We start from the raw sequence: 229,690 nt of genomic DNA, 5'->3' as shown, positions 1-229,690 counted from the left end.
ATTCTTGTGAAGTTTGCCACTGACTGCATAAAATATTATGCTTACTATAGCTTCAGTCAGACTTTATGATGAAATTGTTCCATTGGTTTCAGATATCATTTTTTTTAAATATAGATACCGTAAGCCATAGAAATTCAATTTATGCAGGGGCCAAGGCAGAGAGAAAAGTAAATACGTACATAACATAACAAACAGGTGCTATGTAGAAAAGATTGAGTAGGCTATACTGTAGGTAAAATGTCTCACACAGGAGAGTTACGGTTAGACTGTTGCATTGTGTATACAAGTGTGGGAACAACAGGGGAAAAATGCCCAGTGTGCTTGAAGGAGGTGATAATTGTTCCTGTTAGGAAACCTGGGGGACTAGTAAAATAGAAAAATACAGGCCAGTTATCTCCACATCACACAATCGCAAATCAGTGGAACGGATGGTAAAGCAAAGTTTGGTATAAAGATGCATAAGTGCAACAATAGGTGTTTTCCACAATGATAGCTATTGTAAGTGGGCCAATTGTTATCAGAAGATCATTGTTTGAAGATGATACTCATGGTTAAAAATACAAAGAGAGCCATGAACTCTGCCAAGACCAATGTCAAACAACCTACGCCAGCGTTCAGAGAATTAAAAAAAAAAAAAAATCAAAATTCTTGCTAAATTTTATGGATCTGCACCAAAATTGAATGGATTTCTATTCCTTTTCTTCTTTTTCTTTTTACATCAACTGTAACCCTTTGGTTGTTTGCTGATCTGATCTCTACTTTGTGGTAGAGATCTGAGTCACAACTTGAGTGTTTACTCTAGAGAGCTGTACGCAATACTGGCTGCTTTAGACTGGGGTGAAGAAGGGGAATCAAGTGAGATACATGTAGTGACGCAGTTTTTGCTTTTATACATTTTCACTTAGGCACAGACAAAGGTCACTGCTGTCTTATACAGTATATATATATGAAACAATGCTCAGTGATTGACTGAATCGCAAGTCACATGCACCGAAGCCACCCGGAAACATCCTGAAATTGGAAAGCAGAAAAGCTGTCCAAACATGCCGTAAATAAAAGAGATGTTAAAGTAAACATCAGCGTGTCAAAAGAAAGTTTAAGCAACAGAGCTGGGATCATGATACCAAAGGAAGACGTTTAAGCTGCCTTCAAAACGTGGAGGAGGTGAGGAGGAGGAGGAGGAGGAGTAGTGATAAAAGAGCAAGTTACAAAGGGAAGAATAAGAATTGGACAATGTAACAGTTCTTTTCATCATAAGGAAAACACCATCCCACAGGACATTGTTAGCTGTGTTAGTCACTGTTTACTGACATATCGTCTCAACCAGAAGTTATGTCGAGAAAAGGCCAGAAATGATCACATAGTGTGGAGGAAGTAGGGACACAGCTGGTTTTTTGTTTGTTTGCTTGCTTGCTGCTTGCTTGTTTCACTACTACACAACTACTTGGTCCAAAACCAGTAGGTGGCAGTAATGTGACATTAAGGATGTAGTTTTGCATAATTAAATGCTATTTATTCATTTATTTATGTTGAAAAAGTTAAAGTGAAATAAGTTAAATAAGGAAACAGTTAAGACACAATCATACAATAAATAAATAGAAAGAGAAGAAAAAAGAAAAAGAAAAAAGAAAGAAAAGAAATTAAGAGCAGTTCATTGCTAGTGCCATTTAGGATACATTGAGAAGGTGGACAGCATTTGCGATGAATGATTTTCTAAATGCTCCCTTGGCCAGTGGGACTCTATAACGTCTCCTGGACTTGAGGAGCTCAAATTGGTTGGTAAGAGGGTGGAAGCTGTCCATTGAGATTTTTCTGGCCTTCCTCTTTGTCCTTTCTGTGTAAATTTCTGTTAGTGGCTTTTGGGGTCGTCCCACTATTTTACTAGCTCTTGTTGCTCTTGTTGCCATTAGCACTGTCAGGTATAAAGCAGCAGGATCTAAAGAAGATGAAGACGAAGAAAAGCACCAGCAAAAGTATTGATTTTAAAGTATTAACACATTAAGCTCAAGAGATAACATCAAAATGAAAACCATGCACCAGCATCCTTTTCATCACCCGCACAATAAGCAGAGTGCCTGGATCGTCTGCTGCTTTACATCCAAACCATGACTGACCACCACCACCTGTCTCCCACATCACTGAGAGACTAGGAGATCACAGAAGCCTCAGCACTTTCTTCCATGGACGACAGCCCATGTAAATATTTGTGGATTCATGGTAAATGTCAGGCACAATCCACCACCCGACATGAACTAATATACTAGAAATTGACAATGCAGCCTCTGCACTGTTTGTTTTTGGTTTTTCAAAGTAAATTATTCGCTAATCAATATCAATATGGTTTCCTCCCTTTTTTGATCTTTATCTATATCAAGAAATCATCCGTTCAAACCAGGGAGAAATCTGTACATACAAATAACCTCAAGACATACACCTGAATACTTTTACAACTTATAAACTTTACAGCTTTTTTCCACAGTAGTTTTACAACTTGAAGGCAATGCAAATAATTCTGGAGGCTCACTGTGAACTCAGCTTTTGTTCATCAACGCCTTTAATTGCCTCTGGGATGTTATCAAACCAAGCCCTTAAATATGAATGTTGCATTTGTAGTTCCCTCTTTTTAAAACCATGAAACAAATGCTCTAAAGTCTGACCTTGCATTTGTACAGTCCATTAATTCAGAGGAACAGATTTGTATTTTAATTTGAAGGCAGCGCTGCCTCACTTCCCATCCTGCTGTTGCTGTCTCTGTCCAGCTTCACACAGGTCCCCTCTCCTCTCAGTTGAGACTTGCTGTGGACTGATGGGTGTTTCCCGCTTCATTCACCATCTACCCCTGCAGCTATTCATTCCTTCTTCCTCTTTAACGTGAGGCGCGGCAGCAGAGAGAGAGAGAGAAAAAAAAGAAATGCTTCAGTGCTGCAGACAGGTTGAGCGGCTGCAGGGACAAAGTGGGTGTTTTCTGTGACCCCCCCCGGCTGTACGCTGTACGACTCCCCAGGGCTCCAGTTAATGTGCCTATTACTGTTCTGGGCAGGTGGCTGAAGGTAAAAAACTAAAAGTGAGAATTATGGAAGAAGAATGGAAACACTTGTTGTTTGAATTATGACTCGCTCAAGTTCATTGGAGGGCAAGACAGGAAAATAGTAGAGGGGGGAAAAACACAACACCAGAGAACTGCAAAGACAGGATAGGACCTTGAAATCCTTAAGATGTTCTAGTAACACAGTAACATCCACACAGAGCTGCAGCCTTGGGTATGCAGGTGTCCTCTCTGCCTGTGAGATAGCACAAGGCCTTGAATGAATAATGGGCTTGTGTCTACTCAAGGTGAAGTATTCAGCTCCTCCAGACCTCAGTTATTGTGGGCTTGCTTGATGACCATGTACCAGTAGAATCAGAGGTCCCCGAAGTCTCCTGCATTTGCATAAGCATGAATATTGAACAGTCAAATTCTTTGTGTTGTCTTCAGACTTTAAGTTTAATGGCTCGAAAACTGCAGCATGAATAAAAAGTCTGTCATCTTTTCAACAGAAAAACAACCTGTTTATGTTCTTGTACAGGGTAATGGTCCTTAAATCCAGACAGACACATTTTAAAGCTACAATATTTTACATTTTTGCTGTGTTTTTATTTGAAGTGTTGGCCAATAAGAAGATATGTTGGTGGTTTCAAGAACTAAAGACCATCCTATTGTAGTTTTACATCCCTACTGGTATAGTAATACGTAATAGGTCAATGAGCCAATCAGAAGAGAGGAGGCTTTGAGTCTTACTCTGATTGGCTGGCTGTTTTTTGAGTGATTGCATGAACATAGATCAGATTTTAGGTAAAACAAAACCCAGAGAACCCAAATCCAGCAAGTTTGGGTGGTTGGTCCAGGTTGTCGGGTTACTATAGGTTACTGAATATTACAGGCTGTGTGCATTTGGTTAAATTCAGATATCAATATACAGTAGCATGAAACTCTGTTGGATTTTATGGTCCAAACAAATACTGTATACATTTTTAATTTGATTTTTGACAAAGATAATGTCTCTCTGTGAACACTTATGATTCGAGCCTCTGCACTAAAAAAACAGCACTTTGCTGCAGCTATTATGGGCTGTTGTTGAAGTTATGACTCATCTCATATTCTCTGCTTGCAAAATAGATTTTGAAAAGAGAAGATTAACTGTGCTTTTGGAAATATTGACTAATTTCTCTTCCCAACATTTTGTTTCTGACGGTGAACACAGTGTTCTCTTCTGAACATAAACAAAGCGTCTCCTCTCATATTGATGAACCTGAGCGCCGAGGCTTTATTATCTGATGAGTTTCTGATCCACTAACTGAAAATGGGAGGCTGTGGGTGGCCGCAAATGAACTGACTGAACCGGGAGACTCGAGTGAACCTTAAAATCTATTTCTGTTCCCGCTGAAAACTGAACGTGACCTTGTTCACCTGCAGAGAATCACAGGTACGGTCGCACCGCATGCACGCATTCCTACAGAATGGAAAATAACAAATGATGACACGCCCACAGAGAAAAGCAGAATGAAAACACTGATATGACACAGCCAAGATCCATCCATCTCTCTGTGTTTGTTAATAATAGATGGTGCAGCCAAGGCCACATTGCAATTGAAATTCTTCTGCAAAAACTTTGTAAAAATCCTATTTCATGAATAATGTTTTGTTCAACATGGTTTTCCCACATGAATAGTAAAAAAAAAAAAAGCACATCTATTCTTACTTCCTCATTGGAAAATCTGGATCAAGTTTTGTGCATGAACTTGAATTTCTCATGCAGATTTATTTTTGCATTTTTACAAAGGCTGTTTTACGACAACAAAGACTGGAAAATTTTGTGAACATGCACGTTACAAGCTCAAAAATCATTTCATCACAACACCCTAATTTCAGTGAAGCAGTTCATGATGTAAGCCCATTTGAAACAGTGTCTCGTGTCACTCTCAATAATCCTCATGAAACACTTCAGTGTAAAATTGCCTCTGGGCAATATTAAAAATCCAGCCTCCACTTCTGCTTCTCTGTAGCCCTGTTATTATGGGTGCATTGGTGAAATAAACACATTAAACACATACTACACACACACACACATATGCAGAAGCTGTTCCCTTGTTTGACCAATAGGAGGCAGTATGTGAGAAGCGATGTCAATGGGAACAAGTGTGGAAAAACTCACTGTAGACAAGACACAGAGTTCAACATGTCAATAATACAAGTCCTGTCTTGAACATCATTCGAGCTCAAACTTGATTCTTAGTGTAATTTTACACCTTTTCTTATGTGTATGTGAAGGTTGGCTGATCCTCACCGCTGCTCTTTTAACACTGTGACATAAGACCCAAGGTAAATTAAATTACATTCCTGAATACATGCATATCAAACAAGAAATATCACCTCTACAGCTGCTGTTAATGTCTAAACATCAGATTAAATCCTGTGCTTGGCAGGAAAGTGTAAAGTCTGAGCCAGTTCTTCTACAGAAACCAAACCGGAAGCCGCCCAGTTGCCTACAACCGCAGTGTTTCTCGGGGGAGAGGTGTTTTTCTGGGCTCTTGTTTCTCCACATCAGATTTTTTTCCCCACTGGCCTTTGGGATTCAACACACTCACCGCAGCAACTGCTTGTTTACATTTCATCTACCGAGCCGTCGGCCGCAATCACAGGCCGGCCAGTTGATTTTGACGTTGTTGTCACAGTGTCCGAAAATCATTCCTGAGACACAGTTATCCAGCTCTAACCACAGAGCCTTGTCACATGTCAACACCCCTGTAATGACTGACAGTGGGCTGGTGATTAAACACCAGCAAAATTTTGAAATTCAAATTTCTTCTCATTTGCCATTTTTACGGAAATCTCTGACCACACAGTCGTCCTCTCTGGATAACAAGAGTCAAGGCCAATCGGCTGAGGAACCATCACAGTCTCCACTCAGTCCGCACATGATTTCCATGTCGATCATGTCTCAGCCATGTCAAGGCTTAAAAATCCCACTCTAACCTTCCTCTGTCCTTCTATTTGCATATTTTCCTGATTATGACAGTGAATTTAATAAGTGAAATCAATAATGGATCACAGCTTCGACCTTCCCAGCGTGCACCGGAGGAATCCTGATAGTTTCCACTAGATTAAAAAACATTAGAAATTATCATAATTCATTAGGTCCATCACACTGTCATGGTTTACCGTGGGTTTCAGTACTTCAGCACTCTAATTTCATTACAAGCTTTCATTACAGGCTGATTGTTTTTTCTTCTTTCAGTCTATTTTGCTTATAGTTTTCATTCAAATATATTAGCAACGCTGTTTGTTATGGTTTTTGTTAAGGGTTAGGTTTACGATGGCCCATTCACAGAACCTTTGAAAGTTCTGAATTTTTTTGAGTGAAAGCTTCACTATGGACGATCTAGTTAGAATTCAGATATTCAGTTCATTTTGCACTGATAAACAATTAGATATGAATATTATTTTAGGTACTAGCAGAGCCAAGTAGTATTCGTCAGTCTTCATAGACTATTTTTATAGACCACACATATTTTATTCTATCTTTTTATTTTTATTTATTCTTATTTTATTTTTATTCTATTTACCTATTATATCTTAGTTTTTATTCACTCTAGTGTTTTTCCCACTGCACAGTTCAAAATTTCAAGTGTAAGATAACGTTTCCTCCTTATTTCTAACTCCTCAATGTTACATTTTGGGTGTGTGATTGTGTGTGTGTATGTCTGTGTGTAAATGTCCTCTCTGTTTTTTTTGTTTTGTTTTGTTTTATTATGTATTTGATGTATTTGAGCTGTTTTACATAATGCTCTACAAATAAAGTTAGATTGATTGGATTGATTGAATCAACGTCCATTCCTTCAAATATTCCTTAAAGGTTGAATATGAAGAATTACTAGAATACCACCATCTATTGATCAAGATAGGCAACAACAGAAAAATAATTCCTGCAGTCAGTTGCTAAGTGTAACACACCATTGCTAAAAGAAAGGCTTCATTGAAAACAAAAGCACACGACCGGGAGGAGGCTTAGGAAAACAGCGGAGAAATGAGCCCCAATGGCGGCTACTGGCAGGTACGATGTAAACAGGAAGTCATTATCGAACCCATCAAAATTTACAAGCTACGAAGGTTTCTATTCTTCTTTAATGATTTCCATCACCATTTGAGATGACCTGTGCTGGTCTGTGTATGTATCTATTGTGTGTGATGGTTAATGATGTTTTCCATTGGAGGCTTTTAAGTTCTCTCTCTTTTCCAATAGTTTATGATGATGATTTCTAATGGGTCTACAAATCAAGAATTCACCTCAGGGGTCTCAACAAACTGTTAAATATTTCAACACACTTTGTCCTTAGACCCGTCAGAATGTGATGGTTTCTAATGGTTTCAAATGGTTGTGTAAGACTTAATGGCGACTTCCTCTGCATCAGATGTCTTGTGTATACTAACAACAGTCTTCTAGACAGCTGCTTAGATCCTATTTTTGTTTGGTTTCTGCACAGGTCTAAAAATAAACATTGTTTCATCCAGCTAAAGCTAAAATCAACTTCTTGCGATGACGCATGATGTTACTGAGGAAAATGTGCAACACGGCCAGTGGCCCCTCTGGGCATCGATGCACACTGTAACGTGGGGCCTTTTCTTCTCGGTTTGTGTTGAATGTGTCTCTACAAGCTCAGTCGTCAGAAGTGTCTCACCTGGAATTCAATAAAATCCCCTGGAATGTGCAGGAATGCCGCTCGGTCCTTCTCATCCCAGAGACGGGAGGACGGACAAGCCGGAGAAAGTGTGAGCCAGGATTGGTGAGGAGTGAACCCTCCCACGGCTCTGAGTGTTGATGAAACTGGGGAGGTGTTGAGCTGGACTCATAAAAATGAAGCTGCTTCATGCACAAATGAATGTATTTAAACTCCCACCACCATCAGAGATAGTGGGTTATAAAGCAGCTCATACTGTACCGTCCTCCCCCCTCGACCTGCTCCGACCTCTCACCCTGCGGCTCCAGAAGTTTATGTTCTTGAACTCTACACACGATCTCTTGACTGTGTGAACTTTGACCTTTTTATGAACTGACCAGCAGCCATCAGTCACTGGGAGCACTCCCTGTGGTGACAGCGGAGAACGCCTGTAATTTTCTCTCTGTCTTCCATTCTTGGGGAAGTTCAAGAAGAAAGCCAAGTTCAAGTGTTCATTGCTGACTCCAAAGATTTACACCCATTTTACAACGTGGTATTATATTTGGGAAAAAAAATCATGTCAACAGACAATGACTGGAATCAGAGTCTTTGGGCAATAGTTGACAAAAAATTATGCCAGAAACCATACATAATTTAAGTCATGGCAGAATAATCCAAATTAAAGCAAATTTGCATTTGACATTTGGTTCCTATGACAGATCAATCTCCAAAAACACAGGATCCAGCATTTCCTATCATGAAGTGCAAGAAGAAAAAGAAGAAGCTTTTCCTTGTTGCAGTCAACCAGCCTCCCTCGGCTTGGCCACTTTCTTACAAAGACATAACACAGTAATTACGTACACAGGAATTGCCTAAAACATGATTTCTCGAGATGAATAAGGTGGTAATGATACGGGATCATCCTGAGACATACATGATACATCATGTAGTTGAGAAGTATTTAATCAGAATGGCAGGCAATGGCCCACTTCAGTTGTTTTTTCAGGGGGCCCAGAATAACTAGCAACGGCCCTGTTGTCACTGACAATAACAATGCATCACACAAACACCATAGCAACTTGTCCACAAATAGAAATTGGACAGAATGGTGTTTCTGACTGATTCAATGAGACACAAACAAGACTAAAGCGCTAAAACGGCCATCTTTTTGATTTTGAGCTTGAGGTTGCTGAGGTTCTTCTTACTTTCCTGGTTTGAAATCTGACCAAATAATCTCAAGATTATGGTGTGGTGTAATGTCCAACAAGAAAAACAAAAATCATCCTTCCAAGTTCAAATTGAATCCAATCCAAAGTGAGATGATTATTATCAGGTTGATTTTCTCATTACAGGTGAAGTTGAAGCTGAACTGAGGTGAAGCAGCAGCAGCTCTCAGCTCCACTTCACCCGCTGTCCTTGAATGTTACGCTTCTTGAACCAAATGCCCGACTGATTCTGTGACCTTTGACCTGTCTGAGTTTGTTTTTTACAATAACAAAGAAGGATTTCCTGTATTGACAAAGTGCTTGTCAAAAGTTCCTCAAAACATCATTTATTTGTTTTGTTTGTTTACAGAAATAGATAAAAGAGTAGTAAAGTATTCAATACAAAGCATCAAATAAAAGAGAAACATAACAAATACTTAAATTATTCTTATTCTCTTCCATTAATTCTGTTGTGAACCTCAGGAGAAGTGAGAGTGACTCTAAAAAAAGGATATTTGGCTTCTTCATAAACTCCTCATTTTAAAACAATAACGAGGCAACAGGAGCCAAGAGACTCCCTGGGTCTCCAGGATCCCCCTGCAGAGAGCAAAGCGCTGCCTGCTGGGAGATATTTCATCACCACTGAAACACACATGGCACCAACAAAGGAAAAGAATATTAAAATACCACAAACACGCGGACAAGCACATGGTAAAAACAGATACAGTACAAAGGTATAAAAAAATAAAATAAAGGAGTACGAGAAAACAAAACACTTCAGTTACAGTCTGCTTCCCCGCTAAGCTGCTGATCCAACTCACACTTCTTCACACTCTGCACTTCCTTTCTGGGAATTAGACGTCGCGGGGAGTGGATGGAAAAGTAAACACAGCCTGGGCACGTGTGTGTGTGTATGTACAAGTGTGTGTGTGTGCAGGAGTGTGTAAATGCTTCAGGTAATGTATTTGTGTGTGGAAGAGGCTGAGAGTTGGCCTGTAGGGTTAAAAGTCCAAACCAGTGCACATGAAGGAAACACCAGCTGTTGGAGCCGAGTCAACAACACGATCACGTCAAGACAAAATACACTTTATCATAAATATAAATATCCACCAAGTATTTCCTCTGTATTACATCACTTGGCATAAAGAGGATGTCCACCAGTTCATGAACAATTTTCACATTTGGTGCTTGACGAGTCTTTAATATTTCCAAATCAATATCCTTGAGGTTTATATTCAGACTTTAGCTTGTTTGGAATAAATAAAAGGATTTCATCATTCTGATGAGACAAAGAAAATAATGCCTCTTTTAGAAACTGATACAGTGTTAGTATCCCTGATCATCCTGAAGCTGCAACCATGTGACATATCTGTCAATTGAATTGACCAGATGCCTCATACACTGCACCAAACACCCAACAACTGGAATGTAGTTATAGTTGTGAATGATTATGGTGCAATGAAATTACAGTAAAATGTAAGAGCAAAAGCTCCCGATATGATCCATATTCCTGCAAGAACCTAAACAGGATGTCTCTGGATTCTTGGGGTTCTATATCTTGATGTCTTTAAGCCTTCAAGAGACGTATAATAAATTAATATGATCACATTTTTGCGCTTGAAGCTTTCATCATGTGACCACACAGCGTCCAGAAGCCTTAAGAGGAACACATCTGCATCAGCAGAGTGGTAATACTGGTCATATTCAGACTCAGTCAGAGACTATTTGACTGATTTGAACCAGTAATATAATATAATATATTTCACATCAATAGAGAAACATAGATGGTTGATGTTAAAGGAAACTAAGATGAAAAAGCGTCATTTCAGCTTCTTGACTCATCCACTGTTTCCTGAACTTTGCCTCAGCTCCAGCTTTACACTTGCTCTTCAGCAAACGACGACAATGTGTTCGAGGTCCAACAGGCCTCGCTGTGTTAACAAAACAGCCCAAAGCGGCTCCATGAAGTCCGTTTGTCTGCCTCTAAGTTAAGGAACTGCTTCATATGCACAGACGGTAATATCATCCGTTGACGAGTATTGACAGATTCTACCCAGAGTTCGTCTCAGAGTCGTCTCCAACTCTAAAACTGACTGTTGACCTTCAAGTCAAACCGCCAATCTGTCCTCCATCAGTTCAGTTTGACGGAGAAAATTCCTACCAAGGTTTTTTTTCTCCTGTCTCATCACTGAGTTCTTCCAGTCCTTTGAAGAAAACTGCACCAACTGTTTCATTGGAGCCAGAACACCGTCCATACTGTTCCATACGTCAGTGTCTCTCTCGCTCCTCAGTGGTCGGTCTCCTCCATCACCTCCATCACCACGGTCCTGGGTCCGGTCAGGATCAGGTTGCTGACGGTCCGGTAGTCCTGGTTGAGAACACTGACGCCGTTGACGGACACCACGAACTGACGAACCTGCAGGTAACAGAGAGAACAATGATATGAGATATGAAAGAACCTCACAGAAAAAAAATGTAGTGCGAACAGTTTATGATGGATACAGAATCTTCAAAACTGTAAAAACGAATCCTTGTGTTTCTGCATTGAGCAAGAAACTGGACAAGTACATAATTATTACAACTATGCATCACTGTGATAATATTACACAGTGTAGACTAGCTTTGAACATGGTTTTACATACAATAATAGAGAATTAGAGCTTCTGTTTTGACGAAACACATCAGGCATCAATAACAGAAAGTGCTGCAGTTCCACCAATCGCCACTAGATGTCAGCAATGAACATTAATGGGAAAACTCCCGTTTAAAGCGTTTCTTCCCATGAAGATGGGAGTATGTTGGTCACTACATTTCCCATGATGCCCCTACCTTCATCCCTGCAGCATCAGCTGGTCCACATGGCTCCACAGCCTGGATGTGGCACGGCCTGTTCCCTCTCACCACAAACCCCCAACCGACGGCATCGCCCACGATCTGCAGACACACAGAGCTCCGTCAGGAAAACCAGTTCAGAGATGGATGTGAAAAAGTTACGCTTTACTTCTTTTTTTGTACATAACATCCATTTCCATCGTGTTACTGTAAGTGTTGAGCCGTTGACGTACTGTGAATGTTTTCCTGACGTAGGGTCCTCCTGGTTTTTGCAGCTCCTCAGTGCTCACCGGTCTCTTCAGGACTGAACATGACGACAACATCAACAGATGAAGCAGATACACCAACGTAAAACATATGTGACCATTTTTTATGCCAAAAATGACACCACTGTATCTGTTCTACTTATGACTACCAAGATGCCAAAGGCAAATTTCCACTGTGTTTTTAAACCATTTGACAATAAAGTCTTATTATCTTATCTTACCTTATCTTATCTTATCTTAAAATCTCACTTTCCTAGCGCATAAAATCCCCAATTCTTTTTGATTATCGCAACAAATGAGAATAAATCACTACAAATCCTGTTCACTCAGACTATATTGTAAACTTTTACATGTTATAACGCAAACACTGGTCTTTGTAGACAGATTAATTGATTTTTTATTCAAACTTTTAAACAATGTAAACCCGGCATGGCATTGTACTGTTTGTTGTGCTAAGAAAAGTCACCAAAGATGTAAAAACAAAAATCGAAAACATTTCATTTAAATATGCAGGTGTTTATCTGTTACCTGATTTGGGGTTGGAGAGCATTGGGAGGGAGGAGGTAGATGAGGAAGAGGAGGAGGAGGAAGAGTGGGGGAGTCCGACCTCTCTCCTGCTGTATCTGCTCCCATCGCTGCTGCTCCTCAGTCGACCTCTGCCCTGACCTCCACATCCTCCGCCCGCCATCGCCTTCACCTCCTTGGATGGAGTCACTGCAGGAGAGACCAGAGGAGATCGTCACGCTCTCCGAGGTGATTGGGCGGATTTCAGCAATCAGACTAAAAAACTGACCTAGTTCTGTGTTTGACTTCCTCAATATCAACTTCCAACAATTCTGTTTCTGTTCAAACATGCTTTGATAATGAACAGAGCTTCCTTAAATAGCAGAGATAAGAAAGACAAACAGGTCACAGTGTTGGATGGAGCTGGAGCTGCTTCTGTCCTCAGACGCCTCAACGGTCAAATGTCCCTATGATCCCATGTAAAAAACACACTCTTTCTCCATTTTCAATGTGTTAAATTGTAGATATTGTCTAATTTTTCCCTCATATTTGAAAGTATTTGCATTGTGGTTACAAGCTCCAAGGATTCAGGCCACTGACCATCAGAGAAAAAAAAACCCTCTTTGTGCCCAAACAGAGCTGGAACAGTTTCATCTGCACAGTGTCAACACAGAAATGAATGACGATAAGGTGATTAAATTTGATTTCAACAACAGTAAATGTGAACAGCACGGCTGCCTCTGGACAATGAGAGCAGACTGGGTCATTAACCGTTGACAAGGAAAACAACAACGGCTGAAAAAAAAAACCCAAAAAGTGACGATCTGACAGTTTCAGAGCCGTCTGTGGTCACACAGCTCAATGTGCTCAAACAAACGTGAGGTAACATTATAATATGCAGATTGTTCTGTCAAATGAGCAGTTTAAACCTTCATATCGCGCTGAAGCTCAAAACATCTGTCACTGACAAATCTGCAAAAACTGTGACATCTGCATGTGTAAAGGTAGGTTACATCGTGCCAGCATCTGTTATATGTGTTGTGTAATTTCAGTGTTGCCCGTTCAAATGTGTGTGCTCAAATGTGTTAAATGAAGTTGTAGTGCAACTCAGTTGTGACCTTGACCTCTGTCCATATTTTACAGCTTGAGGCTTTGAGTTGGGTGTGAGATTCCTCAGTGAGATTGGGCAGATAATCAATATGAAATTACCAAAACTGCTTAGAAAATGACAACAACAACATGTTGGAAACATCTACACACTGAGTCTGTGGTGACTCATCCTCCCTGATGCTGTTTAAATGGAGTTATCAACGGCAATGAAAATGTAAATACGTGGCTTCCAGGCTCTATTATAACTCTACGTTTGTTGTCAAGTCCTAGAGGTCCATTTGTGTTTATAATTTCACTATTATTGTTTCTCTCTGTGATGATATGGTACCTGATGGTTTGACTTTATGCTTTGCTAACTGACTATGTACATCACTGTGTGCACATTCATTTAAATTACAACATTTTAATGATAAAACATGTTGCATGTTTTAAAATTCACTAAATCCCTGGTAAAAACCCAAAAGGAACCTGGTGATGTTGCTTTAAAATATCCTAATTAGCTCTGTTTATGTTCCTCTTGTTGAATTTTAACTGAACCCACACGTTTTTAATTGGGTCATTTTATGATAGGATGGCACAGTGACCTCACACAGCCAGATAATAACAATATAAAAAAGATGATAAAAACCATATCATAAAACCTTGGTCTTATCATAACCAACAGTTCCTGTTCAGGATAATTATTTACTCCCTATACTTCCTCTTGTTTCCATGGATACAGTAATTATACACATAACATAATCAAAAATGTGTTTTTAATAACATGGCTGACTAATGGAAAAATTAAGTTAAATGACATCAATAATGACATGTTTGCAAACAGCTGCGTATGTTTATGTTAATATAATAACCCACTCATCCATATTCATGCTGTTTAACTGCATGAGTCACCGCCATCAAAACTCTTTGACTTGTTTTAAAAGCACAAAATTATCCGTCGCCCTCTGATATTCCAGGTCACTTGATGCAGTTTGAGTCAAAACCCTACACTCAGGTCACTTAATGTAATGTCCCACAGATTACTGTAAATGTGAGAAGTTTGGTGAGGAAGATTTTTGTAGTTATGCATTAAATATATGGAGGACGGTGTGGCTACAGATCAGAAAAATGACCTGTGTCAATAATAAGATGTCAAGCAGCTAAAAACCTCTTTTTATAGTCTTACTTTTAGTTAAAGCAGAAGTAAGTGGTCCGGTCGTTTTCGCTAATGCTGCGTTCCAGGCAGGCTTTTGAAATCGTAAATTACAGCTTCAAGTCACAACTTACAACTTTGTAGCGTTCCAGGCAACCCACTCGTGTTTTTCCGACCTGTTTTACCGGTGAAAGTGCACTATAACGGCCACTCGTAACTTCCGACCCGTGAACTCGTACCAGATCGAACTGGTACGACTTCACGGTCGGAAAAATACGAGTTTCCTTGAACGCACCATAACAGTCCTCGTCCCTACGTCGCCACATTCATGGCGTCCCTTGGCTGCACACACAGCCCTGCATGCCGTTCTCTCTCCTCATTGGATAAAAACTGTAGGATACGATAAATGTTTTCTCCTCGGCTCAGAGCAGAGCAGAGTGACTGACAGACCCGTGTTTCAGACCAAACACTCTATGTAAGTGATTGCTGTTGGAAGATATAACTATTTAAGACTTATATTAACACAAATATATCACTTACTTCTGCTTTAATTCAGTTAATTGAATATTTATTTACATATTTTTTATGATTTTATCCCCATATTGCACTAATTACCTTCCATATGTTTACGTTTTAAACATCAATTTTTACTGTTCGTAGTATTTTATTACAATTAAATAAGAGCGCACTAGACGACAACATGATAAATAAATACTCGAGTGTCTGTTAACATGATGAAAACATAAGAAAACTCATATTTTGTTTGTGTAATCCAGCTACAGAGACTGTTTGTTATGCATCAGCAGGTTCTTAGTTGAGACTGGGATGTTTGATTAACTATGATAAATGGTTCACTAAAGGCTGGTTGATTATTCGTGTTTACATTGCTGAACATTAGTCGAGCATTAAAATAATCAGTGAGATTTTACAAACACATTTAGTGTGAGAATTTGTTTCTCCTCACACAGTCTGACATCAGATATTGTTGCGATTTATTTACCCTCACAACAAAGTGGAAGCAAAAAAAAAGAAAGAAAGTAGTCGATGTTTTAAAGACATTGAGTAATGAGTTGTTGTAAGAGGTTGCACTGCAAAAACTCAAAATCTTTTCAAGAATTGTTGTCTTATTTCTTGTCAAAATGTTGAATTTCTAGTCAAAACGCATCTCTCTCACTTAAAATAAGACTTATCACATAAAAATGGACCTGTCTTCAGATAATTTCTACTTGTTTAAAAAAAAATTCAATTGAAATAAGTAGAAAAATCTATCAGTGAAAGCTAGTTTTTTGTGCTTGTAATAAGAAAGAAAAACTTGCTCCACCATCAGATTTTTCTACTTATTTCAAGTGAAAATATGCTTGAAAGAAGTAAAAAAGTGTCTAAAACAAGCTTCTTTTTCATGTGATGAGTCTTATTTTAAGTAGAATTAGATTTGTTTTGACTAGAAATGACATTTTGACTAGAAATAAGACAAAATATTCTTGGTAAGATTTTGAGTTTTTGCAGTGTGAAAATATCAACCACACAGCATGGTCTGGTTACAGAGGAGAAAGACTGAGCAGCTTTTATATGATGGAAGAAAATGAATTCACCAAAGACTGTGACCTCTGACTTCTTCTCGCCCTCCCTTGTGTTTGCTTCTGCTACTGCTGATGATGATGATGTGGGGCTGAAATCTGAGTTGTGTGTGAAGTGAAGCAGCTCTTACCTGCTGTACGAGGTCCCATCTCTGCTCAGAGCTGCGTCCAGGAGAAGTTTCAGAGGATGAACCCAGAGAGACGAGGAGGAGGACGTCAGTCAGTTGTCTGAGCCTCAGCACAGGCCTGATGACAGCTGATAATCAGCTGCTCACTTAAATCTGTGTGTGTGTGTTTACAGATCTGAAAGCGAGGGTAGTCATCCAGTAAAGGGAGAAAATGTGTGTGTGGTGTGTGAGTGTGAGCTAAATATTAAACCAGTGAACAAACAAAGTGAGCCTCAGCAGGCGGGAGGCGGAGACTCACATTCAGTGGAATTTTCCCTGTGTCTGAAATAATAAAGTCATACTGTATTAAAAGATATGAGTTAGTTCTCAAAATAAAGTTAAAAAATAAAGCCGAGGACCGCAGGTGAAACAAATATTTTAAATGTTCTTCATTCAGATGTGAGATAAGTGAACAACCAGCTGCTGCTTCTCCTCGCTGAGCCTGAAGATGCTGCGTGTGAAGAGAGAAACTTAAAGTTTAATGTGACCTGAAGCTTTAAAACACAGAAAAGCATATCTGTGGAGGAGAATGCCTCGTGAAATTACAAAAAAGCTTAACAAAATGGAAATCTTCTGCAAAAGAAAAAAAATTTAATAACATTTAATCTTTTAAACAAGAATTAAAGCACACATCGGAGATAGAACAGGAAGATCTGAACAGACAGACTGAGCTGTTAGAGAAGGATTTTAAAGATAAAACTGCGCAAAATGGAAGATAGTAAAGAATAAATTGCAATCCCTAAGGTTGTTGGTTTGATTTCAGACTAACCTGTGAACGATTTCCTCAGCAGCAGCAGCGGTAGCAGCAGCTTGTTGAGCAAGACTTTAGTTTGTGCTTTTCAGCAGCTGAACCAGAACTGACTGTTCCCAGGAAAATAATATGAAAAATATCTGTGTTTAACCTTTTGCTCCATCAGTCGCTGCAGGCTGCAGTTTGTGATTCCTGCTGATAAGATGCTGCCGGTGGATTTCTCCATCAAAGTCTGACATTGTGCAACTTTAAAAAACTTCTCTCGTACAAAGAAAAGAAAAGAAAGAACCGGGACACGTAGAGTCGCTGCTTGTGATGCAGCTCAGCTACGGTGTGGTTGCTCTGCAGATTGATACTGTGATCATTTTTACACTGTTACAAAAAGAGATTTCCAAATGAGAAAAGTCAGATAGTCTGTAAATGCTATATACATTTTATTCATTCACCATCAGCTAGTGATCCTACTCCAGATCCTATAGGATACCTAGTCTGCAGAACTGAATAATGCCCTAACAGCTATGTTTTTTAATCAATATGGGAAACTACGGTGGCCCTGTGCAGCTTAGGAAAAGTCAAACACATAAACACACTACAAATTCAGAGAACCACTTCATCAATGTGACAACACAGGAGCTGTAAAAACTCATGAATGTTTCTGGGGGATGAATAAAAGTGACGGACCAAGCTAAAGACTAAGCTATAGCTAACAATGACATTTGAAATAATATGTAAATCATGTGATATTTATGTTATGATAAAGCAAATAAACTAACAATTAATCGTCTTCACAACCTCTAAATTGGAAAAAAACAAAACTGAACAACATTTCCCCCCACAGTCCGTCCCTTTTTGTGTCCCTGGAAACAACTCGTTTTCTGAATTCTCACAGCATGTTTGTGTACTTGAATGTGTTTTTGTAGCCAACATAATTGGCTCTTACTCCGCTCGGCTCTACACAGTGTGTGTGACTTCCTCTGCTTCCCCATCGTTCCTCATGAATACAAATACAAAGAAAAACATCAACAAGTTTCATTTTCAGAGCCAAAAGCCACAGAATTTATAACTGTAATGTGTCACTAATCAGACATTAAGTATAACTACAATAGCCTACAATGTAGGCTATTGTAATATATTTATATTATATGTAGGCCCTACATTTAGTTTAGTGTTGTGTCAGACTTAAGCAAGGTAAATTTACTTGTACAGTACAATATCATGCAACTGAACAATGACAAATCAGACATAATCATCATTGACCCCACATCCGGCACCAACGCCTCCCACAACTTCCACCTCACCTTAGATAACTGCACTCTATCTCCCTCAACACACACCTGCTGCAACCTTGGCATCATCTTTAACAGCGAGAAACTGCAGAAACCCTCATCCATGCATTCATCACATCCAGACTGGACTATTGCAACAGCATCCTCTATGGTTCACCATCAGCTGCCTCTGTCTCAGCTCAGCTGAACCTAGCTGGTACTGGGTACAGAATAGATGAAGACTCTGCCATGTGCTAGTCTGTGTGAGTGTGTTTGTGGAAGGATGGGGAATTATGGGCATTACATTGGTAGTTTAGGTTAGTCTGATGTAGGCTGATAGGGGAGGTGAGACTAACAGAGCTGACAGCCAGGAGTGCTGAACAAGTACTGTAGAGATCACACAGGAATGGATATAGTAGATATTAAAGGGATAGTTCACCCAAAATTCAAATTGCACTCATCTTCTCACCCTCATGTCGACTAAGGGCTGGGAGAAGTTTCAGAGTTATCCGTGGCTTCTCTGAGTTACAGGGGGTCTCGGCGTAGCAGTGCATGTCCATATAACGGTTGCAAATGGATACCAACTGTCTTCGTAACAAAAAGACACATCAAAAAACATCCAAATACCTCCATGCTGCTCGTATGTAATGTCCGTCTTGTATTGAAGCCCCGAAATGCGAAATTGTTCAGAGAAAAATTAAATAAGTCTATATTTCAAGCTTGTTTGTAGCGGAAGCTCCTCTTCTTGGTCCGTCCAAATCTCGCACGATTTGCTAGACTTATTTAATTTTTTTTGGAACAATTCCGGATTTCGGGGCTTCAATACAAAACGGACATTACATACGAGCAGCATGGAGGTATTTGGATGTTTTTTGGTGTGTCTTTTTGTTACGAAGAAAAGTGGTATTCATTTGCCACCGTCATATGGACATGCACTGCTACGCGGACCCCCTGTAACTCAGAGAAGCCACGGAGGACTCTGAAACTTCTCCCAGCCCTTAGTCGACATGAGAGTGAGTAGATAATGAGTGCAATTTGAATTTTTGGTGAACTATCCCTTTAAATTGTCAGACGTTTAGAAATACTTGACAAATAGTCCAACTCTTTCCTCCAGAGGTCCTCAAAGCCAGGTGTTCACAGTCCCCAAGAAAGCCAGATCAGTCTATGAAACCTGTTTGAATGTGTCCAGTCCCTGAGGTTGGCAACCCAATAATCACAATACTCAAATTTTTAATGATTAGTCCTCTAACTTTATGGAATGACACACTCACCTTGACATTTCCAATACTACTGACCTGCTCACATACAAAACCTAGTTGAATTTCTTCCCATGCACCTTTGAGCAAGATTATGACAGAGGCCATTTGAGGGGAGCAAAGGAGCAAGTTGGTATCAACACGTTATCGTATATCGTGTGGTTCTGCACAGATGTCAGTGTTTGGCAAGCATTTGACCAATAATATCACAGCAAAATGTCAGACACCCTCTCGAAAAAGCATATAAAAGAAAGTGGCCTGTCAGTGGTGCAGACCAGCTCCAACCAACACATCAACTCCTCGATCTGCTCCAAAGAGACGGCATCATGATCCTGTTCCTCTTCCTGTTTGGTCTGGCTCTGGGTGCTGAGACTCCTTTGAGTGAACCTGTAGTGAAGCTCCAGTGTGAAAACTGTCCCATGCTCTGGTACAACTTCAACGGACGCTTCTACAAGTACGTTGCCACACCTATGACCTGGGCTGATGCAGAGCTCCACTGTGTGTCAGAGGGAACCAACCTGGTGTCTATCCACAGTCCGGATGAAAATAATTTCATCAAAACCTTGATCAAGAACTTTGACCATGCTGAGGGACACACCTGGATTGGACTCAGTGATCTCCACAAAGAGGGCAAGTGGATGTGGTCTGATGGCTGTGCTGTGAAGTTTGAATTTTGGAGTCCAGATGAGCCAAATAATGATGGAGCTGAGCACTGTGTCCACACCAACTATGTCAACGAGGGGACATGGAACGATCACACTTGTTCTCTTAAATTTCCCTCTGTTTGTGCATCTCGCATCTCCTGCTAATAACATTGTGTAATGTTCAAGTCAAGCTGTGAGCTTTGGAAAGGAGCCAACATATTCAAACACAATAAAAATACAAGTGTACATTGTAATAGATTGAAGTGATTTACAATTTAGGTTATCACATTGTGGGTTATTACTGCAAAGGCAGTTGCTGTGTTATGTTTTGGTTGGCCAACACTTTTGAGGTGTTTACTGAGCCCAAGCGGCACCTGTAGTGTGTGAGTCTGTTGCCCGGAAGTCTAGAAGTAAAGACGTGTTATGAAGCCATGCCCGGCCTGATTCTTGCCTCCTGCACAAAAACACTACATACATGTTTGTATGTGCGTGCTTATATGTCAACTGTTTGTCACAGGGTGCCAACCAGGGGCTTGTACTACGAAGCAGGATTTGAGCTTATCGAGGTAACTTCAGGGTTAACTCTGGGTTTTCTGTACTTCAACGGTGGTTCACTTCTATTGTTACTGCTTGGTACCACTAGTTGGCAAACATGTTCAGTTTCAATCCTGACGTCATTTGTGGGTTTGTTTTTAAAGGGATAGTTCACCCAAAATTCAAATTTCACTCATTTTCTACTCACCCTCATGTCGACTAAGAGCTGTGAGAATTTTCAGAGTTATCTGTGCCTTCTCGGAGTTACGGGGAGGTCCGTGCAGCAGTATTTGTCCATATAATGGTTGTCAATGGATACCAACTTTCTTCGTCCAAAAAGACACACCAAAAAACATCCAAATACCTCCATACTGCTCGTCTGTAATGTCCCTCTTGTATTGAAGCCCCAACATGAGAAATTGTTCTGAAAAAAATTAAATAAGTCTATATTTTAAGCTTGTTTGTAGCGGAAGCTCCCAGTGTCTCGGTTTACTGCTCTTCCTGTGTCAGTGCAAATCTCGTGTGATTTGCACTGACCGGCGGAACAATTTCTCATGTCGGGGACAAGAGGGACATTACAGACGAGCAGTATGGAGGTATTTGTATGTTTTTTGGTGTGTCTTTTTGGACGAAGAAAGTTGATATCCATTGACAACCATTATATGGACAAATACTGCTACGCGGACCCCCCCCGTAACTCAGAGAAGGCACAGATAACTCTGAAAATTCTCACAGCTCTTAGTCGACATGAGGCTGAGTAGATAATGAGTGCAATTTGAATTTTGGGTGAACTATCCCTTTAAATAGTCAGACGTTTAGAAATACTTGACAAATAGTCCAACTTTATATCCTCCAGAGGTCCTCAAAGCCAGGTGTTCACAGTCCCCGTTTATTGTTGAATAAACAGGAAAGCCAGATTAGTCTATGAAACCTGTTCGAATGTGTCCAGTCCCTGAGGTTGGCAACCCAATAATCACAAACAGTTGGGCCTCTTCCCAGGCCAAATTATTAGTGATTAGTGCTCTAACTTTATGAAATGACACGCTCACAGTGACATGTCCAATACTACTGACCTGCTCACATACAAAACCTAGTTGAATTTCTTGCCACAAGCAAGATTATGACAGAGGCCATTTGAGGGGAGCAAAGGAGCAAGTTGGTATCAACACGTTATCGTATATCGTGTGGTTCTGCACAGATGTCAGTGTTTGGCAAGCATTTGACCAATAATATCACAGCAAAATGTCAGACACCCTCTCGAAAAAGCATATAAAAGAAAGTGGCCTGTCAGTGGTGCAGACCAGCTCCAACCAACACATCAACTCCTCGATCTGCTCCAAAGAGACGGCATCATGATCCTGCTCCTCCTCCTGTTTGGTCTGGCTCTGGGTGCTGAGTCTCCTTCGGGTGAACCTGTAGTGAAGCTCCAACGTGGAAACTGTCCCATGTTCTGGTACAGCTTCAACGGACGCTGCTACAAGTACGTTGCCACACGTATGACCTGGGCTGATGCAGAGCTCCACTGTGTGTCAGAGGGAGCCAACCTGGTGTCCATCCACAGTCTGGATGAACATAATTTCATCAAAACCTTGATCAAGAACTTTGACCATGCCGAGGGATTCACCTGGATTGGACTCAGTGATCTCCACAAAGAGGGCGGGTGGATGTGGTCTGATGGCTCTGCTTTGAAGTTTGAAGTTTGGAGTCCAGGACAGCCAAGTAATTCTGTTGGAGCTGAGCACTGTGGCCACACCAACTATAGTGTGGGGACATGGAACGATCACACTTGTTCTGTTACACAACCCTCTGTTTGTGCATCTCGCATCTCCTGCGAGTAACATTAATGTTCAAGTCAAGCTGTGAGCTTTGGACAGGAACCAGCATATTCAAACACAATAAAAAATACAAGTGTACATGTTTGTATGTGTGTGTTTATATTTCAACTGCCATGCTGCCGGTGGATTTCTCCATCAAAGTCTGACATTGTGCAACTTTAAAAAACTTCTCTCGTACAAAGAAAAGAAAAGAAAGAACCGGGACACGTAGAGTCGCTGCTTATGATGCAGCTCAGCTATGGTGTGGTTGCTCTGCAGATTGATACTGTGATCATTTTTGCACTGTTACAAAAAGAGATTTCCAAATGAGAAAAGTCAGATAGTCTGTAAATGCTATATACATTTTATTCATTCACCATCAGCTAGTGACCCTACTCCAGATCCTATAGGATACCTAGTCTGCAGAACTGAATAATGTCCTAACAGCTACGTTTTTTAATCAATATGGGAAACTAAAGTGGCCCTGTGCAGTTTAGGAAAAAACAAACACATGAACACACTACAAATTCGGAGAACAACTTCATCAATGTAACAACACATGAGCTGTAAAAACTCACAACACGACATGAATGTTTCTGGGGGACAAATAAAAGTGACGGACCAAGCTAAAGACTAAAGCTATAGCTAACAATGCATATTTGCCATTTGAAATAATATGTAAATCATGTGATATTTATGTTATGATAAACCAAACAAACTAACAATTAATCGTCTTCACAACCTCTAAATTGGAAAAAAACAAAACTGAACAACATTTCCCCCCACAGTCCGTCCCTTTTTTGTGTCCCTGGAAACAACTCGTTTTCTGAATTCTCACAGCATGTTTGTGTACTTGAATGTGTTTTTGTAGCCAACATAATTGGCTCTTACTCCGCTCGGCTCTACACAGTGTGTGTGACTTCCTCTGCTTCCCCATCGTTCCTCATGAATACAAATACAAAGAAAAACATCAACAATTTTCATTTTCAGAGCCAAAAGCCACAGAATTTGTAACTGGAACGTGTCACTAATCAGACATTTAAGATATAACTGCAATACATTTAGTTTAGTGTTGTGTAGATTTACTTGTACAGTGCAAAATCATGCAACTGAACAATGACATATCAGACATAGCCTAATCATCATTGGCCCCACATCCGGCACCAAAGCCTCCCACAACTTCTACCTCACCTTAGATAACTGCACTCTATCTCCCTCAACACACACCTGCTGCAACCATTGGCATCATCTTTAACAGCGAGAAACTGCAGAAACCCTCATCCACGCATTCATCACATCCAGACTGGACTATTGCAACAGCATCCTCTATGGTTCACCATCAGCTGCCTCTGTCTCAGCTCAGCTGAACCTAGCTGGTACTGGGTACAGAATAGATGAAGACTCTGCCATGTGCTAGTCTGTGTGAGTGTGTTTGGAAGGATGGGGAATTATGGGCATTACATTGGTAGTTTAGGTTAGTCTGATGTAGGCTGATAGGGGGAGGTGAGACTAACAGACTGTGGACATTTGAGGGGAGCAAAGGAACAAGTTGGTATCAACACGTTATCGTATATTCTGATATTGTGTGGTTCTGCACAGATGTCAGTGTTTGGCAAGCATTTGACCAATAATATCACAGCAAAATGTCAGACACCCTCTCGAAAAAGCATATAAAAGAAAGTGGTCTGTCCAGTGGTGCAGATCAGCTCCAACCAACACATCAACTCCTCGATCGGCTCCAAAGAGACGGCATCATGATCCTGCTCCTCTTCCTGTTTGGTCTGGCTCTGGGTGCTGAGACTCCTTTGAGTGAACCTGTAGTGAAGCTCCAGTGTGAAAACTGTCCATAGACGGATTATCATGACCACGGGCCCTGGACACAAACTCGCCACGGGCCCCTGCCTACACATGCAAACAGTGTGCGCGCAAAGACGCTCTTCCCATTACGCACATAACAACACCGGGCAACACACAAAACACAACACAAAATTACTGTCATTTTAGGTCTTTTTTGCGAGGGGGTTGGGGGGGTTGTGCTCCCCTGAACCGGGCTCTACAAACACTGGTGCGCATCATGCCACGTAGCAATGGGATTGGATTATTAATAAGAGCCTATTGCACAACTGAAAAACTGTAAATATTGTAGCGACCCCGCAGTAACGTTCTTATGTTTAAGTTATGTGATTTCTGACTGACTGTCAATGTGTACGGTACAGTACGGGCAGGTAGGGTATGGTTGGATGAGGGGCCGGGGTGAGGGAGACAGAGTCCTGTGTGTGTGTAGGTGAGTTAGTGAGGAGGAGCAGATGACGAAGTGAGAGCTGTCAGATAAATGTGTGTTATGTTGTTATAGTTACGTCGGATCGGACACGACAATGTCAATAAAAACGTGAGTTTACCATAGACGTCGGACGTGAAATAGCGGCGCAGTGGAGCCAGTTTCCTTTCTGCGCCGTTAACAGATTGTGCCAGATGCGCCAGAGCACGCACCTCTGTGCCAGGCTCGCGCTCTGCAGCGGTTTCTCTGTTTATTAATTTAACAGAGCGCGAGAGAGATTACACACACATAACCAGGGGGTCGGACTGCACTCGGATGCCGAGTAACCTACTCGAGTATCGGCTACAGCCTATAGACTCACCAAAACCACCGGCTTTTTCCTGGTCTTCTTCGAGGAAAAGTCCTTAAGGTAATCCAACACTCGAATCAGTCTGCCCTCTACGGCCACTTACATAGCGCAGTTTCAGCCGTTTCAACCGTTTCAGCTTTTTCTTTCCTTTGTTTTCGTCTAGCAGCAACAGCTGATCCACTGAGCGCCCGGGTCTCCATTTTAAAAACACACTGTATATTTGACCCCAGCGCACGTAGGCTACGTCATTGTGTCATCACACATTACTGATTTATCATTTCTAAAGCATTCAATTGATTTTATAATCATACTACATTTTCAAAACCACATTCATTCCAATATATTTTTTTTATTGTACAAAAAAAAAAAAAAAAAAAAAACTCTGAAGGCCAAGGGCCCCTATTGGATCTGGGGCCCTGGGCACACGCCCACTTTGCCCATGCGGTAATCCGTCTATGAAACTGTCCCATGCTCTGGTACAACTTCAACGGACGCTTCTACAAGTACGTTGCCACATGTATGACCTGGGCTGATGCAGAGCTCCACTGTGTGTCAGAGGGAGCCAACCTGGTGTCCATCCACAGTCCGGATGAAAATAATTTCATCCAAACCTTGATCAAGAACTTTGACCATGCTGAGGGACACACCTGGATTGGACTCAGTGATCTCCACAAAGAGGGCAAGTGGATGTGGTCTGATGGCTGTGCTGTGAAGTTTGAATTTTGGAGTCCAGATGAGCCAAATAATGATGGAGCTGAGCACTGTGTCCACACCAACTATGTCAACGATGGGACATGGAACGATGCAACTTGTTCTGTTACATTACCCTCTGTTTGTGCATCTCGCATCTCCTGCGAGTAACATTAATGTTCAAGTCAAGCTGTGAGCTTTGGACAGGAACTAGCATATTCAAACACAATAAAAATACAAGTGTACATGTTTGTATGTGTGTGTTTATATTTCAACTGTTTATCACAGGGGGCCAACCTGGGGCCTGTAGCTACTACGAAGCAGGATTTGAGCTTATCGAGGTAACTTCAGGGTTAACTCTGGGTTTTCTGTACTTCAACGGTGGTTCACTTCTATTGTTACAGCTTGGTACCACTAGTTGGCGAACACATTCAGTTTAAATCCTGACCTCATTTGTGGGTGTGTTTTTAAAGGGATAGTTCACCCAAAATTCAAATTTCACTCATTATCTACTCACCCTCATGTCAACTAAGAGCTGTGAGAATTTTCAGAGTCCTTCGTGCCTTCTCGGAGTTACGGGGGGGTCCGCGCAGCAATATAGTATGTCCATATAATGGTTGTCAATGGATACCAACTTTCTTCGTCCAAAAAGACACACCAAAAAACATCCAAATACCTCCATACTGCTCGTGTGTAATGTCCCTCTTGTATTGAAGCCCCAACATGAGAAATTGTTCTGAAAAAAATTAAATAAGTCTATATTTTAAGCTTGTTAGTAGCGGAAGCTCCCAGTGTCTCGGTTTACTGCTCTTCCTGTGTGGCGGAACAATTTCTCATGTCGGGGCTTCAATACAAGAGGGACATTACAGACAAGCAGCATGGAGGTATTTGGATGTTTTTTGGTGTGTCTTTTTGGACGAAGAAAGTTGGTATCCATTGACAACCATTATATGGACAAATACGGCTGCACAGACCCCCCCCCCCCCCCCCCCCCCGTAACTCAGAGAAGGCACGGAGGACTCTGAAACTTCTCCCAGCCCTTACTCGACATGAGGTTGAGTAGATAATGAGTGCAATTTGAATTTTGGGTGAACTATCCCTTTAAATAGTCAGACGTTTAGAAATACTTGACAAATAGTCCAACTCTATCCTCCTGATGTCCTCAAAGCCAGGTGTCCACAGTCCCCATTTATTGTTGAATAAACAGGAAAGCCAGATCAGTCTATGAAACCTGTTCGAATGTGTCTAGTCCCTGAGGTTGGCAACCTAATAATCACAAACAGTTGGGCCTCTTCCCAGGCCAAATTATTAGTGATTAGTGCTCTAACTTTATGGAATGACACGCTCACAGTGACATTTCCAATACTACAGACCTGCTCACATACAAGTTGAATTTCTTCCCACGCACCTTTGAGCAAGATTATGAAAGAGGCCATTTGAGGGGAGCAAAGGAGCAAGTTGGTATCAACACGTTATCGTATACTGATATCGTGTGGTTCTGCACAGATGTCAGTGTTTGGCAAGCATTTGACCAATAATATCACAGCAAAATGTCAGACACCCTCTCGAAAAAGCATATAAAAGAAAGTAGCCTGTCAGTGGTGCAGACCAGCTCCAACCAACACATCAACTCCTCGATCGGCTCCAAAGAGACGACGGCATCATGATCCTGCTCCTCCTCCTGTTTGGTCTGGCTCTGGGTGCTGAGTCTCCTTCGGGTGAACCTGTAGTGAAGCTCCAGCGTGGAAACTGTCCCATGTTCTGGTACAACTTCAACGGACGCTGCTACAAGTACGTTGCCACAGATATGACCTGGGCTGATGCAGAGCTCCACTGTGTGTCAGAGGGAGCCAACCTGGTGTCCATCCACAGTCCGGATGAAAATAATTTCATCAAAACCTTGATCAAGAACTTTGACCATGCTGAGGGACCCACCTGGATTGGACTCAGTGATCTCCACAAAGAGGGCAAGTGGATGTGGTCTGATGGCTGTGCTGTGAAGTTTGAATTTTGGAGTCCAGAACAGCCAAATAATCATTTAGGAGCTGAGAACTGTGGCCACACCGACCACCGTGTCAACGATGGGACATGGAACGATGCAACTTGTTCTGTTACATTACCCTCTGTTTGTGCATCTCGCATCTCCTGCGAGTAACATTAATGTTCAAGTCAAGCTGTGAGCTTTGGACAGGAGCCAACATATTCAAACACAATAAAAAATACAAGTGTACATGTTTGTATGTGTGTGTTTATATTTCAACTGTTTGTCACAGGGGGCCAAGCTGGGGCCTGTAGCTACTACGAAGCAGGATTTGAGCTTATTGAGGTAACTTCAGGGTTCACTCTGGGTTTTCTGTACTTCAACGGTGGTTCACTTCTATTGTTACGTACTGCTTGGTACCACTAGTTGGCGAACATGTTCAGTTTCAATCCTGACGTCATTTGTGGGAGTGTTTTTAAGCAAAATATCTGAGAAAAAAAGAGCTTGACTGGAGCACAGCCACTCTTCTTTCACTGTCGGGGCTCCCGCAGCTCGAAGCTGAACAGGAAGGGATCTTCAGGTGTTGAGAAACACTGTGTGTGTGTGTGTCAGACTGTAAATGTATAGAAAGAAATATTTTTTCGGTGTAAATATGTTTCAAATTCAGTTTTACTGAAAGTCATGTAATCCAATGTGGCTGCCACCTGGTGATGTCACAATATGCAAATTAGATTAGTAAATTTACTCCTATCACAAACTTGAGGTCATTATGAATATTTTTCTCATTTACACCATAGATTTATCTCTCACCACTTGCCATCTAACAGCCTTGTGAAATCTTTAAATCCAAACTTAATATTTCCCTAAATAAACTCTGGCGCCTAGAGGGTTAGTATTGCTTTAAACTGTAGTGTCTTTGAGCATTCGTAAAAGTGCTTACAAATGAAATGTATTATTATTATTATTAGAAAGTTATTTAATCTGCTGGTAAAATCAATAGAAGAAAACATTATGAAACAGCAAAAAAACACAGATTTTTATAACAAACCATGAACTCATCACATTTGGTTTCTACATAAAAGGGTTTTCACACTTTTGTCTGTAACAAAGTCTTATACAACTAAAATGCAGTATAAAGTGTAACATCTTTAAGAGATTCAATCAACACTTTCTGAGCTGTCGTGTCATTGTTTCTTATAGGGATTGTTGTTTTTTCCCTTCTTTGTTTTAAAAAAAAATTCTTTTATAAGGAAGCCTGCAGTGAAAATCATCTGACGCACATCTGGTAGACAGATGTGTGGGATTAAAATCATGCAAAACGAGGTAAGAAATTAAAACACTGCCGGCACCAAGTTTACAGAGGAAGTAATTAGATGGTTGTCAGGCGTTTATCTCACACTGCGAAGAAACAACATCCCCACCCTCAAACCACAGGCTGTCAAGACCAATTAAAAATGGATGAGAAACAAATGAGGAAATTCGAAGGGTTGATCTTATGAGACACATGTGGATTATATGTGGAGTCAAACTGCTCTGAATACACAGATATGAACATGACAGGACATGTTCCAGCTACAACAACATGAACCTGTGACAGCAGCTGAGTCACCGGACGACGTGGCCGAAGAGTGACAGCAATGAGGCGATATGCAGGTGGCAGCAGCAGCAGCAACAACAACAACAACAACAACACGACATGTTGCAGACAGAGTAAACACATTTCTGATTGATCCACATTCTCCTCTGTCTGCAGCACATTCCTGATCCGTCAGATCACAGCTGATCTGTGGTCAGTCAACGTGGTTTCTTGAACTCAAGATTACAACACATGGATGTCAGAGTGAGATGAGGGTAATGATGTCAACTATGCCAGTGTTTGGTTACTTTATTTCAAAGACATGCTGCATCAGCATGTTGGACATAAAAAAACGACAATATAGCCTACTCATACTTTGGCTCAGTCCCATTTCTGATCCATACCCCTTCACCTACTCTCACCTCTATCCCCCCACGTCATAATGCATTGATATCAGACAAGCGATAAAAAAAAAAAAAGTCCAACTAATTTGCTTTAGTGCAATTTCAGACTTCATCTTCTGTATCAGACATGATGCCACTGGGCTTCTCTGAGGGGTAGAAATTGGATCAGACCTTTGTCAACCAGCATCAAGTTAAAAGTGACAGTAATTTGGCAGCTTTAGCAACTGCTGAGGCTTAAACTTTGTGCAAGATTCTATTATCGAGTAAATCCGGGATGAAAGTGGGTTAGTTTTTTTTTGCATTGGATAATGCAGGCGCGCGAATTATGCGTCATGTTGCTCGGGCGCTGTCCGACTACCCATTTCTCCGATCATACATTTCTTTATTTTTACGTCCATTAGTCCAACCTCCCATTTCTCCGACTTAAGTAGCCCTAACCCTTAACCTTACCCTAAACCTAACCATAACACTGTAGAATGGGTATAGTCGGAGAAATGAGCCGGCGGACTTTTGGGCAGTCGGACTGATGTATGCTCCCCATGTTGCTCACGATTCATCAGCCAATGATATCAGAATCCATTATCCATCAATCAAATGTCTGAGAAAAACGAGGACGTACAATAGAGAAGACTCGTCCACCAGCACCGACACAAAACTCTCCTCCGGCCCTACTCCACTCTCCTCCTCCAGATCCCTTAGCCTAGCTAGCTAAGTTAGCAAGCTATAATGTAGCTAACACACACACACACACACACACACACACACACACACACACACACACACACACACACACACACACACACACACACACACACACACACACATGTAACGGAGGGTCTGGGTACACTACTCACTCACCCATAAAGAATGAGCAAACCTAATTGCCAAGCGGTCATTGACCTCTAGGTGTAACGGATGTGCACTCACTCACCCATAAAGGACGGGCTAACCAGATTGCCAATCGCTCATAGAGCTATTGGCAAAATAGTTAGCATCGTCGCCTGCTGTTCAGGAGACCAGGGTTCGAACCCCACCTAGGGCAGGCCGTGAGAAACACAACGCAGAGGGCCAGATATGTCGTCGGCTACACTGGCACAGCGGTTTGCATTGTCGCCCGTCATACACTCGCCTAGCTCAGTCCCACCCCAAACACTGAATATCCTGCCCGCTCGATAACGCCAAATCAAATTTGTTTTCCTTCCTTGTGTAAACTCGTGCAGAAACTCGTGGAAGGAGGCGGGACAAAGGACAAACGGCCATTTCTGAACACCTTTAATGTGCAAATCTAGTAGGCTATAGTTCTTCTTTAATTAGTACAGAGTGTAAAACTGGACCAAGCTTATTTATCCTACTGTATGACCCTAGCGTTGGTTTATACTTCACCGTCGACTTCTTTTTATGAATCTGTATCCGCAGAAACATTCACAACAGTAGTTCACCCATTCAGCCTTGTAAGTTCTCCAGAGATCCATCAGTCCAAGCCCTCTGTCTGTTGGGCTGTTATCACTCACTGTTATTATGACTCAAGTTATCGATGTCAAATTGCACGTTTGTCGTCCTTATTTTGTTTGACCTCATTTTTCTGTTGAAGGAATCAATCATTTCTCTTGAATCTTTTCCACTTCAACTCTGATCAAAAGTATTGGAATTCCTTGAAGCTCCGGACGTTTTCTAAAGGTCAGTGACTCAGTTTGATCATAGAGGAATTTTTCTCTTTTAGAGTGAGTCATTACCATGGTGTTTTCAAATACACCTTGTAATAACTGTTAATCAGAAAACTAACATTTTTTTTTACACATTTATCTTGCAACGAAGTTCATTGGAAAAGGAGTTTTAAACCTGCAGGAAACTGACAAAGAAGCGTTTGACGACATCATATCGTATCAAACAAAGAGCCTGTCTCTGTCAGAGCGGGTCTTTGTCAGGTCATTCGTCCACATATCTGACTGGACCGTCAAACAAAAACAATCTGAGCGGCGTCTTCTTGACCTTTTACACAGTGACCTCCGAGTCCGTGATAAGACACCAACTTGTCAGCGTGCGAATGAATTCAATAAAGAGCAGCAGCAGTTGTAAAGTGTATGACTTTATAACAGTCCTGCGGTTCATAAACAAAGGGTTTAACTATCAGTTCAATGATGTCATCTTTTCCGGTTGGTACAGTGGCCTTGATAGCTCAATGCATTGCAGCTTAACAGAAGAGATGCAAATAAACTAAAATAAAGTTTGTCATACAACTCATCTGGGATGTTTCCAATAGACAAAAGCATGAAGATGTAATTGTAAATGGTATAATCTGGTACAATATCCAGAGGCAGGTGGCCTATGCAATCTGCTTTATCAATCACAGCCGATACAGGAAACTAATCCTGGCTTTTGTGCATTACTAAATTAGGAAACATAAATAGTTGGTTAACTTTTGGAAAATACCAGTTCAGGTTCAGCAACTTCTCTGGATTATCCCAGACGATGAGCTGCTGGACGTTCCTATCAAACATTAACATTTAAAAAGACTTGCTCTATCTACTCCCCTCATTGACGATGTGACATTGTCCCTGTGAATTCAACAGCAGCTTAACGCTCCGATGCGGCAGAGAGAGAGACTCATTGATCTGACGGATCGATCCGCTCATGCAGCGCCTGCAGGATCGACGGCCTCGCAGTCGATTTACAGAGTGTTATAAAGAACCTTTAACACTTATTATTGATGCACCGTGGGTGTTTAAGTGCCCCACACCTGGTGAAAGTGTTTGCACATAATGATTTAGATGTATTAAAACTGCTCTGATCATTGCACTGCTTTATGTACAGACAGATAATGCATGGAGCTTTTGTGATGTTTGAACTTCTGCAGCTCCTTTAAAATCATCTCAGTGATCCTTTATGTCTATTTTACACCTCTGTCTTCTCGCCTAATCTCCCACTCCCATCTCCCTGTCGACCGTTACCAGGTTAATGCTGCCCCCTGCTGGACAAAAGCTTTTGACACAATCAAAGCGTCTCCTTTTTTTATTATTACAGTAACTTGTGCAAAACCTCAACTTGACGTTCCTCTTTTTGCGGTCTTGTTTTGCAGCTTGTCTCAGTTATTCCTGTTTTCTCTGTGGTTTCTCTCTTTTCTTCCTCTATTAAAGCTATAAATACGGGATTATGATGGGGCAGTGTCTGTGCAGTAAACACCAAGGTATCTGCAAATTGAAAACAGGGGTTTGAAAATGACATTAAAATAAAAAAAGACCATAGGAATTACATGGAGAGAGTCTGGAGTTCATTATTATGATTGCTCACTGACAGGCTCTATACTTGTGGTTACCAACAGAGAGTGCCATTGCTGCTCCCTCTTCCTTTCTGGTTTCCTCAGAGTCTGGTGAGATTTCTGACTGTGAGAAGAGGAGAAGAGACACAGGGACTTTTCTGAAAATGTAAAAATAAGGGAAATCTGAAGATGAATAATCCACAATTTGAAGAGGAAAATGTAAAATGTCACAGTTATTTTTGAGAGAGTATGAGAAATCGTAGTATCAGTGACCATGTTCTGATCAAATTCAACAATTATAATCTCCTCCTGTGATTAAACAGTTCAATATCAAGTCTCCACTGTTGATATTTTATTCAGCTGTGTATTAATGTTTAAATATATAGGCCTACATACATACATACACACTTCACACTCACACTCACACGCTCAGCTCCTCCTTCATGACCGGTAAAATGTCCTGAAGCACAAACACAACAAAAACCTACATGGCACTGAAAAAAAAAAAAATCAAAGCTTCTAAATGCACCTTGTGTGTCGGAGTGAGTGTGTAAATGTGTGCGATAGCCTCTAACACTTTCATGTTAATTGAGACATGTGAACATTGGAACAGGCTGTTTGTGTGTGTGAGTGTGGGTGTGTGTTTGAGCATAGTGGGGGCAAATATTAACTTTGACCAAAGTACATTACTGTTCCTGAATTACGATGCACAAATGTCAGCAGAGTTAATGTATTTGAGTGCCAGCTCCGACCTTCAGTCTGTATACGGCCGCCGTCGTTACAGCCACATTTCATTTCACCAAACACATTCATCACGGTTGTGTGTGACAGACTGTGGAGCACAAAGCAGGGATTCATCAGAAATAGGACTGAACTTGCAGCTTAATGAGGCGGTGATAGATCAGAGGTGTGTGTGTGTGTGTTTGTTTTAAGCTCGTTGTGTTGTTCTATTGCAACAAATGCAACTTAATCCATCAATCAGTCTGTCAAATGATTTATCCCTGGGTAGTTACGTGCAATAATCCCATCAAACTCAGAACCTAATTCCCTGTAAATGACTCACTAAATGTCTGTACCAACTATTTCTATTTTGTTTATTATTGACAGGGTATATCTTATATAATTTGAATATATATGCACATATGAGATGGAGCATTGCTAACTACTATCCACCTCATGCTAGCTACTGTGCAGCTAACATGCTAAGTGCTAATGGAAACGGAAACTCATTTTATAGAAGTTCTCTGCATTCAAGAAAAAAACAGAACCAGTGCACCAAGTAATCCTCCATTTGGATCAATGCACGCCCAAAAATACTACTGCAAAAAGCATCAATAAAGTTAATAGTTCAGCATTGCATATGTCTGTGTGTTATTGCATCATTTTTGTTCCTGCTTCTCTCCGTCCCCTCGGCCTCAAACCAGGAAGTTAGCGATGACTGAGCCGAGCTGACAGTGGCACTTTCCAGTCGCCGGCGAAGGAAGCGTCAACTGAAGAGTTGGCAAAATCTGCGCAGCCTGATGAGTCAGAGTTGGAAGATGTATTTGTTAAAATCTCGGCCACCACACTTAATATTCAGCTGCAGATTAAAGCAGAAGTAAGCGATATTTTTGTGTTCTTCCGACAGCAATCACTTACATAGAGTGTTTGGACCGAAACACGGGTCTCTCAGTCACTCTGCTCTGCTCTGAGCCGAGGAGAAAACTTTTCTCGTATCCTACAAGTTTTATCCAATGAGGAGAGAGAACGGCATGAAGGGCTGTGTGTGCAGCCAAGGGACGCCGTGAATGTGGTGACGTAGGGACGAGGACCAATAGATCCATGACGAGGGCAGGGGCTGCTAACTCCATCGGCTGACGACGTTATGGTGCGTTCAAAGCAACTCGTAACTCGTGTTTTTCCAACCTGTGAAGTCGTACCAGTTCGATCTGGTACGAGTTCACGGGTCGGAAGTTACGAGTGGCCGTTAAAGTGCACTTTCACAGGTAAAACAGGTCGGAAAAACACGAGTGGGTTGCCTGGAACGAAGTCGTAAGCCGTGACTTGAAGCTGTAATTTACGGTTTCAAAAGCCTGCCTGGAACGCAGCATTAGCATTACTTCTGCTTTCATTTAATTTGACAAACAAGGAGACACAGAGAGTGGAAGTTCCACCAGGGAACGATGCGTTCGTAACCCAGAGATCCTGTTTTCCAAACCAACAGACAATCAATCAGGATTTCTAAAGTCTCCTCTGTATGTTCTGGAGGTGACTGAGTCCGTCTTCAGCCACAGGATCCCGGTGTCTCTGTAAGCTTGTCCTCAGGCGCCAAAGCCTCTCAGTGCTGCTGCTGCTGCTGCTGCTGCTGCTGCTTTTAATCCTGGGCGACGTTAGACAAAGCAACAAACGTGACCTTTTTGCACTTTTGTGGGGAGCTGCACATCTAAAGTACAAAGATTAAAGGGATAGTTCACTCAAAATTGAAATTTCTCACCCTCGTGTCGACTAAGGGCTGGGAGAAGTTTCAGAGTTATCCGTGCCTTCTCGGAGTTACAGCGGGGCTCAGCGCAGCACTGCATGTCCATATGACGGTAGCAAACGGGGTTCACTTTTCTTCGTCCAAAAAGACACACCAAAAAACATCCAAATACCTCCATAGAGCTCGTCTGTAATGTCCCTCTTGTATTGAAGCCCCAACATGAGAAACTGGTCCCAGTGTCTCAGTTCACTGCTTTGCCTGTGTCTGTGCAAATCTCGTGCGATTTGCAGTGACACCCAGTTCACGGCTCCGCAAATCGCGTGAGATTCCAGCAGAGCAACACTGGGAGCTTCCGCTACAAACAAGCTTAAAACACAGACTTATTTAATTTTTTTCGGAACAATTTCTCATGTTGGGGCTTCAATACAAGAGGGACATTACAGGCAAGCACTATGGAGGTATTTGGATGTTTTTTGGTGTGTCTTTTTGGACGAAGAAAAGTGAGCCCCGTTTGCTACCGTCATATGGACATGCACTGCTACGCCGAGACCCCCTGTAACTCAGAGAAGGCACGGATGACTCTGAAACTTCTCCCAACCCTTAGTCGACATGAAGATGAGTAGATAATGAGTGAAATTTCAATTTTGAGTGAACTATCCCTTTAAGGGCCGCTTTCCCAGAAAGAGTTCAAATAAGGCTGAGGGTTTGGCTTCATGAATCACGGATTAACGAGAAAATGAATAAAAGGATTCTCATGAAATGTGGAATTAACCCAGAAGAGCTTAACATTTTATGAAACAAACAGGCACAGGTCGTCCTGTTTGGGTAACACACAAAAACATAGTCTCTGACCTTTTAACTTTAATTACCGGTTGCATTTAAACCTGTTTCCAGGAAGGATTTATTTTATTTACAGTAAACATCAATTCAGTCCATCAATTCTTCCTTTAAGTTTAAGACCATTTGACACCATGACAAAGAAAGCAGGTTGTTATCAGTCTGTATTAAAAGGCTGTTTAAGTTTAAGTTTTAAGTTTAAAAGAACTAAACTTAAAGGTACGATATGTAAGAATGTGGCCAAAATTGTTGCTGCAGTCAAATTCAAAACACAGCAGCGCGTTGTCCCCCCTCCCCTACCCACCAGACTCCAGGTTGCCAGACTAAAATTCATCAACAACCTCACTGTTTTATTGCTCTGACTCACAGTAACTACGAGCGGAGTTCACGTCACTCAGGTGATCTGCAAGTTATTGTTACATTCACCGCTCCGACGCTGTGTCTGTGTGTGCAGCGCTGACACACACACACGCACACACACACTGTAACCCCGCATCTACCGGAGCCGTAGTGCGTGTTAATCACGCCGTAGATGAGCCAACATATGAGGCGTCTTACCGCAGAATAAATGACGCGAGCCGCTCCGTTTCTCCTCCACTTTCTGACGTCGGATCATAAAACATGAGGACCGGAGACAGGAGACCTGACCGGGACAGACTCATCTCATGAACCGCTCCACACGTTCACAATCACTTCATTTACCATCGGCTCCATTTCGCCACATTTCCTCCCTCTTTTCTAACTTTCACTTTGTAATTCTTCCCTTTAGCTTTAGCGTTAGCAGCAGCTCAAACTAACTAGGCTACATGCTCACAACAGCAAGCTGTGTAGCCTATTAAACGACAGAGCGACAAGCCGCTTATTTCTACCGTGTGATATCAAGCAAATATGACCATAATAACCTATAATAGAACACAATCTTTTTTCACGATCTCGTTTTATCTCCCAGCCATATTTGCAGCTCAATGGAAGCTAACTGGCAACCTGGAGTCTGAAATGCCACAGACGCTGTGACAGGGAGAGAGCGCTGGGTGGCGACACATGCCAACCATAGAAATTCAATACATAAACACGATTTGTGGTCTGCAAAAAAAATGTTTTAATGCGAATATCTTGGCTGTAGGATTGTTGTTGGTGAGTTCAGTATGTTATATGAACATTATTCCTGAGTCTCTGTTACATATTAGGACGATTTTACAGACAGTTGCTTTAGATTTCTTACATAGTACTGTACCTTTAATGAAAAAACCAAAATGAATAACAAAAGTCTGAATTTAAAGTCACATTTATAGTTAAAAACGCTACAGAATGACCCGAACCTGTACAGATGTAAAGCGACACATCTGGAGCTCTGGAGGAGTCCAGGTGTGCACTGAAACTCAAGCTGCAGTCTCACTTCCTGCTGAGATCAAGCGGCTAATCGTGGCCTCAGGTGATGGAGGGCACACCGGCCAATCACGTCGTCCCGTGGTCTGTGGAAGGTAATCTGTGCCGGGGGCAGAGTGTGTGTGTGTGTGTGTGTGTGTGTGTGTGTGTGTGTGTTTGTGTTTTTGTCCTTTTGTGCTTTGTCATCTGCCTCTGAGACACACACACACACACACACACACGGACACACGGACACACACATGGACACAGACTTCATTGTTTCAAATTGTTTTGTAATCGTGTCTATGTTTCTGAAAGTCCTTGTTTATGTGTGTGTCTGTGCATGCAGGCGTACCTCCGTGTGTGTGCGTGCATGCATGTGTGACTATTTATGCATGTGTGGTCTTTGTAAAGTGAGGATGTTTCCCCCAAGGTGCTGGATGTCCAGATCACTTTCAAAGCTCAGAGATCTCCCCCACCTCGCCGCGAGCCCCGTTGTTCCCAGCACACATCAGACTCCCAGTGTTTTGTGAAGAGAAGCGCTATGCTGCGGCTTTGTGTGTGTTTTTTTCCTCAGATCAACATCTCACGAAGGCCGATAACCCATCATGCGGCTTTGAGCTGTTCTGCTCACAGTGTGGCGGCTTTGTCTCCATGTTTACAGGAGGGAAACGGTGAGATGTTTCACATCCCTCTCGGCTCAGTTCAGGTTTCACCCAGCTCTCACATCACCTCTGATGAAAAAGAAAACAGTTGATTTCATGATTTGCTCCATTTCTTCAGAAAACGCAGGTCAACTCTCTGGGTCCTGATTTTATTTTTCCAAGAGGGCGACACGTGATAATGACCATGAGGGCGTCAAAGCCAAACCGTTGATGTGTCTTTCTGTTTCATCTTCAGATAGCTCATTTGACTCAATATGACACCCAGATCTTCATCAAGGTTGTGGTTTCGCGGTTGTTGCTAGATGATCTTACTTATCTGTGCCTAAACTTAACCAATGGCTTCACTTACTTTTAGTTTTTCCCCCCCTATTTTACACATGTCAGTTATACTAAACTTAACCAGTCGGGAGTTCTCTACGATTTTTGGTGAGGTTCTACGTCACTTCCTGCAGATCATGTACTCCATCTAGCCACAACAGTCCGTCTGGTCTTCAGTCAGCCCCAAAAGGCTTCATGACTCTGCTACACATGGACCTACAGTGGCCTCCAGGATCAAACTCAAACCACTGATTCGTACCTTCAGAGTAACTTCTGCCTCTGCATCATCTGCTGTACCTGAGGTGGAAGTTAGAAATCAGAAGCTGTGGTTCAGAAGGTTGATGGTTCGATCCCCAGCTCCTCTAGGCAACGTGCTGAACCCAAACATTTGTCTCCATGTATCATTGGAGTGTGAATTTGTCTGTGTGTTAGTACAGTAGGCCCACTTTTCATGGTAAAGTTACTTTATATGAGTTAGAATAAGCACAGAAAGATACTATATTTAAAATGTAAAACATACAAAATTATCAGATTTTAAAGGGATAGTTCAACATTTTTGGCAAATTGGCCCATTGCCATAATCCCTACAGTTTTAGGAGTCGGTTTGTTACCTTTAATTATCGGTGCAAACTCAGAGCTACGCTACAGAGGGTAATGAGATTTCTTGGTTTCCCTCATCAAACTCATCAAATACACAATCCAACAACTCCAAAACGCTCTTGTGGACAAGTTCACCACACTATGAGATAATAACGCAGACAGAGTTGTTTTCAAGGTAAATTCGTGCGAAACCGCTGATGCGCGTTCACGTCTGGGGCAGTTTTTCTGTCTCGTAACGTTCTGTAATTATTTCATAGCGTGGTGAATGTGCAGGTCACAATTTGTCCACCAGAGCGTTTTGGAGTTGTTGGATTGTGTATTTGATGAGTTTGATGAGGGAAACCAAGAAATCTCATTAGTCTCTGTAGCGTACAGTAGCTCTGAGCAGCTTGCGACAATTAAAGCACCGACAATTAAAGGTAACGAGCCTACTGCTAATACTACACGGATTATGGCAATGGGCCAATTTTTATTTTCTTCCATCTATTAATGGGCTTAAACCGGTTGCATACAGTACTTTACAGTGTCCTACACCTGACCTCTGACCATGTGATGAAACTGAAGAGCGATATTTTCAGTTACGTGCAGCAGGTGAACCAGGTCGTGTCCCTCATGTGTGTTAAACACAAACTCAGACACCTGTGATTGTTATCTACGGCGAGGGGACAGGGACAGGAATTGCCATGCGGGTTGTTTGTTAATGTGCTAGATCTTCGTGAGTAATCTGTTGTTGTTGCTGTGAGCAGCTGGAGGACGTGGAGATCAGGAGCACATGTTCTACGGTTTGATGCTTTTATTGTGTATCAGTGATTCCTTCCTCTTCCACAGATCAAAGCCTGTGAGACCAATCAGTGAAGATGATGCCGTCAAGTTCAAACCTGTTACAGATCAAACTAATCTAATCACAACCCATCAGCAGAATTAACATCCTGTAAATTAACAGGGTCATGTAACAGTCTCATGCACTATAGTCTAGACTCAAATATCTCCACAACCTTGAAGTGGTTTGCTTCCAAGTTTTGCACGGTTCCCCAGAAGATGAACCTGGATGACTTTTACAACAATCCGGACTTTCCAACGCTTTTATGACTCTGCTTTAAAGTGGATTAAATCACCAAGCTCCAGTGGATCCAAAAGTTTGTTACATGCAGAGTTATGGAAAACTTGCGGTCACCCACCTGTCATTTAAAGTGACAACATCCCCCATCATACAGAATGTATAGGTTTGTTTTTGTCTTTACAATTTTACATAAACAACCTATTAATCCATATTATTATATACATTATGTTAATCTACTTTGATGTTGATTTTTTGTCATATTTTTCCCCTCTCTGTTTTTCTTTTTTCATCTCCTCTTTGTCTAGTTTTTATTTCTCTCTCATTTTTAGCAGGTTAACAGATTAAAGTGATGTAATCTTTGCTCTGGAGAGTGACCAGATTAAATCTGTCTGAGGGCTTACTGCATCTCTCTATCACAGTTTTCATTGTCTATATGTATGTTAATCTGTATTATCAACATATGTGTAAACCAATAAATATATAGAAACGAGTATTATGTAGTAATTTACCCTGCATACAGTTGTCATGAGGGGGGGGAAAAAAAGACCCAAACTGTTTGTACCAGGCTGTAAACATGTTAATATCTGCACTGTAACAGAGGCGTTGCAACAGGGGAGGCAATCTAGGCAATTGCCTAGGGCTCCCCATGCTGGAAGGGGGGCCCCAGACACGGCTGACATTGGTCCATATCAATGATAACCTGATGTTACCGATGGCTGTGTACACAAAACACTGTGCATAGTAGGCTATGCAAAATCGAATCATCAATGGTTTGGGATTTTTCGATTTATTAAAGCAGAAGTAAGTGATATATTTGTGTTAATATAAGTCTTAAATAGTTATATCTTCCGACAGCAATCACTTACATACTGTACAGTGTTGGAACCGAAACACGGGTCTGTCAGTCCCTCTGCTCTGCTCTGAGCCGAGGAGAAAACATTTCTCGTATCCTACAGTTTTTATCCAATGAGGAGAGAGAACGGCATGCAGGGCTGTGTGTGCAGCCAAGGGACGCCGTGAATGTGGTGACGTAGGGACGAGGACTGTTATGGTGCGTTCAAGGCAGCCCGTAACTCGTGTTTTTCCGACCTGTGAAGTCGTACCAGTTCGATCTGGTACGACTTCACAGGTTGGAAGTTACGAGTGGCCGTTATAGTGACTTTCACCGGTAAAACAGGTCGGAAAAACACGAGTCGGTTGCCTGGAACGCTACAAAGTCGTAAGTTGTGACTTGAAACTGTACTTTACGGTTTCAAAAGCCTGCCTGGAACGCAGCATTACCCAAAACGACCGGATCGCTTACTTCTGCTTTAACAGTTAAATTTTGTGGCCCATAGCTGGGGAAGGGGCCTCAAGCGGCATCTTGCCTGGGGCCTCCAGAGTGTCTAGAAACACCCCTACACTGTAACATGGGAGTCCATGGGGGCTGGTTAACTGCTGGAGTCACTCACTCTCCGGGTGGTTGGATGAGTCGGTTTCTGTCTGGGTTCAGATTTAGATCAGATTTTCTTTAGTGGGGTGTTTTCAGAGCACGTTGCATGATAGGCTATCTTAAAAACAGCACAGACTCTCGGTGTCGCCTTATTTTTTTTTGCAGATTCAGCTCAGAGTCATTTTGAGCTGCTGCAATTTTACTGGAAGACATTGGGCAAGATTGGGACTTTAAAAAAATACAGTGTACATTTTGTGACATCCTCCTCTGTTATAAGGGAAGTGCTTGACCTGTTGCTTACCAGTTGAAGTTCAAGCCTGGTTTGTAGGCTATCTATTGATCTATTAATAATAATTAAAAAAAAACCCAGAATAATCCATATTTCTTTATACAGGAGGACCAGAGATTAGTCAGGCCCCTAAATGTAATGTTCTCCCCCTCAGTGCCTCTCTCGTCCTCTCTGGGCGCTGCTGCGGACTCTGTTGGACTCCGGAGCGTCACCTCGACCTGACGTCCTCGTGTCCCACCACAGCTGTCCACATTACGTCATAGCAGAGAGAGAGAGAGAGAGAGAGAGAGAGAGAGAGAGAGAGAGAGAGAGGCAGAGGGAAAGCAAAGGGCAAACAACGAGAGAGAGAGAGGGAGAGAGAGAGAGAGAGTTGGACCCCTGCGCTGCATCGATCTGCAGAGGCGCACAGAGGAGCTTCTATCGGACGTTGGCCACAGTTCCCGAGCTTTCGGTTCTTTCCAGGGGGGAATGCCAGGAGAGAATCCGCTGTTTGCAACATGCTACTGGGCTATTTGGTACGGTAAGACCGGGGCAGTTCCGCTGTCTTTGATTATTGCGTCTGTTTTTCTTTAATTCACTTTTTCCCCCCTTTCTGTCTTCAATGTGGACGTGTGATTTGTCTCCCAGTCCAACAACCTCCTCCTCCTCCCCCTTCCCCTCCTCCTCCTCCCCCTAGTTAGAGGAGGGGGGGTAAAAAGAGAGAGATTGCTCTCTTGCAGAATCGACCTGTGGGTGAGAGAACTGCACTTTGCCTCACATCGATGCAACAGGGAGCAAATCACAGAAGTTTTGAGCAGGATTTTAATTATATAACAGCACAATTCATGCTGCCTCATTATGGTCAGATGTTTGATGATTGATTGATTGATGATGATGATGATGATGATGATGATGATGATGATGATGATGATGATGATGATGGGTTGTCCGGAACAGCTCATTGTCAACAGTGACACACACAGGTTTGTTTACCTGGGGGAGATAAAGCTGTAGGTAGGCTGATGGTGAAACCTGTGGGCTGTTTCCGGTGTGCGAGGGCGTGAGTTTCATCTTTTTCATCTTCTTCATCATCATCATCATCATCACCTTTGCTATAATATAGGAGTACTGTAGCAGGCCGGGCCTTTACTTGGACCACATGCTTGTTGCTCTTCAGGCTCAACATGGGTGTCTTACAGCTGTCACACATCAGCCAGACTCTGTCCAGATGTGTCAGAAGTTAGAACTGTAAATGAGCCAGACTTGGACCGAGGATTAAAAGCATCTGTGTTTTACGCAGACCGAAGTAATAAAGATGCAATATCCCTATGTGTACGCTCACAAATTATATGGTGACTGACTGCACGTGTTCCTGCTGAGGTGGTAATGAAGTTAAGCCAAAGCTCCGGCTCTGGCTGAGTGATGTGATGTGATGTGATGTGTGGGGAACATGAGCTCATACTGTTTCCTGCTGGATTTTGAAGCTCTGGTTCCCGTTTGTTTTGCAAGTAACTGCAGCGTTCTTGCACGAGCTTTCTTCAGAACATTAATAAAAACTCCCAACCTGGGGAAACAGCTGCCACAAGTTAAATCTTTCTGGAAATCCCTTAAACTGTTTGAGGATAGATGCAAGTGGAGTGCATGTTGATCTGAGATCTGTGTGAACTGTTGGTATAGAGTCAGTAGAAACCATAGACTGTAGAAATATGGGCTGGTTTTCGAAACTAAACTAAAATGTCTATGTTTGTGTGTTTTTTGTGGTTTCTAAATAGTTGTGTTGTCTCTAATAAATGTTGCGGGGGTGTTGGGGGTCGTGCATCTCACTCACACGGGTCTTTCCTCAGTTTTCAACACATCATCTGTGGTTTTGTCAGCTTGTTATTTCTGAGAAAGTTTGTCATTAACATGCAGATGAAGCTGCTTTCACTCTTACTGTGTGTGCTTCCTCATGAGCTAGACTGGTGTGTAAGTGTGTGAGTGTGTGTGTGTGTGTGTGGCTATGAAGGCGTCTGAGCTGTTATCAGTAGCAAGATAGTGTCAGTCAGACAATCCTCTGAAGCAGCACAATCACACAACACTCAGCTTCAGCTCCTCCAGAGGTTGCCATTCCTGGCTGCCCGTTGACCTCTGACCTCGTCTGCTGAGATGCAGTGACCATGAATGCGTCTGAGTGCAAAGGGAAGCGACCACCTTTCCAGTCCTGATTTGGTATAAACAGCAGCGGCGGAGTGTGGCGTCGTAGCGTTGTGTTGCGTGGTCATGTGACTGTGGTGTGTGGTCTGGTCTCCTGCAGGTAGTGGTTGTGATCTGCCTGTGGGGTTCTGATGTCAGCAGAGCTTATGTGTTTCAAGCAAGTGGGCCTACAGAGGGCGGAGACAACCCACCACCTCACACTAAAGGTGAGATCCGCCTTGATCTGCAGCGACATTAATGCAAACATGTTTGATTTATTCATCTACTTCCTTATAAATACTCAAATGTGTATTAGGGTCATGGTAGATTAAAAAAATGCATGTACTGGAGGGTGTGGAGTTTAAAAAGTGAATTTACAAGTTTTATTTAGCAAATTTGAGAGAAAAGCTCACAGATCGTCTTGCTGTGCAATGTCTTATCAAACTATGCTTTTCTGTTGGATTTAGAAATAAAGAATTAATTGTTATTAGCTGAGAATCACCAGAACATGATGCTCTCCCTGTGCTCCTTCAACCTTATGAGGAAACATATTTCCTTCCCTGATAAAAAACAAAAAAAACAAAACAAATTTCTTGTAAATTTGCAATACAATTAAATATGAATACATTTACCACCTTTTCCTCCAGCCCCTTTGGTTTATAACCCACGAAGGCCCTGGTATGCTGTTGTGTAAATTTAATTCATGATCTTGGTTTTAAATTAAAGCAGAAGTAAGTGATATATTTGTGTTAATATAAGTCTTAAATAGTTATATCTTCCGACGGCAATCACTTACATAGAGTGTTTGGACCGAAACACGGGTCTGTCAGTCCCTCTGCTCTGCTCTGAGCCGTGGAGAAAACATTTCTCGTATCCTACAGTTTTTATCCAATGAGGAGAGAGAACAGCATGCAGGGCTGTGTGTGCAGCCAAGGGACGCCGTGAATGTGGTGACGTAGGGACGAGGACTGTTATGGTGCGTTCAAGGCAACTCGTAACTCGTGTTTTTCTGACCTGTGAAGTCGTACCAGTTCGATCTGGTACGAGTTCACGGGTCGGAAGTTACGAGTGGCCGTTATAGTGACTTTCACAGGTAAAACAGGTCGGAAAAACACGAGTGGGTTGCCTGGAACGCTACAAAAGTCGTAAGTTGTGACTTGAAGCTGTAATTTACGATTTCAAAAGCCTGCCTGGAACGCAGCATTAGCCAAAACGACCGGATCGCTTACTTCTGCTTTAACAAACTGGAGATGCCTGAAAATCTGAGCCTTTTGCTCTTTGGGCATTTCTTTGGATCGTTTTGGTGCATTCAAGGATGCTTGGACATTTGTGAATTCATGTTACTCTGTTAGCTAAACAAGATAATATTTATTTTTTGAACTGAATAAATCTTTACTAAATAAAGAGAGACTAAATAATTTTCCAAACTATTTCACACAAAAACCTTGTTAAACAAAATGACAGTTGTTAAGTTTGACCACTTCTTCCTGCTGATGTGATCACACAAATCTTATGGTCTATTTTTGACTTTCAATTTTAAGCTTTGCAGATGAGTGTGTTTTGCAGCAGTCGTGTCTAAACACTCCTCTCCTCCCTCCAGTCGTCTCGGAGTGGGTCAGCTCAGCCGGCTCCTGTAAGGGGAGGTGCTTTGAGCTGGAGGAGGCCAAACCTCCAGGATGCAGATGTGACAATCTGTGTAAAACCTACTACAGCTGCTGCTCGGACTTTGACGAGCACTGCCTGAAGACAGGTGAGTCTGACAGGAGGACATCAGCTCTCCTGCTTCTTGGATGGAGAATATACGGATGGTGAATGGACTTGGACATATACAGTGATTTTCTGGTCTTACCGATGCAGTATCACACCAATACACGCACTCATACGCTGATGGAGCAGCCTGGAGATGAAAATCGAACAATGTGTTGGTTCATCTCTGACGTCTCTCACCAGGATGTTGCTCTCAGCATCAAACCTGTTGGTTCATATCTTCTTAAAAAAGGCCCAGTAGTTTTACACAACATATATTATATTTATATTATAAATATTTGTGGTTTTAGGAACCAAAAATCATCTCAGTGTAGTTTCAGATCTCCTCTCTCCGCTTCTCTCTGGAGCCCTGGTAACAACAGGTCGATTTCAGCCAATCAGAGGAGAGGGGGCTCTGACATTGTCTCATCATCGTTGGCCGAATGTTTTCTGAGTGTAAAAATAAATAAAAATATAGCAGATTTCAGGTGAAACACTCAAAGAAACCAAATCCAGCAAAAGTTCAAAGAGGGGCTCCGGTAGGCGGGGCTTGTTGACTGCTTCGTTGTGACATCACAAAGTTTTGACTCTTGACGGCTGGTTTGATACCATCACTGCATTAATATAGTTCAGTTCAGTTCAGTTCAGTTTATTCGATTAGCATTTTATCTCCCCCCCTTCTCAACAGATGGAATTCACTACACAAATACATAATACAATGAGGAGTGCTAATCGAAAAGGTGTAGGCTGAAGCTCATGCTTATTATGCCTACCATTTTTACCAAAACGAATGAGAAAAGAGATAAAGAGAGAGAAAAAACAAAACAAAAAAACAATCAAACCAAAAACAAATTCAACAAGGCAACTTTTTAGACTACATGGTCTGAGTTATACCATAAGGATTCGATCAAACAAGCATTTAGCTTTGTTTGTTTGATATAGAACCTTTAAATCACATTAAACATGGGACCTTGAGTCTTACACAAGCAGAAGTAAAATTTTATAATTATACCTGCTGATTCACGTCCTGATTCATGTCCAACAACAATAAGCAGCAGTGAGAGCAGAGTCACAGTATACGGCGGTATCACAGTAGCTCCAGGTCTCAGGGAGCTCTGGGTTCATAACATCATAAATGTTTTCCATCTGAGTTATGCTCAAACAAAAGATTTAATATTAGTGTTAACTGTCGTCTGATTTTGATTTAGCGAGCTTGGCCCGGTGAAGAGAGTGCAGCCGGCCAGAGTTTCATCTTGAAAACATTAAGCACACAACACTGGGACGTTTTCCAGCATACAAAATGAAATAAACAGTTAAGGGCTTCTTGTGAGTCTCTGCTTTTTGCAGGGTAATTGGTAACAGACTGGCGGCTCATTTAATTTGTTGCTTCCTTGTATTGATTAATTGTTTTTTTTTTTTTTTTGCCTTGTTTTGAGTTGTTTTCCAGCATTGAGGCGACTGCAGTAAAGTAAAAGCGATACGTACTGAACCTTCCTTCTCTCTGTGTGGCAGCCGGAGGGTTCGAGTGCTCGCAGGATCGCTGTGGTGAGGAGAGGAACAACGACCATGCCTGCCACTGCTCGGAGGACTGTCTGGAGAGGGGGGACTGCTGCTCCAACTACAAGTCGCTCTGCAAAGGTATTTATACTGTATTTATACACTGGAAGACGACTGTGGGTAAAAACTGGTGGTAACTGTGTCCTCTTGTTTCCCTCTGAGGTGAGACTTCATGGGTGCAAGAAGAGTGTGAGGATATCAGGGGTGCTGAATGCCCTGCAGGGTGAGTCTGACACCGAGGGAATAATGATAGACTTTAATTATGTACATAAAAACTAAGGAAAGAAATGTATTGCAAGTTTTCTGAATCTTATGCAAATTCTTACGCTAACTCATTAAATATGCGCACATTTGCATATACTGTATCGCCAAGAACAGAATCACCAACATTGGACAATGCCAGATTCAAGAGCTTGGTTTCATTTTGTTGATGCATTCCACAAGAAACTTTTTACAGACTGTGGTTATGTCCTCTAATCAGCCGTCTACAGTCATAAAAAAATCAATTTTCGCCAATGTTTTTGGTATAAAATGTACTTTAAACCCGGCTATGAATGATATATCAACAAACCCTTCTGTAAAAAGAAGCAGGATATATATGTATATATATATATATATATATATATATATATATATATATATATATATATATATATATATATATATATATATATAGAGAGAGAGATATTAATAGAGAGAGAGAGAAGAAATGTGGAAAGTTTGGTGGGTGTAGGTACTAGGGAAATGGGTATTTCATATCTTGGTGTGTAAGAAAACGGCCTGAAAGTTCTGTATTGTAAAATTCCATACATTTTTATTTCGAAACTGCTATTTACAAACACAACACCTAATCAAAACATTAGTAATAGACATCCTAAACACATGACTGATAACTGAACAACACAGCATGAAGTTATTCATATGAAATGAACAGAACTACACACATACAGTGTAGTAACAATAATCTAAACGCAACTGATTACTGCACTGAAACACAGTATTGACTGTCACGCAATCAGGCAAAATGATGTAAAATAAACAACTAATTGTGTGTTATTGACGTTTTATTGCCACTAGTTTGAAAGAAGACATGTTTAGGAAGCAAAATATCACAAAATCTCAAAATCGACCAAAAAAAGGGAAAATGGCATTTTCGGGGGTGCTGTCACGCCTTCATGAATAGGGACATTTTTATAACTAACAGGTCATTTATAGAGATCTGATCTAACCCCCCAAAAAAGTCCTTGGTCATGGGGGTAGTACTGTATTGTCCAAAGGTTCAGGAACCTTGAGGGATGTGGTCTGCTGTGCTGAACATTTCTGATTGGTCTGATTGGTTTAAAAGCTGCAGCTCCAAGGCATCTGTTTTCTGATAATTTCAGAATGTTTTGCATTATCATGATTATGGAGAAGAAATCTTATGACAGGAGGACCAATGAGGAGTTATGGCCTTACTCAGCGGTGAGGTGGAAGAAAATTTCCAGCAGTAATTGCAATCAGAGACCTTCTCGTCTCAGTCCAGTGCTGTTCTGAGTCTGCCATAAAGCATGATCAGCAGCAGAACAGACTGACTGTAGCATTGTGCATTGGATGAATGATGCCACTGCATGAATGACAGCCACTGTTGTAAAGCGACCCTCTGTCTTCTTCGTACCACTGACCACTTGATTGGAGGTATAGTGCATTTACCTCCATTGCTTTTCTATATATCATTGGCCTGATTGACGTAATCTTCTCAGGACTTTAGGGCTGTGAATGAAATGCACACAACTGGCCACTGGAACCTTTATGTTTCTGAAATGTTTTGGGCTTTGCAGCTTTAAAGGATTTGAAACAAAACCAGCTATATATCTGTTAGTTTATGCAAGTTTTGGCACCAAATGAGCTGATGTACCGGCCATAAGTTTCAAGAAATCTGAAATTACATTTAAACACTCCAAAATTAGTTGAAGGTGAACTGAATTGTTTTCTCAACTTCCTGCAGCTTCATCCGTCCTCCCCTCATCATGTTGTCTGTCGATGGGTTCAGAGCCTCCTACATGAAGAAGAGCAAATCCGTCATCCCCAACTTACAGAAGCTCAGTACGTGTCCTTTTTTTTACTTATTGTTTTTTATCCAAATGCTTCAGGGGTCCTTAAGTCATGATTGTTATTATGTATCTTATGGAGATATGCTGCGTTCAAGACAACTCGGAAGTCGGAAAAAAACGAGCTCCGAGTTGTAAAAAATGAATTCGGAACTCGGAAATTACAGGTCGGAAACTCGGGTATCATATCAGAGCTCCGACTTTCCGACTTGACGTCACGACAACATCAAAACATGGCAGCCCTCGTCTTAAACGGTTAGAATTTAGACATTTTAAGTTTTTTGTTGAGGTTTGAATGCATATTTTTGTGTATTATTGCAGCATATGAAATACGTTTATATTAAGCTGTGATTGTTGTATGGTGTGAAATTGCGTTCCTCGTATGTGACGGAAATAACGTTTAACTGTTATCAAGGCTATAACATTATATGTGCACTCATCTGCAGCGTCTCCTCTCCTCCAAAATAAACATAATTTACTGCTGCATTTATTTTTCGTATTCAGCTATGAGCCACAATATGCCAAACTTCCTTCCATGTTTTTTTTCTCCCGAGTTCCTGCAGCGTGAACGCAATGATGTCGGAAGTCGGAAATTTTCGAGTTGGGATTTCCGACCTCCGAGTTGTTATGAACGCAGCATTAGAGACAAATGTGTTTGCTTGTTTCCCCTCAGGAGACTGTGGTACATCAGCACCCTACATGCGACCAGTCTATCCATCAAAGACCTTCCCGAATTTATACACCCTGGCCACAGTAAGTGAGACTGGATTGTATATGACTCATACAGTATGTCTTTGTCAGTCCCACAGGTACAGTAAAGCAGTGCTGTTAATATGTACTCTTATGTTTGTAAGGCTGAGTAAATACACTTGTTTGCCAACAGCGATGTTCAAAATGTCCTTACAGCATGTTCCCTAAAAATGCAGGACTGACTTTTTTTAATATGTCAACTGAACTCTGTTCTGTGGGGTCTCTCTGCAGGGTCTTTACCCAGAGTCCCATGGGATTGTGGGTAACACCATGCACGACCCAGTGTTTAATGCAACCTTCAGCCTGCGCACCAGGGAGAAGCTGAACCACCGGTGGTGGGGCGGGCAGCCAGTGAGTAAACTCCATGATCAATCAGTTCAAACTCACAAGCTGACTAAATAAACTCTCTCATTACATGTTGACACAGCCGAACTCTGTAAAGCTCATAGTCACTAGCTCTGGTGTCACATCCAACAACATATTCTCTCTGCTTTTGGGAACACTAAAATTATGTAAAATATGTCAAAAGTATGTGAAAATGTCACATTCTGTACCTTTTGTGTTTTACCTGTAAGAAAAAGAGAAAAGCTGATGTTAGTGTTTATTGGATACGTTCATTACGAATTGGAGTTGACGTCGACAGATGGTTTCTCAAAACTCCTGGAGTTTGACCACTGTCCTAACAAAACCCAGGCAGCTCTTAAAAGTATGATGACAAGCTTGTTAGCTAACATGATACCCAACACCAACCCAAACCCTAGTTTTGAGGGAGGTAAGCTAGCAGCTTATCTCTGCTAAGCTAGCTTTTGTAGATGTTCCAGAGTCACTACAATATTCATGTATTACGTGACAGCTTTAATATTTTATATCAGTGGTTCCCAACCTTTTTTGGCTCGTGACCCCATTTTGACTTCACAAATTTCTGGCAACTCTCTCTTCTGGCAGCTGTCAATCAAGATGCGCCAGCTCAGATATTTTTATAAGCTGCATTTTATTTGAACTCGATTTGTGAAAGTTTAGAATACAGTTGTTTAAGATTGTGTGTGGTGTTTTTAATCACAACTTTAAAAAGAATAATAATTAGTCAAAAAAATTTTTTTTATCAATAATTTCTTTTCATCAATTACTAGACATTTCAAGCGACCCCATTTGAATTCCAGGCGACCTCATGTGGGGTCGCGACCCCAAGGTTGAAAAACACTGTTTCATATACATTGGCTGCTGATTAACACCTGTAATCACCTTTTACTTCATATAAACAACATGGTGCTGTGTGAGAGTCTGTAAATGGCATTTGTGTAGCTTTGTAGCCAAACTGAAATGAGACGTTCTGGTTCAAATATGTTGTGTGTCACCAGCTGTGTCTGCTCCTGTTGCCTAGAAATGTTGACAGCATGCAACTTTTTGCACTAATATGTCCGTGGTTTTAACAGTTGTACCTTCACTGTTGGACTGAGTTAAAACTCACTAAACCCATTTTCAATTCAAACCTTTATGGCTACCTATAGAGACAATAGCTACTCAGTGCTCCGTAAGGCAGATGCACACAGGAGTGAGGTGGTTTGTCCAGGAGGAATGAAAGTGTCAATCTTATTTAAAAGTGGCTCGATGTCGGTGTTGTTTGCTTTCATTGCGGGTGCACAATTAATCTTGGGATAAGCTGGGCAACAAACGATCCATCCATTGGATCCGTTGCTTGATGGCTTTCCGAAGTAGGACAGTCTAATCATATTACATCTTCAAATGCAGCCTCTGTGTTGAGACACAGCTTACAGCATCAATTATCACAATCAATATGATGCCATATGATGCTAAGCAGGTTTGGACGATATTATGTCTGTGCATCTCATTATTCCTGTGGAAATGTGATTCACGCTTCGACATGAGCTATTTCCAGTGAGCAGACGGTGTAGCGTAGAATTGGGACAGGGATAAATGTTCACATGGTGCCAATTAAACACTGTAATTTGTCTTTCCTGTGTTACAGATCTGGATCACAGCGGAGGAACAAGGAGTTAAAGCAGGCACTTTCTTCTGGCCTTGGTACTTAAGTTAGTACTGGAATATTTTTCAATAGCTTCAGAAACTGAACTGGTAACGTACAAAACCTTTGAGACCGATGTGGGAGGATCAAAGTTAAACGTTACATTCTCTTTAAAAATTTAGAAATTACAACCTATAATATGATATATGTTGAATCTTTATCAATTATATATAAAATTGTACAAAATATCTAATATTATACCAACAAAACATTCATTATAGGAGCTAAGTGGCTTCTCAGGCTGCATTTACAACAACAGAGTTAGTTTTCATTGACAGATGAGGAGAAATGAAAACAAACTGAGCATTACAGACATATCCATGACCTAACGATCACGAGGGCGGGAATGGCTGAGCGCTCGTCACATCCTGAGACTGACTGGCGAACAATGGCCTGAGACACAGGACAATAAAGCAACACACTCAGTCACAACGGAGGCCATTGACAACTGAAAGCTGCTTTACATAAAGGCACAACTGCGTCATAGTATATAACCAGTGACAGATTTTATATTTTAAATAAAATAAGAGAGAATAAGAGATACTAGACCGGTTTATGAATGCGGTGGGACTGATTTTGATTCAGTTGGTAATTTAGATTTTTTGTTTTCTTTTGTCGGAACAACTGAACCCTGTGTCAAAAATACAAACTGTGAGCCACTGTGTATTATACTGTATGTGTTCTGTTGTGCACTGGTTTTATACTTTAAAATCCTGCTTCTTAACCGTCGTCCACCATGTTTGATCGACAGGGTGATTCCTTTGGAGAGGAGGATTTTGACGATCCTGCATTGGCTGCATTTGCCTGATAACGAGAGGTGAGTCCTTCCACTACATCATGACAAACAAAAAAAACTTTTTTTACTACAGTACGTGGATTTCACGTTGTGGATTTTTGTGGAAAAGCACAGGTGAGCAGATGCTGCGTCACTGAAGGGGTCGTGATGGATGGCTGATTAGGGTTGTTACTGTGTTTTGAGAAGTTTTTGTGTTTCTTCATTGATGTGTGGTGAAGCTCAGTGAAGAGTGTGAATGTGTGTAGTCGTCGTCACACCTGAGTAATCTTTAAGGTGAAACCGTGTGTACTGTCTCTATCCAGGCCGTACGTCTACGCCGTCCACTCAGAGCAGCCCGATACGTACGGACATCGACTGGGACCACTCAGCAGTGAGGTGAGTGTGGGACCCGGGGTGTGTGTATGTGTGTCAGTGGTAGTAGTAGTAGTAAACCTTTATTTAACCAGGCAAGAATTGCTAAGAATACATTCTTATTAAGGCCTCCTAAGGGCAAGGGAGAGGGGGAGTATAACATTAAAATATAGACAATAAAAGACTCAAAAGAAGGAAGAATAGAGACAATAGGCCAACATAATACAATGACATACCACAAAATGACAGTTAATTTGACGTACAGTGACATACAACATGTAAGGACAGAGATACTGAATGTAAAAACAGTGATACTAGACAACCATAAAAGAGACAGTAACAAAATAACAGCAGTAACAGGTGAGGAGGGGCTGGTGAGGTGACAGGATCAGAGAGAGCTTTGGCTGGTACAGCTGCAGGTGTATACTTAGTTATGACATGTTTGAAGGAGCTGACAGAGTGGCTTCATTACATCTTGTTATTTACAGCTGGACAACCCTCTGAGGGAACTGGACAACATCATTGGTCAACTGATGAACGGTCTGAAGCAGATGAACCTGCATCGCTGCGTCAATGTCATCATCGTAGGAGACCACGGTACGACCCTTTGTGTGACCTCTGACACCTGTAGGCGAGAGGAACCGGCTTCACTGTCCTGACGCTAAGCTAATAGGCTAAACACACCCGAGAGGGACGCGGATGCAGGGACAAGGGCGCCGATTTACATAAATTGCTCCTCCATACCGGAACTCCCAACCGAAAGTTGCTATTCTTCGTATATATTATTTCGATGTAGATACAAAATAACAACACTTTTTTTTTTTTTCAGCGGATGTCTTAGTTACAACATGATTGAGCAGTAGTTTAATGACGTGTCTGACAACAGGAAGGTTTTAACAAATGACGTCCTGATTAGCTATGGTTAGCTTTGCTGCTGTTAGCTGTAGCTGTCAGCTGCAGCCACTGATGCTCTTAGACACTGTGATTCCTCAAAATTGAATAAATACCACAGTTAGCTCAATAATGTTGTAACTTAAATATCTGCTGGAAAAAAAAGTATTTTTTTTCATGGACTGTTTGAGTTACTGAGTTGCTTTGTATCTACATGAATAGCAACTTCCGATTGGGAGTTCCAGGGCCGTTGTCCCTGCATACGGGTACTCTTGCATTCATTACCCTTTTTTACATGATGTTATACAAGTACAACAACAACTATTAAGCTGCAAATATAATAGACATATTAAAATATATTTAAAGGGACAACGAGGAGCTTTGGAAAAGCGAAGCGTTTTCACACTACATTTATGAGCCTCCGTGCGCACCGTGAAATTCTTTTGACCGGCGCAAGACAGACTCATGTTTTCATTCATCAAGAATTAAAGTCAGAGGTTCAAAGACGATCACATACCGTCGTAGTTCTGACCATAAACGGTGATTCTGCAGCGTTATTCTCATAACTCGCCACGAAACCGAAAGTAAAGAAACGCTGGTCGGCTCGAACAGCGTTTCCCCCACCACTAATAATAACAAAATAACGATATATTTATCGAAAATGGGCCCATTAACAAGTGTGGGTAGCGTAGATTCATCCACATTAACGTGAGACTTTTTTATAACCAAATAGAAACTCCTCTTTGTCCCTTTAAAACTGAAATCGTTTATTTATTATAATGATATGAGACCAACCAAACATGAATGTTTATGTTTTGATGTTATCATTTTGAAGGCAGTGTTTCCTCCAGCCTGAAGCATTGGGTTTACTAAGCAGAGCCATCACTGTCTACAAAACCAAAACAAACAGCATGAATATAAACTGAACCTTTATAGCCAGAAACCACAAGCGTCTGCTCTGTGTCTCAGGAATGGACGAGGCCCACTGTGACAGGACAGAGTTTCTCAGCAGCTACCCGCTCAACATAGATGAGATCCAGCTGATCCCGGGCTCCCTGGGCAGAATACGACCACGCGACCCCAAATCCACCACATGTGAGCCACAAGGATAAAGTGTTTGCTTTTTGATTTCATGCAACAGGCCCCATATAAACATACATTTATTTTTTTCCCCCCTAGATGACCCAAAAGTAGTGGTTGCAAACCTGACGGTAAGTACCACAGCAAAACCACAAACAAACCCCTGTTTTTCCTGCAGTTTCTCGTACATTGTGCGGTTTTACTGCCTGTTGTTGACTGTAGGGAGAACGAGAGAGAGAGGACGGGTCGTTCACCTACTTTATTTGTTGTTTCAGTGTAAAATGCCAACTCAGCATTTCAAGCCGTACCTGAAGCAGCATTTACCCAAGAGGCTTCACTACGCCAACAACCGCAGGATTGAGGACGTCCACCTGCTGATGGAGAGGAAGTGGCACATTGCCAGGTAGCGTAAGGCCATATGGGATGTTTTAATAAAAACAATTGATCCCCTCATCAATAGGAAATAGTCTTAACTTTGTCTTTGAGGTGATTCAAGAATCCAAATCGATCTGAATCAAAGGTTCGATGTTTCAAGATCAAGTTGTATGAGCCTGAATTCCCTTATTCACTGACAGGATTTCTTCCCACTTGGTCCCTACATTAGCTCTAGCATCCAAACTAGTTCCAGTTTCAGTCAGTTCTAATCAAATGATAAAGAATTCACTGTTGGAAAAATTTGTGTTTCAGAAAAATGCCAGAAAAACTGAGGACTCGCTGCGGCTTCTCTGGCGATCACGGCTTCGACAACAAGATCACCAGCATGAGGGTGAGCTGCTGTGTTTTCACTCCTGTATTCTTTAAAGCCTCAGTAGTACAGTATGTAGTATTGGGGCTAAACCGTGACATCCAGCGTTCAGATTCTTTGTATAAGAACAGTTCAACATTGTAAGATCTAGCTGCTAATGCTACTTACTGTAGCTGTAGAACCGTGAGTATTTTATAACGGCAGAAAAAAATGAAAACAACTACGTCGATCATCCTCCGGGCACGAGCCGAGTCACAGACACTCAATAGAGCATTTTAGCCAAGTTTGTTTATTAACTTATTCTAAGCTACAAGACAGCTTTTGCAATTGTATGGGGTTGTGATTAGACTTCGGTAAATACGTATAAATGAAAGCAATATTAGATTTTTGCTAATAAAAAGCCAAATAAGCTACATACTGTCCCTTTAAGTTGTCTTTCCTAAGTTTTATTACTAATGGGACCGCTGCTGTAAGTTTCACTTTTCTCATGTTTTTTTGTTTCGTACAGACGATCTTCATGGGACACGGGCCGAACTTCAAGTTCCAGAAACGAGTGCCAGAGTTTGAGAATATAGAGTTATACAACATCATGTGTGGTGAGAATATTTTTTTATTTTCCTTTGCTGCTCAGTTATTCTCCAAAATGTCACATTCAAATTTTCATCGACTGACTTACCCCCTCTTCTCTTCTGTTTTTTCCGTGTCAGACCTGTTGGGGTTGAAGCCGGCCCCGAACAACGGGACCCACGGCAGCCTGAACGACATGCTGAAAGATCCGCCGTACCAGCCCGACATGCCTGAGGAAGTGACGCCACCATCGCTGGCGTCTGACTCTGAGGTCATCGTGACCCACGACCTGGGCTGCAGCTGTGACGATGAGGTCAGTGGAGGACTGTGACGTCACAAGAAATCATGTCTTACATCAAATAATACTCAACAGCCAGTACAAAAGTCGATACAAAGACATAAATCCTGACACTTTAAATATGTCTGACGTTTTTACACCAAGAATCCAACAATATCTTCTGAGAAACTGACAAATGTTTCAAGAACAATGCACTTAAAGGGATAGTTCACCCAAAATTTAAATTCTCATGTCGGGGCTTCAATACAAGAGGGACATTACAGACGAGCAGTATGGAGGTATTTGGATGTTTTTTGGTGTGTCTTTTTGGACGAAGAAAAGTGGTATCCATTGACAATCATTATATGGACAAATACTGCTGCGCGGACCCCCCCCCGGTAACTCAGAGAAGCCACAGAGGACTCTGAAAATTCTCACAGCTCTTAGTCGACATGAGGGTGAGTAGATAATGAGTGAAATTTGAATTTTGGGTGAACTATCCCTTTAAAACTCAAAGTCAAAGAAAGTTACTGCTTTTTGTGTATCCTGCTGACAAACAAATAGTGAAAACAGACCCTTCTTGGCTGAGGTAAAAAAAAACATAAGAGTTGCATTAATCAATATTCTTCCATTAGGGGGCAGAAAAGCATAAAAAAAGAAGCTGACACATCTGTGTTTATCTCTTACAGAACAAAGTTGAGGAGATCCTTGAAGCCTTCAGTCCGGCACCAGATGGACTCTACAGTTATAGTAGGTTTCTTAACACTCCAGTGGTTTTCTAAGAATGAATGAGAGTGTGTTGCAACAGGACCAGTGAACCACAGGTCAGCTATTCAGCAGAAACTGCTGAAGAAGCTTTCTGTGGGTTTCCAAGTAGCAAGCCTTTAGTAAAAACATTAGGTTAGGAGTCAGTGGTGCAGTTTGCTGAATCTTCATTTTTTTCTCAGTCACTGTGTCGGGCTGTTTAGTCACTGTCCCTTAAAACGACTGACTGTGTTTGTTTCTGCAGACAGCACCCACCTGCCGTTTGGCCGTCCTGCAGTGATGTTTGATACTCAGTACAGTTTGCTTCATCACGTGGAGTTCATCAGTGGATACAGCAAAGAGCTGGCCATGCCGCTGTGGACGTCATACACGCTGCCACGACAGGTGACAACACACACACACATTGACCCTAACTACTATACAGTCTAACTTCAATACACATTACATGACTCTTTTTTGTAACATGTAATGTAACTGAAACACAATTTTTGCTTAGGTCAAACAGTAAGATAATGAATGACACCATTAGCCTACCTACAGTATAGGCATGCTGGTTTATTTTCTTACTGTCAGTGAGTGGCAAGATTAGATTAAAGATTAGATTACATTTTTGTAGCAGGCCAAAAATCCATCACATCAGCTGCAGAGACTGTAACTGTGCGTTCACACCAAAAGCTTCCAAAGTGTCAAAAAACTAAAGAAAAAACAAAAGGGAGCCGAAGGACGTCTCTATTCTGACAGGTTGCCGCCGAACCGCGTCATAGCTAATTACCCTAAAGTTAACCAAGGCTCAACTTCTCGTCTGGTGACGCTTTGGACGCTTTGGAAGTGCGGCTGACAGCAGTTGGCGCTTTGGTCGCTCAGGTCGCCGCCGGGCTCTCATTGAAAATTAATTAACTTAAAGTGTTCGAGAGACTGCTTGCCGAAAAATTGCCGGCAACGCGCATCAGCCGTTTTGCATGAATTTACCTCTAAAACAACTCAGTCTGGTAACGTTCTGTTGTTATCTCATCGCGTGGTGAATGTGCAGGTCACAACTTGTCCACCAGAGCGTTGTGGAGTTGTTGGATTGTGTATTTGATGAGTTTGATGAGGGAAACCAAGAAATCCCATGAGCCTCCGTAGCGTAGCTCTGAGCAGCTCACGGCTCTGCCCCGCCGTTCTAAAAATAGCTTGCACTGACAATTAAAGGTACTGTAACGAATCTACTGCTATGACTATAGGGATTATGGCAATTTGCCAAAAATGTTGAACTATCCATTTAATGTAAAGGTTACATTATGCTATTAAGACACTCAAAATATTTTCTCAGGTGGGCCAGCTAAACTTTTCAAAGCGACATCAATTAATATCTTATTTAAGCTGAAGAATGTGTCAGTTTTCAGGACTTGGTTTTATTACATCAGAGGGTCTTTGAATGCACCAGGAGGAAGCTTGATTCCACATTACTGTACTTATCGATTAAAAGAAAATGAGTTTTCTGCTTGGATGGATTACCTCGCTGCAGCAAGTTTTAAGTGTCTCCAAACTGATGTTGCAATGTGCTGGAAAAAGTGAACTGACTTAGTTGAAAAGCGTTCTATGTTATTTGGTTTGAACCCTCACGTGTTGCTCTGCGTAGCGCGCGTTGGCGTGCCTGGCTGCAACATGATGATCTGTTCCCTCACACAGGTTGTCTTTGTGCGTTCAGTTAAACTGTGGGTCTCAGGTCGTAAAAGTCCTTGCAGTCCACATCAGGACGTGTTGTTGTCCGCTGAGAGTGAAAGTGTGTTTGTATTTGGAGCGGAGCATGACGGAGCTACACAAGCATGTAAACATCGACACAAAGTCCAGCAACGCCAGTAAACACACAAACACAACCTGCGTTTGTTGCTGTGAACATACATGTTTGGCTGCATGTTTACAGAAAAGTGTGAGCTGCAGGTTGACAAGATGCAGCTGCTCTCGCGTCACACACACACATCATAAATGAATACCTACTGTGCCCTTTTTGTTCGCTTTGCTTCATGATCTTTTGCCTCTTTTTGCAGATTGGATCTCACATGTACAGTATTTGTGTTGAACTGTGTCCATGTCTCCTTCTCTCATATCAGGAGGACATGACCCCCGTACCAGACGTCTCCCCGGGGGTTCAGTGCATCCGGGTCGACTCCAGAGTTCCAGCCGATCACAGTCAGAGCTGCACCAATTACAACCAGAACAGCCACATCGCCTCAGGCTTCCTCTTTCCCCCAGGTAAACCTGCAGGACCAGCGGACTCTCCAGACTTTCTTTTTTTTTTTATTTGAAAGATATAATATAAGTTTAAGATCTTTAAAGGAGAATTCCGGTCATTTTTGACCCCTTAATCGTTACACCATGGCTACCTGGCGCTCGGGATAGCGACAACGCTACCCTATGAGGGCAATTCTTTGAAACCACAACTGTAGTCACTCACCTCAGATAGCCGAACTCTGAAACATCCTGGAAAGACATTACTAAGCGATCGCAGAGCGCCTGCTCTCCCTCCCACAGAAATTAACACTTTTTCCTTGTTGTTGATGATTTCTTTACAAAAATTAACGGTCGAGCAGTGCAGTGGTAATGTCCATAATATCTCCGACTGTTTATTTTTGTAAAGAAATCGTCAACAACAAGGAAAAAGTGTTCATTTCTGTGGCGGGGAGAGCAGGCGCTCTGCGATCAGATAGTAATGTCTTTCCAGGATGTTTCTGAGGTGAGTGGCTACATGCAAAAACACAAAGTTTATACTGTTTATACTGTACACTATATGAGTTCAGTGGTGTCTCGTTAAAGGGATAGTTCAACATTTTGGCAAATTGGCCCATTGCCATAATTGCTATAGTCATAGCAGTAGGTTCGTTACCTTTAATTGTAGGTGTAAGCTATTTTTAGTACAGCGGAGCGCAGCAGCAGGCTGCTCAGAGCTACGCTATGGAGGCTAAGGGAATTTCTTGGTTTCCCTCATCAAACTCATCAAATACAAAATCCCAAAACTCCACAGCGCTTTTGTAGACAAGTTGTGAGCTGCACAACCACCACGCTATGAGATAATGACGGAACGATACGAAACGGAGCCGTTTTCGAGGTAAATTCATACAAAACCGCTGATGCGCGTTGCGTTCAGGGACAGTTTTTCAGCAGGCAGTCTCCGTATTTACCCTGTATTTACCTCGAAAACGGCTCCGTTTCGTATCGTTCCGTCATTATCTCATAGCGTGGTGGTTGTGCAGGTCACAACTTGTCTACAAAAGCGCTGTGGAGTTTTGGGGTGTTGAATTTGATGAGTTTAATGAGGGAAACCAAGAAATTCCATTAGCCTCCATAGCGTAGCTCTGAGCAGCCAGCTGCTGCGCTCCGCCGTACTGAAAATAGCTTACACCTACAATTAAAGGTAATGAACCTACTGCTATGACTATAACGATTATGGCAATGGGCCAATTTGCCAAAATGTTGAACTATCCCTTTAAGGATTCCAGTCATGTACCATAGATATTTGATTGTTTTTCGAGTGGTTGTTGTGGTTGAAAGAATTGCCCCCATGGGTTAGCATTGTCGCTCTGCTAGTGCCGGGTAGCCATGGTGTAACTCCGGTTTGCCTGCATCAATTTAATCGTGTTTTTTTTTGCTCCCCCCCAACACTGGGTGACCATCAGGAAAACGATTTAGGGGTCAAAAATGGCCGGAATTCTCCTTTAAGGCCTGTACATACTCTACAAGAACAGAGAAATTTGTTCGTTTTCTCAAGGTGGTAAAAGAACCAAGTTCGTTCTGACCAGGACGTTTCATACTTTCATGTGTCCTGGAAAACCTGCAAAACTTGGAAAATTACCAGGTTGACCAATGTTCCAGTCATGGAGAACACATGGAAAAGTCAAATGTTGTGGAAAAGTCTGAGTTATCCTGGAAAATTATTCATAGACACATGTGTGACATCAGCTACCAGGATTTTTTTTCCAAAGAAGTTCCTTGTTAACTTGTTAACTCCCCCCGCCCCACCAAAAAAAACCCCATGTTTGTTTTGGTCTATCTATCATAGATTAGTCATCATTTCTAAGCATGTAAGAGATTATTTCGTTGATAAGTTGGAGCCATAGACAGCACACATAAACATAGCATGAATGGGACGGGGCATGTACTGTAGTATTAGTGTATTAATAACATGTCTGTCAGACTGTAGCAGCTGAAAATGTCCTGGATCACTACACAACACAATGTGTCACCACCAAGGCTGCAAGAAAACAATGACATCATTGTTTTCTCGCAGCCCTGGGAGAGAGATCAAACTTCTCGGTTATTGCTGATTGTGTCTTGTGGGCTTTTGCAATAATAACAGGCTGAACTAAAAGGTCATGTTAAACCGGTAGTGTTTATTTATTTAATTATTTTTTATCTGGAGAATCAGAAGCTTGGCTTGGACATTTCCAAGGTTTTATGGTCCCACTGCTGTAACTCATCTGGTAGCCATGGCTACCACGACTGCTCCCTCGGGGGGAACCTTCGCATTCATAGTAAAAGAACGAGAAATAATACGTCTGTTTGTCAGATTATACTTCATTTAGCTTCTGGCGAACACACTGGTTGTTGCTTAGACAGCAGCGAGTGATGTCAGCTTTAATGTGTCAAATGACCTATATGTTTAAATCCCACACTCCTTTTTAGTAGATTTACAATTTACTGCACTTTAAAACGGTTATTTACTGTAGTATAGTAGAGACAGATTTCAGAATAAAACAAGTTTTCTCTAATACAATAATAGTTTTTTTTAAGCTATGACCAAGCTGTGATTATAAAGTAGTCATAGTTTGTCATTTCAGACCAATGTTTGACATTTTGAAGCAAAGAAAAACTACAACTTGGAACCAGATGTGATTATTGTTTTTTTTGTTTTCTTTAACAATACAGATGAGTTTGTAATTTCAGAACAATGTTTGACATTTTGAAGCAAAGAAAAACTAAATAAATTCAAGTGTAGCATTGAACAGGTTGGAACCAGATGTGATGCCAATCAAAAGGAAAACTGCTATGACTTTTCCTCTATGTGATGTTTCCATGACAAGACTGTAATGTGATCCTTGTTATTAAGAGGATTTGTTGTGATTCTCTCCTGGCAGAACTGGCATCATCTCCTGAGTCCAGATATGACGCTTCTCTCATCACCAACACCGTTCCCATGTATCCGGCTTTCAAAAGTGAGTCACTCATAATACGGGCGACCGGTAATGGTTGTTACACTTTTTTTGTCTCAGCTCCCATAACTTGCAGAGTGTTCAAGCCAGGTAGGGCTCCCAAATTTTGACACAGCGTCCCCTCATGTGTCCTCTACAAATAGCAATGCCTTAAACTTCTCAGACTATACAGTATCACAGAATTCACTATTTGATGTCAAATGCAAGGAGTTCAAAACAAAGAAAAACACGCACTTTCCAAAAAACTTTCAGGAACAAGCTGAAGAGGTGCACGGCCAAAAGTTGCACAAAAAGAAGGAAGGCCAGCAGCTGCATTATAATAAAAGGAGACAGAGCAAATCAGCACAGTGAAAAATCACTGTGCTGATTTGCTGTCTCCTTTTATTATAATGGTTGACCGCACTTTTTTAATTGTTCTATTTACCTTTTTACATGTATTTACCTATGATACTTTAGATGTCTGGGTTTTTGGATATTTGTTACATTTTTAAATTTTTCTACATGTTTCTATTTTTCTAATATTTTTGCATTGTGAAGTTGTTATTCTTCTCGAGTACTGTTACAGTACTTGTCGATCAAGTGATTGACCACAGCTGTGAGTATTTAAATATATCACTTCCTGTTGAATATTGCAGTTTGCAATAAAAAACAATGAGAAGGACACGAGTGCTGCTGGCCTTTCCTCTTTTTCTTTAAATGCAAGGAGTGCCACTGGTACAACACAGTGACAGTAACAGTGAGATTAAAAACTGAGGCCAAACCAAAAAAAACATGCATCTATGTTAGTTTATTGTGCATGTTCCAACACTAAAGCATATTTCTGTGGTTCAGTATGAACAAAAAGAACTCATTATTGACAGCTAATTGAAGAACAGTGTCAGCGATGTGGATCCTAACATTAGAAAGATGTCTTAACCCTCAGATGACCCCTGGACATTTTTGTCCACCTGGCACTCTTTCCTACCCCCCCACGGTCAAAGGAAAGGTCACTGGGGGCTGATTTTTGGGTCAACTCTGAATGTCCCGAATTTCAGAATGATAGTCCAATTTTTGGGCTCGTAATGAAAAATAAACACGTTAAGGATCCTTCGTTGGACGGAAATGTCCACCTCCGCCTATGAGATTTTTAATGTATTTTTGAAAAAAAAATGTAACTAACAGGTATCACCATGTAACGTTCCAATTTTATTACTCACATTTAGACAAACATTTTTTGTATTACAAGTTTTCTGAAATTTTATGTTTAAATATGTAAATGAGGCAATATCTAATGAAATATGCACTGATTTATTTACATTTACATTTACATTTCCAGAACTGAAATGGATAAAGCTATTTTCAAAATTCTTTTTTTATTTTGTTGACATATTTGTGTCTAAAGTTTTCCCCGAAGGAATTTTGGATATCTCTTTTTATCAAAAAAATTTGTTTTTCTAAAAATCAATGAAAATAGAGAACTCATGTGTTGTTGCTGCAACAACAACTGGCCAGGAAGGGGTTAAACATTTTTGTAACCCATGTCAAAAGTGATTTTTATGATAGGTCAAGATCCAGCCTTATATGTATCACAAAAATTTTGGGAGCAACTGACGTCTAAATGTCTCTTACTACAAGTTGAAATTTTTGTCCAGGGGTAAAAATTGAAAAAGGCTGAAGGGTCACCTGAGGGTTAAAGAACATCTTCTGATAATACCAGCGATTGAATGGTGTCGATGTATGAATGGAAACCTTCAGCAGGAGGTCAGAAGCAACTCATAGTTCATGTAAAATTCCAGGAAAGATGGTTGACACAATAACACTTAATAAAACAAAACAACAAAGATAAAAAGGTGTTAGAAGAACCATCCCCACCCCTGTCAGTCACTACCTGTACCAGCATGGTGGTTTGAAATAAACATTGATGACTCATACTTCACCTATTAACCTGCTCTTTCATCTCCAATGGTATCAATTCTAGTCAAAATGTAGGCTTTTAGGTCACAAATATTAGTTTCTGACCTAAAAAAATGTTTTCTGGCTGTAAAAACATACACACTTATTGACACAGCCATGCAATGTCAGGGAGTGAGTTGATAACACATGATATTGATCACATAACTCTAACGTTATCCCTTAATGGTGAAAGGGGACTCTTGGGCCCCGTCGGAAACACAGACGCATTTTCGGATACTAAAAGTACCAGGAAATTTCGGTGGAAATGCAGCATATACTGTGTTTCAGTTGGATGGGGAAAAGAAGTCTCAAGTGACGGTTGCTAGTAGATACGACATCTGTGATCACAACATGACATGATACGTCCTGTGACTAAGCTACCGAAAAAACAAACAAGAATGACATAATTTAATAATCCATCTGATTATAATCTTGTTTTATTCAGGTGGGAAAAAGCGATAAACTTTCAATGACCTTGACGTTATAGGGGAGTTATTTCACTGAGCTTTCAATGGGTGGTCTTGGAGCAAATAAAAGCATTTGTGCATCTTTTGGAACGATAATAAAAATCAAGGAGCCTGATTATAACGTGACTACGAGCTCCAGCCTCTAAGCAGTTGAACCGATGCCTCTGATATGTGAACAAAAGTGTTATTTTCTGGGGTTTCACACGAGACAAAGGGCCAGTAAACGTGATGTCAGGTCTGAGAGAGGACAGCCTGACACCCATTGTCTCTGCAGAGGGAGAGAGGACTTGTCAGGACAAATGCAGATACACAGTATTCATCATTGTTAGTGATGAATCAGTTTCTGCGGTATAGTGGACAGAATAATAATACTTAGAAACATAGTCTGCCTTTTTTGAAAAGGTTATTTTTGTGCCAAATAAATGACAAAGATTGTTTTACTTTAACTTGAAAACCATTTTAAACTTCATTTAAACCCAGAACAGTATTTATCTAATCAGTGAAGCCCTTTATTTTCTAATAATAATAATAAAAATAATAATAATGGGGGGGGGATCGTGCCTTTTCGATAGCGGCTCCGAAATACTGGAACTCCCTACCCCCTGAATTACATTTTATTAATGACTTGGCACTTTTTAAATCACATCTTAAAACTCATTTATTTAGACAGGCTTTTAATATTGAGTAACTTTTGCCTTTTGATATGCATTTTATCGTTCTCTTGCTTTTCTATCTGCTATGTTACTCAATGACATTTGTCACTTGCAATGTAATTTCTTTCTGTAAAGCACTTTGATCATCTTTCTGACGTTGTAAGGTGCTATATAAATAAACTTTATTATTATTAAAAACAGTATTAATCAACAATCAGGCAGTAATAATACACAGTGACAATAAAACAATAGCAGTGATAAAACAAAAACAATCATACGAGTAAAATTATTGTGTAGCTAATAAGGCCAAGTTAAAAACAAATCAATTTTAGGAAGATAAATAATAATTTAAAAAAAGATGCCATACTCAGATCAATAACTATATGCTCTATTAAAAAGGAATGTTTTAAGTCGATTTTTGAAAATAGAGAGGGTATCTGCCCCACGAATTTGAATTGGAAGTTGATTTCAGAGAAGTGGCTCCCACACTACTTTTTAATACTCTACTGTAGGCACAGCCAGCAAGCCTGCATTTTGGGATCGCAGAGTCTTATTTGGGTGGTAGGGAACTATTAAGGTCCCTAGAGAACTATAAAGTTAGAGATGGAGACTGTCTCTAATGGTCTTTTAAAAACTTTTTTGTTTTACATTGAATTTAAACAATTCACTTAATGTCCATGGAAACTTTTTGATGTTGTCTGGCTGATGTAATTTATAATAACACCAGGTGCAGATGGGGCAAGGGGCCTGATGACACTGTTTTGTTTCCCCTTGTGCAGGACTGTGGAGTTACCTGCAGGGGACGCTGCTGAGGCGTTATGCAGAGGAAAACAACGGTATCAACGTGCTCGCTGGGCCCGTCTTTGATTATAACTACGACGGCCTCCGTGACACCACAGAGAAGATAAAAGAGTAAGGGCCGCACTCAACCACTAGAGGTCCTCGCTGGATTACTCTACCACTGGTTTTACATTTTTGCTTTTAGTTCAGAGTTTTCCGCACTGCTCAACGAGTGCACTATTAAATAACACATGTTTCAAAGGAGGTTAAATCGAAAGCAACTGGACTTAGTTATTTGTATAATAACTAAGTCCAGTTGCTTTCGATTTAACCTCCTTTGAAATACTATGACCTGGACAAATGAGAATATGCACCGGCTAAATAACACATGTATTTACACAATTAAAGCCTCTGAAAAGTGGTTTGCAGTTGCTGAATCTGGCATGTAAGTCCAACAAAACCCCTAAAAAAACAACAACTCTATCAGTCATCTGGTTAGTAACTCTCAGTGCGTTATTCCCTCCAGGTTTTCCCCCGACGCTTTCCCCGTCCCCACCCACTTCTACACTGTTGTGACGAGCTGTCAGGAGCTGAACCAGACGCTGGAGGAGTGTGACGGAGCCCTCAAGGTCTTCTCCTTTCTGCTTCCTAACAGACCGGACAACAGCGAGGCGTGTAATGTAAGTTCAAACGAATTCCACCAGGGGGCAGCGCCGTCCCATCTGCCGTCAAAGTCAAAGTCAAAGTCAAAGTGTCTTTATTTGTCCCAAACAGGGAAAATTGATTTGCAGCCAGGAAGATCCGCACATTCAAACACATACACAAATAGACAACACCAAATAACATGTAACATATAACGTATCATCATGGGCAGATTAAAAGGACCTACTGCAAGATAAAATATGATTAAAAAGTGCCAATAATGTACACTGTACAAACAAATAATAAACAGCAGGGGCCTAAAGTGCAAATGCAACAGGTTACAACAGCCATAAACAGTCTGTATATACATACAATTAATTATCTACTGTTTAGCAACTGAATGGCCGTGGGGACAAAGGAAACCTTAAATCTCTTGGTGCGAAGAGCAGGCACCTTCCACCGACGGCCTGAGGGCAACAATACAAACTCAGACTGGAGGGGGTGATCCACACACTCCAGAATCAAGAACTTGCCTGCTATACATATCAGTAAGCTGCATTTGACTCCTCCCTGTAACCTTACTGGCCGCTGCAGCTGCATCAGCATCAGCCGGGCCAGACTGTTGAGTCATCCGAACAGATAGATGAAATATGGTTGAATCCTTTGGGGAGATTCCCTCATATAATAAATTCATCCATCGTCTTCCGCTTATCTGGGGTAGCAGTCTGAGCAGGGACACCCAGAATTCTCTCTAACTGGACACTTCATCCATCTCTTACGGGAGGAGCCCAAGGCGTTCCCAGTCCAGCAGAGTCACATAGTCCTGGGTCTTCCCTGGGGCCTCCTCAGAAAAGAGGAACATGCACAAAATACATGAACACAAGAAAGAGTATTGCTAAATATCAAAAATCTATATCAATATGGTGTATCAAAAACAAAAAGAAAACTGACAAAGACAAAAGTTAAATCAGATATATTTGAGGGTGAATTTCAGTTTGTCGAATTTTTTTTATAGTTCTTGAATTTTTTTTGTACATTTATTACATGACTAATGCGAACTTGGACCATTTGTTGCGGCAATGAGTCATGAGTGAATTTCTGATACATTTCAAATATCCCGACCTGTCAAAAAAACCTCTCACGAGATAGAATTATGCCAAACTCCCACCTATTATGACTCATTAACTATGGACTCAAAAACTCAAAAAAGAAACATTCTTTGTTCTTCATCCAGAAAGCTCGAAAAACAAAATTTATATTCCTTGACTTCAAGGCTAAACCACTGTAGCAAGTCGGCCAAGTGCAGACAGTTGAATCCAGGGCTGTGTGGTATTACCCCTCCAGATCATTGTGGACACCAAATCAGTGCTTTGTTTTGAGAGGGCTGTAGAATTGATCGGTTCATGGAAGATATCAGATGTTTTCTGCATGAAACGTCCTCTGAGTCATACCGAAGAGATCGTCATAGAACAGTCAGAACTGACGCAGAAAGAGTCATATTATGATATATTGGCAAATTAAAGTGTTTTTCCAGACAATGCTTTATATGGAGGCATTATTGTTACTTTGTTATTTGTAAATATCTCAATCTGTGTTTGTGTGATGAGATGTGAGATCTGTAAATGTGTACTGACATTTGTGTGTGTGTATATGAATCTGCAAATGTGTGTTTAGAATCTTTGTGCGTACTGTAATCAGATTTGTAAGTGAAGACAAATCTGCAAATGCGTGCAAAGATCTGTAAGTGAGCATAAATCCGTAAACGTGTAAACAGAAATTTTGGTACACTTTGGTACACATCTACAAATGCGTACGGCAAATGTAACTTTCCCTTTGCCCTGAGCTGAGGCTCACAGGCTCAGTCTGCCAGGCTGCAGTGTAGCATCCCGTGTCTTTGCTGGGCTGAGGATAATAGCGGAGTTAACGCATTTATAGTGTTATAATGATGTTGGAAAGAATCCCTACCTTTTCCTCCCAAATGACAGCTGTGCTTTTCTTGGCTCTAAGGCGAGGGATTCTCCAGGCAGGGACTGATTTCAGTGAGTGAAATACAGCAGTGTGAGTGTGGTGGTGGTGTGTGTGTGTGCGTGCGTGTGTGTGGGTGGGGGGGTTTCACGGTCAGTGAGATGACGATGAAGTACTTGATAGCATCTATGGTTGAAAGATGGGGAAATCAGCAGTGCTTGTTTCTGTCCGTCGTGTCATTTAACCAATGTTTTGTCCACCAGCTGCGCAGGTCACGTAACTTAAAACTTTATTGAAGACCTCTCTGTCTGCTTCTCTCCTATCTATAACAGTTTTACCAGAAATTTGCTAATATTTCCTTTGAAACTGATGCCAATTGCCAATATTGCTGGAAACCCCATATTTTTTATGCTAGGTGCTTAGTGGACGGGGGTTAGCTAATGAACCTGTGAGCCTGAGCTCAGGGCAAAGGGAAAGTCACACACAAATCTTTTTACTGATACTTACAGATCTGTCTAGGTATTTACAGAACTGTTTACACCTTTACATACATACACATTTACAGATGTATGTACACTTACAGATCTTTGCACGCGTTTGCAGATTTGTCTTCACTTGCGAATCTGACTACAGTACAGACAAGGATTTGACTGACACATTTACAAATCTTATTACGCACAGATTCTGAACACACATGTTCACATTCATGTACATACACACCAATGTCAGTACACATTTACAGATCACATCATCATACAAACACAGATTAAGATAGACATTTGCAAATAATAAAGTAACAATAATACCTCTATAGCTTTAATGCTTTTTAAATTTTTTATCCCTGATTAAAACCATCATGAATGCTATATACAGTATGTAAGTACCAGTTCCATGTGAGTGCAGTTGTGGTGAACAGTTATGGGTAATCATTAATCTTTGTCAGTCTTCGATGGTTTACAGACATTTAATTGAACTCTTGAATGAAAATGCCATGCTCCACTGCAAACGGCTGCTGTTTATAGGAAATGGAAACTTTAGACACGGTTCCGTATTTTCAGGGGCCTCAATGAGGCTCTGCAAGTGCTCAACTGGTCTAGCGTGATAAACATCCTTTACATCTGTATATATACACTGCAATCTAGACTATCTGGACTACGATGTAAATGGCACGAAAGGATGAGTGATTGAAACCCAAACAGAAACCACACTTGTGTTTTTCTCCTTTTGCTCCAATGAGTCATCAGTTTTGTTGATGCAGAAACCGATGTCACTTAACTTCCTTTAGCACTGTCATAACTTCCATTAGCACTTTAGTTCACATACCAATAAAACATGACTGTGGTCTAACAAACACCCTACAAGTATAGTATTTGGTTTCATTACATCAGTAATTTCTCAATCAGCTGCTAACTGTAGGAGTGCATTTGTTAGGGACTATTTTCAGTGGTGTTTGAACTTCCATCTCTGTGCAACATGTGGCTTTCACCGTGCATGCTAACTATAGAGTGGATTTCAGATGGATGAATACATTATATTGAATGCAATAGATACATTGTCAGTGCCATTTCCACAGCAATGAAAAAGAGGTGCTCTCTGCAGTGTAGAAGGATAAAAGCTATAGAGAGCTACAGTATAAGACATAAAGACAGTTAAAAAAGAAGAAGCTTTAAAACATACAGTAGGTGAATAAGATAACAGTAAAAAAAAAAAAGAATCACATTCGCAATAAATAACCCTTATTTCACTGAAAAAAGTGCATTTAGTCATTATTTAGGGCCGCCATTATGTTTGCATAAAAACAGTTTTTTAAACAGTCTGTCCTTGTTTCTATTGTCTAGTCTACTTGTGTTAAAATGACTAAGAAAAAGATGAAGATAAACAGGGTAATTTTGGTCGAGTGTTTAGAGCACATCTGGTATACAGTATAGTCTGAAGCAGTGATCGCAGGTTTGACTCCTTTGTCTTCACTATGACGTAACTGCCTAATAATACATTCCAGTTACAGTACAATAGGCCCCAGGTACAAACAGTTGAATCCAATGAAGTCCTGGGCTGTGTGCATGTTCCCCGTAAAATCAGTGCTTTGTATTGAGAGGCCTTGTTTGGTTTCAGGGAAGATTCATCACCAGATATTTTCTGCATGAAACGTCCTTTGAGTCACACCGAGGATATACGTAGACCAGTCAGTACAAATTGAAGTGACGCAGAAAGAGTCATATTGTGCGATATTGGCAAATGAAAGTGTTTGTCCAGACATCGCTTATAACTCACTTCAGTGTGAATGAAGTGTTTACGTGATTAGCATAGAGAGACTGACCTGCACTCTCCGCAAAGTGCAAAGAGAAAGAGCTTTGGCTTCATTCTGAAGTAAATATGTTTCCCCTTTTAGAGTATAAACTCTGCTGCCGTCAGAATCGCTCTGGAAAGTTAAGCTCTCAAGAGTTTGGCTCGTTGTTTATAGAAATCCAGGTCTCTGTGAGTCACATCTCTCTCCATTTTGCATAGCAACCCTTCTTGGTAGAGATGACACTGACTGAGGATGAGGCTACAAGTATAGTAAAGTGCTAAAAACTGACAATTAACTGACAGTAAAAGCTTGACTGTTGACAAAATTGGTTCATACAGTATAACTGTTTACCCTCGCCAAAGCACCAAACTAGTTTCCACCCAACTTTCTGGTGATAAGAGACAAACCCTTTAAAGGGATAGTTCAACATTTTTGGCAAATTCGCCTACTGTATTGCCATAATCCCTGTAGTCTGTAGTAGGGTTTTAATTATCGGTGCTTTAAGATCCGCAGGGCAGAGACGTGAGCTGCTCAGCGAGCACAATGGAGATGAATGGTACAGGTCCCCTCCCCTGTCCCTCATCAAACTCATCAAATACACTCTCGTGGACAAGTTGTGACCTTCACATTCACCACGCTTTGAAATAATCATGTTATGTTACGCCCAGCAGCCGTGTCTGGAATGTAGTTCCGGCTACGCATTTGCCTTGAAAACTACTCTGTTTCGTAATGTTACATGATTATTTCATAGCGTGGTGAATGTGCAGGCCATTGTGTTCGCTGAGCAGCTCGCATCTCTGCCCCGTGGATCTCAAAACAACATGCACCGACAAATAAAGGTAATTAACCTACTCCTATGACTATAGCGATTATAGCAATGGGTGAATTTTCCCTTCAAGTATTGGTGCCGATTGCGTCTGTGTTTTCAACACAGCAGTTTTGTTTCTCTGGAAATAGTGGTGGTGGTGAAAATGTTTTACATACTGTATTTGGTGTTGAGATGGTTGTGCAATTTGGTGGATGGTGTCTGATTAATGTGGATTGTTTGGCCTTGGCAGAGGAAGACATTTTGCTGGATGCTATTATCAGTGTGATTTATTGTAAATTCTTATGGACTTGGTTAATATTAGGGATGCTTTTAATAGGTCAGTCATAGCAGATGCTTATAAGACCAATAATGGTTGGGATGTATTTACTGTAAAAGGTGGCTGAAATTCACCACGGAATTTGCGGTAAAAAAAAAAAAAAAAAAAGGAGTAAAAATTGCCTAATGTTTCTGGGTGGGGAGCTGAAGATGAAGGAAATCTGATACTGTTACTTACTGAATCTCCCCTGTGATAATTGTACAACAATGTAGAAGTTGTGTTAGGTCAGCTGAAAGTCCATTTAATCCTGGTTTAATGAGTATACCCCCTCCCTCATACATGTTGTCTCTTCAATTTGTACAAAGACATTTTACACATATTCTTCTTTAGTTGTTTCTGGCGGTTTGTGCATGATTGAGTTGATTTAAGCCACGAGGAAACAGTGGGGGAGAAAACAGCTGGATAAAGGGAACCGGGATTTGACAAAAAACCAACAAGCACTGAAAGCCAGGTAGCATGTTGTGACACATTGTTATCACATGTGGTGAACTGGCTGCCTCCAAAAAAGTTGAGATTTTTCCTCTGTGTGCCGTGGGAAAAAAAAACAGCGCACTGCCTGGGCACCGCTACGGACACAGACACTCCAATCACGGCAACCGCCATAGGCAGGAAAATAAAGCTGTTTAAATTTGATGAAAGCTCGGAGGGCAATAGAAAGCAAAGGGGAAACGGCAAGGGAGGAGGAAGATTAGCAAATAGATTGAAAGGGCACTGCTGACAAAAGGCAGGCAAAGTTATCATTAAAACTGGGTGAGGAGGATAATCACATTAGGGGGTGTGTGGGAATCAGGTGCTGTGGAAAGCTGCAGACATTCCAGGATAGTCGGGAGTGGCGTGTCTGTGGGAAAGTCAGTAAATGGAAATAACATATGATTAAGCTGTGACTTCTGCTCATTCATTACGTGCGCCACTCTGAGCGTGATATGTTTTTGTTCCCCAAGTAAATGCGATGTTTTCGAAAGAAGCACGGTGCCTTTTTGGTTCTCTTATGTTTCCCATTACTGGCTATTTTTTTCCCCCTAAAACTGGGCTGAATGGGCTCTATGCACAGCTCCACTACTTCCTGAATTTAAGGCAGCTCCTGCTGTCTGACTACTCAGACACACCTGGATTAATCAGTTTGTCCAATAATGTAAGACAGGAAATAAAGGAGCTGCCTTAAGTTCAGGAAGTAGTGGAGCTGTGCATAGAGCCCATTTGGTTGAAGAGAAGCTTCAAAATGACAGCAAGTTTGTTTTGTTGTCCATGGGCCTATCCCATTCTTACATTACAGCAGCTCAATAACATTCAGACAGAACTTCTTCAAATTTGGCACAAACTTTCACTGCGACTCAAGGATGAGCGGATTCGATTTGCCGGTCAAAAGTCAGGGTGACAGTTTCCTTCCTTGGAAGGTCGTTTCTCCAAAACCACCTAAAATTCAGTTTAAAACCTTTAAGCTCATTATTTACAAGAGCTTCTGTCTTTTTTGAGGTCACGACATGCGAGCTGAGGGGGAATCTCCTTGCTGTTGCCAAAACACTACACTACAGCTGTACAAGTATTGTGCAAACACAGGGCTCAAAAATAACTCCCAGGGACTTATTCTCTCTTTTGTAGCTATATGTAATATATTAAAGTTGTACTATGGAAAGATGAGTCAGACATAGTTTCATACATTAATTTGTGCAAAATTGCAAAAATGATTTGGTGTGTCACACACAGCGGTTTGCAGGAATTCGACTCCCACACAACTACTGTAGAAGAGAAATCGGGGGGCTCTTCCCTTTTCACTTTGCATGCAATGTATTTACAGCATTTCTGGTAATTTTTCTACACAATTGAATCACAGGAGCTCAGGAAAATTAGATTTCTATATAGTCATGTCTTGCCTTTTTATTGCCATGCTTTTTATTATGTAGCAGGGCTCCAGACTGCCCCTGAATGGAGGCATTTTACCTGTAAAATTTGAGACAGTGCAAGTATATGTTTCATCCACTTGCGCCTCGGCCTCCAGAGGTCACTGTCGGTTGAACTTTTTTGTAGGTCATAGAAAACAAAGGTGTCATATCTGTTTTTTTTAGTTAATTTCAGAGCTCCAAGAAGAGGACCTGACAAACCAATGAGGTCAATATGACTTCATGCCACAACACAGCAGCTGCACACAATATAACTCAAGTATAATGAAAATACAATAGTACACCAATGTAAAAAAAAAAAAAAAAAGAAGTATTATTACTCTTACTATTAGTGCTATTTACGTACCAAAGGTAGAAATATTCTGACATAACAGTATAATTATGGTTGAGTTCAATTTATTAATTTTAGTATTTTCAGCCTATTCTTGTTCATTTTAGTGTCTTAAGTCCATGAACCTGTTCTACTGGAGGTGTCAGCATCGAGGGGGAGAAGAGACACATGTTTCACCTTTGCAATATGAAGCAAAGCATGAATAACGAAAATTCCCAAACTGCCCAGTTAGAAAGAAATCTGAGCCACTTTCTTCCCACCTCATTTTTCCAGCAGAGGTGCACTTTGTCTTTTTGTCAATTCATGGTGAGTAGCAGCTCTGATTGGTATCATGACAGCAGTTTGAAGTGTGGGAGGTTTTTCCATAACATCACACAGCTGCAGCTCTGAGAATCAAAGCTCTGCTGTCAAATACATTCACAGACACATCTATAAAACTACTGCTGATATCATCTCTTATCGGAGTAGAAATGCTATTGAGTTGGAGTTGGGGAGTTAAACCCTCCTTCACTGGATTCCTTGCACTTTAGTTTCAAATTCACCATGTGTCATAACTTTAGACTTGATTTTACACTTGTGCTGTTCACATCTGGCATTAAAACTCCCTTCGTTTGTCCACTTGTGATCGGATATCACGTCCCCACCCTATTCAAGTAAGCTCTATAATAAAATAATATTTTAGCCATTTGAAGTAGTAAAATATTGTATACCTAACCCTAACCCTAAATATGAAACTGTTGGGACTATTTAGACAGTGACTTAAGACATCACATGAGTAAGTGGTTCTTCATTTGTTTTCACACTGCAAAAAGAATGAGTCCAGGCAACTTCTCAACACCTGTACACATCACCCGAGTCGCACGTTAATGCCGCACCTGCACCAGTTAGGTAAAAAATGAAAAAAGAGGGCTAAAGAAAGCCCCTGGCACCTTACTTCCACAATGTGACCAATCATGAGTCAGAGGGGGAAGCTACTAAACGGTTGCATACAGCACCCCCTAAACCAGCATGAGAAAGGTTTGTGGGCAGGGGAAATGTTTCCAAAGCAACAGTATGGTTTAGGTATGAAACCATTTAGTAGCTTCCCCCTCTGACTCATAATTTGTCAAATTGTGCAAGGGCAAGTAAGGTGACAGGGAGTTTCTTTAGCTCTCTTGTTTCATTTTTGACATCTTATTGGATTAGTAATGCTATTGAGTTAAGCCCCCCTTCGCTGGATTCCTCAAATTTGTGTCATGTGTTATTTTAGACTTGATTTTACACTTGTACTGTTCACATCTGGCATTAAAATGCCCATCGCTTGTGATGTTATTGGATATCACGTCCCCGCCCTATTCCCTACTGGAAAGATGATTTAATGTTCTCCGCAGGGACTGCTCGGTGTCTAAAACGGCTTTTAAGAAGGATGTACATGACCGGGAGTATTTGTATGTGCGTATATACTATATGTACAGTACAGTATATATTTTTTATTCAAGAGACCTTTTATTTTATACAAGAAGGAGATCACCCATAATTTGGCAGAAATAGATATTTAAATCTGTCAGCAAGAAACGATTCATAATGCTCCATGTAAAGTGAACTAACCTACTCTACAGTCGGATGCTGCAGCAATGGTTGACCTTCTGAGACTTTCTGGAGCTCAGCCAGGGTGATCTTTGGGTCGGCAAGGACGGCCAGCTCTAAGAAGAGTTCTGGTTGAACCAAACTTCTTCCATTAAATAATGATGGAGGCCACTGTGCAAGCCCAGATCTGTACTTTGCCACAATTCTGTCTCTGAGCTCTCGGGGCAGTTCCTTCAACCTCGTGGATCTCATTTTGCTCTGATATGCAAATGAGCTTTAAGGCCTTACTGTATTTAGATGGATATGTGCCTTTCCATATCATGTCCAAACTATTTAATTCAACACAGCTGGACTCTTTTTCCTCTTTAATTGAATTGCAAACATTTCTAAAATTCTGGGTTTGTGCTGTCATTTTGGGATGTTGGAGTGTACATTAGATTGATAAGAAATGAAATGAATTTTATTGATATTACCTTGAAGCTGCAACATAACCAATGGTGAAAAAAGACTGAATACTTCACGTCACGTACCCACTGTAACCTGGTTGCCCTCAAAACTCAGAGTTAAACCTTAAGTTACTTCACTAAATACAAATATTGTCTCAAAGCAATGTTATGAATAAGCAAAGCGAATAAAGAGAGGGTTGAATCAAGGGGTTAATTAGGTATAACAGTGTGCAATCACAAAAACAGCCATGACATTTTCTTTTGGCTGGTGACTCGTGATTGACATTATGGAATGAGTTTCATGTTAAGGTAGACTCTGAGTCATCCCATGGAATAAACAGTCGTCATGCCTCTCAGATATGTAACAGTGCAACTCAGCACGGTTTCGAATCAGTGCAACTCTCTATCTGGGCAATCTCTATCTTTACTGGAGTATATTCTGTATATAGACCCACTAGCCACAACAAGTTTCAGTTATTGCTGTGGCAAGGGAAGGCAAGGCAATTTTATTTGTATAGCCCGTTTTTACAAACAGTTTGTCTCAAAGGGCTTTACATGGCATCATAACAACATCCTCTGCCCTTTGACCCTCACATCCACTGAGGAAAAACTCCATGGAAAACCCTTTAAACAGGGAAAAATTGGAGAAACCTCAGGGTGAGCAACAAAGGAGGGATCCCTCACCCAGGACGGACAGACGTGCAAGTTCAATCTGGGTAATTTATGACTTGATCTGGATCTCAATTCATAGCTTGAATTGTATTCTTGCCATGTCAGTTGCACAATCAGTTGTTTTGAAACGACAGCCTACGTGTTTCCCTACAGAGGGGAATCCTCATCGTGTGCGTGGGCATGTGTGGTCTGGTCTGATGAGTATCACGAGTGTTTAGTATACGCACACCATGTGGAGGCCCCCTCTCCTTTGCTGTTACGAAACACACACACACACACACTGCTATAGTGGAGTGCCCCTCCACTGTGCTCTGACTCAACATTTTAACCTTTAACCTTTAATTGTCAGTGCAAGCTATTTTAGAACGGCGGAGCCGAGCTGCAGGCTGCTCAGAGCTACGCTTATAAAAAACATGTTAAACATTACGAGGCAGAGTTGTTTTCGAGGTAAATTCGTGCAAAACCGCTGATGTGTGTTCCCATCGAGGGAAGTTTTTCGGCAAGCAGTCTCTGCATTTACCTCAAAACAACTCTGTCTCCATCTCCGTTCCATTATTATCTCATAGCGTGGTGAATGTGGTGGTCGGTTTGAGCTGCGTTCATGAAGTTAAGAGGCTGCTTTAAAACTCCTCAGGCAGTGATCAGTGTCGGCGGCTTTTTGACTCGTTACTCACTGGTCGTCGGTGTTTTAGCGATGGTACAGGCTCAGGCCAGTAGAACAGGTAACAGTGTTGTTGTCTCTTCATGCGTGAGAAATACAATGTGTGGCGTGTGAGCGTGTGAACGGGTGGGAATGCGTGTGTCACACGCCAAATGCGTGAGACTTGAGAGCCCTGCTCCTGTGTTGTTACAGTAGTTCACTGCCTTTTAACAGGAAAGGGCAAATGGAACAGTGTGTTCACCAGAACTGGTGTTATTAGGGAGTAGCATAATACTGCCATGAGGACAGGAAGCAGGAAGCCATCCTCCTCTCATCACAGTTATCACAATATAAAAAGTGTAGGAGTGAAAACAACTGTCTCCACAGAGTATAACAGGTCACACTAATGTTGCATGGGTTTTTGCAGACTAAGCTGTGTTTTTGAAGTACAGTAGCACAAGATAAGTTTATTTGTATAGGCCATTTTTACAAACAGCTTGTCTTGAAGGGCTTTACACAATAAGCATAACAACAACAACATCCTCCTTAGACCCTCACAGCCACTCACAACAGTTACTTGGTAGGATGTAATTTGGTTGACATTGTCATGTTACCCCCCAAAACTCGTAATTTTACTGATCCGTTGACTAGCGACATACTAGGGTCAAAGTTAACTATATTATACCTGTAAAACTGATGACATTCCAGTCGGACTCGGCTATACTTTGTAGTTGAAGTGTTAGCATGCTAACACTATGGCTAATGCGTGGAAGCATATTTTTTTGGCTCACAATAAGCATTTGACCACCAGACTATTTGTACTGTGCGTGCGAGCAGCCAGCGTGCGAGTTGCATAGATGCCAGTCGCAGTCTCACCATTTGTTGATGCACTCGTTGATCCCGTCTGTCTTTTAGTTTTATTGTGGGAGTCCTATGATGTAATCTCTGGCATAGTTGAAGAATGTAATGGTCTGTTTGTTGCATCAAATCATCTGTCATCTCACCGACCTTTAAATCTTATCCTGCATCTTGCAATTTGAAATAACATCAGTGGGAGGAGTGTACAACAACATCTTGTTCCAGATGTTCATTTACATGATTGCAACACAGAAAACAAGCTAGCTATAGGTAGGCTACACTAAGCTAAGGCTAATGTCGTCTAAAACAACTCGGAACCAAATTGTGCCTTGTCTACAAAGAAGCTCTCGTCCACCAGCTCTCCACAAGAGTGTGGTCTGTTTCCATTGCTATACATTTTATATACACTGCCTGTCCAAAAAAAAAAAAAAGTCACACACTCTAACATTTCATTGGACCACTTCTGCTATGTCCGTCCAGAGTTGCATTCATTTTTCTCATTCTCATTGGGGTTAAGGTCTTGACTCTGTGGTCACATCGGACCACATTTCTTCCTTGAATAAGATGGTTCCCCACTATCCTCCCAGTTTTTAATAATGGGTTGGACAGTTCCTAACCAAATTTAATTTAATTTGACCCTTCTGAAACAGATTAACATCTTTTATTTGGCTATTTCCCCGGTTTCCCGTCATAACCTTTCCCGGGAATCCAGAAATAATTTTGATCAGATTTCCTGGGAATCCTGGGTCCCGGGATTAAACCCTACTTCAAACATTGTGGGATAGTGCTGTGTAAGTGCAAAGGCATCGTATCAGATTCCCTGTAATACTGAAGTTCGTGAGTATTTGACATTATGTGAGCCTTTGATTAAGGCCCCTGGAACCAACTAATGTTTAAATAGCCGACTACATCTGTAATGGGTTTCAAATGTAGCCCTTGTTACAATTACCACTTAAAAGAGCCTCTAAACAACTGTCACATGATAAAAACTGAAATGACGGTGCTGCTTGGTTTAGGTTTCTTGAGAATTGTGGAGGAAATCTGTGAAATTAATCAGTTGCCAAGGAAGCCATTAATTCAGCCTACAACAGTCTATTTTTATTAGACTTGTGCAAAACCAGGTGCAGCACATAGTGACCTGTTCCATTGCCAATAGTTCCAACTAGTTCCAACTTTTTTTTTCCTTTCTGTGTCATCCAGTTTTCCACTCTCGATGGATATTTTTTGAAAAAAGAGCATTTCTTTTATGACATCTTTAAACCACTGGGAATAAGACACGGTGTTGACTGAGCTGTAACATAGAACCTATATAATTTACCAAACTGAAAATGACAATCAGTCAAAATGTTGCTGTAAGATTAGTAAGTATATTCTGTTGGGCTTGATGAGCTGATGGATTGCAGTGTGTTTTCTGAGTGGCAACGACCACAGGAAATCCACCTTTACAGTGTCTGCAGCAATCATGGCTATTTACTTCCTAAAATCAGGAAGATGTAGCTACAGCCTTTTCTTTCCTGTGGACTCCAATGTTCTGCATTTTATATATTAGAAAGTTGCACAGGGAAAAAGACTCAACTGTAAAACCTTATAGAAAAGGCCGAAATATTCTGATACCAGTAGCAATCGTCACTGACCTCTCCTCAACCTGACACTAATCTTCAAATGATTGATCCTGTTTATTGCTCACCAGACCATGACCTTTTGTTCTCACTACTGTGTGAACTGTACAAACTGTCATAAATCCTCTGAGTGTCAGTTGACACTGATCAGCGGTCAGTCATGCGCTGAACAGCAGTCAGTGTTTATGTGTCTCCAAACCTTCACCGAAGTGTGTCTCACGGTTTTATTAGCAATGACAGAGAAATTAAATATCAACAGAATAATAACTTGTACTAGTTAAAGGGATAGTTCAACATTTTGGCAAATTGGCCCATTGCCATAATCCCTATAGTTTTAGGAGTAGGTTCATTACCTTTAATTGTCGGTGCAAGCTATTTTTTAGAACGGCGGAGCTGCGAGCTGCTCAGAGCTACACTATGGAGGCTAATGGGATTTCTTGGTTTCCCTCATCAAACTCATAAAATACACAATCCAACAACTCCAAAACGCTCTGGTGGACAAGTTGTGACCTGCACATTCACCACGCTATGAGATCATAACAGAACATTACGAGACGGAGTTGTTTTCGAGGCAAATTCATGCAAACAGCTGATGGGCGTTCCCATCAGAGGCAGTTTTTCTGCATTGGCCTCGAAAACAACTCCGTCTCGTAATGTTCCGTAACGTGGTGAATGTGCAGGTCACAACTTGTCCACTAGAGCGTTTTGGAGTTGTTGGATTGTGTATTTGATGAGTTTGAGATATTGATATTCATGATGGCTTCTTCACTACATGGTCATCATCAATGTACATGCGCTGTAGGCTTCATATTGGACCATCATTACTTGTCATCTTTCCAGACTAATAAAAATTCACAGCACAGAACAGATGGATGTGAAAACCAACTGAAACATTTATGAGAGTTGTGGGAGGGGGCTGTGGGGTTAGAGAACATTATCACCTTGGTTAAATATTGAAAAAAGCCAACAGTAACTTGAGGATTGAGACATTTTATTGAAATGTCAACACAAAATAGTTTCCCAGACCTTGACCAGAGGTTGGGACAAGTCCTGTGTGGCGTACACTCACCATTTGCCACTGTACAAGGCCAGTGCAGTGGAAGTCAACGTGCTCCAGTTTGCAAAATGCATGTGTAAGGAGACAGAGCACTGCTGGTTGATGACTGGGGTTAGGGTTTTGGAAAGGAAAAACATTTGAAACAACTGATCATTAACTATCGAAAATATACCTGCATATGTGTCACTCAGGGACACTGACACCTTTGTTTATGAGCACATTATTGAATGACTCATTTTCACAGGCAATTAATATTAGTCTTTCGCTTGTGATGCAACCTTTGTTATAGTCATAATATTATGTCTCCAAATGGCAAGAAGAACAAAGACAAATTCCCCTGAAGCTTAATCTATTATCATCGTGGATCATATCGGTCTGGGCCTGTGGTCTTATAATACGTAATGCTGACTTTTGGGATGAAGGTGTCTCAATGAGCCTTGAAAAAGAGGCAGCTGAGTAGAAAGGTGGTCAAGCAGGGACAAAGGAACATAACTGGTGCAAAACACAGGCTGTTACAGTGCTGTAATGAATAGTGGGCTTGTTTGACTCTGGCTTATATATAAGATACTCAGGCTAGATAGATATATTGACGTTCATCAGTTGCACAATGAACTCTCATCATTGGTTGCCTTTACTACAAATGTGCTACAAATTATTTCTGGATAAATCTTTCAAAATAATAATTAAAAAATACAATGGCAGGCTGATTAACAATTACTACTACTACTACTTCAGTTCAGTTTATTATATCAGCACATAAATCTGGGTATCCAGCTCTGATCTTGAAAAAACAAACAAAGACGAGAAACTCTTTGAGTAAGCAACCCATTTGTTCCCCCACCAACTCCATTGATGTAACCATCTTTCTATAAACACTTCTTTCTATAATGTATGTGATTTTTTCCATTGTGTAAATATTCCTTAGAATTGTTCGCCATTCATCATAGGTGGGGGTATCCTGTTTAAGCCATCTGTTTTCATCCGTCATAGGGTCTTTTGCCAGGTCAACTTCTAGTGCGTTGTTCGCTGTAGCAAAACTTGACTTCCAAAAATTGTCTAAAAATGGGCATTGCCAATATATATATAAGGCAAGGCAAGGCAATTTTATTTGTATAGCCCGTTTTTACAAACAGTTTGTCTCAAAGGGCTTTACATGGCATCGTAACAACATCCTCTGTCCTTAGACCCTCACATCGACTGAGGAAAAACTCCATGGAAAACCCTTTTAACAGGGAAAAATCGGAGAAACCTCAGGGTGAGCAACAGAGGAGGGATCCCTCACCCAGGACGGACATATAAGTGGGTTGCTACTGTATGTTTTCACCTCTAAGGCAGGGTGGTTTACAGAATGACCTTTTATGTGACTTTTTTTTCTTTCATTGTGGTAATTCCCAGGTGAATAATTGGCATATGACATACTGGAGTATGGCATTTTATTTCCAGTGACCTTCACCCAGATTGCTGAGATACGTATTCATCAACATACTTTCTGTCGTAACTTGATGAGTTCTTTTGTGTAGTAGTATTTTGCTACATTTGCCAAATGATGCAACCGTGCGATACTGCCAGTGCCAAAGAGGGTTGCACTGCAGGTTTTAAAACTGGTTGAGATTGCTGAGCTGGTGCCTGTGGACCAATGGCATCAAATAAGAGAAAAGACAATAAACAAGGTGTAAAAATGGTGTTTTGCCAACAGTGATTTGAAGTCAGAGCTTTTAAGACCTGATGGAAATGTACCGCAGAGAGGATTTCGTCAGTCATCAGGTATTTAGGTTGGGAGAGTTAACAAGGCCTACCTCATAGACAAGACAGACGAGCCAAACCTCAATATTTGCAGTGGATGAATTTACTGCAGATGAATGACTATCATTCAGAGCACCAAATTAAAATATGTTTATTAGTATAAAATGTATGTAAGTATGTTATAAGTATCTAATAATTCTCTGCTCAGATACACAAGCAGATGCTGGATGAATGATTATTTGCAGCTGTACAGATGATCACGTCACCTTTGTTGATGCTTTTGTGCTCATTCTTGAATTTATTTGAATCACACCAGAGCAGATCTTGTTGACGGGGAACTCTTATGAATATCCGCCAGTGGTCTTTGATCTGACCACATGATTTATTAGACTAATTAACATTTTGATGAACAGTAAATGGCGAAGTTTCTTGCAGCTTCTCGGATTTCATGCACAACTCCAGTGCTTCCACAGCGTCATCCTATCCCTAAGGTGAAACTGTAGCAGAGATCTGTCAACAAGATGACATCTCTTTTACTTGATTATGAAACTGTAGAGACCGACAAACTGGTTTTGAATGAAGTAAAATCTGCATTGAGGTATTGCACTGAAGAATGGTTTGTTTTTCTTGTTATGATTAACTTGGGGGAGTGACTAATTGTTATAGAGGTTATTCAGCTGTCCTTGGGGCACGGGGAGTTCTTTTCATGAGCGTTTAAATGAGTCAGACAGTGTTGTTATCTAAACCTTTTATGAAATGTAATAAAAAGAGTAACCATTTCCCTGTCTCTGTGACACATGTTCAGTACACACAATTAGCGTAATTAATGAACTGCATGTCAGCATGTGTCATGTTGTTTTCTTATTTATTTTTTATTTTACCTTTATTTTACCAGGCAGATTGCTTGAGATAAAAAACTATCTATTTTCCAAGCAAGGCCTGGCCAAGAAAGCAGAAAACAAGATACACACAAAGAAGAAGGGACAGACATTAGAGAGAGAGAAAAGAGAGAAAAAATAAATGGTAAATGATGTCCAGAGCCCTATGTTCAATGCACAACAATACACACTAAAAGAACCCTAATCCAGTGATGCTAAAATACTAAACAGTAAAACATTTACACGCTCCATAATTTGCCATTAAAAAGCCATTAAGTCTGGTTTTAAAATCGGAAATAGTGATAAATGCCTGTAGTTTTAGTGTTTTTTGGAGATCGTTCCAGCCAGAGGGATCAGAGCAGGCTACATCTTCCCAAACTCAGTACGACTTCTAAGGGACAGAGGTCGATAAAAAGTCCAGAGAGCGCAATCTGTATAATGGGAGAGTGAGGTATAGGTGCAGAGGTATGAGGGAAGTAGTCCAATAATTGCTTTATAGATGAAGGTGTACAAGTACAATGATGGGTGAGTGACTTACAGTTTTCTTACAGTTTATACCTTTTTTTCATCTTCAAAAAAACCTGACATCATTATGTTCTGCATCTGGCCATTATTGTTATTACAACTCAGGAACAGATTATTACCTTATTTAATGCAACCTAATGTATGGAGACATACCGCTGCAGCGCTTATTCTACTTTGAACTCGTGCTCTAAACAACCACAAGACAAAATTCACAGGGTCAGTTGATCAGTAAAGTTATTTACACAATGATTGAAATCTATGACGATTATTTACAGCAGGTATGTGGAATGAAATTGGTGTTGTTTAATTGTTCACTCTCTTTATTTATCCATCTTTGGGGTAATTAATTAATGATAAAACACACACTGCAACAGAAGTGTGGGATTTCTCAGGTGAATGTGTGGTTCTGGTATGTGTGTAGAAACCAGTTCACGTGGTTATTTTGCTAGAGCCTGATGCTGGTCTCGTAACTTTTTTTTTTAAATGAAGGTAAACAGTGCTTTAAGGTTATTAAAAAACCACACACTTACCTTGTCCATTAAAACTCCCAACAAGTTTAAATGAATGAGGTGAGTGTGTTATTTCAAGAAGTAACATGCAGTCTGGGGTCCGGAAGTGTGTCAGGCAGCTCTGGAAAAAAGCTGAACCATCATCCTTTTATGGTGTCAATTAAGTCAAACTGAACTTTCCACTAACTGGCACCTGAAGCAACACATTCTTCATTCGTCATCATTCCATTTATCAACACGTAGACTGGGCTTTTCATAATTTTTCTTGTCTGGTAGGTCCAATTAAAATAATCATTAAAGGGATAGTTCAATATTTTGGCAAATTGGCCCATTGCCATAATCCCTATAGTCTTAGCAGTAGGTTTGTTACCTTTAATTGTCGGTGCAAGCTATTTTTAGAACGGCGGAGCAGAGCCGCAAGCTGCTCAGAGCTACGCTATATGGAGGCTAATGGGATTTCTTGGTTTCCCTCATCAAACTCATCAAATACACAATCCAACAACTCCAAAACGCTCTGGTGGACAAGTTGTGACCTGCACATTCACCACGCTATGAGATAATAACAGAACGTTACCAGACAGAGTTGTTTTAGAGGCAAATGCAGAGACCGCTTTCTGAAAAACTGCCCCTGACAGGAACGCGAATCAGCGGTTTTGCATGAATTTGCCTCTAACACAACTCTGTCACTTATAACAGTGTTTCCAGAGCTGTGACGTGCAGCATGTGGCACTGTACGTGATGTTTGTCAATTCCAAAACATTCTGGTTTTCCGAGTTATTTAGATTCTTAGAAACAGTTTGGAGAGTGTTCGCTGAAGCAGTCACAAACATTTCAGTGGCGCTGGTCCATCTGGGCCTTTTTAACAAAGTTCTCAGAGAGTCATTGTGCTGTATGCCCCTTGTCATCTCTCTATAAACATCAATTAAAGCTCAGTGATTGAATCCACAGTGAATAACCACATCCTGTCTGTGTCTCCGCAGAGCGCTGAGGATGAGTCACAGTGGGTTGAAGACCTGCTGAAGCTCCACACGGCCAGAGTCAGAGATGTGGAGATCCTGACGGGCCTGGACCTGTACCGATCCACCAACCTCACCTACACCAGCACCCTGAGCCTCAAAACCCGCCTGGACCCCTTTGAGAGTGACGACTAGACGCACATAGAGAGAGACAAACACACCTACAAGACATAGCCGTTTTTTTGTTTTTATAGAAGTCCTGCATTTTCACCACATGCCCGCTGGACAGCCAGCGCATCGTTCCACTCCTGAGGAACTGCTGGGAAGCGCTTGGGAAGGGGAGTGCATTTTTGAAATTTGAAAAGATTGAAAGAGTGGTTTACTAGCGGCAAGTAGTAGTCTAAAGATTAACATAGGAATATCCAATACTATCCAAGAAATCTGAGAAAGAATAAGTTACAACAGGAATGATGCAGGATGTGGGACTTTTCTAACAGCTGCCACCACAGTTTTATAGTATATGCAGTACATTTTCATGCACACATAAAGAACTATACCAGTGTTTTTGCTCCATAAATATAAATGACGTGTACATCCTATCCTTACTGACCCTGCCTTGTGGAGTGAAAAATAATATGTCCTTTCTTACTCATAAAGATCAATTAGTCACCTGTTGAAACTTGCTTCATAGATCTCGAGGATTATGATAGATAGAAGATCCACAGTGATGACTTTCCAATCCAGCCTTTAAATGACATTTTCATGCCGTGTGGAAACAATTAGAAGTCAGTTGCTGCCTGAAAAGAAATGTTTAGTCATTTGTACTTAAAATGTTAAAACACACTTTATTTTAAGTTCTGTAAAGGTTCTGTAAACAGTTTGGAAGTTTGGGAAAAACACTCAGCTCTCCTCAGTCAGATGGGACATAGTTAGCTCAGCATAAAGACTGGAAACATAAGGAAACAGCTAGCTTGGTTCGGTCCAAAGGCAAAGGCAACAAAATGTTTGGCTTTAGCCGTGCTGGTATACTGTAGGTAGAGATGTCTTTGCCCTCAGACAGAACCACATCGGTTTCCCTCAGTTTTCAGTGTTTGTGCTGTGCTCAACATCTCCTTACTGTAGCTCCTAGCTTAATCTATAACACATGCACACACAGCTTGGTGCTTGGTATTTACACCTCTCTGGGCAAGAAACAAATAACAAAAAACAAAGATTCCTCTAAGACAACATCCATTTGATCACCAGTGTCCAGAAAAATCTTGTCACATTCGCACGAGAACTTTCTGGAAATGTTTTAGTGTTTACTAGGTTTCACAGTGTTCACCACAGTTACAGCATGATCATTCTCAACTCGTTAAGACTTCAAGACAACTTAAACAATCCCAGTGAGGTATTAAATGTTAATATTCACCAATACAAAAGAATGCGACAATAGCAATTTGGTAAAAACCAAACATGCTGGGAAATGTCAACGAACAAAAACAGACTAATATATTAATGTCACAAATTATAAAAAAAAAAGAGAAATGCTTTCCCATAAAGAACAGAAATGACTCCTTAAAAGAAAAACTGTAAATTTCTAACCCTGGTGCACACACACACACGCACACACATGCACAGCAATACTTTTCTCAAGTTTTCACATCTCTGTTGCTCTCCTTCTGTCTCAGCTGATCATCTAGGTGTATATTTTTATACAATTTTTCATATTTATTATGTAGCATCATAATAATAACAGCACCTAGTGTCAATGTAACAAATCAGTCCCTGTTCTTTTGTAATACAATAGAAACAGATGATGGATGTTGTGCTTTCTTCTCCCTCCTAGTGATTCTGCTGTAAAGGGAAATGATTTAGCTTGAAATTTTTCTACCCTCGGCATGAAAACATTTTCCTCAACAAATTTGTTGTGGAGAGGCTTATTAGTCCGAGGCAGGCTTACAAAACATTTTAACTTTTAAACCCACGACCACTCACGCTATTTGGAAGTGAAACTTGTGCTTAATATTCCTAAAATGTCTAACATAATAATTTGTGTCTCTGCAAATCTGTGTGCTGTAGGTGCCTAACTGTGAGAAGAAGGTCATTAAATGCTGATGGAAAAGCACAATTGTTTTAGAGGTGCTGACTTGTATAAAAGAGACTTACTGTAGGAGGTCACCACACGTGTTAAGGGTAAAGCTCTAACTGCATCCTTATGGGAAACCAATTTTCAAACCTTTTCCACCACCGCCGCCTAATCTCCCAATTTGTCTTGCTCATTTTACACTTTGTATAAATAAAAACCACACCGGAGTTTGGAATTTACCTCCTAGATAAGTCATTACGATAATAGCTGTTGTGATAATCAGCAGAATAAATAAACTAAGCAATGAAACAACAGTGGAGGTTTCCAAGATGTACATCAAAGCCTTGTTTCAATTTATTGTCTTGCAAATAAAAGCCACAGAGAACTGAAGAACATTGACTGGAAGTAATTTATTTTTCCTATTTACTTGTTAAGCAAATTGCAGCAGCAGTGATTTACCTGGCTGCTAACTCCCTGTTGCGTCAGGGGTCAGGTGAATAGCAACCCAAAATGTACTAACGGCCAATAATGTAACATTCAATGTTAATAAGATGCTTGAGTCAATAACGTAATAATAGTAATACATTTATAATAGTGCCTTTCACAGAAAATTCAGAAAGTGCTTCACAAAATTACAATTCAAAGAGAAACATATACAACAGTAAACAAAAAATAATACAGTTCCCACACAGTGTTAACAATAACTTTTTGTATGTAATATTTTATTACATTATTGGCAAGTTATTACATTATTGGCTTTACTACATTTAAAATGGCCAACATTATTACGTTATTGACAGTTATTGCATTATTGGCCGTTATTACGTTTTGAGTTCCTACAAGGTGTTTACACATGCAGCTCGTCACTGACGCACGCTGCTGTTTTGGCTTTGCACACAGGTATTTGTTGTTTTTTCTAGCAGATTAAATGCTTTTTGAATGACCGACATTGTAAACATACAGTCGCGTTGATGTCACTGGGTCCTGAGCACTTTCTCAGGAGGTGACTTTGGACTTGAGAAGCGTTTTATCTGTGAGCGTAATCAAAAACATTTCTTCAACATGTCACGATCACTTAAATCGCTGTGTTTAAACACTGTACATTTTGCGTCACACAAATTAAACAGGTCAGCTCATTCACTATGGCTATTATCGTTCATCACGTCATTAGTTGCATCATTTAACGGTTTGTATTGTCATGTTTAAACATTCTTGGGGCAAATATGCAAAGCTCTCACCGAGTCTCACAGCTTTGGATACAAACCCTCTTGCTAATGTAAAAATTCCAATGTTCCCTCGCTCCCTGAAGGCGTCTGCAGATGCTGGGAAGTGACAAATAAAAGAACAATGCACGATTACCAAGGAGCCAGCCAAAACAGATGAAATACCAAAACAGGTGAGGATTTTATTCACAACAAGGAACTACAATGGAAGTCAACAGTTGAGGTAACCTCTGCTGCTGGGTAGAGGGCAGACCATTAATCCCTACACTACAATCATCACAATAATAAGGCAATGCATGCAAAAAAAGAGAAAAAAATGGAGTTGAGTTTTCCCCCATCAACAGAAACCTGACAGTTCAACAAGGTTGTAGAAAATACATTTTGAACCACCTTTAATAAGAGAAAAATAAACTGTTACAAGTGATTGATTTACATACAACTACAGTAATAATGTCAGAAAACATAAACAAAAAGATACTGTACCCCTACTTTGACACACTTGAAACAATCAGTGAGTGGTTCATCTCAATGCTTTGGGGGACGTTAGAAACCATATACTGTAGGACACACCACTCGGCAGATACTGTAGTCGTTGTGTTCAGTTGTGCAATTGGGGATCAAGAATGACTTGACCATTTGTGAATAATGAAACACAGACATATGATATGCTATACAGTCATTTTAGGTGGAATTCACCGCAAGAGTAATCGGTAAATGCATTTTACGCAAGTGCATGCTGTCTTGAGAACCATTGTGCAAATGCACCAATGCCCCTATGAATTAGGCTAGTTAAGATGTGACATATTCTCCTGACTCACCTTATACATACTATTCTTTGTTTTATATTTCCTTCATCATCCACTCTTAAACAGGTCTCAATCAGTCACAGCCTTGTTTGGCAACAGTGGCCGCCAGCCATTGCGTCAATACAACCCGATATCCAGGTCACTTTACGAAATCCCTTCCGCCACACACACACACACCCGTACGTGACACCTCACATGGAGTGTAACCTATGTCTTCATGTTTTCATTGTTTTTTTTTTTAAAAACATTTCTGAGCTGCTGGGAAATAAAGCAAATGCACTGAACCTGACTCTAACCTGGACGTAACATAATGCTTGTAAACAGGAAAGCACTAATGGCCTCTTTTACAACAGAACTGTGAATCAGAGCCAGAGCCCATACAAAGTAAAAAAAAAAAAAAAAAAAGTCCCTCATTATTTTATTTCCACTGTAGTTGCCTTTGTTCTGCAGAATATTTACTCTGTATTGTCTGCGCCAAAGTTAAAATGAGGAAAACAATTACTTTGAAAACTGTCCCGCAAATACTCTCCCCGGGGCCAGTGCTGTGTAAAAGTTCATTCATGATTTGGATTGATTAGTGATGAGTCTGGCAGCCAAAGCGTGATTTCCCGTAAATTTTCCTTAAACTTAAAAGGAACTTTCAGTGTTGGTCAGTAATATGGGAGCTTTAAATCATTTAAACAAATGCAGTCTTACTCTCAAAAATACTACCTACTGTGAAGCTTTCTCTAGACCTTCAGATTCAAAACAGAGACAAAACTGTTATTAATTTGGCTAAAAAAAAATTTTAAAAAAGTTTTTTGTCAAAAGAACCCACTGACATGCTCTGAGAAAATAAACATAAATATTATTATTAACATAAAAATTGAGGAAATTCAAAAACTTGACATGACACATGAACACTATTTTGCACCTTTTTGGCTGCTGATCTAGCACCTGTCATATTATCTTTGTTTCTGATCAATTCAACCGCAACAATTAATCTTCTCTTTGGACATTTCAATTTGTTTTGTTTAGATAATTATGTTTTAATTAAATTATCAACTTGCAGATGTCAAATGATTAAGCAATCAACAAGACAAAACAAAAAGACAGGAAAAACAGGCTAGCGTAATAACTAATAAAAGTCTTCCCGGTAATTTAATTTTGCCAGGCAGTAATTGCACAATGATAACCAAGCAATGGCGTCACCACTGAACATGTTGATAATGGATTAAAAGGTGGATCATTAACAGTGAAGGTCGGGAGTTTCCCACAGTTGTAAAGCTGAAAAAGTTTCGGACTGAAGTCAATGTCTACTGCTGATGGACGTTTTGTTGATTCTGAGTCTGTTCTGCTCCTTTACCCAAGATTCACATATTGTATTGTTAGGTAACAAAACCACATCAAAAACATTAGGAACAGGAAAACATCACTCAGAACAGAAAAATATTTTATTTTATTTTATTTTATTTTATTTTATTTTATTTTATTTTATTTTATTTTATTTTATTTTATTTTATTTTATTTTATTTTATTCTAATCAGATCTGTCTGAGAAATATCTTCTGTAAATGGAACTACATTTTCTGCTGGAGGAAAACTCAACTGAGTGGTTGGATGTGATTCATTTAGTAATTGATTTATTGCACCATAGCCAGGTTTTAGATTCTGAAGTGTGGATTAGTTTAGTTACAGTTGTCTTTCTGAAGTCTGGTTTGTGAAAAGCAGACTGAGATCGCCTCATTTCAGTTTGGTCTTTGGGGGGCCACAGCTTTGCAGACAGCACAATGATGTCTGAATTAGATTAGATAAGAAAGGCTTTATTAGCCTATAAAGGAAGGAAATATGATTTGCAACAGTAGTAAAACACAACCCGGCCAGCACGCTTCACAAATAAATAATAACAATGTATTACATTAAAATACCATCATAATTGACTGTAATGTGGTATAAAATAAAAGATAGCTTAAAAGACAAAAAGCTTGCGTAACCCTTGAATTTACAGGCCGCTAATTACATGATAATGTCAAGAAATAGCCAAGAAATAACAAGTAATATGGTCATGTCTAGAAAAAGCCTAGAAATAACGGTTGATTTAATGTCGAGAAATATAGCCAAGATATAATGATTGACCGCCAAGAAATAGACCAGAAATAATTGATTGTAATCGACAAAAGGACTTGGTTGAGAAAAATTCTGGCCTTTCCCAAAAAATTTGAAGCATGAAAAGCATGTGCAATCTTTTACCTTCATGAAAAAGATGACATGACAATGAATTTCTTGACATTATCACGTAATTGTCTCAAATATGTATTTGAATCAGTAGACAACATTGCCTAGAACAAGGACCACTGTGTGTTTGGGATGAAACACAGAGACTGAGGATGGAGAAGTTCAGCTGTGATTGGTGGGATTTAGTTAACACTTTTTTTTTCAGGCAAGGATTTAAAAGTTTTAGATGATTCCTTGAGGAGATGAGGAGAGGGTGGTTGATAGCGGAGAGAAGTGCATCAACAATGGAAGGATCTTTTAGACCCTGGAAGGTTGATTCTCAGTTGAGCATTTATTAATGATGGTGATTGGTCAATGGCTGTCTCAAGATACCGAAGAGCAACTTCACTGAGACCTTAGACAGTCATCATGTCCCCATACCATACCTTATATTTTCAACAACCAACACAACCTGTTGTCTTGCGTAAATATATCATTACCATCTACCACGTGAACTGTAGATTATACGGCATTATAGACGTCTATGAATGAGCAAGGATTTTTAAAAAATCCAACTATCAGTCTATTTATAGAGGAAACAGCTATTTATAAATCTGGTAGCATGGTTTTAGATATTTCACCGGCCAGTGAACTGTACAGCAATGTCAGTAACAGGAACTTCTGCCTGAGTCACAAATGAATGCATCATGGGGCCGTGCGGTATGTGCAGTACGCTCACAGCACAAACTCAGAAACTCTTACTAATCCTGTACGTTCCTCAATATTGCTTACATTGCGAGTGTGGAAAGTATGTTGGTAGATTCCCAACAACGCAACTGCTTCATTTCACTCCGCTTCACTTCATTGCAGTGACATCTACAGTACAAATGTCTTTCAGTGCAAAGGTCCTGATTTTTCATAATTCAAAACATTATGGGAGCTTATCAGGCCCAACTGTTTGTCATAGTTCCAAGATCAAGGTTGTTAATTGGACCGGAGACATCGGCTTTGAATCAGCTACGGCTATTCCGAGGAACTGGAAGCAAAGCATGAGTCAATATCATGACTGTGGTCAGTCACTGAACGGTGATAATTTATTAGCTCACCTTCCTGGTTGAAGAACTGTGCATGAGCAGAACAAATGGCATGGAGACAACTTGATGACGCCACATTTCCCATCTCTGATCACAAGTTCACATTTGATTTACTGTAGGCTATATTACTGGCTGCAGCTGCACCACAGCTGGACATGAGATCAATAAACCACTATGATAAACCCACTTGGCTCGCTATAACAGTTTGAATCTGTGCTCGCTTTGCTGCTCGACGTCTGCTGAGCCAATTCCTGATCTCAGCTAATCATTACCTGCACCCTGCTACCTTATTCACCTCACGTGTATGCATGAGCTTGTGTGTGAGTTGAAAGGTGTCGGGCTGAGCCACCTGCGTCCTGACAGACTCAAAACACAGAGCTGAGATGAGCGGGTTATCTCCTCAGTCGTAATATATGTTCTTTACGGTCACTTATCTGCAGCTCACGCCTGGTCCAGAGGTCACTGCTGTGATATCTCTGTGAGAAGCGTGTGAGAGCGACACATTCGTGGTCACCATGGGTTTGGGGAAGGACTCGCAGAGGAAGAAGAAGATCATTGTAAGTACCGGTTCTGACTCTAACAGACTGAGGCCTCATATTTATTTATTTATTATTAGTTTTACACAGAATTTTAAATGAAAGAGTTATATTGAACACAAGATATGCATAGTGTGAGTTTTGTAATCTCTACTCATCTGTTGAGGCACAGATGAAAGTCTATATACTTTAAGCCCAAACACTGGCAGACTCTTTGAATTAAAGGGCATTTCCAATCGTAATCAATGTTTACCTCAGATGTCAGCTCACCGATGATCAGTTCAAGAATCTATAGTTTTTCCAATGTTCATTAATGGGCTCCGGACTACTTTTAAAATTGTTCTGTGGTCGCAAGTAACGTCCTTTTGACAATCATTTAAAGTCTAAAATTCGCTTTACAATTAAATTAAATCAAAATTCGGACTTACCGCATCTTCCACATTGTTCCTTTCCGGGTCAAAGAACAAACGCCTCAGAGTCCCTCTACCGTTGTGTTGTGAACATTTAGATTTAATTTAATCGTAAGGTGAATTTTAAAATTTAAATGATGGTAAAAAAGGACGTTACTGTACTTGCGACCACAGAACAATTTCAAGATGAATCCAGAGCCCATTAATGAACATTGAAAAAACGATAGATTCTTGAACAAAAACGAATATAAACGTCCACACGCTGCAGTTGGGAGTATGGATGGTATGAAATGAACTGATCATAGGTGACCTGATATCTAAGGCAAACATTGATTACGACTGGAAATGCCCTTTAACAATGGATCATAGGTTTAACTTAGATGGGTTCCAGTGATGTGTGCCTTTCTCATATCTCCAATCACAGATAAGCATGAGAAGATTATTAGACACATATAATAATGATGATGTTTGCTTCTTGCTGTTGTGTTGCCTGGAACAGCTTGAGATTGAATGAGGATCATTAGCATTACATCTGCCCTCCTGTTGCTTTTGCTCCATTGCTGAAATACATATTTATTCTACGTGAGGTGCTGCCCCATCCCTGTGCAGCTGCAGCAAGTCTTGTTGCAGCTGCACAGGGATGGGACATGGTACAGGCTGCTCTGCGGTGTTTCTCTTGCTCTAATAACTTCTGGCTGCAGCTCAAGAAATCCTTGACGACTTCAGAGTCTTCAGAGGGAGTGTGTGTGTGTGTGTGTGTGTGTGTGTGTGTGTGTGTGTGTGTGTGTGTGTGTGTGTGTGTGTGTGTGTGTGTGTGTGTGTGTGTGTGTGTGTGTGTGTGTGTGTGTGTGAGAGAGAAACCTTTTTTGGTTTTGGTTACCGGGGCATGCCCCATCCTGTACGTTATGAATTTGTTTGCAGCTCACATAGCTGTCAAAGCACACTCTGAGGAAATCTATTTTTGTGTGTTCATTACAGATAGGTATCTTGGCCGTATCAATCGTAACCCTAATCCTCGGTCTTGGACTCGGTCTTGGATTGGACTTGCAGAGATGTCGGAACAAAGGTGCTGTCAAACACCAACACACACGCACACACATACACACACACACACACACATACACACACACACACACACACACACACACACACACACACACACACACACACACACACACACACACACACACACACACACACACACACACACACACACACACACATCCTTGTAAATCTATCTTTGTGAGGACATGTCATTGACATAATGTATTTATTCCCTAGCCCCTTATCCTAATCTTAACCATCCAAAACAAATGCCTAAACTTAACCATTACTCTAAACCTAATTTAAACCTAATTATAACCTAAAGTCTTAACCCTCAGAAAGCCCTTTGAAAAAGTGAGGACCGGCCAAAATGTCCTCACTTCCCAAAAATGTCCTCACTCTGTTTGTTAAAAACTCGTTCCGGTCCTCACAACGTAGCAGACATATGCCAACATGCTCCTACTCGCCCACATCAAAATTAAGGCTTATATAACAACCAAACAACTCTTATTTATCTTCAGTGTTGATCACCGTGCACCGTGTCTCCTCTCACACTCGTGACTCACTGACTCAGCCTCTTCATTTCAACACCCCCAGATTTTGAATTTTATCACCAAAACAATAGAAAAACCCTCCAAGTCACACTTCACCTCATGAGTCACAGTTTTAAAAATGTCAACTCCTTGTTGACTTTTCAGATATGATATGATTTTTTTTTTTATGGCGCCTAAGGTTAGTCCCGTATTTGATGTTTTTTCCAGTATTACACTCAGAGCGGCTTCTCTGTGGCGCCGTGGTAACAACAGGTCAGTGTTTGCTGAGCGACTAAATAACACTGTTGCAGGTTTTTGGTAAACGCTCAGTGAAACCAGATGCTGCGAGTGTCAGATGGTCGATCCGAGCCAGTGCTACCTGATGCACACAGAATACACAGTTACTTCAACGCAACATGGGCCAAAGGCTTCGTTGCATGCCGGTTGATGGCTGTAGATACCAAAAAAGGTTTTAGAATCAGTTTATTTCTGCTTTAGCTAATGCAGAACTTTTTTTTTGTACTTTTTTCCCCCATTTTGTTGCTGCTTGGCTGAGAACTGTGACATCACAGAGTAACAGGAAGCGAGGACAGCTAGACTCAGTTTCAGAATACAGATCACAAATAGTAGTGAGATCAAGAAGTTGGTTTGTCTGGTGATTTTGGGGTTTCCTGGAGTTGCCCCTAAATGCAAACAAAGCTTGAAAACTTCTAGACGATGAGTAACAGTTGATAGAGAGTAGAGGCGCCATGGGAACTATCTTTTTATCTGCTGTCTCAGGCAGCCGACAAGTCCAGCTTCTCTCACGCATGACAGCGCCAGAAAGGTGACATATGCTGCTCATCATCATTACAAACTTGTCAGAAGCTTTACTCAGCACAGTATCACGCTGCTTCAGACATGCACGAGTAAATCACTTGAGTATGTCACGTTAGTGCTTAGACTGTGATTTGATTACTCAGCTGACCATTTCCATTTTCTGGCCCTTCTCCTTTCTCGAGCATGTCTGCAGCACAGACGAAGAGCTGACTCATAGGAGGAACCACTGTGCTGAGCCTGAGCTCTTCACTTGGCATTGTGATGCATTTCTGAATGAATGAAAAGGTGTCAAGTGTTTCATGTTGTTCAGTTTGGTTTTCAGTTTACATCAACAGAGTACATATTAATTTCCTTAAGTTGAACTTGTTGCACATAATGTAGCGTACAGTACATTTCTCAAAAGACACAAAATTGATTAATGACGTGTTGGTTTTGCAAGAGGTAAGGTGCCAGGACAGGACCTGTTTTATGTGAATTTGAAGGTGAAAGTGTGGGACAGGTCTCCAGAGGCTAAAGGAACATGATTCTGAGCTCGTTACCCATCTAACGTCATATCGTAGGCGTGGGGAGAGGCTGATAAAAGCCATCCAGGCCATAATCTGGTTGTTCATGGGCAGTTCATCCCAGTGGAACGTCTCCAGGGATCTATAAGAGAGCATTTGGCAGCATTTTTGGACATATCAGCAGGGAGGCATGCGGTCACTGTGAGTAATGGGGGATTCTTTTATTTTGAAATTGGCCAAAATATTAATAACTAATTCAATTTTGGGAATATTCCTTTGAGACATCACAGATAATGATCTCAAACGTAGATTTCTATGGAACAAGGGTGTATTGGGAAAATGCTCTAATATAACCCATCCCCAGTGAGGTGTGTGGATTTTTTTTTTCTTTTAAAGGATGATTCTTCAATAAAGGGATTTTTTTCTGTCCCTGGTGAAATTTCAATATATACAGTGTATTTCAGAAAAAAACAATTATTGTATATGTTGGGGCTAAATTGTAAAAAAAAACAAAATGGCATTTCAATATTTTTTGAAAATCGTATGCCACATATGCCAGAATTTTTATGTTTTGGGCTTGACCCCAACTCAGACTTTAGAACATTCTTCATAGTAGTAAAATAATACAAATTTGCATTGTCTCATAAGATGAAAAAACATCCTTTAAATTAATTTGGTGTATAAATGGGCAATTAGAAATTTTTTTTAAAAATATATATAGTTGTGTCATTGCCATCACACCAACTGTTTTAGTACAATAAAGGTTTTTCAAACTACTATTCAGTTGTTGTTGCCGGCGCCACGAGGCAACAAATGTGAGCAATTTGAAGATTCATGCATCTTGATCTGAGTGTATGTTCATTAGGCTTCATCACTGAACAAGTTTCCATTTGGATATTTTAGTTCAGAGAGAAGAAATGTCACTTTATTCACATATACAGTGTCCAGTGCACATTAGCTACTGAGTTATGCCAGGAGATCTAACACTTAACTGACTTTTGCTCCAAAAGGGGAAAATTGTCATCACCATCACGCATCACTAACGTCACAAAATTGGCTGACAAGTTACCAATGATGTCAAAATGACTCTTGTTCCAGAAGAGAGCTTTAAAAATAGAAAAACACAGTTAAAATAGGGTATAAGTCATAAGGTCATGTGCCAGTTGAAGAATCACCCATAAAAGGAAGAAAATGAATGGATGTACCAATACATGGCCGATGGGTTGCACCTGACTAACCTGTGCAACTTAAATCGTCAACAAGCGAGTTAAAGGTTAAAGAATCTGCTTCGTCATGTTGGCTCGTGTTGTTAGTTTCCCTGTACAGGTGATTCACACCTAGATGACGGATAGGAATAAATGTCATGTGTGAGAGAGCACATGAGAGTGACGACTGTGAATCCCCCCCCCCCCCCACACACACACACACACACACAAAACAAAAGAGACTGTTTGAAGACAAATAAGGACGAAGCTGTGAGCTCATGATGGCCCAAACATGTCACATGCTCCACTGCACAGCCGACATGCAGAAAGACGAGCGTAAGCATGACAAGCTAGAATTATTATTCTTGAGCTTGGCTGCAGCATGTTGTTGTCTGCCTGAACTATAGCTTCGGTCTGTTGTATGTCCTGTTCTAAAAACAAGTAACAAAAGTTAAAATAGTTAATTTCTTCTAAATATGAAATGTTTTGTTGTGCATAATGTAGAGAAAATAAAGTAATACAGATATTTGATGTTTGAGAACATTTTAAAGTTTGAATTTAGTGCATAAAATGTATGTAAAACAGGTTTCATGGCAACAAGAGATACAGAAAAACAGGCCCTATTTATAATAACTTTGAATAGAACTTTGATTAAACAGATGAAGTTCATTATTTTTAAAACATACAAAAATAAATATTGCAAAACAACAAGTTTACAAACCAGACCTTTGATTGGTTGTGAGATTGTGAATAATGACACTTTAAATTCTACCCACATTGCTGTTTTGAACCCTTCATTGAACTGTGTTGTTTTTAATCAACTTAATCAAGTGAATCGGAGCAGGGTGTGTGGGAGCTTGGGAACGATTAGGACACTGTTCTCTGAATAATAAATGACACATTGTTGCAGTTTCTACTTGAATGAAAGAATTAAGATGTTGCAACATTTTAACTGCACATCAAATGTGCAAACATTTGTGAAATAAATATTACATCTATTTAATGATATAAACATTTTAAAAGATAAAGTATCATTATTCTCCTCTCAAACCCAACTGGTCGAGGCAGACGTGTTAACATCACCCTGTAAAGATCCATGAGTTTAAGTTTATTATTATAATTTTTTAAAAACACTGAACATATAAAAGTGATATTAGCTGAATCGAAAAACTTCTCTGTCTCTTCCAGTTGTCCCACACACTTCCTGCAGAAATCGATGCTACGAGCCGTACGACGTCGAGATCCCCGGCTGCAGGTGTGACGAGGGCTGCGCTGCCAGCAACAGCTGCTGCTATGACTACCACGACATCTGCACCATCCCAAGTGAGTCATAGAAACCCCCTTCCAGACCACTTTCCTGGACTGAGGGATTTGTTTTTTGTTTTTTTCAAATCCAATGAGAAACATATAAACATTTGCTTTTTTAAACCTACAAATGTGAAATACACATATAGTTGCAACATGTTATGCCATAGGAAATGTCATCAACAGTTTCAGTATACATGTTATTATGGGTATTTCCTGTATAATGTGTTACAAATTTACACCTTCATCAGGATATATCTACATTTGATGACATATTATGTGGCAATATCACTCTTATCGGACACAAGACCCGTTTTCAAATGAAAAAATGTACAATGCTTGTATGATGTACCTAAACCTCCATACTGTAATTGTTGCCTTTAGCTGAGCAGTGGGAGTGCACGAAGCTCCGCTGTGGAGAAAAGAGGCTGACGCAGAGCAGATGTCACTGCTCGGATGACTGTCTATCTGCAGGAGACTGCTGCACCAACTACAAACACGTCTGTCACGGTGAGAATGAAATCTGATCACGGAAGTCAGTAGACAAAAAATGTAATTGAAAGGATGACTCGAAACCAAAAAGGACAAGTTGAGGATTGGCTGCTCAACCTGATTTTCTGACAGTTGTATTTGTAACACTTTGGCCTCAAAGCTGTTCGTGTGAACAAATGTCATACATGGCAAACAACCATTGGTTAAACCCATTTCTCTATGAAATCCCCATTTGACATCTAAAGGTCAAAGTTAACCTGGGACTATAGTTGTCTGGTATTTTGGGTCTAAAAGAATGAATCTGAAGATTTTCTTTTTAATGTCTCCTGTTCTGCAGTAGTTCTGTCTGTCCCCGCATCGCCATGGCAGTGATTAATGGCAGCGGACCGACCGATCTTATCTCTTTAGGCTGCTTACAACCCTCAAAACCACAATTTTTTTCCACAGACAACATCAGATGGCTTCAAACATACTGTAGCTACACTGAGGGGTTTATACTTCAAGAAAGCCGACATGTTGGTAAATGGAGCTGTAATACAGTCTCGCAAAGTCTCGTGCAAGACTCAAGTTGGTAGAATAAACAATATACAGACTTTAAAAAAAGGAAGGAGTTCCACCGCACACAAAGGGTTCTTATAAACACTGATTACGACCCCTTTGTGTGTGGTGGAACTCCTTCCTTTTTTCTGGACACCACCGGCACCATTGTGAGGTTCTGATCTGTGCTGTGCAAGGCAATCTCCTCCTTCTCAATATCCAGACTTACTCTTACTGCTACGAAGAGCTTCAGACGACCTGGGTATTCCATCAAAGTCGCTAAAAACATCCAGACTCTGGTGTAATCTTAAAGTTTGAATTAGCAGGAACTCCAAACCTAGCCTCGACCCGTTCCAGATCAGCTTTCTCCACTTGACGCTAATTCAAGCCTCACCTGTAAGCCTCACCTCGTCCAAGCTCACACCAGTCGAGTGCCGAAAGTAAGGAATGTACAACAAGAAAAGGAAACACAGCTGCTGTTAGCAAGATAACAAAGGAGGTCAATGCACGACTGACACACAGGTCCGTCTATTTTAGCATCAGACGAACCATTGCTCTAGGCGTGTCTTATAGCTCACTGGGTAGAGTGGAGGCAGTAAAGTGTTTTAGTCCTCCCTGCAGCGAGTCCGAGTTCGAATCCCCTACTGGTCCTTTTCTGCGTGTTGTTCTCACCCATCGTTGCCTGTCTCTCTCCACCTGTCTTCTTGAAATAAAGGTGTAAAAGTCCAAACACATATTTTAAACCCCTCATCAAAGTGACTAAGTGTATGTAGATAGTGACACCTATTAGCATTTAATTCTTTTAGCCTAAAGAAATTCACAAAATCTATCAATTATATATTACTTATATCTATTAACATTTATCAACTAGCTATTTCATGTGATTATTTCACAATTGACAGTAGAAAATCATATTTACCAAATCTATCAATTCAAGGAGATGAAGAGATAGTGAATAGCAGTTTTAATCCATCCATCCATCCATCCATCCATCCATCCATCCATCCATCCATCCATCCATCCATCCTTTCATCCTTCCATCCATCCATCCATCCATCCATCCATCCATCCATCCATCCATCCATCCATCCATCCATGATGTTTGTTTTTAAAATTCTGAACGGTATGGCCCCTGTGTACTTAATGGAACTCATACATGTTCACAGACCGATCAGAGCTCTGAGGTCTGCAAACGAAATACATTTGGATGTGCCTAAAAGCAGGCTGAAAACTAGAGGCGATCAAGCATTCGCTGTGGAACAGTTTACCACAGCATATCCGGTCATCAGAGACTCTCTCTCTCCTCTCTCAGAACCTATGTGTGAGACGAAGTTGTTTGGTTTGCTGAGTGTATGTGTCATTGTCAAAATTGTACTTTGTTGTTATTTATTTTATGTAAAGCACCTTGGTCAACCTAGGTTGTTTATAAGGTGCTCTATAAATAAACGTTACCTTGACCTTAAAGTGTATTAATAAAGCAATGACACTTAATCCATAGTGAAAAGGCTGCAGGTTGAATTGATAAAGAAATTATTTGTGAGGTCTAACACCTGGAATCAGCATGTGCGCCTCAGAATCATAACATCAGTATTAAATGGACACTAATGAGCGCTGTTTCTTGTCTCAACCCTGCGGCAGGGGAGAGACAATGGGTGGAGGACCAGTGCGAGGAGCTGTCGGCTCCCATGTGTCCCTCAGGGTAAGACTGGTTCAAGATGTCCTTTGTGTTCTATCAATACATCTGTTTTGATCTGAAATCAACTCATGACTCTAACCTGGGATGAACTCTTCCCCCTCCTTAGCTTCAAGCAGCAGCCACTTCTTCTCATCTCGCTGGACGGACTGAGAGCAGAGTATCTGTCGACGTGGAGCTTCCTCATTCCCGTCCTCGACAAACTCAGTCAGTGTGGACCTCATTAAGCTCATCTCCCCTTTTTTCCTTCATCAACCGATGGGCGTAATGTGTGCGTCAGTGTACGAACAAGTAATGTGTTGTTGTCTTCTCTACATTACAGAGACATGTGGAACATCTGCACCGTACATGCAGGCAGCCTTTCCCAGCAAAACTTTCCCCAACCACTACACCATTGTTACGGTAAAGACACAAGGCTCCGCCTGCAGCCCATCACACACACAAACACACACACAGTGTTTGAACCAGACACCTACGTGCAGATCTTTGCAACTGAATCTACTACAGACTCAGAGTGAATGCATTAACTGGTGTGATTTGTGAGGCTCCATTGGAGAATGAAGCAACTTGTAAAGCATCACTATCTGTGAGATAACTGTGACCGATGTTGTTCTGGCCTGCGCTGAGTGAGTTTCGAACCCGGGTCTCCTGCACCGCGGGCGACGATGCTAACCGTTTCGCCAAGAGGTCAATGACCACTTGGCAAATGGATTAGCACGTGTTTTATGGAAGAGTGAGTTTAACTTCAGTACTGCTAACCGTCACACGCTGTCACTTCTCCTTACTGGTACCTTGTGACTGTGACTATACCCGCGGACCTCCATTACATAAATACCTGTTTTTATATACCAGGGTTCGATCGCAATGTTGCCAATGTTGTGTTATGATGTGTACCATGTTGGGTAGGCTCGATAAACAGCTATAATCTGGTGGAAAGCAACAAATTAAACCAATCTAAGGTAGACTTAAAGCAGAAGTAAGCGATCCGGTCGTTTTGGCTAACTTCCTGTCAGCCGATGGAGTTAGCAGTCCCCGCCCTCGTCCCTTCGTCACCACATTCACGCGCATCCCTTGGCTGCACACACAGAGAGGATCGCCCCTTCATGCCGTTCTCTCTCCTCATTGGATAAAGGTTGTAGGATACAAGGAAAGTTTTCTCCTCGGCTTACGGCAGAGCAGAGTGACTGACAGACCCGTGTTTCGGACCAAACACTCTATATAAGTGATTGCTGTCAGAAGATATACCAATTTAAGACTTATATTAACACAAACATTTCGCTTAGTGGAATGTTTGTGTTAATATAAGTTTGTGAAGGAATGTGGTGCAGACGCACATGGCTGTAGACTGCAGGTCAAAATCTTCATCTTGTATTCACAATCAAATCCAGACAAAACCATGATTTCCACCAGGTTTGATGGGAATTAGCAATTAGCATGGTACAGTAATATGCTTAACTAGCATGGTGAATATGGAAAAACATTGAAGCTGCTAAATTAGCATGGTTTGTTGTCATTGTTAGCATGTTAGCTCACTGATCTGTAGGCTCTGTTTTGTCTGCCTTCTTGCACAAGTAGAGTGTCAAGTGTTTAATCCAAGTCTTCAGGACAAAACTCTGGTGTTCTCCCTGCACGTGGACCATCTCATGACAAACTGAAATATTTCTATGGTGTGTCAGGCGAGTCCTTCAGGAGGTTTCCTGGGAACATGCTTTGGAGTTAATGCTTTGGTTTCCTAGAAAAAAGAGAAGGGAATAATGATAGCTGTTAAAATGTTTACTCCCGCAGTTGACACTTGACAAATGACAAGTGACTAATCAACAATGACTCATGCCAAACTTCCACTTTCACATGTGTATTTCATAGGGAACTGGTTCACAGCCAAATAACTGTCCCCTCCTCCCCCACACTCGCCTCCTCTCTCAGGGTCTCTATCCAGAGTCCAATGGTTTGATTGACAACACCATGTACGACCCAGTGTTCGATGCCTCCTTCAGTCTGTCCAGTCCGGAGAAAGACAACCCCGACTGGTACCTCGGACAACCTGTAAGTCTTGTTCACTGCGATGGAACCCAAAGATGTCAAATACCAAACAAAAACATACAGTAAAACATAAACCAGATGAGTCAGTGTGAGTGTGAGAGATGGTGCAAGCCACTGGTGAAAGACAAGTTTTACGATTGATGGAGTGGTATGTTGCCTCAGTTACTAAGTGCAACAAGCAGATCGAGAACAGTGCGTGCAGTGAGAGGAATAGTACGTTCATTTCATGGGAAAAGGAAGTTTGGGAACAGGTTCAGCATGTGTCATTACCATACTATACTGTATTCTTCTGCAGCTTCTATTTCTGTATATCTCTCAACCTTTCCCTTTTTTCTTTTTGTTTAATTTGCTGGGTATCCTACCTTTTATTTCTGCCTGTTATCTGCCTATATTACATCCCCTCTTTTTTTAGTGTGTCATATACAGGTAGACGCCTATTTTTATCTTCAGCATTTCCTCAGTGCCAGTATACAAGATTTATGACAGCATCTCATCAGTTCCTCTTATTTCTATTGCTTTTATTTATCACTAGGTCATCAATTGTTCCGTGTGTGTACATGTGAGTGTGTGTGGGAGTCGAGTTTGGTATTTTTATTTCTTTTGTTCTCTGTTTTATATCGCTTGTGGCTTCTAGGAAAATGACTTCATTACTACGAGTGCAAATCACGTTACTTAGGGTTAATTTCATAATTAAACCAATTAAACCTGTTTGTGTGTTCAGGTTTGGCACACAGCAAAATACCAGGGGCTGAAGTCTGGCACTTTTTTCTGGCCTGGATCAGACGTTAAAATCAACGGCAGCTTCCCAAACATCTACCGTCCTTACAACGGGTAAGACTGCAGCTGATGACTGTGAACTATGAACCACATGTTAACTATCAGAGATGTAGCTTTTGCACTACTACTCACCACAAAGCATGTCCTGTGTTTGTATGTATACATGTTAGCAATTACATTTTGGCTTTTAGCTCTCATTCTAAAAATTCAAGAAACCAAAGTTCCAGCCTCTGTGTTTTTCTCCAAACCAAACATGCACCTCCGCCCTTTCAAACGTCTTGCATGTGAAATCAATCGGGCAAATAGACAAACAAATAGATTTCTAACAAAGGAGGATCATTTCCAAAGACTGACCTCAAAAAACCTTAACTGAAGCACATTGAGAATATCTTTTATCACTTGTTTAATCAGAGAGTCGTATTGTTGACTGTAATGTAATATGAGTGCATGTACAGTCCACTGATAATGATACTGGCGATGGTTGATAATATGGTACCATGAAAGTGGTTATTGCAGTAAAAAGATTAACAGGACCTGAGCTAATAAAACAATTTACAAGACAGACAAGGCAGAGTGTGTTTTTGTGGCTCTGCGTGGGAGTGAAGGTTTCAGGGCACAAATGTTATCAGCTCAAATGCTAAATTCATTACCCTTCATGCTTCCCTGACATTTTTTTTGGTATCACCTCTTTAGGATCTTCACATTCTTCCATTGGATTCTCCCATGGAGTTCACTGAGCTCATTACTCATAATATTAATAGTTTCTCATCGTGGCGTTTCGGCCGCTAGGTGTGTCTCCAGACCTGCTGGTTCCTATTACGTAAAGCTATGGTCTACGATTTGAAAGATTGATCATTATAATAGTGTCCTTTAAAGCAGAAGTAAGTGATATATTTGTGTTAATATAAGTCTTAAATAGTTATATCTTCCGACAGCAATCACTTACATAGAGTGTTTGGTCTGAAACACGGGTCTGTCAGTCACTCTGCTCTGCTCTGAGCCGAGGAGAAAACATTTATCGTATCCTACAGTTTTTATCCAATGAGGAGAGAGAACGGCATGCAGGGCTGTGTGTGCAGCCAATGAACGCCGTGAATGAGGCGACGTAGGGACGAGGACTGTTATGGTGCGTTCAAGGAAACTCGTATTTTTCCGACCGTGAAGTCGTACCAGTTCGATCTGGTAGCCTACGAGATCACCGGTCGGAAGTTACGAGTGGCCGTTATAGTGACTTTCACCGGTAAAACAGGTCGGAAAAACACGAGTGGGTTGCCTGGAACGCTACAAAGTCGGAAGTTGTGACTTGAAGCTGTAATTTACGATTTCAAAAGCCTGCCTGGAACGCAGCATTAGCGAAAACGACCGGACCACTTACTTCTGCTTTAATTAACGGCCCTATACTGTAGCATGACCTACACAATGTGAAGAGCAAAAGGAACGAAAAAATCCATTCTCTCTCACAGCTGCAGGCCTGCAGAGAAATTGACCAATAGGAGCCATGTGGCCCAGAAATCAACATATCTTTCTCATCGTCTTTCAGATCGCAGACCATAGCTTTAAAGACTGGAACGATTGAATAGCTGTAATTTTAAACAAATATTACAACAGGAGGAAATAGTATGCACATCAGAACTAATTTCAGCAGCCAATTAATCCACAATGAGTGAGTATTTGGTGTGTGAGTCAATAGTTTGGTGTTTGTGTTCTAGATGATGGATGAACATGTTACTCAGTGTTGGTCATCCACTGCAGCTCTGTGGTATATAGGCATAAGGTGCATCACTGTACATTGAACAACCGTACTTGTCCGTGTGGTGGTTTCTAGTCTTTTCATGAGGTTTTATTGCCAAAATATGGTATTGACTTTCCTTCAAATATTGGCTGCAGGATTTAGAAGTGGAGTCCAGCTCCTCCCTTTTTTTTCCAATAAAATTCCCTCAGATCTTTATGGTTTGGGGTTGGGCATCCATTCAGACCAATCATCAGCAACAATATCAGCATTACAGTATTTTTGCAGCATCTGTGAGCAGCATGTTCTCATGAATTCAATGCGGGAGACTGAGACAGCCACTAAAGCTCCCTCCGTGACAGTTTTTTGGGTCTATGGCTCTTTGATTTGTTCTGTTGGTGGCAGATTCTGAAATATTAGATATCTAGATCCATCAGACCAGGATTATTTCCAGTCTTCAACTGTTTAGACTTCATGATCCTTGGGTTTCTCTTCTTCTGCTGTTGTAGTCCATCAACCTCAAACATGCTTGTTCATTATGAGGTTTTTCTGATCAACTAAGATGGTTATTTGAGTGACAATGACTCCAGACTATAACCCAAAACTGTAGCTTTGTTGTTCCCTCTATTTTGAGTCTGAAATCTATCCAAACCAACAACCCAGGTATGGTTGTTTGGAAATGGTTGGTAAAGACCATTTAAAGATTGTCCGTCCGCCTTATTCTTGTGAATGCAACTTCGCAGTCTTCTACAATTTAGTGGTCAAAGATCTACAGTTGAGTCAAGATCATTGTGACCTCACAAAACATATTTTTGTCAAAAACTAAAGAATTCATACTCTAATTGTGAATTATTCTATTTGAACACTCTTCTTATCTTGTGCCGGTGAGTGAAAACATCCTACCCCCTGAGGACACTAAGAGCTCAATCCAAAATACCTCAGTTTGTGCATCATAACTGTTGCCGTTGCCAAACATGCAGCCCAGTGACTTGACGTCACGCCCACTGGTTGAGACACAAGAAATCACTTATCTGAATTAAGTGTTTCTCCTCCTGAAGATTTCATGTTTACCTCTGACATCTCTTTATTCTTGTTTCTTTTAGTAAAGTGCCATTTGAAGAGAGAGTGTTCACTGTGCTCAAATGGCTGCAGCTGCCTGACGATGAAAGGTTGGTTCCTCTGGTTCATTTTAACCTGTTGGTGATGATTGTCTTTGATTCTCCGAATAGTAGCTACTAGTTAAAATGCTCTTGTTTGGATATTTTGATGCCTAAAGAGTCAGTAAAGATCACCTTTCCCATCAGGCCAGATTTCTACACGTTGTATCTGGAGGAGCCTGATAAGTCTGGACACAGCTTTGGTCCAGTCAGTGGAGGGGTAAGGTCACATGACTCACTTAATTACACAAGTTGGTAAAATAAATACATAAATAAACCAATGATTATGTGATTAAAACATACCTCCTTTGATCAAACAAAAACAATTCCCATCCCCATAGTGCAATTACAGATACAGATCCATTAGCCTCGTCAATGCTACTCCTTGTCATACGTGATTACACATAAGGCCTTGTAGCACAAATAAAAAGTCTGAAGTCCTTTAATAGGCCACAGATTAAAGATCTCAATAAAGATTAGTATTTCTAATAACACCATTAAAACCTCATCACATGCTTTATGAGACTTATAGCTCGGACAGTCATGTAGTGAACTTTGCTTGTTTGGCTTTGCTAAAGGTGCAGAGACACGTGAGCAGATCTACTGGGATTTTTTTGGGGGGAGGGATTATTTATTTATTTACAGCATGCAGTTTACCTGATCCATACAGATCACTATTTTTAGCTGTATAATATGGGGTTATATAAAGAGAGCCATGATAAACCATCACAGGTGCTTACAGTAATGTGTTACCTGATCAAACCTCTCCCTGACCACTCATTCGTTGTCGGATTGCACAAAGTAATGCTAATTTCATCAACATTGTTTGGATAAACTTTATTTTAATCAATATTTGACAGAATCCACCAGGGTTTCCAGTGTGGGTATATACATGTACATCAAAGGTTATGGCCATACAGATCAGATCTGATAACATAAATAAAACAATAAAGATTCATATGGACGTTGTCAAACCAACAGTTTATGGACGAGAAATAGATAATCTTGCTCCACCAGATTATTGTCTATAACTGTATACAGGAGAGTATCTGCCTCTCCCCAGTCTGATCAAAGAGGAGTGCGACAGTGGTTTAGAGAGCAGGACGCAAGAACATGTATCAAGAAGTGTTTAGAGCTGTGACCAAACATGGCAGCCCTGTTTAAATACAATTTAAAGTGTATCTGCTCACAAATTCAGCTGGTTAGTTATGCTGCTAGAAAATGGTTAACCTTATCTAAACAGGCCATCCAGACTAACAGTGAGCTCATGCACTGTCCTTGTCAAAGTTTCACTGGAAGGATGAAGCCTATATGCACATTCACATTCACACATGACGCTTGACATATATTTCAAATCAGTGTGAATAACAATAAAATGTAGCTTTGAAAGTGGTGTTGAAGTTGAGGAAGAAAGCCCTTGTGGAGCAACTGGGGAGCCCTTTTCTGGTCATTTACAGCCACTAAAACCTAAAGCAGTAGAGTATGGTTCTTCCTCGTATAATCGTGCGGCCTCTGTTAAATATTTACAATGTAAGTAAGCAGGTTATATCGGAATCTCTTTTTGTGGATCTTAGATAAAAACCTCTTTAAACGGGGACTTGTTTTCACTAGAGACCAAACTGCTCGTAGCCTAACAAAGAATGTGAACAATATAGCAGGACAACAAGTTGAAGAGGTTTGGTGAGCACTTAATAGAAGGCAAGGCAAGGCAAGGCAATTTTATTTGTATAGCCCGTTTTTACAAACAGTTTGTCTCAAAGGGCTTCACATGGCATCGAACAACATCCTCTGTCCTTAGACCCTCACATCGACTGAGGAAAAACTCCATGGAAAACCCTTTTAACAGGGAAAAATCGGAGAAACCTCAGGGTGAGCAACAGAGGAGGGATCCCTCACCCAGGACGGACAGACGTGCAATAGATGTTGTTAAAAAACCAAAAGAAAAATCTAAGTTTTGAGTTGAAATGACGAAAGGCTGCTAGCTTGTTGATCAACTGGCATGAGCCGCTGAGCTTCCACGCCTTTTGTTCCAAGGAACTGAGCAGAAATAGATTTGATTATTTTCCGTTGATATGGTCTGATAAATTTGTATGTGCTTACATAACTGTCAAGATGATGTGAAGTATTGGTAATAAAGAAAGAGAAAGTAAAATAATAAAGGCATTAATAATTAATAAAGTAATTACACTTCAACACTTTTCCTGCATTTAATCCTACAAGGAGGCGACTGAGTCTCCTCTATGGTCACCAGGTGGTGGTGTGGTCACACAGTATGCAATGTATTACAGTAAATGATGCATGACAGTTGGTGAATAAAACATCAGCCTCCGTCTTTATGGATGGTCCCACCCCATCATAGCCTGGGAGACCACAAGGGGTCGCAGGGTGCAGGGTGTTGACACTTCAGTCACCATGACAAATCTGCGGCCTCCTCCCACTAGAGAGCTGTGTGGTGGTTGACTGACTGTCTGGGGAATATTTACACTGATGTTTTTATTGTGAAGGCCACATCATCCAAAACCAACTTCTGCTACCCTGTCACTACTTAGTCAACAGTTATAACTAACTACAATAACTGAATTGTTCATTACAGTGTATGAGAGTATACTGAGGCTGTTATGAAAGCCACGGGAATGCTTGGTTGATGCTGACGAGAAGAGAGCTTCCTGTCAGACTTTTTTTTTACAAGGTTACTTTGGGTGGGTGGTTGGATTTGGGACCAGTGGTTTTCTGAGAAAGTGTGATCAAGCTCCTTGAAACTGCAAAGGTTGGCTTGTGGTTTTTGAGCTGCCTCAAAATGTTCAAGTAGTAGGGGATAAAGGTTTTACCAGTGTTGGGCACATTACTTTAAAAAAAATAATTAGTTAGTTACTAGTTACTTTCCCTTACTGAGTTAGAAATTGCGTTTATTAATTAATTAATTACCAGGAAAAGTAACTATTGCGTTACTTTTTGCCAAATTACTTAAGACTTCTCTCCCTAACCCCTGTTTATCTGGAATTAACCAACTTGCTTGAGTCAAGTAACGCTGACCCATGGCGCCTCTTATTGTCAGTAACGGTAACGGCGTTGTAACGGGGGAAACGGTAACTTTTTTGACTACTCGTTACTGAAAAAAGAAGCGCCGTTTATTGTAACGCAGTTATTCCCATCACTGGGTTTTACTGGTAGGCTGTGTTTTCAGTTGTGAAACAGGAAACCAGTGTGGGATGTTCAATTTTAAACAGAAATCTTGGGGTATTTGGTCGGCATGATATTTGGATTTGACTGCTCGATAGTGTATTTGAACTTTTTGCAGTGATCCAGGCCTGATCATGTGATCTATCCTCTTAATGTTGCATTACATGAGAAGAATTACCTGACCAAGTGCTGTTATTTGATTTGTGAAGCCATTTCGAAAGCTTTGGGCCAAATATCGGATCAGTGGATAAATCAAAACCCACAGCAGCTGAACTATCAACAATGCAGCTCTTGTTTGAGGAGGTGAGCACATAATGAGATAATGCTGGAGCAGATTATTACTGGGAAGAGTAAGTCAGTGGTGTCTGACCTCAGATTATTCCAGTAGACTCATGAAGGTTATTATGAATACATTTTCCCATAATTTCTATGACTGCTGTAGTGTCATCATCAACCCATCACCAGCACCTAATTCTGAAACCATATCATTTTGCTACAGTAATACTTCGCTTGTCTTGTTGTCTCCCTCACTGCAGATACGTTTCAAAATGAGTTGCAGTAGCTGGGATGGGTGTTTTGTTTGTGGTTTGGAAAGAGCCTAAAATGAAGTAACTGGATCCTATTGGGTAATTGGATAAGATGTCAACTGCATTTTCTAAGGGAACTGCATTCTTTTCGCACCCTCTATTTCCAGTCTGTGGGGGGGGGGGGGGGGGGGGGGGGGGTAATAACCAGGATTCAAAAGAAAAAATACCGGAGAAGGAGACGGAATGAAATGTTCCAAAATAGCAGATGTGTTCCAAGTATCTAGTAAAGGCCTGGAGGATGAAATGTTAAGCAGGAGTGTAGCTTGGGGGATATTAAATTTGGCTAGCACAGCTAACAACTATACAAAAATAATAATGAAAATATGACATTTTTGTATTGATTCTCCAATTTTGAAGCAGCAGGGAAAACATGGCCACCGGTGTGAACACTGGCACTGCAAAATGTTCTTAATGGTGATGATAGGAGGCAGTTTGCAGGGGCAAGTTCCCAGAAGTTAAACTTAACCTCTGCCAGATGGCCATCTACCCACCAACTGGAATCTGTGTTGGCACAGCTACATGAAAACACCTGAGGGAATCCACTGATGGATGAGTATCTTCAACAAACCACACCAATCAACACTTGTCATCCAAAAAGCCCATCTCACGACACACTTTCAAGCTGTTGAAACCTCCATCCTGTTTGTCATTCACACGCGTCAAGTTTCTGAAAACACTGCGGTGAACAAAGAGACAAAAGTTATAGACGTCTCACAGCTGTGGTCAATAACTCTGAACTCCCATTCAGAGATTTCGTTGGAAAGTTTGATGTGTTTAGTGGCAACGAGCCAGCAGTTAACTGAGAAGCCAAACAGACTGCGAGGTACAGTACAGTCCCAAAGAGTCAGTGATACAGTTTGAATGGAATCTGCACTTTGTAATATCTGCTAAATGCTGAGATTTACTGTATGTCATCTCATTTGCTTGGCTTGAACTCTGGAGTTTCCTTTGCTAACAAGTGTGTTTACAGTCGGGGAAGTGTGTGTGTGTGTGTGTGTGTGTGTGTGTGTGTGTGTGTGTGTGTGTGTGTGTGTGTGTGTGTGTGTGTGTGTGTGTGTGTGTGTGTGTGTGTGTGTGTGTGTGTCGTAGACTGTAAAAAATATGGACGAAGCATCTGTAACATCACCCATTGGTTTTGGGGAGTCGTTTTTGTGACTCAAATATGGCGGCCTGAACAGCGCCATGTTGGATTGGCCGGCCGAGAACCGCCGAGAACCCGCCCACTGGCCTCGAAGCAGCTGTCCACGGACCGCTCCGGACCTGTCACTCAACGTTTCCGCGCCCTAATTGGCCAGAATTTTAAACCTAATAATAGTAAAACGGTAGAGTTAAAAAAAAATTCACCCCCCTCAGAGTGTGTGCGGGGGTAGAAACTATCGGTTGAGACCAAAAAACGTAATGGCACCAGGCTTTGATCATGTTTATTGAGGATGTAAAATCGTCGATTTTAACATGGGGGTCTATGGAGATTTGCTGCTTTCTGGTACCAGCCCCCAGAGGAAGCCGAGGGGATTGCAGTTTTTTGAACGCGGAAGTGAGCTTCACTTCTCAGACCGACAAATGCCCCCTTGGTGTGTGTCCACAGTGAGGGTAAAACTACGGATAAAACGACTTCAAAGAAACCTTGTTCTGCAAATGACCACACCATTTGATGTGTATGTGTTTGTGTTTGTTTCATTTTTGTTCTTTAGCTGGTTGATGCGCTCCAGGGTGTGGATAAGGTCATCGGTCATCTCATGAACGGCCTTAAGCAGATCGGCCTGCACCGCTGTCTCAACATCATCATCGTGGCTGATCATGGTAACACACAACACACAATAACAAGGCCTTGGAAACTCAGTGGATCCCATTATTCTTTTAAAAACCACACACATCCACTTAAACTCAGTCATTCAACAAATTTAGCTAATTTCTTCCATATGACATCGTTATCACTGCACACAAGATGATCTCAGGCCAAACTATAGAAGCAGGAATGTCTGTCTCTGTCTTTAAAAATCCTTTGAAGGCTCATCTCTCCAAAGTGCACCTCCGCTACAAACTCCCTTTTAAACCTTAACTTGCCTAATAACTTATGCACATACCGTACATTTCTTGCTCTGCACCATACTGAACAGATTTAGTGCTAATTCATAGGTTTCAACTGCACTGCACTTTTAGCATTGTCCTTCACTTGTAAGTCATTTGTGTAAACCAGGGGTTTAAGAGAGTGAGCCCCCCCTTAATGAAAAATAAATAAATAAATAACACATGAAACCTATTTATTATCAGTTACTATGACCTAAACAATATTTAATTAATTAAACATAAATTGGTCTTTCCTGTAGAACTGCTAGAACTAGCTTGTTTCTCAGCATATGTTACTTATTAACATAATAAAGCACTGACAAATAAGCCTGATGTAAACATAAAACTCTGTAACACACTCATCACACAAGCCAGCTACATGTTCTCCTTGTGTGATCACCTGGGAAGCAGAAAGCTTATTAATGTTTTGGGACTCCGGATGGAAACTAGCACTAGCTGCTACAATCCGGCACATTTACATGTTTTTATATGTCCATTAATGTGCATTGTCCCACCCAAATAAACCAATAAATAAAATAAAAATAAATTAATTAATGAAATGCACCGAGGCGACTGTGACAGGTCGCCGCTGTCCGTCTCGTCAGCTGTTCAGTATGTATGCAGCAAGACACGCTGTAGGCTACTGTGGGCAAAGTGGTATCACGACATCTCAACCTTGAAGTCCTTAATGCGGGAAATCTGATACAAAAGTGTCACACTGATGTAGAGATTTCAAACATTTGTTAGAACATGTTCATCTATTCAGAGGAGTTTGTTCAGAAACAGCTTCTTATCGCAGGTCAACTGACACCACTTTCTCCCCATAGTACATTCCCATAGTGTCTCAGTGCTTCAGTGCGTCTGTTGAAGCTCAGCATCCATGGACTTCAATGGGGCAGAATTGTTTTTTTCACTTCAAGGCCTGGACGCTGGGTTTCTGCATGATAATTGGAGGATCTGTCTAAAGGCTATATAAATAAATAGACCAATTTTATGGTGCAGGCTGAAAATGAGTTTCCCCTCTTTGAAAGACTAACAGCTGACATTTATGTGGTGCATTCAGGAACCTTCAATATAAAACTTGAGTCGGATGCTGAAAAATTATAGAATTTATAAACGTCTGTACGTTAAGAAACAAAATTCAGAAGTGTCATGAAGTAAAAAATGTAAAAACTGTGCTCAAACACCCGAAATCAACACCATGTTCCCTCAGTAGCTGTAATCATATTGCTGTTACAGGTATGGAGGACACAAGCTGTGACAGGAAGGAGGTGCTGCAGGAGCTGGTAGGAGATGTCGAGAAATATTACGTCACCGAGGGGCCATTCGGACGCATCAGAGCCATAAACAAAGACACAGTCTGTGAGTAAATACACAAAGAGCAGTGTGATGAGCCACACAGCATAAAGGTCTGATGTGAGAAAATTTGAAAAAGCTTTTGTGACCTAATCTTCACTCATCAACTCTGCAAGAAACATGTGATGTGGAAAGACATGCGAAAACAAGACACCTGATTATGAGGACAGTGTCAGTGACTGTACTGGTTAGAGATATGGATGAATGGGTTCCTGTTTTTCAAAGAGCAATTGTATTTTTGGTTACTATCCGTGGTACCTGTTTATTCTTGAATGAACATCCGTGACATTGATTGATTGATTTATTTGTCCATTCCACAAAACATTAACATACACAAACAAGTCAGAATTTCATGATCAATATGGGCGAAAGGGCGAAGGCAGAAGCAAAGCTTATTAATGCCTACCCTGTTTACAGGAAGAAAAATTACAATAACAAAACAAAACAAAATTTGTAGGAAAATTACACTCGAAGAGTAGAGTAAGTAAAGTGAATAGTATCAAAACGAAACAAACATAACCACCATTTAGTAATAATAATTTTCTTGCTTTATGCTAGTGTTAAATATTTATTCAATACATTGATTTTAAACATCCTTTTGAATTGGGTAATAGTTGTGCATGATTTTAATTCATTGTCAAGGCTATTCCATAATTTTAGATTTACATTCAATGACTATATCAGTCAAACAAAGCATCTGGGTGTTTTCATCAGCATCAAAATAGATGCTGATGAAAACTCTCCAGTGATGAAGAAAAATCATGTGGACCTTCAACACGTCTCTGTTAGAAACAACACACCAAGTAGCCTATGATGTTGTGGAATCTCTGATAGGCTTCATGGGAAAAAAGCATGTGAATGCCTCAGTGCAAGCTATTTGTTCTGTTCTGTCCTGGAAACCAGATCTAGAGATGCGGGAATCATTGACTTTGGAAAACACTGTAACATTTTATAGTTTATACTTAAAGCAGAAGTAAGCGATCCGGTCGTTTTGGCTAATGCGCTAATGCGTTCCAGGCAGGCTTTTGAAACCGTAAATTACAGCTTCAAGTCACAACTTACGACTTTGTAGCGTTCCAGGCAACCCACTCGTGTTTTTCCGACCTGTTTTACCGGTGAAAGTCACTATAACGGCCACTCGTAACTTCCGACCCGTGAACTCATACCAGATCGAACTGGTACAACTTCACAGGTCGGAAAAACACGAGTTACGAGTTGCCTTGAACGCACCATAACAGTCCTCGTCCCTACGTCACCACATTCACGGCGTCCCTTGGCTGCACACACAGCCCTGCATGCCGTTCTCTCTCCTCATTGGATAAAAATTGTAGGATACGATAAATGTTTTCTCCTCGGCTCAGAGCAGAGCAGAGTGACTGACAGACCCGTGTTTCGGTCCAAACACTCTATGTAAGTGATTGCTGTTGGAAGATATAACTATTTAAGACTTATATTAACACAAATATATCACTTACTTCTGCTTTAACTCTCTCCTTGAGAAGAACCAGGCGTCACAGGAACAGTTGGTTAGTTTATTAGAGCACCACTATTTAGGATTCGTAGTACTGGTGCTCTGGTTGAGAAGAGCAGCTGTCTGCGCGGTATTGCCTACGTGAATTTGTTGCAGCCTGTGCGAACCTGCACAGGCCTCAGCGGCGGGACAGTGCATCCTATTAAGTGTTTTTCTACCACTAACATGAGTTTAGAAACATTATTTTAAGGTCGAAAAACTACATACTGTTGCTTTAAAAGCCTCCATCATTGCATGACCAAGAAACAACCTAAGGCTTTAAGGAATCACTGGAGCATCTTAACGCTATAGTAATAGCATTTTTATAGAGCACGCGATGATGAGATTTCAGGGTGATGGCAGGGAGATGCTGTGGGAACGGTCGGTCAGTCATGAAAGCCAAGTGTTCACTCACTATTTCCACCGGCAATTTGAAAGTTCAGTGTTGCAAAAAAGACACAAAACAATATAAATGTTTACAAAATCTAGGCCAGTGACAATACTTGGAAGATTACATCCAATTCTTATAGCAGGTTTGTTTTAATGTGACAGTCGATCAGATAACTGTAATGCATTGGTAAACATTGAGGCTTTGAAGGCAGGACTGTTGACTTCACTCTTCTGTCCTTTCAACAGTGGACTCGGCTGGACTTGTTGCCAACATGACTGTGAGTACACGCTCAAGGGTATTTAGGAAATCAAGACTGGAATTGACACAACACAACAAACAATTAGAAATTGCATTTTTTCTTTCAACTGGAAGCTCAGTGTAAACAATTTTCATCAGGCTTCAGAGAAAAACAATGTGGTCATTGGTTAATGATCCGAGTCTGCTAAAGAACAGATTCATCCCTCATATGTGGTCCGAATCAGTTTGGCACTTATTTGCATAGTCCTGCTCAAAACAAACAAAACAAAACAGACGTGGGTGAAAAAACAAACTTTTTAGTTGAGTTAATGATGCATATTGGAGCTATTAGTTTTAGTGCAACAGAGAAAATCGAGTCAATGCCCGACGTGTTTCTGTGATGTCAACAGTGTAAGAAGCCGGAGCAGAAGATCAAACCGTACCTGAAGGCCAACCTGCCAAAGCGCCTCCACTTCGCCAAAAGTCGTCGCATTGAAGACGTCAATGTCCTGGTGGATCCAAAATGGCTGTTTGAGAGGTAAACGGTTATTATTCATCTTCAAGTCTCCTGGGGTTTAAGCAACATCTGACACAATTACTGTAAGACTCAGAGACTGAGAATCACATAAACGGTGGGAAGAGGGTTTATATGGTATTTTTAAACTGTCCGGGTGATGCATAAGCCACATCTGAATGTTTTCAGAATGAACAGGGCGACCCCCCCACAGGGTTTCAACAGACCATCCACTCATAGAACCCAGTCAACCTAAATTCCCACATCTCGCCTGTAATCAAAGCTCTTCTGCTGAAGGCTTATATCGTCTGATACACTCACTCCTTCAAACTCTACGCACTCACTTCCTCAGTTGACTTCTCTGCTATAACTGAAGAACTCTGCTGTGCCCCCTGCAGATATCCTGGGTCTCTCACTTTCTGCGCTGGCGGAGCTCATGGCTACGACAACGATGTTGAGAGCATGCATGTGAGTTTTCCTCTCTTCCGCCATCTCTAAAATCCAAAAATAAAGTATCTCTCTCATTAGCATGAGCAATTCTTGATGCTTTTCCTCCATCTTGTCCACCATTGCCACATCTGCACTGAGGTTAAAGTTTGAAATCTCTCCCTGCCTCCTGTCTTGCAGGCCATGTTTGTCAGTTATGGACCCAAGTTTAAATCCAAGACAGAAATTGAACCGTTCTCCAATGTTGAGCTTTATAATCTCATGTGTGGTAAGTTATTGGCTGTTTCTAAACAATTCTGAAATCAGATGAATCTGCAGACAAAAAAACATTAAAGTGAATATTTTTCTCCAATTGTTTATCTTCTTTAAACTCTGTCAGGTGAAGTTTGGTGAAGTCGCCACCGATCCACCTCCTTGTTTTCACCTGTTAACGTTCACTGCTACAGTACAATAGCGACATAAACACCACCAACTGAATATAAATGTAATGGATTAGTTGTGTTTTGTAGCGTTGCTGAAGCCGAAGTCAAACCAAGGTCTTAATGAGGGTTCACCTGTAATGTACTTACACAAAACTCACCAGTTATTGTCCTGCACAGATTTGCTGCAGATATCTCCCATTGACAACAACGGGACCCATGGCAGTATGAACCACGTCCTGAAGGAGGCCTTCTATACGCCGCTGCCCCCCCAGGAGCAGAGCAGGCCTGGTCAGTGCCCGCTGGTCAGCCTCGAGCCTGCAGACCTGGGATGCAGCTGTTCAGACTTGGTGGGTGTTACTATTCCATCATTTTTTTTTATTCCAAGGGAGAACGAAAATGTCCTTTATCCTATCACACAGGTTATGCTATTAAAAAATGGCATCAAACTTTCAGAGCATTTACTATATAAACCATCTATATTTCCTGTGCCTTCCTTTGGCCAACCAGAACAGAGCCAGCTTTTTAGGATGACCTGCAATAACACTGCCTGTTTCAGCTGCGCAGCTGTGTTAACAGGCATACAGATGGTGAAGACTGTGAATCAGAGTTAAACTAATGAACCAAAAGAACAGAGCTAGGGAATGACCAGAAATGAGCCCATTGGAATATATGTGACGTTTCTTTGGCACATATTCCCACTTGCATCCAGGTATAATTCGTTTTCCAAAATCAGTGACTCATAGATGTGCTTCCAGCTCAAATCTTAAAATCACTGTTGTTCATTCAACAAACCTAGTATATTGACAATAACCGTATTGTAATTAAAAAGTGTGGTTGCCACAACAATGATATCAACAGACATCCTATTCATAAAGAATGCTGAATGCATTGTGGGATGGTAAATGGAAAGTCACAAAATTGATAGTTTTGCAAGACAAAGCTCTGCAAACATCTGGTTCTGGTCAATGAGCCTCTGAAATCTGTGAAACGTTGTATGAACAAGCTCAGGCCTAATAGACCCTTTAGCTTTATTCAGCAATAAGGAATCACTGCTATAATCGTCGTTATGGTGCCTGTGTTCATTCAACATTCAATCTTGCAGATTTGTGATTTATTTTGAGCCTAAATTTGTTTTATTTGACTTCATACTACACTTGATGGGTGGGACAGTGGGTGTTAAGGGGTTTTAAATAGCCATCTGACATTGACTTCAGTATCCCGGTTTTGATCAAATTCGGGATATGGTGTTGACATGAACTTAGAGAAACCTGGTTATTCAGTATCCTCGTATACATGATAAATACCAGTATCCCAGTTTCTGATTACTGTGTCTTATGTGCACATGCATATTTCATGTTTATTGTTTACAGCAGGAAGTGCAACAAATTGGAAATCTGTACAAATCAGAAAATGTACAAATTAAAAATGCTGCCATGTTATATAACTTAATAAAGTAAAATAAAATGTAACCGGGTAAATCGAGAGCCTTCAAACCAGGACCTTCAGCATGTACTGGGGCGGTTTGCAGCCGAGTGTGAAGCAGCTGGGATGAGAATCAGCACCTCCAAGTCCAAGTCCAAGGTTCTTGACCAGAAAAAGGTGGCTTGCCCCCTCCAGGTCGGAGGAGAACTCCTGCCTCAAGTGGAGAAGTTGAAGTATCTAGGAGAAGTTTAATTATGAGATAAAGAAAAAGGAAATGTCTATAAATCTGCTCTTGCTGTGTCAAAACAAACAAATGATGGTAGTACAGTGGTTAGAGCAGTTACCTTCCACATGGGAGGCTGAGGATCGAAACCCGGGTGGGGTATATCTGTTGTTATCGTTCTTGTCTTGTATATTAGGCCACTGTACATTATTAGCCGGCCGGGGAAAACACCGGCCCATATTAACTCGTGTTTGTGTTTGACTTCCTGCCCGGCCTGACACGATCGCTCACGGAAAATAGACCGGATGAAACGATCGCTGCAGGCCACGAGCCGGTGGTGCGTCTGGCGTGTATGAGCGACACAATCGGTTAACATGGGCCGGTGTGTCCCCCGCCGGGGAAACAAAACATGAACGATAACAATACATACCCCACCAGGGTTTCGATCCTCGGTCTCCCGTGTGGAAGGTAACTGCTTTAAAGCAGTACTAAAGAACTTTCAGTTTTGGTTGAGTTTGGCGGCGCCTGTGGACCAAAGCGGTAGTGTTTTGCCTGAAGGAAGACTCCATTTCCCATGAACACTAGCGTGAAGCCCTGTAAATATCCTGCATTAAAATTAACAAAAGACATCAAAACTAAGTTTCTGTTTCCAGTGGATCATTTCAAAGTGAAAACACAAACATAATCCATTGCTAAAGTGCTGTTTTGCCTGTTCCCTCCTTGTTGTGACTCGCAAAAGTGAAAGTGAAGGAAGACTCCATTTCCCATGAACACTAGCGTGAGAGCAGGGTTCCTACCATGCTCCTCAAAGCTGCTTAGTGCCAGAGAAAGAGATACAGACCCCCTCAGACCACGACAGAGGTGTCATTCAACTTGTTGTAAGTCGATGTATCATCACAAAAGTTATGAAAATATTTTATGAAGGTTGAAAAGTTCCTTAGTGTTGGTTTAACCACTGTACTACCATAATAATCATTTGTTTATACAGCAAGAACGGATTTATAGACATTTCCTTATTCTTTATCTCATAATTACGACATCAGGAGATAAGGTGTCTAATTTTTTTTTTATACAGTAAATGCAACGCGCTTCCGTACTTTCACATTGAGAAGGCCGATCAAGGTGATAACCTCCCCCTGGATTCTCAACCTCTTCACCTTCCTGTGCGGATCCATCTGCGTCAGTCATTGTAAACTCATTGATCTGCCGTGGAAGCTGAAGTCACAAAGAAAGACGTTTCTGTTCCTCTGAACCCCCTCCCACCCCGCCCCTGTTGCTTTCCTGCCCAGTCAGCTGTGGATCCAGCTGCTCACTCAACATCAGACAGCTGTGCACACACACTATGTTGGTCCTAACATCAGAGGTTTCTCATCTTGGTTCGTGAAAGGTGGAAGAAAATACAAGGGCACACACTCACTCTTCTAAACCTCGGAGGCAACCCGCAGCTGCGTCATCAGTAGATTGTTGGATCGATGCTGTTTGTTTTTTTCAGCTCATGAGTGATTAAAAAAATATACTACAAAAGAACAGACACATTCCCAGTGGCCAGAGCAGACTGCTGAAAAACCAATTGTCTGAAGTTGACTCAAAGAGATCGTACAGAGTTCATTAAAGGGATACTTCACCCAAAATTGATAATTCACTAATTTTCTACTCACTGTCATGCCAAGGAAGGGTTCGGAGAACTTTCAGAGGGGGGTCCGGCCGGCAGCGGATTTTCATGTAATGGCGGCTGACAGAGTTCACTTTTGAAGCCACAACTTTTCCATGTGACGGCTTCAGGACACTTGGGTCAGTACAGACGAGCTGTATGGAGGTATCTGGATGTTTCATAGTGGGTTTCAAAGGAGGTTAAATCGAAAACAACTGGACCCAGTTGGGTCCAGTTGTTTTCGATTTAACCTCCTTTGAAATACTATGACCTGGACAAATGAGAATATGCACCGGCTTCATAGTGGGTGTTTTGGACGATTCAAAAGTGAACTCTATCCACCGCCATTATATGAAAATCCAGTCAGACCCCCCCCCCCGGAACTCCAAAAGCGTTTTGATGACTCTGAAAGTTCTCCAAACCCTTGCTTGGCATGACGGTGAGTATTTTGGGTGAAGTATCCCTTTAAAGCAGTACTAAAGAACTTTTAGTTTTGGTTGAGTTTGGCGGCGCCTGTGGACCAAAGCGGTAGTGTTTTGCCTGAAGGAAGACTCCATTTCCCATGAACACTAGCGTGAAGCCCTGTAAATATCCTGCATTAAAATTAACAGAAGACATCAAAACTAAGTTTCTGTTTCCAGTGGATCATTTCAAAGTGAAAACACAAACATAATCCATTGCTAAAGTGCCGTTTTGCCTGTTCCCTCCTTGTTGTGACTCGTGAAAGTGAAAGTAAAGTGAGAGCCGGGTTCCTACCATGCTCCTCAAAGCTGCTTAGTGCCAGAGAAAGAGATACAGACCCCCTCAGACCACGACAGAGGTGTCATTCAACTTGTTGTAAGTCGATGTATCATCACAAAAGTTATGAAAATATTTTATGAAGGTTGAAAAGTTACTTAGTGCTGCTTTAAACATGTCACTTGTTTACTGGTCTTACCTCACACTACACATGTTCACTGTATTTACCTTTTAACTTGATATATACAATGTATCTGTGCTGTTCTCTTTGTCCCATAGGGAAAATACAAACTTCCAATGATTTCTATTGACATCATGAGTTTTGTGTATGTTCTCTGTTCAGAGCGGAAACGCCATAAACAGCCGTCTGAATCTGACAACTGAAGAAAGTAAGTCACTTTGATGATTTCCTTTCTAAGTTTACTTGAGTTTGGCTAATGCAAAGAGAATCAACAAATTAAAACGAAAAACAAAGTACTTGATTCTTTGCTTTCACTCTTTCAGAATCTGCTGCAGAGGAGAAGCACTTGTTGTTCGGTCGTCCCCGGATGCTGCAGCCCAACCAGAGCTACTGCCTCCTCCACCAGGAGGGCTTCGTCAGCGGCTACAGCTCCGAGGCCCTGATGCCTCTGTGGAGCTCCTTCACCGTCGACAAACCGGTGAATACTCAACATTTACAATTAAAATACTCCAAATGTTTTAAATCTGAATCTCACAAAATTACATCAGGATGATTTGTCCATGATTTGTACATTTCCAGCTGACACAAAGTCTGATTTACGGCAATTTTTTATTTTATTTTAACCATTGCTTCACCACTAACATTTTGTAAAACAGGATTTTACAGGATTGCACGGAGTTCATGGTTTGAATCTTTGTGTGTATGTGTCATTAACAACAGTGAGTGTTTGCATAAGACAGTGTAAGAATTTATTGAAATCATCCTGCTGGAAAAGGTTTGCTGTTTGCCAAGCTTCAGATGATGAATAGTTTAAATCTTTGAATCATGTATCCATCTCGAGACCATACTTCACCTATGTGACCGTAAACTTTAGTGATACGTTGAACACATATTTAAATTTTAAACATTTTGTTAATTTTTTGTTGCCTCAGAACAGAATACTTTCTGTTTCAAATCTGTTGAATATGAACATAATTTCTATGTGACAGGGTTCAGAACACCATAAATCTGAAGGTTTGCCGTGTGATAATTCAATGAATTACAAATGAATCAATGAATTACATTAAACAAATAACTTAATCACTTCCCAATGCAGAAATTCTGCCACTGACAAACAAATACTAATGTATGTGTAAGTCAATCAATTTAGAATCAAATATTGTCCTTAGTCATAATTAAGATTAGAATAAGAATGTGCACCGTGGTGTGTCGTATCAATATTACCATAAAAGGAGAGTTGTTTTGCTTTTTTTTCAGGCCGAGAGGATGAAGTTATTCAGCAGTGTCAACCTGTTATCACTGTATACATAGCTGACCTCAGTCAAGGTCTACTCGCCAATGTTTTCTTCTGGCCTTCAGCTGTCTAACACAGTTTACATTTACAGATAGAGACTGGAGATTACTTCCCCACTTGTACTGTATCTTTCTCTCAGCAGTCCTTTTATTAAGTGATTTCCATGTGGTATCATTCAGTTTTCTGGGACTTGCTGAACTGGAATTTCATCTGATTTCTATTTTTCCCAAATGGATGGTCAAAGAAAAAAAAAAACCCAACTGGGTCCAGAGTGCTCAGGAAGTTTTTTTCAGTATCTAGAGAGGGTGCTCTTTGGTTAGGGACATAAATTTACAAAGAACTGATGGAAAAACCCTAGCAAAAATTAAAAAGCCGTTATTAGGATGGCTACATGACGAAATGGTAAAAATGGAGAAAAAAAATACCATGCCTCACCCATAGACAGCTCTTTGAACATAGAATGGAGATTGAATATACATATGATAAGTGAAAAAAATACACAGGATCAAAGAGATAAACAGTCAGGTACACGTCACAGTTTCTCTCAAAGAACACAGGTGTAAGACTTCAGATAGGTCATAAGAAAGGATTGAAGTGAACTTCCCCAGTCAGTTTATGTCTGGAGCTGAGTATATCTGATGTCAATGATCGATTTACAAAGAACATTTCCCTCGTTCACAGTTAAGCTTTGAGCCGCTGCCGCCGGTGACACCCGACTGTTTGAGGGCTGATGTCAGAGTTCCAGCTTCCCAGAGTCCGAGATGCAATCAGTCTGACACAGCTGGAAATGTGACAAACGTCTTCCTCTACCCTCCTAGTATGTATCAGTCTGCATACACACACACAGTCATCTATTCAAGAGTGTTTTGTCTCTTTGGTTCAGCAGGATGTGAATGTCTTTTCAGCTGCTTCACTCACTTCCTCTGTCTCTCTCTCACACACACACACACACACCCTTGAATCTTAATTTCCACAGAATTTCAGCCGCTCCTCTTCCGTTCACACTTATGACAACAAGCGTGTGTAATTACTTTTCATCTGTCATGCATCTGCGACCAGAGGACCGTCACTCTGCCAAGTTCATTCAGAGCCGACAGTATAGAGTTAATTGACGTTTAGAGTTATGAGACTGCGAGGCTGAGAAGCGTCCTTTCTGTCTTATTCTTTTACTCTTATTGAGTTTCGTTCAAATTTTTCAACAAAAAAACAAAACCACAACAACGCAAAGCTCAGCAAAACACTGGTCCACAGAGTTGGCATCAATGCAAATGACAGAAATTTGTGATGAAGAAAAAGAAACACATTTCCATCCTTTTCCTTCAGTAAGATACAGTATTAAAATTATGATAATAATAAACGATAAGATCACAGGTGGAGTTCTTTATTCAACTAATATCAATCTACGTCCAGTTTAAACATGGAAACAAGTGACTGGAACTCACAATATAAGCCACAAAAAAAACAACCAAAAAACAATTAATTACCTGTCACTCACTGAGGCTTTTAGTCCTATAGAAATGATTTATTTGACAGATTTGACTGAAGTCATTGTTTATGTTGGGTGATATCCAGTGTCGTCACGCGCCCTGTGATACAGAAATGGCAGAAATCCAATGAGGAACTCATGTGTTTTGGTTTGTTCTGGTGCCATCATCCCAGATGCAGAACAGTGCTTTAGGCCATCATTGGGAAAGGAGTAAAGGAAGGTGGTGTTCAGTTTTTCATCACACTTTGTCTGAAGATTTAATTTGACATCCAATCTTGAAAATATAAACACACCCTAATTTCACACTTCCTTTCCAGACATTGAACAATTTTCCCCCACAGGCCAAACAATATGGCTTCTAAACGTCCGTGCCTGCAGTTCAAAAGCAGTTTGACAGCACCCACAAAAAGTGAGATAGATGACGTGAGATTCTTTGATCCATGCATGGCTCTCTTTAATTTTAGGTGGTTCCATTCGTTTCCGCAACAGAACCACTGGCATGCAAACAAACTTGTTGATTTCAGAATATTTTATGAAATGTTAACCTACCATCTGCTTTTCAACGAGACGTTAACATCTGTGTGATGACCTGTCGGGCAGTGGAGAGACACCACCTCCTCCTTTTGGTGTCGGCTCATATTCGATATCTGATGTGTGGTCTGTGTCTGCACAACCTGCTGAAATGGAACTCAAAATATGTGGCATTAGATGCAGCGATAAGAACAGACTTGAAATGACTAACAATGTGTGTTTCCTTGATGTCTCATGTATTGGTAGATAAGTAGGTCGGTAGGTAGGTAGGTGAACTTTATTATCCTATCCTAATATTGGCCTGTTTTTTACTACACATTCTCACAATGTAATCCAGCCTCATCTTGTTCTTCGCAGTGAGACCCAAACCAGCAGCCAAAAAATGTCAACATACACTCAATAAAACAGTAATAGAAAATCTTCATAGAACTTCTGTCAACAATGAACAAATGATATAATAGCTAAATGTGCAAATGATTCAAATACTCACTATATATCAGCAATAAAACTGAAACAAAATAAAATTGTATTTTCAGTCTGAGCCAATGGGGTGGTGAAATGCCGAAAAAAATGACATTGATCAAGAACAGAGCCTTCCAGATGTTAATGAAGCCTCCTCTCAGAAGAACTCATCACCATTTATCAAACCCATTGCATCATCGTCAGTCACGCTTTGCCTTTGAAGACATTACAATATTCAATAATTTCCATTTTGAGTTGCGCACATTTCCACAACAGCTGCGAAAACACTCATCAAGATGAAAGCAGCCACCAACCTACTAAACAGAGAAGCACGTGGCCTCTTGCATGACGCCTCTTGCTTATTAAAGTTCAATTTCATGTCCTGTTGATGTTGATTTTACGCAGCGTTGGGACACCTAGGCTACGTCAATTGTTTCAGCATGCCATTGGGATTTCAGAAATTATTCACCAATTTTTAATGAGTCATTTTCTACTGGATGAGCATTGCACACTCACATTTATGCAAAGTAGTGCCTGTTCTTATTATTTATGCACATTATAAATGCACAGACAAAGATGCTGGCTGGTCTTCAGTAAAATGCCTTTTTGGTTTCAGTGACAATTTTTTATTTTATTTTTTTTGCGGTTATACCAACTCTATGTAGTTTTGTTTGTGTTGGCACTGTTCACCTCATCCAGTTGGCAGATACAGTGAAACAAAAACACCTGCTCTCACTTCTCCAGAAGTTAGCTGCATTCCCCTTCTTCGTATGTCACTATTTTGGGGATGTGAATTTCACAGGAAGGTTTAGGCGTGTTGATTTTCTACAAAAATAGACACGTGTAGATACATGAGCGGTCTAATTATTTTTTTTCCTTAGTCACTTTGGGCTGCAGAGAAATCCTGTCGTCAGATAAAACCAGCACATGGTTCATTTCTCAGGAGGCAGGCTGAGGTTTTAAATGAGAACGACATAGACACAGTCGGCAAGCAAGGAAACGTCACTTCCGGTCAGGGCCGTGGGGGAAAACAAACCGTTTTCCCCATACACACTCATGCAAAAAGGCGGCATTTTAAACCTTTGTCAAACGCTTGTTCGCCGTCCTGTCTTAGTTTTAATCACATGTATATGCTGACAAAGAGCTATATATTAGAAAACTCATCACGATCTGGGTCGATTGCTGTCCGTACATCTTAAAATATAAAGTTTTCACAGCCATAGCCTACACCGAGTCAGCAGGGTCGGCAACCTTCACTTCCGGTCAGAGCGTTACACGTTTGGAGAAGATGAGCGAAGTTCCGATATAAAAGTTCAGGTTGTGGTTTTTGAATTTATTTGCGGTGCAAAATAATACACAATAACTCAGGCAGTGTCTACGAGTGTCTAGAGCCGGCCGGCGGCGACTAAGAGAGCGTCAGAGCCGTGGGGGAAGACAAATATGACTGACTGTGAAATACCTAATATTTTTAAATGTACGGACAACAATCGACCCAGATCGTGATGAGTTTCTAAAAATATAGCTCTCTGTCAGCATATACATGTGATTAAAACTAAGACAGGACGGCGAAAAAGCCTTTGACAAAGGTTTAAAATGCCGCGTTTTTGCATGAGTGTGTATGGGGGACACGGTTTGTTTTCCCCCACGGCCCTAACCGGAAGTGACGTTTCCTTGCTTGCCGACTGTGTCTATAGTGTTGCATTCAAGTGAATTACAGTTATTCCACATTTGAGTCCAGATTCATTTTCGCTGTATATAGTCAGATTTCTATGCCAAAATACCGGTTACACCAATTGCATCATGTCATTGACTGAAAAAAAAAAATATATAATTCACTCACTGATCTTACACAGGTTGGTGTTATACCATCTTTGCATGTTCAGTTAACTGCATCACAGCATCCCAAAAAAATAACAAAACAACTTGTTTCTTGTGGTGTTTTTTTGCAGACCTGAATGCCACAAAGGACCAGCAGTTCGACGCTCTACTGATGAGTAATGTTGTACCAATGCACCCTGAGTTTAAAAGTGAGTTACCCACAAAAACATCAAACCACCGAACCAAACTTAACGAAACTCTGCTAACATTTTTCCTTTGTACTTCTCTTCTGCTCAGAGATCTGGGACTACTTCCATGACGCCTTGTTGAAGAAATATGCTCTTGTTTACAACGGTATAAATGTGGTGGTTGGCCCCGTCTTTGACTACAACTACGACGGACAGTACGACACTCCAGAGCAGATTCAGCAGTAAGTTCACCACTGAGGATCATGTTTAAAGTACTTTTATTGCATCCCAAGTTACTCAAGTTAATCCCAAGTATAGATTCACGTAAAATCGAACAGCAGGCCTACCACATTTTGGTTGCTGAATGCACCCTTGTGTCTGTGAGATAGTGGAGGAGTGTCTGGCTGACGTGCAGCGATTTGATGCTCCTTGGCCCACTATCTAATCACTCAGACATATTGACACATATTGACACAACCAACCCACCCGGACGCGCTTGTTTGGTTCGAAATTATACAAATGACTCAAGTCTGGTTAAGGCTGAGGGTTAATACTAGTGAGTGGGGTACCCGTTCCCAGGAACCAGGAAATCGGTAGCTATTTTATCAGTTTCAATGTGAAGTTACCCATCCCTATATGTTTAACACAGAATTTATTTTTAAAACACAGCCTCACATCACTTTGTTCCCTGGAACATGCACCTGAAACCATGACACATGATCAAATGGAATTGCATTTTCTTATGAATGAAGCGCTTCATTAATTAACCACAGATGCGGGAGACTGCCAGGATTCATTTACTCATTCATTAATTTTGTTTTCCTTTCGATCCTTTAGAACAGACAGAAACCATACTACAACAACATGAAACAATGTGCATACATACAGGAAAAGAAAATATTTTCTTTAGCATTTTAAACAAATTTGCGTTACGAGATGAATTGATAAGAAATTGGATTTACGGTACAGGACCTTCTGATAAACTCTTTTCTGTCTTCATGTAGTTTCTCATACCATCTCTGTAATTCCATGTCAAACAGTCTACATCCAATCAGTGATTTTAAAAACCAGGATCATGCCATAAATATGATAAATTCCATTCATCAAGAATATTTTTGACTTGGGAATCCATATCGTAACATATTATCATCATCATCATACATTATATCATTACAACACTTGAAAAACAATTGAAATGGCAATGGAGTAAAATTTAGAAATGTAGTTGTGTTATAAGTAATGAAATCAGCCCAAAACTAAATTATTCTCCTTCAAATCTAATGTGTGTTGGCCGAATCTTCCATCAATAACACAATTTAAACAGCTTCATGACTGGAGCAGTTTTCACAGTTTGTCTTTGTTGCATCCTCTTTGTCATTTTTTTTTTACACTTTAAGCCACCGATACAGATTCCTAGGGTCATTTCAGTGCAATGGGCTGGAACTTCACAGGAAATGTTTTTTGGGGGTGGGTGGGGTCTTGGAGTCCATGGCTGATGTTTCTATAACACCCCCAGTTGATTTCCTGTAATTTTTGGCCCATGTCAGGGATTGGATAAAAGCTCTATCCAGGATGTGCCCCGAGTCAGTCAGCTATGGCATCTGCATGGGTAGACTCCTGACTTTCATAACCCTTCCTAGGAAATTAAGAAATGAACTTAAGTGGTAACATCCCTCTTGCTTTTTTCTCATGCATACGCAAACTAAACTTTAGAAGTGAACAGATGTGTAATCCACCTTCCAGAAACAGTGCAGTTATTTACAGGGGATGTAATTAAAGATGCCATTATGTAAGAATGTGGCCAAAAACGGTTACTGCAGTCAAATTCAAAACACAGCAATCTCGTTTTTTCTCCCAGCCGTAGCAGCAGCTCAGTGGAAGCAGACCGGAGGCTGAAATGCCACTGACGCCGCCGTGACTGGGAGAGAGGGCTAGGTGGCGCAACATGTAAACACATAAATTCAAAACATAAACATGATTTGCAGTCTGCAAAAAAAGATTTTGAATGCGAATACTCTGGCTGTAGGCTACTATTGTTGTTGGTGAGTTCATCATGTTATATGAACATTATTCCTGAGTCTCTGTGACATATTAGGAGGATTTTACGGCCAGTTGCTTTACATTTCTTACATACTGTACCTTTAAGTTAGCTGAACATGGTCAGGAGTGAGCAGAGGTGATTACTGCAAAATAAGAGGTGATCATATTTGAGGCGACTATGAGTTGGTAGCTACTTGGAAGTGGTGAGTTAGCTGGTTAGCATGCTAACTTCAACAGAAGAAAATACATGATACAGATAGAGAGTTCTAGTGTTGCTTTCCACCTGTGGAGACGGCACGTTTGATGCTGAACTCACAGCATTTCCTCTAACTGTTAAGTAGTCGGCTATTAATGCAAATGTTAGCTTTGTAGCATTAGCAAAACGTATACAGCACGCGTCCCACAAATGTGCACAAATGCTCTGAATGCGTGCACAGGTTGCAGACAGTGATTGACTGACCATAGGGCCATATGGACAAATGCCACAAAGACCACATAATGATGCAGCCGGGGAAAAAAAGGGAGGACTCGATAAAATCTCTGCGTCTTATAGCTCAGTTGGGTAGAGGTAGAGCAGCCCCCCCCCCCCCCAAAAAAAAAAATCCCACTCCAAGCTAAGTTAAAAACTTGAGATCGCTTCAAATAGTTCTTCCAATACACAACAAAAGAGGCAACAAAATTATTTACAAATACATTTTAAAAAGTAAAAACACACCACACATGCCACACAATCAATTACTTTTATCTTTGCTTTGCTCAAGGAAAGTTTGGCCCAACCACTCACAAGTTTAACCAAAGCAGTTACTGTACATACACTGCAAAAACTCAAAATCTTACCAAGAATATTTGTTTTATTTCTCGCCAAAATTTAATTTCTAGTCAAAACAAATCCAATTCTACTTAAAATAAGACTCACCACATAAAAAAGTAGCTTGTTTTTAGACACTTTTTACTTCTTTCAAGCATATTTTCACTTGAAATAATATTCAATAGCACAAAAAACTTGCTTCCACTGGCAGATTTTTCTACTTATTTCAATTGAAAATGAGTTTGAAACAAGTGAAAATTATCTAAAAACAAGTAAATTTTTAGGTGATGAGTCTTATTTTGAGTGGAAAGAGATTAATTTTGACTAGAAATAAGATTGTGAGTTTTTGCAGTGCACTGACTTCATGGGGTTGTAGTTGGGGAATATTATTTTATAAAAGTTGTTCTCATATGTTCTGGTAAGATATTTTGTAGGAAGTCAGTTTGAATGTGGCTAAAGTGCAAAAACACGGCTTCTTATCAGCTCACCCAGCAACATGATGACAAATCCTTGGGGGTTGTTTTTACACTCCTGCTCGTGGATCACGCTACTCACAGTGACCCGTTGCTGGTGATACGAAGCAAACTGAGGGTTCATGATGGTGTGTGATTCACCCAGCTCAGTTTTAATGAAGCATAATGCTGCAAGGAGACCAAACATCAACACAGAAATCACAACATCACGTTGGGCAACCGCCATGATATGATTTATTTGTTTGTGGTGAAGGGTGTGACTTGGAAATTATCAGTCCCGGACGCCTCTACTTTCTTTTTACCTTGCTTACAGTAAATGTAAGATAAGTCTTTCATCCCCCGGCTAGCAACCACAGGACGACTTCTCATGAATTTCATGTCTAATTTGATGTGATATGACGTTTTTATAATGTTCTTTGTCTCCAACTAAGGTCTTGCTACCTTCTCATCCACCATTGTTGTCGTACTTCATTGATCCACCTTTGTGTCTGAATGGGATCAAAGACATTTAACATTGGCACCCACAGTATTTTCATTCCATGTTCAACACAACTCGTTGGGAGGGTTTTTTTCAAGTTGCACAGAATTTCGGATGACTGCTCATCTGTAACGCTGTGTGTATTTATTGTGTGATTCAAGGTTTGTGTCTGGCACCACCATCCCCATCCCCACGCATTACTTTGCGGTGCTGACAAGCTGCAAGAACTCAACCCAAGCCGTGTCCGCCTGCACGGGCGAGCTGCAGACCGTGTCCTTCCTGCTGCCTCACAGAAACCAGAACACTGAAAGCTGCAAAGTAAGAAAAACACGACATCACAGTTGATCTCTGTAAGAATTCAGCAGTGTTCACTGTCTCCCTCTTTTACAACCGACCTCACATTGGGACAGGCAAGACTGAAACTCTTAAAGGGATAGTTCACCCAAAATTGAAATTTCTACTCATTATCTACTCACCCTCATGTCGACTAAGGGCTGGGAGAAGTTTCAGAGTTATCCGTGGCTTCTATTTCAAGCTTGTTTGTAGCGGAAGCTCCTCTTCCTGTTTCGTCAAATTTGGACGAATCAGGGTCTGTCCTCTTCCCGGTTCGTCAAATTTGGACGAACTGGGAAGAGGACAGACCGTGGAAGAGGAGCTTCGAGAAGCTTCCGCTACAAACAAGCTTGAAATATAGACTTATTTAATTTTTTTGGGGACGATTTCGCATTTCGGGGCTTCAATACAAGACGGACATTACATACGAGCAGCATGGAGGTATTTGGATGTTTTTTGGTGTGTCTTTTTGTTACGAAGACAGTTGGTATCCATTTGCAACCGTTATATTGACATGCACTGCTATGCCGAGACCCCCTGTAACTCAGAGAAGCCACGGATAACTCTGAAACTTCTCCCAGCCCTTGGTCGACATGAGGTTGAGTAGATAATGAGTGAAATTTCAATTTTGGGTGAACTATCCCTTTAAATATGAAACTTCTCCCCTGCTGTCTGCCCGTCATGCTGCACTGCCCTGAACAAAGCAGCTCTCTGTGGAGGGTGGATAACTCTGGATAGCCAATAACAAAGGCAAATTATGAACCATTATTATACTGAGGTAGAGATAATGTCTGTTATGGGAAACGCATCAGATTCCTTCCACAGAATTCACCTGGCTCAGCTTGTCCCCATTATTTTGGGACCACACTCAGTGTATGATATTGAAATTTGGCAGATAGTTTGAGACTTAGGGAAGTGAAAATAATGGTAACGGAGGTCCAGTAAGGAGAATAATGGTAACGGAGGTCCAGTAAGGAGAAGTGACAGCGTGTGGCGGTTAGCGGTACTGAAGTTAAACTCACTCACCCATAAAAGACGTGCTAATCCACTTGCCAAGTGGTCATTGACCTCTTGGCAAAACGATTAGCATCGTTGCCCGCGGTGCAGGAGACCCGGGTTTGAAACCCACTCATGACAGGCCAGAACAACATCGGTCACACCAGTACTGGTCATCTGGGGAACATGAATGTCTGACTGCACCAAATTGTATCATTAAAGCCCCTGTACGGAGCTTTTAACTGGATACACAAAAGTCTCTGGTTTCTGCTGATGTGTCTCTGTTACCTACAACAGCAAATGAGCCCATCAGTGTGAAAATACGCTATTTCTAAGTAGTCTAATTCTATACCTCTGGAAGGCATGGTCGGGTCGGACCACTGACGAAACGATACAAATAGATACATTACGCTGCTAAAAAAAGAAAAGAAAAGCAAGTCCCGTCTTCTTTCCGACGTTTCCAAAACATATCTACACGCACCGGCCAGACAAACGTCTTCATGACAGTGAGAAATGCAGTCTTCATTCAGGCAAAACACCACCGCTTTCGTCTACAGGGGCCGCCAAAGTCAACACTAAATGAAAAGTCTGTACAGGGGCTTTAAAGGGATAGTTCACCCAAGATTCAAAATTTCACTCATTATCTACTCACCCTCATGTCGACTAAGGGCTGGGAGAATTTTCAGAGTTTCTCATGTCGGGGCTTCAGTACAAGAGGGACATTACAGACGAGCAGTATGGAGGTATTTGGATGTTTTTTGGTGTGTCTTTTTGGACGAAGAAAAGTGAGCACCATTCACAACCATTATATGGACAAATACTGCTGTGCGGAATTCTCCCAGCCCTTAGTCGACATGAGGGTGAGTAGATAATGAGTGAAATTTGAATTTTGGGTGAACTATCCCTTTAAGTCAGAACCTTTTGAGATGAATCAGAAGATAAAATCGAAACTGGAGGAGACGTAAAAATCCTTTCCCAATGACAGTGAGATCAAATTTGAAGAATCCTAAGGCAAAAATGATTTTGTAGAAACAGGAAGCAAAAGAAAGGAGAATGGCCGACCAAGTTCAATGACACATTATGACAAACAAACCTTTTGTTGTTTGTGACTGGTTTCCATTTGTTTGTGATTTTGACAGAGCGCAGAAGACGAATCACAGTGGGTGGAGGATCACATGTGGTTCCATCAGTCCCGAGTCAGAGACGTGGAGTGGATCACGGGACTGGACTTTTACCAGGGCAGCAGCAGACCAATCCCAGAGCTGCTGAGGCTGAAGACCCGCCCCACAGCTGCCATTCACAGAAAGCACTGAAAAATTAAACAGAGCAAATACACAAGTTAGAGGATTCATGCTCAATATTTGTAAAATTTGTCACGATTACTTTTAAATTATGTCATCACTTTGTCAACACCTTATCCAACAGGGTGGCATTGTTTATTTATTAACTTTGTAGTTTTAAATCAGATTGTTTTATTTTTTATATCATTTAAAATTTCCATGTTCTTTGTGTCACAATTTCTCAATCTGTTTGATTTTGCCAAACTGTTTTTTTAAAGATTAACTTAATGCTAATTTCGCCTGATCTTGCTTGACTTAAAATGTTTGTTTTTTTTGTTTTTTATCATTGCAAAAGTACTAAATGTATTTTATTTTGTATATTGTACCAAGAATAACAGTGTCCACTAAATTCAAGATGAAAAGCTGTTTGTTTCCTTTTTAATGTAATTTTACAGACGTGATGACCTGAAATGAATCAATCACTTTTACTGTCTTAGTGGCAGCAGGTTTCAGACATCGATGTCTAATTCGCCAATTCGCCAATTCGCAATTCATGGGAAATGACGTTACATTTAATGTCTTTGTAACCTGGGTAAATTGACCGGTTTGAAGATTTCCTCACCTGGGCTGTGTCCTTCAGAGGACATCGTTGCAGTAGTGTCCCTTCGTGACCTTCATAGACCGCCTGCGTACGGTCTAGTCTTTGCAAGTTCTTTGCTTTGTTCCAACAGCTCCAGTTTTGACAATACAGAGCATTTCTCCCTGTAAAAATGTGTGGTTCTAAGGTCGCTGGTTTTAACAGGCTGTCAATCTGGGCTGAAAGTCAAGTGTAATTGCTGCTGTGTTATTTTCTTCAGTGAAGGAACTGTGGGATAAGAGAAGGCGCTTCCTGGAGATTTCATTGCACCAGAAAATAGGGAATATAAGTGTGATCACTGAAAAATTTAATTAGATTTTTTATTGGATGGGACTTGATATTCAATGTTTTATTGTGTTAATGAGCAAAACCCAGCATCTGCTATACCATACATTACAGTTGGTTGTGGCACAACTCAGTTTAGATGATAGGCATAACATCTGCCAATTGTTAAGAGTTCAACATCTCTGTGACGTTACTTTGACGTCTGGTGACTGATCAAAATCATCAGTAATCAGATCAGAATTTTATAATATTGTTTCACCGTCATGGCTGCTGGGAAACAGCAGGAAGTAAACTCCGCATACTGTCAGTGCCTGATTCACCTCCCCGTGTAAACACAGACTAAGGTCAAGAAGGCAGGAAGATGGGGTGGGGTGGGGTGGGATGGATGGTTCTCCAGATTATGATGGAGTCAAATCCAATATAATGTCAGCTCGAATTCAGCACCGCAGTAAGATTCTGTAGTCTACTTGCCAGCCCATAGGGCCCCATTGTGAACCCGGAAATGTTGAGTACCCCAAAGTTTTATGTTAGAAATATATAGTATGGGTCCCCAGTATTCAGAAACTGCCGGATGCTAACTTATTAAGTGTCATTTGGTTTTTGTAATGACAAATTGACATCGTTTGGGTTGTCTTGATTATGACAACTTAATTAAATAATCAAAGTGACACTACCAGAAAATGTCTTTATCACGACAACTTGACATTACAGTAACAAAATATGCGCCTATTTTTGTGTTTATGGCAAGTTGACATACTGATTATTATAATTAGATGTGCAAGATTACAGACCAATACCCAAAACTGACCGTCATGACACCATTATGACAGTGTAATTAAGATATTCTTTGACCTATCCAAAATAGGTGCATATTTCGTTAATGTCAAGACAACCCAAACAATGTCAATTTGTCATTACAAAAAACGAATGACACTTAATGACAACAGTCATAATGTTTATGACATTGACATACTGTAATGTTTATGACACGTTCATGACTGTGTCAAGTGTTACCAATATTTGTGTGCATATCGCACAAAAGTAGGGGCAGAAGAGGATTTTCTGCAACAAGACTTTGCTTTTCTTCTACAGACCAGTCCACAGTCTTGCCTTGTAAATAACAACTTCCAGGATATGAAAAAAACATTTGTTTGTTTTTCTGCCATCTAGTGATTTTAGTTTTGTTATATGAAATAGAACATGAAAATCAAACTGTTTTTAAAATGTAGTTAATTGTTCTTTGACACTCAAAAAGAAGAATGCTTTGTGTTTCAATTTTATTTTTTGTATTTTAAAAATGAAAATCCAATAAACTAATCATAGGCCATAGCCATAGGCTTATGATTTATGATTGCAACCATGACAACAAAAGTCCAGTGTGTATTGTGATGTATGAGTCATCAAAGTTGGGAGACAAACACACAAATGCTCCACAAAACATCACCACTAATGGTAATCCATGTTTAGTAATGTTTGGATTCTGAGCAGAGATTTCCAGAAAGTACATAAGATCCAGTATAATTCCATCCATGTTAGTGGTCCTTGTGTGTTGTGGTTGTAATCTGAATGATTTGCTAGGACAGACTGGATTTTGGAACAACCTAAGAGTTTTTTCTTTTTTTAATGTTTTGTTCCCTGGAATAGTGCACCACCACTTTTAGGGTCTGCCATCTCTGGTTTTCATTAGTTTTTTTTTAATAAGGTTCAGCATGAGGGCCGATGCGGTATTTCTCAGTATTGTTCACATGCAGGCAGTGCAGTTCTCTGTCACACAAAGTTTCACTTCAATTTTTCTAAAATGGAAACGATGACAAGGGTCCAATCTGCTGCACCCATGACTCGGATTTACTCACACTTCACGTATAGTAGTGCGTCTATCTAGCTTCACTCAGAAGAGTCATTCTGGTGGGATTTTTCTGGTGTGCGTTTGAGAAAGGTGTGTGTGTGTGTGTGTGTGTCAGACCACAACCAGAAGTCTGTTTCACCCACCACATTGGTTAATGTTGTGTCATGGATCGTGTGAGCAGACTGTTATATTCCAGTCCTCAGCTAGGGAATGTAAATCAGACACTTTACTGAGTTTCTTACCTCAGGATACATTTCATATGGAAATATAAATTTTAATGCATTTCTTGTTTTACTCTTATTGGTTACACGAAGGATAAACGTAACCGACAAACGTGTAAATGACAATGAAATCAATTCATAGTCATAGACATATATGAGTTGCTAGTTGTAAGTATCTGTGTTTTGTGAAAAGGAAACTATAGTGGACATAAATGTTAAACATTTTAGAAATAAAAATAAAGCCGAGTATTATTGAAAGGTATAGAAAGGATTAATTGATTGTCATCTTTTATCACAAGCTGAGGTCTGGGAACAACCCTCAGGGCTCCACACATGAATCCAAGGTCTAATGAATGTGAACATACCAGGCTGATAGATCAGAGTCCTGGGATTAAGTGAGTAATACCCATGCCATCATATAAAAAAAAAAAAAACGTACGGGGAGTATCAGGGATGGGACAGGAATCTACTCTCTCTGTAAAAGTGCCATTTTTGGGCACCACTGCAGAGGCCAGGGAGAGTCACTGGAAGTCAAGTCAATGTTATAGAGTTTAAAAACAGCAGGTGTTGACCAAAGTGCTTTACATACAAGATCAATCAAATATACAACCTGGTGCTAATCCATGCAGTGCTTTAAAAACAAATAAAAGTATCTTAAAATTAATCCTAAATTAAATTAATATTCTCCAAGGATCTCGCCCAACGCCAACCGACGCTCAACCACGAGTGGCTCAAGCTGGCGACGGTACTCGACCCGCGCTTCAAGGACTTAAAGTGTATTAATTTTTTAATAATAATATCCTTAACAGGTAACCAGTGAAGTGTGGCCAATACAGGAGAGATATGAACGTTTTTTCTGGTACCAGTATTGAGTCTTGCTGCTGCATTTTGGATTAGGATAGGGCTGAGAATTACAGTAGTCTAGTCGGGAGGAAATGAAAGCATGAACCAAGGTTTCTAAATCTTTGGCTCACAGATATGATTTGATTTTGGAACTAGATGGAAGAAGCTTGTGCTGACTACTGTAATTGATCTGTTTGTCGAATTTGAATCCAGAATCGAAGATGACACCTAGGTTTTTTGCATGAGGTTTTAAATGTTAAGACAGGGGACCAAGAGCACTGATGATGGAGGAAGATGTCTCTGTGGGGCCAAAAATTAGGAGCTCACTTTTATTGTGATTGAGCTGGAGGAAACTTCGAGCCATCCAAGATTTGTGCATAGTAGTAATGCATTGATACTGCCCATGTCAGATATTTTTAACAAAGAGCAGTGTTGGGTATAGTTACTTTGGAAAGTAGTTAATTAAGTTACAACGTTACCATCAATTAAAAGTAATCAGTTACGTTACTGCGTTACCTATGAATAAAAGTAACGCGTTAGAGTACTCTTGCGTTACCAAAAATTAAAAGCCTTTTGCAGCGCCTCGCACATGCTGCAACTTAACAGATACACACAGCCTCTTTTAAATGCACCGAGTCCTGATGAATAACATCAGTCATCCAACCAAATTAGCTCTACAGGATAACAATAACAGTAAAGACAGTCAGAAATATGCCACATAGGGTTTTTTTTTGTTTTGTTTTTTTTATCGCAGAACTGATCAAAATTCAGGAGTTGCCGTGAATCCCTCTCAGCGGCTTCACTGCTCGATCTGTCTGTCAGTTTGAACGGAGGACTCACGTGTGGAGAGGAGGAAGGCTGGCGAGACGTGAACTTCCTGCCTTGTGTGTAATAAAAGTAAAAAATGCGGTAGAGGTATCACACTGCTACTACGGCAGCTGAGTAGAGATCCGGGCTGGAAGAACTGAGCTGCCGCGCCGAGAGGGAGCTGCTGAAAGCGGGTAAGCACTGAGAGCCGGCCCGGGCTGCTTGTTGCTGCTGGTGAAGCAGGTCCGTACGTGGAGCTGATCTATGGGCCCTTAAATCGGAAGTGGATTTTTTTGCGGTCGACAGAAGCTTATCACCACCGCAGAGTGTGCATTTTACCGTTATGTTCTTGTCCTTTTCACTGGCGAATTGAAACGCACGCGCGCGCACACACAGGCAACGTAGGTCAGCAGGGCACAGACGCATCACAGCGCTGCGCCTCGGCTGACACATCCGCAGGTTGCACAGTAGTCTACTGTCTGACAAAAAGCAGGCTGCCGCTGCAGTCGGGATTTTCCTTTCCTTATCCGGCGAAAAGTAACGGATTACTTTTTTTTTTTAAATAACTAAGTTACTGATTGCTCAACTCACGAAACTAACGCGTTACGTTACACGTTACATGAAAAAAGTAATTAAAGTACTCTAACGCGTTACTTTGTAACGCGTTACCCACAACACTGACAAAGAGATATAACTGCGAATCATCGCTATAACAGTGGGAGATATTGTATTTTCTTAGGATCGAGCCCAGAGGAAGCATGTATACAGAGAATAAAATAGGTCCTAAGATGGAGCCTTGTGGAACCCCACAAGGGATGGATGCAGAGGAAGAGTACATATTGTGCATTTGGACAGATGAGCTGGAGCTGGTGATGACAGGAGGATCAGCATCAGTATCAGCATGAGAGGTAGGTCCTACTAGTCCTAGTACTAGGAAGTAAGTACTGAGTAGATGTCACAATGCAGACAAATTCGGGGGTGGAGTTCTTTCTGACAGAATTTTAAATTATGTATCGTATCATGTATCATTTAAATAATAACTTATGGGTTGTGGTTATAGGTGATATGGGTTGGTCGAGTGTGCAGGTTCTTCACATTATGAAGTGATGTACAAAAAGAAATTAAAGCTGACGGGACAAAAAAGTGCACAGAAAAGGTAATGAAGGTAATAGCAGTGAAATAAATGAGAGCAAATGTTACAATCTCTGATCTCAAAAGCCCAGTCATCTTTTATCACAAGCTGAGGCCTGGGAACAATCCTATCGGCTAAATCAGAGTGCTGTGATTAAGTGAGCAATACTCATATCATCATTAAAAAAAAAAAAAAAAAAAAACACAGGGAGTATCGGGGGTGGGAAAAGAAACTACTTTCTCTGTGAAAGTGCCACTTTTGGGCACCACTGCAGGGGCCAGGGAGAGTCACAGGAAGTAACTACTGAGTAGATGTCACAATGCAGAGAAATTGGTAAACAAATGGGCATTACTTCTGTGTGTATGTATTTTTCGTAATGCTCTCATTTTCCTGTATTTATTAAACTCTTTAATTTTTTTTATTAATTAATTCCCTATTACATTTATTTCCAAATGATAGTTTTTTCTATATTGATGATGTTCTTATTTCTTCTTTTCTATTTTTAAATCTTCATATTTATTATCTATGTATTATTTGTTATTAGTCCTCTTGATTTAATATATATATATATATATATATATATATATATATATATATATATATATATATATATATATATATATATATATATATATATATATATATATATATATATATATATATACATATATTCTTCTTGTACTTTCTTTATTCTTTTTTTCTCGCTTTTAACTGTAGGCTATGATTAATGTTTACAATTTTCTGGGTTATTTACATTTCTGGGTTATTTTCATTTTTAAAAATTGTATGTTTGTATGCTGTTTAATGCTGTTGTTTTTCCATTTCTAGTTCTTACTGTTAAATGTTTTGTCTTTATGTAAAGCACATTGAGTTTCATTGGTATGAAATGCACTATATAAATAAAGATGAGCCTTTCCTTGTATTATTTATGTATTTTAAGAGGGAGTTGATCAGTCCAACAACAAATAAACAGTTTTAACGTGTATGTGTGATTTATAGTGAATACTTGAAGCAAAACAAAAAATTTACAATCTGAATTTACATTTTAAGTTTAAATTTACAATAACAGAAAGACTGAGTACTGCAGGAACAAATGACTTTGTGAACCTGTTGGTTATGTATGTACTGTGGCGTGTTATTGAGCTGAAGGCATTATTATGTAATATGTAATGTTATGTAAGATTTCTTTTTCTATTTTAACTTAAATTCATGTTTTTATTGTGTCTCTTCTGTTTCTACATATAAATCTACTGCATCTGGTGATATTTCTTTTTATGTGGACGAAGGTTTCAGCAGTATTGGGGCTACATTTTGGTGAAAGTTGCAAAACTGTAGCATGTACCGTTAGCTTGGTAGGAATTTTTTAAGTTTTTAAATTTAAACGGTTTACATGTACTGTACTTGGAGTTGAGTAAATCTGGCATGGGGTCGGACATTTCTGTAAAATTTGGTGAGTTTTCGCCCATGGGAAGTATGATTTCCTCGGAAGAAGAAGGAGAAAGAAGCAGAAGAAGAATTCCTTGGAATACAACAGTGTCTTGGCAGCTTAGCTGCCCGGACCCTAATAATCAAAAACACACACACAGACATTGGTCGGTCACTGCACTGCACTGCACTCACACTGAAACAGGTCAATAACAACTGGCTGGATTTTCTACACACATTCATTCACAGCTCTCAGAGGATGAATCCTCTGAGAGCTGTGAATGAATGTGTGTAGATTCACTTTTCATTGTGTGCCATTCAGAGGTCAAAATATCACTTAGCCAATGAAATATCTCAGAAGCGATGGGATGATACAAAATTTGGTGTTCTCCTCTGGATAATTTCTTGATGATAATGTTGGATACTCAACTTTTTTTTCAGCGCTACTTTTAATTGGTTCCACACCTTTACTATTGACCAAACATCAAACACTAACTTGTTTGTCGTTTCATTCAGTAGAAACAGCTTCAGATGGAGCATCCTGTCAGGCTTGACAAAGCCTTATCTGTAAATCCTGGCTCAGTCCGTTGCACATTTGTTGATCCAGGATGACTGAGGGCAGATTTGTTAAACCAGGTATAAGTAATTCAGCAGATAAGCGCACATCCACAGCTTTCTGAAACAGACCAGTATTTTCTGATTTACTGAAGAAGAAGTGGAAAAGACATGTGCAAAGCAAACTCTTCAGTGAGCGAGCAGCTGCTTTGGCTTATTATCAAGTTGTCAAAAAAATAAAATAAATATAACTGAGCATTATGTAAAGTAAGCAAAGCTGGTGATGATGTGTGTTAAAATTATTGTGATGTGACTGAAGAGGGGGGCGTGGTGATGAGACTGAAGAGGGGGGTGTGGGTTGCGGAGGCTGAGTGGATGAGAAACAGGTGCGTGAGTTTGAACAGGTGTGGTGATGAGAGGAGGGGAACTCGGGGTGGCACGGAAAGAAAGAGTCAGTCTGTCGGCGGCGCGAGTGAGCTCTAGTCTGGCGGCTTGGCACTCTTTGGAGGGGAGGGTGTCGTTCGTGGCTGGTTAGGGCCACCGGCGATGAAGACAGCCAGAGCAGTGGGTCAGTGGTTCCAGCGCTAGGAGGGGGGGCTGGACGCCTCCTGTAGAATAGTTAGGGCCGGGTTTAGTGAGTGCCGAGTCTGCTGCTGCTCTTTGCCACCGTCTCCGCCGGAGTGTCTGAGTCTGCTGCTGCTCCTTGCCACCGTCTCCACCGGAGCGTCTTTGCCACCGGCTGGACTGATCTGCGCCGTCCAACGAAGCCGTCTTCCCCGGGGAGTTGGACGGCGTCACAAGCCCAGACCCCGGGGGGGGGTCTCGCCGGACGGCGAGTTGAGTACTCTTTTATATTATAGTCTATATTTACTTAGTATTTTTAATGTATTGGACAATGGGGGCGGGAGTCCAGTCGGGGGAGTTTATATGGGCAGCGTAGCGGGGGAGGGGCTGCTGCTTCTTTGGTGACGTTACGTGAGTTGCAGTGTGATAGGCCACAGGTCGTGTGGTCAAGCAGTAGTTGCAGTGCCTCCAGTAGAGGGTGATAGCGTGCTGTGTTTGTAGTGTGCCATAAGTTTGCAGTGATTTGTAGTGGGTAATAGTGGGAGCCTTTTCCCCTGGCCGTGCAGTATACCCCCTGGCCACAATCCACCCCTCAGTCCCCTGTTTTATGAACTGTGTCATTGTAATAAAGATAATTGTACTGTGTATACACTGTCCCCTGAGTGTTATTTAAAGGCTCTGACCTGGTGACTTTAGTCTACCATTTTGGACTGAACCCAATTTCATTACACTGGTGGCAGTGGTGGGATACTCAAAATGTCAGAGCCTGAAAATAATTCACTCCAGACTGAAGGGGCAGGCCCCAGTCAGCTACAACCCCCTTCTTCGCGGGGTAGTGTGCAAACCGTAACCCCTCGACCAATCTTCATGCCAGAAACTTTCACGGGTGCTGGACGGGAATGGACAGATTGGGCCGAGCAGTTCGAAATTGCAGCCGACGTTAACAATTGGGACGAACCTCTAAGATTAAAATTTATGGGTCTCCTTTTGTCAGGCAGAGCTCGTGAAGTCTATAGTGGGTTGTCGACAGCAGCCAAAGCAAATTATGCATCCTTAAAGCAGGCAATGGGGCGGTGCTTGGACCCATGCGACAGTGATGATTGGAACAGGGCCACCTTTTCTTCCCGGAGGAGACTACACAATGAGACAGTCAGAGAATTCGGCATTGCACTGCGCCGTCTAGCAGTTAAAGCTTATCCCTCTGCAGACATCCACACACAAGATCTGTTGGCCAAGGATCATTTTGTTACACATGTGGGAAATGGGGATCTGCGGGTTAGTCTCCGTAGCGCCAAACCTACCACCTTAGAAGATGCAATTAATCTTGCTGCTGAGCTTGAGCTTATTAGAGGCCTGGAGAGAGGATGCACAGTCTCTGATGCCAAGGTGCGCGGGGTTGGAGAAAAGCCTGACAGTGGTGAGAGAGTAGATGCTCTTCTCACAGTGGTGGAAGGACTACGGCAGGAAGTCAAATCTCTGCAAACCACTGTGCAGGCACTGGCAGACCCAAGTAAACCTTCCCGTGCATCCTCTTCTTCAGGATGGAACCCCTCTCCTTTTGAAACAAAAACAAGCTCCCTTGCACCTAGACGAGAAGTTGATCCTAGGGGGGGTTGCTGGGAGTGTGGGTGTAATCGACACCTGAGAAGAGACTGTCCCTATTTACAGGGAAACTAGAGGGGGCGCTCACAGAGGGCCAAATGTCCGCCCCCCTTCCTTCACTTAATATGGCCCCTGATGGGTTAAAGGGCGGCTCCGGCTACCTTAAAGCTAAAATAGGTGGGTTTGAATGTCATGTCCTTGTAGACACTGGAGCCTCTTGCTCTGTTATCCCTAAACAGTTGTGGCTTACAATAACAAAAGGGGGCTGTAACTTAGAGAACTACATGGGTAGGGCCACAGCAGCTAACGGGGGAGGGATGCATGTTGTAGGATGTTGGCAAACCGTATGCCAGTTTCAGTCTCTCGCTCTTGTTAATAAGTTTCTAGTCTCTGACATCCCCTCAGAAGAAATCCTGCTTGGGTTTGACTTTCTGTCCCAGTATGGCGCTGTGGTTGACTTGGGTAAAAAATCGTGCCAGATCATGGGGAAAAATTTCCCCTTGGTTGACCTTAGTCCAACTTTAGAACCCCAGGTGGTGTCTGTTCAATCTGACACCATCATTCCCCCGCGTAGTGAGGCCATTATTTGGGGTCGGGTCCAGAGTGAGTGGGGGGATTATGCAGAGGGTATGTTGGAACCATCACCCTCCCTCCCCAAGCACTGTGATGTACTAGTAGCTCGGGTGGTTTGTAGGGTTGAGCAGGGTTTATTGCCAGTGAGAGTGATTAATGTAACCAACGATGCGCTAAAATTGAAGAGTGGCATGAAGGTGGGCACCCTGTTCACCGACATTGAGGTCGGGGAAGAAGTAGAGCAGTGTGGGGATACTGAGGGGGAAACTGTTCTGCAACCTTGGACAGTGGATACACTTATGAGCCAGTTTGGGGTGGACGACAGGGGTTTTTCTCAGGGGGAACTTAAAGCTATTAGACAGCTGTTCCAGCAGAACATCTCTGTGTTTAGTCGGGGAGAGACTGATTTGGGAAGGACTCACTTGACTCCACATAAAATAGACACAGGAGATGCAAAACCCATTAAAATGCACCCACGTAGGGTCCCCCTCCATCTACAACAGGAGGTGGCCCATAATTTAAAGCAAATGCTGGCTGATGGCATAATTAGCCCCTCATGTAGCCCCTGGGCAGCACCAGTGGTACTAGTAAAAAAAAAACAGGGTGGGCTGCGGTTTTGTGTTGATTATAGAGGGCTTAATGATGTCACCAGGAAAGATGCTTACCCGTTGCCAAGGATAGACGACGCCCTTGATAGTCTTAGTCACGCTTGCTGGTTTTCCACACTTGATTTAGCAAGCGGGTATTGGCAGGTGGAAGTAGACCCTGCAGATCGCCACAAGACTGCATTTATAACACGCCAAGGGCTGTTTGAGTTCAATGTTTTGAGTTTTGGTCTTTGTAACGCGCCCAGTACGTTTCAGCGTTTAATGGACTTGATTCTTGCTGATCTGCAGTGGACCACATGTTTGGTTTATTTAGATGATATTATTGTTTTTGGCCGAAGCTTTCAGGAGCATCTGACACGTTTGGATGGGGTGCTCGGGAAGCTTCGGCAAGCTAATCTTAAAGTTAAACCCTCCAAGTGCAACCTGTTTTCCACCCAAGTGCATTATCTTGGCCACGTTATTTCAGCTGAAGGAGTGATGCCAGACCCTGCTAAAGTGGAGGCAGTAAGGGCATGGCCCGTCCCTAAAAGTCAGACAGAGGTCCAAAGTTTTGTAGGGCTGGCCTCGTATTATAGGCGTTTTGTCAAGGGTTTTGCTGACATCGCCCGGCCCTTGCACCAGCTGGTTGAAAAAGGGAGGCGGTTCCAGTGGACCGATCATTGTCAGGGGGCTTTTGACCAACTCAAGGCAAATTTAATCACAGCCCCTGTGCTTGCATATCCTGACCCTAATAAACCTTTTATTTTAGATACAGATGCAAGTGATGTGGGGATTGGGGCGGTTGTGTCACAGGAAGAAGGAGGCCTAGAGCGTGTTGTTGCATATGCGAGTCGGGCCCTGACGAAACAAGAACGTAAATATGCCACAACAAAAAAAGAACTTCTCAGTATGGTTGCTTTCACGAAACACTTTAAACATTACCTGTTAGGGAGAGAATTTGTGTTGCGGACCGATCATAACTCCCTGCGGTGGCTGCATAACTTTCATGGCTTAGAGGGTCAGCTGGCTCGCTGGGTAGAACAACTTGCCAATTTTCAGTATAAAATCATTCACAGACCGGGCAAGCTACACAGCAATGCAGATGCTCTCTCAAGATTGCCAGCTTTTCTTGAAAAAAACAAACAGCCAGTGCAGACCCCCTCCCAGGTACAGACAGAGGTGGTCAATCCAAAAGTGTGTGTTGTACAAGAGACCCTGCCATTAATGGGGTCTGGTCCGGATGAAGAGTTTGACGAGTTGTCCCGAGCGCAGATGGATGATGATGAGCTGCGGCTAATAATTGAGTGTAAAAAGCAGGGAGATAGTCAGATCCCAGAAGCCCCAGAACTGCAAAAATATGCCCCAGTCTGGACCCAACTTCAGGTGCATGGTTCTAGGTTGGTGAGGATTCCGCCTGTTCATTCTGATGCCGCGTCCCAAGTACAGACAGTTTTGCCCCAATCAATGGTGTCCAGTGTTTTAGAACAGCTGCATAATGTCTCTACCGGGGGTCATTTGGGCATACAGAAGCTGCAGGGGAAGGTCAAGGATCGTTTTTTTTGGCCCGGGTGGTTTGCAGATGTGAAGTCATGGGTCCGTCAGTGTGTAGACTGCGCATCCCGTAAGAGTTCAGGCAGGCAGCCTTGTGCCCCTTTACAGCCTTCCACCACCTCCAGACCTTTTGAACGGGTGGCGCTAGACATCCTTGGGCCCCTCCCAGTGACGCCTGGTGGGAGCAAGTACATTTTAGTTATTGGGGATTATTTTTCCAAGTGGACTGAGGCGTTTCCACTTCCCAACCAGGAGGCGGGCACAATTGCAAGGGTCCTGTCAGAGGAGTGGGTGTGTCGTTTTGGGGCACCGCGTAGCATCCATTCGGATCAAGGGCGTAATTTCGAGTCTACTTTATTTAAAGAGCTTTGTAGACTCTTGCATATTCATAAGTCTCGTACGTCACCTTATCATCCCCAGTCTGACGGATTGATTGAGCGTTTTAACCGTACTCTTTTGTCTATGCTGTCTCTTTTTGTTGAAGACAATCAGTTAAACTGGGATGCCCTTTTACCCTATGTGATGCTGGCCTATCGTAGTAGTATCCATGCAAGCACCTCTTTCACTCCATATCGGGTTTTGTTTGGACGAGAAGCTGTGTTACCTGTTGATGTTATGTTGAATGTCGGTAACCAAGAGTCATTTTCCTCAGTGGATGATTATGTGTCAAAGTTGAATGACACATTGTCATCCGTGGTAGAGGCAGTTCGAAGGCATCAGGCCAAAGCAACAGAGCAACAAAAAGCCTCCTATGATTTTAGGGCTAGTTTTCAGTTTTAATGGCCCTCATTTATGAAACTTGCGTACTCCAAAAAAATGGGTGTACACCAAATTCACCGCAAGGATCGGCATTTATTAATCTGAGCGTGAGCGTACGGTACGCACAAATCTCACGCCAGCTCTGACCAGGTGTACGCACATTTGGAACCAGCGTAGAACATGCAGGAACGAGTGCTGCTGTGTCAGAATGATTATTAAACCATAGTCTAATAACGCAGCGATGTGGACCACATGTTGTTGTTGTTTATATTGATAAAAAAGATAAAAAGTAGCAAAAAAAAAAAAAAAGAAACGATAAAACCAAGTCCGTGTTGAAAATTTAACTCGACTTTTATTTTGAGCAACTGAGATGAATTAGAAACCACGACGTGACAGATGTAATCAGCTGTGTAAACAGAAACAGTGAATGACAGACAGACCTGTTATTGTAGATCACACACACAAACTTCCAACATGTCCTGCACCAGAGCATGACCGGACGGCTCCTCAGTCTCTCTCTCTGCCGGACACCGGAGGGGAGGGGGGGTGAGGGGGGGCTCCGCTACCTGTCCAGGTGCAGCTGATCTCCACGGCGGAGTGTTTTTTTTTTTTTTTTTCCGTCACCGGGACCTGTCAGCGGGAGATCGGGCCGGTGTTTCACATCCCTCCATCAGCCGAACCATGCCAGCGGTACTGATCATAGAATATATATGGTGCTGATGGTCATAAAGTCGCGTTCGCAGCAGTAATAGGCCTATGATTTCTCCTCAATCACTTGTGTTTAGTAAACTGCAGGAGCATTTCATGAGGTCGCTGGGTTTCCTGACGTGGTCGGTGACAAGCGCGTCTGCAGCCTCCATCCACCGGGATGACGCTTATCAATCACAAAATCTATCAATCTATCAATGTCCAGATATTTAATGTTGCCGCCCTCTCCCTGTTCAACGTGGTAATGTCGGTAAAGTCCCTCTTCTTGGCCGTCTTCCGTGTCTCCATGTCGTAAAAGGGGCAGGGCGACGCCTCTAAAGCAGGAATATATCGGGGCGTGACATTTAAATTACGCTCGTTTTCAGCCGCCGGATTTATCACCACCACCCCGGTTCTACGCCGAAATCAGCAGCGTACACACTTTTAGTAAATCACACGTGACACTTGCCGTACACTGATATTTACACCAGAATCTACACCAGATCCTGCGCAAGTTTGATAAATGAGGGCCACTCAGAGGGAGAGCTGGTTTGGGTGCACAATAAGGCCAGGAAACGTGGGGTGTGTCCAAAATTACAGAGGCGGTATAGAGGCCCATTTAAAGTGGTTGAGAGGGTGACCAACGTCCTGTATAGACTAGTGCCAGTTGAGGGAGGACCAGAGAGTGTGGTTCATTTCAACCGACTCAAACCTTTTGTTTCTTCCCCACCAGTGCCATTACAGCAGGAATCGGGACCCAGAGAGAGGGAGCAGACCAATTGGGGACCACGGCTTCCTCCAGGGCGGCGCCCAGAGATCCCATTAGGTGCCAGCTGGGTCCACCATCGCCGACCAAATGGGGGCGCCTCTGGGTCTGCAGGAGAGAGAGCGTCACCTGTAAGCCAGGCTGCCGCCAGCACCACGGGGAGAGGTGCTGCAACTGGCGAGGGAGCCTTACAGCAAAACCGAACCCCTGCCTCTACGGATGGTTCATCAGCCCCGATTCCATCTCCTGGAGGAGTGGGGCCTGTAGCCAGCTCGAGGCAGGAGACTCGAATGCTGGATGAGGCACGTCCACAGCGACAGCGAAAGCCACCCTCTTGGGCACAAGACTATCAGATGACGTCATAGACTCGAGGACGAGTCTTCGCTATGGGAGGGGGGAGTGTGATGTGACTGAAGAGGGGGGCGTGGTGATGAGACTGAAGAGGGGGGTGTGGGTTGCGGAGGCTGAGTGGATGAGAAACAGGTGCGTGAGTTTGAACAGGTGTGGTGATGAGAGGAGGGGAACTCGGGGTGGCACGGAAAGAAAGAGTCAGTCTGTCGGCGGCGCGAGTGAGCTCTAGTCTGGCGGCTTGGCACTCTTTGGAGGGGAGGGTGTCGTTCGTGGCTGGTTAGGGCCACCGGCGATGAAGACAGCCAGAGCAGTGGGTCAGTGGTTCCAGCGCTAGGAGGGGGGGCTGGACGCCTCCTGTAGAATAGTTAGGGCCGGGTTTAGTGAGTGCCGAGTCTGCTGCTGCTCTTTGCCACCGTCTCCGCCGGAGTGTCTGAGTCTGCTGCTGCTCCTTGCCACCGTCTCCACCGGAGCGTCTTTGCCACCGGCTGGACTGATCTGCGCCGTCCAACGAAGCCGTCTTCCCCGGGGAGTTGGACGGCGTCACAAGCCCAGACCCCGGGGGGGGGTCTCGCCGGACGGCGAGTTGAGTACTCTTTTATATTATAGTCTATATTTACTTAGTATTTTTAATGTATTGGACAATGGGGGCGGGAGTCCAGTCGGGGGAGTTTATATGGGCAGCGTAGCGGGGGAGGGGCTGCTGCTTCTTTGGTGACGTTACGTGAGTTGCAGTGTGATAGGCCACAGGTCGTGTGGTCAAGCAGTAGTTGCAGTGCCTCCAGTAGAGGGTGATAGCGTGCTGTGTTTGTAGTGTGCCATAAGTTTGCAGTGATTTGTAGTGGGTAATAGTGGGAGCCTTTTCCCCTGGCCGTGCAGTATACCCCCTGGCCACAATCCACCCCTCAGTCCCCTGTTTTATGAACTGTGTCATTGTAATAAAGATAATTGTACTGTGTATACACTGTCCCCTGAGTGTTATTTAAAGGCTCTGACCTGGTGACTTTAGTCTACCATTTTGGACTGAACCCAATTTCATTACATTATTTTGAAAGATTTGTTTTCACTGTGGGAGAAGCAGGTGGTCCATAAAGCCAGGAGAATAATTTCGCAATGCAATCCTGTTCTGCAAGTTCAGGGTGATGCCCTCATTCTGTCTGCCATTATGCTTTTAAATCTCGATGATACTTGCGGTAGACCACATAAATGGAGACAAAAGGTGCTCTGAAAGTATTTCTTTGACCATTTATTTTATTTATTCTGTGTGTGGTTACACTATCAATGCTATCTTGATTTTAGTCTTTTTGTTTTAGCTGTGTTGCACTTCCCCACTTGTATTTGTTTCTTCTATTTGTTTGCTACAGTTGTTTTTAGGTGACTTCTGTCTAGATTATCATACTATTATCACATTATTAAATACTATTTATTTCAATTTTTGAATTTTTATGAATGATAAGATCATTTGGGATGGGAAAACCCCTCTTCTTACATTGTTAAGACTCAGGCTTTATGGGCCGATGACAGTACACTGCAGACAGGGGTGAGATCACTGAACAACAATAAAAGTTGTAGTCATGTCTTCACTGATTCAGATGTTCAGAGGTAGTGAGGCCCAGAGAAAGTGAATGCAAATTATGGTCAAAGTGAAAGTGTGTGTGTGTGTGTGTGGGGGGGGGAGTTATAGGGCAAAAAAAAAAACTTCCTCCCCATATATGGTGCAACAACTCATCACTCCCCCTCATACAAAACACAGCAGTTTATATTTGAAAAAAAAAGGTGATAATCTAGTTGTCATGGTGACAGAGAACCAGAGAAAATAAACTACGGATGAGTAAACAGTCTTGTCTGAGATGTCAACACATCTCTCGGGTTGCAAAAACCTTTCTCTTCTTCTTCACTGACATACTATAATACTGTATATCATTGTTTATTTGGATCTCCCCATCACTCACCATGGAAACCACTTCTCTTCCCAGGGCCATGCAGTTTTGTATGTTTTGCTTTCACTATCATTAACTACAGTTTGTGGTATAGACTTTGGGCTCTGACCTGCAGTTTACGCACCCTAAGATTAACAGGAAAAATCTTGGAATCATGACCATAGTTTCTGAACAGACTAGTCATACACACTACACCGTCATCTGCCTTGAGGTAATACATTTTATACACAAGTCAAATATTCAAATTAGTTTACCTTCTTGGCAGTTCGCAGGATATTTCTCTTCCCAGAAAAAATGACAGTGCCGACAGTGAGTCTTACTAAGAGCCTTTACGATAGAAATATATTAAAGCAGATATCAGCTTCACGGCCGTTTCGGCTAATGCTGCGTTCAAGGCAGGCTTTTGAAACCGTAAGTTACAGCTTCAAGTCACAACTACGACTTGGTAGCGTTCCAGGTAACCCGTAGCTCGTGTTTTTACCATCCTGTTGTCTGTGAAAGTTCCCTATAACGGCCACTCGTAACTTCCGACCCGTGAACTCGTACCAGATCGAACTGGTATGACTTCACAGGAAGGAAAAACACAAAGTATGAGTTTCTTTGAACGCACCATGAGTTAGCAGCCCCCGCCCTTGTCAGGCATCAATTGGTCCTCGTGCTACGTCACCACATTCACGCGCATCCCTTGGCTGCACACACAGCCCTTCATGCCGTTCTCTCTCCTCATTGGATAACACTTGTATCCCACAAGGAAAATTTTCTCCTCGGGTTACAGCAGAGCAGAGTGACGGAGAGACTCGTGTTTAGGCTGAAATACTTCATGTAAGTGATTGCTGACGGAAAATAGGACTATTTAGGACTTATATTAACAAAAACATTCCACTGATATCTGCTTTAAGTTGTTTGAGCTGATGCATTTAGTACTGCCAAAGGCGAGGCTGGTGACCCAGAGGGCAAACACAGAGAGCTGGGAGAGTCAAAGAGCATTGGGGAGAACATGTGAACAAAAAACCGAATAAAAACATTTATAAAAAAAAAAAGAGCATTGGGGAGAACACTTAGGCCACGTTGAGACTGCCAGCCAAAATCCGATTTTTAGCCAATCCAGATTGGAACCGGATGGCTCTTTTTAAGTCTGAACAGTCACAAATCACATGAAATCGGAGTTTTGCAAACCGGATTGAAACCACCTTCGGGAGGTAGTTTGAAATCGCATTTCTACAGATGCGTCTCAGTCTGAACAGCTCCAAACACTCAGATCGGTTTTGACTGTCCGCCTATTCTGAGTTGTGGAGCGATATCAACGAAATGGAGCAGTAAATGGAAGACGTCGAAAACATCAATCCTTGGACAGAGGACGAAACGAAAAGCCTCATTAATCTGTGGGGAGATGGCTTATGGATGGCTCCGTTGTTGTTGTTCTTGTCGCAGCCGCAATTATATGACGGAAAGGGCAAAGGGCACTTGGTGGAGCAAGTACTATGAAGGCTCGTTCCTAAATACAGTGACCCAGGTTCAAACAGCCCATCCCTGCATGCATCCTCTCTGTCACTTAAAAGCAAATGATTCAATCAGCCCAGAAACCTGGAAAAACATCATAGGCTTCCCTTCTCAACTGATGTTGAGATTTACTCGTGCCAACTTCTTCTTTATCCTTAATGACACACAGACCTTCTGGCATGTAAAGAAGATCAGACTGCACAATGTTTGGAAGAAACACAATCCTCAAAGATCCTGTGGGACGCTGCATCCTCTGATGTCCTCATGCTCAACACAGACTTGTTACCTGCGGTCATTACTTTGGGTTGGGCCTGTAATTGAAGACAGAAGGACAAAGCCACAGTCACACCTTTGCAATCATTTTGCATTGTGCTGTCACTAGTGACGCTCCAGTCCATCCATCACGTCTTCCAGAGGCACAAAGGGCCGGTTGGGTTGGAGATCCTGTAAAAACAGTTCTAGCAAGCCACGTCAACAGTCTGAGCCCCTTTCCTCAGACTTTTCTCCGAAGCCACGCCTCCAGAGCATAGGAACGCGCAACGCTTATTTCAGCATTAGGTTCACATCAACCAGCAACATCACACGCTTTGACCAAGGCGGCAGCCAAAATCACCCTGCATGCAGAAGCCCAACTTCCCTCCGTGCAAAACGTTTTGTTTGCATTATTTCATAAGGCTGCAGTAATCGGCCTGTTTCCCTCCGCACTCCACCCCGGTACCTGTTTGTGCCTTTTTGCTGCATGTTCATCAGGTCCCAGAACACCAGCCTCCATGTCAACAACTGATGAAAATTATTCTATTATTAATTTCTGCCACTACACATTTGTAAAAAAAGAAAAAAAAAAAAGGGGAAAAGCTGCAGCCAGTGTGCAGCCGGCGTGCTGCAGGACGACTTGACCACCATTGTTTGGCCGTCATGAGTGCACCATCCGGGTACTTCACTGCATTCTGACATACTTGTGAAATGAGACGTACCTACATACTCAAAATACTGTATAACTAGTGGAAGTATGGAAGTATGTGCATTGAGACACAGTAAATGTTAATCCTGGTGCAGTTTGCTGCTGTAGATCCCTCCACCAGCCTCCTCCTGCTGTAGAGTTGATTTAAAGCAGAAGTAAGTGATCCGGTCGTTTTGGCTGATGCTGCGTTCCAAGCAGGCTTTTGAAACCGTAAGTTACAGCTTCAAGTCACGACTTACGACTTTGTAGCGTTCCAGGCAACCCGTAACTCGTGTTTTTCCGACCTGTTGCCTGTGAAAGTGCACTATAACGGCCACTCGTGTTTTTCCGACACGTGAACTCGTACCAGATCGAACTGGTACGACTTCACAGGTCGGAAAAACACGAGTTACGGGTTGCCTTGAATGCACCATAACTTCTTGTCAGCCGATGGAGTTAGCAGCCCCCGCCCTCGTCATGGATCTATTGGTCCTCGTCCCTACGTCACCACATTCACGCGCATCCCTTGGCTGCACACACAGCCCTTCATGCCGTTCTCTCTCCTCATTGGATAATACTTGTAGGATACAAGGAAAGTTTTCTCCTCGGCTCAGAGCAGAGCAGAGTGACTGACAGACCCGTGTTTCGGACCAAACACTCTATGTAAGTGATTGCCGTCGGAAGATAGAACTATTTAAGACTTATATTAACACAAAAATTCTGCTTACTTCTGCTTTAATTAATTGCATTTATCAAGGGTTTTGATAAATAGTCTTTAAGAGCTCCCTCAAACAGTGAAATCTATCTATTCAACCCAACATCCAATACCCAGTTCATTGGTTCCTTTGCTGATCTCACATATCCTTTTTTTAATACATGTAGAAATTTCAAGAAGAAAAAGATAATCAATGTGAGTAAACTAGTCTACTGTGGTTGATTAGTTGCGGTTGAGGAGAGCTGAAGTGACTGCAGCAGCAGGGCTTGATGAGAGGAAACAGGTGTGAGCATGCTTGGGCAAGACAGGTGAGGAAGTGGGGAAAGTACAAATAAATTAGCTGGTAATAAGGGTTGAACTCAACTGATGGAAGAGTGTGATTTATATAAATACTATAATTACATGTCTTACTGCAATCCCTAAACTGATTAGCCTACATGTTTCACTCATCAAAGTGTTTTACAAAGAAAGCAGTGATGGCTTTTCTCCATAAGGTGTCAGCAGTCAGTTCACCATAAAGCATGGCCTGTGGTTACTAGTGGTACTGATGCTGTGGCAGGAGGACAGGACATGAGCGTCGCTGATGCGTCACAGCTGCTTCGAGTTTCTGTACAGGCTATCTCCACTCTGATGAGGTGCAGATGGTGGAAACGGACTGTAGGCCTACATACAATGACAAACAGACCAATAGGGCACATGCTGCAGGGATACCGTCTTTGAGGTTGTCATTGATGAGCTCATTAGCATCACACAAATGTTTATAATTATATTCCCTGGAAAATATTGAATCTAAAACATGCAGTGGAGCAAAACATGTGAAAGTCTTTTATACAGCACCATGCAGGTCAAAACCTCACGAAACAAATAAATACCAGCCTTTATTTAATTGTGCATTTAAAAAAAAAAAAAGTTAACAAAGATGCTTTCTTCAGAAAACCTTTATTGTCCCCTGCAAAAAGCAGTGGAAATGTCTGTTTCATTTTATCTCAATCTGTTGGAAAGAGGGCAAATGTCTGTTTTGAGAAAAGCACAAATGGAACTATTGTTTATCATGTGTCTAACACAACAACATGCACAAACAGACCTGTCTCTGAGGCTGAACAGTGGTGTTTCACCAACTTCGGCCAAGTCAACATCTGTTTTTTTCTGTCCCCACATCTTGGCTGGGCAACAAATAGCTGTCATAATGACTGGCTCCAGCATAGCAGCGACTTCCTGGGCTTGTGTTTGTAAAAGGGCTTTAAAAAGTAACCAGGGGCAACCATCCCTCACCATTCCTTTATAGAGCTCTTTCAAAACAAGACAGAACCAAAAACTGACATAATAGCCACAGTTTCCTTTGTTTTCTTCATCAAAATTTAAAAAAAAAAGTGTCAATTTTGTATTATAACTTATTTGATTTTTGTTTTCTAATGTCTTTTGCTTTGATTTCTTTTTATTTAAAAAATACAGATAATTAGGAGAAATACACTTCAGAGTTTAATGTCAAAGAAAAAAGTGTCATTCTCAAAATGAAAAAAAACAAAAACAAAAAAAACCTTCCTTTTAGGTCGCTTTTACAGTGAAACGCAGAGGAGAAGAGAGAAAGACGACATGTATGAATGAAAATAAATTTATGAATGGAATGAGAGGTAGAGGTTGGGGAGATACTCTTCTCTCTCTCCCCTCTAGTGATAGGCCTATAGTGACTGGTTTGACCTTTAACATAATGACTCATCTCTGTGTTCTCACTCCAAATGAGCGGGGCAGGAATAAATAGGGATGGGGACGCTGATAGAGCTCTATCCTCCCACCGCTGCACCGGCAGACACAACATAATTATGATGGTAGGTGGAGAGAGAGGAAGTCATGTCCAGACAGCACACTTGTGCCATGGCCTGACTTCATCTGTCAGGGGAGCCGTCAGATTTAACCGAGAACTGAGCCAAACTGGAAACGTGACTCTCTATTTTGTTTTAATTTAATTTGATTTAATTTATTTTATTCTATTCTATTCATTGCGTAGCCTATATATTTTTCATTTATTTTCAGTCAGTGTTGCATTTTGACAAACCTGTGACAGGTGTGACAGCGGCTCCTTGTAATCCTTGTAAATGTTATTCTGTTTTTCCATGTTTTGTCGTTCAGTTTCCTTGTGTAACACCGTTTTTCCCTCCTTCCCTGCCGGGTGTCCTCCTTCCTTCTTTCCTTCCTTCCTTCCTCCACCCCTAGATGCTCTTCACGCTCTCCCTCCTGTCCTTGCGCATCGCCTTGATCGGCAGCGTCTCCTCGCCGGTCCTGACCTTCGTCCAGACGGACCCAAACACCGGCGCAAAGCTCGAGTGCGACCGCTGCCCGCCCGGAACTTTTCTGCGCTCCCGCTGCACGGCGACGCAAAAGAGCGACTGCGCGCCGTGCCCGCGGGGCTCGTTCACGGAGCTGTGGAATCACATTGGACAGTGTCTCCGCTGCGAAGTGTGCGGCATGAACAAGGTTGTGAAGTCCGCCTGCGCCGCCGACAGCAACTGCCAGTGCGAGTGTAAACAAGGATATTATTACAAGGTCCAGTACGACCTGTGTCTCCGCCACAGCCAGTGTCCAGCTGGACAGGGAGTGCTGACCAGAGGTAAGCTGCTTCTGCTGCTTCTGCTGCTGCTGGTTCTTGTGGTGCTTGTGGTGCATGGTGGGACTCAGAACCACTAGAACAGAGTCAGAACCTTTAACCTCGTCCTTTCATCAGGATCAGCACAGTGTCAGGAGGAGCAGGTCGCCTGGTCCAGTTCATAATAGGCTGTGGAATGTACATGTCATCTGAGAAAGTCGAGTCAGCATAGAAGCAAAGACTACACTACCCATAATGCCTTGCCATAGCTCTATGTTGTGAGTTCTCTGAACTGGTCGTTGCCATCAAACTTTAAAATTGTGTTCACCTCTTCACTGGATAGGGTTATATGATAGGCTCACAATCACAAACAGCTGGACTGATATCTACAGCTGTTACCATGAAGACAGGGTTGTTATGTGTCCATTAATGGTATCTGTAGTCCACAGCTGCCAGGGTTGAAAATCCAATACTGAAGCTGAGTGGGGTCTATGCACAGCTCCACTACTTCCTGAACTTCCTTTATTTCCTGTCTTACATTATTGGACAAACTGATTAATCCAGGTGTGTCTGAGTAGTCACAATGGTCGGACACACCTGGGTTCATCAGTTTGTCCAATAATATAAGACAGGGAATAAAGGAGCTGCCTTAAATTCAGGAAGTAGTGGAGCTGTGCATAGAGCCCATAGGGGAAATTGTATAAAATGCAGTATTACTCTGTGTTGAGGGCTCGTTTCCATGACTTTGGAGGTTTTGTCGATTGTGTTTGTGAGATGAGCAGCATGTGTTGATATTAAAGATGCACTGAGAGTTTAGTGTGAAGTTTTAGTCTGTAGTCTGCTGCCCCACACAGGCAAAGAGTCATCACTACATTTATATTTATAGTGAATTGCTTGGTTTAATGAGACTAACTAAAAGGAGTTAAGAGCACGGCAGATTTTATTCTGTCTACAAAAGGCTTTTCATTAGTTGGATGAAAAAAAGGCTCCCTGAGTTTAGTAAGAAGAGGTCTTTGTTGTCTCCTCCAGGTACAGCGACTCAGGACACAGTCTGCCACGCTTGCCCCGACGGCACCTTCTCCGACAACGACTCCGCTGAGCTGAACTGCACCGAGCACAAGAGCTGCCCCGACGCCGGGCTGTTGCTGAGAGGCTCCAGCTGGCACGACAGTGTGTGCATGAACTCCAACGGTAGGATCGCACTGCACTGCACTGCACTGCACTCTGGGAAATGGTGAAGGGGGAGGCAGCATCTCACGTTGTTGGCCTGTTACTGTGAAGTTCCCAGTGCTGGAAAACAAAGACTTGAATTTTACTTTTGATTTATTCCCAGAGACAGTTTTCAAAACTGTGTTCTGATGTGGAAGATTTAAAATTCCACCCACCTGTTGTGATCCTCCACCATCCAAATAGGGTTGTTAGGTAATAGTTAAGCTTTCACTTTCAACCATGGTCATTTGACTGGAAATCACCAGACTCCTGTTTTGTCTGAGTTTCAGACAAAACAGGAGTGACGTAATGAGCTGAGGTTTGTGTTTTGTCTGCAGGCCAATGCCCTTTTGTTTCTCTTCATCATTCAGTTGCCAATTAATCATCATCTTCATTTTTTGCAGATGGAGCGAACTACCTCAAAGAAATTATCCCGGCTTTTTTCCGCCACCAAAAAATGAACATCAAGCGTCTGCGCCGGATCACACACAACCTGCCCACAGAGGACGGCAAAAAACACGGGGGGACGTCGACTCTCAGCCTTTCAGAGGTTAACACGCTCATCAACACTTGGGTCAGCAACGCCACACCGAAGCAGATTCGACAGCTTCCGGCAATACTGGCGAAAGTCGGGGCGAACAGCGCAGGAGAGAAACTACAGAACAAGCTGCAGAGGCTCGACTCCAATCTGAAGGAGCTGGGCAACTCAGTGCACGAAGGCGTCATGGTTATAGTGTCAGAGTAGGACAAGTTAGAAAAACGTCTTGTTAAAGCAACATAAGAGTTTGACTAGTCCAGTGTTCACTTCCTTTTTTTTTTTCTCCAGGATTTGCTGTTTGAGATGCACTGTCAATTCAGGCTTTAGTACTTTTTGCATTAGTTAAAGGAAAATACCAATCATTCAGTGAGAGGAAAGGTTTGTTGATTTCTATCTGCATTTACACTCCCGTTTCAGAGCATTCCAGTTTTTTTGTTTCTCTCTTAAAATGGACCAAATAATCTGAACTCCACTTTGTCACCTTGCATGAAATGGCCTGCTGTCCTGTGACAAAACTTTAAAGATGAGTTATTTATATGGAAATAGAAGTTACGTGCAAGAAAATATGTTTTGAAGGGCACTGTATTTCAGGTCAGGTGAGCATCAGGAGGTATCGTACCACACCATTCAGTGCCTAATTGTATTATTTAAGGTACAAAACATTCTGTTACTATATACAGGTAGCACAGCTGATTACTAACAGCAACGAATGGTGAACCTTAAAGTACAGAATCCTTGTATTTTATTTGCGCAAGTAAAAGCAGAGAGAGGATCTGCACAATTGACACTCTAAACTAAAAAGTTTTTCAAAAGCACCGGTATTAGCCTTTAAAGAATAAAAAGTGTTGGCCTACATCTACCTCTTTCTACGTCTACAGTTAAACACAGATGCCTGTCCTGCTAATTCCAAAGGTTTCATTTCGTGTAAAGAAATTAGCGTGACTATTGTGAGATCTTAATTTATTTTATTATTTATATGAATGAGGGAAGAGGGCATGTTAGTCGACCTTTTGTTAGTCATTGTATTTTTTTATACACATCAAAGAGAAGTTGGGGCATGTGTGGCTGCTTTGAATGGCACTAATAAAAAATATATAAAAAATATCGGAACTGTTTTTTTTATTTATTTATCTATAAATTTTATCTTAAACAACATTAAGAGGAAAGAACGTGGGCATAGGACATATAAAACATACATATGGAAATCAAGGCAGATTTGGTGAATATTATTCATTAATCTTTCTAGAAAAGTCATGAAATGGTCCCATGAGTGTTTATAAATCCATTCCTTTTGAATGGTTGTACCTGAAGGAACATGATGAAGATGTTCTTCCCCTCTTACACATCTTCTAACAACCCTCCCTCACACATAGTTCTGAAATAAGAAGAAAAAGGGAAAAGATGTTCCTCATCTGTTTGGTACAAGTGACCAGATTCAAGGACACTAAACCTGCTCCCCCAACAGCATAGTGCCACAAACAAATGTCCATTGACATTCATTGTCCATACAGTACAGTACATCTCCTTTCTATAGCCGGAGTTTGTTAAACATGACACACATATTTTGACTTTATATTCGGATAAACTGTGCAGCATCTTAAATGCTTTGCCCACAGACATGTTTAAAAGTATTTTAATCTGTTTGGCAACAGATCGGCTCAGTGGTTATGTATGTGATTAGCGGGTATGTACTTATGGACTACCGCAGTTACAAATATGCAAATAGACACCTTGTATTGTATCATTTGGTGTGTATTTTTTACAGAAACACACATCTGCTTCTACGCTGTACTAAACATATAGATAAAGAGCACTAACACTATTTCTCCAGTGTCAAACTTCCGTTTTATGAAAAGACAAAGTGATAATGTTGGTGAAAACGTATTTCTCACCAGGAATGTCATAATGATGAATAATCAACGGTGACTGATTTAACGTCCTTCGCTCTCACTAGAATCGAGGCAGGTTTCATGTGTTGATTTGTTGAGGTGTTGTATTAGGATTCATGAAGTTGTTGTGTCATAAAGTGTAATGTGTCGGCTGCTGCGTGGTAGTAAATCCCATTTCATTTTTAAATTGAATGCTGCAACCGAGTCATTAAAAACTTTACAAACTGTTGCTCAGAAGCTCTTAAAAACACTCATAAAGCGAGTTCCTGCAGGGTTATATGCTTGAGCCCCTCTTATAACAGTTAAAGGAATAGTTCACCAAAATATTAAATGTCATTGTTGACTCACCCTCATGCTGATGAATACTCCGGAGTAGTTTGCATCTAGAGACCCAGGAGGGGCGTTCAAAACTTTATATTTGAGTAATAGTGCCCGACACAAAAACGTCCATAAAACTACAACTCCTCGTCCACTGCAATCCAAGTGTCCTGAAGAGATATAGTCCAGGGTTAACCCGAAACAACGTCATTTAGGGAGGTCCGGTCACGTCCGCGGGCATCGCATGAACGCAAGAGAGGCAAATTCAATACAGGACTGTTTAGGCTGTAAAAATGTCCTTAATGACATAGTTTCGAGTAAACTCTGGACTATATCCCATCAGGACACTTGGATTGCAGCAGACGAGGAGCATGGAGGAATATTATAGGGTTTTTGTGTAGTTTTATGGACGTTTTTGTGTTGGCCGCTATTAACCTTATACAAAGTTTCGAACGCCCCTCCCGGGTCTCCAGATGCACTTTGAGGAATAAAAAACTAGTATTCTTCATCAGCATGAGGGTGAACCAACAATGACTGAATTTAATTTTTTGGTGAACTCGTCCTTTAAATATAGGCATTGGTGTGTAAAGTTTAAATTGCTGCTGTTTGTCCAAATTCTTAAACCTATTTAGGCACAAAATATATCACTGACTGTCTTATAACACACTGACCCTCTTAAACTGTCAGATCCAAAACTGAACACCAATAATCTACTGCTGAGAAAACTGAGCCTGGCTACGACTGCCTCTAAAAAGAGAAAATACCCGAGTCACTGATGTGTCGAGTACACTTTGCTCCATATTATGTGATCACAGTCAGTCAACTTAACCAGTGAAACCAAAACAAAACAAGCTTTGTCTGTCAGTCTGCAGTTGTTTTCTTATGACCTATGATGAAGTCACAGCTGTTACAATCTTCAGTAAAGCAACGCCCCTCTATGTCGTATTTCTTAAATTTCACAACAGTGCGTTCAGTGAACTCTAGCAAAGCACACACACACCCCAGTAACTCCATCTGAATCCAGCAAAACATGTTTGGGATGTGGTAAAACAGGGGAGACACAAAAGATGTGATGTAACCATGTCAATAGAAGCTTCAGAATAATGTTTTCCACATGGTGTTGGTTGAATCCATGACGGCTACCACCGGCTTTAACGTTTGGTTGGATATAAGCTATGACACTGGGCGACCTACTGATGACTGGTGGCATTGATGTTTTGTATTGTGTGAGTGACCAAACTCTGACATTGCCTTGATATTTTCATTCATTAAAAAATGGAGCATGTCAATGGCCTTGTAATCTCTAAAAGTTGTGGTAGTTATGTAATGGAATGTTTTCATACGTAATTGCACTTCATGTATTGAGTGCTGGATTTCCCACATACTGTAGATTGCCACTGTACTGTAGTATCAGATGGATGCATCATAGTGAAGTTTCATGATTCCCCAAAGGTGAAGTAGTCTAAGACTGTGCATCAGTTGCCCACATGGCAGATTATTGACATGATACCAGGGAATTTGCGTAGTGTTTAAAATAAACAGCTTGAATCTGGCATCTGTCACAGCAGCTGCACTTTTGCCGAAAGGAAAAGCCTGCAGAAAGTTATTAAAACAGCACAGTGGATTGTTGGTTCCACTCTTCCCTCCCCCCAGTGACATCTACCGGAGCCGTCTCCACAAGAGGGCCTCCAAAATCCTGATGGACCCCTCACACCCTGGACACGGCCTGTTCAGCAGGCTCCCACCAGGAAGGCTGAGAACCTTTCGGGCTAAAACCCAAAGGTTAAAGAACAGTTTTTTTATCCAAGGGTTGTGGATCTCTTGCTCAGCTCCTATGTGATGTAACTTTATGATGTGTTTAACATGTTGATGTAATTATTAATACTGGCACTTTGCACTTTATGTGTGCAAACACTTAATTATTTATTGATTTTTAGCTCTTTGCTGCTAGAGGAGACTGCCAAACTAAATTTCATTGTATATGTTTTTATGCAATGACAACAATAAACTTAAAGCAGAAGTAAGCGATCAGGTCGTTTTGGGCAACTTCTTGTCATCTGATGGAGTTAGCAGCCCCCGCCCTCGTCATGGATCTATTGGTCCTTGTCCCTACGTCACCACATTGACGCGCATCCCTTGGCTGCACACACAGCCCTTCATGCCGTTCTCTCTCCTCATTGGATAAAGGTTGTAGGATACAAGGAAGTATACAATAAGTTTTCTCCTCGGCTTACAGCAGAGCGACTGACAGACCCGTGTTTCGGACCAAACACTATGTAAGTGATTGCTGTTGGAAGATATAACTATTTAAGACTTATATTAACACAAACATTCCACTTACTTCTGCTTTAACTAACAACCTCTGACCAAATCTGGAGAAGGAATAAAGCCTAACTGAAGATCTTGGCAGTTTACAATGCCCTTTTTGAATAAAAGCAAAACACTTCCCATCTACAGTAGTTCTGAAGAACTTCAATTCAAGTGTACAGTAGGTCACTAGGTTTTGACCTATTGAGACGTGGGCGTGTTGAACTTCATGTTACCAGAGGTGCACTAGAACTGTGACTAACTTCCTCAAAATCCTGTCAGTCAGTTGGGGGTCATTTCTTTGTTGCTGTCAGTGGTTAGTGGGAGTGCAGTCATGCACACAGCTGACTAAGACTGTTTTTGCTGCTTTGAGCTGCCCTCTTCTTTCTTTGGGATCAAATCTGGTCTCTGATCCAGACAGTGGGTTTTCTGTGTTAGATGTTTAGGCTGATTGTCCTACTGCATCACCAGCACTTACCTTACAGATAAACAGTACTGTCCCCTCCCCATGTTGAGCTGTCCAGGCCAATTAGTGGTAGTGGTCAGGATCATGGCTTGGAATGAATAAATAAACTGATGTGATTGTGGTGCTCTAACATTTTCAAAAACAAGAAAGGACTCGCAACACTGTAGGAGCTCCCAAATATACAAAAATGTATTAGAGGACTATAAAAAGGACAACGTTTTGAGCAGTGCGCTCTTCGTCAGGTCAATAGCTCTAACATTTTCCCATTTTGATGTGTTCATCCCTTAAAATCAAAGAGTATGGACGTTTTTGAGTATCACTAGAAAACCGTCCAGAGACAGACAATAGGCTCGTATTTGGGAGTTCATGGTTTTCCCCTAAAGGGTTATCAAAAGGCATTCTGGGAGGCAGGACAGCTGCAGGACTACAGACACACGCAGATCAGGATCAAAGACTTTAGCCCTATTCGCACGGGATTAGTATTACCTGGGAAACTCTGGTAATTTGTAATAATTTCGGAGGACGTCTGTGATCAAAGCCCATGGTAAAACTAGTCCCGTGCGAATCTGCATCTCAGTAATTGAGGGGCATTTTTTTGATTTTGTTGTTTTTATTGCACGCCTTTTCTACTTCTTCCCCGGTTGAAACCATACTGTACGGGTTGAAACATGGAGGCTGCGGTGGAAATTATGAGCGGCATTTTCAAAGGCGTTTTAGGTGCAAACACGGGCTCGTAACGGTGCTGGAGACTCATTTGAAAAAAGAGCAGGCTCCGTTTCCTCCCGGCTCCAATGCCTGTTCTTTTTCCGCGTTGCCGCCATCTCGCTTTCACACTGCACACGCGACAATGGATTGCAACGTGCGCGTGGTTTTGACGTCACATCCGGGCTGTAATGTCAGTAAATTCGAGTAAAATACAGACTTCACTTATTACGTGCAAATGCACCGCAAGAAACACAGACGTGGGGGGGTAATTTACAAATCACCAGAGTTCCCCAGGTCATACTAATCCCGTGCGAATAGGGCTTTTGACTAGGAAAATAACTAATATCACATGACAACATGAACTTCCAGCTTGCACACCACAGACATATATTGACACTTCAGCTGTAGGGTTTTTTTCAAGTGCAATGACCTTTAAAGAAAGATGCTGGGAACAAGATCTGATATGTAAAGAAAATAACATAGAGACCATGCAGTTTGTAAGGACAGAAACAGTTTTCTTTGTTCTACATTTTGCTATTAATCTGAGAAGAAAGAGTTATCATGCTGGAGAATTTGGAAGAACATGTTAGTAAGTGTAGGAGAAGTAGCTGAGAGGTGAAAAAATAACTAAGAACAGACCAGAGTGGACACGCACATCACACCAGCGAGGGCAGGTGCAGAGTACAAAAAAGGCAAAGTAGAAAAAACACAGGTACTCGCAACTCTGCGGGACTCAGCGTATTTATTGTAGTGACGTACAGTACGTTTCGAGCAGTAAAGGTGTGCTCTTCGTCAGACTTCGTTTTTTTCTAGGTGAAAAAATAACCCCACAGTTTTTAATGACAAAGTGAAAACTCATACAAAACAAGAGAACATTAACAAGCAGATTAATTACTAGAGGAAACAAGCAATTAAGTGCCTACAGGTCCGTACAGGTTTGGTGAATACAGCAGCTTCCTGTAATTCACACTGGTTGACAGAAGTTTGTTTTGAGTACCAGGAACTGCCACTGAAAGGGGGAATACACTTGAAGCTGCACAGACTTGTTTTTGTACAGAAGCATTACACAGCAGCCAGCCAGTAGTAAAGTATTCATTATTACACTCATTTCCTCTAAAACCAATGACGATAGCTCTGCTGCTCAGCTACTGTACAAAGCTAATGTCTGAAAGATGGTTTCAGTCTGACATAGATGTTTGTGCTGCTCTGACGAGTCATGCTTGTCTGTTTGTGCTGCTCTGACGAGTCATGCTTGTCTGATCCTTCCTGCTAATCATTGACCTTCAGGAAATGTTATGCATGGTCACCCCCAAGGCCTGAATTTCATGACCAGAAAAAGGGCTGGTTCACCTGAATGATGTCGTAAGCCTCGTCTTGGACAAATTATGTGGTATTAGCAAATTATAATAATAGTTATTTATTAGCTGATGCTCGAAGAGAAATGATCAAGGATTTTGGTGAAATGACACAAGAGCTATGGGCAGTGAGATTACAGGGTGGAAGGGTTAGTTCTTCTGTAGTACCTCAGTTATTCCGAAGAAAGTTTCTTAGTAAACACTCACAAATGCCCACAGCATGTTCCTTCATCCTTCCTCTCACTTCTGTGTTCTGGGCCCATTAAGCAAAAACCCATTCCCACTTGACTTCTCCCCACACCAAAATAGTACAAAATAACACAGCTTCTCTCAACCTTCCAAATGATATTGGACTGAATAAGACCAAATTGTGATAAATTGGTAAAAGTAAGCATTTCTACAGGTGTCTGAAAAGTCTCTTCACTGCGTTTCTTTTCCCGTGTTTGTTTAAGAAGAAAATGCTTTTTAAACTTGTGTGTCACTGGCGTATACGTATGTGGAGGTAACAGTATCTCAGATTAAAAAAAAAAAAAAAATCAAAATTCTTCCTTCTTTTTCTTCCTCAACTTGGCTAATAATATAACCAACAAATGTAAACACTAACTACCGTCAATGAGTTGAATATGTCAGTCTCTACAATGATTTGGCTGTAAATATCTCCTCCTGTAACCTTGTTCCAAACTTTCATATTTTATAGCTACTTATCCAACTGCCTCTTATTATGTAAATAAAAATCTGACCTACACTTCATGACTGACAAACAGCTCTGATAAATCATACATGGATGCAGAAGTTATAGATAATATTGTTAAAATCAATCTTTTCAAACATATGAGTGTTTGTTTTCCAGGCTGTTAATTATGTGCAATGTTAATCTTTGGCAGTGTAAAGAAGATGATTAATATCCCGGTATAAAACACATGCACACCAGTAGTGAAGTTCAATTTGGGAGGTCTTTCTCTGTATCACTTCTGTGGTTTCACTTTCACAGTAGTGGAGGGTGTTTCCAGTCATTGTTACATGTTGAACTCCAGAGTGGGGTTAACACATAGACACACATGTTGTCAGGGAACCAAGTAAAAAAAAAAAAAAGAAAAGAAAAAAAGAGCCAAAAATAGATTAAGCCTGATAAAACAAGAAATTGGTTGGCTACACTGAACATTACACAAAACTACACAGCTGTTAAATGTTAGATGATAACCCTCTACAAGACCCTGTTCATTTAAAAACACTACTAATCCAAGCAGGAAGCCCCATAGTCCCCAGGGCCCTGTAAGTCTGCAACTTAATTTGTGATGTAACACAGGGTTTTGCTTTCCCCGCCACAGAAATGAACACTTTTTCCTTGTTGTGACGATTTCTTTACAAAAACAAACTGGGTGACTGGGTGATCAGGAAAAACGATTTAGGGGTCAAAAATGGCCGGAATTCTCCTTTAATCTAAAAGTTATAAAGGATATAACACTTCTCTGAAAGACACTTTAACACAGGCATTAAACACATCAGCCCATTGGAATCTTAACTATCAGTCATATTCAATAGAAGATCTCTGATCGAACTTGTGTGCGTGTGGGGCGGGAGGAGGTAGACGTCAAGTCATACAAAGGTTTCGACGCCCTGTACTATGCTCACAATGACCCACTTGGCACACATAAAAATGGAAACTTCACCTAGTAAATAAAAATGCTTCGTCATCATTCCTGCTGCCTAAACCAGACCAATGTTGTCACAACCTATGTGACGACATTATTTATAGTGTGTGTAGAGTTCAGAAACACAACACTCTTATGTCAGATTTAGGCAGAGTTTATGTGTAATGTGGAAAAATGGGAGACCATCTAATACCTGTTCACATTAAATTTCATAATGAATATTTAAAATAGTTCATCTTCCTGAGCACTTTCCTTTGGCACTACATTTTTTAACTGTACTATCTGTACTCCACAGTACTACCATGCATTACTGTACTTCGCAAAATATCTCCAGTCAGAGCTGTGTGGGGGGCTGAGTCCAGTAATATCTAGAGACAGTGTTGCTTAACCTCCCACATCTGCTCCCTCCCCACCACACAATCTACCAGTTAACAATGGCAAGGATTGAACCGCCAAGGTCCCACACACTCCAGATTTGGTTGCTGGCTCCCATTTGTGATTATCATGAACAGGATTGAGGAGGCTTGAGGCTTCTCTCTCTCTCTCTCTCTCTCTCTCTCTCTCTCTAGTGCCAAACATTGTCTTTGATGTCCTGCTGGGCATTGGACAGCCTGTTCGTGTTTTTGTAATTTTAAAGGCAAACATAAAGGTTCTTGTTAACAAATTGCTACGGAAGGCAAATCCAGCAGTCAATACCAAGAACTGATGCTTCTTAAGGGAAAGGAAGTGTGGGTGTGCCTGGGAGTGTGCGACTGTTACTGGAACCACTTGTTCTTCAAATCAGGAGAGCTGTTTGACTTGCTGTACCTGCATAAATTGGTTTCCATACACAGTCACCCACTCACATTTTACAGAAGTGAAAGCGTAGACATAAGTCCAGGAAAATGTGTGCCTGTACCTGCCAACAGCAAGCAAAGTTCAAGCAAACACATGCACACAACCAGAGAGCTAGCAGGTCATGAAGTGATGCTTAGACACGTTTTTGACTTCCTTCTGAGTTGTTTGCATGTGTGGTTGTGCTGAAATCAGTAAAAACAGTAGCTCTGTTATGTTCTGATTGTTATAAATTTTCCACTTTTGTCTCTGTGATGCCGTGGGAAGTCTCTTGTGATTTCTCTTTTTGTTTGTAATTTTATGTGGGGGAAGCCTAAGACAAATTTCCACTAAGGTGGACAATAAAGTTAAACTCAAATTTCAAGTTAAAGCCCCTTTACGGTAGCCTAGAAATCTAGACGCACCCTAGCGGTAGCAAAAATATTTGCTCCGTAGGTGGGTCTAGAAACGAGCCATAGGAACTTTTTGAGTCTCGAACACCGATTGTGTTCACCAATCACAGCGCTCTGTTTAGAGAGTTGTTGGGCGGGCTTAACGCGATGGCGATGTAGATTTTAATTGGCTTGTCAGGCTAACGTCATCCTGCTCTTTGCTCTGATTGGTCGTAGCGCTACCCTATAGATAGATATCACGTGACGTCACACAGCGGTCGCAGCCGGTCACAGCGCCATCTTGGGTACCGACTTCCAAAGGCAGTCTATGGGCTGTGACCTAATACATCCATGGCTGTGACATCAAATCTCACAAAAATAGTGGATAAACCTTTTTTTATTACATGGCTCTATTGAATGTCGTATTCCGATAATTTATTGATATTTCCGATATTTATTTACATCTTGATTTTGCATTTAACAGTCTGTTATTCCTGTTTAACAGATCGTTGCTAAGTAAAATACACCGTTGCTAGGGACGCCGCTCTGACAGACGTACAGTACGTTCACGTTGCTTTCGTGAATTGTAAACAAACAGACGCCCCCTCGGTTTTAGCGTCCAGCAGTTTAGCAGCTAATTCAACAGCATTGATGGGTACCGGAGAGGCTCAACATGAGCTTCATTTGAGGAATAAACGGCAGCTTTTACCTGACGGGAGACCGACGCCTGAGCTACGGTAGCTAACAGCTAGCAGCTAACAGCTAGCAGGTTTTACCTACTTTTTCCTCTCTCCCTCCCTCCCTCTCTCCCTCTCTTTCTTATACACGCACACACACGGCCCAGGTTGTCTGTCATATCTGTTGTAAACCTTGTAATAACAGCTTGTTGAGTACAGTTAACACTATTGTTGCTTCGGTTTGAGTGTGGATTAATTGTTAACGGTTTGTTTAAAGTGAGTGGTGGTCATCGCGTCCTGATGAGTTGGGTTTTAATAACAGCTGATAACGTAACTGTGTAGATGGCGTGGATTGTGATGAGAAGGTGTTGCACATATTTTAAGGCCCAATCCCATTTCACCCCTTGGCCCTACCACTTACCCCTACCCCTCCGTTTTGCGCGTTCACGTGTAGGGGTAGGGGTGTCCCAATCCCCGTTAGGACAGAGGGGTAGGGGGAAGTGGTAGGGCTACATAGCCCTCCAAACGGAGATTTTTCAGAGGCACACTCCAAACGGAGGGGTATGAAAAGTTTCCCAGAATGCATCTTGCGGCAGCCGGCAGCGGTGGCTGTAAAACGAAAAGCTGTTTTATTTCTCACTGTAGCGCGGTTATTACGTCACTTTATTAAGTTTTAATATTTTTTCTTGCGAGAAAGTAACTATTTAGGTCCCAAATGTGCGGTTAGTTTATGCAAATGACGGCGGGTTAGAAGTTTGCTCCGACGATTTTTCGGAGAAGTGAAGCTCCAGGAGGAGCGGCTCCTCACAGAGACAGCAGCCGGTCTGCAGCGCTGCTCCACCGGCCAAATTACGTCCTCGTCCCGCTCCCGCCGGGAGAGAAGGCGGTCGTTAATTAACTTATCCGCGGGTTTTTAGAGGTTTACCACCAGCATGTTAAATTCTTTTCAGCATTTAAATGTTGGTCTCATTGATGAAATCTGACAATTCTGGCAGTAACATTAGTTTATTTGGATGAAAAGTTATGCTTCATGTACCAGTCAGAGGAGCAGGCAGCGCTGCCTCTGGGCTCTGTGTACAGAAATCACCACATTTACATCAGTAAATAAATGTTTTACAATGAACCGATCAGTCTGCATTAAGTTTTATCTTATTTTATTAAGTTATATGGAACACGCTATTTGATTTCTGGCAAAAGCTCGCCGCATCAGCTTACGTAAAAGCCAGTGAGACTACGTGATGACGTATGTGATTGTTGAAGGGGTGTCCCAATTCGGAGGGGTTGACTTTCTACCCCTACCCCTTGTAGCTCCGTTTCAAGGGGCGAGGGGCAAGGGGTAGGGGAAGGGGTAGGGGTAAAAAAGAGAAATGGGATTGGGCCTAAGACTTATCTGTGCAAACCATTGTGCAAAACCTGTTTGTTGTGACTTTTTGCGTGATAAGATGATTTGCCGAATTCTTCTTCCATTCCTGCAGCCTTTTGTCTCAATGTTAACGATGACAAAATGTAGAGATATTTTATTACTTTATGAAAATAAATGTCTGTGAGTTAAAAAGAAGTGGGCTACGCATTTCTGATTTGATTTGGCTTTTCGTGTATTTGGTTAAACACATGTAAGTAACAGGTTGAGAGAGAGAGAGAGAGACGAGGAGAGAGAGAGAGAGGTCCGCTGGGTGAGCTAGATTAACTTTTAACGGGAGAGAGGGCGGCGCACCGCGCTGTCAAAGCTCGTCTCAGCAGAAATGGTGTGTGCTTTCAAGGCAAGGCCATCAAAATGAGAAATATCCATATCCAAACTACATCAGGCAGCAGTCATTTCTGGTCAGAGAGGATGTGGCTGCACTGAGCTGAATAGAGGTTAACTCAGTGTTCGGTACCCAGCATGGCGGCGGCCAGGTGGAACGCATCGTGACGTCACCCTACTAATAAGTATCTATTGCGTGCAGAGGCAGTTTGAAAGACAGCCTTCATCCCGCCACCTGGATTGAGCCGAGGTCTACCGGTCGTTTCCAGACTATACATTTTAGTAATATAGTCTGGTTTGTCAGGCTACCTGTACGGACCTTTTAACTGGATATGCAAAAGTCTCTGGTTTCTGCTGATGTGTCTCTGTTACCTACAACAGCAAATGAGCCCATCAGTGTGAAGATACGCTATTTCTAAGTAGTCTAATTCTATACCTCTGGAAGGCATGGTTGGGTCGGTCCCGTCCCATCCCGTCCCGTCTTCTTTCCGACGTTTCCAAAACAAATCTACACAAACGTCTTCATGACAGTGGGAAATGCAGTCTTCATTCCGGCAAGACACCACCGCTTTCGTCACGCCAAAATCAACACTAAATGAAAAGTCTGTATAGGGGCTTTAACTTGTGTCAGTCAGACCTGCAGGTAATTCACTTGACTTAACCTGAATGCCTGTGGACTGTGGAAGGTAACTGGAGCAAATAGAGGAAATCTACACCAGAAAAACTTGTGCAAAGGGATTTTTCTTTTGCACAGCCTACAAAGCATGCAGTGTTTAATTTTGTCTTTCCTTGTTACTGATACACCACAAACCACACTGCATTCCCTCAATGGGCTGTCTGTCTGAACCTTATGAGTTTACTGCTGTTTATAAATTAAAATCAGAGGACAGAAATAGACAAAATATTCAAAGTGTCTGACTGACTGAGAAGCATTATATGCCCTGGTCATGTCACCAGTCTACAGTAGCAAGATATAACCACTTGATACTTGCATACAGTCCTACCTACACAGAAGGTTTACAACATCCTGGAAAAGTCTATCACATGAATATGGGGCTGTTTAACAGCTGACTTGGGAATTCCAGATTTTGTACACAACAAAATATTGTTTATGTATTCAAACAAGTACAGCGAGTCAGCTATAATGAGACGGCTAGAAGTCCAACGTGACAAAAATGGATAGACAGCAAGTTATAAATTCATGTCGGCATGAATTTGATTCACTTGCAAGAACAAATAAGAATTAAATTTGTCCTGTTTTTAACCAGCTCTGAATTTTTGCATGTTTGCAATGCTAGCTGTCACAACAAGCTACTTGCTGTTCGCACCTGATAGTTAGGCTGCTTGCAGGAAGTCAAGTGCATTTTGGATACTTTTTAAGATCGCCTGCTGAGGAACTTAGTTTCACTCAAGTCATGATCTTTTCCAAAACCAACCCCCCCAAAAATTCTGGGTTGTACACAGGCGTGCGGACTTGGTGGTGTTGTGTGGCACACTGCCACCTAGGCGCCTGGCGTGCATACAACATTGAATTCCATCGACTTTTGCGTAATCGTATGCACACAGATTTCCACCCCAAAAACGCTTTTCTAAATACGAAAATAAAAAGTGAGAACGCAACGCCACTTTTGCATTTTCTGTTCAGATTGTTTCCGTGTAAACGTAGCCTAAAGCTTTGTGGATGCTGGTACCAATTGGGGCAGAACCAGGTCAGCCGTTTCCTCACTGTTGGTGGTTAAAATAAACCACAATGCAGCGCGACTCGCAGTGGTTTGTTGTTGTGTTGTTAAAAAGGGGAAAAAAAGGATATTTTCCAATTCATCCATTCTTTTTGTAATTGGCCTTCCTGTTTCGATCCACCATGAAAATCAAGTGGAGCAGTTTAACCCAGTGAATAAACATCTAATCTGTGCAGGGTTGGAGTCAATCCCTGAGAGTTTAGAGTTGCCAGTCAACCTACATGTCTTTGGACTGTGGGAGGAAGCTGGAGAAACTACACAGGCCAGGGAGAATATGCACACACTCCAGACAGAAAGGCCCCAGGCCCATGACCAGTGGGACTTGTTTGGGAACACTTCTGCTGACGAAGGTACAGTTGAGTGTGTGTACTCATTGAAAACATTTCCCAGCCAATAAAGAAATGACAAACATCGTAATGGAAATACAACTAAACATACCATAGGTGGGCTGTATGCAAAACTTGTGTGCAGCACACAAGCATGCAAATAGGTTTTATAAGATAGAAAATGAGAGTGCTCCAAGGCCAAATGTGTTGATGGACTTCCTGGAACACAGCAGTGCTTCGCTCATTCTAACTTATACGATCATAAGTCAGCTGGACTCACAATAACACATCCACAATGCAACATTAAAATCATCAAAACACAAGCCTGACAAGTGTCACAAAGCACGCAAGAGCTTTTTCCTTTTTATAATACTCACCAGTGTGCTCAGAGTTTGTTGTGAATTATATCTAAATTATTAATTAGAGCTATGCAAGTACTTCTATACTTCACAAGGTGTGTTTATGTTAACATATGATGTACAGTTAAAGGAAGCGAAAACAAAGGTTCCATTTAGGTAAGGATCATGGTTGACAGAAGCTCAAAGAAAGCAGGCCAGATGACTGAGCTACAGACCCAAAAGTAAGGCCTCATGTTTGAGAAAGAGTTGAGACAGCCTTGGGGCTTACCAGCATAATTAAATGGGAACAAAATGACCACAAAGAGATGCAGATGATAAAAAAGAAACAGGAACAAAATTATACAGTGATTCAAAATTACTTTAAAAATGATGTGTAATTACTACCAAGTGCCTTTCTTTGACATCACCGTGAGCCAGTCACACATTTTTCCTTTGGTTATCAGAAGTAACATTACCTGCCAAAAGGCAAATCTCCCTCTTTGGAGCTTGCTCATTTTAAGGAAAAACTCAGCTTTTACTCTGTTATTCTCCTCTCTGCCTTGCCTTTTAAAGGAATATGGAGGACCAGTATGTTCTGAGTCAACCTCTGTTGTCACTGTTTGCTTAGTAATGTTGGTGAAATGGTGACAGAGTCCACTGTCCTGCTTAGCGTGACAAACATAAAACAAATGCGGGAAGGATTTGTCTTATCTCCACTCATAGAAACGCAAATATCTTTGTGGCGTCCACTCAGATGGAAAGTAGACTTTCCGCTGAAACTGAACCATCAGTTCTGCAAATAGAACGAGACGACAAGATGCTGCTGCAAAGGTTTTTAGTAGTGTTTACAGCGTACAGGTTTTTAAATATGCTTCCATGTCAGAGACATGAATGCACCGATGCCACTTTGCATCTTCGTCATGGAAATATGAACGTAATAATGGAACTATGCAAATGAGTCTCTCTCAAACACACACACACCTGACCTTTCACTCTGAAACACACATGACAGCATCACAAGACGATCACTTCAAGTTTTGATATAGATCATATTCAATGGCAGCCACCAGTCATATTCCTTTAACATCACACTCAGGGAACCTCTTCAGTATTTCATTTTCATTTACTTTCAGTGTATGTATCCATCCATCCCTCTATCCACTGTAACTACAGCCCCCAGCTGTCTAGCTGATTCAACTACATCTGGTCCTAACACGACCTGTGACTCAGACACAACACTAATAACTTTTGTGTTTGGGGGCAGGACAACACTGACACAACTAACCGGTTTGAATTTGTCATGACAAACATCAACAAAAAGATCCCAATTAGCAAACTCTGTACATTCACAAATGGCAGCAACAAGCAGGAACAATCTGTTCCACACATTAAACATTTTAAATGATAATGGAATGGGTTTTTGCTGCTGTGAATTGTAAATAGTATCAGTCACACTGTAATTACAATAATTTGAGGCCTCTCAGCAGAAAGGGATTTAAATATTTGATTCATTGTTACAGTAATCACAGGTAGGATGAGCAGGCCCTTACCCACATGACACATGTGAATAATAGAGATCATATAGTTCGAGTGAGTGAGAATTCGCCTTTACATTCTGTAAGTTTGCATGATGTTGTGTTGAACCCAACTAAAACTGGACTTTGAAAATGTGCGTCAACATGTTAGCTTGAGCGCACTAAGTTGGACTACCACACCCATATGTGATTTTGGCAAATTGGCCCCATTAGGTTCATTACCTTTAATTGTCAGTGCAAGCTGTCTTTAGATCGGCGGGGCAGGAACGCGAGCTGCTCAGCTAACGTAACAGAGGCGCACAGTACTTTCGTTTTTCCCTCATCAAACTCATAAAATAAACAATCCAACAACTCCAAAAAACTCTTGTGGACAAGTTGTGACCTGCACATCCACCACGCTATGAAATAATACTGTATAATTATCTAACATAATTCTTGGAACTACTTGCGTTTTTGAAATTGCTCTGCTCAGCAGCATCCAGATAAAGATGATACATCTAATGAGTTTGTCAGTCTGGTGTTTGTCTGCCCTTTTACATAACATTAAACTTGATGTTACTAGTAGTAACACAGCATGCTCTTGCAGATGTACAGCTGTCACTCCTGAGGTTAACTCCTGCGGTTTATCTTACTGAAGATAAGCCAAGCTTACTCATAATGAATCACAACATGTGGCCATAACATTGCCAAAACAGCACGAATGTGGTGATGACAGCTCAGCCTGTTTTTTTTGTGTTGTCTTCTGTTTTTCACTTATTTCTATATCCGACTTTAATTTATACCCCCAACTAATGCCAAATGTGGCACATTCAGCAAAGACCTTCTGCCACAAGCTGAAAAATCCCATTACTTCTAGTGTCTTTCTGGGAAAGCTGCATAAAAACAGATCGTCATCACTGCCCTTAGTTACCTTGTTTTTTTCCGCTAGATGCCATGTGGAAAAGTGGAAAAGTCCAAAAAGATGACAGCAACATCTCAGCGATAAGGCGATGGCTTATGGGTGTATGAAGAGGTGATGCTTGGATCGGGATTTCTCCCAACTTGCGGGTCCAGAATTTATGAAATAATTTTACCCACCTCATCCCACCCCATTCCACTGTATCTATTTTCACATCCTAACCCGCCACTAATACGTCATATGTCATAGAATACAGCTTCTTCACTCTTCTTCCTTCATTAGTTCTTCTCCGTTGATGATTTTTCATGAATTACTTCATCTTTAACGACTCGCCCCACCAATAAAGTGAACATTTCTTGTCCCGTCCCGACCCCACCAGCAGGTTACGGGTCGTCCCACGCATCACTAGTATGAAACACGCAAGTGGTCTCTTCTCAGCAAGCAGAAAGGGCCTCTAGAAAAAAAACTGTAGACTTATAATGAAATTGCCTTTGTGTGATTTCTTGTTTTCTTGGTGTCAGAGTGTCGTCTGCTGCATTGTCATGTTTACATTCACGTAATCATATTAGATGGAAGAAAGATCAGGGAGAACCAGAGTTAGACCGAGGATCCTCAAGTGTTTTTCTCTCATAACAGATTGCTTGTGATTTGTATCTTAATGGTGGAAGAAGAAAATACTTCTACTGAGTGCTGTCTCACATGTTGGTCCAAAGTCTTTCAGACACATCCTATTTAGACAGAGATGCTTCATCACAGGAGACAGATTGCACATAAAACAAAAACACGTGGATCCAAGTCATGTCACTAAAATGCAGAACAGAGCCAATAGATCTCATCGTGAATGATGACTCATATGACCACATCACTTTTTTTCCCCCATGTCTCTGTCCCAGGCCATTTGATTTCTGCACTGAAAAACTGTCAGATTTGCTTAAATCATAGTAATTAGTGTTTATGCAGACCTAGTTATATCCTTCTTTGCAACCTCCAGCACCATCTATAAACCAAGCATTCAGAAGACATGAGTCCTTTGATTTTCACAGTTTCTATTTACTCCTATATCACCATCTCTTGGATAGGTCATGTATTACAACATAGGAAATTAAAAGAATGTAGTTGAGTTTGTAGGCTTGGCATCAGTGTGTGGACATCCAAGTGTCTCTTGAAAACAAACGTGGGTTTTGTATGTGTGGAGGTTGACAAAACTGAGTTTGAAATATTTTTCAACATACTTTTTTTTTTTTTATAGCACTGGCCTGATATACATTTTTGAACATGTTTATTTTAATGGTTTCGGGATTTTATTTTAAACCACTGGCAACAGTCTGAAATCTACTCAATGATTATATAGATATTAAGCACCTTTCAAAGACATATTGTGATCAGCGGACATAACAAACATAAACCTGGAACAGATCAAAAGACACACATCTATAAAGGGTTTTAAATACAACATTACAGGGTCAAATATTTATAAGACATTATCTTGGTTCAGGACCACATCCAGATGCACTCAACCAGATGATGGTCTCCAGACTGCCCGGTGGGTAAAAGTTCAGAGTAACACTGATAACTATTTGTCTCCATCTAGTGACTGACTCAGATCCTCACACTGAATCTGGTCCCACTCCTTGAGTCTCATTCATGAAACATGATCTTTTCCTAACTGCTCACACAATCTACACCTGCTCCTGACTGTGTGTAGCGCTTGTAGAAATGTAGGAATGCACAAATATTGCTCGTCACTGTTGTTGAATTCATATTGCACAATACGCAGATGCCTTTGAAACACGTAATATTTAAACATGACAAACATTTAGAAATATTTGGAGGGGGACAGGTTTTAGGGATTGGACACGCATGCCTGCATCTAATGATGATATTAACCAGAACACTTTCATACCATAGATGTGCAGCTTATATGCGATTCAAAGTGTGTGTTGCTACATGTTGCTACAGGAGTCACAGTGTTCAGCAATCTCAAACTTGAATGATTGGTGTGACAAGCTATAAAGGACAGCTTTTTTTTTTTTTTTCTCAGAGTGATCTTTCCTCCCCCGACAGAATTACCGTAACAGCAGTTGTTACTTTCTCCTCTTCTTTTGTTGGTCACACCTGCAGTTAGTGTTCCCAACAGTATTTTTTGGTTTGTTTCAACTTCTTCTACAAGTACAGTAGCTCAATCTCGGTATTCATTCACGCATTATTAAAGGGATTGTTGCTACCATATATGGTCAGTTGGGGGCGTTTCTGAATGCAAATGACCATAACCACACACAAGCATGGTAGTTAGGAACAGGTGGGATTTATCATCACGATTACTTACTAGTGTGCACACGACCGGTGTCCACACATTTGATAATTACCCTTAATAATAACCCTTTCCACGCATGGTTGATTAATGAGGCCCCTGGAACGTTCTGTTCATTTACGATGAGTTGGTCTTTGAGCTTTCACATGTGTTTACAATCAAATCTGAGATTCCCACAGCGTTAGGGCTATTATGTGCAAATCTACACACAGATTTAATAAAGTTTCATGAATGAGACCCGTTGAGTCTCTTATTGTGCAAAAATCACGAGGGTTTTGTGGTAACTTCAAAGAGTCAAATTCTTAATTTTAGCATACAGCAATCTGGTCAGAGCACAGCATATTAATGAGGTGGTCTACGATTTTACACAAACTAAATAAACTTTCATTTAAAGCAGAAGTAAGCGATCCGGTCGTTTTGGCTAATGCTGCGTTCCAGGCAGGCTTTTGAAACCGTAAATTACAGCTTCACGTCACGACTTAGTAGCGTTCCAGGCAACCCACTCGTGTTTTTCCGAACTGTTTTACCTGTGAAAGTCACTATAACGGCCACTCGTAACTTCCGACCCGTGAAGTCGTACCAGATCGAACTGGTACGACTTCACAGGTCGGAAAAACACGAGTTACGAGTTGCCTTGAACGCACCATAACGTCTTGTCAGCCGATGGAGTTAGCAGCCCCCGCCCTCGTCATGGATCTATTGGTCGTCGTCCCTACGTCACACAGCCCTTCATGCCGTTCTCTCTCCTCATTGGATAAAACTTGTAGGATACGAGAAAAGTTTTCTCCTCGGCTCAGAGCAGAGCAGAGCGACTGACAGACCCGTATTTCGGTCCAAACACTCTATGTAAGTGGATTGCTGTCGGAAGATATAACTATTTAAGACTTATATTAAAGCAGATATCAGTGGAATGTTTTTGTTAATATAAGTCCTAAATAGTCCTATTTTCCGTCAGCAATCACTTACATGAAGTATTTCAGCCTAAACACGAGTCTCTCCGTCACTCTGCTCTGCTGTAACCCGAGGAGAAAATTTTCCTTGTGGGATACAAGTGTTATCCAATGAGGAGAGAGAACGGCATGAAGGGCTGTGTGTGCAGCCAAGGGATGCGCGTGAATGTGGTGACGTAGCACGAGGACCAATTGATGCCTGACAAGGGCGGGGGCTGCTAACTCATGGTGCGTTCAAAGAAACTCGTACTTTGTGTTTTTCCTTCCTGTGAAGTCATACCAGTTCGATCTGGTACGAGTTCACGGGTCGGAAGTTACGAGTGGCCGTTATAGGGAACTTTCACAGACAACAGGATGGTAAAAACACGAGCTACGGGTTACCTGGAACGCTACCAAGTCGTAGTTGTGACTTGAAGCTGTAACTTACGGTTTCAAAAGCCTGCCTTGAACGCAGCATTAGCCGAAACGGCCGTGAAGCTGATATCTGCTTTAACAAAAACATTCCACTGATATCTGCTTTAAAGCAGATATCAGCTTCACGGCCGTTTCGGCTAATGCTGCGTTCAAGGCAGGCTTTTGAAACCGTAAGTTACAGCTTCAAGTCACAACTACGACTTGGTAGCGTTCCAGGTAACCCGTAGCTCGTGTTTTTACCATCCTGTTGTCTGTGAAAGTTCCCTATAACGGCCACTCGTAACTTCCGACCCGTGAACTCGTACCAGATCGAACTGGTATGACTTCACAGGAAGGAAAAACACAAAGTACGAGTTTCTTTGAACGCACCATGAGTTAGCAGCCCCCGCCCTTGTCAGGCATCAATTGGTCCTCGTGCTACGTCACCACATTCACGCGCATCCCTTGGCTGCACACACAGCCCTTCATGCCGTTCTCTCTCCTCATTGGATAACACTTGTATCCCACAAGGAAAATTTTCTCCTCGGGTTACAGCAGAGCAGAGTGACGGAGAGACTCGTGTTTAGGCTGAAATACTTCATGTAAGTGATTGCTGACGGAAAATAGGACTATTTAGGACTTATATTAACAAAAACATTCCACTGATATCTGCTTTAACTCAAAAATATTGCTTACTTCTGCTTTAAGTAAAACACCTCAAACAAACTGTTACCGTGTGTTATTGTTGCTCATTGGGAAACACCGAGGATGTAACTTCACAGGATCTGTACCGCTCATTATTTTGTAATCCCTTACCTCATCTATCCTTGTTTGTTTTACTTTCTCACTTCTTTTATTGCCTTTGTTTTTCCCCTGCCAGTCTATTGGGCACACCTGTGTCTCATTCAGTCCTCTGTGCTGGTTTTTCTATGAGCTGTTGTTATGTTTTCCATCCTCATGACCTTTAGGAGGATTACTGTCAATCCTCTGACATTTTACAGAGCAAGCAATAAGCTCAACAAACTGATATTGATAATAAACATTTTGGCAGCCAGGTCAAGAATTCAGGGCTCTCTTTACATTTCTACATTCACATATAGGGCTGTTACACTTACCTCTTTGGAATTACAGGTAACAGTTAATACATTGCAATGTCAAAATTAAAACTTCTTTAAAATCCAACATTTCAGTGTACTGTAACAGCCAGTATGCTCAGCCAACAAAAAGCTTAGAGGGTATATTACAGGATTTGATGGTATACGTTTGTGTTGTTAATATTCCAAATACCAGAACAAGCACAAACGCATTAAAAGCTAGAAGTAATTTCATGACAATATTGTAAACATAAATCATGTGACAAGTGGTGATGTGGCTTCTGGAGGAAACCACATCACTGATGCCGGTGGATCAGATTCAGCAGCCTACCTTTGCTGAGGAATCCTCAGAAATCTTCTTTCTTGTAGTAATAATATCCCTGTCCGGTCGCTGTGCAGTCTGCACGCCGTCTTCACCACCAGCTCCCGGGCAATCACCTTCATCAGTGTACACACCTTCACCGATTGGTCCGTGAACGCGCCCTGCGGCCAGGGCGTGCATGATTCTCCCTGGTGCGTCATGCGCGCCAGGTGGGAGGAGATTATCTCTAATATCAAATGGAAAAAATAATAATAATTGATGGTCAAAAAGTTTATTTTTAATTTACTTCGGTCATAGTTGAACACCCAATGATGTATGACGAAAGTCTTGGGGCAATGACGGAAACCACCACCACCTCATAGGCTATTTATAGAAGTGGTAGAGGGTGGGGGCATTTTGGGCACAGCCGATGCCAAAAATAAATAAATAAAACAAAACAAAGACCTGAAAGGACAGCCCGCCCGCATGGAAGCTTTATTTAGGCTACCATGTTATTAATAACTAGTTATATTTCCGTAATCTGAAATTCACAGTAGGCTACTAGGCAGCTGGCTACTGTAAAGGCGTTTAATGTCATTAGACTATACAGCTTTCATGTAGAAAGTATATAAAGTATAAAAACTTAACTATATCGTCCAAAGGTTAGTAAGCCTATAAGTTAATATTGTAAAATAAATAAATAAAAAAAACAATGTAGCCTATAGCCTAATGCTCTAAGAAAAATTATATTCATAGGTTTGGATGAACTAAAGCTGTCTAAAAGTTATCAACACTTCTCTGAACTTCCGAGAAGCAGGAGCTGATAATGTCTTTGATAATGTCCACATGTTAGCAGCAAATGCTAGCCTGTGTCTGATTGATATTAACTAGCCTACATCTTGTTTTCCACAAGTTAGCAGCTAAGGTTATTGACGTGTTAGACTAAAATTAGTAGCTTTTAAGTAACTAGCACTACAAAATAAGGTTTATCATAAAAGCTTTCAACATCCAAAAAATAAAATGAGATAAAGCCAATTAAACTGTAGCTAATGTAGCTTCAAAAGTTAGCAGCTTATGCTTGCTGTCTAGATTTGCAACTAAAGCTACCCTTGTATTTTCCAATAGTAGGCTACATGCAGATACTTGCTTTTTAATGTCACAGTTTAAGAATAGGCTATCAACATTTCTCTACAAACAGACGAGCTCCAGCAATTCCCATTTCATACTCACCATGGCCTCCTGGAATTCATGAAAGGATTGGCGGCCAAAAACTCCCACAATTTATACTCTTGCTGATGTCATAAATGATCTTGGATTATACCATAACTGTGGGGGTGCTAAAGGTTAACCTAATGTTTTTGTATTGATAAGCATTTGATTCATTTATAGCGATCATACTTTGTTTACAAATTGTCATTTACACCTTGTTTGTAGCCTACACTGTAGCCTTGATAAAAATGTAGGCTAGATGTTCTGCCAAATAAAATTGTGATTGATTGCTCTCTACTGACACCTCCTGATTGTAGTTAGGTTCTGCCCGGGTCAGACTGATTGCTCAAGAGTGAAAGGATAAGCACTTCAGACTCGAGAGAAGTATGTTTGTGCTGTTGTTTGCTCTGTATTGCCCTTAATTAATTTTTTTTTTTTAATTGAATGCACTGATATTTTATTTGCATTTTCTGTAGACATTCAATTGTTGAAGGCAGAAACTTTAAACACAGTTGAAAAATGTTTCATATTTGAAGCATTACAGTAGGCTACTTGAAGCTTTTCAAAATCTCTGTTATGCGTTTACCTGTTGGACTGAAATGCACAGTGTTTCACAGCCAACTAATACAAAAATGAATGAATAGACATGACACGAATGCTTACTTCAGGTGGTGGACTTTTCATTATGGAATTTGAAATTTCCCCTTTTGTAAACAACTTAAATTATTAAAAAAAAAAAAAAATGAAGCCTGGAATTAAATAAAGGGGAGATTTGCTTATGACTGGATTGGGACAGGATTTGAATCCATACCCTTGGCTTGCACCATTGGTAGCCTAAGCTTTGAACCAGATGCCATAGCCTACATGAGAAGTCACTATAGGCCTAGCCTATGTATTTTATTTATATACATATATTTGTAATTACACGTGGATTTGTAGACCAACAATTGACAGTAGCCTACATCAAATGTACAGTAGGAGACAGTATAGTACCATATAGGCTACTGTCTATAGGAGAACATACAGGAAGTTGCAACGCACCAAAATGGCCACTAGGTGTCACAGGTCTCCCATTTTTTATCAGCACAAAGAAAACAACTAACTTTTCTTTTGGGAAACTGAATGGAAGGAGGGATTAGTGTGGAGTGTGTGATTGTATGTGAGAGCGTGTGTGTGTGTTTGTGTGTGTGAGAGAGAGTGTGTGTGCGTGTGTGAGAGGAAATGTGCTTGCGTTATTTGTTGTCATACACACGCCGACTGTCTCGGGCTCAATGTCTCACCCTGCAAATCTAAAGTCTTTACCCCTCCTGTCCTGTCACCTCCAGCCAGTATAGTAATGCAGGACTAACGTGTGTGTGCTTGTAGCCTATGTGTGGGAGTGTGTGCATGTGTGTGTGTACGTGAATGTGTGTGAGTGTGCAAACAGGAATGGATGCAGACAGCAACAGCTAGGTATACGCGGGGGTGTCGACAGGTAAGCCGCCCCAGCTGAAGACAACGGGACTACACCTTCACCTTCACCGCAGCAGCTGCAGTGAAGTCGCTCCCTCCCTTCGGCTGCTGGAGCTCCCCGTCCCTTCCCTTCCCCAGACGCTTTTTCTCATCGGCTTTACCCGCCTCTCGTGTCCCCACCGCCGGACTGCACTTCGGTGTTTACCTCGGCAGAAGAAATGTCGGAGGAAAAAAAAGACATTCCCAACGAACTGTTCGGTAAGTAGCCTTATACGTTGCTGTCGTTGCTCTAAACTCAAGACAAAACTAAAAGCTGAACACACGGAGTTCGTTATAGTCAGATGAAGTTAGTTAAACTTTTATATCTCAGGTAAACTTGTCGCCCATCTGTTTGTGACTGATCATTTACGATTAAATCACTGGAAACTTCATTACTAAAGCTCATTAACTCACCACAGGCATGTGGACCTCACTATTAAATCACTGCAAGACACTTTAGGAGCCATAATATGATAATAATAATAATAGTGCTAAAACTTAACTTAAAGGCATATTATTGACTATATGACAATGATAAACAGACAGTAGCCTAGATAAGATTAAAACACCACAAACCTCCCATTCCTTATTGTGGAATTGCAAGGGAATACAAAATCCAAAAAACTATGTAAACTACTACAGGTACACTGCTTAGGATTTAGGAATTTGCAAATTACTTTGCTAAACTCAGTCACTATAAGTACAATGTTTAGGTTTTCTTTTGTTTTTGGGGGGGAGTTGCATTTCAGCCACTTGGTAATTTTCATACCCTGAGGGCCAGGCTGGCTACCTGAGAGTTTCTACTCTGCCACTTCCTTATCTGAAGTGGGGGCAGAAATAGAGAGAGAGAGAGGAGGCTTTGGGAGAGGGGTGTGTCCTGTGAAATTCCTTTGGATTGTGAGATATTATCAACACAGACTGCCTGGATGACTGAGTGTCAAAACGAAAGAGGAGGAAAAACTGTAAATCGCTGCAATTTTGCTGGAGAAAGTAGCCTAAACTGTTGACTTTGAACACACCACTCATAGCAGTATTTTTGAGTATCCAAGCTGTCTTGTGGAGGCTGATATCAGGGCTAATGTCCATTATTTTGTTAAGCTGGTATTTTAAAAGGTCAGAAAGTATTTAAACAGGGGGAAAAAAACAAATTCCTGTGAAATACAACTGCCTTTAATTGGACTGTCATTAGAAACCAAAACTAAACCCCAGCACTGAGTAATGAGGCTGACTCACAGACCCCATGCTTTCTGTTACGGTGGCTGCAGCCCAGTCTTCTACTGTATGTCACTGGATTGACTGATGAATGGGGCTTCTTGTTGTCAGCTCCGGCTGCTGGTTTTCATGGGACAGACTGACCTGATGCTGCCCATCATTAGCAATTTAAAACTAAAAGAAGATGAGGCTGTTGGAGTCTGTCCTTATTGCGCTCAGTGGCTGAGGAGTGAGGATGATTACCCTTTGAACTTGAGTCATGGCAGAATGATGGACTATTGATTAACAAGGCAGTGTGACATCATAACTCTTAGAAACACCACAACTTAAATGGTTCAACCTGTTTTTTTCAATGCAACTTTTGATCAGTAAATCATCATTCCCAATGCCTGCAATGTGATATTTGTTGTTGTTACAGTATATCCAAATTAGATGAATTTTCTCCACATCATTCAATTTGATGGACTGACACAGCCATAGAAGTACCCATATTTTGAATATTTCACTTAGTAAAAGAGGACACAGGGAAGTTTACATATTGCTTTTGGTCTTCACGAATGCAGGAAAGCAGTGGGATAACAGAAAGGGGAAGAGACGTAGTTGTAGATTGAACATGTAAAGTCCAGAGCCAGCTGGGAACTCCTCAGCTTTATAGGAGTGATTTGGAACGAGGAGAGAAGTCCACGTGTTTTCGATCAGCCTCCACGCTGCTTCATGCCGTAATGTTTTCATCCTCCTCATGACCTTATTATGCGTCTGGGGCCGGAGAGGAGGGGGACGGCATGATGTCATGGAGGCAGGCGCTCGCTCTTATACTCATTAACGCTCTCTCTCTTAGCCGTGCACACACTATTGGCCCAACTTTACCCTCGTTTCACCTCCTCCTTTATCTTTCTTCTTCTGTCTCTACCTCCCTACCTCTTTCCCCCTCTTCTCCCTCTCTCGCTCTGCCTGTTACTTAATCTTACGTCTTCACCCTCCCCCTCTTTCTCCATCTGTCCACGGATTTTCCCACAACTGCAGCAGCACAGTTCGGCCAGAGCCAGATGAATGCAGCAGAAACACATGAAGTTCAATGTTTAGTTTTCATTTGTGCTTGAAATGTGAGGATATCCCCTGTAACACACATGTGTTGTAACATGTAAGACACACTATGGACAGTAGACTAAAGCTGTCACACTACATTTAGACTGTGTTATACAGTATACAGTTCTATAGAGTTATGTAGACTTCACAGTTTTATGTCAAAGCTGAGGAGCCACAGCTGGCTCAGATCTGCAGATTCACTAATATCAGTATAAGGAACAGCAGTGGGTTCATTTCATATGTGATTTTACATACACTAGTATTTACTTAAGATTTAAGTTCCTACGAATGCTGCAGTAATTGGTTGTTTACCATAAGTACAGTAAATATGATGCAGTTTTGAAGGCACCATGCAACACCACATCATTTCTATGTTAATTGCCCCCTTCACCCTCATTATAAGGTGTGGTGACCAGCTCTATTTCTAGAGCGCGGCTCGCTGAGCGCTGCAGGAATGTTAAACGGAACTGGTGGCGATCAAATCTCTCCCTTCTGATATCTCTATGTGCTGTTATTGTTGGAATAGTTTATAATGTGGCCCGTCCAGCTGTTGTGGTGTTAATTGTCCGGTGTTGTTTTAACCCCTTGTCTGCTGCAGAGAGTGTGCGGGACGCCGTGGGTCGGAGGGTGAAGCTGACCCTGAGGCGTAAAGTCCAGCTGGAGGGCAAAGGTGACAAGGTGGAGAACAGAGTTCTGGTAAGTGACAGCTGCTCCGTTTAGTTAGTTGTCTATACAGTGCAAATCTGGATTCACATACACTGAAAATGTGGTAATTTTTGTTGTTATGGTTTTCAGTCTTTAAAGGGATAGTTCAACATTTTGGCAAATTGGCCCATTGCGATAATCCCTATAGTCTTAGAAGTAGATTCGAGATGGAGTTGTATTCGAGGTAAATGCAGAGACTGCTAACTGCCCCAGATGGGAACACACATCAGCAGTTTTACATTAATTTACCTCTAAAACAACTGGTAACAACGTAACGTTCCGTTATTATCTCATAGCGTGGTGAATGTGCAGGTCATAACTTGTCCACCAGAGTGTTTTGGAGTTGTTGGATTGTGTATTTGATGAGGGAAACCAAGAAATCCCATCAGTCTCCGTAGCGTAGCTCTGAGCAGCTCGCGGCTCTGCTCCGCCGTTCTAAAAAATAGCTTGCACCGACAATTAAAGGTAACAAACCTACTGCTATGACTATAGGGATTATGGCAATGGGCCAATTTGCCGAGATGTTGAACTATCCCTTTAAATGTGTCACGAGGCGGTTCTGTATGGTGGAAAAGCCACAACACAACTACAAACAGCAACAACATGAATGCAAACTGTGAAGTCATGCTGTGGTGTAGCTTTTGCATTGTGTTGAGTAGATTTGGCATACGTGGAGTTTGTGTGACCAAAAATGATCGTTGCACAGCCTTTTGAAAACTGCAGGTGTCATTTGCACTGTTGTGAGTCACTATTTGAAAAACATAGTCAACCTGTTGCCTCAAAAAGACTGGTCGACCGGTTGATTCATCACACAAATATCATTTTGTTAGTCCTAAGGGGGAATTAAAAAGATTTTTTTTAAATCCAAGAGGCTGCATTATTGTGGGCGTGTTGCTACAGGTAAAATTAAAAAGATGAAATGTGAATGAGGAAGTTGAGGTTTATTACACGTCAAGAATATGCTCCTATGAGACACGTTTCAAACTGCAGTTCCTCAGTTTCAATTTGAGAATAGTAAAAAACAGAATTAGCACAAGGTAACAGCACACTTAAAGGTATTCCATTGCCTAATGCCTATAGGAAGTCAATAGTTCTTAAATAATAAATCATATCTAAATACCTAAAGCTTAGAAAGGATCAGCTGTGCTTCATAATCGTGTCTGTTCTCGCCTTTGACACCACAGTCTCTCGTGGTTCTGATGCACTTCCCGTGACTTCTGCTCAGCTGAGCAGCGAGCCTTTGGCCGAACACATGTGGTTGTTGAATATCTTGAATGTCTGCGGCTACAGTAGCTGAGTCTGAGAGGAGCTGACGCCGTGAGTCAGGATCCGATGGTCAGCGTGTGTCTGTGAGTGTCAGACCAGTCAGTGCTTCCCTTTTTTTCTTCACTTAAACAATGTACGGGGTAAACTGACTCACAGAATTAGCAAAGCATCTTCTAACCATGACATTTTTGTTCACACAAACTTTCATTTTAGAAATAACTGAGGTCAAGAGCAAGTTCCACTATCCTTGTGGTTTAAGGGGGTCATTCCAGAGCTTTAATGAAATCCAACAATGGTTGATTGATATTAATTGAAGGCCTGGTTGGACTCTGTGCACTCCAGTCAAGGTCGTCGACACCACACTTGGAAAACCATTTCTTCAGGGAGCTGTTTTTTGTTCTGTCATGTTGAAACAGGAAACGACCTTCCCCAAACAGTTGGCACCACTTCATTAGGATTTCCCTCAGTCAGAATAAAGGAGCCCAACCCAAACCATGAATCCAGAGGCATCTTGATCGGTCAAACCTCCTGCTAATTCTAATTCTGTTGTCCTTGGTTTGGGAAGCGTCAACTGCTAAAACACAAGTCTGCTCATTTATCTTGACGAAAGGGGATATAAAGACGTTTGTAATCATAAGAACATGTTGCAGGTATAACCTAACATGTTTAAAGGGATAGTTCAACATTTCGGCAAATTGGCCCATTGCCATAATCCCTATAGTTTTAGGAGTAGGTTCATTGCCTTTAATTGTCAAGCTATTTTTAGAACGGCGGAGCAGAGCCGCGAACTGCTCAGAGCTACGCTACGGAGGCTCATGGGATTTCTTGGTTTCCCTCATCAAATTCATCAAATACACAATCCGACAACTCCAAAACGCTCTGGTGGACAAGTTGTGACCTGCACATTCACTACGCTATGAGATAATAATGGAACGTTATGAGACAGAGTTGTTTTAGACGTACATGCAGAGACTGCTTGCTGAAAAACTGCCCCCGACAGGAACACACATCAGCAGTTTTGCATGAATTTACCTGGAAAATAACTCTGTTCCATTATTATCTCATAGCATGGTGAATGTGCAGGTCACAACTTGTCCACCAGAGCGTTTTGGAGTTGTTGGATTGTGTATTTGATGAGCAGCTCGCGGCTCTGCTCCGCCGTTCTAAAAATAGCTTGCACCGACAATTAAAGGTAACGAACCTACTCCTAAAACTATAGGGATTATGGATAGCAATGGGCCAATTTGCCAAAATGTTGAACTATCCCTTTAACTCTTGTATGAATTGTTCAAAGACAGTGGACTCAGAGTTGAGTTACTGAGATAAAGAAGCAGGGTGTTACTTGCTGTAGTGTAGGATCTGGTTTCACGTACCGGTATGTGAACTCACCTCAACTCTCTCTGTGTGAATATGAAAGACGGACGTAGCTCATGACTCAAACCTGAGACCTTCTGGTTACAGCTCAGTCAACCCAACTCCCCCCTTCACCTCTGAAGAAAAGCGATCAAACACATTATTTAAGACATATTTCTTTGCCTTTGACCAAATACCACGGCTCTGCAGAATGCGACTGCAGCTCCTGTCGGGACTTGACTGAGGCAAGTTACTCAGAGCAACTTACAGCCACAGGGTGTTGGACACACACACACACACACACACGCACACACACTCTGAGGTGTACACACACACACGCAACAAATTCCACAGCTATAGATCAGCAGATTAGTAGCCCGTGCTGCAATTTTGTGAAATGAGGCAAAACATGCAAAATGTTTCATGATAATGTGTCAGGTGGATTTGTGTTTGTGTAAATAAAGATTGAAACGCTGACAGCTTATTAATATTATAAAAAAAAATATACCATGACCATGTGAGAGGAAGGAAAGCTGTAAAAACTAAACTAAACTTGACAAAATTTTCCATCACACCATTAATCCCCTTAACAGCCACTAGATTTTAACTTCAGTAGCGTCAATAAATGATTAATATTGACTGATTATTTCATAATTTTCATCTCGTTTTGTCCGGCCAACCCAAAGATATTCAGTTTACATATTCAAATGAAACTGTGAGTATATAAAACTCTATCATTATTACGTTCTAGGTGCTGCCTGCAGTGCATCATGATCTGTTTTCTATTATCTGGTCTGACTATGTGGAACCCGTGGACTTATGTCTGCACAACACCTGAACCGGGATGTTTCCAGACTTTATAAACTGAAACAGGTTGTTCTGATCGTCAGTGCTGCTCTAGTCTCCCAACGCAGCCTTGCCCCCATTGGCCGAGACGTCCCGCCAGTCAGAGCCGACCGCTTATCTCATTGGCTGTTCGCTGACCTCAAACAGATGCGACCCGGAGCGACCCCTGTGGAAACGGGTTACAGTACATATACCAGAGTCGACTACAGCGTCCCTTTTTGTTTTGTCTCTTTCTTTGATAATTTCATCTCAGTGGAACGGCGACGACAAGGACCGTTTATCTTGCGCCGTTTCAGAACTATAACTCGGACCACAAACATCTCATAAGCTCCCGATGAAAATAAGTTACTAATTTTGTCAGAAACACACTGGCACTGCCTGAGCGAGCAGCCATAATGTGCACTCGCTCACTGCCAGGACAGAAGTTCAACACGTGGTGAAAGATAATATATATTATTATCCCCACTCTGTGAAAAAACGCTCCAGAGGCCAAGCCCTCAGCCGGCTTACCGACAAGTGGAAATAGTCGAGGCGAGACAAAAGTCCAGGAGGGAAACATCTGTTCAGGACATATTTGGTTTAGAAAAATGAGCAGAATGATTTTACTTTCGCTTTTGTTTCCTTGTGCCCAGTTATTTCTTTGTGGATCTTGACATTATTTAGTAAGAATCTCCCTTTGTCTGTGTCTCTATGTCTGACTGAGCTCTGTCTCTGTTCCCAGGCCTTGGCATCACATCGAGCCTATCTGCTGACAGCTCGGGTCCCTTCCAAGGTTTGTAAATATCTATGTGTGTGTGTGTGTGTGTGTGTGTGTGTGTGTGTGTGTGTGTGTGTGTGTGTGTGTGTGTGTGTGTTTGGTGACATTGGTGGAAAGACAGATGTCCTTCCCATTCACATTGAAGTAATCTAGTCCTTTCCCCTTTCTTTGTGAATGTGTATTATTTGGTCATTTCAGACAAGCTGCTGCTTGTTTCTCCAGAGTCAAGTTGCTTTTTTGTTTTGTTTTTCTTCTCGTTTTACCTTGTTGTAATTGCACATTTACTAAAGCTACAACAGGTCTGAACAGGTTTTAGACGCTTAAAGTCTCTAAAATGCAAACACAGGTAACAGTGGGGGAGTTTGGTTTAGATTTTAATCCAGGCTAACGTTGGTCCAGAGTCTGAAACATCTCTATATGACTGCTTTGTAGACATTCATGACCTGCAGAGGATGTCTCCAACAAACTTTGGACAAATTCTTTCTCTAACACCACCAGGAGGTTCACATGTATAGGTTTCAGTGAAATGATTCAACAGCTGATAGAGGGCATTGGGGTAAATTGGGAAAAACAGACATCACTCCCATCAGCCTTTAGCTTGGTGTTTTTTGGACTAATTAGACAATGTCCAGTGTGTGATAATTGGCAAGGTTTATTGGCAAAATGTGAATATACCACCCATGAATATATTTGTATGAGTGCATATCAAATTATTTTGGTTTTCGCAGCCTTATAATTATTATTTTATATACAGTAGCCTACATATAGCAAGGGTCTTGCTTTAGAGAGTGTCGCCATCTTGCACCGCCATGTTTGTACGGCAGCCCGAAAGGAAAATCCATCCAGTCAGAGAGCACGTTTTGCAAGTTTCGCGTTCATAAATAAACCAACAAAGAAGAGGGCGGAAGGAAAGAAGGAGGAGGAAACAGCAGACATAGTATTGGAAAATGGTTTTGATCTTCACCTCATCGCTCCATGCTCCTAAAATACTCACAGTCGTCCCAGTCATGGAAAACAAGTTTTTTTTGTCCTCTGAGGCCAACGTAACTTTGCCGACAGGAGGGGTGAATGCGAGCGAGTGAGCGCTGCAATCTATAATCTGAAGGCTAGATGTCACGTTTTTCCCCCATTTTACACACTGGACCTTTAAAAGGTGAACATGGAGCTAGCTCAAAGCCTTGTTAGCATAGCTGCAGACATTTTGTTTAGCTTTTTACCTACTAGTATTAAAGAAACTTTGTTAAAACATCATCAAATAACCAACAAAGAGCTGGTTCCAGGTGTGAAAAGCAACACAGATGTTACCTCCTGCCTCTATTGCATGTTTGATTTTGTACTACTACTGAAGTTAGCATGCTATTGCTAACATCACTGTGCCCTGAAGACACACCAGTGCTCAGAGAGGGAGGATTATAACGTCTTGTTTTGTAAACGCAAAGATGGCCAAAGCTCTTGCCAAACAGCAACCAGCACATTCCTCTGCAGAGATAACTCACCTTTAAAAAAATACATCTGTAATTCATCATAAATGCAACTCCAAAACAGCTCATAGTTTGTAGTATGATTGGGTTGTAAAAGTCTACAGATGTTAATATTCAGTATTTTTATGTAGAATCGCCAAAACCAGCATTTAAATATGTCTCTCTACTCTCTGACTCCACTACCCGAGGCACTCGGCCTCAAACCTGCCTCCTTCTGAGGAGCTAAACCTTTAATGTGACTCACAAATATCTAGTTTCTTTTTTAAGTCATTTCTTAAAACAACCGGCCGACGTTTCCTCCTGTTTGAGTAACAGTCGCCAGAGACATTCGGTGGGGACTATTTTCAGAAACTGATTAATCCACGTTTTGAGCTCTATTCCCAGCAGCATGACATGTTTATGTGGGTTTAGGTAAAATAAACTACAGTAGGGTGTGTGTGTGTGTGTGTGTGTGTGTTCCTGGTAATTTGAATATATTTGGCTTTTTAACCTACTATCTGTTCAGGTCATTCTGTGAACCCGCATTAGTGCTGCTGTGTCTTCACTTCTTTCTTCCTCTAATTCCTCCCAGTTCTCTGTTTATCTGCCCCGAATATTGAAAGTCTGAGAACAGGTCCCACCATATGGAGACATTTGATAGTTTTTTTTTTACCCACAATGCAGCTGTGAGAACTCCAGCCTGTGGGAAAGGAAAACAGAGAGAGGAAGAAAAGTTCAATCTGGAGGGCGAGAGAAAGAGAGAGATAGAAAGAGAGAGAGAGAGAGAGTCGGAGATAAAAACATGCTGGAAACAGTAAAAATATAAGCAGTAAAAGATTTTTTTTATGTCTATAAAGCGTGCCTTTATATAAGAAGGTGACAAATGTCATAAAAGTTATGTAACAGTGAAAATTAAAAACACTTTAAGGTTTACAGTTAATAACCTACACACTAATAACCTATTTCTAGACATGTAAAAATCCAAACACCTCAGATTTCAAGTCACAGGAACCATTTCACATTCAGAGCCCGAACACATAAACTTCTCAGTTTTAAGCTTCATAAACTGCTTTAGACGTTATGGCTCATCAGAGACTTATATTATTTAAAAGAGAAGTGAACAGACGCTTCGACTGTTTCCTTTTTCTCAGCCTCTATTTTAATGGCTCTCTGGTAAACCTCCAGTTCTTTTTTTTGTGTATGTGTGTGTGTGTGTGTGTGTGTGTTTTCTTGCTCTTACTAAGGAGTGTGTATGTGTGTGAATCAGGCCAGACAGCATATAAATAAGTGGGAAAGTCTGATGCAGAGTGAAACTGGGAGTCAACTCTGGAGTCTTCTCAGAGAGGATCTGCACAACAAAACTTTCATCTGCCCATTTCAACACAGATGGAGTCGTCAATAGATTATAGTCTCACTCACCAAGTCCTTTCTTCATACTAATCTTTAACGCAAACATAAAGACATTTACTGATCGCACTGTACAAACCACGAGCTGCTTCACTTCCTGATAAAGTGCGGGGGGAAAAAAGGTCCTGAATATTTTCACAGCAGCAGTAAAAACAAGAAGAGAAGAGAATCTTTTGCACTTTCAGCCAGAGTCTGATATGGTTCAGATGTAGTCGATAATAAATGATTGGCTAATGATTTTTTACTCAGAATTTGCTCCGTTTTTTTTGTTTTTTTCCATCCACATTTGGACAAAGTGACCTCAGCCCTGCAGGGACTGTGGGCAACTTGTTATTTTCTTACGTCTGGCCATGTTTGTTTTTCCACCGCTTGCAAAATATCCCTTGATCTGAGTGACATTTAAAGGATTAAATACATTTTTACACATGTGTTAAGTCCAAATTTAAGAGTTTTTTTTAAATAACATAAGAAGTTGAGGATAATTTCACTACTTTTTCTTTTTTTTTACGGGTCTGTGGGATCTATTTTCACACTCGGGTGTTAGAAACTTGTCCAGTCGACAGTCTGGAGGTCTGTTATTGTATATTTGAAATGGTCGGATGAAAATATTACAGCTCCACAACAGCAGCAGCAGCAACAGGCACAAAGGAAACGTAGATAACCTCTGAAGAAAATCTGCTGAGCTGCCTCTGCCAGCTGACCCCTGATCTGTTGTTCCACAGCGGGCCAGAGGTTTTTCTTTCTAAGTGTGTGCGTGTGTGTGTGTGTGTGTGTGTGTGTGTGTGTGTGTGTGTGTGTGTGTGTGTGTGTGTGTGTGTGTGTGTGTGTGTGTGTGTGTGTGTGTGTGTGTGTATATGTGTGTATCTATGTGTGTGAGAGAGAGTGAAACAGAGGCTGGTCTGTTCCTCGGTGTGTACTGTCCCAGCAGAGAGCGGCAGCAGAGGGTGAAAAAAAAGACAATGGAGGAATTTAACAGCTGGCAAGGAAAAGGAGGAGGGAGGGGGGGGGGGCACTGTTCCTTTCTGCCACCCACCCTCCCCTCCTTTCCCTCCCTCCTCCTCACCCATTCACCCCCTACGTCCCTCGCTTCCTCTTCTCTATATCACCAAGTCACTCTTTTGATTTCTTATACATTTTCTCATTTTCAAATCTTCCTGCCGTGAGTTATTGCCCCCTCCCTCTTTCTCTCTTCCTGTCTTTTTTTACTTCTTCCTTTACTTACTCCCTTTTTATCTCTTTTTTCTGCTTACTCTCTTCTCCCATCTTTCACTTCTTCATAACTCATTTTTGTTGTCTTTTTGTTGCTCTCTCCTCTCTCTCTCTCTTGCTCTCCTTTGGCAGCCTCCATTATTTTTACTTTCTCCCTCTCTCTCTCCGTCTCTCTCTGAACTCAAAGGGAAATGTGTGTGAGGTTCAGTCTGACTCCAATCCAGACATTTGTTCTACAGACTATTTGTAGCGTGTGTTTTTCTTTTTTCTTTTTTACATTCCTATTGTCTCTGTGATTTTCTCTGTGTTTTTTCCTCTTTCTCCTTCTTTCACTCTTTCTCTCCGCGGGGGTTTGTTCAGGTCTTTACAGTAACGATGCCAAGCCTCCGTATCGGTACATTATCTCCTAAATAAAAAATCCTCCAGACTTTACAGTTTCATTTCAGATGCAGATCCACTGACAGTTTGTTGAGAAAGAGCTGGTTATTGTGACACAGAGACTTGTCTTCACGTTTCATCTCTGCTGCAAAACCTTCAAAACAAGTCGGAGCACGATCAGACTCGGCATAGTTGACCTTAAAAAAGAAAAAGAAAAAAGTGCTGTTATAGCCACTTGGCATATGTTTGGGCTCATCCAGCAAAAGGCGCTGCTATCGTTGAGTTCCACACACAACAAGGCCAGTAGTATGCGGACAGCTGAGCATTCCTCCACGTATGTGATGGCTGAGCAGATCATTCCTAAGAAACGAGTGTCCACACCTGATTTCTTTCTTTTTTCTTTTTTTTTCAATAGATCTTTATTGATTTTTATCGAACAAAACATCGACAACATACAAGTGCTCTCTGTATTCACATATCAATACGGAAAGAAAAACAAGCCACCATCCAAACCCAAATGTAAACTTAGCTCATGACTGTCCTTATCCCAAAAGTAAAAAAGGCATCAGAAACGAAAAGACAAAGAAAAGAAAAGAATAAAATAAATAAATAAATAATAATGATTAAAAAGGAATTGATAAAAAAAAGTAAGTAAACGAAATACAGACAGATAAACAATAAAATAAAATTTAAAATACATAAATAAATTACACAAGTAGATATAGCCATATAAGTCCACACCTGATTTCTGAGACTCCAGTTCGTCCCAGAGCCGTCGTGGCGGTGTGGTGTCTGAGGTCGAGGCTCTGGGAAGCCGTTTTTCTTGGTGGACCTGGCTCTGTCCACTGGGTCATTGTTCCAACAGGAAGTGGCCTTTCCCAAAACGTTGCCACCAAGTTGAAAGCACACTATAATCTAAAACATCATTGTTTGCTGTAGCTCGACGAGGCCCGAACCAGGAAACACGGCTCGACCAAAAGTAATGTGGACACTGGACACACCTATAGAGCATTACTCCAGCACTGAGGGCTAATCGGATCTGCTAACACGACACTAATGGGTTAAATTCAGTTGTTGTTGAAGCACAGTTGGCGCTTTGTGGGCTCCAATCCAGACGACAGTGGGACGTCTGTCGCATGTTTTTCTATCTCGCTCGAGTTTTCTTTTCTCCCTCCACTTTGCTCAAAGTCTGAAGCTTCAGGAAAGAACAAGAAAACTGTCCTAGTCTTTGTTTATTATGGAATACAACAACAACAACAACAATGATTAAAAGACAAAATAGTCACCAGTCGTCCTGTTAAAGTTTCCACATCTTACCCTCCTTCATTGTTGATCCATAACAACTAATCTAATCTGAGAAAATCTCAGTGTAGTTTCTACATCTCCTCTCTGGAGCTCTGGAAACATCAGCCAATCAGAAGAGAGGAAGTTCTCAGCCATTCCTCTGATTGGCTGACAGTTTTCTGGATGATTGGATTAAAATAGATCAGATTTCAAGTTCAGACTCAGAAAAAAACGTAATCTTTCAAGGTTGGATGGTGGGCAGGGCTCAGGCTATGAGAGGCATAGTGAGAGCAGTGATAGCTTTGTTATGTTGTGACATCACAAAGTAACAGGAAGTCCTGACGGCTGGTTTTAAGGCTCAGTTTCTGAATACAGGCTGTGTGCATTTCTCTGTGGACTGAGGCTTTGATACTTTCACAGTATTAATATAGAACCTAGAGCTGCTTTATAATCACATTACACATGGACATCTACCTTTATACTGTATGGAGCTTTAACACAAACATCTACCTTTATACTGTATGGAGCTTTAACACAAACATCTACCTTTATACTGTATGGAGCTTTAAAGAAATAATTTAATCACACAGTCTGTTTCTGATAAACATTTCCTTGGAAAAATCCTCAAGTTCTCAGGAGGAAAATCAAACAGTTTACATTATTTCTTGAGAAGTTTTCACATTGTGGAGAGGAGTTCTCCTTTGGGACACATAACTTTTCATTTGTTGAACCAAAAGGAGAAAGAAAAAAAAAGAAAGAACATTTTGACCTTGTAATGTCTCTGTGAATAAAATGTTGAAATACAAGATTAACTTGACATGTTAATGAATTTCACCATCCGTGTCTTGCTTGGTTGGTTGTTTCAGGTTGAACAGTCCTTCAGCTACCTGGATATCCATGGGATCAGCAGCAACAAGCCCACTCAGGTACACACACACACACACACACACACACACACACACAAACAGGAAATACTAAGGAAATACTAGTGGTGAAGTGTTAAGTTCAAACACACACACACAGACAATCACCTCCGCCTACACGTCAGCAAAGGTGAGAGCAAAGTGTTTTGTCACAACCTTTTTAAATACACAAACAAACAGGAATTATCTAACATGTCTGAATGATAATTTGATAATTATCTTCCCACAGACTCTGCTATGAGTCAACTGTGTCATGGTTCAGTGTCTCGACTCTTATCTCTTCCTTCTTTCTTTTATGGTGCTGTGGTTTTTGAAATCGGGCCAAAGCAGGAAGCATCTTTAGTTTCACCAAATCCTCACAACGTCAGCTGGGAGTGGGAGTGGGAGTGGGAGCGGGGAGGGGAGGGGTTGTCATTTGTTTCAAGCGAGCCATTTTTATTTGTTTGTTTGTGTTCTTGTGTGTCGCCCTCTGCAGCTGGTGCTGGAGCATGATCGCGGTCCGTGGAGCCTCCGGCTGGGCTCGGTGGAGGAGGCCGACGAGCTGATCGCTCACATCGGCAGCTGTCTGCACCGGATCTGCCCCGCCGGCTCACCTGTGTAGGTACCACACAGCCAGGACACACCTCAGGGCCGTGAGATTTTAATCACGCTCAGGGTTGTTTTATATACTTAAAGGAATAGTTCACCAAAAAATTAAATTCATTAGTGACTCACCCTCATGAATACTCCGTAGTAGTTTTTTATTCCTCAAAGTGCATCTGGAGACCCGGGAGGCCGGTTCGTAGTCCAACGAAAACTTAATATGAGAGTCAATAGCGCCCGACACAAAAACGTCCATAAAACCACACAAAAACCTTTTAATATTCCTCCACACTGCTTGTCCACTGCAATCCAAGTGTCCTGAAGGGATATAGTCCAGAGTTTACTTGAAACAACGTCATTTAGGACATTTTTACAGCCTAAACAGTCCTGTAGTGAATTTGCCTGGGGAGCGCTCCCACGCGTGCATCCTGCCTGACACAAGCAGGTCCATAAAACTACACAAAAACCTTGTAATATTCCTCCACACTGCTCGTCCACTGCAATACAAGTGTCCTGAAGGGATATAGTCCAGAGTTTACCCGAAACAACGTCATTGAGGCGGTCGCGTGAACGCGTGAACGCGAGAGCGCGCACCAGGCAAATTCAATACAGGACTGTTTAGGCTGTAAAAATGTCCTAAATGACGTTGTTTCCAGTTAACTCTGGACTATATCCCTTCAGGACACTTGTATTGCAGCAGACGAGCAGTGTGGAGGAATATTAAATGGTTTTTGTGTAGTTTTATGGACGTGTTTGTGTCGGGCGCTATTACTCTCATAAAAGGTTTTTGTTGGACTACGAACCGGCCTCCCAGGTCTCCAGATGCACTTTGAGGAATAAAAAACTACTCCGGAGTAATGACTGAATTTCATTTTTTTGGGTGAATTATTCCTTTAACTGGTTAATATTTCTAATTCTCTCTCATCCTTCCCTCTCTCTCTCTCTCCGTAAGGAAGAAAGGTGATGAGGAAGATGAGCTTGAAGCCTCCAGAGAGGACGGCAGCTCTTCAGGCTCTGTGGAACGACCAGGGCTCGGCCGACCTCGGCCCCTGTGGTAAATCAGCCTCAAAATGTTCACGTTAGACCCAGTCACATGTTCATGAAGAGCGTGTGTGTGTGTGTGTGTTTGAAGGCTTAACACTTGTTGTCATGTGACTCTTTATTCCAGGGGGTTTCTCCCATCAGTACTGGTGTGTGTGTGACTACCTGGGGCTGCCGTACAGAGAGGAGGTCCAGTGGGTCAGTGCTGTAGATGGAATCGTTATATTAATGCTGCTTTTTTTTTTTTTTTTTTTGCTTGTTTCCAGTTTATTCTCACCTTCCTGTTTTTCATTATTATCTGCTGCTTTGTTGTAGATAATAATAGTGTTTAATTATTAGGTGTTTATTCTTCTGCTTTTTTTTCCTGCTGCTTCTTCGTTTTTCTTCCTCTTGGTTTTTGTTTTATCTTTGTTTCTTTTTCATATGTCATTTCATTCTTCATAAACTCACCTTTTCTTCTTTTTCTCTATATTTTTAATAACTTTTAAATCAGATCCTTTCCGCCTCTGCTCTTCAACTCGACGCAGTGACTCTCTCTCTCTGTCTTTGTCTTTTCCATTTCTACCACTTTTTGCATTGTACCTGAACGCACCATCATCACCGCCTCACCTGTTGTTGTCTTCTGCACCTCCTCCAGGACGTGGACACCATCTATCTCACTCAGGACACCAGGGAGCTCAACCTGCAGGACTTTATTCACCTGGAAAACAGGTACGTTCACTAAACAACATCCTGGATTCATCAGTAATCCAATGTGTGTGAGTTTGAGACTTTGACTTTCAAGATTTTGATCAAATGTGTGGTTTTATTTAAAGTTTTTTACCCACATTTTTTTTAAAATTTGTTTTAAACATTTGCAACATGACTAAATGTTATCTTTTTATTACTCTGAAGAATATAATATATCTTTATCCATGCAGGGATTTGGTGGCGATCATCGCAGCTCTGGAGTACAACCAGTGGTTCACCAAACTCTCCGCCAAAGACTACAAACTGGTAACTTGTTTATAATCAAATAAATAAATAAAAAAAACAATAGTAGAGACCAGATTTGAAGATTTTTTTGCCATTGTGGGACAAAAATCTTTTTCCATTTCTTGTATTAACATAAGTTGCTTGGAAAAACAGGGAATATTTCACCCAAAATTGATAATTCACCAATCATCTACTCACCGTTACGCCAAGGAAGGGTTTGGAGAACTTTAGGAGTCAACAAAACACTATATAATGGCGGCGGATAGAGTTCACTTTTGAATCATCCAAAACACACACTATGAAACATCCAAATACCTCCATACTGCTCGTCTGTACTGACCCATGAAAAAGTTGTTCGGAAAAAAATAGTGTGATCTCTGTTTTTAGTCTTGTTGTAGTAGTACAGTAGCTCCCAGTGGCTCTGTTGGTGTTTGTGCGCATGCGCGAGATTTGCTGCGAGATGTTTGTTCGTCGTCGTAAACCATTGGATGTATGATGTAAACACAGAAGAACATCTCACAGCAAATCTCGTGCAGCCACTGCTAGCTACTACTACAACAAGACTAAAAACAGAGATCACATTAAATTTTTCCGAACATCTTTTTTCATGTGGCGGCTTCAGGACACTTGGGTCAGTACAGACGAGCAGTATGGAGGTATCTGGATGTTTCATAGTGTGTGTTTTGGACCATTCATAGTGAACTCTATCCGCCGCCATTATATGAAAATCCGTCGCCAGCCGGACCCCCCTGGAACTCCAAAAGCGTTTTGATGACTCAGAAAGTTCTCCAAACCCTTTCTTGGCATGACGGAGAGTAGAAAATTGGTGAATTATCGATTTTTGGTGAAATATTCCTTTAACTCTGTGCGTGTTGCGTGTCTGTTGTTGTCGTCCAGTCAACAGATGTGTGCGACCAGATCCTCAGGGTGGTGGCTCGGTCCGGCCGGCTGGAGGAGCTGGTGCTGGACAACGCTGGACTGAAGAGGTCAGAGGTCAAATCCATGTAGTGTGTTGCTCATCTGACTCTGTTCAATAAGATAAATGAATGTTGAGTGTGTGTGTGTGTGTGTGTGTGTGTGTGTGTGTGTGTGTGTGTGTGTGTGTGTGTGTGTGTGTGTGTGTGTGTGTGTGTGTGTGTGTGTGTGTGTGTGTGTGTGTGTGTGTGTGATCTCTGCTCTTTCTCTCCTCTTCAGCGACTTTGCTCAGAAACTGGCCGGTGCCCTGTCACAGAACCCCGCCTCCACGCTACACACACTCAACCTGAGCAACAACTCGCTGGAGGACAAAGGTTAAAAACACACTCACACTCACTCAAACACACTGTTTTTATTGTGTAGACAAGGTTTGGCAAACGTTGGTTATCTGAGACTTTCTTGTGGACTTTAGATTAATCGATTTATTGATAATTTTCCTCCTCTACAGCGGAGTGCAGAGTTCTCATCACATCCTGTGTTTACTACAGTCAGACATCGTTTTCCCTCTGTTGTCTGGTTTAGTGGTGAAGAATCTGCAGTGGTGTAACTGTAAAACATGTCTCTCTGAAACAGCTGTTAGTCAGACAGATGTTCTCAGCTGGGGTCATGCGTCCTCTGGTGGCCATGTTGGAAACCTGCAGCTCATCGCAGTCTCTACATGTAATATCGTTCACTGATTGGCTGATCCTTTTTCTGCAGGTGCTGCTGCTCTGAGCGCTCAACTGGCCAAACTGCCCATGGGCCTGAAGCAGCTGAACCTCAGCAGGACGTCCATGTCTCCTAAAGGTGAACACACACATACACACACACTCATAGCAGCATCATTATCATCATCATCTTTAGTTTTTCCTGAGAGTGTGTTTGTCGTCTTTCTTCAGGCGTGAACAGCCTCTGTCAGGCTCTCTGTGCCAACCCGGCCGTCGCCTCCGCCCTCACACACCTCGACCTGTCGGGGAACTCGCTCCGAGGCGACGACCTACCGGTACGAAGCAGCTCTGCAGTTTAGTAAAGGGGGCCTATTATGCTCTTTTCAGTGGCTTTTAATATGAGTGCGTAAATTGTGCGTAAATTGCTTGTGTCGTCAACTTTCCTACCAGTAGTTGACTATGGAGATGTGTTGTACATGTGTGCTTCGTCCAAAAGCCTAGCAGCTTTGGACACTGTATATCACAGTGCATTAAGGTTTTTCACTGGCTGTGGTCGTCTCACTCATCATTGTCAGCTCTACTTGAAGTCCGGGTGGCCATCTTTGAGCACCCGGAGAGAAACTCATTGGTTGCTTATGATCTATAAGGCTCTCCTTGGTATGGTTCCTCCCTACCTCTGTTCACTCCTCCGTCGAACAGAAAATCGATATGCCTTAAGGTCCAGTGATATCAATTGTTTGAGCATTTCTAGAGTGCGGACTGAATTAGGGAAAAAAGCGTTTAGTTATGCCGCTCCATTAACATGGAACAACCTCCAGGCTGAACTGAAATTGTCTGAACTTGTATCTCTTGGTGTATTTCGACACTTCTTAAAGGTCCGACAACAAAAATCATTTGAGCGGTGCCTTTGCTGACCAACCTTGTCACCTTGACCTCCTGCTCCCTGCACTTTTTGTTTTAACCTCTATTGTAACATGGCCCTATTTAATATAATGTAATATTGTAAAGTATATTGTAATGTATTTTGTATTTTACAATGTTGACGACGTGTGCTGCTGCCCTCTTGGCCAGGTCGCCCTTGAAAATGAGATCTCGATCTCAACGGGTCTTTTACCTGGTTAAATAAAGGCTAAATAAAAATAAAAATTAAAAATATGATGATAACTCCATATACTCCACATAACTATTGCATACAAGCTGTGTGCTCCTCCACTCCGTCTCTTTCCTGCTCTGAAACGCTCGGATTCAGCACTGGGCACTTTCACGTCCTCTAGAACACGTATCCAACATTTTAAATAAATCATATTTATAAGTCTAAAAGGCTGGAAAAGCACGATAGGTCCCCTTCAAATCCTAAACTAGAGACAGACAGTGATGGAGCCTCTTGTTTTCTTTTACTTACAGAACCTGCACAGCTTCCTGAGTCACTCAAACTGTCTGGAGACTCTGGATCTGTCCAACAGTGACTGCTCTCTGGAGCAGGTAAAAGCAGCTCTCTCACACACACACACACACACACACACACACACACACACACACACACACACACACTGTTATACGACTTAAAGGGATAGTTCAACATTTTGGCAAATTGGTCCATTGCCATAATCCCCCTACTTAGCAGTAGGTTCATTACCTTTAATTGTCGGTGCAAGCTATTTTTAGAACGTCGGAGCAGAGCCGTGAGCTGCTCAGAGCTACGCTACGGAGGCTCATGGGATTTCTTGGTTTCCCTCATCAAACTCATCAAATACACAATCCAACAACTCCACAACACTCTGGTGGACAAGTTGTGACCTGCACATTCACCACGCTATGAGATAATAACAGAATGTTGCCAGACAGAGTTGTTTTAGAGGTAAATGCAGAGAAAGCTTGATGAAAAACTGCCCCTGACAGGAACGTGCATCAGCGGTTTTGCATGAATTTACCTCTAAAACAACTTATAACATTGTCTCGTAACATTACATTATTATCTCATAGCGTGGTGAATGTGCAGGTCACAACTTGTCCACCAGAGCATTTTGGAGTTGTTGGATTGTGTATTTGATGAGTTTGATGAGGGAAACCAAGAAATCCCATTAGCCTCCGTAGCGTAGCTCTGAGCAGCTTACGGCTCTGCTCCGCCGTTCTAAAAATAGCTTGCACCGACAATTAAAGGTAACGAACCTACAGTACTGCTATGACTATAGGGATTATGGCAATGGGCCAATTTGCCAAAATGTTGAACTATCCCCTTAAAGGGCTAAATCAAAGAGTAAAATAAAATGAAACAAAGACAAAACAATCTTTATGTAATCTCTTCTCTCTTGCTAAAATTGAGTGTTATATTTTCCAGGTTTGTTCGTCTCTGCTCAGAGGATCTCTGAAGCATCTTTCTGTCCTCAACATGTCCAAGACCGTCTTCTCTCACAGGCAAGATGTTAAACTTACACTTTACTGCTTGCAAATACATAAATATTGATAATAATCTTTATTTATTGAGCACTTTTCCAAACCTACTGTACGAAATGCCTCACACAAGACAGCATTTGCAGATTAGAGGGATTAAAAGAGCAGAATAAAAGCATAGATTCAGATTTGATGCTGCTTTTTTGTCTTTATTTCTCATGTTCATACATACAGTCATTTAAATGTCATCTGTGCTCTGTCTCTGCTCACACTCACACAGGAAGTGTAAAGAAATCCCTCCGTCCTTCAAGCAGTTCTTCAGCTCCGCTCAGGCCCTGAGCTCAGTCAGTCTGTCAGGAACCAGGCTGCCGCTGGAGGCTCTGAAGTAAGGAAACATCCACCGAGATCTGAGCTTTAACATCGCAGTAAAACATAATTGAGTTTTCCAGCAGATGACACTGAATCATCTCAGAGAGAAGAGAGTCTGTGTGATTGATTGCCAACTATCTATTATTTCTGCATCTGTTTTCTCTTTATAAGATTTTGATGAGCCAACTAACTCACAACAAACAATCCACAGTCGTTCTCTTTATGTTGGGTCAACTCTCAGTTTATGGGGTGAATCCATTAAAAAATAGGAAACACATAAATTTCCTTACTTGCAGCAGCACGTCAAAATAAAAGGCCTGACTCTTTTTCCACTTGAGTATTTAACAATATATTGAATATCAACCCCTCAGACTGTCGCATGCAGCATTTAATTAAAAGCTTATGCAGCTCAGTCTCTCAGTGTGTTTACAGTCAGAGGCTGAAGATTGTTGACACTGTAAAATATTTGTTGATAATTGATCTTTCTGTTTGTTATTAGTTGTTGTTGATGTTTGTTCTCTTGCGTGCGCAGGGCCTTGTTGTTGGGTCTTGGCTGCAACCCAAACCTCAGCGACGTGTCTCTGGATCTCAGCTGCTGCGAGGTAAAACATGACACGATGATTAACCTCAACACACACAGACACACACAGTTCAAACACAACATAATAAATCTGTCTAAAGCGACAAAGATGAAGAGGGACTGCCTTCGTTTTTTTTTCTCTCAGCTGCGTTCAGGAGGCTCCCAGATCCTGGAGGGCTGCATCGCCGAGATCCCCAACATCTCCAGTCTGGACATTTCTGACAACAGTGAGGATGTTTTTTTGTTTTTTTTTGGACTTTTGGAGCATTAATGATGAAGTTGTACTGACCTATTAATGACTCTTCTTGAATGCCTCAGGTCTGGACATGGATCTCACCACTCTGCTGGTCTGGTTGGCCAAGAACCGATCCATCCGACACCTGTCGCTGGGCAAGAACTTCAACAACATCAAATCCAAGTGAGTGAAAAAAACATCAGCTAATATTCAGATAAAATTCTTAATGAAGGATTAAATACATTTTACATTTATAGGGATAGTTCAACATTTTGGCAAATTGGCCCATTGCCATAATCCCTATAGTTTTAGAAGTAGGTTTGTTACCTTTATTTGTCGGTGCAAGCTATTTTTAGAACGGCGGAGCAGAGCCGCAAGCTGCTCAGAGCTACGCTACGGAGGCTAATGGGATTTCTTGGTTTCCCTCATCATCAAACTCATCAAATAAACAATCCAACAACTCCAAAACGCTCTGGTGGACAAGTTGTTTTTCGGCATTTACCTCTAAAACAACTCTGTCTCGTAACGTTCAATTATTATCTCATAGTGTGGTGAATGTGCAGGTCACAACTTGTCCACCAGAGCGTTTTGGAGTTGTTGGATTGTGTATTTGATGAGTTTGATGAGAGAAACCAAGAAATCCCATGAGCCTCCGTAGCGTAGCTCTGAGCAGCTCGCGGCTCTGCTCCACTGTTCTAAAAATCACTTGCACCGACAATTAAAGGTAACAAACCTACTTCTAAAACTATAGGGATTATGGCAATGGTCCAATTTGCCAAAATGTTAAACTATCCCTTTAACATTTTACCTGTGTCCTAATGTCTCTGCAGGAATGTGGCTCCAGTCCTGGACAACCTGGTCCACATGATCCAAGAGGAGGATTCAGTGAGTGAAATGTTTCAGCTTCTCATTTTTGTGTTTATCTCCTGAATTTCAAGCTCTTCCTCCTTGTTTTACCTTTTTTTTTTTTTTTTTTGAACCACTCTCTCTTTCTGCAGCCACTGATCTCACTCTCCCTGGCCGATTCCAAGCTGAAAGCCGACCTCTCCATCGTCCTCAACGCTCTGGGCAGCAACACCTCCCTGACCAAACTGGACATCAGTGGGAACTCCATGGGAGACATGGGCGCCAAGATGCTGGCCAAAGCCCTGCAGATCAACACCAAACTCAGGTGAGAGAGAAAAAAAATTACCTTTTTTTTCTATTGTAATAAAAAGCATATGTTAATTAAAACAAATCTTTAAAAGACTCTTAAATCATCAGTATCTGAATGGAAACAAATATTTGTACTCTGTATCACAGAAATTAGAGAAATTTCTAAAATAATTGTTATTGTTCAGAATCACGACTCAATTTAGAACTTTAAACTCTTAAAAAAAAAGTATGAATGTAATAGTTAAAAAGTACTTGGTTTCATATGGTCACTATGAAATTGAATGATTTTTTTGGGCAGGTAGCGATTATTTGGCACACATGAGAAAAAAGACTTAATTTTGATTTAATTTAATTCAAAAGTTGTTTCCTTCTCTTGTGTTTGTGTGTGTGTGTGTTCAGGACAGTGGTGTGGGACAGAAACAACATCAGCCCTCAGGGTCTACAGGACGTTGCTGCTGCTCTAGAGAAGTGAGTATTAAATCGTCACGTTTTAAGTCCTGATGGTTTTAACTGGTGTGTTAAAGCAAATCAAACGTTAAAAGTCTGTATTTTCCACTTCTCTGGTGTTAAATTTAAAGTGTTGATCTGCTTAAGAAGCAAAAAAAACATCTTGTGTAGTTTTCTCCTCTCTCAGCTTCTCTCTGGAGCTCTAGTAACAACAGGTTGGTTTCAGCCAATCAGAAGAGAGGAGGCTCTGAGCCTCTCTTCTGATTGGTTGACACACTCACAAAATATCAACACCTGCTTCAACACCTTCTAAATCTGTCTCCACATCAGGAACTACACCATTCGCTTCATGCCTGTTCCCATCATGGACGCCGCTCAGGCTCTGAAGGCAAACCCAGAGAAGACAGAGGACGCCTTACTGAAGGTTACTAACAAGTTAATGTTTATACTTGATGTTTTGAGACCGTTAAAGAATCTCCGTTGTGCTGAGTTTGTGTTGTTTCATGCTGCAGATGGAGCAGTATCTGCTGAGGAACCACGAGACGCGTAAATACCTGCAGGAGCAGGCGTACAGGCTGCAGCAGGGAATCGTCACCACCACCACACAACAGGCAGGAGCAGCAACAACACACGTTGTCACGTTGTCATGCAACCTGGAAAACCTGGAAAATGATTGACCAAATTTCCAGTCATAGAAAACACGTTATATTTCAACATTTTGGCAAATTGGCCAATTGCCATAATCCCTATAGTCATACTGTAGCAGTGGGTTCGTTACCTTTAATTGTCGCTGCAAGCTATTTTTAGAACGGCGGAGCAGAGCCGTGAGCTGCTCAGAGCTACGCTACGGAGGCTAATGGGATTTCCTGGTTTCCCTCATCAAACTCATCAAATACACAATCCAACAACTCCACAACGCTCTAGTGGACAAGCTGTGACCTGCACATTCACCACGCTATGAGATAATAACAGAACATTACGAGACAGAGTTGTTTTTTCATGCAAAAGCGCTGATGTGTGTTCCTATCGGGGGACAGTTTTTCGGCAAGCAGTCTCGAAAACAACTCTGTACGTTACATTATTTGATGAGTTTGATGAGGGAAACCAAGAAATCCCATGAGCCTCCGTAGCGTAGCTCTGAGCAGCTCACGGCTCTGCTCCGCCGTTCTAAATAATAGCTTGCACCGACAATTAAAGGTAACGAACCCACTGTTATGACTATAGGGATTATGGCAATGGGCCAATTTGCCAAAATGTTGAACTATCCCTTTAAATGTACAAAATAAGGTACAACTGTCGAAAAGAGCACTTCTCCAAATCATGAATGGGACAGGGGATGTACTGTATTAGTGTATGGCCTAATAACATGTCTCTCATTCTGAAATTGTCCTGGAATTAAATCCTGGGAAATGATTTCAAGAAAAGAGTGGGAACCTTGATTATCCTCAGTTATCATTGAAACACCAACCACTGACCCCTCTCTCTCTCTGTGTTTTTTTTTTTTTTTACTGTAGATGATGGACATGATGTGCGTGAAGGTGCAGGATCACCTGAACTCTCTGAGGTTCACAGAGACCAGCTCGGTGCAGGAGGACATGAAGGTGGCCGAGAACCTCATGAAGGACGCCAGGAACTCCAAGACGGTACAGATAAGAGTCGTCTTAAACTTTTTTGTCTCTGTTCCCCTCAAACGGAGAAAAAAAAAAAAAAATGCCGTGAGAGACACATATGGTGAACACACGAGGGTTACGGTGTTAATGAATAGCTTTAGCTCTGTAGTTTGCCTCAGTTAGGTGTCATTATACAACAGTAAATGAGCTGTTTGTGGCTCACGAGGAGCTCGGAGCGACGTGTTGTTCCTGTCTGTGGTGACGTCACAGTGCAACATCAAAGGGATTTGAACCTGTGATCAGCAGCGGCGGTTAATTAATGAGCCGCTGCTGCAGCTTCTTCTCTGCAGTTTGTGGTTAAACGTTTGAAAATTAAAGCAGAAGAGTTGAAGAGTTTCCATGTCATTGTTGTCATTCTCCTTCTCCTCCTCCTCTTCTTCCTCCTTTTCCTCCTCTTCCTCTTCCTCTTCCTCCTTCTCCCCCTCCTCCTCTTCCTCCTCTTCTTCCTCCTCCTTCTCTTCCTCCTTCTCCTCCTCTTCCTCTTCTTCTTCCTCTTCTTCTTCCTCCTCCTCCTCCTCCTCTTCTTACTAGTCCTCCTCCTCCTCTTCCTCCTTCTCCTCCTCTTCTTACTAGTCCTCCTCCTCATCCTCTTCTTCCTCCTTCTCCTCCTCCTCTTCCTTCTCCTTCTCCTCTTCCTCCTTCTCCTACTCTCCCTCCTCCTTCTCTTCCTCCTCCTCTTCCTCCTTCTCCCCTTCCTCCTCTTCCTCCTCCTCTTCTTCCTTCTCCTCCTCCTCCTCTTCCTCCTTCTCCCCCTCCTCCTCTTCCTTCTCCTCTTCTTCTTCTTCCTCGTCCTCCTCCTCCTCCTCTTCTTACTTGTCCTCTTCCTCCTCCTTCCCCTTCTCCTCTTCCTCATTTTCCTCCTCTTCTTCCTCCTTCTCCTCCTCTTCCTCTTCTTCCTCCCCCCCCTTCTCCTCATCCTCTTCCTCCTTTTCCTCCTCTTCCTCTTCTTCCTCCTCCTTCCCCTTCGCCTCTTCCTCTTCCTCATTTTCCTCCTCTTCTTCCTCCTTCTCCTACTCTCCCTCCTCCTCCTCCTCCTCTTCCTCCTCCTTCTCACAGTGCAACATCAAAGGGATTTTAAGTAGCCTGTTATTTTAACATGGTGATCAGCAGCGACGGTTAATGGCCGCTGCAGCTTCTTCTCTTTAAAGTTTATTTTAAGGAAAAAAAGTTTGAATTTAAAGCAGAAGTTGAACAGTTTCCATGTCGTTGTTATTAAATTGACAAGTCAACATCCTCCCTCTCCTCCCTCCTCCCTCCCTCCTCCTTCCAGCTGCTTCCCAACCTGTTCCACCCGCGGAGCGCCGGGAGCCGGGGCGCCTGCGTCGGAGCGATCCAGGACAAGCTGGAGTCGATGGCCGGGGAGGTTGCCAGGGTAATGGAGGAGCAGCTGCAGGTGCAGAACTCAAACGACACGGAGTTAAAACAGTGTGAGGGTCACACCAACTCCTCCTCCTCATCATTCTCCTCCTCATTCTCCTTCTTCTCTTCCTCCTTTTCCTCCTCCTCCTCCTCCTTCTCCTCTTCGTCATCCTTCCCTTTCTCCACCTCCTCCTCCTCTTTTTCTTCCCCCTCATCTTCCTCCTTCTCCTCCTCCTCCTCCTCCTTTTCCTCTTCCTCCTTCTCTTCCTCCTCCTTTTCCTTCTTCTCCTCCTTCTCCTCTTCCTCCTTTTCCTCCTCCTCCTCCCCCTCCTCTTCCTCCTTTTCCTCCTCCTTTTTCTTTTCTTCCTCCTCCTCCTCCTTTTTCTCCTCCTCCTCTTCCCCTTCGTCCTCCTCCTCCTCTTTTTCTTCCTCCTCATCTTCCTCCTTCTTCTTCTCTTCCTCCTCCCCCTCTTCCTCCTTATCCTCCCCCTCTTCCTCCTTATCCTCCTCCTCCTCCTCCTCCCCCTCTTCCTGCTCCTCTTCCTCCTCCTTCTCTTTCTCTTCCTCTTCCTCCTCCTCCTCCCCCTCCTCCTCCTCTTCTCCCTCCTCCTCCTCCTCCTCCTCTCTCAGGCGATGCTGGTGTCCATGGTGGACGCGGCCGAGGGCCTCTGCCCCCACGTGATGAAGAGGAGCAGCCTTCGTCAGGAGCTGCTGAGGGGCGGCTCGGGGAGGATGACGATTCCCCGCAGCTTCGTCACCACGACGCTGCTGGAGCAGTCGGGGGTCGACATCATCAACAAGATCAGGTCTCAAATATTTCTGTCATGTGTTTCATTCACAAACTGATCTCTGACGTTTCTTTGCTGATTCTCATGGTTCGAACAAAATATAAACTGTTTATTTTGCAGATTTAACTTATAAAAAAATGACCTGTACACAAAAAGCTTGGATTTTTAAATATTTTTTTTAATGAACCACAGGGTTTGACAGATTCTTGTTTCAGCACCTTTGACGTGGAATAATCTGCAGAAAGATCTACAGTAAAATAAGATACATCTGCTGTGAAAGGTGGTGACTGAGATATGTGGCCGTGAGATCGATTTTTGGCTTTATTTATATATATGTTGTATTTTGTTTTATTGTGAGTTTGTTCAGCTGCTATCCTGGGTTTTTTTTATATCTCAGTGGTAAAGGAAAGTGAAGAGGTTGATGAAAATAGGCAGGATTAGGAATGAATAACTGATGATTACCTAATTTATGGACAGTTTGAAACAGAACTTTGTTTCCTTATTTATAGTTTTTTTTCTCTCACATTTTAAAGATGAATGATCATATACTTCATTAAAAATCAATATATCCAGTAAACTGTGATCCAACTTTTTAAATTTTCTTGTTTTTCTTTCTTCTTCTTTCTAGTGAAGTGAAGCTCAGCATGGCGTCGTTTCTGTCCGACCGCATCGTGGATGAGATCCTGGAGTCTCTGTCCAGGTCACAACACACTCTGGTGAGTCTCCTCTCTGTCTGTCTGTCTGTATATCTCTTCTTTTTATTCTGTCTTCCCATCCATTCATCCCTCCCTCCCTCTCTCCCTCTCCTCCAGTCCGACCACCTGACCAGGAAGGGTCAGCCGCTGCTGCGTCCGGAGCCTCCGATGGAGGCGGAGGTCCTGGATGAGACGGTCCTTCAACCAGAGAACCAGGACCATGAGCAGAAACAAATCCAGGAGCGGGACCGGCAGCACGGACTGGAGGACATCTGCATGGTGAGAGAGTGATGAATTTAAGGTATTTAGAGAAGACAGAAGTAAAAACAACAACATAAAACATGTTGTTTTCTGTTTTCAGATGACTAAATCCAAGAGGAAGAGTATTCTGGTCCGGATGCTGCGTCCCGTCTCCGTGGCGTTTGGTGAGTGATGCAGAAAATCCTCTGAAATTAAACACAATCCCCTTTGTTGGTCTTTCAAGTACTTTGTCACTGCCCTTCATATTTCCTGGTCACATTATTATAATAATGAAAGTCAGCTCTGGATTGGAGCTCTAATTAAATTTTCTACAGTTTTTTAGATAGATGGATAGATGGATAGATGGATAGATAGATGGATAGATAGATAGATAGATAGATAGATAGATAGATAGATAGATAGATAGATAGATAGATAGATAGATAGATAGGATACAAAGAGGAAGTATATGATAAAATATATCCTACTATGTCTAAAACAATAGAATATACATTACAAATGCAAAGGGATCAACCTAGACATAGGCTAAATACTGTGATACATAATTTTAGTGCAATACATAATTTAAAAATGATATAATACTAATGCAAAAGGGCCGAAACAAAATTTTAAAATTTTAAAATGAGGTGTGTTGTTTCATCAACTTTATGTCTCATATCTAAAGAGACATTGACAGTGTTTTTGTTCAGTAACATCTTCAGATAAAACTCCTTTTTTATACATCAAAACATCTGTTGTTTATTTAAAACTCAATTAGTAATATTATCTACGACTCTTCTTTCATGTCTTTGTAAATAAACACACACAATGGCCCTCATTTATGAAACTTGCGTACACCAAAAAAATGGGTGTACACCAAATTCACCGCAAGGATCGGCATTTATTAATCTGAGTGTGAGCGTACGGTACGCACAAATCTCACGCCAGCTCTGACCAGGTGTACGCACATTTGGAACCAGCGTAAAACATGCAGGAAGGAGTGCTGCTGTGTCAGAATGATTATTAAACCATAGTCTAATAACGCAGCGATGTGGACCACATGTTGTTGTTGTTTATATTGATAAAAATATAAAAAGTAGCCAAAAAAAAAAAAAGAAACGATAAAACCAAGTCCGTGTTGAAAATATAACTCGACTTTTATTTTGGGCAACTGAGATGAATTAAAAACCACGACGTGACAGATGCTCGTTAATCAGCTGTGTAAACACAAACAGTCAATGACAGACAGACCTGTTATTGTAGATCACACACACAAACTTCCAACATCTCCTGCACCAGAGCATGACCGGACGGCTCCTCAGTCTCTCTCTCTGCCGGACACCGGAGCCCGGTTGGGGGGGGGGGGGCTCCGCTACCTGTCCAGGTGCAGCTGATCTCCGCGGCGGAGTGTTTTTTTTTTCCCCCGTCACCGGGACCTGTCAGCGGGACATCGGGCCGGTGTTTCACATCCCTCCATCAGCCGAACCATGCCAGCGGTGCTGATGGTTATAAAGTCGCGTTCGCAGCAGTAATATGCCTATGATTTCTCCTCAGTCACTTGTGTTTAGTAAACTGCAGGAGCATTTCATGAGGTCGCTGGGTTTCCTGACGTGGTCGGTGACATGTGCGTCGGCAGCCTCCATCCACCGGGATGACGCTTATCAATCACAAAATCTATCAATCTATCAATGTCCAGATATTTAATGTTGCCGCCCTCTCCCTGTTCAACGCGGTAACGCCAGTAAAGTCCCTCTTCTTGGCCGTCTTCCGTGTCTCCATGTCGTAAAAGGGGCAGGGCGACGCCTCTAAAGCAGGAATATATCGGGGCGTGACATTTAAATTACGCTCGTTTTCAGCCGCCGGATTCATCACCACCACGCCGGTTCTACACCGAAATCAGCAGCGTACACACTTTTAGTAAATCACACGTGACACTTGCCGTACACTGATATTTACACCAGAATCTACACCAGATCCTACGCAAGTTTGATAAATGAGGGCCAATATCTCTTTTTATTCGACTGCTTAGTTAAAGAACATGTTAAAAAATGACTTTCAGCTTGTTTGGAGTTTGACGTCTTTCTTTATTTCCAGTGTTAATTCCAATGAGAGGCTTCACTAATTGTATTATTGTACTAACTGTTTTATCATGGTTTTGATTTTGTCTGTAACAGAGATGGAGTTCGACCTGGACAAAGCTCTGGAGGAGGTTCCCATCCACGTGGAGGACCCCCCTCCTCCTCCCCCTCCTCCCTCACAGTCATCGGACAGGATGTCGGTCTACCAGGGAGACCTCCCCCCTCCCCCGCCCGCCGCTGCCGCTCCACCGCACGCAGACTCTGTGTGTCTGAGCGAGCTGCCGCCTGTGGAGCACATGACGCTGGAGCATCGAACCAAACATCGACCCAAACCAAAGAAGAGGACGAAACCCAGTCGACCTCGTGTAGGTGTCATCAGTCATAAGCATTTATTCACAGTTTATAATAAGAGTTAATTAAAATAGAAAATAAAAAGTGATTTATTTTTTAAAGGGATAGTTCACCCACAATTCAAATTTCACTCATTATCTACTCACCCTCATGTCGACTAAGGGCTGGGAGAAGTTTCTGAGTTATCCGTGGCTTCTCTGAGTTACAGGGGGTCTCGGCATCCATATAACGGTTGCAAATGGATACCAACTGTCTTCGTAACAAAAAGACACACCAAAAAACATCCAAATACCTCCATGCTGCTCGTATGTAATGTCCGCTGCAAACAAGCTTGAAATATAGACTAATTTTTTTCGGGACAATTTCACAATTCGGGGCTTCAATACAAGACGGACATTACATACGAGCACTATGGAGGTATTTGGATGTTTTTTGGTGTGTCTTTTTATTACGAAGACAGTTGGTATCCATTTGCAACCGTTATATGGACATGCACTGCTACGCCGAGACCCCCTGTAACTCAGAGAAGCCACGGATAACTCTGATACTTCTCCCAGCCCTTAGTCGACATGAGGGTGAGTAGATAATGAGTGAAATTTCAATTTTGGGTGAACTATCACTTTAATAAAACTACATGTTTTTCCTATTCAACCCTTTAAAGATTGATTTTATGTTTATCTTTTCCAAAAGTCATTACTTGAAATCAGAAAAAACGGCACTGATCTGTCAGCGAAATCTCAAGGATCAATCAATTGACCATTGATTAAAACATTATTGATGACCATTTTGTGCTTTTATTTTCTTGCCACCATCGACCTCTCAGCGGGAAGTAGCCAGCAGCTCAGCGCCACAAGAGCCGGAGCAGAACAGCAACATGGGAAAACTGGACGAGGGTCTGGACGACTTTTTCTCCAAGAAAGTCACCAAACTCGGCTTCAAGTGAGATTTTCCAATGTTTATGTTACTTTAAAGCAGAAGTAAGCGGAATGTTTGTGTTAATATAAGTCTTAAATAGTTGTATCTTCCGACAGCAATCACTTACATAGAGTGTTTGGTCTGAAACACGGGTCTGTCAGTCACTCTGCTCTGCTGTAAGCCGAGGAGAAAACTTTCCTTGTATCCTACAACCTTTATCCAATGAGGAGAGAGAACGGCATGAAGGGGCGGTCCTCTCTGTGTGTGTAGCCAAGGGATGCGCGTGAATGTGGTGACGTAGGGACGAGGGCGGGAACTGCTAACTCCATCGGCTGACAGGAAGTTAGCCAAAACGACCGGATCGCTTACTTCTGCTTTAAAGAACTATTTAAAGTGTTGCTATGGCCACGTAGATAACATTAGCATCAAATTCCCGTGTGTACTTTTCTAATTCCGAAAATTTCTAATTTTATCTCCGTCAGACTTCCCTCCGTCCGAGGTCAACCGTCCAGCTCGCAGGAATCGGCAGATAAGAAACGCGAGTCCAGGAAGAGCGGTTTCTTCAACCTCATCAAATCCCGGACGTCGCGCTCAGAGAAGAGCCACGGAGCCGCCGCCATCACCCCACCCCAGCCCGCCTCCTCCATCACCCCCGCACCCGCTACGCCCGTCAGCCCCGTGACCGAGGAGGTGACGCCGACATCGACACCGACGCCGACGCCCCTACGGCCACCGACGCCGCCCGCGAAACCCGCTGCAGCCGTGTTCGAGTCCCATCAGGAGCTCCACAGGGCTCCGTCCTCGAACCACACGGACTTTGAGGTGGAGTTCGGTCCGACCGCTGCTGCTGCTGCTGCTGCAGAGGAGGAGAAGGAGAAGGAGGAGCAGCAGCAGCAGCAGGAGGAGGTGGTGGAGAAGAAGGAGCATCCACACATACCCCGACATATTGGGGTTCCTGTGATGGGAATGGACCTGATGGCGGAGATGAGGGCGAGGATGGCTGTGAAGAAGGTGGGTCGAGTCGATAGTCAATAGTCAATAGTCAATATATTGAAAGAGCTTGAAAACAAAGTATCAGGAGGTTCTGCTTTTGAGTTTGAAGCAGAATAAACGAGGTGACATTTTCTCTGTCTCCGTTTTCAGTCTGAGTCGTTGACCGACAAGACGGACGGTGACAAAGGTGAGTTTATTCAACATCCTGTCACATGTGTTGGATTTAACAGCCACAAGAAGGTTGAATGTTGCGGTTTCATTATCATCATTGCCATAATCCCTATAGTCATAGCAGTAGGTTCGTTACCTTTAACTGTCGGTGCAAGCTATTTTTAGAACGGCGGAGCAGAGCCGTGAGCTGCTCAGAGCTACGCTACGGAGGCTCATGGGATTTCTTGGTTTCCCTCATCAAACTCATCAAATACACAATCCAACAACTCCAAAACGCTCTGGTGGACAAGTTGTGACCTGCACATTCACCACGCTATGAGATAATAACACAACGTTACCAGACAGAGTTGTTTTAGAGGTAAATTCATGCAAAACCGCTGATACGTGTTGCCTTCAGTCTCTGCATTAACCTCTAAAACAACTCTGTCTGGTAACGTTCTGTTATTATCTCATAGCGTGGTGAATGTGCAGGTCACAACTTGTCCACCAGAGTGTTTTGGAGTTGTTGGATTGTGTATTTGATGAGTTTGATGAGGGAAACCAAGAAATCCCATTAGCCTCTGCTCCGCCATTCTAAAAATAGCTTGCACCGACAATTAAAGGTAACGAACCTACTGCTCTGACTATAGGGATTATGGCAATGGGCCAGTTTGCCAAAATGTTGAACTATCCCTCTAAATTCATCATTGTATTGTGTTGTGTTGAAGACTTTGACCCCTAACTACTGGAGATATCTGCACTATTCTCACCACAGTACTGACGCTCATTAATCAAATACAAAGTTAAATCAGACCTGTTGTCCCTCCAGATGCTGATGAGGCCAAACCAGAGCCAGTTCCCAGATCCAAACCCCCCAGCGTCACCCCCAAACCACCTCCACCTCAGGCCGCCAAACCACAGGGGCTTCACACCGCTGGCCACACCAGTCCAACCAGTCCAACCAGTTCAACCAGTCCGACCAGTCCCAGAACGAGCAGCTCCTCTATTCATGGTAGGTGGACCAGGAGATCACATTGTTCTTTATTATCGCCTTATTTGTTCCCAGAGTCGATTCATTGGTTCTTTTATTGATGTGTGGTTCTCAGACGACTCTGCTGAGGCTCCGTCTGGCAGCTCCCCCTCTAAAGGACCACTTCCTGCTCCTCGCCTCAAGAGGGCGCCATCGGAGCAGGAGCGAGAGAGCACCAGCAGCAGCTCTGCAGGACCCCAGTCTCCATCACTGGACGGTTGGTGGTGCACAACACAAATCAGTTCATATTAGGCATTTTAGGGATTTGTTGCAGTATAAATAGTTATGTTACAAGATTAAACAAAATAAAAAACCTAATTTTTATAAGAATAAACTATAGAAACTACTAAATAAACTAGACTACATTTATATTACAGGGTTCCTACACATTTGAAATTTCAAAATTCCAGACTTTTTCCAGACCCTAATTTCCAGAAATTCAAATAATTTTGTGACATTTGATTAAATAGATGTGTATCATGTAAATAAATCATCCAATTAAACATTTGTTTTCATTATTCTGAATTTGTATGCCATTATTTCACCAAATAATTTCCAGGAGATTGTAGCTAGGTACAACAGCAAAATAATTAACCCAAATTACGTCAGATAAGACCAAACCCAGATAAGTATTAAGATAAATACATTTCCATAGTACAATAGTTTCCATTTTCCATACTTTTCCAGACCTGTGTAATGTATGAAATCAAAAATCATACTTTGGATGTTAGATACATTAAATATGTATTTAATTCACTCCTGAATTTAAATGTCATAGTGGAGTAACCCATAATAATAATGAATGATCCTATGATATAGTTCCTAACTGATCTTATTAGAGGGCATTCAGAAAATAAACAGTGATGTAAAATAATATTTACACTGATTATTTCTTCTTTAATCGTCCCCTTAAAGAAATTAAACTTTAACTTAATTTGTTGACAATACTAAAAAGATAAAATATGTAGCATATATAATGTATTTGTTCTCTCTCTTTTCTGTTTGCATTAAATAAACTATTTTAAAATAATTCAGTTTTTTAAAATACAACGTAAAATGAAAAGAGAGAAGAAAAATCTAAACACACTGAAAAATAGAAACCACTGAGACTGAGACAGGCAGCAGTGGCTTCTGGGTAATATCCCCTCCTCCTATATGCTCTCTCTCTCTCTCTCAGTGATGAAGGTTTTCTGCCTGTGAGCCGCAGCATCGCTGACAGTGTAACACTGAGTTTAACAGGCGACAGCTTGTTTAATGAACGCTTTCAGAGCCGCGTTTGACGCCTCCACACACAGGACATCTGAAGCCAAGCACATGCATCCAGTCCCAGCCTGTACTTGACATGTCCAAGTGTCAGAGTGTGTGTGTGTGTGTGTGTGTGTGTGTGTGTGTGCGGTTTAACACTCGACTTGTGTAATTAACACTCACAGGAAGTCTGTGTTTTTCCTTAAAACAGCTTCTGTGTAATCAAAAAGTCGTCTGCTGTGATGCAGGAAGATGTTGTTTTTAAAAACAAAAAATCGCCCAACACAAAAGGCACATTTTGCACATCTGTGTTGGACATGAGACATAAATAATGAACATTTTAAAAAAAAACAGGATACAGGATTTATTTTTGTTTTCTGTCCATTCAGTAAGGAAGAGGAGAAATCTGTCTTTCTTTTTAGATGAATTTTGTTGGATTAAAGGTCCGATATTGTATAAATAAATGCAGACGTTTGTGTTAAAGCTCCATACAGTATAAAGGTAGATGTTTGTGTTAAAGCTTCATACAGTATAAAGGTAGATGTTTGTATTAAAGCTCCATACAGTATAAAGGTAGATGTTGATGTGTAGTGTGATTATAAAGCAGCTCTAGGTTCTATATTAATACTGTGAAAGTATCAAAGCCCCAGTCCACAGAGAAATGCACACAGCCTGTATTCAGAAACTGAGCCTTAAAACCAGCCGTCAGGACTTCCTGTCACTTTGTGATGTCACAACAAAGCAGTGACCAAGCCCTGCCCACCTGGACCTACCATACAACACTTGCAGGATTTGGTTTCTCTGGGTGTTTTACGTGAAATCTGCTACATTTCTGTTGGATGACACAAAAAACAGTCAGCCAGCCAATCAGAAGAGGGACTCAGATATCCCTCTCTCCTGATTGGCTCACACACTGACTGTTGTAACCACAACTCCAGATGTGAAAACTACACTTGAGATGGTTTTTGGTTCTTTAAAACAGGAAAACTGTAAAACGTGGAACCTTTAAAACCAATACGTCATATATTTGCATGTTTTTTTTTCTCAGTTTTTCTTCATCTCAGTTCCAGATGTTTCCAGTGACACAACTTCGTGTGACACATCAGGTTTTCTTTTTATTTCCTACAGTTGACTTTTCTGGAGACGGTGGAGATGCATTTGAGGCACCAGGCTCGACACCTGGCGGCGGCGGCAGACAGTGGTCGTCTCTGAAGAGCTCAGCCAGTCCACCGACAGCCGAGGAGGACGAGCGGGAGCGCACCAGGTCCCTCCCTGCTCATGGTTCGTCTGTTTTCTAAGACTGTTTTGAAATTTTAGGTTTTTATTAGCCTGACAAGCCAGACTATATCATTAGTCTGGAAACGACCGGTAGACCTCGGCTCAATCCAGGGGGCGGGATGAAGGCTGTCTTTCAAACTGCCTCTGCACGCAATAGGGTAGTGCTACTACGACCAATCAGAGCAAAGAGCAGGATGACGTTAGCCTGACAAGCCAATTAAAATGTATGTCGTCATCGCGTTAAGCCCGCCCAACGACTCTCTAAACAGATAGAGCGCTGTGATTGGTGAACACAAACGGTGTTCGAGACTCAAAAAGTTCCTATGGCTCGTTTCTAGACCCACCTACGGAACAGATATATTTGCTGCCGCTAGGGTGCAGCTAGATTTCTAGGCTAGGTTGTTATGCTTTTAAGACCTAAATTTATCGTTTTCTTTCTTTCTGTCTGTCCTCTTCAGTGCGGCCTCCATCTGTGGCCGACACAGATCTCAGTCCAGCCGAAGAGGAGGCTCAAACTCCGTCAGAGAACAAATCAGAGGACGAGTCCGGGGACGACCCTCCGTCAGTCTGAAGGTCGTTTTAAAAGCTCCTTCCTTCACCATGGGGACAATCACACAGTGGACAGTAACCGACTCGTGTAAACATGAGGGACGCCATAAACCTTTACTGAACGGAACGAGGCTGAACGCCGTTATCAGGGGAGTTTCCCGACCTTGGATCAGTCCAGATGATCGGCCGCAGTCTTATCACCGTCTCTCGTCAACAGACCATAAAGAGCCGAGCAGAAGCTCCGGATATAAAAAGAGCTCAATTAGTCCAAAGCACTGAGTAGGACGAGTCTGGCTGTTTGGTTGGTCTTTGGTTGTGTTTACTTCACAACGCAGCAAGTGAACTAACCATCAGCTCGTCTGGAGATAACGACCCGACACAGACGTTTTTTGTTTTTTTTTACCTGTCAGAGGAGGAAACAAAAAAAAACAACAAAGAGTTCAAAACCCTCAAGTCTTTTTTTTTTTTTACATATTTTATCACCAACGAGACTGAATCAGACTGAAACAAATGAGTCTGCTTGTTTTTCTCACTTTTATTTTTAACAGGACGTCAGCGATGCTAACAGTGCTAACCTAACAGAGCTGATGATGTGTGATGTCGCCCTCAGCTTTCATAGGAATTTACACTCAGTTTTTTATCTTCAACATTATAAATCTGCTGCAAATCAGGGTTGTTGGTCTTTTTTTTTTGTTTATTCAAATCATTCCTCCTGTCCATGTTTAGAAAATATTCCAGCTTCAACCTGGGAATAAACATCAATGTCAAACAGAGTCATTTTTATTCAGACTTCAAGGGCAGCATTTCTAAAAAAAAAAAAAAAAAGAAACAGACAGACATGAATGAAAATGAGAAAGATTCGGATCAAGAGTCAAGAAAAGTTACAGATGTTGAAGAAGATCCAGTGTTTGTGTCCAGATGTGACTGGAAAACTCATGTTTTGCTAAAAAAAAAAAAAGGTCCAATGAATGAAAATTGAGGGTGTATTTTATTTTGAAAGGCTCCGTTGTTGCTCCTCCTCCTTCCTGAGTGGGCGGAGAAGAAAGAGCAGCCGAGGTGTCGCCAATCAACCAATCAGATCATTTCCCCCCATTTGACATATTATTGATTCCAGATGTTGCTCTGCTATCACCTCTGCTGCTGCTGCTGTATCCTCACGATCACCGATCACACCGATTGATCGTGAGTCAAGAACTGCTGCACTTACAGATGTTTTTATGTGTCAGTGTAAATATAAACTAACACTAGAGAGATCAGAGTCAAACACACAAACTCTGGGGTTTATACTGTATGATTATATTGATTATTGATTTATTATTGATCTTCACTTCACTTTCACGGTGATGGTTTTTTTTTTTTTTTACTGGGAAAAATATTTTTATTTTAAAAAGTTTTTATTGTTCATGTTTGTGAGACGTCGCTCGTTTCTGTATCGTTTGTTTATATCAATAAAAACTGATTTACTGCTACGACTCAGTCTCTCTCTGTCTCTCTCTCTCCCCTCCTCTCTTGCCCCCTCTCCTTTTTCTCCCCCCTCTTTCCCTTTCCTTTTGCTTTCACCCTCTCACTCCTTCCCCTCTCTCTCTCAACCTTCTCCCACTCTCCTCACCCCTCTCCTTCGCTCTCACACCCTGTTCTCTTCTCTGATTCTCCCCCTCTCACCCCACCCCCTTATTCTCTCAACCCCTCTCTCTCTTTCCCTCCCCTCATTCTCTCTCCTTCTCTGCCCCCTCCTCTACTGCCTCCCACTCTCATCCTCTCTCCCTCTCTCTGTCTCTCCTCCCTTCAAAAACAAGTTGTTGAAACTCTCCTCTTTCATTTCTCTCACCCCAGAGATGAAATCGGGATAATATTCTCTCTCTCTCCATCTCTAGAAGAGTCTCCTCCTCCTCTTCTTCCTCTTGTTGTTTTTCAGCTCGTCCTCCTCTCTGGTCTCTATAGCACCATGGACGTCTCTCTGGACGGTCTGGACGCTGCAGGTTTTCTCCAGATCTGGCAACATTTCGACGTTGACGGTGAGAACGATTCATTGTCTGACGTCAATGTGACACCGACTCCGTCATAACATTTACCTTGAACTTATTATAGCCTATAACAACTCTGTTCATTATTGAGAGAATTAACATGTTCTGTTATTGCTGCTGTTATTTGAGTTAAACAAAGGTTCAGCTCAATTATATTATGACATTGTGTGATGCATCATTGAAACTTGAGAATTAAGATTCTCATAGTGTTTTTCGTAATGTTTTTCCAAACTAGAGCATTTATTAACACGATAAAGCAGTTTAAATTGGTAATAGTGTTAATTATTGTTTCAGTAATTCTGTTTATTTAGTTCCATTACAAATTAGATACATTAGATGCAAACTGATAATAATAGCTAATATAAATACATATCGAATATTATATTATAGTATATTGGATCAACCATCTTGATTCTGTTTCCTTTATAATTTTATGTTATAATTTATTTAATACAAACATGAACAGTTAACTGAGGTTGTTGCTGTGACATCTGTTTGTTTGTGTGTGTGTTTTTAGACAATGGTTACATCGATGGAAAACAGCTGGACGCCTTCTTTCAGCGCATGTTGGAAAAACGAGGGATGAAGGTAAAGAGAGAAAATACAATTCAAATCTCTTTCAACCTACCTGTTGATAAAATGAAGGAGCCACAGGGGGGCGCTAGAGCCAGAAACGTTCAATTGTGACAGAAAATTACAGTTAAATATCGAAGGGACTGAATTGATTGTTTTCTTGAAGGTACAACAAATAACTGTTGCACATTAAATATCTAAATTGTACTTTACCACTTCCATTAAATCCCAAATATTCCTATTGGTTCTGAAACCAGAGCATTTGTCAGTGTTAGATCTTGGTCATGACAGTTTAGTACTGAATATCTGGATTTTTCATTAATAGAGGAATTAGCTGAGTAAACATCTGCAGCTCCTCCAAGATGTCTTGTGTTCACCAGTGCACTTATCTTGATCAATTTACCCCTAAAGGCAGAAGATGACCTGTGCATTGTGTCCATGTTGGTTTTCCAGAGAGAGGAGATAACTGAGGACACAATCAGACGACTCAGAGAGAGATTCGATGCTGCAGCCGACAAACGTCTGCAGATCCAAGAGGTACGAGCACCTACTGCTTTAACAGAGGACGACACGTCAAGATCATGTCAGCAATAGGATTTAAACCAGCAGGTCAGAAACAGGAAGTGAGGTTGAAATAGGCAATGGTTCAGGTGTCGGTGTAGATCAACAGTTGTAACAATACGTAGGTGATTGCAAATTGTCAATTGTATCACATAAAGAAAGCAGAACCAACACAACTCCTCTTCCTCCAGTTGGCCGCCATGATGCTGCCAGAGGAAGAAAACTTCCTGCTTCTGTTTCGCAGAGAGACGCCGCTGAACAACAGCGTGGAGTTCATGAGGGTGAGGTCCAGAACGGGTTCATCAACATCAGGGAGGTTCCCAGAAAAAAGGGAGAATCATTGATTTTCGCCATACTATATCCATTCATAAGTAATACAAAGACAGAATTAATGATAGTTTAGGATGTGGGGTTAAAACACTTATGCTAATGTGATTGAAGTAAAGACTTTATCAGATGGGGACAAAATCTTATGGTGCATTTCAACCAAAAAGTATCTAGACCATTTAGTTTTGGGATCTTTTTAGTTCCAGGTATTTTTCTTCAGGAGCCAAAAGTTTACCAAGGCCCATTGCTGACTGCATTTCCATGACCGCAGTCCAAAAGTCCAGGGAGGAGTATCCAAATCAGGCCAATCAGCCATATTCATAGCATCACCATTTTTGCTAAACGTCATCATTACGGGTGGGAAGTCTCAACGCCATCACACAACAACCATTGAGCTATTTAACGTTCCGGTGTTCACCACAACATCTGATATCGGCTAAAAATACAAGCTTCTTCCAGGCTTGAATAACGTGAATAGTATCTCGGGTGTGCGTTGACTATCCACAGTTTTACTGCTTTCCTATCTTATATTACATTAGCAAGGGTGTCATATCAACATTGATGTTACCGTTACCGTTGGGGAGCATACATCAGTCCGACTGCCCAAAAGTCAGACGGCTCATTTCTCCGAATACTCATTCTACAGTGTTAAGGTTAGGTTTAGGGTAAGGTTAAGTTTTAGGGCTACTTAAGTCGGAGAAGTGGGAGGTCGGACTAATGGACGCAAAAATAAAGAAATGTATGGTCGGAGAAATGGGTAGTCGGACAGACGCCATGCGCCCGTTACCGTTAGCAGTTGCAGCTAACGCCGGCTAACGTAATACAAATCAGTTTAACTCAAATGTTGTTTACCCACGCCGAGTGATGACGCAAGGAAAGATGGCGATGCTTTGAATGCGGTCAATGACAATGACCATGTTGTGGTTCTTGACTTTTTTTTTGAACTCGCTTTAGTTTTTGAAACTTCTCCTGGACATGTTTGGTGCGGTGGATAATGTTGAGCTCGTTCCACATTGTTGACATGTCGACATAGACCTTTCCATTGTAGGTTGCTGACTCCATCTTGAACCACAATGGAAAAACACTCTATATTCAGGTGAAAAACAATGTAGCAAGTACTAGAGCCATCGAAAATGTCCGGTACTGCAGACCACACCCCCTAAAGTTCCTGAACCTAGAGAGTACTACGACTTATTTAGTGGAAGGTCAATTACACAAGACAGTAATTCAGACTCTGGTTCCTGTGGTAGAAATGCACATAGTTCTTCAAAAGCTTCCTAGTTCTTTGGGAAAGTTCCTTCAGCAGAAATGAGGCTTTATTCTTGTCTGGTCTGGAGGATGTCTCCAACAGTTTGCTCTTCAGTACTGACCAAGCTGTTAAATACTCTTGGTCCTAAGATCTGTCAGTCTGTAGCTACAGATTCTGACAGTTGGATACTGAAGGACTTTTCTTTTAGCGCCTCCCTCAGGACAAACATTGTAATGGACGAAACAGGTTCGACTTCAGTTTTGAGATGTTTGATGTATTTTCAGTGATTTTGTTGTATCGTTTGCAGATCTGGAGAAACTACGACACAGACAGCAGCGGATACATCTCAGCTGTCGAGCTCAAGGTAACTAAAATTAAAACGTACACCAAACTATGTCAGTTTTTTATCTGTGTTGTGTCAGTTTCAGGTCCTTCTACATTGAATTTCTGTCTTTTTGCCTCTAAGCAATTAACTTTTGATGATAATTGACGTGGTAAATCTTGTTATCCCTGTGTCTTGTTTGGTCCTTCAGGGCTTCCTTCAGGACCTGTTCCTCCAACACAGGAAGTCAGTCACTCTTGAGAAACTGGATGACTACACTGACACCATGGTAACAAGCAGAGTGGTGGTGGTTGATCATCTGATTGGTCCATCACCTAATGATAAATACATTCTGACAAATTTTCCCTCTGTAGATGAAGATGTTTGACAAAAACAAAGATGGCAGACTGGATCTAAACGACCTGGCCAGGTACTGACTAAAACTTCATTTACTGGAAAACTTAATCTTATTTTTTTTTAAATTACAAACTCAGGTTAATTTATGAGTTTTTTCATCAATAAAAAGTGTCTTCAATAAAATAACCCTTAATAAGTGCCTGTAACCTGCTGTCATTTCATGCTTTTACTTTGAAATGTAAAATATTAAATGTCTTATTTAAATATATATAAATTCTATATGTGTGTCTTGTTGTCATCAGAATTTTGGCCCTGAAAGAAAACTTCTTGCTGAAGTTTAAGATGGATGTAAGAAATATAAATATTTCACAATAACAAGCACAGATCTGCCCCCAGTCATTAAACATCACTTTAAATGTTCTCATTAACATATTAATACTTTGTGCTCCTCTGAACATGTGTTGTTTTAATTATCTGATGTGTTTGGTGTCAGGCCTGCAGCCAGGAGGATAGGAAGAGAGACTTTGAGAAGATATTTGCTCACTATGATGTTGTAAGTGTGAATTCAGCTGCTTTTAATGAGGTGTTCCTCCAGTTTACTGAATTCAACACGTTTTGTTCTTGTTTTCTGATCATGTTATGGATAAAGTCATTACTGTTGTGTGTGTGTGTGTGTGTGTGTAGAGTCAGACAGGTGAATTGGAGGGTCCGGAGGTGGATGGATTTGTCAAAGACATGATGGAGCTGGTGAAGGTGAAACACTTCCTCCTTTATCAATTTTCACCTTAAAAGTCTTCATGCATTACATCAACAGCAACCTTAGTTTTACTGGCACTGGTTCTTTGTTTGTATTGAGGCTTGGGCAACAGCTGGAATATAACTTTCTTTAAGAGCAGGTATTGACCACTTATCTTTAAACCCTCCTGCAGCCCAGCATCAGTGGGACAGACCTGGACAAGTTCAGGAAAGCTCTGATGGGTCACTGCGACATCAACGGAGATGGAAAGATCCAGAAGAACGAGCTGGCTCTCTGTCTCGGCCTCAAACTCAGCTGACGAACCCAACATCCACTCATTCATGTCTTTCCTTCATCTCTACTCCTCATTTCCCTCTCTTCTGTCCTTCTTTACTCCCTTACTTTTTACTCCCTCCTTTCTTCTGTTTCCTCCCTGACTGGTTCTTACTTCGATGTTAGTCATTACATTCCCACAATTTTCAATATTTTTCTCTATTAAAGTGCAGATAAAGTGTGTTACATACAGTATGAATCTATGCCACTGTGGTTTAATCATAGACTTGAGATGTAAAATGCTATCTAGCGGGTATCTTATGATGATGGTCTTTTTTCATGACTGCATGGCACGCTGCTTCTTTGTAATGTGGTGACACTGTTTGCATGACATTATTGTAAAATCACTAAAATGAATGATGGTCAGTAAAATGTGTTAAATCTTCATCAGCTCTGTTTTTCTTCTCTGTGCCAATTCAAAGAGTGGATTTAATATTTTTGTTGTGTTTATGCTTGTTTCTCTATAAGACCAGACACAGGTGTAAATACTTTTTACTTGTCTTAGGCCAGTAGCTGATACTGTGAAATATCTTAAAAACAGAGGCTGTAAATCTAAAAGCTGTTTTTTACTTTGGAAAAATCATCATCTATTATGTAAAATACACAAGTGTCAATTATCTACAACAAGCACAACCACAATAGCATTGTCAGTTCAATGTCTCTTCTGTAGACAAAACCCCAACAACACCTCCGCAAACAGCTTTGAGCAGCTTTAACCTGTGTCTGAATCGGGTAAAAACAAGCCTAGGTCATTTTTGCAGCAGGTTATTATATTTTATTGGTGGGTGACATCTTGCAGCGTATTCATGAAGGCAAAGGAGAAACAAGCATTGATATAGTTAAAGGATAGAAAAGTCTGCATAGGAGGAGGTTGAACACAACACTTTTTTCATGTGATGCTTAATGTGCTTTACAGAAA

The 229,690-nt window shown here is 41.5% G+C and overlaps 10 protein-coding genes and 1 long non-coding RNA gene across 11 annotated transcripts; 9 read left to right on the top strand and 2 right to left on the bottom strand.

Annotated features, from left to right (window-relative positions):
• Positions 1-11,187: 11,187 nt before the first annotated feature.
• On the bottom strand, positions 11,188-16,471 carry LOC310993896 (DEP domain-containing mTOR-interacting protein-like; the record flags this gene model as incomplete). The annotated part of the gene is made up of 5 exons (XM_083982370.1): positions 11,188-11,316; positions 11,730-11,834; positions 11,966-12,036; positions 12,527-12,712; positions 16,453-16,471. 5 exons carry the CDS (start codon positions 16,469-16,471, stop codon positions 11,188-11,190), a joined length of 510 nt encoding a protein of 169 aa, XP_083838496.1.
• Positions 16,472-20,086: 3,615 nt separating this feature from the next.
• Positions 20,087-20,569, top strand: LOC310993894 (lactose-binding lectin l-2-like; the record flags this gene model as incomplete). Its single annotated transcript, XM_083982368.1, has 1 exon — positions 20,087-20,569. The coding sequence occupies one exon, from the start codon at positions 20,087-20,089 to the stop codon at positions 20,567-20,569; it is 483 nt and encodes a 160-aa protein (XP_083838494.1).
• Positions 20,570-22,285: 1,716 nt separating this feature from the next.
• LOC310993893 (lactose-binding lectin l-2-like) lies at positions 22,286-22,776 on the top strand (the record flags this gene model as incomplete). Its single annotated transcript, XM_083982367.1, has 1 exon — positions 22,286-22,776. Exon 1 carries the CDS (start codon positions 22,291-22,293, stop codon positions 22,774-22,776), a length of 486 nt encoding a protein of 161 aa, XP_083838493.1. The 5' UTR covers positions 22,286-22,290.
• Positions 22,777-25,847: 3,071 nt separating this feature from the next.
• Positions 25,848-26,240, top strand: LOC310993892 (lactose-binding lectin l-2-like; the record flags this gene model as incomplete). Its single annotated transcript, XM_083982366.1, has 1 exon — positions 25,848-26,240. The coding sequence occupies one exon, from the start codon at positions 25,848-25,850 to the stop codon at positions 26,238-26,240; it is 393 nt and encodes a 130-aa protein (XP_083838492.1).
• A 1,492-nt stretch (positions 26,241-27,732) lies between these two features.
• Positions 27,733-28,224, top strand: LOC310993891 (lactose-binding lectin l-2-like; the record flags this gene model as incomplete). Its single annotated transcript, XM_083982365.1, has 1 exon — positions 27,733-28,224. The coding sequence occupies one exon, from the start codon at positions 27,733-27,735 to the stop codon at positions 28,222-28,224; it is 492 nt and encodes a 163-aa protein (XP_083838491.1).
• Positions 28,225-42,657: 14,433 nt separating this feature from the next.
• Positions 42,658-87,544, top strand: enpp2l (ectonucleotide pyrophosphatase/phosphodiesterase 2-like). The gene is made up of 25 exons (XM_083981613.1): positions 42,658-42,825; positions 44,583-44,688; positions 46,062-46,211; positions 47,720-47,845; positions 47,927-47,987; positions 49,749-49,846; positions 50,525-50,604; positions 50,833-50,952; positions 52,589-52,644; positions 53,397-53,462; positions 53,744-53,816; positions 54,281-54,389; positions 55,653-55,778; positions 55,863-55,894; positions 56,039-56,166; positions 56,451-56,529; positions 57,017-57,104; positions 57,216-57,388; positions 58,042-58,102; positions 58,362-58,501; positions 60,211-60,352; positions 63,232-63,309; positions 67,138-67,270; positions 67,665-67,818; positions 86,900-87,544. The coding sequence occupies exons 1-25, from the start codon at positions 42,808-42,810 to the stop codon at positions 87,068-87,070; spliced, it is 2,568 nt and encodes an 855-aa protein (XP_083837739.1). The 5' UTR covers positions 42,658-42,807; the 3' UTR covers positions 87,071-87,544.
• A 7,054-nt stretch (positions 87,545-94,598) lies between these two features.
• On the top strand, positions 94,599-137,422 carry LOC310993591 (venom phosphodiesterase CdcPDE). Its single transcript, XM_083981988.1, has 25 exons — positions 94,599-94,815; positions 96,183-96,270; positions 100,497-100,631; positions 100,998-101,123; positions 103,281-103,341; positions 103,445-103,542; positions 103,658-103,737; positions 105,259-105,378; positions 106,097-106,206; positions 108,985-109,050; positions 109,186-109,258; positions 114,497-114,605; positions 116,112-116,234; positions 118,375-118,406; positions 118,777-118,904; positions 119,279-119,348; positions 119,508-119,595; positions 119,927-120,096; positions 124,127-124,172; positions 124,288-124,442; positions 125,940-126,075; positions 129,687-129,764; positions 129,853-129,985; positions 133,704-133,860; positions 136,011-137,422. Exons 1-25 carry the CDS (start codon positions 94,774-94,776, stop codon positions 136,182-136,184), a joined length of 2,598 nt encoding a protein of 865 aa, XP_083838114.1. The 5' UTR covers positions 94,599-94,773; the 3' UTR covers positions 136,185-137,422.
• LOC310993600 lies at positions 133,727-158,754 on the bottom strand. Its single transcript, XR_014595747.1, has 3 exons — positions 158,488-158,754; positions 135,965-136,180; positions 133,727-133,853 (listed from the first exon to the last, which is right to left on the bottom strand). It is a non-coding gene; the product is annotated as an uncharacterized lncRNA (long non-coding RNA).
• Positions 158,646-162,087, top strand: tnfrsf11b (tumor necrosis factor receptor superfamily, member 11b; the record flags this gene model as incomplete). Its single annotated transcript, XM_083981991.1, has 3 exons — positions 158,646-159,039; positions 160,045-160,206; positions 160,629-162,087. The coding sequence occupies 3 exons, from the start codon at positions 158,646-158,648 to the stop codon at positions 160,967-160,969; spliced, it is 897 nt and encodes a 298-aa protein (XP_083838117.1). The 3' UTR covers positions 160,970-162,087.
• A 23,324-nt stretch (positions 162,088-185,411) lies between these two features.
• Positions 185,412-222,337, top strand: carmil1 (capping protein regulator and myosin 1 linker 1). Its single transcript, XM_083981997.1, has 38 exons — positions 185,412-185,884; positions 188,562-188,659; positions 192,855-192,905; positions 199,495-199,554; positions 200,027-200,148; positions 201,090-201,187; positions 201,302-201,372; positions 201,812-201,885; positions 202,095-202,170; positions 203,047-203,135; positions 203,344-203,438; positions 203,824-203,910; positions 204,003-204,106; positions 205,176-205,253; positions 206,110-206,186; positions 206,443-206,547; positions 207,064-207,133; positions 207,257-207,338; positions 207,430-207,529; positions 208,177-208,231; positions 208,345-208,517; positions 208,901-208,969; positions 209,279-209,372; positions 209,461-209,559; positions 210,463-210,591; positions 211,889-212,011; positions 212,608-212,783; positions 213,394-213,481; positions 213,578-213,739; positions 213,822-213,885; positions 215,875-216,143; positions 216,953-217,068; positions 217,527-218,055; positions 218,188-218,224; positions 219,017-219,199; positions 219,294-219,434; positions 221,591-221,743; positions 222,199-222,337. The coding sequence occupies exons 1-38, from the start codon at positions 185,845-185,847 to the stop codon at positions 222,309-222,311; spliced, it is 4,350 nt and encodes a 1,449-aa protein (XP_083838123.1). The 5' UTR covers positions 185,412-185,844; the 3' UTR covers positions 222,312-222,337.
• A 1,897-nt stretch (positions 222,338-224,234) lies between these two features.
• Positions 224,235-228,757, top strand: LOC310993684 (secretagogin-like; the record flags this gene model as incomplete). The annotated part of the gene is made up of 11 exons (XM_083982114.1): positions 224,235-224,304; positions 224,831-224,901; positions 225,340-225,423; positions 225,639-225,728; positions 227,331-227,387; positions 227,557-227,634; positions 227,720-227,775; positions 228,005-228,050; positions 228,196-228,255; positions 228,387-228,455; positions 228,632-228,757. 11 exons carry the CDS (start codon positions 224,235-224,237, stop codon positions 228,755-228,757), a joined length of 807 nt encoding a protein of 268 aa, XP_083838240.1.
• Between the last annotated feature and the right edge of the window lie 933 nt (positions 228,758-229,690).

The sequence above is a fragment of the Trachurus trachurus genome (genome assembly GCF_905171665.1).
Source record: "Trachurus trachurus genome assembly, chromosome: 11".
Classification (NCBI taxonomy): domain Eukaryota; kingdom Metazoa; phylum Chordata; class Actinopteri; order Carangiformes; family Carangidae; genus Trachurus; species Trachurus trachurus.
This window is presented reverse-complemented; position numbering and strand designations above follow the sequence as displayed.

Bases quoted from the DNA above. Each gene is read 5' to 3' on its own strand.
- LOC310993591 (XM_083981988.1), top strand. From the start codon at position 94,774: ATGGGTTTGGGGAAGGACTCGCAGAGGAAGAAGAAGATCATT. The intron at 118,905-119,278 runs GTAAACGGTTAT...TGCCCCCTGCAG, and splicing joins CCAAAATGGCTGTTTGAGAG to ATATCCTGGGTCTCTCACTT. The intron at 129,765-129,852 runs GTGAGTTACCCA...TCTTCTGCTCAG, and splicing joins AATGCACCCTGAGTTTAAAA to AGATCTGGGACTACTTCCAT.
- enpp2l (XM_083981613.1), top strand. The intron at 63,310-67,137 runs GTGAGTCACTCA...CCCCTTGTGCAG, and splicing joins CATGTATCCGGCTTTCAAAA to GACTGTGGAGTTACCTGCAG. The intron at 67,271-67,664 runs GTAAGGGCCGCA...TATTCCCTCCAG, and splicing joins ACCACAGAGAAGATAAAAGA to GTTTTCCCCCGACGCTTTCC.
- carmil1 (XM_083981997.1), top strand. From the start codon at position 185,845: ATGTCGGAGGAAAAAAAAGACATTCCCAACGAACTGTTCG. The intron at 208,232-208,344 runs GTGAGTGAAATG...CTCTTTCTGCAG, and splicing joins TGATCCAAGAGGAGGATTCA to CCACTGATCTCACTCTCCCT. The intron at 216,144-216,952 runs GTAGGTGTCATC...TCGACCTCTCAG, and splicing joins CGAAACCCAGTCGACCTCGT to CGGGAAGTAGCCAGCAGCTC.